At 43.2% G+C, this 288,358-nt stretch overlaps 1 protein-coding gene and 1 non-coding gene across 19 annotated transcripts; both read right to left on the reverse strand.

Moving 5' to 3' along the window:
* Positions 1–4,122: 4,122 nt before the first annotated feature.
* Positions 4,123–234,279, reverse strand: MICU1 (mitochondrial calcium uptake 1). Of its 18 annotated transcripts, none has more exons than XM_089313421.1 (14): positions 234,160–234,279; positions 184,484–184,645; positions 172,699–172,870; positions 160,642–160,804; positions 151,577–151,620; positions 143,886–143,897; positions 131,959–132,073; positions 131,777–131,819; positions 97,523–97,605; positions 84,531–84,728; positions 40,996–41,133; positions 24,697–24,805; positions 5,909–5,998; positions 4,123–5,038 (listed from the first exon to the last, which is right to left on the reverse strand). In XM_089313421.1, exons 5-14 carry the CDS (start codon positions 151,582–151,584, stop codon positions 4,881–4,883), a joined length of 954 nt encoding a protein of 317 aa, XP_089169547.1. In that variant the 5' UTR covers positions 151,585–151,620; positions 160,642–160,804; positions 172,699–172,870; positions 184,484–184,645; positions 234,160–234,279; the 3' UTR covers positions 4,123–4,880. The 18 variants fall into 18 exon arrangements, with proteins under 18 accessions (XP_089169547.1, XP_089169550.1, XP_089169540.1 ...); XM_089313424.1 differs by lacking the exon at positions 143,886–143,897 and adding an exon at positions 193,678–194,060; XM_089313414.1 differs by lacking the exon at positions 131,777–131,819 and adding an exon at positions 193,678–194,060.
* On the reverse strand, positions 142,421–142,524 carry LOC127484321 (U6 spliceosomal RNA). The gene has a single exon (XR_007911190.1). It is a non-coding gene; the product is annotated as a U6 spliceosomal RNA (small nuclear RNA).
* Positions 234,280–288,358: the final 54,079 nt, after the last annotated feature.

Genomic DNA, 288,358 nt, shown 5'->3' on the forward strand with positions numbered 1-288,358 from the left:
TTTATTTACGTGTGCGTATTTCCTATGAACGGCTGCTGTCTTAGTTGATTCCTGTCACAGAATCCCTCCCTGATGGCTGCCGGACACCCTCTAGAGCGGCTCTTCCCAGAGTGACATGTACTGTTCTGGCTTCCACATCTCTGCACACCTGGCCTCCACCTGCTACTCCTCCTCCCCACTTTGTAACTCCTATGCAATTCCTGGGTCTCAGTATTTTTTTTAATTAATTAATTTATTTTTTAATATTTGGAAGCTGAGAGGAGAGAGGGAGAGACAGAGAGTCCATCTGCAAGTTCAGTCTCCTGGGCCAGGCGGAAGCCAGGAGCCTGGAACTCCATCTGGGTCTCCCATGGGGGTGGCAGGGGCCCAAGCATTTGAGGCCTTGTGCTGTTTTAGCAGGTGCATTATCAAGGAGCTGGATCAGCAGTGCAGCAGCTGGGACTTGAACCAGTGTTTGTATGGGATGATGGCATCACAGCTTAACTCACTGTGTCAAGATGCTGGCTCCTTGTTTATTCTTACTCACTTGAAAGGCAGAAGCAGAGACAGAGACAGTCAGCGTGGTTCACTCCCCAAATGCCCACAACAGCCAGGGCTGAGCCAGGCCAAAGACAGGAGCTGGGAACTCAATCCAGGTCTCCCACGTAGGTGGCAGGGACCCAACTCCTTGAGTTACTGTCTGCTACCTCTCAGGGTATGCGTTAGCAGGACGCTGGGATCGGAAGCAGTGCTGGCATCAAACCCAGCCACTACAATACGGGATGCGGTTGTCCCAGCTGGTGTATTACCTGCTGCACCAAACTCTGGTCCCTCAGTGTTGTTTTTAAAGACTTACTTAATTGGAAAGTCAGAGTTAGAGAGAGAGAGAGAAAATCTTCCATCTGCTGGTCCACTCTCCAAATGACCGCAACGACCTAGGCTGGGCCAGGCCACAGCCCAGAGCCAGAACTTCATCTGGGTCTCCCATGTGGGTGGCAAGGGCCCAAACTCTTGGGCCATCTTCCGCTGGTTTCCCAGGCCATTAGCAGGGAGCTGGATCGGAAGTGGAGCAGCCAGGACACAGACCAGCACCCATATGGGATGCCGGCACAGCAGGTGACTGCTTTAACCCACTACACTACAACGCTGATCCTCAGTATTTTTTTAATGATAATAATAATAAACCACCCCATTTCCTCTGGAAGCCTGCCTTGCATTCCTGTCTGCACTGGGTCCTTCTGGTTTTCTGCTCTTACACTTATTTGTGCTTACTCTATTGTGGCTTTTCTGTTTTCCTCACTACTGTGCAAACTCTCTGAAAATCTTGCCGAGTGCCTGGTCCATAGTAAGGGATCAGTAAAGAGCTGCAGGACGAATACAGTGAACATGAACCTTCTCACGTGCCGATCAAAATACCCATCCGGGGGCCACATAACAGCTCTTTGCCTTCTCCCAGTTATAGTCATGCCCATAGTGTCCCTTCACGGTTATGACCGTCTCAGGCTGTTCGTCCCACCTGGCTCCGTGCTGCCCAGGTTCTGGGGCAGGCCTGTTGGCAAGAGTAGGGCTGGACCTAGGCTGGGCTCAGGCAGCCTTCTTTCCCTGGTTCTGGGCCAACGAGCCCCTGCACTGAGCCTTCCTGCCAGCAGGGGGCACCTCAAGTCTGAAAGCTGAACCTCCCGGCCCAGCATATACTGTTTCGGAATGCGCTTGTTTTCAAATGTCCAGTGTAAGACTGCTGACAGCCACATCACAACGATCACTGGTGAAATCCTGCTTGTCACTGTCACTCCCGTTTTTTTTCGTTCAGAATAGAGTTGTATTTCAAATATCAGGCAGAAGCTGAAGCCATCTGCGCTCTGTTTTCTGAGCTGCTCGCGCTGACGCATGGCCTTCCTTGGGCTGGGCTAAAGCTGACAGGAGCTCTAGGCCAGGCCCCGCTGCTGCAGTGCCTCCTTCCCTGTCTGGGCGCACTCGTGGGCTGGGCCTCCCAGACTGAAATGGTCAGGGATATGCTCCAACTGGAGCAAAAGCCAGGTGGGGGCACCAAAAGCTACTGCACTAATTTCCATTTTTTAAAGATTTATTCTTACTTATTTGAAAGGCAGAATTACAGAGAGAGGGATAGAGAAAGATAGATTTTCCATGCGTGGGTTCACTCTCCAAATGACCCCAACGGTAGGGGCTGAGCCAGGCCAAAGCCAGGAGTTAGGAACTTCATCCGGGTCCACACACAGGTGGCAGGGGCCTAATACTTGGGCCATCTTGTGCTGCTTTCCCAGGAGCATCAGCAAGAGGCTGGACTGGGAAGTGGAGCAGCTGGGACCTGAACTGGCGCTCCTCTGGGATGCTGGCACTGCAGCCAGCAGCTCAACCCGCTGCACCACAACACTGGCCCCCGCAGTAATGACTTTTAAAGACTGTGCACATTCTTATTTTTAAACAAAGATTTATTTTACTTATTTGAGAATCAGAATGACAGGGAGAGGCAGAAAGAGATATTCCAAGCCAAGATCCTGGAACTCCATCTGGGATCTCCCACACGGCTGCAAAGGCCCGGTTAGTTGGGCCATCATCTCCTGCCTTCCAAAGTGCACTAGCAGGTGCTGGATAGGAGGTGGAGCGGGCAGAACTCGGACGGGCACTCTGACACAGGATGCTGCCATTGCAAGAGGCGCCTTAACAGCCGCGCCACAACGCTGGCCCTGATTGTGCACACCCTTAACCCTCCTCTTTCTTAGTAATTGTTTCCACATTCACAACCTAGTCATGGCTGCCTTACGGGGGGGGGGGCACCCTCATCTGCGCAGGTGTCCTGCCGCGGGGCCGGGCCGGGGCAGTGGCGGGTGAGGCTGCTGCCTGCAGTGCCGCCGTCCCACACAGAGCGGGGCTACTTGAGCGCCGGACTCCGCTTCCCCAGGCAGCTGCGGGAGCCGCTGGAGTCCAGCCTGATGCCAGGTGCTCGTGACGGGGCCCTGGGCCCCGGGCTTCAGGGTGCTGTGGGTGAGTTTCTCACCTGCCCCCGCCGTGCTCTGGCTCTCGGTTTCAGTGAGCCAGGGCCAAATGGCAGACCTCCTGGTACAGGCCAGGGAATGTCCCACAAGGCCGTTACTGGAACTTCTCTTTCAGGTGAGAGAGAGGAAGATAGATAAGGGAGAGAGATTTGGGGATGCTGGGGCAAGGAGCAAGCCCAGAGCCTACACGGCTCACTAGGCTAATCCTCCACCTAGCGGCGCCAGCACACCGGGTTCTAGTCCCGGTCAGGGCGCCGGATTCTGTCCCGGTTGCTCCTCTTCCAGGCCAGCTCTCTGCTGTGGCCAGGGAGTGCAGTGGAGGATGGCCCAAGTGCTTGGGCCCTGCACCCCATGGGAGACCAGGAGAAGCACCTGGCTCCTGCCATCGGATCAGCGCAGTGCGCCAGCCGCAGCGTGCCAGCCGTGGTGGCCATTGGAGGGTGAACCAACGGCAAAAAGGAAGACCTTTCTGTCTCTCTCACTATCCACTCTGCCTGTCAAAAAAAAAAAAAAAAAAAAAAAAGCCTACACATGGGTGGAGGACAGGTGAGCTGGGGGAGCGGCGCACTCCTGTGAGAGAGAATCTGGTTTCCAGAAAGGACGCTGGGGGAACAGTTGTTAATGGCTCTGGGGAGACGCTGGGGCTGGGCACAGCCAGGCCTTTCTCTTCTGCCTGCCGGCGCTCAGAGCCCGCCTCTGCACAGGAAGCGCTGGGCTTTTGGTTTGGTGGTTCCATGACGTCGGCTGGAGGTTCCGGAGCCTGCAGAGTTCTGCAGGGCTGAAGCGGAGGCTGCTGGACACAAAAGCTCGGCCCTCGGCGTCACTGAACAGAAGAAGGAACGGCAGGGAAGTGACCTGCTCAAGACCAGCGCGGGACGGCGGCAGAGCCGGCTCCACCACACTGAGGGCCACCACCACGGATGACCCTGCACGCGCACCCCTGTCAGAGTGCCTTCGCGGAGCGCGCGGATAAGGAGCGCGTGCCTCTGGGGCACTGGGAACCAGACCCTGGGACAGCGCCACCAGAGCCCGCGGAATGGGCGCCCCTTCTGTCTGCCTACGATCGGACCTGCTGCCTCCAGCATCTCACACCCGGCCCCAGACGATCCTAGAATAAAGGCGACAGGAGTCGTCGGGGGCATTTATTGCAAACCATTATAATTAATAATTAAAGTGATATTCCACAAGTATTTAAGCCACAGGGCAGACAGGCTCAGCTTCAGAGGGCTGCTCGGTGGCACTGGCGGGGACGTGAGCCCAGTCACGGCGCAGGGAGCTGAGCCGGGGAGGGAAGGAGGGCAGCGCCTCACAGAGCGGCGAGCAGCTACTCTGAATCTGCAGTCTCGCTCTGGTCCCACTGAGCACGTGGCGTTCTCGGACCTGGCTGCAGAGCCGGCCCGGGGTGCGACACGGATCCCTCCTCTGGCTGGCTGGGTCACCTTCATTATCACAGACTGCGCTCTGCCTGCCAGAGGTCTCCCCAGCTTGTACTTAAAGCAAAGCACGACACAACTGCAGCCCGAGGACAAGCAAGGAGCACCCTTGCTGGTATAAACCCGCGGAGAAAGTGAGCTGAGGACCGGCTGGCAGGGGTGCGTGGTCCCTGCACCTTCATTCCAGGTGCCGCCGGCCGGGCCACAGGGCCAAGCTTGTGGGACTGTGTCTGTGAGAATCCACGGAGCTACTCACGGGCAGAGCCAGTGCCTAGCAGAACACAGGGCTGGGCGCAGAGGGGACAGGCGGGTGGCCAGGCCGCTCCTGGGAGGGAGGGCGCACTACTTTTAGAAGCAGCTGTGTGAAGGGCCACACTGGGGCTCTTGCTCAAGGGTTCCAGGGTCCAGGGCACCTGGGGTGCAGGTGGCGGCCCCACCTTGCAGCTCTGTGCTCCTACTTGGGCAGAGCGAAGTCCCAGGCGGTCTCCTGTGCACATTTCCACATGGCCTGCATGAGGCGGGTGAAGCCCATGTCTTTGGGCTTCTCCAGGCCTCTCATCAGCCGCTGCTTCATGATGGAAACAAATTCCTTATTGCTCAGCTCCCCGTTGCCTGGAGGAAGAGGCAAACACAATGGGGTAAGTGGAGGCCCGGAAACAGAGCCTTTGAGAGACCCTCGTCCACAGAACCCGGGCCCCTGAGCCCAGCACACGCCTGCAGCTTGCAAGGAACCAGCTCACTCCTTCCTAGAGGCGTCTGATGGCAACGCAGCGCCAGGGTCGCGTGACCAAAGCTGCATGAGGATATGTGTAAGCCAGGTTCTGGGGCAGGTGTGGGGAATGAGCTAAACAGGTCCTGTGCTTGCTCCCTCCGCATACTCCCAGGTTGCGAGAGGGAAAGACGAAATACTTCCAAGTGCGGTTGGGGCCCGAGACTTGGCTTCTTCAGCTATAAAATCTGGCTAATAACAATACCTGTGTCAGAAAATTAAGTGAGCAGATTAGCTGCAACAGAGTGGTTTACGGGCATAAAGTGAGCACTGAAAAAAATGTGACTTTCTATTGTATCAGCCAACATAGCTGAAAAATAACGCAGAGTGTAAGTAGGATCCCTTCCTTGGGCCCATCAGAGTGGCCACAGACACCACCGGCCAGTGTGCGAGCTGCAGTGCCAAGGAGAGACCAGTACAGCCTTCCAGGGACGTTAAAATACTTGGCTGCTCCTTACCAACAGGCCGCAAGCTGGGTCTAAGACTTTCGATTCCATTTTTTAAGAGCCTAATGGTCATAAATTCATTTTTGGCCTTCAGGAAAGCTGGAATTGCAAGACAAAGCATGGAACACATAGCAGGGTGTGTGTGGGGGGTGCATTTCTCCATACCGCAATGCCGAGAAGAAGGGGGCCATGTACAAGGCTCGTGGTCCCCAGTGCCCATAAGCGCAGAGAGCCGCTTGCCCTCCTCACTCAGAGGGCTCCACTCACCGTCGCAGTCAAAGAGCGCAAACACCACGTCGCACACGTGGTCCGAGAGTTCCACTTTAGCCACCGTCCTGGCCACCTGCTGCATGGTCACTGAGAACAGAAAGACGCGGAATCAGCGGCAGCGCACAGGGACTGGCATGTTGCTTCCCGTCGACGCGGGGGTAGAGCTGCTCAGGCACGAGGACTGTGCGCGACGGACTCTGTCGTTGTTAAGAACACGAAGACTTGCTTTTTATCCCGGACCCCCTTTTTCTTTCGTGCCCGGTTCCGTGCTTGTCTACTGCTGGGCGCTTTGGGAGGCACAGACAGGTATAAATGGGAATGCCTGCTGTTAAGTTCATAGAGAAAGGAAATACACTGAGTTCCTGCCACCCACCAGGAGACCCGGATGGAGTTCCTGGCCCAGCACTGGCTGTTGCAGGCTTTTGGAGAGTGAACCAGAGGCTGGAAGATCTCTGACTCTCCCTGTCTGCTACTCTTTCAAATAATAATAAACTTTAAAGAGAAAAGGATAGCTGATATGACTGTGGTCTCCATGGCATTTCCCTCCCACTGGAAACAACATGAGAGCAAAGGTTCAAGGAAATAAGCAGGCAGCTCAAGGAATGGAAGGGAGAACCAGGAGGCCTGCGGGGAGCGCACAGCAGCGTCCCGCCTCACTGTCTGACCGCTGGCCCTGCACCTGCCTGGGAGCTCCTCGCCCCCATGCCTCTCCTGCCCCCAGTCCTGCACCAGCCACTTAGTCTTTGTCCAGCTGTGCCAGGGAGCTGCAGTCCCTGTCTCAATCAGCTCAGTATGCTACAATCTTTAAAAGATGTTTTTTATCCCACTGAGCACAAGGTCTGTTTTTCTCATGTCATATTCTTTCTCTGACATTCACTGTGAAACACTAGCAGTCATGTGAGACTTGGAGTCTCAGGAAAGCCAAGGCAATTTCTACTGCCTTTGTTCTCATTTAGCCTCGAGCCTGGTTTTGCTAGACCTACCAATTTTGTTATTACTTACAGGTGAGCTTAACTGATGTCAAAGTTGGAGGACAGAAAAGGATTAAGTCAGTTAGCGAGGGGGCGCTCTCTGTAACTTTCAGGTTCGATTCATTCAGAAGTAATGGGAACTTAAACTAGAGTCAGTGCCACCACCTTCGCTGATTTCATTCTGGAAACTTAAGTCCCAGCTACTCTGCTTCCAATCCAGCTTCCTGCTAATGTGCCAAGGAGGCAGCAGACAAGAGCCCGAGTCCTTGAGTTCCTGCCACCCACACGGGAGACCCGGATGGAGTTCCTGGCTCCTAGTTTTGACCTGGTCCAGCACTGACTGTTGGCAACCTGTCTTTGGCACTTTTTTTTTTTTCTGCATCTGCTCTTTCACTTCACCTCTGTCACCTTCACAGATCCATAACAGGGCAGCTACAAATACAGAACAACACAGAGGAACAAAACAATGCGATTCAAAGACCTGTGTTGGCCGGCGCCGCGGCTCACTTGGCTAATCCTCCACTTGCGGTGCTGGCACATCAAGTTCTAGTCCCGGTCGGGGCGCCGGATTCTGTCCCATTTGCTCCTCTTCCAGGCCAGCTCTCTGCTGTGGCCTGGGAAAGCAGAGGAGGATGGTCCAAGTGCTTGGGCCCTGCACCGGCATGGGAAACCAGGAGGAAGCGCCTGGCTCCTGGCTTCGGATCGGCTTAGCGTGCCAGCCGTAGTAGCCATTTGGGGGATGAACCAATGGAAGGAAGACCTTTCTCTCTGTCCCTCTCTCTCTCTCACTGTCTAACTCTGCCTGTCAAAAATAATAATAATAATAATAATAAAAGAAAGACCCGGGCCCCAGTCCTGTCTCCACCAACAACTTGGTGTGTGACCCTGAGCAAGTCACCTGAGCTCTGTAAATGCTCTCATATTCAAATTGGAGATGCAGGAAAGGTAACCGCTGAGGTGCTGAGCAGCTCACAGCAGGGCTCAGTGGTGTCTTCTGGAATCTAAGGGTAAAGATGGAGGGGGCACACAGAAGTAGCTGCACTCCTGTGTGGCACAGATGCGAGGCAAGGTGTTTTGACAGCAAGCTCTGGTCTGCGGGGTCCAGGCTGCTCCGGGGATGGGGGTGGGGAAGGGGGTGGATGGGAGAAGAGGCAGTGTCCTCTTCCTGCAGCGTTGGGTTCCTGTTCCAACTCCCTCTTCCCAGCATGTGAGTCAGGGTGAAGTGGGGATCCACAGTCCTTGCAAGGAAAAGACAGGAGCAGAAGAGACTGGCGGACGTTCCCGGGATGTGTGCTGGGGAATCTACAAGACGGCAGAGTTGCGGCATTCAGAAATACAGCCTCCGAGGGACAGATACTCGATCCGGCCCAGGAAGAACCGGTTCCTGCTAATTAAACTGCCCAGAGCACGAAGAGGCATCAGAGGGCCAAGTCAGGAGCATGGAGACAGCCGGTCATTCTACTTCCCAGTGGGAACAGCGAACTAAGGAGACGACAGACACCTCGCAGCACTGTGCAGTGAAAATGGGAGGCAGAGGAATGATGCTCTGCTGCCTTATACCCTCTGGTGCCACAGCGGTGGGTCCCAAGCAGGCGATGAGGATTTTGTATTGGACAAACACAAACACCATTTATTAACCCTTCCTTTCTGCATCTCACATCAATCTTGTACTTCTTTCAAAAAATTTTTAAAAAGATTTATTTGAAAGTCAGTTACAGAGAGAGGGAGAGAAAGCGAGCTAGATCTTCTGTCTACTGGTTCACTCCCCAAATGGCCATAACGGCTGAGGCTGTGCCAGGCCAAAGCCAGGAGCCAGAAGCTACATCCAGGTATCCTGCGTGGGTGGCAGGGGCCCAAACAATTGGGTCACCTTCTGCTGCTTTCTCAGGCCATTAGCAGAGAGCTGGATCGGAAGAGGAGCAGCTGGGACATGAACCGGCGCCCATATGGGATGCCGGCGTTGCAGGCAGTGGCTTTACCTGCTACAACACGGCGCCGTCACCTCAACCTTGTACTTCTCTGAGCTGTAACTGACAGCTGTCTTCTTCCTAGTTCCACATTCTCGCAGGGCAGAATGCCTACTGCCAACCGCACTGACATCCCGAGTACTCATCCTTCTCCCGAGGAAGATGGCTCCGTCTCCTCTAAATAAACCGTGAACTGTACAACATCCAAGGACGTCAGTGAGCGCTCCTGACTATTTTTAGGGAGACTCATTAAAGTGGTAGTAAGTGACTGTAGAATAGGGAACTCTGGAGGTGCAAGCATGCCTCATTACAGATGCCATCTCTGCACACGGTTAGAGATTACGTTCCGCTGCACACGGAGAGGGTTCTGGCACCCTTTGTATTATCGGAGACAAAACCAGGGCTGCTAGTCATTGTGACTCAAACCACTGGGATAGCACGGGCTATTTAACAGTCTAGCTGGAGTGCCCCCTTGCTGGCCAAGATCCTCAGGTGGGCACCCCAGGGGTCAATCAAAGCCGGAGAAGACAACTATCTAACTAGCTGGTGAGCTGTCACTCTGCGAGCTCTTGGGACAAGTGGGTTGACAGCAGATTATCAGCCAAGAGCTTGACAGCTGGTCCTGAGAGTTGGCTCATTTATTGCTTCCAACATATCTGAATCACAGTCATAATTAAACCGCAGCAAGCAGAACAGTCCTCCCCTCCCCCCCGACCTAGACTCTTCTGTGCAGATCAGTTGTTGGTACTAGCATTTTGGCCTCCCCTATTTGATAATGCTAACTGGTTGATGGCCGGGATTCCAGTTCCTAATCTGCAGTACACCTGCACGGAGCACACAGGCACCTGGAGAAGGGCTAGGTGTCCAATGCCCAGGCAGTCCTTTGGTACCCATCTGGCCCAGCTGCCATGAGATCGGGTTACTTCTATTAGACCGGGATGGGGGAGAATTTGTAGAAACAGGCTCAACTGGCACACTAGAATCTAGGGCCATCTGGCTTTTTGAGAAGTCCATGCAGCAGCTGAGTCATGGCAGGCCCCCAGTTTACTCCCTAGCACGGTTCCTAATCAGACAACGCAACAGTAGGAAGAAACACATTCCAAGTTTGCGTGGCAGGATATAAACTTCGGGACATAAAACTGTGGAGCACGGCAGTTAAACAGCGGTGTTCGGAGTGCTAAGTGTCTGAACGTCCACTAGGAGCCAGAGAATCTTAGCGCTGGGAGAGACCTCAGAGGAAACGTTAAATCCAGGGACGTTCAGTGACTCGCATGGGGTCCCAAAGCCAGACGGGGACAGAGTGGGCTGCAGAAGGCAGCCCAGAGCACTTCCCTGGATTCACCAGGGCCCTTGGGGCCCTGGCATGAGCCACACCGATTCCTCTATGAACCTGTTGCCCTCAAGAGGAAGGATTCTCAGGGCTCAATCACAGAGTAGCTGGCAGCTGTGCGGAGCCAGCGTCACAGACCACACAGCTGCCTGCTCCGTGCACTCGGCCTTTCCTCAGAGCTCACGCTGCCAGCTTCAAGGATGCCCGAAACACATCCAACAGTGAGCCAGGGAGGAGCGTGGGTAACAAAGGTGGCACCGGGGGCTCTTCCCCACGCTGCCGCTCATGCTTCCAGACAGCTTTGGGCGGCACGACCCAGTCGGCAGCTGTCTGCTCCTCACGCTAAGGCGCTGACAGTCTCGCTGAGTGGCCACGTGATTAGACCTGCCTCGCTAGACTGCAGTGGGGAAAATCAAAGTGCTGGTTTGTGACTGCCAAGGTGCACTGAGGGACATTTCTGTTTCAGCTCTGGAAAAGCCTGTGACACAGGTGCCTTGGCTTCTTTTCTTTTTTAAAATTTAAAATTTCTTTTTTAAAATTTTAAAATTGGCGGTGGGGCGGGGGAGATATCTGCACATGAGAGATAGCTCTATCTCCCATCCACTGGTTCATTTCCCAGTGCCTGCAACCGTTCTAATGGCCAGGGCTGGGCCCTGGCCAAAGAGCCAAGAATTCAGTGCAGGCCTCCCATGTAGGCGGCAGGGACCCAGTTACCTGAGTCATCACCGCTGCCTCCCGCGGTCGGCAATAGCAGGTAGCTGGCTTCAGAAGCCAGAGCTGGAAACTGAACCCAAACGCTCCGACCAGGGACATGGGTATCTTAGCGGCTCAGTTGAACACCAGTCTTTTAGCTTCCTAAGTCCATCCGTAGTTGGCTTTAGGAAGAACAAGGTGGAGAATTTTTCCTTGAAGGGCATTTGTCCTTTCTTTTGTACCTCAGGCAAACACAACATACACATCTCAACCTGATGCTGGGATAGGGCGGGGGGAGGGGCATCTGGGCACTTAGAGCAGGCAGTTCAGGGAGCCAAGAGCAGTGCAGTACACCAGTAAAGAAAATGGTTCCTTGTTCTGGCTGGTGCGATAGAGCCCTGGGCAGGCTGTCCCTTCCATGTGCTCAGGCTGCCCGTCACAGGGATACTAGCAGTCTCCTCCTAACCTCTGGTACGTTCCATAGAAAAAAATCTCCAGTCAGGTTTTCTGAACCTCAGAGCACCATCCCAGATGACGGCTTCAGTGGGCTTAGCATGCTGAATCTGGTCCCAACTGATTTGGTAATTAGATTTATTGGTACCCTCCAGTGTTGTTTCCCCATTACATCGCGTCCACAAGGTGCAGGCATTTCTACAGCACCAGTCAGTGGTTTCAGCTGATTCCCCATGGGGCAAGCCTAGTTTAGCAGGGGAGGCTGCATATCCGTACCATGGAGAACGTCTGATAGAAGAGTCCACACACATGGGTTACAACGGAATCATGTATATTTGGTAGGAGGTACATTTTGGATATGAAATTTTAAAAAGTTTAAATTTCTTTTACTTAAGGTTGAGAGCAAGAACTCCCTCATTCCCCAAGGCCTGGGAGTAGGACCTCAGTCCAGGTCTCCCACGGGGATAGTAGGGACGGAAGTAGCTGAGCCACCGCCTGCTGCCTCCAGGGTGTGCATCAGCAGGAAGCAGGAATCATGAGTGAAGCTGGGACTCAAATGCAGGTGTTCTGATATGGAATTATTTTCAAATCATTTTATTTGAAAAGCAGAGAGACTGAGAAAGAGAGAGATCTTCCATGTGCTGGTTCACTTCCCAAAGGCCCGCAACAGGAGCTTGGAACTCAATCTGGGTCTCTCACATGGCTGACAGGGACCCTGAATCCTTGAGCCATTCTGTTCTGCACATCACCAGGAAGCTGGGTTAGGAAGCAGAGCTGGGACTTGAACCAGGCATTCGGATATGGGATGCAGGCATCCCAGGTGGAGGCTGAGTGGCTGTCAAACGACTTCCCCCTTTTTGGGTCTGCTTTCAAAAAACTTTTAAGTTTTCATTTTATTTGGAATGCAGAAGACAGAGATCCAAGTGGTGTCTTACATACTGCACCTGTCCTTGGATCTGAATTCTAAAGGGACAAAGTGACAGCCTGTTCTAGGGAGCAGGTAGGGTAGTGGGCGTATGTGACGGGGTGGAGGAGTCCGTTTGAATAAAGTGATGAAAGCAGGAAAGGGTGCTGCAGCCTGTCTAGAGAGCCTGGGGGTGCCGGGGTGGGGGTGAGTGCCATTAGGAGGGGTGTGCAGCTGCCAGCAAGCCTCCCTGCAAGGGAACTTTTCTAACAAACCAGAGCTTCTCTGCAGACAATCAACCGACTGGGATAACTTGCTTTTCTCCCATCCACCTGTTTCAAAATTCAAGCAGTATAAAAGGCGGAAGTTTCCCTCCAGATCTCGGCTCCTGGGCAAGAGCCTAAGTTGTCATATTATCAGGGTTTCCAGAAATAGGTTTTGGATATGGAGTCAAACATTTATTCTTTACCCCCTCCTTTCCCCTACAAGATGATTCTCTGGGTATGGTGGTTTGCTTTACTCTCTCTCTCTCTCTTTTGAGAGGTAGGGTTACAGACAGTGAGAAGGAGAGACAGAAAGGTCTTCCTTCCGTTGGTTCACTCCCCAAATGGCTGCAACAGCTGGAACTGTGCCATTCTGAAGCCTGGAGCCAGGAGCTTCTTCCTGGTCTCCCGGGGCGGGGGGGCGGGGGGGGGGGGCAAGGGCCCAAGCACTTGGGCCATCCTCCACTGCCCTCCTGGGCCACAGAGAGCTGGATTGGAAGAGGAGCAACTGGGACTAGAACCTGGTGCCCATACGGGCTGCCGGTGCCGCAGGTGGAGGATTAACCAAGTGAGCCAAGGCGTGGGCCCCTGCTTTACTCTCTTAACGTGTCTTAGAAATCACTCCCTGCCAGTACTGGGGCAGCTTCCTTTAACACAATTCCCACAATTTAATAGCTGCAGAGTATTCCACGGACAGGCAGTAGCATTTACTGAACCAGTTCCTCTCTTACTTCAGCCTCGATCACGAGGAGAAATTACCCTTCCCCACTCTATCAAATGACTTCCTTGGTGGTGTCTGGCTGTGGGCTGGCTTCCCCAGAGCCCGAACGTGTGGCAGCGGGAGTGAGGGGGCCGGCACATCTTTCCTGCTGGCCTTTCCCTTTGCGAGGTGTAATGCCGGCTGGCTGTGTCCCTCCCCATTTAGGCGACAGCTTCTCTGACACGGACCCTCCACTCTCAGACTGCGAATCTTCGAAACAGCTCTCCGCCTTGGGGCACTTTGAGAATTTAGTAAATCATGATACACTCAAGGTGATGTGGTTAAGTCAAAGTCAATCTTTAGAACTGCTAGGTGTCTTTGCAAAGAAAATGCCTCATGAAGCAAACATTTATTTCAGAATTTGTAATACATTACCTCATGAATACTTTTACTTAAAAAATTGATGACTTTTTTTTTTTTTTTAAATGAAGGGCATCCTGGCCAGCACTCCTCTTCACTCATCAATGTTCTTGCAAAGTGGAATGAAGAAGTGAAGTACAAAGGCTTGCCTCCCACAAAAGCTTTACAAGAGTTTATGAACTAGGAGCGCTTTTCTTTCCGAATCTCGTCCCCACACATCCTTGTGACATTGCCACCCTCACGCCATGTCTTGGCTGTCTGCATTCATGCTTTGAATTTCTCCTTATTCCTCAGAATCAGCCCTTAAGGCATTCAGGTCTGGCTGAAAAGCCCATTGAGAGTTTCCAAGACACTGCGGCAAAAAATGACCTAAATGAAAGATCTCTGTGAGTGAGATCCCAGCAGAAAGAACGGGGCATCAAAGAAGGAGGTACCTTTCTCTGGAGGGAGGAGAGAACTTCCACTTTGACTACAGCCCTGGCTAAATAAGGTTGGAGTTTGTGAACTCAAGAGGCTTCCATTGGCCAGCGCTGCGACTCACTAGGCTAATCCTCCACCTGCGGCGCCGGCACCCCGGGTTCTAGTCCCAGTTGGGGCGCCGGATTCTGTTCCGGTTGCTCCTCTTCCAGTCCAGCTCTCTGCCGTGGCCTGGGAAGGCAGTGGAGAATGGCCCAAGTGCTTGGGCCCTGCATCCGCATGGGAGACCAAGAGGAAGCACCTGGCTCCTGGCTTCAGATAGGCATAGTTCTAGCCATAGTAGCCATTTGAGGGATGAACCAATGGAAGGAAGACCTTTCTCTCTGTCTGTCTCTGTCTGTCTCTCTCTCTCTCTCAATGTCTAACTCTGCCTGTCTAAAAATAAATCAATAAAAAAAGGCTTCCATAGCCTTGGTGGCTCATGACAAGAACCGCAGGTGATTACTGACGCCATAAACAAGGTGTCAATTATTAAATCAACAACAGGAGTCACTGTGCACTTACTTCCCCATGTAGGACCTCTGTCCTTAATGTGTTGTACTATGCAAATTAATGGTAAAACCAGTATTCAAACAGTACTCTATACTTTGTGTATCTGTGTGGGTGCGATCTGTTGAAATCTTTACTTAGTATATACCAAGCTGATCTTCTGTATATAAAGATAATTAAAAATAAATCTTATTGAAGAATGGGATGGGAGAGGGAGAAGGAGTAGGAAATGGGATGGTTTGCAGGTGGGAGGGTAGTTATGGGGGGAAAACTGCTATAATCCAAAAGTTGTACTTTCAAAATATATATTTATTAAATAAAAGTTTTCTAAAAAAAGAATTTCTCCTTATTTCTGTGGCCACATTAAAGCACTGAATCCTCCCAGCTGTAGTGGGCACCGTGCAGAGAGCCCTGGTGTGCGTCTCTGAATCTGAGTTCCTGGCCCCAGCTTTGTGTCCTACCTGCTGTGATCTGAGCAAGCCCAAAAATGCGGTCTAAACAAGATGGTTTCTCGGCTTCTTTCCAGTCCTAAAGGGGCAAGCATCTTTGCGCATCAGGTTCAGACCTGTCTGGGAGACCTGCATCCCATTCTGGAGCCCCAGTTTCAGTCCCAACTCTTCTACTTTCAATCCAGCGTCCCGCTAATGCACCCGGGAAGGCAGTGGAAGATGGCCCGAGTGTTTGGTTCCTGCCACCCACGTGGGAGACCTGATGGAGTTCCTGGCTCCTAGTTCGGCCTGGCCCAGCTGTGGCTGTTATGGCCATGTGGGGAGTAAAGAAAAGGATGGGGAAACTCTGTCTCTGTCTGTCGCTCTGCCTTTTAAATAAATAAATAAATATTTTTTAAAAAAGACTGCCATGTTGTTATTTATTTAGGTAACATAACAGCTTATATCCGCATGTCCATGTCTTCAGAAGCGCTCAGAGAACAGCCAGAATTCTGAGATGGCCCCCAATGTACCCCCACTCTGGCCCAGACATCCTGTAGAATCCCTCTCCTTGAGGTAGGCAGGACCTGTGTCTACGACAGGCTAACATTCCTGTGATGACATTACTTTATCCGGAACTGATGAGGGCACAGGTGCTCCCAGGGTTCCACCACGTAACGATCCACCTTGGCAGCCTGGGGAGAGTCTCCTGCTGTCGTGGAGGAAGCGGGCTGCGAAGCTCTGAGAGCACGGCATGGCACAGAACTGCGGTGGCCTGAGAGCAACGCCCCGCCCGCGGTCAGCACGGCGAAGACCTCAGTGCTTCACCGGCCAGGGTGTAATTCTGCCAACACCACGAATGACCTTGGGAGAAGACGCTGACCTGCAGGAGAAACGCAGCCATGCCGACACCTTGTTAAGATCCTGAGCAGAGCACTCAGCCCTTCTGCACCCAGACTGTGACTTCAGAACTGTGACGGAATACACAGGTACCATTTTAAGCTTCTAAGTTATTTGCAGCAAGAGAAAGCGAACAGAGCTGGCCAAGAGGAAGGTATTTATGTTTCGGAATAGTGTTTTAGGGTTCCTGGAATCATATTTTATATATAACTGCCCTCATTAAAAAAACTCTCTCCCTCTCTCTTTCCCCAGCCCCCCTCTCTCTGAGAGGCAGACAGCTTCCATTTGCTGGTGTACTCCCAAATGCCTGCAACGGCTGGGCTGGGCTGGGCTGAAGCTGGGAGCCAGGAACTCAACCAAGTCTCCCACATGCGGCAGGAACCCAATTACTTGAGCCATTACTACTGTTTCCCAAGGCGCACATTAGCAGGAAACTGGAATCAGGGGTCAGAGTTGGGGGCACAGGCTTCCCAAGTGGCTCTTAACACCTCACTGCACTCATATTTTAGGTACATTTTACTGAACAGCATTCTTCTGCAACTATGTTACCAAACCCCATAAATTAGATTTTACAGAGGCACTGGGCTAAAGTCTAATTAAGTTTAAAATTTCCTAACAAGAAAATAAATTAAAAACTGCCACCCTTCTTCTGGGAATTCAACAGCCTTGCTTGGGAGGCAATCTATGTAATAACTGTAAGTCAGTTCTTCTTCACATACATTTGGATTTAGCTTTAGGCTATAAAACGTTATTACATTCAGTAAAAAGCTGGTTTAGCCACAGTCATAGAATTTGAAATCTGGAAGAACACTTAGATATTTAATGTCACTCCAGCTGGAGAAGTTATGACCTGCACTAGGTGGCAAAGGAGTGACAGGGGAAGGGGCCATGGTCCCGGCATTCTCCCCTCACCCGAGGCTCATCTTAGACATTCCACCATCCTTTCCAGGATCTGACCGTGGGTAGAATTAATAAGAATCTCGAAGTGACTGAAAAGGCAGTAGACATTATTTCCTCAGAGAAAAACGTAAGCCTCATCAGGCCCTAGGGTCATCTCTTCTTCCTTCCCTTCATCCTTTCCTTTCCTTTCTTTTGAAAAGATTTAGTTATTTATTTGAAAGGCAGAGTTACAGAGGGAGAGTCAGAGACAGAGAGATCTTGCAATCCCTGGTTCACTCCCCAAATGGCTGCAACAGCTGAGGCTAGCAAAGTCCGAAGCCAGGAGCCAGGAGCTTCATCCAGTTCTCCCACATGGGTGGCAGGGACCCAAGGACTTGGGCTGTCTTTGCTACTTTCCTAGGCACATTAGCAGAGAGCTGGATTGGAAGTAGCTTCACTCACTCTCACTATGCTACAAAACTGGCCCTGTTTTTTTTTTTTTTTCTTTAAATAAATTTTTGGGGATGTTACCATATTGGTTACCAATATTACCATATTGGTTGAATAGGATTGGTTGTTTCCAGTCTATCAGACCCTTAGCAAGAGAAGCAGGCTGAAAAGTCAGCACCAGGGGATGAACACCAGGACAGGAAGCTGGGTGTAGTTCTATCAGTCTATATCAACTCAGTATTATCTCTTAATTTCCATGATAATCCTGAAACAAGCAGGCTATTACCACTATTCTACAGATTAGGAAACAGAGGCTTTGAGAATTTAGGCATCTGTTCAAGGTCACAAAAGTAGTGACTAGCAGGAACTCAAACTTAGATTTGAGTTTAAAACCAAAATGTATGCTTCGCGCAATTTTTTGTGCAATAGTTAAGTCTCAATAAAAGCTCAGTGTTGGGCTGTTTCAGCAAAGATTTTCCAACACCAACAGAACTGTGATTGCACTGACAAACAACACGATGCAGACTTTGGGATTAGAGCGCCCTGCCCCCTGCCTAGATGGCTCTCCATGAGCAAGGCGCTTCATCTTAACATTTCCGCACCCACAAGATGGGATAGTCCCTCCCCCTTTCAGGTGTCAGTGATTAGGAGAGAGAGCACACAGGAAGCACTCGGCACCGTGCCTGGCATGCGGAGGCTGCTGTTGGTGTTCCAGATGTGTGAGGGCCACAGACCCCACAAAGGCCACTGCTGCAGGAACTGGAGGGCTCGGGAGAGGGTGGCAGCTTGTTTGCCAAGGCAGTTGTTCAGAATGTAAGAATTTGCAGTATATTAGAAACTGCTTACTCCAAGAATTTCTTTTTTAAAGATTTATTTACTTATCAGCACCATGCTCTAACCAACTGAGCTAACTGGCCGCCTGTAAGATTTATTTATTTATTTGCAAGGCAGATAGAAAAGGAGAGGGAGAGAGAGAGGGATCTGACAATTGCTGGCTTACTCCTTAATGTTCACAACAACTGGGGCTAGGGCTGGGCCAGGCTGAAGGAACCAGGAACTCCATCTGGTCTCCCACATGGGTGACAGGGGCCCAAGTACTTGGGTCATCATCTGCTGCCTCCCATACTGGAATTCTGGGTTCAAGTCCTGGCTCCACTCCTGATTCCAGCCTTCCCACTAATGTTCACCTTGGGAGGCAGCAGTGGTGGCTCAAGTAGGTAAGTCCCTGCCATCCATGTGGGAGACCTGGATGGAGTTCCTAGCTCTTAGCTTTGCCCTGACCCAGCCCCAGGTGTTGCAGGCATTTGAGGAGTGAACCAGCAGATGGAGACTCTCTGTCGTTCCAATAAAATTATTAAATAAAAAGTTTTTAAAAGAAGAATTTCTGACTCCTTCAACAACCCAGTAGGGACCTAACTGCCACAAAGTGAGGCTCTATTACTCTAAATTCTTAGATTTGAAGAATTCAAAAGCCAGAGAGGTTCTTTGAGGTCAGCTGTGCTGTCCGTGCCACTGCAGAGATAAAAGAAACCCTGACTGTTTGAGGACATGAGTGGTCCTTCAGAAAAAATTCCTGGGGCTGCAGAGAGCATCGGTAGGATTTCACCATGGACTCTGTAGCCTGGCTGACCAGAAGGTGACCTGTCACACAGAATGACTGAAGAATGAAGGACAACTGTGTCACAAATTCCAATTTTCAATCCAAGCAGATTTGTGCTGGGATATGGATAGCAGAGTCCACGGGCTGTACTTGTGAGATTCTTTTCCTGCATTGTAGTTCCAAGTGCAAGGGGGACACAGCTGGTTCCCCAAGTTTACCGAATCTATTATATCCTGAGGCATTTTCCTGGGGCCTTTACTGGACCTGAAACCTTTTATTTTCCTGGCAGGAACAGGAATAGCCTGAGTTATAAAGCCCATAATTTATTCCAGAGCTGCAGCCCAATCTCTAACTTCTTCATCACAGGCAACCACCGAGGAAGGAGTCGTGTTCCATTTCCCATTACCTTCCTTAGTAGACTGCTTAAATCACGCAGACAGCCTGTGAGAGGTCATATATCGAATTTTATGCCCGGTAAGTGTTCGAATGGGCAGCAGAACCAGTTCATCTTAAGTGCTAAACAAAAGCAAAAGAGATGACCTACGGTGGAAACACAACCCTTCGTGGAGAACGTTCTTTGTTCAGAGGGTCCCGGTTTACCAAGGACAATTCGTTCTGACCTGGGAGGTGTCAGTCTCGCCCGGGGCCATCCAGAACCAAATAAACAGCCTCAGTGGCATTCGGCATTTTGATTTTGGAGGAACTGGACCTCGCTCTAAAATGGTATATCCGCAGTGGCCGCCTGCCTGGATCTCTCACGCTCTTCAGAAGAACATTAACTCCAGGTTGTTAAAACGTATTTTAGAACAAATCAAGTTTGGGAATGGCATCCCTCTTTCAGAGATTAATCATGCTCATTAGCCTATTAAAAAGCTGGCAGGAGCAGTGTTGCGTGAAGAAATTCCACATAACTCTGGCATTTTCCAAACTTGTATCTGAGCCCTGGAACTTTTTTTTTTTAAACCCACAGAACCATATTGCAGCCTACAGTGTTCTTCACAATGCTGTTGGGAAATTTTGTGCTAAATTATGTCTAAAGACTGGTTTATAACGCTCTAAAACAGCCAAGGAAGAGACAGCGCCAGCGCCTCTCAAAGACACCAACTTCTGAAGGTCCTAACCTTCTGGGAAAAATGAAGACAGCTGAGACCGAGAGCAGAAGCCAGACCAAAATTATTCTTGCTGTGATCCCCGCCGGTCTTTCCTCCCCACTGCTGTGGGCCAGGGGCTCTGCTTTGAAGCTCCCAGGCCCTCTGACCGGGCACTGCTTGACAAGCCTGTGCAAGCTGCTGCCACTTATTTAACGTTCATCACCTGACTGGCACAAGCCGAGTGCTTCGTGTGGGTGTATCCTCACAACACCCCTATCATGTGCATATTTTTATTCTTATTTTAAAAACATAGAAACTAAATTGAGAGATTGCCCAAAGCTACCCAGCTAGTAAATGATGGAGCCAAGATCCAAATTCAGGCAGCATGACTTGAAAGTCTGTGTGCTTTTCTTTCTTTCTTTTTGAAAGTTTTTATTTATTTGAAAGGCAGAGAACAGAGAACAGGGGAGAGAGAGAGAGAGAGAGAGAGAGAGAGATCTTCCATCTACTGGCTTACTCCCCAGATGCCTGCAACAGCCTGGGCTGCCTTTCAAATAAATCAATAATTTTTTTTTTTTTTTTAAAGCTATGTCTACATGTCAGCCCCTGGAATCCATGAAGGTTTTAAAACAGGGTCTCTGCAGATACAGTTAAGAATCTAGAGATGAAACCATCCTGCATTACCCAGTTGGGACCTAAAAATCCAGTGACAAGTGTCCTAATAAGGACATGGAGAACAAAGACGTACGGGGAGAAGAAAGGAAAGGCCACATGATTTCACAGCTAGGGACTGCACTTTTGGAACCATGAACCAAGGGCCACCTGGGGCCACCTAAAGCTGGAAGAGGCAAGGAAAGATTCTTCTCTGAGCCTGCAGAGGGGCTGTGGCCCTGCCAACATCTTAACGTTGGACCCTGGCCTTGAGACCTGTGAGAAGATACATTCCTGTTGTCCTAAATCAGCAGGTTGCTGGTGGCTCGTTATGGCGGCCTAGGAAGTGAGTATATGTGGCTTCTCCTGCAACTCAGCAGGACATCTAGTCCAATGTCCCCTAGATAGCCATGGTTATACATCCAGGGAATCTGCTGTTACCCAGATAAAACAAACTAAGATGTCAAGGCAAACCATACAGCTCCAAGCCAAATGTAGTTTATGGCTGTGTAATTTGTACCACTGCCTCTGTTAGCAAGGATAATGGGCATGGACTACATGGGGACCACATGGAGACACAACATTCCAGCAAATGCCTGAAATCATCTGAAAGAAACATCTTCCCTTTATTCTTTTTTGTTATTCACTAAGTTGTATTTCCCTTTGCCACCACCACCCTGAATCATTCTATTTTGTATACTCTATAATTTCAACACAGATAGTGACTCATCCCATGTAACTGTTCTTTAAAGCAATTCTACTGTCTTAAAGTTGTTCTTTCAAGTATGCAAATAAAGGGGAAATTATTTTTATTTTTATAATAAATTTCGACTTCAAATCTTGCATCTTTGAATTTGCAGATGCTGTCAAATGGTGTTTTGTGTCCAGTTATCCTGGACAAAGGACCTAGTGATACTACATATACACAAAAATAACTTCAGATATCCTGGACTTCAAAAGATTCTACAAAGATTACAGGAGGTATTATTTTAAGCAAACAAATACTATTTTAAAAAGTTATGCACGTGGGGGTGTGGGCATTGGTGCAGAGGCTGAAATGCTGCTTGGAATGCCCATGTTTCATATCTACTCTAGCCAGGGATTCAAGTCCTAGATCCACTCCCATTCCAGCTGCCTGCCCATGCTGACCCTGGCAGGTATCAGCTGATGGCTCAAAGCTGAGTCCCTGTCACTCAGCTAGGAGACTTGGTTTGAGGACTTCGGGCTTTAGCCTGGCCTAGCCCCAGCTGTTGTAGGCATTTGGGGTGTGAACCCAGAGATCGGAGATGTCTGTCTTTCCCTCTTTCTCTCTCTCTCTGCCATTCAAATAAATAAAAATAAAGAACTTAACATAATTAAAAACTTTAAGAGTTACATGGGATGGGGGCCATCGTGTGGTTCATGGCTAAGGCATTTGCAAACCACACCAGAGTGTCTGGGTTTGATACCTGACTCCGCTCCGATTTGAGCTTTCTGCTGATGAGAACCCTGGGAATCAGCAGTCATGGCTAATGTTGTCAGGCCCCTGCCACCCATGTGGGAGCTTGGATTGAGTTCCTGGCTCCCAGCTTCATCCTAGCCCAGTCCTGGCTACTTTACTTATTTATTTTTTTAAGATTTATTTTATTTATTTGAAAGACAGAGTTACAGAGAGAGATAGAGACAGAGAGAGGTCTTCCATCTGCTGGTTCACTCCTCAGATGGCCGCAACAGCTGGAGCTGTGCCGATCCAAAACCAGAAGCCAGGAGCTTCTTCTGGGTCTTCCCACGTGGGTGCAAGGGCCTAAGTCCTTGGGCCATCTTTTACTGTTTTCCCAGGCCATAGGAGAGAGCTGGATTGGAAGAGGAGCATCCGGGACTAGCATCGGCGCCCGTATGGGATGCCGGCGCTTCAGGCCAGGGCTTTAACTTGCTGCGCCACAGTGCCACCCCCCCCCCCCCTTTTAAAATATTTAGTTGGGGCCAGTGCTATGGCTCAGCAGATTAAAGCCATGGCCTGCAGTGCCGGCATCTCATATAGGCACCGGTTTGAGTTCTGGCTGCTCCACTTCTGATCCAGCTCCCTGCTAATGGCCTGGGAAAGCAGTGGAGAATGGCCTAAGTGCATGGGCCCGTGCATCCATGTGGGAGACCAGGATGAAGCTCCTGGCTCCTGGCGTCGGTCTGGCTCAGTCCTGGCCATTGTGGCCATTTGGGGAGTGAACCAGTTATGCAAGATCTCTCTCTGTCTTCCAAATAAATAAATAAATCTTTACAAAACATTTATTTACTATTTACTTATTTAAAAGGCAGAGCAACAGCAGGGGTTGTGGGAAGGGAGAAAAGACAGAAAAATCTTCCATTCATTGATTCATTCCCCAAATGGCTGCAACAGCGAGGTATGGGCCAGGTCAAAGTTAAGAGCCAGGAACTCCATCTGGTCTCCCACGTGTGGGGCAGGGACCTAAGCACATGAGCCATTTTCTGCTGCCATCCCAGGTGCATTAGCAGGAAACTGGATGGAAGTAGAGCAGCCAGGACTTGAACTGGCACTCTGAGACACTGTTGCTGCTAACCTACTGTACCACAATACCATCCCCAAACTTATTTTATTTTATTTTATTTTTACTTATTCAAAAAGCAGACAGAGATCTTTATCTGATGGTTTACTTCCCAAATGTCTGCAATAGCTGGGGCTGGGCCAGGCTGAAACCAGGAGCCAGGAGCCAGTAACTCAATCAGGATCTTTCATTCTCTGTCTCTCCCTCCTTCTCTGTAACTCTGCCTTTCAAATAAATAAATAAATAAATATATCTTTTAGAAAAGCTTTGGATTTTAGAGCATGTTTTTTAAAAAATTGAGCATTATCTTTTAATTATATTTTATCTAAATTTAAAAGAAAGTTTGTTACTTTATTTATTTGAAAAGCAGAGCAACAGGGGTCAGGATTAAGGGAGAGATACATATATCTTTGATCTGCTGGTTCACTCCCCAAATGCCTGCAACAACCAGGCATCTAGAATTCCATCTGGGTCCTCCATGTGGTTGGCAGGGACTCAGATACTTGAACCATTACCTGCTGTCTCCCAAGGTGTGCACCAGAAGGAAGCTACATAAAAGAAAGGTGGGATTTGATCCCGGGCACTCTGATATGAGATATGGGCATCCCAAGTGGTGGCTTCATTCACTGTGCCTGCTCCTCGGATCATTTTGGGTTTCAGTTTTTAGGATGAGAGATGTACAACCTGTAATTATTTCAACTGTTCTGAGTGCTTCAATTTTTTCATAATAGAATATTGGGGAAAAAATTTAGAGACGAATGTTTGGTGCACCTGTTAGGACACTGCTTAGGATGCCCACATTCTGCACTGATGCCTGGGTTCCAATCCCAGCTCCATTCCTGATCCCAGCTTCCTGCTAAAATGCACACTGTGAGGCAGCAGGTAATGGTTCAAATACTTGGGTCCCTGCCACTCATGTGGGAGACCTAGACTGAGTTTCTGACTCCTGGCTTTGGCCTGGCCCAGTCCTGGCTGATGCAGGCATTTGAGAAGTGAGTCAGCAGGTGGAAGCTCTCTCTTTTTACCTGTTTCTGTCTTTCAAATAAATGATAATAAATATACAGAAAAATTTAAAAACTGTGTTTTCATTCCCTCTGCTCTCTCACATTTCCTGTACAAACTGTAAATGAATTTATATGAAGTTAGCCAACAGGGGGTGCTACACGACTTTATCTTTAAAAAAGACATCTTTAATATAATAAACAAAACAAGCCATTCCTTCTCAGCAAAGACATAAACTGCAGAGTGACTTCGGCTTCACGTTATATATACTGTGGCTCTGGCTCAGATGAGCAGCTTTGCATTTTCCTGCACTATGCATCACTTAGATGCCTATTTCAAGGCCAGTCATTTGAAGACAGGCGTCTTCCTTGACTGTACATTTCAGCAGCAGGAAATATATCTGCTGAGCTTGGCATCTCAGGGTGAAATGCCAGACTCACGCAATGCCAACAAAACATAATAAACATAAAACAATGCCAAGGAAAATTTAGATCTCACTACTGAGGAGGACAGTCATCTAACAGATTTCGGAGTCAACCTTTATACCCTCCAGGAAAAAACCCTCAGGTTTCATTACCTTTATCAAGAGACGCTCCAGCCATATGGTAAAAGCTCAAAGCAGTGTCTACATCATTAATATTCTTCAGGAAAGTAAAGAAGTTCTCCACCTCCTGAAAGGTAAGGCCCTGAAAGAGGCGAGGCAACAAGGTTAAGGCAGGGAAAAATGCACAAACTCAGGCAGCTCCTCTTGTCTATAAATCAGAACAGACACGGAACAAATTAGTCAGAGAATGCCAAATTTGTACACAACAGGGGAACAAGGCTCCAGAATTTCACTCTGAGAACACTGAACTGTCAAACTCCTTCCCCCCGACACGCACAGGGATAGCTGGATACCTCTAATGAAAAGATTTCTAACCGCTCTCCAACTGGACACAATCTCTCCTAGGCCACTTGCTCTACGGGCCAGAGCCACTTGATCAGTCACACATTTGAAGTAAGATCAGTCAGAACTTCCATTTGGACAGTCTGCTCACAGGCTAGCTAAGCCTTTTGAGGCTCAAGTCAATTAAAGAATCACAAAAGTCAGTGAGAGAGAGGGAGGGCTTCAGTATTTAGCAAAACCTAAGCACTGGGGAAGCTGTTCATGATCTCAATTGGAAAGCTACTAAGGAAGTAATCTGCCACTTTAATCTGATGAAATTCTGTGAATGGTCAAATTCTTTTCAAAAGCTGTGCTGATCTCGAATTCCTTCTTTGATGAGTCAAGAGAAAGGAGTTGTATAAATAGGGGCTCCCTCACAGGGAGGAAGACTCGCTCTATTTGCCTTTCGCCACTTTTCCCATGTCACGCTGTGTTGGAAACGGATACAGCTTTTAAGGGGTGGAGATGCTGGAGACTGTCCTAGCCCTGTAATGAAGCACCCGGCCCTTCATGGACTGCAGATGGGGACTGGCTTCTGTGTGGCGCTGCTCCCCTCCTGATGTTCCTTTCTCCAAACTGCAGAGCCCAGAACCCACATCAGGAACTCAGTAATAAGGAATCCTTAATACAGAAAATCTATAGTTCTTTCCAGATACTGTCCAGACTGGGCCAACTGTATCTTTTTCTTTTTTTAAGATTTCATTTATTTATTTGAGAGGTATAGTTACAGACAGAGAGAGGGAAAGAGAGACAAAGGTCTTCCATCTGCTGGTTCACTCCCCAAAAGTCTGCAATGGCCGGAGGTGGGCCGATCTGAAGCCAGGAGCTTCTTCTGGGTCTCCCACACGAGTGCAGGGCCCCAACACTTGGGCCATATTCTATTGTTTTCCCAGGCCGTAGCAGAGAGCTGGATTTGAAGAGGAGCAGCCAGAACATGAAGCAGTGCCCATACGGATACTGGCGCCGCAGGTAGAGGCTTAGCCTACTATGCCACAGCTCCAGCCCCAGTAAGGAACATTTCTGGTATGAGTACAGATGCTATTCCTTGGAAGTACTAGAATCAACCTGACATAGGAGAATGCCACTGGGTTAGAAATCTAGATTCCACCATATTACTGCCTGAGGGTGGATGCAGTGACACCAGCTCCTCCCCTCTTCACCAAAAGAAGAAATCCAAGTATCCATGGATGGATGAGTAGATAAGCCAAATGCAAAATATACTTACAATGGGATATTTTTTCCCTACAATTTTATCTATTTATTTGAAAGGTAGAGCTACAGAGAGAAAGGAAAAGAGACAGAGACAGAGAGATCTGCTGGTTCACTTCTCAAATGATCACAATGGCCAGGGCTGGGCGAGGCTGAAGCCAGGAGCCTGGAACTACATTTGGGTCTCCCATATAGGTGGCAGGGGCCCAATCACTCAGGCCATCTTCTGTTGCTTTCCCAGGCACATGAGCAGGGAGCTGAACTAGAAGCTGAGTAGGGGCCGGTGCTGCGGTGTAGTGGGTAAAGCTGCTGCCTGCAGTGCTGGCATCCCATATGGGTGCTGGTTTAAGTCCTAGCTGCTCCACTTCTGATGTAGCTCTCTGCTATGGCCTGGAAAAACAGTAGAAGTAGAAGATGGCCCAAGTCTTTAGGCCCCTGCACCCGCGTAGGGAGCCTGGAGAAAGCTCCTGGCTCTTGGTTTTGGACTGGCACACATCTAGCCATTGCAGCCATTTGGGGAGTGAACCAGTAGATGGAAGACCAACTGATCTCCCTCCTTCCCTCCCTCCCTCCCTCTGTCTGCCTCTTTGTAACTCTGCCTTTCAAATAAATAAATCTTAAAAAATAAAAAAGAAGCAGAGAAGCCAGGACTCCAACTAGCATTCATAGAGGATGCAGGGGTAGCAGTCTGGGGCTTAACCTACTACAACACAATGCCAGACCCTCGATGGGAGCTTATTTAAATTTTTGAAGGAAGGAAATTTATGACACAAGCCACAGCATGGATGGACTTCAAAGACACTACGCTAAGTGAAATTAAGTCACCCACAAAATAACAATATTATACAAGGGGTCTTCAAAAACTTAGTAGAAAATACATATTACCAAAAAATCATGTGTGGATTTAAAAAATATTTCGCCTGAAAATAAACTCACTAATTTGTTATACAATGGCTGACCTGAACCTAGTTTGAGGCACTTAGAGGAATAAGACATCAGTCTGAATAGAGATTCTGTAAGAGCAACATGCATTTTACGAAAATTGAAGCAGGAGCAAATATCAAATTGGTGGTGAAGCCTCAGTGGAAGAATAGTAAAATCACTGATGTTTTACAAAAAACAAAAAGCCCCAAATAAATTAGTAGTTTAGATGGACTTACTTCTAAGAGAACATTTAAAAACTTGCTGGGGCTGGTACTGTGACATAGCAAGTAAAGCTACCGCCTGCGGTGCCTGCACCCCATATGGGTGTTGGTTGGAGTCCCGGCTACTCCACTTCCAATCCAGCATCTACTGTGGCCTGGGAAAGCAGCAGAAGATGGCCCAAGTCCTTGGGCCCCTGCACTTGAATGGGAGACTCGGAAGACATTCATGGCTCCTGGCTTCGGATAGGCACAGCTCTCTCCATCGTGTCTATCTGGGGAGTGAATCAACGGAAGGAAGACCTCTCTCTCTCTGCTTCTGCCCTTCAAATAAAATAAATCTTAAAAAAAAAAACTTGCTGGGCTGGCGCTGCGGCTCACTAGGCTAATCCTCCGCCTGCGGCGTCGGCACACTGGGTTCCAGTCCCGGTCGGGGTGCCGGATTCTGTCCCGGTTGCCCCTCTTCCAGGCCAGTTCTCTGCTGTGGCCAGGGAGTGCAGTGGAGGATGGCCCAAGTGCTGGGGCCCTGCACCCCATGGGAGACCAGGAGAAGCACCTGGCTCCTACCTTCGGATCAGCGCAGTGCGCCGGCCGTGGCAGCCATTGGAGGTTGAACCAACGGCAAAGGAAAACCTTTCTCTCTGTCTTTCTCTCACTTTCCACTCCGCCTGTCAAAACAAAACAAAACAAAACAAAACAAAACTTGCCATGGGATCCCAAATCCCATTAATATGGGTAGTAAAAATGCCATCTTAAGTGCTACAGTGATCATATTAAGTGTCAAAGTAATCATATAAATAAGATCAAGTGTCTGGTAATAATAATAGAATTAAAAAGGAGAGAATGTTCCAACATGGGAAGCAGACCACACAGCAGACTCACAGAATGACAATTGCTTTCAGTAGCACTCTGACCTCATAATCAGCCCTTAAGGCATTCTGGTCTGGCTGAAAAGCCCATAAGAGCACTTTAGGCATGGAAAGCCAAGACACTGTGGCAAAAAAAGGTCCTACATGAAGGATCTCTGTGAGTGAAACCCCAGTGGAAAGAAGTGGCCATCAAAGAAGGAGGTACTTTTCTCTGAAGGGAGGAGAAAACTTCCACTTTGCTTTTGGCCTTATCTAAATACTGACAGAGTCTGTGGACTCAAAAGGCTTCCATAGCCAAGGAAGCTCATGTCAAGAGCCTTGAGTGATCATACATAAGAGTGTTAATTGTTAAATTAACAACAGGAGTCACTGTGCACTTACTTCCCATGCAGGACCTCTGTCCTCAATGAGTTGTATTATGAGAGTTAACTGCGAAATTTGTTCTCAGTTTTTTTGGGGTGTGTGTACAAATTGTTTAAATCTTTACTTAGTATAGAGTTGGTCTTCTGTGTATAAAGTTAACTGAAAATGAATCTTAATGGAGAATGGGACTGGGACTGGGACTGGGAATGGGAGAGGGAGGAGAAGGTGGGGTGGGAGTGTGAGTGAGAGTACAGGTATGGTGGGAAGAATCACTATATTCCTAAAGTTGTACTTATGAAATTTGTACTCCTTAAATAAGTTTTTTTGGGAAAAATTAAATAAAAAATAAAATAAAGAAATTAGTAGTTTAGAAATGGACACATTGTTTTAAGAAGGGACTGGACAATGTTGAAGATGAAGGCGGCAGAAGATGACAATCCATATGGTTTGTGAGGAAGACAATTTAAACTTGCTCATGCCCTAACTGAGACAGACTCAGAACGGAAACAACAGCACCAGTGGAGACGTCTGAATTACCCCAGCTTTCACAAGTCTGACTGAAAATGAAGGCGGAGCAAACTTTCTGCTTGATGGATGCCAAAGCCGTTGTGCTCAGAGCAGCTGCAGACAAGCACAGAGCTTTCAATGAAAACTTTAAACAAGTAGGATCAAGATTCTGAAGCATTTCTTCAAAGAATTTTTTTTAAAATTTATTTTACTTATTTGAAAGGCAGAGTTACTCGGGGGAGGGGGAGGGAAGGAGAGAAAGAGAGAGAGAGGGAGAGAGTGAGAGTGAGAGGGAGAGGAAAAGAGACAGAAAGAGAAAATAAATTGATCTTCCATCTCCTGGTTCACTCTCTAAATAACCACCAATGGCCTGGTGGGACAGGCCAAAGCCAGAGCCAAGAGCTTCTTTTAGGTCTCCCATGTTAGTTCAGGGGCCCAAACACTTGGGCCATCTTCTGCTGCTTTCTTAGATGTATTAGCAGAGAGCTGGATAGGAAGTGGAGCAGCAAGGACTCGAACTAGTGCCCATATGGATGGCAGTCACGGGCTGCGGCCTTACGTGCTATGCCGCAGTGCTGGTTCCGGAATTCTAACAGGAGACGAAACACGGCTTTATCAGTATGATTCTCAAGGCAAAGCACAGAGCAACCATGGCTGTGTGCTATGTGATGTGTGATGTAACACACACATATCCCAGATGCTAAAGCCTTTTACTTTTCCTATTTAAGGTATGAGTTCCCACTGGGTGTGGGTAGATGAAGGATGGAGTTATTGAAAGGGATTTTGAAGTTGAAAGGTGAACATAAAATTCTTAACACAGAAGGGCATGATAGAGTAGATGTTTCCACTCTGATCAATAACTTCTAATGTTCATTAACTTTTTTTTTTAAAGACTTATTTATTTATTTGAGAGGCAGAGTTACAGAAAGAGAGGGAGAGACAGAGAAAAGTTTTCCTTCTGCTGGTTCACTCCCCAAATGGCTGCAATGGCTGCAGCTGGGCTGATTCAAAGTCAGGAGCCATGATCTTCTTCTGGGTCTCTCATGTGGGTACAGGGCCCAAGTACAAGTACAAGTACAGTACTTTCCTAGGTATATTAGCAGGGAGCTGGATTTGATGTGGCCCAGCTGGGACTTGAACCGGAACCCATATGGGATGCTGGCACTGCAGGTGGAGGCTTAACCTACTATGCAACAACACCAGCCCCCATTAATTTCTTGTGAAACATCAAATACTGTAGTTGAAGACCAGAATGCTTATGCTGAGAATTATTATTTGAGCAGAGAGAGAGAATAATCTGAACTGAGTGGCTATTCATTTGATGATTTAGAAAAACTGTGGAATACAAATCACATTATGTCACTATTAAATCTAAATATATAACACTAGGCCTTTATTACATAGATATAATAAAAAATATTTATTGTGTACTTACTAACCACTCAGCACTATGCCAACAGCAGGAAGAGAAATAAAATTGCACTGGACATGTGCCTGGGTTTTATGGAGCCTATAGTTTAAATAACTTTCTTAAAGAAAAGATGATGCCAGCCAGAAAATTCTTATTTCTTGGTAACTGCCTTAGTAAAAACTCCAGAGGGCTACAAGAAGAAAGCTAGAGTAAGACCATACAGAAGAGCGTTATGGTTGGTAAAATGGCAAATGAACGAATATGCTTATTGCGGCTGAACTGTTGAGGCCAGAAGGCAACTGCTTATACATAATCTAATGGCAGCTTACTTGAATTGCAGACAGAATGGTCAAAAGGAAATATTCTTCCCTTAGATTTGGCATCAAAATGGTTTTCTTGACATACTATGAAGAGGTGGAAGGTGAAGAGTTACCATATCCTGTTACCAGTTGTTCAACAACCGGGTTATCTAGCCACCATTAAAAGGATGCACTTATATAAAACTGGGCTCTGGGTGACCAAAACAAGAGAAATTCTTCAGGATCTTGAGTGAGACAAGAATTCTTATACATGAGATCCAAAGCATAATGTGTTAAGGAAAAAAACCTGATAAATTAGAATTCATCAAAGTTAAAAAATTCTATGCTTCAAAATACTGAGAAAACACAGAAATCATAGGTTGGGAGAAAATATTTGAAAATTGGATTTATATATAGAATTCTATAAATCTACAGTTCAGTATTGAAAACACCAACAACCTGATTTTAAAAAAATCTGAGTGAACATTTTGCCAAACAAAATATACAAAAGGCTAACAAGTACCTGAAGTGATGTTATAGATCAATATTAATTAGGGAACTGCCAATTAAAACCACAATTATAAACTACAACTCACCTATTGGAATTATTAATAAAAAAAGACATACCAGGTTGGCATTGTGGTGTAGTGGGTGAAGCCACTGCCTGCAATGCCGGCATTCCCTATGGGCACTGGTCCAAGTCCTGACCACCTCACTAAAGATCCAGTTCCTTGCTAATGCACCCGGGAAAGCAGCAGAGGATGGCTCAAGTGCCTGGGCCTTTGCCACTCATGTGGGAGACCAGGATGGAGTTCTGGGCTTCTGACTTTGGTCTGGCCCACCTGTTGTGGCCATTTGGGGAGTGAACTAATACTTACTATTTAGCAATAAAAAATAAACCACTAATATAAGCATCAACAAGGAGAAACCTTACAAACATTATGCTTGATAAAAGATGCCAGACACAGAAGTCTACATCATTATATGATTGTGTTTATATGAAACATCCAGAAAGGATAAGTCTAGAGAGACAGAAAGCTGATTTCTGGTTGCCTGTGGCAAGGGGAGAAATGGAGAGTCACTGAAAACTGCACGAGAGATCTTTTTGGGGTGTTGGAAATGTTCTAAAACCAATGGCAGTGATAATTACATAACTGGAAATTTACATTGGCATATACTTAAAACAGGTGACATCTGGTATGTAAATTATGCCTCAATAAAGTTTAAAAAATAAAAAGCAAGAAGATGAGAAAAAGGGGAAGGAACATTGGCTTCTGGTGGAGTCATCTGTGAAGGCAGAACTCCACGCTGAAAGGTCACTGATGAGGGCAAACATGGTGGGGATGCTTTCCTTGCTCTCCGTTAATCAGGCAGAACAAACGCATGGGCCAGCAATCAACTCAATTGCCCACCTTCCTCTATGGCCCACAGAAAGGATAAAATAGCTGCCTTCCTTTTTCCTTATGCCACCTTTCACACATTTCATCATGACCATCTCTCCTCTGTTGAAGCTCCTGCTTAGTTTTTTTCTTTAAAGCTTTAATTCTTGTTTTAATACCATGTTATATATGAATATAGCATCAAACACTGTTCTGTACACAGAAATCCCCCCCCCCTTTTTTTTGACAGGCAGAGTGGACAATGAGAAAGAGACAGAAAGGTCTTCCTTTTGCCGTTGGTTCACCCTCCAATGGCTGCCGCGGCCAGCACGCTGCGGCCAGTGTACCGTGCTGATCCGATGGCAGGAGCCAGGTGCTTCTCCTGGTCTCCCATGGGGTGCAGGGCCCAAGCACTTGGGCCATCCTCCACTGCACTCCCGGGCCACAGCAGAGAGCTGGCCTGGAAGAGGGGCAACCGGGACAGAATCTGGCGCCCCGACCGGGACTAGAACCCGGTGTGCCGGCGCCGCAGGTGGAGGATTAGCCTAGTGAGCCGCGGCGCCGGCCAGAAATCCTTTTTAAACTGTCCTTCGGTCTCCTGCTCCTGCACGTGGCCACTGCTGCTATTTCAGGAGTACCCTTCATAGGTATCACCAAGCCTGTCCTGCTCCAGGAATGCTGCTTCCTAGTGTAAACCCAGTATCTCTTCACTGCTACCTGGCAGAAGAGGAACCTACCATCTCCACTGCTGACATTTCTTTAAGTATCTGATCTTCTCAAGCATCGCTTTTTTCCTATCTTCATCCCTCCTGCTCCCAGAATGTTAGTGATTTCCCAAAATATCAACTGGATGAGCACTAGCATTTAAGGCCTTCTACTACTTTTTTCTATAACTCACCTTTCTAGCTGTCTCCCTAATAACCTGAGACTGCAACCCGGAAATACTGGTTTCTCGTTTCTTCAAAATCTTATGCTTATTTGAATCACAGAGAATAAGGAACAGCAAGAAGTAAGACTATGGACTCTGGAATAAAACAGCCTTTCCTGGTTTAGGATCTCAATGTCATCTCTTAGGAGAATGCGTCATCTCAGGAATAGAACTTTATAAGGATACAGTTTAAAAACTTGTCATGGGACCCCAAACCTCATTAAAAATGTCATCTTAACTGTTAAAATGATCATATTTGTGTTAAAGTGAGCATATAGATAGGATTAAGTGTTTAAAAAATAAAAAGCAAGAAGATGAGAAAGCTGGGTGATAAAAATGTCATCTTAACTGTTAAAGTGATCATATTAGTGTTAAAGTGAACATACAGATAGGATTAAGTGTTAAATGACTATAAAAATAGGATCAAGTGTGGGGTACTTGTAGTAGACAGAATTAAAAACGAGAGAATGTTCCAACATGGGAAGCAGTCCACACAACAGACTCATAGAATGACAACTGCTTTAATTAACACTCTGACCTCAGAATCAACCCTTCAGGCTTCCCTGGTCTGGCTGAAAAGTACATGAGAGCATTTCAGGCATGGAAAACCAAGACACTGTGGCAAAAAAATATTCTACATGAAGGATCTTGTGAGTGAGATCCCAACAGAAAGAAGTGGCCATCAAAGAAGGAGGTACTTTCTTTGAAGGGAGGAAAGAACTTCCACTTTGCTTATGACCTTGTCTAAATACTGACAGAGTTTGTAGATTCAAAAGGCTTCCATAGCCTAGGCAGCTCATGTCAAGAGCCTCGGGTGGTCACTGACATCATACATAAGAATGTTAATTGTTAAATTAACAACAGGAGTCACTGTGCAATTACTTCCCATGCAGGACCTCTGTCCTCAATGAGTTGTATTATGAGAGATAACTGTAAAACAGTTCTCAAACAGTTTTTTTGTGTGTGCACGTGTGTGTGCAAATTGTGAAATCTTTACTTAGCATAGAGTTGGCCTTCTGTGTACAAAGTTAATTGAAAGTGAATCTTGGCCGGCGCCACGGCTCAATAGGCTAATCCTCCACCTGCGGCGCCAGCACCCCGGGTTCTAGTCCCGGTTGGGGCGCTGGATTCTGTCCCGGTTGCCCCTCTTCCAGGCCAGCTCTCTGCTGTGGCCAGGGAGTTCAGTGGAGGGTGGCCCAGGTGCTTGGGCTCTGCACCGAATGGGAGACCAGGATAAGTACCTGGCTCCTGCCTTTGGATCAGCGTGGTGCACCGGCCGCAGTGCGCCGGCTGCAGTGGCCATTGGAGGGTGAACCAACGGCAAAAGGAAGACCTTTCTCTCTGTCTCTCTCTCTCTCTCTCACTGTCTACTCTGCCTGTCAAAAAAAAAAAAAAAAAAAAAAAAAAAAAGTAAATCTTGAGCTGGCGCCGCGGCTCACTAGGCTAATCCTCTGCCTGTGGTGCCAGCACCCCGGGTTCTAGTCCTGGTTAGGGTGCCGGATTCTGTCCTGGTTGCCCTCTTCCAGTCCAGCTCTCTGCTGTGGCCTGGGAGTGCTGTAGAGGATGGCCCAAGTCCTTGGGCCCTGTACCTGCATGGGAGACTAGGAGGAAGCACCTGGCTCCTGGCTATAGCAGCTACTTGGGGGGTGAACCAACGGAAAAAGGAAGACCTTTCTCTCTGTGTCTCTTTCTCTCTCACTGTCTAACTCTGCCTGTCAAAAATAAAAATAAATAAATAAATATATAAAAGAAAGTGAATCTTAGTGGAGAATGGGACTGGGAACGGGAAAGGGAGGAGGAGGAGGAGTGGGAGTGTGGGTAGGAGGGCAGGTATGGCGGGAAGAAAAACTATATTCCTTTTTTTCTTTTTCTTTTTTTTTTTAAAGATTTATTTATTTATTCAAAAGTCAGAGTTACACAGAGAGAGGAGAGGGAGAGAGAGAGAGAGAGAGAAGTCTTCCATCCAATGGTTCACTCTCCAGGTGGCTGCAACGACCGGAGCTGCGCTGATCCAAAGCCAGGAGCCAGGAGCTTCCTCCCTGTCTGCCATGCGGGCACAGTGGCCCAAGGACTTGGGCCATCCTCTACTGCTATCCCAGGCCACAGCAGAGAGCTGGATTGGAAGAGGAGCAGCTGGGACTAGAACCGGAGCCCATATGGGATGCCAGCACTTCAGGCCAGGGCGTTAACCCGCTGAACCACAGTGCCAGCTCTGAAAAACTATATTCCTAAAGTTGTATATATAAAATTTGTATTCCTTAAAAATAAATAAATTAATTAATTAAAAAAAAGAAAAATAACTAAGGCTCAGAAGAGCATTTTTATTTATTTTATTTAATTTATTTATTTATTTTTTGACAGGCAGAGTAGACAGTGAGAGAGAGAGAGAGAGACAGAGAGAAAGGTCTTCCTTTGCCGTTGGTTCACCCTCCAATGGCCGCCGTGGCCAGCGTGCTGCGGCCGGCGCACCATGCTGATCCGATGGCAGGAGCCAGGTACTTATCCTGGTCTCCCATGGGGTGCAGGGCCCAAGCACTTGGGCCATCCTCCACTGCACTCCCTGGCCACAGCAGAGAGCTGGCCTGGAAGAGGGGCCAGAATCCGGCGCCCCAACCGGGACCAGAACTCGGTGTGCCGGCACCGCAGGCGGAGGATTAGCCTAGTGAGCCGTGGCGCCGGCCAGCATTTTTAACCAGAAAAAAAAAAAAAGGCCTTAATCTGCCAAGCAGGGCTGCTGAGCAATTGGGGGTTGGGGGTGGCATGTGAAGTGTCTGGTGTATCAGTGAGTGGCAGGCTCATTACTACAGAAGCAGTGGTAATGAATTTATTCTACTAAATTCTGAAACAGACTTTGTTCTCTGTGTAGGATCTTGAGGAGTAAGAAATAATGGAAAGGATGAGGTATATGATACTCATCATGAGAAAAAGAAAAATAAGAGGAAGAAAAACCCCTAATACGAAATCTCTCAATAGTAATTCACAACTTAGGTCTCCTGTGGGGGAATTATACGTTTCAAAGCTTATCAGGAAAAAGAATTAGTAGAGTCCTAGTCTTTCTAATTTTATGGCCACACCTTAGGTGCTGTGTTTCAGAGTGACTTTGGGGGTCGCCTAATAATAGAAGTTAATAGGTCTCTCTAGGTGCCATGCTAGCAATGTGTTGAGCATCTGTTATCCCATTACAACTAATGTTGTACAGCTTTCAAGAAATTGAGGATAAAGGAATTGGGACAGTTCACACTCAGGAATATTATCCATAGACATTAAAAACAGTAAATTATCTAACAGTTTCAGAAGAACAATTTGGTAAGTTCTAACCTTGCTGAACAGACAACAGTATTAGTGAGCAGGGGTAGACACAGGCTTCTGGGGTTGGGGCTCTGAGAGGAAACAAATAGAGCAAATCCCTTTATAACCTGTGCTTGTCAAAATCCTACTGGGCATCTAAGGCCAAGTTTACACTGTGCCCCCTCCAAGAAATCTTCCTGTGTTTTCAGTTGGCTCTGATCTTTATCACTGGAATTCTAAAAAGATCTTATACCTTTAATGGAGTACTCAACACACTGATCTTTGCGTTTGAGAAATATTTGCCTAGGAGACACTCAGCATACGCTGAACACGAAAAGATGAAAAAGACACTGGTCTCAAGAGTTTAACGCTGCCCAAGTTGCCTTGTGTTATATTTACTATTTAAGAAAATTTTGAGAAGTAGAGGGACACACAGATAAAAGAGAGAGAGCACCTTTCTGCTGGCTCACTCCCCCAAATGCCTGCAATGGCTACAGCTGGGCCAGGTCCAATCTGGGGGCCAGGAATTCAAGCCAGGTTTCCTACATGGGTCCCAGGGTCCCAACCACTTGTGCCATCTTCTGTGCCTCCTAGCATCCCTTTAGAAGGAAGCTGGAACTGGGAGCCAGAGCCAGGATTTAAACCCAGGTATTCTGATAGGGACATGGACATCATAATTGCTAGGGTAAATGTGTGCCCATCTGTTTAATAATCTTTCTTCCTCCATTAGGAATGCCAAGTTCTATGAGGGCAGAGACTTTGCTTGCTCATTACCATATTCCCGAGATTTAGAAGAGCATTTTGCATATAGTGGGTGCTCAATAAATGTTATGAATGTGAATATGAAATTATACAGTTCTTTGCATACAGATTTTTCTCTTAGTAGACTACTACAAATGATGTATTTCTTAATGATAAAGGAAAGTTTATCTTTAATCTTGCTCATAGCCCCTGGCTAAGAGACTTGCACACAGCAATGCCTGCCACTGAACTGAACTGTAATTTCCAATTTCAGCCTTGACTCTAGAAATTAAGAAGTCAGTGGCTTCCATACTCAGAGAGGATCATCACTGTGAATCACATATTTGAAGTTGCAGAAAACTCTTTGTTCGATAAAAACATGACGGTTGCTCTGCACAGCCACTGCGTAATTTTTCCCAGGAAGGGCAGGTTCCCTGGATCTCCAAGCCATCGCGCAGCTGGAGACACTGACACAGCGTGGCATCTCCACAGCAGTGGCTCGCAAGCTTAGAGTCACTGGGGAGCCTGGACCCACCCACTGAGTGCTTTCTTTGGTTTGCAGAAACTACATTTCTTGAAAATTCTCCAAGTGACCTTACTGTTGAGAGGCACTGCTCTAGAGGACGAGCAAGGCGAGGAGAAACAGCACTTTGCTTCGGAATGGACAAGATCTGGAAAAGGAAGCCATGACTTTAGCCCAGACTCTGGGTGGGTCGTGACCTTCGCTTTGTCTCTGCTTCTTTCTTGTCAGAGGCACAAGGCTGTTAGACGCAGGGAGGACGACGGATGTGAAGCTCTGTGTGGTCGTGAAGTCATACACAAGCACTTACTTAACACCACCAGCAGGGCTTTCAATCTTTTAGGTCTGGCTTAGTATCTTGATACAGAACCCCACACAGAAATTAATTCATGCGAGCCAAAGGAAACCTTACATCTTCATGTTAACGAATTCAAAATGGAATAAAGGAAGTAATTGGAAAGCAAATGATGATTCCCCTCTGGTTCCAGGGAGCTGGACTTGTGACCTTAGGAGCAAAGGCCCTTCACTAACTCTCATTGTAGTTAATTGCTATGTTCACAAACCATTTAATCAACACAAGAAGACAATCAATCTTAATCTCCTTGCTAAAGCTGGAAATTCTGGCCAGAAGCAACTGAACACCCCCAGATTTGCCTCATCTGACAAAATCTGTGCTTTCACTGCAGGTCTTCAGGTCCTACATTAACTCCCGCCCGCCAAAGCGAAAATACTCTAGTCCTTCAAGGGAGATGTCTCTGGCACCCAATTCGTTGTTTTTAAATATAAATTCAAAATAAAATACGAATTAGCCCGGCATGATAGAGAGTTGATTCAAGGTCAGAACACTGCCTGGACCAACCTTTAAGTCTGGGCAAAAGAAAGGAGTGTTTTCTAATGCAAATACCATGCTTTCAGCAAAGGGGCTACAAGAGACCACTCCGACCTTTGAAATCAATTTACTGAAATCAGAAAATTCCAACAGATTCAGGCTGGGTCCTGGGTGGTGCAGAAACACTCTCTGGGAGAGGAGTATTTTTCTCTGTCATTTTCCATCAATGGTGCATTTCTCCCCCACAGCCAAGAGCAGCCCTGCGGTGGGAACAGGCTGGACTGAACTCAGGAGTTGATGCGGTCTGTCAGAGGCCAGCCTGTCCTCAGCTGCAGTTCACAGCCTGCTTTCAGCAGCCAAGACAAACAGGAACAAGCTTCGCTGACAAGTGCTCCCCACCAAAGTGGGCAATGCTGTTCAAGCAAGATCTCTTACAAAAGACCCAGAAAACGGGACAACCACTGACGATCCTGCTTCTTACTTTCAGTTATCAAGTGTTTAAAGACAAGGCTCTTGTAGCAAGCATCTCTCAAAGCATAAGGTCAATAAAGTAACTTGTCTATCATCACGGAAACCTTGGAGGAGACAGGACCTGATTTCAAATCTAGCCTCAAGTCTACCACATCCCACCACACCACACCACACCTACTCATTTCTCAGGTAGTATTTTTAATGCCAGGTGAGCTTTCTGGCCACAACCAGATGGTAACCATAGTCCAGTGGCAAGGTTTTGGGCTGGGATTGAGAAGATCTGGTTCTAGCCTAGCACTGCTCTGTGTTTCATTTTTCAGAGTCCGAATCTCTTTCCTGATTTCTAATCAAGTTTGTCCATCCCACTTGCTGACAAAACCCCAGAAGCGGACTCGGTTCCCTCATCTGCGCTCCTCTTTGCCTGCTCCAGGTGCAGCCGGTGTTGCAGAGCGGCACCGCCCAGTGCTGCCACACATCACAGTCTGCACGCTCAATGCTGCTCCACGTCATCTCTTCCTAGATTCTCTCCTGACCTTCTTGCCCGTCTTTTTGTTTCTACGCTTGCTTCTTTCCAGACTATCTCCCACAAAGCTGCCGGTCATCTCTTTAAATGCATCACTGCTCACAGCCCTTCACTAGTTCCCACTGCCCCGAGCATGAATGGGAAACTCCTCCCACACCTGCACGTTCTGGCCCCCGTCTCCCCTGGCCACCTCACCTCAGGCCACTCTCCTCTAAGCTCAGTGTGCTCTCACCGCGCTGGTCCCCCTTCAGTTCCTCACACCTGCCACGTTTGTCTGGCCTGCTTCTGATGCGCTGCTTCCAGGCTGGGGCTGGAGTTGTGGCACAGTGGGTTAAGCCACCCTTGTGATGCTGGCATCCCATCCTGGAGGCCAGTTTGAGTCCTGCTCTACTTCTGATCTAGCTCCCTGCTAATGTGCCTGGGAAAGCAGAAGATGGCCCAAATGCTTGGGTCCCTGCAGCCACGTGGGAGACCTGGATGAAGTTCCTGGCTCCTGCTTCGGGCTGCCTCAGCCCTGACTGTTGGAACCATTTAGGGAGTGAACCAGCAGATGGAAAGAGTGACCCATGCCCCATCTCCGCCTTGCCCCCACTGCTGCACCTTTCAAAAAAAATTCTTAAAAAAATCCCAACTGCTCCATCTGATATTCTGTCTGCGCAGCTGAGCAGACGCTGATACTGTTTCCTTTTGTACGGCGCCTTCTCTTCCTTCTGCCGGGTCTGCCTCCTCCTCGTCCTCTACTTTCTCACTTGTCATCTAATATGCCTTCCAACTAGACCACGCTACCCAACAGCTGTCCCAAAATGTGCAAATGACTGTGACTTCACCAAAACAAATGGAGGTTTTCACCCTTACCTGCTGGATCCTCTCTGTGACACGGGACAGTGGCCACCTCGGTGTCTGGGCCCTCTACTTGCTTGAATTTGGCGTCATTTCTCTCTAGGCATTTCTCTAACCATCCCTGCCAGCTCTGATGCTGGGGCTGCTTAATGTTGATATTCTGTTAGATCATCTCCTTGGTCCACAGTTCTTCTCTGCCTAATATCCTTCCTTGGGCAACTCCATCTGTTCTCACTCTAAAAGCCTGCTAATGACTCCCAGATCCACCTCAGACCCGAGGCAGACCTGAACATCCAGCTGTCTGCTCATTATCTCTTCTTGGATGGTCCACAGGCTTCTGAAATTCAAGATAACCACAGCCGAACTCTTGATCTCCCCACCTAAAGGAGCTGCATTTAAAATGCTCAATCTCGGTTCACAGTGCTACCCTCTGCCTGAACAACAAATCTGGGAGTTTTCTGGACTCTGTTCTTCCTCACTCATTGCTTATTTTTCCTCTCCCTTTAGACCTGATGTACCAGAGATGCACACTTTGGAACCCTTCGCTCACGGCATGCTGCCATCATGCTGTTGGTACTTTTACCAAAACCACACATTCCCATGGCTTCCCTCCTCCAGCCAAAGCTGCTTACCTTTCCCTCTTTGAAGTGCTTTTTGAGCTGCTTCTGCATGGCAGTCAGCTTCTTGGACTGCACCCCACTGTACGCCAGCAACATGCCACCAAACTGCCTCTCAGTAATCCTCCCGTCCACCGGGTCATGGCGTTCAAACTGGGGAGGAAACAGAAAGAATGTTCTTGGAGTCCGCTGGGAGATGCTTTGATGCGGAACGTCCCACTGTGTTAGATGGCAGAAAACAGTTGATGACTTTCTTTTTGGACTGCAATTCTCTGAAAGATCTGTAAAAAAATATGAAGAAACAGGAGATCTTCTCCTAGATCCACTCCTAATTATGGCTTCAGGAAAAACGCCCACCTGCTCTGCGCTTTAATTTCCTCAAAGGTAAAACAAAACTGTTAAAAACCTCTCATATGGTCACAAACCAAGAACATCCTTGTGGGGACAAAAAAACAATTTTAAAGCTCCATATAGATTCATGCCCTTTAATAATAAGTGCTTTTTAGATCATCCATGTCCCTGCTTCTCAGAAAAAGCTTAAAAGCTAATTATTACGAATTTGGTCAATTACAGATGTATAGTCAAATTCCTCAATATGTATTTGATATTGTTAGTCCTCTAGATATTTAAGGATTTCAGAGAAGTTTTCCCCAAAATGGTCACCAAATGTCAGGACATCATTAGGGCTTAGGGAAAAACACATACTGAGTGGAGGATGCCTTCATGAGACCTGCTCCCCACAAAGCTAGAAAAACCATTAAGTTTATCTAAATACACAGATGGAAAGGTTAAGTCTAAAGAATCCCTAGCTAATCTAAGTGATATCAGAAAACTGACTTTCATCAAAAAAGGGAGCTAAGGAAGCTCTGTCTCTGCTGTAGTATTAATGATACTAACAAGTACACGAGTTATCAACGGCTGAAGATGGGCCCAGCAACCAGGTGGAAGGTAGATGATTTGAAGATCGTAAAATAAGAGTAAAACTGGAAGACGGTAACATTTCCACATGGTTTTACTGGAGAAGAACAGACGCCTACGTAGCAGGGCATAGACAGAAGATGTCACTGAGTAAGTTTCTAATACTGTGTGAGTCACGGAGAAGGGAGGAAATTCAGTTTCTATCCTTTGGGACACCATCTGAGTCTAGCAGGGAGATCAGACATACCTATAAAACACAGAATAAGGCAGCTGGTAGTCGAGTGAATTTTCTTTCAATTCTCATTTCCTCAGTCACCATGGTAAACTGATACTTATTTAATGTGCTTCCTCAGTGAGCAAAACCCAAGAACCGTATTTTAATAACAGGAACCATTTACTGAGCAAGTACTATGGGCCAGGTACTACATTTGTGTATATATACATTTTTTAAAAGATTTATTTGAAAGTCAGAGTTACAGAGAGGGAGGAATAGAGCGAGCGAGATCTTCCATCTGCTGGTTCACTCCCCAGATAGCCACAAAGGCTGGCGCTGGGCCAGGAGCTTCACTGTGGTCTCCCACATGGGTGGCAGGGGCCCAAGTAATTGGGCCACCTTCCACTGCTTTCCCAGGCACACAAGCAGGGAGCTGGAATGGAAGTGGAGTGGGAACCATTCAAATGGATGCCAGAGTTGCAGACACTGGCTTTACCTGTTACTCCACAACACCAGCTCCTATTCTGTCATCTAATCACTACAAGTCTGTGTGTTAGTTCCACTTTGCAGATGAGAAAACTGAGGCAACGTTCAGGTACATGTGGCAGAGTTCAGATTCAAACTCAGCCCTGTCTCGGACCAGAGACCATCTCTCAATGTCATCCAGTTTCCTACTTCTAGGCAGTAGTACGCACATAGGATAGCACCATGTTGTTTTGGACACACTTATATAGCTATGGGGTGTCTTAGCCATATTTAAGTGAGAGGCAAAACTATTTCTGAAGAGACCAGCATCATCCTTATTAAGAGAAAGCCTCCTTGTCTACTCAACCTCTCAGCTGTTTCATGTTTGTCATGGCATCACTTTCTATAGAGCTGATTAATCTGACAATACCAGAAGTTTTAAGGATTCAATTTAAGGTTGATTGATGGCTCAATTTACCATCCTGAAATAAGATGGAGGTCTAACAAAATTTTGCAAATAGGTGTCCTTTCTGCGACTCTCACATCAGCTTTTCAGCAAAATCTGGAGCCCGGGCTTCTTCAAGCGAAGGCAAACAAAGCTGGGGTCTCTGCTCCCCAGGACAGGCTTCAGTAATCTAGGGTATTCATTCTACCTTCAGCTGAGAAACGTCGCAGCAGTGGGGCAATCCCGTATACTTGAACTAGATGGGCTTTCAGCTCTCTCCTGCAAGATAGACTGATTTGAGGTTGACATGATTTCTGTTTATTAATGTTGGCAGCAGCTGTAGCTTGCTCAAGGCTTATGAAAGGCCATTAGTCTCTGTTTTCCTGGGAGCATAGAGCATCACCTCTGTTATGTTTCAAAGGCACTGGAGATACCCAAGTACTATTTAAATACTAAAGTACAGAGGCCAGCACTGTGGCACAGCGGGTTAGTGCCCTGGCCTGAAGTGTCGGTATTCCATATGGGCACCGGTTCTAGTCCCAGCTGCTCCTTTTCAGATCAAGCTCTCTGCTGTGGCCTGGGAAAGCAGTAGAAGATGGCCCAAGTCCTTGGGCCCCTGCACCCACGTGGGACACTCAGAAAAAGCTCCTGGGCTTCGGATCGGTGCAGCTCTGGCTGTTGCGGTCACCTGGGGAGTGAACCAGCGGATGGAAGACCTTTCTTCCACGTCTTCTGGGTCTCCCATGTGGGTGCAGGGGTCCAAGGACTTGGGCCATCATCTGCTGCCCTCCCAGGCCACAGCACAGAGCTGGACTGGAAGTGGAGCAGCCGGGACTCACACTGGTGCCCATATGGGATGTCAGCACTGCAGGTGGTAGACTCACTCGTCATGGCATAGCACTGGCCCCAATTGTCACTATTTTTAAGTAACTGAAACCCAAAAGGGCTTAAAAACTATAAGCTTCAGCTGTTCCATATAGTATGGCCCATGGTAAGCCTTACTACTTCAGCTCTGTAATTTGATTCTAGGCAGCACCTCTCCTTTAAGGTTTCTAGATTCTTCTGAGGAAATAACACTGCCTTCTTTCTGAGGCCTTAAACATGCCTGCAGAGGGCTGTTTCAATCTTCTCTTCTCCTTCTCTTTTCTTTCTCTCTCTCTCCCCTCCCTCCCTTCCTTCCTTCCTCCCTGCCTCCCTTCCTTCCTTCCTTCCTTCCTTCCTTCCTTCCTTCCTTCCTTCTTTCCTTCCTTCCTTTCGACAGGCAGAGTTAGACAGTGAGAAAGACAGAAAGGTCTTCCTTTTCCATTGTTCACCACCCAAATGGCCACTACGGCCAGCATGTTGCACTGATCTGAAGCCATGACCCAGGTGCTTTCTCCTGGTCTCCCATGCGGGTGCAGGGCCCAAGCCCTTGGGCCATCCTCTACTGCCTTCCTGGGCCACAGCAGATATCTGGACTGGAAGAGGAGCAACCAGGACAGAAGGGCTGTTTCTCTTTACACACAAAGCTGATAATGGAAACACAGAATTTATTTCCTATTCACTCAACAAGTATTATATGCTAAGGCAACTTATATATATATATATATATAAAATATATATAAATTCATTTATTTATTTGGAAGGTAGAGTTAAAGAGAAAGAGGAGAGAGAGAGAGAGATAACTTCATTTGCTGATTCACTCCCCTAATAGCCCCAGTGACCAAGGCTGGACCAGGCCAAAGCCAGGAGCTTCATCTGGGTCTCCCATATGGATGGCAGAGCCCCAGTACCATCTTCCATAGCTTTGCCAGGCACATTAACAGGGAGCTGGGCAATGGAGAAGCCAGGATTCAAATCAGCACTCATATGGGATGCTGGCATTGCAGATGGTGGCTTAACCTGCTGTGCCACAACACCAGCCCCTAGGAGTAGATTTTCAAAGGCAAAGTGAGACATCCTGAGGCTCTAGGGAACAGAGACATCACCCTAAGCTTGGACAATCTTGTTGGTGTGCTCCCAGGTTGCCATACACATGCAATCAGTGCCCACTGCAGGGGAGGGTCAGACACAGGTCACTGCAACAGTATCACGCAGTAAAAAGCCTTATTATTGTACATTTGGAAGCAATTAAATCACTGGCTTGTATTTTACTTAGCCAAACACATGTTCTTCTTCTGTTGGGACCTCTTATGTTCCATTTCAATGATAATTCAGGAATTCTACTCTGCTGGATCCCGAGGCACAGAGCACATGCATCCCAGCACCGCCCAACACCTGCGTTGCTTTTCTGTGTTTAGGAGGAGGGTTGAACAGCTTAGCTTTTCTATCTGCAGTCACTGCCACTTTCTGAACTGGATACAAGCTGTGTGTCCCCCTGTTGTTCCCCAGGGGACTTCAGAGTAGGCCAAGAGGGGCCAGAAGAGTGGAGCCAAAAACTCCCCAAGACTTCTGGCGTGCTGTGCTGCACGTTTCCACGTGTGCCCTTTGCTGAGGGAAGGACGGATGGTACACCTATCTGAAATGATCTGAGGACGACGGCAAGCCAGGAAAACAAAAACACCTATAGGAACGAAGGTGAAAAACGAGCTTAGAAAAACAGTGGAAGGAAAACCAAGTCGGTGTCTGTAAGTGGGTCTCCATATTATAGGCTTTGAGGTTATTGTATTCCAACAATGTAAACCTCAACCTACTCATTTCAGAGTTATCTTTCAGGAGAGTCTGTGTAAGACCCACAGTAAATCCCTCCCTCATATAAGGATTTCAGAATACTGTTTTTTGGTTAGGCTTTTCCTGGTTTCTGAACTGCACAACCCAAAACTGCAGAGTGATCTCAGGCCACAGGGATGAACACATCTATGTCTTCAACCCTACAGTAAATGGCTTTTGAGATTGTCCCCATGCCTCGGCTGCTATTATCAGGAGTCTCAGAATAACTGTCTAGTATGCCCATCAAAAGGAAAGATGATTCCAGGCCAAGTTCTCTACTGTAAACCCACCTGGTAAGCATGACACAGCCACCTCATGGTTTGAACTGAAATCTGTGTTTCTGCAATTGGCAGGGGACACCAGAGATCCAGGAGCTGGAACTTTCTTCATCTTTAAATACAAGCAGCACTGTCACTGTCAACACAAATATGACTGTCTTTTGATTCACTGGCAAGCTGAGGAGGAAGATCCACAGCTTAGAATGGATGCAACATAGTTCAGTGCCTTCTGTAAGGGCCAGAATAATCTAGTAGTCTCAGACCACATGCTTCTAGATCACCAAACTGCTAGACTCTTCTACATCAAATCCAGATTGCTTCCATTTTAGACAAACTTCTGGGGGCAGGGCATTGTGGCACAGCCGGTTAAGTTGCCACATACATCCTATATGGGCACTGGGTTTGAGACCTTGTTGCTTCACTTCCTATCCAGCTCCCTGTTAATGTGGCTTGGGAAAGCAGTGGAGGATGGCCCAAATCTTTGGGACTCTGCATCCATTTGGGTGACCCAGAGGAAGCTCCTGGCTCCTGGCTTCTGCCTAGTATAGCCCTGGCTGTTTCTGCCACTTGGGGAGTAAACCAGTGGATCGAAGATCCCTCTCTCTTAAATTCTGCTTTTCAAATAAATAAAAATAAATCTTAAATAACAAACAAAAAAAAGCAAGTTTGGTGACCAACTGACTAAATGACACAGTCTCAATCATATAGATCAGGAAAAGGTGAACTTTATAGTAAACAAAAACAAAAATAAATCTCACACACACAAAAATTAACCTTCCAGTTGACAGCCAAAAACAGGAAGACAGGAAGATAATAAGTCTGACGTATGAATTTATTACAGGATAATAAAATCAGGATTTATTTGACTTAGGGTTCCAGGAAAAATATCTTAGATCTGGAACAGAGAGTTTCAAAGTTTGATTAACTTTGGCTTTATTCCTCAGAAAGTAATGTGCTGAAGTGACTAAGAATTTGGTGTTTGGAAGGCAAGACCTGTGCCCCAAATTCTGGCTTGGACCCATGCTTGCTGGTGTGTTATTTACCCCTCAAGGCCTTTAAACTCTCCTTACCAAAAATGGGAGACAACAGTCATGATCTCCAAGTGTTGTTGAATGAGTTAACTTTAACTGGGATAATATATGTAAAGATAGCACAGTTAGCACTCAATGAACAGAACAATTAATATTTTTTTCACCATAGTATTACTGCCTAGGAAGATAATAGCCTCAATTGATCCTCTGTTCATAGTATTAACTAAGCTCAATTACTCCTTCTCATCCTTCTTTTTATAATTGCTTTTGCCCAGTCTTTACTTACTGATTACAACTTTCATATTCAAAGAGCAGAAAGAATAAATGCAAAGAACTTTATTACTCAACACCTGAATGATTTTAAGATGAAATTCTCAGAGATGGCTGAAGCAGAACACCTGCACCCTGGCCATAATTACCAGATACAAGACTTGGCACAAGGAAGGAGCTCAATAAATATACATTGAATACACAAAGACAAAAAAAATCACAAAGTTAGCTCAACACTTCTGTTCTACTGTTGGTGGGGGCATTTTCTATCTAAGGCAAGGAATACTTGAGGAATACTTGTAAGCTTGTCCCTTCATAGTCTCTGCTTCCAAGATACCGATTTCTATAAGGACAGTCTTGAGAACAGCTAATCTGTAACATATCAGAGTGCGTACTAGCCGCAGGTGCTTTCCTGGCAACTTACCTTATATACTTCTCACAATGCTATACAACAGGTTCTATTATTCTATTTTAAAGACAAGGAAACACAGCCAGACTGAAGTTAAATAACTTGCCCACATAGTAATCTGGGAGAATTTCTCTCACTATCTGCATAGCTTATTTGTTCTTATTTCATTTAATATTTTTATTCTGCTACCTACTGGTTTACTCCCTAAATGCCTACAAAAGCCAGGGCTGGACAGGCCAAAGCCAGGAATCTGGAATTCAATCTGGGTCTCTATGTGGGCAGTAGGTACCCAAGTACTTGAGTCATTTTCTGCAGCTCCCCAAGGTGCACATCAGCAGGAAGCTGGAATTGGAGGCAGAGCTGGGGCCTGAACTAGGTACCCTGAAATGAGAAGCAGGCAACCCTTCCTGTTCTTATTTTAAAGGTATCATGGATCACATTTCCTTAATCTTGGCTATTGCAAAGCCTGGAATCAAGTTTGTGGCTTACCTCTAATAAGAACAGAAGACTTTACAACGTATTTTTCATACCAGCATTATTCCTGGCCTCTTCTTACTTTCTTCCATCTTTTAACTTTGCCTAACATCTCAGAAAGTTTTATTTTACTTGTGTCTCACTGAATACTCTTTAAGGCTTCCTGAAAATCTTCTTGAATAAGGCAAGATGTTAAAAAATGATGTTGAGGCCGGTGCCGTGGCTCACTAGGCTAGTCCTCCTTCTGTGGCACCGGCACCCCGGGTTCTAGTTCTGGTTGGGGCGCCGGTTCTGTTCTGGTTGCTCCTCTTCCAGTCCAGCTCTCTGTTGTGGCCTGGAAAGGCAGTGGAGGGTGGCCCAAGTGCTTGGGCCCTGCACCCACATGGGAGACTGGGAGGAAGCACCTGGCTCCTGGCTTTGGATCGGCGCAGTGCGCTGGCTGTGACAGCCATTTGGGGGGTGAACCAATGGAAGGAAGATCTTTTTCTCTCTCTCTCCCTCTCACTGTCTAACTCTGCCTGTCAAAAAAAAAAAAAAAAAAAAAAGATGTTGAAAATCTAGTTTCAGCTTGGGGCTGAAATAAATACCACTGTGATAAACTTCTGTACTTAATTGTTCATCTTTACTTTATGATTTTTATAAAAATAAAAGTCTGGGGCTCTTATAAGTTTTATTATAAAATATCTTAAATATACAAAATAACATCATAATAGACAACCTACTAAGCATGAAAATAAAACAAAGAGCATGAACCTCTGCTGAACCAGAGAGGAAGCAACAGCACAATGCTTGAAACCATGTTCTGCCTCCCCTTAGAGGTAACGGCCATCTGGATTTCATTTTCTATTGCCTTATTGCTTTTTAAAAGTTTTATTTATTTATTTGAAAGTCAGAGTTACAGAGAAGGAGGGAGGGAAGGAGGAAGGGAGGGAAGGGGGGAGGGAGGGAGTGAGAGAGAGAGATCTTCCATTTGCTGGTTTACTTCCATCTATTGGTGCACTCCCCAGACGGCTGCAACAGCAACGGCTAGGGCTGGACCAGGCCAAAGCCAGAATCCAGGAGCTTCATTCCTGTCTCCCATGCAGGAGCCAAAACACTTGGGCCAACTTCTGCTGCTTTCCCAGGTCATTAGCAGGGAGCTGAAAATGAACCAGCGCCCATATGGGAAGCCAGTATTGCAGGCGGCGGCTTTACCTGCTATGCCACAAAGCCAGCCCCTGCTCTATTATCTTTTAAAGAGCTTAACACCTAAGCAACAGACTGTTTACTTCTGCTTGCTTTTGAGTTTTATAAGATGTATCAGACTGGATGTATTCTACTTTTTTCAATGATCATTCTGAAGATGCATCCATGTTGACACATTTAACTGTGCTTCTTTCATTTTTACTGTTACAGATTTCTATTGTTTGAAAATACCACTATTTATCTACCAAATATCCTATGAATGGTCATTTGAGTTACAGGTAGCTTTTTGCTACTATGAATGTTACTGTATACATATCTTAGTAAAATAGCAAAAAGAGTTCTGAATTCTATAGGAGAGTACTTCAAACAGTTCATGCAAAATGTGTATTATAAAACACTATGCATGGATTTTAAAGTTGTTTTTCAACAAAATAGAGTTGTTTTAAAATTCCACTTTCCAATGGACTTTTTGAAATACCCTTGAATTAGAATTGCTGTTCTTAAAGATACTCATATGAATGCTACAGCTTAGTCCCCAAAGGTTCATGTGCTGTAGGCTTGGTCCTCAGCATGGTAGTGTGGAAGGTGTAGCAGGTGGGGCCTAAACATCCTGAAGCCTCTGGAAGGGAATGCTGGTCTCCTGCACTGAGCTCCCACCAGAACGAGAGCGCGAGCCTTCACAGGAGCAGGTGCAACCCTGAGTCGCTCTCAGGCTCTCCTTCACATGCACTCCGGCCATCCACCCTCTACCATGAGGCCCTCGCAGGAGCAGAGCTGACGCTGCATCCTTGAAATGCCAAATGTGAGCGTTTTTCTATAGAGAACCAGCCTGCCTTGGGTATTTTGTGATAGCAAAAAATGGAATAAGACAATGAGAGTACACATTTCTCAGTATCCTTAACAACACTTAGTAGAAAAAAATGTCTGCTAGAGGAAAAGTGGTAACTCATTTTAATTAATATTTCTTTGATTACTGACTATTTTTTAAACACAGATTCATCTGACTTCTTTCACTGTATTTTATATTCTTTGCCTATTTTAAAAGTAGTGGTACTGATATTTCTTTTTTAAAATTTTTAAAATTTTTTTATTTGACAGAATTATAGACAGTGAGACAGAGAGAAAGGTCTTCCTTCCATTGGTTCACTCCCCTAATGGCCGCCATGGCCAGTGCTGTGCTGATCTGAAGCCATGAGCCTGGTGCTTCCTTCTGGTCTCCCACGTGGGTGCAGGGACTCTAGCACTTGGGCCATCCTCCGCTGCCCTCCTGGGCCACAGCAGAGAGCTGGACTGGAAGAGGAGCAACCGGGACTAGTACCTGGCACCCCAACCAGGACTAGAACCTGGGGTGCTGGCGCCGCAGGCGGAGGATTAGCCAAGTGAGCCGCGGCACCGCCCAAATATTTTTTTTTAAAATTTATTTGACAGGTAGAGTTACAGACAGTGAGAGAGACAGAGAGAAAGGTCTTCCTTTCATTGGTTCACTCCCCAAATGGCCGCTATGGCCAGAGCTGCGCCGATCCGAAGCCAGGAGCAGGTGCTTCTTCCTGGTCTCCCATGTGGGTGCAGGGGCCCAAGCACTTGGGCCATCCTCCACTGCCCTCCCGGGCCACAGCAGAGAGTTGGACTGGAAGAGGAGCAACTGGGACTAGAACCCGGTGCCCATATAGGATGCTGGCACCGCAGGCAGAGGATTAACCAAGTGTGCCACAGCACCGGCCCTCTTTTTTTTTTTTTTTTTTTTAAGATTTATTTATTTATTTGAAAGTCAGAGTTAGACAGAGAGAGATGGAGAGGCAGAAAGATAGAAAAGTCCTCCATCTGTTGGTTCACTCCCCAACAGGCTGCAATGGCTAAGAGCTGTGCTGATCCGAAGCCAGGAGCCAGGAGCTTCTTCCAGGTCTCCCACGCAGGTACAGGGACCCAAGGACTTGGGCTACTTCTACTGCTTTCCCAGGCCATAGCAGAGAGCTGGATCGGAAGTGGAGCAGCTGGGACTCGAACTGGCACCCTTATGGGTTGCTGGCACTGCAGGCAGAGGCTTTACCCACTAAGACACAGTGCCGGTCCCAGCTGATATTTCTTTTAATTTGTAAGACTAAAAATATTTACCATTTGTTAATATACTGCATTTTTCTTTGCCATGTTTAAAAATTTTGCCCAAGTCTGTTTTATGTATGGAAGCTTTAATAAATTTTTATTGTAGTCAAGTGTATGAATCTTTTTCTTTCCAACTTCTTTTCCTGGTTCCTATTTAGGAACTGCTTCCTTGTTAGATAGTTAAATACTGTCCTATAGTTTAATTTAAACAAACACAACGTAAAATATTAAAACATATTCCTAAAAATAAATCAATGGTGATGATAATTAAATCTTTAGAACAAAAGAATACATTCATTTTAGTCTTCTGTCTGCTGACTTCTTTTTTATTTGAGAGGCAGAATCACAGAAAGAGGGAGAGAAAGAGAGATTTTCCATCTTCTGGCTCACTTCCCAAATGATTGCAACAGCTGGGGATGAACCAGGTGGAAGACAAAGCCAGGAGCTCCATCCAGGTGTCCCACATGGGTGGCAGGGGCTGAAATACTCGTGCCATCTTCTGCTTCTTTCCCAGATGTATTAGCAGGGAGCTGGATTGGAATTGGAACACCTGGGACTAAAATAGGCACTCATGTGGGACACCAGTGTTGCAGGTGGTGGCTTAACCCATTGTGCCACAGCGCTGGCCCCTCTGCTGATTTCTTTTTCTTGTCTTCTTCTTCTTCTTTTTATTTTTTTTAAAGATTTATTTATTATTTGAAAAGCTACAGAGAGGCAGAGGCAGAGAGAGAGAAGGAGAGAGTCTTCCATCTGCTGGTTCACTTCCCAAATGGCCACAACAGCTGCAGGTGAGCCAATCCAAAGCCAGGAGCCAGGAGCTTCTTCTGGGTCTCCCATGCGGGTACAGGGGTCCAATGACTTGGGCCATCTTCTACTGCTTTCCCAGGCCATAGCAGAGAGCTGGACTGAAAGCAGAGCAGCTGGGACCAGCGCCTATATGGGATGCATATATGGCACTACAGGTGGCGGCTCTACCTGCTACGCCACAGCACTGGACCCTTTGCTGACTTCTTAACTACTTTAAATGTTTGGGAATTTAGGCTAGAATGGCATAATTTAAGCCTAATTAATCAGATCTCTCCAAGGAGGTAATAATCTTGAGTAAATTCAGTTAGTTACACTTCTTTTTTTTCTTCAAGTTTAAATGTATATCATAACTAAGGAGTGATGTAAAAAGCAGGAAAAAAAACCAGTTCAGTTAGAAAAAGAAAAGAAAGCCTAAAATGGCTATTATCCTTCTTTCCACAACCTCTCTAACTTACAAAATAGTCTACATGCAGCGGTTGTGTTGCAGGTGGCTGCTGCCCTATCACCTCTGACCCAGCTTCCTGCTAATGCATCCTGGGAGGCCGCAGACGATGCCTCAACACTTGGGCACCTGCAACCTGCACGGGAGACCCAGATGGTGTTCCAGGCTCCTGGCTGTTTTGCAGGCATTTGGGGAGTGAACCGATGGATGAGGATCTTCTCTCTCTTTCTCTTTCACTCTATCCTTCAAGTAGATGAAAAGTAAACAAAAACATTAAAAAAGAAAAATAACTATCAACAGCATGCTGCTAATAATCTATATTCTATCATTTGTAAAAACACTGACATAGCACTTGTTATGTGCCAAATCCTGTTCTAACTGCTTACCATAAATTACTCACATAGCATTCTGAATTATAGAAAATTTCTATTATCTTTAAGACTTATATCAATATGAACAAAGCTTAAACTCTGACAAAATTAACTGCTATTTAATATTCCAACTAATCAATGAATATTACCACATAAAATGGCCAAAGATTTCAAGCTACTTTTTTTCTCTAAGATATCTCTTTCAACAAGCAGATCTTACTACATCCAACTTTGGTTTTCAATAACATGAAAAAACTCTAACCTTGCATTATATATTCCTGTGAGATTTAAGAGGCCCAATATTATTCAAAGTTCAAGGGACTCTGCTTTTCATGAGATCACAAGGGTTTTGGAAACAGACTGCTGGGAAAAAAATATAAACGCTCCAATTTTAGGAGATAAGATCCAAGGATTAATCACAGTAGGAAAACAAACTGCTATTTTTGCCAGTGACTCTCAGGTAAGAGAAAACAGCAGTTTGCTTTCCTCTATCAGTTCTGTGGACAGAGCTCTGGGATCTACAGTCTAGGTGAAAATATAAGCAATTTCCACACACTCTGTCCTGGCATTGCTGACAGCTTGTCAGCATTCATGAGAGTTGCAGATTTAGCTTGTTTATATTATTCCATACCTAATACCCCCAATACCTGCCCAGATGTGCTGATCTTACATAAAGGTGTGGAAGGAAGCTGTCATTGTGAAAAGCTGTGAAAAAACAAAGACAGGGGCTGGTGCCGTGGGGTAGTGGGTTAAGCTGCTCCACTTCTGATTAAGCTCCCTGCTATGATTCAGCTCCCTGTAGTGTGCCAGGGAAAGCAGTGGAAGATGGCCCAAACGCTTGGGCCCCTGCACTCATGTGGGAGACTGGCAAGAAGCTCCTGGCTCCTGGCTTCAGCTCCAGCCCTGGATGGTGCAGCCATTTGGGGAGTGAGCCAGGAGACTGAAGACCTCTCTCTCCCTTTCTCTCTCTCTGTAACTCTGCCTTTCAAATAAATAAAATAAATTAAAAAAAAAAAAAAAAGGAAAACAAAGACAACATTAAGACACAGAATTTACTTTGCGCTTGGTGATTCATAATTGATTGCTTTCTTATTATAGTGAATGAAGAAATTAAAAAAAAAAAAACCCAAGTCAGATAACTTTGAAAAGCAATACTGGAGATAGAGGCAATTTTTTTTTCATCTGTCATCTGATAAAGGGAGAAAACTCTCTAAGTAAACTATCAGCTGTTGATGATGGAAGTATTAAAATCTGTCTAATAGAGGTAAAGATGTATGTATTTTTAGTATCCAGTCAGATGCAAAACAGTCATCAAGTCACTAAAATACACAACATAAATTCCCTCAAGTGGTGCTGATCATGCCTAATGCTTTCTCATTCAATAAAATACAAATATGAAAGCCTTTGATAGCAAGGAAAATACAATCAATCTGAGACGTTCTGTGTTCCAAGGCAGGCTTTCATAAGCTGTGGCAGGGCCCGGAGTAACTTGTGGCTCTAAAAGGAAGACTTGTGGGGCCAGAGTTGTGGTGCAGCGGGTTAAAGCCCAGTCTGCAGTGCCAGCTTCCCATATGGGCGCCGGTTCTAGTTCCGGCTGCTTCAATTCCGATCCAGCTCTCTGCTATGGCCTGGGAAAGCAGTAGAAGGTGACCCAAGTCCTTGGGCCCCCACACCTGCATGGGAGACCTGGAGGAAGCTCCTGGTTCCTGGCTTCGGATTGGCCCAGCCCCAGCCGTTGCTTCATTTTGGGGAGTGAAGCAGTGGATGGAAGATTTCTCTCTCTCTCTCTACCTCTTTCAAATAAATAAAAAATAATAAATCTTAAAAAATTAAAAAAATTTTAAAAATGTGAAGACTTGTTTTATGCCACGCACTTGGACCTCTCTTCGTGTTGTCTCCCTGCCAGGGACGCTGTCCCCCTTCATCTACTTGGACAAACCCTGTCCTTCCCTCAACTTTCCTTTTCGTTTTTTCTTTATTTACTTTGAAAGTCAGAGTGGGAGAGAGAGGTACCTTCCATCTGCTGGTTCACTCTGCAGATGGCTGAAATGGCCAGGGCTGGGAGCCAGGGGCCAGGAGCTTCAGCAGGGCTCCAAATACTTAGGCCATTTTCTGCTGCTTTCCCAGGCTATTAGCAGAGAACTGGATTGGAAGTGGAGCCACTGGGACACAAACTGGTGCCCATATGGGACGCCAGCATCAGAAGGGGGTGGCTTTACAGGCTATTCCACAATGTCAGCCCTGTGAACTTTTCTTTATGACCCTTTTGATTATTCTAGAACATACTGAGTTTTCTTGTGTTTTCAGAGCTTTGCAATATATTATCTTTCCTTTTCTGAAAGTGGTTCTTTCATAACATTATATACTTCTTAAAGGGATGCCTTGTAATGACATGTATTTCATACATGGCTGAATAATTTTGGTTGGCTGACTAAATCTCTGCCTCACTTATAAAACTAACCTACCACTTCTGCACTTATCACCTAATAGGTGCCCAAGACACACTGTGCAGCCTATACCCTTGAATGCCTAACGAGAGATTGTGCTACTTCTTTAGAATTTATCATTTTGCTCACAGAAAAATTCCACTCCTGCTCCAACAGTTTCAAGGATAGGATTTGTTGTGGACTCTGCAAAAAAGCCCACTTGCTCTTTTAGTGAGTCCTGCTATAGATAAAATATCTCATTAATATTCAGCTCACATCTGACAGACTAAAAGAGACAATCAAAACAAGTAAGAGTATCAGCATCACACAGGAAGTTGCAGGCGATGCTTTGTGGGCCAGCTCAGTCTCATACTCTACCAGGGTGACAAATTAGGAGAGAACGGAGGGCCATTTATCCACTCAAGTGAAAACCAAAAAAATCCATCAGTAAGGTTCCCCTCTTCTGTCACTTGATATTAGAAAAATCTACCACATCATCAATTTTCATAAAATTCAAGCCCAGCTAGATGTGTGAAAATCATTAGTCACACTGTAGCCCATTAGCAAAATGAGAGTATTTTGATCACAACACAGGGAGAACCACTCATCTAAATTAGAAATCTGAATACCAGAATGTATACTCAGCTGGAGATATTTGTGGGAATCCTTTCATTTAGTCTTCATTCACTCACATGCCTGCTTTGTAACTTCTGGGAAATATTTTATATTATATATATGAGGACATTCAAAAAGTTCATGGAAAAAATGGAACTGAGGAGCTGGTGCTGCAAGTGGTTAAGCAACTGTCTGTCATGTTAGCATCCCCTATTAGCACTAGTTTGAGAGCCCGCTGCTCCACTTGCAATCTAGCTCCCTGCCAAGGTGCCTGACAAAGCAGTGGAAGATGGCCCAAGTGTTGAGCCACTGCCACCCACACAGAAGGTCCAGACCTGGATTTGTGAACATCTGGGGAGTGAACCAGCAAATGGAAGCTCTCTCCCTCTCTTTGTCTCTTCTCATTCTGTCACTCTGCCTTTCAAATAAATAAATAAATAGATAGACCTTCAAAAATGGAACTGAAAAGTAAGTTTATTTAGGTGCAGAACATTTTTAAAGTTTATTCAAAGTTTTTTTCCTTTTTTAAAACATAATATGTTTGGGCTGTCATTGTGGTGTAGCTGGTTAAGCCTCTGCCTACAACACTATTTTCTCACATGGGCACTGGTTTGATACCTGGCTGCTGCTCTTCCAATTCAACTCCCTGCTAATGTGCCTGAGAAAGCAGTGGAAGATGGTCCAAGTCCTTGGGCACCTGCAACCATGTGGGAGACCAGTGAAGAAGCTCCTGGCTCTTGGCTTCAGCCTGGCCCAACCCTGGCCACTGCAGTCATTTGGGGAGTGAACCAGTGGATGGAAGATCTTGTTCTCTCTCTCCTTCCCTCTCTCTGTGTCTCTCCTCCTCTCTAATTATGCCTTTCAAATAAATAAAAAATAAATCTTTAAAAAAATAAAACTAGCCGGCGCCGCGGCTCACTAGGCTAATCCTCCACCTAGCGGCGCCAGCACACCGGGTTCTAGTCCCAGTTGGGGCGCCGGATTCTGTCCCGGTTGCCCCTCTTCCAGGCCAGCCCTCTGCTGTGGCCAGGGAGTGCAGTGGAGGATGGCCCAGGTGCTTGGGCCCTGCACCCCATGGGAGACCAGGAAAAGCACCTGGCTCCTGGCTCCTGCCATCAGATCAGCGCGGTGCGCCGGCTACAGCGCACCGGCCGCGGCGGCCATTGGAGGGTGAACCAATGGCAAAGGAAGACCTTTCTCTCTGTCTCTCTCTCTCTCACTGTCCACTCTGCCTGTCAAAAAAACAAAAACAAAAACAAAAAAAACAAAAAAACAAACAAACAAAAACTAATACACAGAAAACAGTAGCATTAAAAAAAACCCCATAATTTGCATTTTCCACAACCCTTTTGAAGTTCCCCTGTATACTCCTTGTTTTATCTCTCTGGAAGGATGAGGATATTCTTCTTACACCCATATTAAAGATGTTAATCACTTGAGAAATGCAATAAAGCCAGTAGAGTACAATAGCATGAACCCAGGATGTGCAGTCACACTGTATTGGGTTTGGGTTTCTCTTTGACCACCTACCAACTGTATATTTCTGGGCAACCTAAGCTTTCTAAGCCCTGGTTCCCTCATTTGTAAAACACATAATGTAACAGTGCTCATACCTTCCTCTTGAGATTACTGTGAAGTTTAAGCTAGATACTGTATGTGAAATAATTACTCTACACAACCTTGTCTAAGACACATCTACTTATATTTTCTTCACGTTTTAATACCTCTGAAATGAGTATGCTACTTACAATTCCTGCTGCTCAGGCAGCAGTTGTGACATGATTATCGCTGCCTGTGGAACATGTCAAAGCCTGCAGAATAGGTGTCAGTGGCTTGAAAGAAAACCCTAGATAACACTGGAGAATTCTTTCTAGACATACTGCATCAGTAATGTTCTTGGTGGCCCAAAGGACAAGACTGGGTGCAAAACACCGACACTCACGATTCATAGGCAAAAAGAAATTCAGAACAGTTGGGATCCTGAATATGAAGAAGTTTTAGGCCAATTTATTGATTTTGCTTATAGTGTCCTTTTAAGTATATGCAAAAATGACATAATAAAAATGAAAGCATAAAGGAACATTTTAATATTAGCTGAGTACTTTTAGAGTAAAGAAGGTTTACTTGACAGCATTTTTCCCCTTTTCTTAGAGATAAAGAAAATAATGGTATTTCTTGGGCCAGCGCTGTGGCATACCAGGTAAAGCCGCCGCCTGCAATGTTGGTATCCCATATGGGTGCTGGTTCGAGACCCGGCTGCTCCACTTCTGATCCAGCTCTCTGCTATGGCCTGGGAAAGCAGTAGAAGAAAGAACAAGTCCTTGGGCATTTGTACTCATGAGGGAGATCGGGAAGAAGCCCCTGGCTCCTGGCTTTGGACTGGACCAGCTTCAGCCATTGTGGCCATTTGGGGAGTGAACCAGCAGATGGAAGATCTCTCTCTCTCTGTCTCTCTGTAACTCTGCTTTTCAAATAAATAAATAAATCTTCTTTTAAAAAATGGTATATCTTACCATTGTTTGTTCTGGATTAAATGAATTACTGTAATGCAATGCCCAGCACATACTAAGAGCATGAGACAGGAAGTACATGTTAGCTGCTATGAATAACAATAACAATGAATGTTAGCTACAAATAAAGATAGGTTTGCACTTGTTTCTGCTAACTTTAGCTCCATTTAAAGAGAAACAAACTTTCTTCTAGGAAGACAACATACATGGGGACTTCAAAAGGCTCAAGAAAAATGGTATCACTGGAAGATAACTTTGGTGAAAAAAATTTTCACATCTATTCAGTTTTTTCATACTCTGCATTTTTTATGAACTTTTTGAAGACTTGTTGTAGACTAAAGATTGAGGAACTAAAGAAAACCACAACTAAGTAATTTTAAAAATCCTCTCCTTTCCACTTTCATACTAACATTCTGTGTGTTTATGGGAAACGATGGAAAAGAGATGGACAAAGGTGCAACCGTGCTTAGGGCATGGAAAACGGAATGAAGCTCACTTTTCCAGTAAGAACTAGACCTCTGCAGAATTGTATGGAAACAGGAGCTGTATGAATAAACTATAAACCCTACAACTACACTACGTGGGACACAAATGAACAGAACGACAGGTCACATCATACAAAATGTTTCCAATTCACTCTGTCATGTGAGTCTTACTGTACCCTTTGAAATAGGTGTAATAGCTACTGTCTTCATTTACAATAGAGGAACCTTTGATTTGAAAAGCTAATAGGACAATGCCTACAACACACTCTGTTGAGATTTTTAATTACTCCATGTGGATGTATATTATTGGCATGATTACAGCAACGGCAAAATTACAGTGTTTGTACAACTGAATGACTTCACAGGCCCGTGATGAGAGTTGACTGTAGATCATGTAAGTACACATGTTCCTAATAAATAAGGAAAAGAAATCGTGGTAGGCAATTAGAGGTTAAACTCCTAGTTTATTCCCAGGGGAGACAGTCTCATTAAAACACTTCCTGCCTGAAGTTTTCTAGAGGAGCAATTTCATAGATGCATGATATGACAAAAATCAATTGTGGCTCAGTGAGAAAAATGGCCATGTTCAAAGAATCCATCATAGTAACTCCCCATGCTGCCAGAAGATGGATAGTTTAACTGAGAGAAACACAGGTCTATTATATGAATAAGACAGGCAAAGCACATCTGTTTTTGTTCATACGAGCTGAGCTAGATAATAAGTTGCATATTCTTAAATTTCTACCCACACCAAGAAATTAGTTTGAGGACATCATGTGTAAAACCAGTAATAGATACTATCCCTCAGTTTGCAGAGCACGAACTTCAGTTGCTCTCACTTCTTGCAGTGACTGATCCCTTTTTTGGCCTAATCTTAGCACTTATTTTAATTCTACCATTCAGACAGCCATTGCACATGCAATGAGCTCATTCTCTTTGGGAATTATGGAGGCAGGTAATATTTCTCAACACTCAATTTGAGTGTCAATATTTTACAACAACAGATGGATGGCTAGAGAGCAAAAAACAATATATAGAAATCAGAATTCAGACTAAGTGGACTGAGACACCGAAGGTCAAATTTCAGAAGGACTGGGAGAGCGCTCACTAAAGGGTTAAGGAGCAAAGGGAGGAGGAGCAGCCCCACGCAGGTGGGTGAGGAGCTGATGAGCGGAGTTTCCGGGGGCTACACTGTATCAGTGTCATCTCCCTTTCTGGAAGAAAGGGAGAGAACACCTCTTCCCTGAGAACGGGAAAATGAAGAAAAGCCATTACGTTCTTTCATGATGAAAAATAACAAGAACGAGAACCTACAGGACATCTTATGTACTTTAAAAAAAAGATTTATCGAGCCGGCGCCGTGGCTCACTAGGCTAATCCTCCGCCTTGCGGCGCCGGCACACTGGGTTCTAGTCCCGGTCGGGGTGCCGGATTCTGTCCCGGTTGCCCCTCTTCCAGGCCAGCCCTCTGCTGTGGCCAGGGAGTGCAGTGGAGGATGGCCCAGGTGCTTGGGCCCCGCATCCCATGGGAGACCAGGAAAAGCACCTGGCTCCTGGCTCCTGCCATCGGATCAGCGCGGTGCGCCAGCCGCAGCGCGCCGGCCATTGGAGGGTGAACCAACGGCAAAGGAAGACCTTTCTCTCTGTCTCTCTCTCTCTCACTGTCCACTCTGCCTGTAAAAAAAAAAAAAAAAAAAAAAAAAAAAAAAAAAAAAAAAGATTTATCTGTTTATTTGAAGACAAAGTGACAGAGCAAGAGACAGAGAGATGTCTTCCATTTGCTGGTTCACTCCCCAAAGGCCTGCAACACCCAGGACTGGGCCAGGTCCAAGTCAGGAACCAGGAGCTCTATCCAGTTCTTCCACATGGGTGGCAGGGACTCAAACACCTCCCAGGTGTATCAGCAGGAAGCTGGGTGGGAAGTGCAGAAGCAGGACTCTGTTAAGGAATGCAGGCACCCCAGGCAGCAGCTTAGCTTGCTGTGCCATAAAGCCTGGCCCTTAAGACTTCTTTTTGTTACACACAGTGAAAATCCACACAAGCTAGCTTAAGCCAAAAAAGAAATGCAGGAGCCACTGAGAGACAGGGACTGAGGGCGGGCACTGGAAAGGCGGCAGTGGCAGGGCTCTTACTCTGCGCAGCTGCTCTGTCCTTGCTTTCCATCAGCCTTTCCTCCCCTGTACATCTTGTGTGTGCACAGCGGAAGGAGACAGCTACTCTCAACTTTCAGCCCTGGGTCCAATTTCAAATTTCCCGCAGAGAAATTCTAGTCAACCCAAACTGGATGTCCCTCCCGGTCCACTTAGCTGAGACAGGAGGAGGCAGAGTGGGTGACGAAGCACAAACAGGACCTTCAGGAGCCCACACGAATGTTTGGGAGGCAGAATAGGAAAACGCTTGGAAAGAGAGCTGTGGCAAGTAGGGCTGATAATCCTAAATGTGCCCCATACACTCGCTCAGAATGTGCCACAGGGGCGGGGAGTGCGCACGCACAGGTGTGAGCACCTTTGCCAGGCCTCCATCTCCATCCGCTGAGAATCGAGACCATGCTACTTCCTGAGCATCTGACTTGTGTCTGGCACCTGCCAGGCGCTCAGGAAACAACGGTGACCCCAGTGCCCTCTCAGAAGTTCTTCCTGAGGGTCTGGAGCGACAGGTATTTGACAAACAACAGGATGGCTATATAATTAAGTGCTCTGCAGACCAAGTACAGGCTACTTTGGAAATGGTCAATGTAAGTGTGATCTACTTTGGGGTGGGGAAGTGGGGAGGCAGGAAAGGCTTCTGCAATTGAGTGAGTTTGACTAGGCCTCGAAGGGGAAGAAGATGTGTCCGGAGCAAATCACGGGTAGTGCAAAAGCTCCGAGGTGGAAGAGTGTTCCACCAGTGAGCGACTGGTATGTGGTGAGCTGGAGCAGGAAGTTAAATTACATGGAGCCTGTGGGCATGGGTTCAAGTCTTCATGCCAACAAGAACGCTAACCCTAAGCCTTTCCTGGAAGAGTCAGATAATTCCTCATTTCTGCCTCACAGGTCTTTCTCTTGTTGGTGCTAGCAAAGTATTTCTGTTTGAAATTATACTTCCTTCAACCTGTAAATGTTTTTATGCCTCCTTTCAGAGACCTATTAGACTTGCAACAGCTGATACAGCAATGTGAATGACTGGTACAAGGAGACAGGGGAAGTGGCAACCATTAAAGAAGCTGCTCCTGTTATCTCCTGTAGCTCTCAGGGACAGCAGAGATCCCCTACTTTTAAGGGTATTTGATTTGAAAAGTTGGATACTGGGGCCGGTGCTGTGGCGCAGCTGGTTAACGCCCTGGCCTGAAGTGCTGGCATCTCATATGGGTGCCAGTTTGAGCCCTGGCTGTTCCACTTCCCATCCAGCTCTCTGCTGTGGCCTGGGAAAGCAGAAGATGGCCCAAGTCCTTGGGCCCCTGCACCTGCATGGGAGACCCGGAAGAAGCTCCTGGCTCCTGGCTTTGGATTGGTGCAGCTCCGGCCATGTAGCCATTTGGAGAGTGAACCAACGGATGGAAGACCCTCTCTCTCTCTCTCTCTCTCTCTCTCTCTCTGCCTCTCCTCTCTCTGTGTAACTCTTTCAAATAAATAAATAAATCTCAATAAAAAAATAAGAAAAGTTGGATGTAGCACAGCAGAAGAAATTTTCCAGTTGGTCATTCTCAAAGCCATCCTTTCACTACAATTCTCATTTCCACCTTTGCCCCTCGGGCAGGAACAAGCCTCAGGTTATCTAGGGAAGACCCACGTGATCCGTGACCGGGCAACCTCAGCAAGGACTGCAACAGAAACATGAGGCCAAGACCACAGCCAGTCTGAAGGCTGAGAGGAAGTCAATCAATATCTCAGATGAGAGCCAACCGACTGGATACACTTACAACTATGCCACCATGGTAACAGTGAGGGAAATGGCACGCTCTTCTGTCACACATTTACCAGCTAACACTGGCAGAGAGAGGCAGTTATCTCAACTATCTGAAGCAATCTCATAACTACGATTAATATGTAACTAGGGTTTGACATATTACAGCACTGTAATATTCATTTACAAAATCATAAAACTTTTACTCTGCTCTTAAGACCTGCCTTGTCTCGCCCTTTAGCAGCTGGGCCTGGGGCCTCCTACCAAACCTGGTGGGAAGGTGAGAGGTGAGTCCTCCACATAGCAGGTTCAGAAAGGCCTGGGAGCCGAGGTGCCATCAGGCACTCTGAAGAGCTCCTGTCTCACCAGGCACAGTGGGCTCCTGGACACAGCTGTCTATGTAAAATCCGATTAGCTCTGCTGAGTTCATGACTGCTTGCTGCAATAAATGGCCTCAGTATACTCACTGGATAATGCAATTCCACCATATGTTATTTTTCTTTGGCAGAAATTAAATGCAATGCCACATTAACATCACATTTGAGGTTATACACACTCACAAGTGAGGAAAACCAGAGACTGTTAAAACTTAACTCAAATTCACAGCTGGCACAAGAATGTATCACAATATGACACAAGTATCATATTAGGAGGGCTTTAGTTAACCTTTCCTAGAAGAGAAAAGAAAAAACACTCACAGGCTCCCCGCAGCCAGGGTAAGGTAAGATCAGTACATCCACCAGTTCAATCTCTTGAACAATGGAAAAATTCCAACATTATTTTAGATTCGAATGTAAAAAGCTGTCTCATATTCTACCCAATACACTATTTAGTGAGAAACGCTAGGAGTTTTGTGAAAAATCTAATTCAGTGTAAGGGCTGGGCGGGTTCCTGACAGAGAGCAGAGCTGTTCTCATGTCTTTAGTTAGTACCACAGATAGGTAAGATTAAGAGCTTACATCTAAGACATCTAAGAAGAATTACTTAAGAGGATAACCAAACAGTAGCTAAAAAGCTTTACATTCATTAGGCTAACAAAAAAAAAAAAAAAAAAAAATTCCAGACACCCAAAGGGCCGCCATTAAAGTGAGTAGGTTAGTCAAGTGTTATAGACTGAGAGGAGCCTTCCTCATCAATTGCAAAGCTGCATGGTAGGACACAGTTCTCTGGAGATGAATGGGACTGCGACTGGAATATGACAAGCACTTGAACAGTCTGGATAATAAGGACATACCTACCTGGGCGTCTGGTGTGTGGGAGGAACTACTGACAGCACTCAAATACTACTGCTCCTAGGAAACAAGAGTCTTCTGGGAGGAGGTGCTGTGATAAAGCGGGTTAAAACCCAGCCTGCAGTGCTGGCATCCCATACGGGTGCTGGTTCAAGTCCCTGCTGCTCTACTTCTGATCCGGAAGAAGCTCCTGGCTCCTGGCTTTGGATCAGCTCAGCTCCAGCTTTTGTGGCCATTAAGGAGTGAACCAGTGGATGGAAGCCCCTCTCTCTGATTTATTCTTTCAAAAAAAAAAAAAAAAAGTCTTCTGGGAGGGAAAGGAAGGAGCTGCACCTCTTTACTCATTAGACTCAAAGCTAAGGAAACATGGGGGAGGACTGTGGTGATCCTGAGCACTGTGAGTGGTACAGAAAGAAACGAGGCATCTGAAATAAAACCACAGGATAAACTGTTGGGATGGCTTCTGCAGTGAGTCACTGTGGGGAAAGGCAGGGTGCCTGCTGGCTCCATGAGACGGCAGTATTGACGGCATGTTACTGGAACTGGTCTTGACCCAGCCCCACTCAGCAAAGAGGCGAGTGAGCAGATGGGGTGACTTGTGTATCCATGTCCCTTAATATTCCCCTGCTCCTAATATTCACACTCTCTTGTAGTTCTTTCCCACAGTAGACCAGCAGAGCTCTGTGACCAAAAGAGGACAGCAAAAATGGTAGCAGGTCCTTCTGAGATTGGGCTATACCAGCCAGCGTGGCTTCCCCCTGGGTCTCACCCTCTTGGATCACCTGCTCTATGGGAAGCCAGCTGCCAGTCACGAGAGGCCTATGAAGAGGTCCACAGAATGAGCAACTGAAGCCTTCTGCCTCCAGGCACTGAGTGGGCTTGGAAGAAGATTCTCCAGCTTAGTCTTTTAGCAGACTTCAGTTACAGCTGACATCTTGGTTACAACCTCATAAGAGACAGAGCTGACCACTCAGCTACTTCTAGCTTTCTGTCCCTTAGAAATGATGGGGTATGTTTGTTGTTCTAAGCTGTTAAGTTGTGGGTAATTTCTTATGCTGTAACAGCTAACTAATACAGACAGGCATTGTTCCAAATCTGAAGGGAAGCGGTTAGAGAAACCGTCTTTCTTTCTTCTTTGAAGAACCACTACAGCCTGGGCACCAGAGTATCCTGGACAAGAGAAACGATTCAAATAACTAACACCATTACCTTTAACTCAGCCCAAAGAACATTTTGCTGGAGGGTGCGGTTGGATGGAAAAAACAACCACTACCAAGACCACCACCACAACTACCAAACCCACCAAATGGATAATTCCACTACAGCAAATGAGATGCTTCTACAATTTGTTCCTCCCAACCTTCATAGCAACCATGAAAGTTGTTTCTATATCGGGAGGAAAACAATAGCACATCAATATCCCTAGCAACAGTGACAGCAACACTTGGCACTAATGGTTCTGTGTATGATGTCCAAGGAGAAAGTGATTAATCCTGTATAAGGAAACTATTTCAGTGTCTTCCTTAATTTCTGATACCTGTGGCCAGTGCTGTGGTGTCGAATATTAAGCCTCCATTTGCAGTGCTGGCATCCCATATAGGTGCAGGTTTGTGTCCCTCCCAGCTTCTCCTCTTTTTTTTTTTTTTTTTTTTTTTTGACAGGCAGAGTGGACAGTGAGAGAGAGAGACAGAGCCTCCAATGGCTGCCGCGGCTGGTGCGCTGCGGCCGGCACACCGCGCTGATCCGATGGCAGGAGCCAGGTACTTATCCTGGTCTCCCATGGGGTGCAGGGCCCAAGCACTTGGGCCATCCTCCACTGCACTCCCTGGCCACAGCAGAGAGCTGGCCTGGAAGAGGGGCAACCGGGACAGAATCCAGCGCCCTGACCGGGACTAGAACCCGGTGTCCCGGCGCCACAAGGCAGAGGATTAGCCTAGTGAGCCGCGGGGCCGGCTGCTCCTCTTCTGATCCAGCTTTCTGCTAATGTACCCAGGAAAGCAGTGGAAGATGGCCCAAGTCCCTGGGCCCCTTGCACCCATGTGGGAGACCCAGAAGAAGCTCCTGGCTCCTGGCTTTGGCCTGCCTTAACCTTGGCTGTTGGGACCATTTGGAGAGTGAACCAATGGATAGAAACGCATTCTCTTGCTCTCTCTCTCTCTCTTTCCTTATCTCTACATATCTGCCTTTCAAATAAATAAATAAATCTTAAACAATTCTGATATCATGCTCTATAATATAGCCACATGAAAATCTGAAAATTATCAAAAAATCTTAATATCTTTCAGCACCATGAATTTGATATGCCACACTTATTTTTCTAGTTGAATATATTGGATATCACTGGCTTGAAATTAAAATATAACCTATATAACTATAAATTGGCATTTTTTTCTAGAAGGTCTTCAAATTTAGTCTACGAAGTTGAAAAAAGTAGTAAGCCTGGACAGAGATGCCAGGATGCACAGTTCACTGATTATTCCTTCATTTCCTCTTCTAATATGGAAAGAAGCACAGGAGACAACAGTCTCTGGGGAGGCACTCTGTGGAGTGGTCCAATGGCAAGCACCGAAACAACAAATGTGTGGCCATGAATGAATGAATAAAGGAGCAAATCCCTTGAGAATGCATCATGTGTGCCCGGTATTCTGCTGAGCTTATTTCTTTTTATTTTTTTTTAAAGATTGCTTGATAGATTCATTTATTTATTTGAAAGTCAGAATGAGAGACAGGGAGGAAGAGACAGAAATCTTCCATTTGTTTGTTCATTCCCCAAGTGCTTGCAACAGCTGGAACTGGGCCATGTTCAACCCAGGAGCCCAGAACTCCATCTGGATCTTCTACATGGGTGGCAGGAACCCAAATACTTGGACATCTTCCATTGCTTTTCCAGGCACATAAGCAGGAAGTTAGGTCGGAAGCAGAGGAGCTGGGACTTGAACTGGCACTCCAATATGGGATACAGGTGTCCCAAGCGATGGTGTAGCCTGATGCATCATAACACTTGCACTGTGCAGTGTGTTTCTTATTTTAAGAATTCCTCCTTAGGGCTAGCACTGTAGTGCAGCGGATTAAGACACTGAGTGCAGTGCCAGCATCCCATACTGGAGTGCAGGTCAGAGTCCTGGCTGCTCTGCTGCTGATCCAGTGCTGCTAATACACTGGTAAGGCAGTGGACAATGGCTCTGCTCATGTGGGAGACCCAGTGGAGTGGCCTAGACTAGCCCCAGTCACAACAGTCATTTGGGGAGTGAGCCAGTAGTTGGAAGATCTCTGTGTCTCTCCCCTTCTCTCTGACACTCCGTCTTTCAAATAAACAAACATTTTTTATAAATGAGAATCGCTTCTTACAAATCTGTGAAACAGGTATTATCTCAATTCTATATAACAAATTAAGGCTCCAAAGGTCATGGAGGTAAAATTCAAAATCATAACCATTTAAAAAACAGAAACAAAATTATTTTATAGGGGCTGGTGCCCTGGCTCACTTGGTTAATCCTCCACCTGCGGCGCCGGCATCCCATATGGGCACCGGGTTCTAGTCCTGGTTGCTCTTTTTCAAATCCCGCTCTCTGCTGTGGCCCAGGAGGGCAGTGGAGGATGGCTCAAGTGCTTGGATCCTGACTCGCATGGGAGACCAGGAGGAAGCACATATCTCCTGGCTTCGGACCGGCGCAGCACGGGCCGTAGTGGCCATCTGGGGAGTGAACCAATGGAAGGAAGACCTTTTTCTCTGTCTCTCTCTCCGTCTATAACTCTACCTGTCAAATTAAAAAAAAATTATTTTATACTAATTATTCTTTTGGCATATATTTATTGTGTATCTACTCTGTGATAAACATGATCCAAACAGTCGGACAAGACAGACAGTTCATTGTCTTATGAACACTGGGACAAGGGAAAGGACCAGTTTTAAACAGAGTGACCAGGTCACTCTAAAAACTGTGACGCTGAAACGCTGCCTTCAGCCACGTCTTTAACATTCTGTCTCAGTAATCCAGTCGATTTCCTGGTTCCTTTACTCAGCGTCACACCTTGTGTTGGATGTGAGGGAGATCTGCCTGAGACCCACGCCTCCGACCTCTGGAGTGTCCTTCAGAGGCTCTTCCTGTATTTTGTACAACCTAAATAGAAGGACGGCTTCTGTCCCCGACTTTCTTTTCTCTTCAGGTAAATACGCACTCTCAGGGCAGGCATTTGGTATAGCAGTTAAGACGCCAGGTAGGATGCCCATGTCCAACACCTGAGTACCTGAGTTTGACTCCCAGTTCCAGGCCCCACTCTGGCTCCCACTAACAGACTCTGGGAAGTGGCAGTTATTAATCAAACAGCTGTTTCTGTCACCTACGGGAAGATGTGGATTGAGTTCCCGGCTCCCAGCTTCAGCCCCGCCCCAGCCATTTTGAGCACTGAAGGTATGACTAGCAGATGGGAGCTCTCATTTTCTCAAGTAAATTTTAAAAAATTGCACTGTCCTTGAATGAGCTCATCAATTCTCACTACATCAACAGAGCCCTATATGCTAACAATCCCACCGCTGTATCTTCAGCCACTATCGCTAACTGTCATGCCAAATCTGCTGCTTCTAAACTAAGCACTACCTCCTTCTTTAAGCCTTTCAATGGTTCCCTGTAGCTTTCAGGATAATGTGTCCAAACCCTACGGCACGGTGTACAGAGCACATCATGATCTTCTACTTTGCTTCCTGGAAGTACCATCTTTTCTTTTCTTCCTTCTATGCACTCACTGCTCTTCCCCGGAATGCACTTTTGCTGCTATTTTGCACAAACCTCTGACTCTCTAATGATAAGCAATGACTGAAGTAGTTTCTATTTCATTAGTCCAAGTAGCTTTTTTCCCCATTATTATTTTTTTAAAGTTTATTTTTATTGATTTGAAAGGGAGAGAGAGGGAGAGGGAGAGAGAGTGTGAGAGATCCTCCATCCACTCCCCAGATGCCCTCGACAGCTGGGGCTGGGCCAGGCTGAAGCTCGGAGCCCAGGAACTCCTTTCAGGTCTCCTGTGAGTGGTGGCAGGGATCCTAGCACTTGAGCTATCATTTGCTGCCTTCTAGGGTATGTATTAACTGGAAGCTGGATCAGAAGCAGAGGAACGACTCAACTCCAAGTACTCCAATATGGGATGCAGGTGTGCCAAGTGGAAGCTTAACCAACCGTGCCACAATGCCTGCCCCCCAAACAGCTCTAACAGGAAAAACACATTGCAGTTAATGTTATAGTAGAATGTGATAGACTGATATGAAACAAATAAGGAGAGTGCTGGGGGTGGGAGGAGATGCGAAGAGAAAAGGCATTCAATAATGAGAACTTAAAGAGACTTGACAAATAGTCATTTGTGTGCTGTTAACGGAACTGAGGAGATAACAATCTGATATAATGTATGGCCCTCTATCCTAAGTGGCATTTCCCTAGAGTATGAAATCAACAGGCTGTACATAATGCATTATTTATTCACAAATTACTGCAAAGCTCGCTCTGCTTCCCAAGATGCTGTCTAGACTCCTGGATTCCTGTAAAGCTGTGGAACAAGGCTACAGGCTAAAGCAGTTTTTCAAAAAACTCATTTTCTTGTAAGTAAGAAAAAAATTGGATCTACTAGTTAACTGAGGCCAAATTAGTTAAAAGAAAAAAGAAAACAAAGAAAAGCAAAGTGTTTTCCCACTCTATAGCACAGTCATCATTAGCCCTAATTATTTTAAAATGTCCATAAATTTCAAAGATCAGAATTTTGAAAAGTATCTGTAGCTAAAGATGGCTACACAGGAGATAAAAATAAAAAGACCTAGGCCAGCATTGTGGCCCAGTGGGCCAAGTCAGCTCTTGTAACAATGGCATCCCATGTCAGAGCATGGGTTCAAGTCCTGGCTGCTCCAGCTTCCTGCTGACATGCCTGGGAAGGCAGTGGAGATGGCCCAAGACCTTGGACCCCTGTTATCCATGTGAGAGACCAGGATGGAGTTCCGGGCTCCTGGTTTTGGCCTGGCTCTGACCTAGCTGTTGCAGCCATTTGAGGAGTGAATCAGCAGATGGAAGTGCTCTCTGCCGCCCCTCCTCCCCGCCCCTTGGCTCTGCCTTTCAAATAAAACAATAAATCTTAAAAATAAATAAATAAAAAGACCTACTCCGATACCATATCATTTTTAAAAAACTTTATTTTTATTTGAGAGGCAGAGATGGGATGGGAGGAAGGAGGGGGAGAGGGAGAAATAGTTTCCACCTGCTGTTTTACTCCAAGGCCAGCAACAGCCAGGCCTGGGCCAGGCCAAAGCCAGGAGCCCGGAACTCCACTCAGGTCTCTCCTGTGAGTGGTAGGGATCCAAGAACTTGATTCATCATCTGCTGCCTCGCAGGGTATATGCTAACAGCAAGTTGGATCAGAGGCAGATCAATCCCTGGCAATGCAATACGGATGCAGGCATCACAAACGATGGCTTAACCCACTGTGCCACAATGCCTGTCCCCTGGAGGCAAAGTTCTGTCCTTGCTTCCTCATTCTAAGTCTGATGGGGAGGATAAATGTGATCTGCCTTTAGGCTCAGCTAGGTCCTCCAGAAACCTTATATAAACGTAGATGAAGTTTCTCTCCTCTTATCCTGCCCAATTTTCATCTGTTTCTTAACGATCTTTACAGATCCAGCCTTGAGGGCACAGGGTCCCTTTACAACATGAGAACATTCAGAGGATGTATTAATTTTAGCTTGGCTTGGGACAGACGCGATAAGAAAGGTCATTCTCTCTTCTGGCTCCAGTCCCAGCATTACTCAGCACTTCCTCGCCTCTTCTCATCTCTTTTGGAACTGAACAAAGAGAAAATGAAAATTGCCCACCCTATTCTTCACGTGAAATGAATTTCAGAAAGAGAAGTAATTCCAATAATGCCACCTCTGGGCAAATTCGCCTGCCCTCCTACTTCGCAGACTGATGGACACGCCTCACTATGCACTCTCATCACACTATACATCTATCTCTAGTACTGTATTCATAACAGTGGGAAGAATTTCTGGTCAATTTATCTTGCCTTTCTATGCTTCTTGGAAGCACAAGTACTTGGGCCATGTTCTATGGCTTTCCCAGGCCATAGCAGAGAGCTGGATTGGAAGTGGAGCAGCCGGGACTTGAACCAGCGTCCCTATGTGATGCTGGCACTGGAGGCAGTGGCTTTTACTGCTACACCACAGCGTCAGCCCCCTACTCCTTTATTATGTGTGAAATTTTCGGCATGTTATTTAACCTCTATGTACCAACCCCACAGCTTTCTGAAGATCAAATGAAAGGACACATATAAAGCACTGAGAGCAGCGCCCGGCTCATGGCAAACTATTTTTATTATGTAAGGTGCACTCAAACTTTTGTTGAAATGCTTGAGACTGCTACAGGTTTACACCTAATGATGGTTGCAGGGGGAATCAGACAAGGGACCATAAACTTGCAATCAGCTTCCCAGATACCACTTTTTGTTTTACTGTATTGCATTTCAAATCTATTATAAGTTAAATGTTGTGTGTGAAACTAAAAATTTAACTATGCCTGCATGATAAATTTCAAACAAATGACCTTTGAACTTTTTGCACACTGGTAAAAAGCTCATTCATAAATTGAGAAGCATCTGAAATCTACTGAAAAACAGTTGCTAAGACTCCTTGAATGATAGATTGAGGAAAGCTTTTCACTGGAGAAAGATCAAATCTCCCTGATTTATTTATGAACTTCTTTTTCCTTGCGGCCAGTTTAAAATGAACTTAGAATGTTAAAGATATCTCATGACATGAAATTCTAGAGATTGCCAAGTATTTCAAAGGTATGCCTGGCATCATTGACTCCGGAATTGCAAAGTAATTTGCAAATCAAAGAATAATATCAATCTAACAGTTTTCTGCACTTCAGCATCAGCGTGCAAGGTCAGATTCAGAAGTGCTAAAGCCTTTTAAAAATCATGGCCACAGAACATATTTAAGAACAAAGTATCACTCTCACATTTTTATTGAGTAATTAGCAAGGCATCATAGAGGTTGCATTTAAAATGTCAAAAGAGCTTTACATCACACAGACATTCTATAGCCAGAGAATCTATAAGCCACCAATGATGGAAAATTTGTGCTAGAGGGGATAAAGGAAACTACAGATTAAATCAGACTTTGGGGGCTGGTGCTGTGGCATAGCAGGTGAAGCTGCCACCTACAGTGACAGTGTTCCATATGGGCGTGGGTTCGAGTTCTGGCTGCTCCACTTCTGATCCAGCTCCCTACTGGTGCTTATGGGAAAGCAGCAGAGGATGGCCTGAGCGTTTGGGCCCCTGTACCCACGTGGGAGACCCAGAGGAGGCTCTTGGCTCCTGGCTTCAGATTGGCTCAGTTCCGACTGTTGTGGCCATTTGGGGAGTGAACTAGCAGTGGAAGCATGCGCGCTCTCTCTCTCTCTCTGTAACTCTTTCAAATAAAAAATTAATCTTAAAAAAATTAGAGTTCAGAATTTAATTAATTTATTTTATTTTATTATTTTTTTTTTTTGACAGGCAGAGTGGACAGTGAGAGAGAGAGACAGAGAGAAAGGTCTTCCTTTGCCGTTGGTTCACCCTCCAATGGCCGCCGCAGCCGGCGCGCTGCGGCGGGTGCACTGTGCTGATCCGATGGCAGGAGCCAGGTACTTCTCCTGGTCTCCCATGGGGTGCAGGGCCCAAGCACTTGGGCCATCCTCCACTGCACTCCCTGGCCACAGCAGAGAGCTGGCCTGGAAGAGGGGCAACCGGGACAGAATCTGGCGCCCTGACCGGGATTAGAACCCGGTGTGCCGGCGCCGCATGGCGGAGGATTAGCCTAGTAAGCTGCGGCGCCGGCTATTTATTTTATTTTAGCTTACCCGGAGAGCTAACCTAGTCTCACAGGGAAAGATTTTGGACCTACTCCATGATATACAGTACAGAGAGAAAATAAAATTAGTCTCAAAGAGGGCTGATATCAAGCCATGGCTTACCAATTTAAAAAGAATTATTAAAGAAAATTAGTTTTTATCCAAATACATACATGTGTACTTTTTAAGGCAACAGTTATTTTCTTAAAACTCCATGATGTCTAAACAAAGAAAGACTATCAGGTTGGATGGATGATGTTACTGCTACAATTTATTAATTTTTAGTTGATAAATGCTTATTTGGATGTAAGAAATAAGTCACCAAAAGAAATAACCTGAAAGAATTCCAAGTCATAAAACATTTTGTATGTATTTGGAATAATGACACTGCTTAGGAGGCAAAAAATGTTTCCTGGGAGGAATGGAGACTGAGACATACCAGAGTTCTACTTTTCATCTTTACCCACAACTTGCAATATTAAACTACTGTGAGTAAGAGATTTCTTTTTGTCTGTGACAGAGTTTATAAAGGATAAAACTCTTCATGTTGACTAAGCGCTTTATGTTTCCTAGAAAAAAATGTTGCAATGAAAGAATCTTACCATTGTAATCAAATATAAAAGTAATTTTCTACAGGGACAGTCATTATTGTTACCTTTATCGTTCTTTTTAAAAAGACCATTTAAATATATACTTGGTTATAAATACCTAAAAAAGATAAGTACAAGTAACCCTTCTAATGATTTCTGGAAAATTCAAGGTGAGGGGCCGGCGCTGTGGTGCTGTGGGCTAAAGCCCTGGCCTGAAGCACCGGCATGCCAGATGGGCGCCAGTTCTAGTACTGGCTGCTCCTCTTCCGATCCAGCTCTCTGCTATGGCCTGGGAGAGCAGAAGAAGATGACCCAAGTCCTTGGGCCCCTGCACCCGTGTGGGAGACCCAGAAGAAACTCCTGGCGCAGCTCTGGCCATTGCGGCCATCTGGGGAGTGAACTAGTGGATAGAAGACCTTTCTCTTTGTCTCTACCTCTCTCTGTAACTCTGTCTTTCAAATAAATAAAAAATAAATCTTAAAAAAAAAAAGAAAATTCAAGGTGAAAGAGCTAAGAATGGGAGATCCACATTTTGTGTTGTAGAGGCAAAAATGGGAGAATAGGCTAAAGGAAATCCCACTGAATATCTCATTTGCTTATTACATTTAATTAAACTGAGTTAATTCTCATCACTGAGGTTACATACTGGAGTCACTTTCCCAGAAAACAAAATAAAAAAACCCATTCCTGAAGGGTAGGTGAGTCTACAATCACTGGAGGCACTTTTAATCATTCAGTTGTGTATATATATATGTGTGTGTATGTGTATATATATATATATATATATATATATATATAATTTTTTTTTGAAAGGCAGAGTTACAGAGAGGGACAGGCAAAGGCAAAGAGAGAGAAATCTTCTATCTACTGGCTTACTCCCCAAATGGCTGCAATGGCCAGGGCTGGGCCAGACTGAAGCTTCTTCCAGGTCTCCCATGTGGGTGCAGGGGCCCAAGAACTTAGATGATCTGCTGCTGCTCTCAGGTGCGTTAGCAGGGAGCTGGATTGGAAGTACAGCAGTCAGGAATTGAGTAGAGCAGCCAGGACCCTGGTGGCTACCTATTACACCACAGTGCCCGGACCCTATAGTTACATATTTTTCAAAACTTAATACTGAACATAAATTAAATCCTCTTCTTACTCTTATTGACAGATGAGAATAATTTGCATAGTTCTTTGTCTCTTTCTTCCTGATTGAACAAATCTAGTTAACCCCAATTTTTTTTGGGGGGGGGGGATTCATTTATTTACTTGAGAGACAGAGTTACAAAGAGGAAGAGACCGAGAGGTCTTCCAAGTGCTGATTCACTTCCCAAATGGCTGCAATGGCCGGAGCTGGACCAATTTGAAGCCAGGATCCAGGAGCCTCTTCCTGGTCTCCCATGCAGGTGCACAGGCCCAAGCACTTGGGCTATCTTCTATTGCTTTCCTAGGCTGTAACAGAAAGCTGGATTGAAAGAGAAGCAGCTGGGACTTGAACTGGTGCCCATACAGGATGCTTAACCCATAACCACAGCACTGGCATCTCAATTTTTTTTAAAGATTTATTTATTTATTTGAAAGGCAGAGTTACAGAGAGACAGAGAAAGATCTTTCATTAGCTAGTTCACTACCCAAAAGGCCCCAGTGGCCAGGGCTGGGCCAGAGTAAAGCCAGGAGCATGGGATGCCATCTAGGTCTCCCACTTGAGCATCAGGGCCCCAAACATTTGGGCCATCTTTCACTACTTTCCCAGGTGCATTACCAGGAAGCTGGATTGGAAGCGGAGCAGTTAGGACTTGAACCAGTGCTCATATGGGATGCCAGCATCATGGGGGGCAGCTTAATCTGCTGTCACAATGCCGGCCCCTCAATATTTTTGTTCCTTGAAGACTGGGAATATATGACAGTTATTGATAACCTTTGAATCACATCTTCCCCTTGGATAATTGATATTCATGCCCCCTTAAAATGTGGCACTATGATTGGTTATAAAATAAGCATGTTAACCCCAATTTACAAAAGAGATCATGTTATGGATTGCAATTCTATCAGACAGTACTTTTCAGTTCCTTTGTTTTATATTCTGGAGTTGGATTATTCCTTCTTGTATAAATTAGTTTTTGCTTTTCTTTTACATGACAGCTCCCTTTCTCCTTTCTCCCCCAAATTAAAACTAATCATACTCTTCAAAAGAAATTTCTATTACTTTTCATTTTTGACTGACATCCTACTTGTTTCAGTCTTCAGAAATTAATGAATATATTAACTGGAATTAGACTTGGCACTTGTCTCCATGGAACTCAACTCAATAGTCCTCAGCAGCTTTAGATGGAATTTTTACAAACTTCAAAACAGAGCTTTAAAACCCAACCAGGTTTTTTTTTGTTTTGTTTTGGTTTTTTTTTTTTTTTTTTTTTTTTTTGTATTTAAAAGCAAGATTTATTTAAGTCAGAGACCTCCTGGCACAGTGGTCAGGAGGGGGCTCCAAGAGAGGTAAAAATCTGAAGAGGCTGGTGGTAGTGGGATCTTTAAGCACAATTTTGGGGAAGAAAAAAAACTTGACAATCAGGTTGACATTCAGTCAGTCAGTCAAGTCAGGTTGACATTCAGTCAGTCAAGGAAAGGACAAAACCCACCAAAAGACCTGATTTGCAATCTTATCCAACCATCCATTCTTCAGGCATTCTTTTATACCCATGTGTTTTGAGTTATCAGAGGAGAAAAAAGGGTACAACAAAACAAATACATCAGAATTAAGGATATTAAAACAGGTAAAAAAAATTTGTATGGGGGTGGGCAATTAAGATAGTAATTAAGACAGCAATTAAGATAACTGTGTCCCACATGGGACAGCCTGGGTTGGATTCTAAGCTCTGGCTCCTGACTGCAGTTTCCCACCAGTGGGGACCCTGGGAGGCAGTGCTGACAGCTCAGGTAATTGGGTTCCTGCTTCCCACATGGAAGACCTGGACTGGATTCCTCGCTCCTGGCTCTGTAAGCACTTAGGCAGTTTAAAAGCAAAAGGGATCGACCTAGCTCGCTCACTCTCTCTCAAATAATTTAAGATAAATCTAATAAGTTAATGGTTCTCATGATTAAATATAATTCAAGGGCTGGCGCCACGGCTCACTGGGCTGATCCTCTACCTGCGGCACCGGCACACCGGGTTCTAGTCCCAGTTGGGGCACCGGATTCTGTCCCGGTTGCTCCTCTTCCAGTCCAGCTCCTTGCTGTGGCCCGGGAAGGCAGTGGAGGATGGCCCAAGTGCTTGGGCCCTGCACCCGCATGGAAGACCAGGGGGAAGCACCTGGCTTCTGGCTTCGGATTAGCGCAGCGCCCCGGCTGTAGCAGCCTTCTGGGGGGTAAACCAACAGAAGGAAGACCTTTCTCTCTGTCTCTCTCACTAACTCTGCCTGTCAAAAAACATAATAATAATAATTCAAGAGCTAGTTAGGATTTTATAAACAAAAGAACAGATTTTTAAGAAAAATATATATATTTTTTTAATTTGAGAGGCAGAGTTACAGAGAGAGGTCTTCTACCTGCTGGTTCACTCCTCAAAAAGCCGCAAAGGCCAGAGGTGGGCCAATCCAACGCCAAGTGCCAGGGAATTCTTTCGGGTCTCTCACATGAGTGCAGAGGCTCAAGCACTTGGGCCATCTTCCGCTGCTTTTCCAGGCCGTTGGCAGAGGGCAGGATCAGAAGAGGAACAGCGGGGACTTGAAATCAGCACTCATATGGGATGCCGGGCTGCAGGCAGAAAGGCTTAGCCTACTATGGCACAGCACCAGGCCCAGAACAGATTTCTTTTAACTTAAAAGACTCAATTTGAGCAGCAAGGGAACTGGGAAAAGGAGACTGTAGAAATTTAGCCTTTTTCTGTTCCTAATCATTTTTTTTTAAATTTTTTATTTAGAGCCTCCCTCCCCCCAAAGGCACAGAGACCTTATCTCCAACCAAAAGTAGTAACTTTAATGAGATAATGAGCAGAGAGAGTTTAGCCTAAAACACAGTGTGGAACAGACCTGAACTGGAATCCTGGCTCTATAATATAATAGTTATGTCTTTTACCTCTTTGGGTTTCAGCTTCTGAATGTGGAACATGGGTGTAATACCACCAAATCTGATAGGGTTGATGAGAATTAAAACAAAGAAGGCTTGTAATAAACGTAAAGTATCTGGCTCAGAGTGGGTACTCAGTAAATATGCATGGGCTACTCCCTGACCCTTCTGGAAACCAAATTTGCAAAGATTATTAGCATTCTCTTCAGTCTGAAAGCTACTTTGTGAGAAAAACACAGAAAAACTTTGGAACAATCAATCTCTTTTATCTGGAATTTTAGATAAGAAGATAAGCAATGAAATAAAACTTGTAAGAGACAGAATGAATGGATGAATTATAAAACCCATACAAAAGTTATTAAGATACTATTAATCACTGCTATTTTCCTCTCAGCTGTGGTGGTGAGACTGCATTTCAAACGCAGTGAGGGGAGAAATTACCCAAACTTTTAAAAGTGAAATTAAAAGTGCTTCATAAAAACAGAAATTACTGCCATTTTCCAGATGTTTTATCAGAAACTCATTTCAAAACGAAAGTTGGGGCTTCCCATCACTCAGCTGAGACAACATGTACTACATGCCCACTGCCATGGCAGAAGGCACACAGAAAAAGGTAAAAACATGCAAGGGCCGGTGCAGCAGGTTAACGGCCTGGCCTAAAGCGCCGGCATCCCATATGGGCACCGGTTCTAGTCCTGGCTGCTCCTCTTCCGATCCAGCTCTCTGCTGTGGCCTGGGAGGGCAGTACAGGATGTCCCAAGTCCTTCCTTGGGCCCCTGCACCCGCTTGGGAGACCCGGAGGAAGCTCCTGGCCCTGGCTTCAGATTAGCGCAGCTCTGGCCGTTGCGGCCAACTGGGGAGTGAACCATCGGATGGAAGACTTCTCTGTCTTTACCTTTTTCTGTAACTCTGTTTCAAATAAATAAATTAAATCTTTAAAAAAACAAAAACCAACCAAACAAAAAAATGTATACTACACAAGCCAACCGGTGTGAGGAAGGAACACAGCGTTAGTCTGACAGTGCTGCCATAAGCACACAGACTGGGAGGGAAGACAACACAGCGTTCACTTCTCCAGGGTTCTGGAGGTGGTGCTCCAGGACAAGGTGACAGCAGCGCTGGTTTCCTCTGAGGCCTCCCTCCCTGGATTACAGATGGCAGCCCTCTGGCTGCCTCTTCACACTTCCCGCTGTACATTTATATCCTGTATTTCTGCACGTCCAAATTTCCTCTTCCTATAAGGACAACTGTCAGCTTGGATTACGGCCCACCCGGATGGCCTCGATTTCACTTCATTACCTTTTAAAGGCCCTACTTCCAAATACATTCACATTCTGAGGTCCTGTGATTTCAGATTCAACATGGGAATCTGGGGGGAATAAATTCAGCCCCTAACAAAGGTCATCTCAAGCACTGCTCTGTTTTACAAATGAGAACTCAGGCTCCAAGACACATCGAATGTTACACAGCCAGTGAGTGGCAGAACCAAAATTTTAACCAAGGTATCATTAGCACTAAAGATTATGCTTTTTCTGCTATTTCTTTTCTTTTTTCTTTTCTTTTTTTGACAGGCAGAGTTAGACAGTGAGAAAGAGAGAGACAAGAGACAAAGGTCTTCCTTCCGTTGGTTCACCCCCAAAACGGCCGCTACGGCCAGTGCGCTGTGCCGATCCGAAGCCAGGAGCCAGGTGCTTCTCCTGGTCTCCCATGCGGGTGCAGGGCCCAAGCACCTGGGCCATCGTCCACTGCACTCCCGGGCCACAGCAGAGAGCTGGCCTGGAAGAGGGGCAACCGGGACTAGAACCTGGGGTTCTGGCACCGCATGGGGAGGCTTAGCCTAGTGAGCCGCGGCACCGCCCCTTTTTCTGCTATTTCTACTTCTTCAAAGAAATACAAATCTAGTTGGGAAGACACAGTACTGAGTGATGAGAATTTAAATAAGGATCTATGGATACACAAGTACATATTCACTAGACTTGTGCCATTACTTAGAAAGAATTCAGGATTAATAACCACTTATAGAACGCTTACTATTTATTACGTTAGTTTGTTTCAAAAAAGAGTTTATAAGTCCTCTCATATGAAGAGTTGTTTACTGGTAATTAGAGAGTCTTGGTCAAATGCTTACAGGTAATCCTAAACCAATGTCAAACATAAGGGAGCCTTCTAGAATGAGTTTCTTAGATAAACTGCCTTTTATTTCTTTTTTCTTCTGCATGTGGATGTATGCTATATGCAAATGACACATGTATAAAATCTCTCATCTGCTGTGTAACTTTTTACCTCATTGGCAATCTATATAGCATGTTAATGAGCTTTCAGTTGTACTTGATCTCAGAATACAAGGTAAAAATCCTATGAACTATCTCTAAACTCCTGGAATGAGTACTGGGCCACATTGTGGTCAGAATGGCACCTACTCAGCCTGTTGGTTGACCTCATATTTGCTCTTCAAAGTTTGTTAAAAGTACTATCCTACTGTGTGCTTTATTTTATTTTATTTTTTTTTTTATTTTTTTGACAGGCAGAGTGGACAGTGAGAGAGAGAGAGACAGAGAGAAAGGTCTTCCTTTGCCATTGGTTCACCCTCCAATGGCCGCCGCGGTCGGTGCGCTGCGGCCGGCGCACCGCGCTGATCCGATGGCAGGAGCCAGGAGCCAGGTGCTTTTCCTGGTCTCCCATGGGGTGCAGGGCCCAAGCACCTGGGCCATCCTCCACTGCACTCCCTGGCCACAGCAGAGAGCTGGCCTGGAAGAGGGGCAACCGGGACAGAATCCGGCGCCCCAACCGGGACTAGAACCCGGTGTGCCGGCGCCGCAAGGTGGAGGATTAGCCTAGTGAGCCGCGGCGCCGGCCTGTGCTTTATTCTGTAACTACATCTTATGGACCTCTAGGTTAAATTGTAATTATATAATTTATAAGTTAATTGATATTGTTGGATGACGCTATAATGTTTCCAAAGATGGCCAGTCTGGGTATGCATACTTGGGGACCGTGGCATACGACCTGAAGCAGAATACACCACAACTCTTACACAGCAATTGTTGGACAAGACCTACTCCTTTTATACTCTGAGAAATATATGGGAATATTCCTATAAGGATGCAAACTTCACAAAGTTAAGTTTGTATACTTACATATATATTTTTTATTATAGCATCTTTGAGAGCACTTCAAAAAGTTCAGGGAAAACTGAATTAAAAGATGTTTGTTTTGGTGTAAGAACTTTGAAATCCTTACATAAACTTCATAAAGTACATGAAAACTGCATATTATGAAAAAAAAAACACAAAAATTCCAAAATTCCTTAAATTTTCATTTCCATTTTTCCACATTTTCAAGTATCCCTTTATTTTATATATAAAAATACCCAGTCCAACATAAAACAATGGACAAAACACAATTTCCTTAGAGTGAAAATATAGGTCAAACATTTCTAGCCCCAAACTCTATAACCTGGGGCCTGCACTGTGGCACTATCAATGCTGATGCCGGCATACCATATTGGAGCATCAGTCAGAGTCCCAGCAGCCCTGCTTCCAAATCAGCTCCCTGCTAGTGTGCCTGGGAAAGCAGCTGAAGATGGCTCCTGCCACCCATGTGGGAGACCCAGATGGAATTCCTGGTTCCTGGCTTCAGCCTGGGCCATCCTGGCTGTTGTGGCCATTTGGGTTTGGAGCAGTGGTTAGAAGATCTCGTCCTCTGTCTCCCTCTCTGTCACTCTGCCTTTCAAAACACACACACAAACTAGAATCTAAAATGTTTCAAAATCCCAAACTTGTTGAGCACTGATGGGATGAAAGAAGTGGAAAACTCCACACCTGATTGCCTGTGATGGGTTGGAGTCAAAATGCAGGTGCACTAAAAATATTACATAAAATTACCTTAAGGTAATGTGCGTAAAGTATACATGAAACCTAAATGAATTTCATGTTTAGACCCGAGTCCCATCTCCAATATATCTCATCATGTATATGCAAATATTCCAAAATCCCAAGCAATCTGAAATCTGAAATGCTGGTATCAATTACTTCAGATAATGTGATAACATTAAGATTTTTAAATAAACTTCTAAAAGCCTAATGCTTAAATGCTGTTAGACATATAATCATTCTGTGAACTTTTATTTTTTTAAAAGATCTATTTTTATTTACCTGAAGGTCAGAGTTACAGAGAGAGAGATAGAGACAGATATAGAGAGAGGGGGAGAGAGATCATCCATCTGCTGGTTCACTCCCCAGATGGGATCACACTTAGACCAGGGCTGGACCAGGCTGAAGCCAGGAGCCAGGAGCCTCCTCCAGATCTCCCAAGTGGGTGGCAGGGACCCAAGGATTTGGGCCATCTTCTGCTGCTTTCCCAGGTGCATTAGCAGGGAGCTGGATTGGAAGTAGAGCAACTGGGACTTGAACCAGTGCCATATGGGGTTCTGGCACTGCAGACTGTGGTTTATCTCACTGGGCCACAGTGCTGGCTCCAGTAAACTTTTATTTTGAGGCTGATTATCTCCTATGGTTTAATGTGGCAAGGTAACTGGCAAGAACCAGAGTATTGTGGTTATCCTGGAGAGAAAGCTCTCTGTGTATAACCAGACAAAAACAAAGCTTCAGCTAACTAGAATACTAAGAAACTGAGGTTTTCTGGTTGCTTTATGATTACTCTTGTGGTTAATGAAGAGCTGACCCAATAATCAGGTTTGCTTCAATTATTGTTGAATTCTTTTGGCACAGTTAGCTAGGCTGATGTATCACACTGCTCTGCACGCAGCGGAGACAAGCTGCTGAAACGCACCCACTTGGCCCCTTTCCTGATACTTCCTTAGCTTCGGGTCTGCACTAGACAGAGGAAGTTACCTACCCGCCAGCGCTGAGGGAACTGGGACGGGGAGCTGTGGAGCCGCTCAACGCAGGCAGCATTCACTGACTTCCGTATCCACGCAGCACCTGCCACCATCAGGAGGCTACAAGCGCCTCCACAAGAAGCTCTGGAACAACTGCAGAACTCCATTATTTGAGTTATTTTTGGAGGTAAATTCTTAAATTATTTTTTTAATGATTTCTTTATTTGAAAGTCAGTGTTATACAGAGAGAGGAGAAGCAGAGAGAGAGAGAGAGAGAGAGACAGAGACAGAGAAAGAGAGAAAGTCTTCCATCCGCTGGTTCACTCCCCAATTGGCTGCAATGGCTGGAGCTGGGCCGATCCAAAGCCAGGAGCCAGGAGCTTCTTCCAGGTCTCCCATGTGGGTGCAGGGGCCCAAGGACTTGGGCCACCCTCTACTGCTTTCCCAGGCTACAGCAGAGAGCTGGATCAGAAGAGGAGCAGCCAGGACTCGAACCGGCGCTGATATGGGATGCCAGCACTGCAGGCAGCAGTTTCACCCATTATGCCACAGCGCCAGCCCCTCGAGTATAAATTATATCATTTTCAAAAATCAATTATAAAAGCACATTTAAGGTTTGATGTGACCCTTCCTATTACTAGTCTTTCTGCTTTTCTCCTAGAGTGTGAACACTGAACAGCATTCTTATGGATAACTGGAATTTGGCTGTAATTTTTCAAACTGTCTCAACTCAGTCAGGGGGGTGGAAAAGGTGTGATCAGTGCATCAGAATCTCGGGGAAAGAAGGAAGAGCAGATAAAAGTGGAAAACATGGTTTAAAAACAAACTAGAGGGCCAGCACTGTGGTGTAGTTGGTAAAGCCGCTGCCTGCAGCACTACCGCAGCCATATGGGACTGGTTCAAGACCTGGCTGGCTGCTCCACTTTCCATCCAGCTCCCTGTTAATGTGTCTGGGAAGGCAGTCGAAGATGGCCCAAGGGTTTGGACCCTTGACCCATGTGGAAGACCCAAAGGAAGCTCCTGGCTCTTGGCCTTGGCCTGGCCCAGCTCCGGCTGTTATGGCTATTTGGGGAGTCAACCAGCGGATGGAAGCTCACTCTGTAATTCTGCCTTTTAAGTAAATAAAATAAATATTTAAAAACAAGACAAAGTAGCACTCTCTTCCAATGTTTTCTGGTGTTTTTAGTCACAGTATGTAATGGAAATTTCAAACAGTATTAAAGTAGGGCATCTATTGAAACAAAAGAAGAGGTTGAAAAATACCCACATAAAGAGAATATTTTAAAATATCAAGAAATTAAAAACCTCGTTTTTTGTGTCCAGACATAAGTATATATACACATCGATGCAGTTGATGAACGTTTTGAATTGAACAGAACCAACAGCCAATTAACCTCAAATGCACTTAATTCAACACACATGGAGAAAATACTGAAAATACTAATACTCTTAAAGAGCTGTGTCCAGGGACCAAATAGCATGAAGGTCTAAAAGCGGAAAAGTAAACTCATCATTCCCCAAACACAGGAAGATCCCTTTCCAACTTCAAGCATACGTATTCTGACATTTTGTGTTTCCAGCTGTTGGTATTCATAAACTTTGATAGAAAGGCTTACATATTATTCCCCAATCCTCCCATCCCCCATCACCTTCTAGTGTCTTTCACACTTTAACAAAACCGGGGAGATCTGCTCAGGCTGAGAACCGCTCAGCCCCCGGAACCTCTTCCCTCCGCCGGGGCATCCAAAGGCATCTAAGCTTTTCAATTTAGACGTTGTTGGCTCCCTGTTCCAGAGTCTCATTACTCCTTGACATTTTCACAGAACGTGTTATTACCTACCTGCTGTCACTGATAAGGTTCAAACCAATCAGGCTGCACAGCAGGAGGGAGATGAATGAATGCCTATAGCACAGGCCCGCCTAAGTGTATACGTGCTAGATCTCCTGAAGTCTCAGGACCACCTACCTCTAGCTTGAGAACATCATGCTGAAGTTTACGTTGAAATTCGAGGAAGTTTTTGATTGTCAGTTTCCCCTTGAGATCAGCTCCAAAAAAGTAGGTTGTGAGGGCTGAACACAAGCCAGACTTGAGGGTGTTACCAGTGGTAGAGCGGTCCCGGTGGCGCATCCCCATGCTGGTTTGGGAGCGAATGATGCTCTGGACCTAAAACAGAATCAAACCCCCATCCAGAAAAACATTACAAAGTGAAAGGATATAGAAAAGTAAGAATAACAATTCTTATTTACTATTTGCCTACACGGTTTAAACAGTACAGTGTAAACATGAAGGATTCTATGGCAGAGACTGGCCAGCTGTTTCCCTAACTCATTTCCTCTTCTTCCTGGGTACCAGCAGACTTTATTACACAGTCTGCTCTGTGATGATATATGGTTACAGAGCCCAGTTCTAGCCACCAGAATGCAAGTGGAAGTCATATGTCACGTTAGGCCTTGCCCATACAAACCATCTAAGTATGGTTATCCAAGCTCTTTCTATCTGGGAAGCCATATGAGGCTGGCAGAGTCACAAGACGTAAAGAGCCTTGGTCCCTGAATGAATGCTTAGAGACTGTTTATCCGTCACTCATTTTAAACTTTATGGGGGTGAATAAACAAATTCCTATTGTGTTTTGCTACTGAAATGCTAAAGGTGTTTTATAAACAGTTTAAATCATGTATTTGTCCAAGAATTTTACCTCATCAGTAATCTATTTCATTAAATGCAATGCCCTTGGAAAGCCAAAACACTGTGGCAGAAAATGGCCTACATGAAAGATCTCTGTGAATGAGATCCCAGCGGAAAGAAAGGGGCATCAAAGAAGGAGGTAACTTTCTCTGAAGGGAGGAGAGAACTTCCACTTTGCTTTTGGCCTTATCTAAATACTGACGGAATCTGTGGACTCAAAAGTTTTCCATAGCCTTGGCAGCTCATGACAAGAGCCTCACGTGATCACTGACGTCATAAACAAGAGGGTCAATTGTTAAATCAACAACAGGAGTCACTGTGCACTTGCTCCCCATGGAAGACTTCTGTCCTTAATGAGTTGTACTATGAGAATTAACGGTAAAACTAGTCTTCAAACTGTACTTTATGCTTTGTGTGTCTGTGTGGGTGCAAACTATTAAAATCTTTACTTAATAAAGAGTTGGCCTTCTGTATATAAAGCTAATTAAAATGAATCTCAATGAAGAATGGGATGGGAGAGGGAGTGGGGGTGGGAGGGTGGGTATTGTTCGGAAAAACTGCTATATTCCAAAATCTATACCTATGAAATTTATATTTATTAAATAAAAACAGTCTTTAGAAAACAACATTTCCAAGAAATAAAGATGAGGAAATAAAAAAAATGCAATGCTCTTATATGTTCCTAATTTGTTGAGTAATCGTTGAGCATATAATAGTATGATGAAGTAGAAAGAGCAAAAGCCTTGTGGTCAGGAAAGACCTTTTCAAATGCAGAAATTACTGGTCATGTCTACATGGGCAAGCTACTCAGCCCTTCTGACTCAGTTTCTTTTGATAAAATGGGAACAGAACTTTTTGTATTAACGGGGTGGTTGTGAGAATGAGAGATAATGCATGTATGCTAATATCCTTAAAGAGTCTTCCATGGAAAGAACATTCAACATATCACAGTTGTTATTACCATTTTGATTAGGCACATCATCATATATCACTCTGATTTAAGCAAAACCCATCACTGCCTTTCAGACTAACATAACGCTGAGATCCCATTAATAAAGATCAATGGTACACTATATTGTTAAAATGTTAAGAATTTCCTTCCCACAAGAACATTATATTAATTATAAGAATAAGAGAGCAAGGAGATATTTCAAAAAATTTTTTAACTTTTATTTAGTAAATATAAATTTCCAAAGTATAGTTTATGGATTACAATGGCTTTTTCCCCCCCATAACTTCCCTCCCACCCACAACCCTCCCATCTCCCACTCCCTCTCCCATTCCATTCACATCAAGATTCATTTTCAATTATCTTTATAAACAGAAGTTCAATTTAGTATATATTAAGTAAAGATTTCATCAGTTTGCCCCCACACAGAATACAAAGTGCAAAATACTGTTTGAGTACTAGTCATAGCATTAATTCACATTGAACTACACATTAAGGACAGAGATCCTACATGAGGAGTAAGTGCACAGTGACTCCTGTTGTTGACTTAACAAATTAACACTCTTGTTTAAGGTGTCAGCAATCTCCCCAGGCTCTAGTCATGAGTTGCCAAGACCATGGAAGGCCCCTGAGCTCGCTGACTTTGATCTTGTTTCAACAAGGCCACAGTCAAAGTGGAAGTTCTCTCCTCCCTTCAGAGAAAGGTACCTCCTTCTTTGATGGCCCATTCTTTCTACTGGGATCTCACTTGCAGAGATCTTTCATTTAGGTTTTTTTTTTTTTTTTTTTTTTTTTGCCAGAATATCTTGGCTTTCCATGCCTATAATACACTCATAGGCTCTTCAGCCAGATCTGAATATCTTAAGGGCTGATTCTGAGGCCAGAGTTCTTATTAGGCCATCTGCCATTCTATGGGTCTGCTGTGTACCCCGTTTCCCATGTTGGATTGTTCTCTCCCTTTTTAATTCTATCAGTTAGTATTAGCAGACACTAGTCTTGTTTATGTGATCCCTTTGACTCTTAGACCTACCATTATGATCAATTGTGAACTGAAATTGATCACTTGGAATAGTGAGATGGCATTGGTACCTGCCACCTTGATGGGACTGAATTGGAATCCCCTGGCACGTTTCTAACTCTACCATTTGGGGCAAGTCAGCTTGAGCATGTCCCAAATTGTACATCTTCTCCCTCTCTTAATCCCACTCTTATATTTAACAGAAATCACTTTTCCGTTAAATTTAAACACCTAAGAATAATTGTGTGTTAATTACAGAGTTCAACCAATAGTATTAAGTAGAACAAAAAAATACTAAAAGGGATAAAGTATTAAGTTGTACATCATCAGTCAGGACAAGGGCTGATCAAGTCACTGTTTCTCATTGTGTCCATTTCACTTCAACAGGTTTCCTTTTAGGTGCTCGGTTAGTTGCCACTGATCAGGGAGAACATATGATATTTGTCCCTTTGGGACTGGCTTATTTCACTCAGCATGATGTTTTCCAGATTCCTCCATTTTGTTGCAAATGATCAGATTTCATTGTTTTTTACTGCTGTATAGTATTCTATAGAGTACATGTTCCATAACTTCTTTGGATAAAGAGTTATGGCATATTCTTTTTAAAATCTTTTAAGTTCCTCATATTAATGGTTACCATTTAAAAATGTATTTAGTTATTGTCAGAGATGGGGGCGGGGAGAGAGAATGTGAGAGACAGAGACAAAGACAGGACTCTCACTCACGGGTTTAATCCTCAAATAACCACAAATGGCAAGTGCTAAGCCAGGTCAAAGCCAGGAGCTGGGAACTCAATTTAAGTCTCCAAGTGGGAGGCAGGGACCCAATTATTTGGGCCATAATCTGTTGCCTTTTTGGGTCTGCATCAGCAGGAAGCAGGAACTGGAAATGGAGCCAGGGACTCTGATACAGGGTGCAAGCATCCCAACAAATGTTTTAACTTCTAGGCCAAATCGTGCCCCAATTTTGGGATAATCTTTTTTTTCTTTTTTTAATTTTTATGTATTTATTTGAGACGTAGCACCACAGAGAGGGAGAGACAGAGATCTTCCATTCACTGGTTCACTCCCTACATGGCTGCCAGTGGCTGGAGCTGGGCCCATCTGAAGCCAGGAGCCAGGAGCTTCCCCTGGGTCTCCCACACCAGTGTAGGGCCCCAAGTAGTTGGGCCATCCTTCACTGGCCATCAGCAGGGAACTGGATTGGAAGTGGTGCAGCTGAACATGAAGTGGTACCAATATGGGATGGCGGTGATGCAAGCAGAGGCTTTACCCACTATGCCATAGTGCTGGCCTAAGGAAGCTTTTTTTTTTTTTTTTTTAAAGGATTTATGTGTTTATTTGAAAGACAGTGTTACAAAGTGAAGGACACATACACACACACTGTTTACTCTTCAAATGGCCATAATGGCTTGGGCTGTGCCAGGCCGAAGCCAGGAGCCAGGAGCTTCTTCGAGGTCTCCCACATGGGTGCAGGGGTCCAGGGACTTGGGCCATCTTCTGCTGTTTTCCTAGGTACACTAGCAGTAAGCTAGACTGGAAGTAGAGTGGCCAGGACAGGAACCAGCGCCCATGTGGGATGCTGGCACTGAAGGCTGCAGCTTAACCCCTGTGTCACAATGCTGGTCCCATTTTGGGATATTCTTATAGCAAAAGTTCTAAAGGAAGCAGTGAAGTATACCTAAAAGAATGTGGGTTTTGAAGTGTCAAAGGTGAAAAGAGTTAGAGATGAAGGCTTTGCAATGAACAATCTACTGTAGGCAGTATCTCAGTAAGAATGCACCATCATTCTGTAGGTCAAACTGTGCGCTATGAAGAACAAACAACTCTGGCTCTACAGGATGGAACAATAAAACTGAAAGACACTTCACGGGCAATCTGGAGACATGGGGTCTGATTTTGATATTCTGTAGTGAAAGCAGAATTGAGGCAGGTTTGAGCCTTTATTTTTCCACAGGAAAAATGCAAAGTTACAGTATATTATCTCTAAGGCTTCATATAACCTAAGTTATTATCATAAATAGTGTAGCTATGACTTTTTTCCTGCGGTCATTTTATATCAATGTAAATAAAATTAGTTGATGTTTATGTCTCATGCATGTGAAGACTTCCAAGACAGGTATATAATGAAATTTACAGTTATTTAAATTGAAGATCTCAAGACTTTAAGTTGAAATACAAGAAAATCAGAAGCTAAGATTAGAATGTACCCCATCCCTCTCCCCCATATTCATGTGCTGAAATTAGGTTGGCAATGTGGCAGCAGTAACAGGGAGGGAAATTTGACAAAAGTTCATGACATGACAGTGTCTGGAGGTGACACATCTGGGAGGTCATTAGGATTAGATCAGGTGATGAGGGTGGGGCCCCCAGGATGGCATTAGTGGCTTTGTAAGAAGACACCGGGGCCAGCAAGCTTACTCTTTCTCACTATGTGATGCCACTGCCAAGCTAGGAAGCAGCAAGCAGGCTCTCAACCAGATACCAGCACGTTAACCCTGGACTTCTCAGCCTCCAGAACTGTGATAAATAAACTTCTATTTTAAAGTAGAGGGAGAAGGAGAGGGAAGGAGAGGGAGAGGTAGAGTGAGGGAGAGGGAGAGGGAGAGGGAGGGAGAGGGAGAGGGAGAGGGAGGGAGAGGGAGAGGGAAGGAGAGGGAGGGAGAGGGAGAGGGAGAGGGAGAGAGAGAGGGAGGGAGAGGGAGGGAGGGAGGGAGAGAGATGGAGAATGAGAGAGAGAATGAGAGAGAGACAGGGAATATATCTTCTGGAGCCAGCACTATGGCGTGGCAGGTTAAGCTGCTGTTCGCAGTGCTGGCATCCCATATGGACACTGGCTCAAACCCTGGCTGTTCCACTTCCAATCCAGTTCACAGTTAATGTGCCTAGGAAAGCACTGGAAGATGGCCCAGGTACTTGGGCCCCTGCTACTCATGTGGGAAACTCAGATGAAACTCCTGGATCCTGATTTTGGCCTGGCCCAGCCCTGGCTGTTACAGTGATTTGGGGAGTGAACCAGGTTGGAAGATTTCTCTGTAATTCTTTCAAATAAATAATCTTAAGAGAGAGAGAGAGAGAGAGAGAGAGAAAATCTTCCATTTGCTGCTTCACTCCCTAAATGCCCACAACAGCCAAAGCTGAGTGAGGCTGAAGCCAGGAATTCCATACGGATCTCCCACACGAGTGGCAGAGACCCGAGTACATGAGCCATCATCCACTGCTTCCCAAGTTGTGCATTAGTAAGAAGCTGTATGGAAAGCAGAGGTGGGATTCGATTATAAGCACTCCAAAATGAGATACTGGTATCGCAAGTGGCAGTTTAACCTGTTGTGTCAACACCTGCTCCAAACCTTTACTCTTTTCAGATTACTGGTCTCAGATATTCTGTTAGAGTGACAGAAAATGGACAGAGACATCAAAACAAAGCTTCTTCTATTTGAGGGCAATGCATAATTCATTTACCCACCAGGGTGTGAGAACTGAAGAACTTTCTAATACTAGTGAACTGGTATTGAGCATCAGTGTCAAGACTGGCCAGGATATAAATCTTTGCCTGTGGCTGTAAATAGTGCAGCTGACATCCTTCCTATGGCAGCATTTTAAAGTCTTTCTTCCATAGAAAATGTGCATATTAGCAGCAAAAGTGCAAGGCCAAGTTAGAGAGAGAGTGTGTGTGTGTGTGTGTGTGTGACAGAGAAAAAGGAGTGTTTTTAGCAAAATAGGCTACTGTGACAGCACCTTCATTAACAATTATTCACAGCACAGTCCAAACACTGTCCCATTTATGTGTAAACCATTAATGCCTACAAGTGTCCTTTCATTTCATTGAAAACCTTTTCAAACAGCATACATCGATAGTGGGTATTTAGCTCAGTGGTTAAGATGATCAGGTCCCGCACTGGAGAACTCGGTTTCAATTCCTGCCTCTGGCTCCTGACACCAGTTTCCCATGTGTGCAGTCCCTGTGGGATAGTGCGGTAGCTCAAATTATTGGGTGCCAGCCACTCATGTGGGAGACCTGGATTGTGTTCCTGGCTAGCGGCTTTGGCCCTGGCTGTTGCAAGCATTTGGAGAATAAACCAACAGATGGAAGTGCTTGCTCTTGCACTCGCTCTCTCCCCATCATCTCAAATGTTTAAATATGAAAAAATTTAAGTACCACTAAGTTTCCGCAAGTATACATGTGTGTGGGGAAGGAAGGCACAATTACAATTTTTCAGGTGGCAAATATTTTCATCAAACATATTTAGAAACCTTTTGTTAAGGGCATCACATGAAATTCACTCCAATCAGTTCAACTAGTCATAAGACTTCTTTCTGTATGCCATATGCTATGAAGAAAGCCATGAGAAATAGAAAACAGTTCTGAAATAAAATTCCATTCCATTTCTTCTGTCACACAACTGATACTTAGCACTTGTCAGATGACATCTTCATACTAAAGACTGTTTTGGTCATGGCTTTGAAGTAAATGCAGTATAAGCAGTTATGAGATTCTTTTTTAAAAACCTATTTCTTGGTAAGTTAACTCTGTTTTACGATTCACTTTAAAATGGGTAAAGGAAAGGAATCTCTGATAGAAAGGTCAGAGAGAACTTGCACTTAGTACTTGCAGCTGATTAGCGCTTTCTAGTAATCGATGCTTATGTGTCATCAAAGTGCTTTTGGGAGCAGAAGCTTGGAAAAGTGACTCTGTACTGGTCTGCAGGGTGGGCACTCGGCCTAGCTGTTACACATAGTTTGTGTCAGGCGACACTAACTTTAAGGAGAGTGATGATGAAATATTCTGAGGTCTTCATTGTGGTTCCATTTAACTTTTGATAAACCTGATGAGTGAGCTGCAATCCCACTGATTGCCCACATGGGAAATCAGAACAAAGTTGTATATGAAAGCCTATCGTATTTTCAAATTAATAAATCAGCATATTTCCTAAGAATGGTATATGTAGAAAAATGAGGCAGAGAAACATCCAAGGAGAGCTGTTTATTCAAATGCCACCTTATAGGGGCTGGCGCTATAGCCTAGTGGGTAAAGCTGCTGCATGCAATGCCGACATCCCATATGGCCACTGGCTTGTGTCCTGGCTGCTCTGCCTCTGATCCGGCTCCCTGCTGATGGCCTGGGAAAAGCAGCAGAAGATGACCCAAGTGCCTGGGCCCCTGCCACCCATGTGGGAGACCCAGAAGAGGTTCTGGCTCCTGGCTTTGGCCTGGCCCAGCCCTGGCCCTTGTGGCCAATTGGAGAGTGAACCATCTAATGGAAGATTTCTCTGTCTCTCCCTCTCTCTGTAACTCTTTCAAATAAGTAAATCAATTATTTTTTAAAAGAGCCACCTTGTAATAATAATTTTTTAAAATGTTTGTTTTCATCTACTTGAAAGGCAGGGAGAGAGAGAGAGAGAGAGAGAGAGAATGAATAGGTTAATCAATCATCTGCTGCTTTACTCCTGAAATGCCTGAAAAAGGCAGGGCTAGGCCAGGCTGAAGGCAAGAGCATGAACTTCATCCAGGTCTCCCATGCAGGAAGCAAGGGTCCAAGAACTTGAGTCATCATTCGCTGCTTCCCAGGATGTATTAGTAGCCAGCTAGACTGGAGGTAAAAGAGCCAGGGCTCAAACTGGCAGCCTGATATGGGATGAGTGTCCCAAGGGGTGGCTTAACCCACTGCACCACCATGTCCACTCCCATAATTAGTTTTTGGTTTTCTTCTCTGTGAACAATAATACAAGTTATACCAGCTTAACAAGGCTAGTTAACCAAGAGATCATATTAAACAAAGTTAGCACTCCCTGCCCTCACAAGTAAACAGAATAGGAAAGCGACGGCTCCAATGCAGTCAGCAAGTCAGCAGCAATGCTAACAGCAAAGCGCATGCGCCCTAAATTGAAACCTAATGTCCACAATAGGAGTAGGGAATTTAAGAAGTTTTGCTCCTGAGGGGTATCTTTTTTTTTAAGATTTATTTCTTTATTTATTTGAAAAGCAGAGTTACAGCGAGGCAGAGAGAGAGACAGAGAGAGAGAGAGGTCTTCCATCCGCTGGTTCACTCCTAAGATGGCGCAATGGCTGGAGCTGCGCTGATCCGAAGCCAGGAGCCAGGAGCTTCCTCCAGGTCTCTCATGCAGGTGCAGGGGCCCAAGGACTTGAGCCATCCTCCACTGCTATCCCAGGCATAACAGAGAGCTGGATCGGAAGTGGAGCAGCCAGCACTTGAACCAGCGCGCCCATATAGGATGTACTGCAGGCAGTGGCTTTACCCACTACGCCACAGCACCAACCCCTGAGGGTACCTTAAAACCATGTTTATTCTTTTTGTATTTGCTTTTTCTTCACATTTCCTTGTACCCTGCCCTTTTATTTCTTTCCCTCTTGCTTTTAGGTTCACTGGAAGCCTTCTCTTAGCATTTAATAATTGAAAGTCCTTAATCTACTTCTGGTAATGTCAGTAGTTCCTCTCCAGCCAATCCGTCCTAAAATGACCACTGTATACTAGATGAAAGACATCAATACTCACTGAAGACACTGCTGAAAGATCATGGGCAGATGGGAGTTGAGCTGAGAAATGGTACTGGATGAATTTCTTACTTTAGATCACTTTCAGCCCCGAAGTCCCCAGTATGTGTCCTACAAGAATTACTGACAGGGGCCTGCATTATGGCACAGCAGGAAAAGCTGCTGCCTGCAAAGCTGGCATCTCATATGGGCGCTGGTTCGAGTCCTAGCTGCTCCATTTCCGATCCAGCTCCCTGTTAATGTGCTTGGGAAAGCTGCAGAAGATGGCCCAAGTACTTGGGTTCCTGCCACTCATATAGGAGACTCAGATGGGGTTCTAGGCTCTTGGCTTTGGCCTGGCCCAGCTCTGGACATCTGGGGAGTAAACCAGTGGATGGAAGACCACTCTCTCTGTCTCTTCCTCTCTCCCTGTAACTTTGCCTTTCAAATAAATAAATAAATAATTTTTTTTTGACAGGCAGAGTTAGAATAAATAAATCTTTTTTTTTTTTTTTAAAGAAAGAATTACCTAAAACTACAGTAAGAACCCTTTGGTTTTTTTGATTTGAAAAACTACACAATAGAATTTGAAGCAATGTAGCCACAATAAGTGAGGGGGAAATCCCCAAAAGAAGAGAGCTTCACGGGTTCAATTTCTGCATCCAGCTCTGGCTCTGACTCTAGCTTCTTACAAACGCATACCCTGGGAGGCAGCAGATGACAGACGGCTCAAGTGCTTGGGTCCCTGCCGTACACGTGAGACCAGGACTGAATTCTGGGATCCTGGCTTTGGCCTGGCCTGGTCCTGGCTGTTGCAGCAGGCCTCTAGAGAGTAAATCAGCAGATGGAAAATCTCTTTTCAGTTCTTCCAAGGTTTTTTAAAATAATTTTTTTAAAAATGATTTATTTACTTATTTGAAAGGCAGAGTTAAAGAGAGAGAGAGAATCTTTCATCTGCTGGTTCACTCCTCAAATAGCCACAATGACTGGAGCTGAGCCAATTTGAAGCCAGGAGCCAGGAGTTTCATATGGGGCTCTCATGTGGGTAGCAGAGATCCAAATACTTGGGCCATTTTCTACTGCTTTTCCCAGATGCATTAGGAGGGAGTTGGATAGAAAATGAAACAGTGGGACCCAAACCAGTGCCAATATGGGATGCTGGCATTGCAAGATGGCAGTTCAACCCCCTATGTCACAGCACTGGCTCTGGTCTTTCAAATAAAATGAAAATAAATAAATAAAAACAGTTAAAAGCCAGATATAGGAAACCAGAATTCTTAAGAAAATTTTAAAAAATTTCATCCCAAGGAAGGTAGCGACATGGAACACAGGAATAAAAATTAGAAATCAAATAGTAAAAGTAATACGTTTAAATTCAACCAAATCAACAATTATGTTAAATGTTAATGGACTGAACACACCAATTAAAAGTCAAATATTATAAAAATGGGTAAAAAAGCAAAACTCACTTGGGTTCTTAAAGGCTGTTTATAAAAGATTTAGAGTAAGGGAAAAAAGATGACTATAGACTAAGTTAGAAATCAGTAGTAACACAGGTTAAAAAACACACAAACCAAATATCTGAAAATTAAAAGAAATACTTCTAAATACATAGATTAAAAAGGAAGTCACAGGAAATATAAAGTATTTAAAAATGATAGATAATAAAAATACTAGATATCAATGAATGGGATGGGAGAAGGAGTGGGAGATGGGATGGTTGCGGGTAGGAGGGAGGTTATGGGGGGAAAAGGCCACTATAATCCAAAAGTTGTACTTTGGGAATTTATATTTATTAAATAAAAGTTAAAAAAAAAACTAGATATCAAAATTTGTGAGACTACTGCAATAGTACAGGGAGAAATACGCATCCTTAAATTCAAATTAGAAAATTTTCAAATCAATGTACTATTTTGAGTTTTAAAAAGTAAACTCAAAGTAAGTGGAAGTAAAAAAATAAAAGTAAAATATCAACTAATTAGAAAACACAGGAACCATAGGAAAACTAACAAAATCAAGTGTAGTTCATTGAAAATATCAACAAAATTGATAAATCCCACAACTGATGGGATAAACAAAAGGAAGGGGAACTATCATTACCAGGAATGAAGAAGTAGTTATCATTACAGATCACAATACCATCAAAAAATAATTAGGGAACATTATGACAACATGCTAATAAACAATTCACATGTGAGTCTAATTTGATGGACTGAAAAGGTACTCAGGCAAACCCACAGGAAGGCAAAAGAGGTATTCTAAGGACTCATGAACCAAAGGATAAATTCTGTAACAAAAAACTAGTTTCCTAAGTTAAAAAGAACCTGAGGTACTGCAATTCTCATTTCAGGGCTACAAATAAGACTGCCATAGTTCAAAGTAGTATATCACCAATACAGAATGAGAAAAAAATGGAAGGTAAATAAAAAAAAGAGCAAAGTAAGTTAGTTCTATTTATTTATCTTTAACATTTGTTTGGAGGGCAGAGAGGGGCAGACAGAGGAGGAGTGGGGAACGCATTCCCTGGCTCACTCCCCACATGCCTGCAAAGGCCTCCAGAGCTGGGAGCTGAAACTCAACCCAGGTCTCCCACATGAGTGCAGGAAGCCAATCCTTTGCACCATCACTACTGTTTCTCAAGGTCTGCATTAGCACGAAGCTGGAGATAGGAGGAGAAGCAGGTATCAAACCCAGGCACTCTGATACCAGGCATGAGTCTCTTTAACCATCAGGTCAACTGGCCACCTCTTTCTAATTATCCAGGGTCTCATGTAATACCAGTAAATTATAGAATTATGGGAAGTGAAAATACTAGGGAGATTTATGTACAAATACAAAGAAGCATCTCTGGGTGTTACGAAGTGTCTCTCTGTGCTGTTTCTTACTTTAAAGATATTATGTTCAAGGTACTTCCCTGTCTGGTGGAATATTTGCCCTTTTCTTCATTTAGAAACTGAGGATATTGCTTTCTCCTACATACATTTTTTTCTTTCAGTTTTGAAACCACTTCTGGCAATCATAACAACTGAAACTGAAGAGGTATCATGCTTCTCCAAAGGCAGAATTTCTATTTCTAATCTCTTCTGAAAATTCAGAAGAAACTGTACACATTCATGGCTGGAAGCTACTCTAGTCAAGGCATGGTATCATTTTTCTTTCTCTTACAGAATCACTTAAGAAAATTATGTAATTCTTCCTTGTATTCTGCAAGTGCCTGGCTCAGAGGAGCTTTTCTTATAAATGCTGAATGAGTATATGACTGAACAGTCACACTTTGGCCTCCTAGTAGAAGCACTGTAATCTAATTCATGTCGCAGAATCAGAACTACTTTGGGGGCTGGCGCTCTGGCATAGTAGGTAAAGCCGCCACCTGCAATGCCAGCATCCCATATGGGTGCCTGTTTGAGTCCTGGCTGCTCTCCTTCAGACCCAGCTCTCTGCTATGGCCTGAGAAAACAGTAGAAGATGGCCCAAGTGCTTGGGCCCCTATACCCATGTGGGAGACCCAGAAGAAGCTCCTGGCTCCTGGCTTCTCCAGCTGCTGTGGCAAATTGGGGAGTGAACCAGCAGATGAAAGATCTCTCTCTGCCTCTCCTTCTCTCTCTGTGTAACTCTTTTGAATAAATAAATCTTAAAAAAAAAAAAAAACTACTTTGACCTTGCAACCCATCTTTTCAAAGACTTTTGAGATATTAGGTACTTCAAAAACTGGAACAGCCGCTGAGCAATAGGCTGAGGGTAAACAAACTCCAAGGCATGTGAAGATGCATTTTAAATACTAATGTATTTAATAGAATTCTCTAGGACAACTTGCCTGTTCAAACTCCTCCATGTCTACTTCTCCATCTCCATTCAAGTCAAACATCTTGAAGGCAATTTCAAAATTTCTCTGAGGAGCTGCAAGTAAAAGGGGAGAAAGGAAGACAGGAATGAGGGAAAAGAAAAATATTTAGACGTCTTCGACCAAAAAGAAATGAACACTAACATGTAAGCGATACTGTATTTATCTTCTAGATCAACCTTTTAGTAACACTTCTTAAAACTCAAAGAGAATTTTACTGGGGCCAGCAAAAACAGGACTTCATCTTTGTGTTTCTATACTATTTTTCTTAAAATTTTCAGTTTTGCTCCCCACCCTCCCACCCCCCTGTCGCTCCCCGTCTTCGTGGAGGAACGACACAGGACCCTGCGCTGTTCTTTCGTCTGCTCGGCCCTCCCCGGGTTTGCTGCTGGTTCTTCCCGGGTTGGCTACCAACCCTTCCACCTCCGTGGAAGGGCGGTTCCCCCTGCCACATTCCCCACTTCCGTGGGGGAGCGGCACACCGCCGGCCGGCTCTCTCGGGGGCTGCACAGGTGTTCCTTCAGATAGATGTTCCCCTTAGATGTTCCTGGTGCATGCCGTCTCTCTCCTCCTTTATAGTCCTCCTCCGCCAATCCTAACTTGGCTGCCCATACGCCGAGTACGCTGCTCTCCTCCAATCAGGAGCAGGATCAGCTCCTGGAGGTCATCACTCAAGTTGGCAAGAGGCAGCTGCGTAGAAGCTGTTTTCTCCTCTCCCAGCGCCATATTGTGGGAGAGCAGATGCATAGAATAAGTCTTAATTCCAGTAACTTAGTCCAGTCCGGGTTGCTCCCCACAGATCCCCCTTTCTTTTTATTTTTTGGCGTTGATATGAGCCTGTCTTCGGTGTCCCGCGGCACACACTCTGCTCTGCTTGCTAGAGTTGCCCACAGGTGCTTACAAGTCCTATCAATCAGGCAAACCGAATCCGGGTCCTCTCTTCGCCATGTTGTGAGGAGGTTTTTAGGCGCTGATGCGTGCCTGTGTTCGGTGCCCTGCAGCGCATGCTCTGCTCTGCTAGAACTGCCTGCAGGTGCTTACAAGACCTAGCAATCAGGCAAACCGAATCCAAGCCTTCTCATTGCCGTATTGTGGGGAGACTTATTGATGTTAATTCGTGCCTGTCTTCGGTGACCTGCAGCTCATACTCTGGTCGAGCTGCCTGCTGGTGCTTACCGCCTTACTAATCAGACAGACCGAATCCAAGCTCTCTCATTGCCATGTTGTGGGGAGGCCTTATTTTTCTCTATTTCCCTATCTCCGGGCATTCCTATTTCTCCTATTTTACTTCTATCTACCAGCATTCCTATTTCTCTCATTTTACTTCTAAACTTCTGTTTCTCTTATCCCTGCGGCTTCCCGGCGCCCGCCCCGAGGCTACTTCTCGGCACCTCGCCCCGCGGCAGCTTCACGGCTCTGCGCGGCTCGGCTTCGTGCGCACACTCCGCGGTCTCCACGCCCTTCGCGTCCGCACCACGGCCTCGCGCCAGCCCCACGTTCCCTATCTATTCACGCCCCGTGCTCTCTCTGCACGCGGCGGCTTCCGCGAGTCACACAGCCCCAGCTCACGTTTCCGCCACTAGTATTCAATCTAAGTTCCCCAGGCTAACCTGGCGAATTCAACCTAGCTCACGTGTCTGCGCCTTTCGGTCTGGCTTCCCGTCCTTTGCTCCCCGGGCTAATCTGACGGATTCCAACCTGGCGGCCCACGTCTCTGCCTCTGGTTCCAGATTTTCGCCTTTTGCCCCCCGGGCTGACTTAAAGAATTCCAAACTGGCTTACGTTTCTGCCTAGGCCTGCACGCGCGGCTTCATTCTCCCTAACATTTTTCTCTACCCGGTATATTTCCCTAAGTTTTCTTCCAACAATATTCCTCCCTCATTTCTCCTGGCTTCTCCCCACAGTCCGTATCCGAGTCTCTTTGTTCTAGCTTTCACTTTCGCTTTCGACCTTAGAGATTTCTCCCAGCTTCCCCCCGTAGTCCATATCCGAGTCTATGCCTAGGCTTTCAATAGCTTCTTCCGGCACCTTTTTCGTCTGGCTTTTCCCTAGGCTCTTTGCTAGTCTCTCTCTCTCCGGTATTTTTCCGCTTCTTCCCGTTTCTTCCCTCCTAAGTTTCCTATCCGAGTCACGGCACCATTATGTCGCTCCCCGTCTTCGTGGAGGAACGACACAGGACCCTGCGCTGTTCTTTCGTCTGCTCGGCCCTCCCCAGGTTTGCTGCTGGTTCTTCCCGGGTTGGCTACCAACCCTTCCACCTCCGTGGAAGGGCGGTTCCCCCTGCCACATTCCCCACTTCCGCGGGGGAGCAGCACACCGCCGGCTGGCTCTCTCGGGGGCTGCACAGGTGTTCCTTCAGATAGATGTTCCCCTTAGATGTTCCTGGTGCATGCCGTCTCTCTCCTCCTTTATAGTCCTCCTCCGCCAATCCTAACTCGGCTGCCCATACGCCGAGTATGCTGCTCTCCTCCAATCAGGAGCAGGATCAGCTCCTGGAGGTCATCACTCAAGTTGGCAAGAGGCAGCTGCGTAGAAGCTGTTTTCTCCTCTCCCAGCGCCATATTGTGGGAGAGCAGATGCATAGAATAAGTCTTAATTCCAGTAACTTAGTCCAGTCCGGGTTGCTCCCCACACCCCCCAAACATTTATTTATTTCATTGAAAGGTAGAGCCACAGAAAGAGGCAGAGATCTATTCATTAGTTCACTCCCCAAATGGCCACAACAGCCAGGGCTGGGCCAGGCTGAAGCTGGGCAGTCTGGAACTCCATCCAGGTCTCCCACGTGGGTGGCAGGGGCCCAAGCACTTCGGCCACCTTCTACTGTTTTCCCAGACACATCAGCAGGGAGCTGGAACTGAAGTAGAGCAGCCAAGACTTGCATCGGCCCTCTGAAATGGGATGCTGGGAGTTGCAAGCAGCAGCTTAACCTGCTGTACCACAACACAGGTCCCCAGTTTTGCTTTGGTAGCTACGATCCTCTGAGCTGTGTCACATTAATATTGCTGCTCTGTTGCGTACATCCTCGTATTATTTATCCAGGCAAGACAGTCTGAGATAACACTGCTGCAAAGAAGCTGAAATTTGAAGGCTTTGTCTTGCCTTTAGAACAAGCTGACTTCCTACTTTGTTCTTTCTAGTCTCTCCATTGTCAGGTCAGGAGATCTGTGCATGTCATTCTGCCAGCAGCGATGATGGAAAGCTGTTTCCTTGCGGGTTTACTCATTATCCTTGCAGCTTTGCAGCAAGGCAGAAGAGCATTCCATAGGTGATTTGGCCCCCTGTTTCAATCATGTCAGCTGTACATACAAGTCATGAATAAAGTATACCTAACTGTTAAAATTAAGCTGAGGTCTAAAAAACAAAATGAAAAATGCAAAGCTTGACAAGATGATTTATTTTCTTTCCCTTAAATGAATGTTGAAAACTCCTCATTACTTTTTTAGTGTTCTTAGATCAATCAAAATATAATCTAGGTCCTGGAATAAAATAAACTTAACAGGCTTCTTCCTCCCTTACCACGTTACATGTTTTGGTAAAGAAAACTACATCATTTGTTTGCTTCCTTTGATGCTTCAACTTTACACAACAGTAGAGGAAAAAAGCATCACATATACCCTAATATCACTGAATTAAATCTTAAGTAATGTAACTTTTACTAAATAAGACATAGAGATTATCTGTGAGGTAACAAAACTAAAAAGTGCTTACTATGCAAAATCATAGCATGTCTCTATTCCGATCTTGCTCAGGAATTTGTCAATAGTCATACTTTCTGGGCTTAAAAACAATCCTCACACAGATAGCCAGCTAGGCTGGTGAGTGCCTGGTTCTTAGCTGTCTGCCTCACTTTCTATTGGCTTCCAACAGGGTTGCTCTTCTTGAGGCCACAACGATTATTTTCAGGGAAGGAAGCACCTGGCAGAATTAGTTTTTTGAATACTTATGGCTACTTCTCAAACTTTTTCTACCTGTCTGAATATCATTTACTGAGGAGTTACTATGTGCCAAGCCCTGAACTAGATAATTTTAAGTTATTATCTTATTTTGTACTTGAGATGCCAAAGGTTTTCATATAATGTTTAAACAGAGAGGAAAACTGGGGCTGACAGCAGCAAATGACTAGCTCAAATATCACAGAGCAAGTATGTGGCAGGACTGGGCACTGACTTAGTCATCACTGACACTGAAGGCAGAGACTTTTCATGATGCTCATGGCCTGCATTGTGAACGCAGAAGCACTCAGGTTAAGAAACACACTCTTCGCGCTGGGATATCTTGACCTAGAAACAGAACCGACTTGCTGCTTTCACAAGTCTCTGTAAAAGCTGATTTTCAAGTTGCTCACCTCAAGGAGAAACTCAATGTTAAAGAAACAGTGCAGAAATGATGCTCCATCACCTGATGTGGCTGTATTAACTGGGGACTCAGAGCAAACAGGGGACTCTCAGGATCTGCAGTTTGAAATTCTGCAACGAATCTCCTTAGACAGGAATGTGCTCTGCTCTTCCTCCCTGTCTCACGCTTGGCCCACTTCACTCACAGGAGTTATCTGCCTCATCTCCACAGATACTTGAGACAGTAACGATGGCAGAAAATATGAAGCCACTGAAGGGTTTTAAGCAGGGGAGTGACGCAATCGGGCCCAGAAAGGGCTTCTCTTGCTACTGTGAAGGATGGGCTGGAAAAGAAGAGCCAGTGTCAGACACCACAGAAGCTCTTGTAAATGCTGAAAATGGGAACTGAGGCGACGGCGGTGGGAACAGGGAGGAAGAAACTAATCTGAAATACCTTAAAAAGTCAAAAATTACGTAACCTAATGATTAGTTGGCTGTGAGGTTTTGCGAGGGAAAAGGGGTGACAGCACGGCTGCCTTGCACTCCTGAGCAGCCTGCATGTCATCACCTAAGAGATAAAATAGATGTGAAAGGGCTGAGACACAGAATGAGCTCAGACAGGATCTGCTGAATCCAGGAAGTCTGCAGCACACTCAGACAGAGATGTTCAGGAGACAGCTGGAAGCGTGGGCTCAGGCTCAGGACAGAGGGTTAGGCTGGGACTGAGCGGCACACACGTGGTTACGGCAAAGAGCCTGACACACACTTGCACAAGGAGAGCTGAGGGCCGAGGAGAAGGGTGAGGGAAGCCAGGATACAGGTGGACCCCAATATCTGTGGTGCAGAGAAAGGGAAGGGCTGCAGTGGCAGGGTGGAGGTGGCACTACTGCACAGGGAGGAATAGAGTCCAAGTGAACAAAATTAGGAAACAATGAGGTGCGAGCCAAGGCAGTCTGTTCCCAAACAGGAACGAAAGCAGCATTCCCTACTCCACTGACCACGGCGGTTTCACAGAACGCTTAACATCTCAGCTTTACCATTATCTGTTATTCTGTCCTGGGATTTCCTTAAAAGCATGATCCCTTATCATTTAAATGACTGAACCCCTTATTCTAGCAAATCACATTTAGTGTCTCTTCCGACAACCAAGGTTAAATTCATTTTACCGAACAACACATACCCCACACTGCTAGAGATTCTTTTTAGCCCAGAGTGGTTACTTTGGAACAGAGTATGTGCTTCATGTGGAGTTACTCTGAGTTGCTTTTTTTTTTTTCTTTTCTAAGATTTATTTTGTATTTACTTGAAAGGCACAGTTACAGAGAGAGGAGAGTACAGGAGAGAGCAGAGGAGGGGAGGGGAGAGGAGAGGAGAGAGGAGGAGAGGAGAGAAAGGCAAAGAGAGGAAGCCTCCATCTTCAGGCCCAGTTTCCAAATGGTTGTAATGACCTGGGCTGGGCCAGGCCAAAGCCAGAAGCCAGGAGCTTCTTTGGGTCTCCTATGAGGGTGCACAAGTACTTGGGCCATCTTCTGCTGCCCTCCCAGGGGCATCAGCAGGGAGCTGGATTCGAAGCGCAAGCAGCCAGGACTCAAACCAGGGCCCATAAGGGATGCTGGCATTGCAGGTGGAGGCCACTGTGACACTGGAGGCTGTGGCCCTGTGCTCTGCCTGCTGTGGAGGTGAGCTGGGCAGCAGCCTCACACAGTCTCACGTGGGCCTTCCCAGTCTAGTGGGGAAGGCCCTCCTAGGAGGTGGTCTCTGCCTAGTGAATCCTCACCTGCTGATTACATCAAAGCACAGGAGACAAACAAGCCGAAAACCCAGCTTGCTTTCAGTGAAGCATGCTACACAGAACACCCTGTCAGGCAATTCTCTTGTAAACTCCCCCATCTCCTCTTAAATGCAGACTTCAGGGTTAGTTTTAAATTGAGCTATTCTGGAAAGTTCAAGGTATCCTGGGTATAGGTTAGCTCAAATCCAGTTTCCATAGAAAGGATCTGAGAGGAATTCTTTGGAATCTGAGGCTGCAGAGTGAATGGTGAAGGTTCCCCTTACTGAACACAGCATCAACTACTTTCTTCACAATTTCCAGAACAACCTTAATAGACACTGGAACTGAGTAAAACTGTTAGACTCTATATAAAGTTAATTACTTCACAGATTTACTTAGATTTCCATGATCATTTTTGCTACTATGATATTGAGATAGGTCTGTTTGGGTTAATAATTCCTTTTTAAAATATTGTTCTATTAGAGTTGGTCTTCTGTGTATACAGTTAATTGAAAATGGATCTTAGTGGAGAATGGGACTGGGAATGGGAGAGTGAGGAGGAGGAGGGTGGGAGAGTGGGTGGGAGGGCAGGTATGGTGGGAAGAATCACTATATTCCTAACGTTGTATTTATGAAATGCATGAAGTCTGCATTCCTTCAATAAAAGGCTTCTTTGGGGGGGAAATAAAAAAATAAAGGAAAAATATATAGAGGACAACAGAAACAGTAAGCAGGAAGCTGAAACAGAGGATATCTGTATCCTGCCCAATATTGTGAATCAGGACTGCAGTGGAAAGTAGAGAAAAAAATATATTTTCTTGAGATTGAAAACAATTGTTCTATTAGTAATAATAATATCAGTAATAACCCCATGCTCTCTGAAGCACAAGTTCTTTTTACATTTCTTTAGTACTTTAAAAACTTTTATTTTTATTTGTAGTCAGATAAAAAGAGAACGATGACACTAGCTGTCATGGTTATTTCACTTACTGTTCTTTAATAGAAAATACACAGTACTAGGGCACTTATATAAATAAATAAATATTCTAAAAGACTAGGGTTCCAAACTAGGCTTTTTCAACCACATAATGAGTCACTTTATAAATTCTTTTTTTTTTGGTAATACTGACAGAATGGTGCAAACCTGAACTTAATGGTTCTAAACAAGTCCTTCCTTCCTTTGATTTATTTAGTTACAGAGAAAGAGGGTGAGACACAGAGATGTTCCATCCACTGTTTCACTCCCCCAAATGGCTGTAAGAGCCAGGGCTGAGCCAGACTGCAGCCAGAAGCGTGGAACTCCATCTGGGTCTCTCACATGGTGGCAGGGACCCAAGTACTTCACCCATCTTCCACTGCTTTCCCAGGCATATCAGCAGGGGACTGGATCAGAAGTGGAGCAACTGGGACTCAAACCAGTGCTCTGCCAGTCAGCTTACCCACTGCGCTACAATGCGGGCCACAAGTTTTATTTTCTGCTGATTTGATTCTACCAAAAAATTCTTACATATACCATTTCTGTTTTAAAATGGTACCATAGGATAACAAACAATATCAGAACACTCTGAGTAAGAAAAAAAAATTTTTTTTTTTTTTTGACAAGCAGAGTGGACAGTGAGAGAGAGAGACAGAGAGAAAGGTCTTCCTTTTGCCGTTGGTTCACCCTCCAATGGCTGCCGTGGCCGGCGCGCTGCAGCCAGCACACCGCGCTGATCCGATGGCAGGAGCCAGGTTCTTCTCCTGGTCTCCCATGGGGTGCAGGGCCCAAGCACCTGGGCCATCCTCCACTGCACTCCCGGGCCACAGCAGAGAGCTGGCCTGGAAGAGGGGCAGCCGGGACAGAATCTGGCGCCCCGACCGGGACTAGAACCTGGTGTGCCGGTGCCGCAAGGCAGAGGATTAGCCTAGTGAGCCGCGGCGCCGGCCTAGAAAAAATTTTATGATCTTCTTTTCAATCACATATCCTCTTTCTGCTTATTTCTCTGTATTTATTATATATAAGCCCATGTCTCAGGCCCAAGTATTGCTGACCATATTAACTGAGCTTTTTTCTCATGCAGAGCCCAAATCTTCTCTGCGTAGCTCCTACAAACCACTGTAGTTTAATTTTTTTTAAATATGTATTTTATTTATTTGAAAGAGTTACAGAGAGAGGTAGAGACAGAGAGAGAGGTCTTCCATCTGCTGGTTCACTCCCCAGATGGCCACAACAGCTGGAGCTACGCTGATCTGAATCCAGGAGCCAGGAGCTTCCTCCGGGTCTCCCACGTGGGTGCAGGGGCCCAAGGACTTGGGCCATCTTCTACTGCTTTCCCAGGCCACAGCAGAGAGCTGGATCAGAAGAGGAGCAACCAGGACTAGAATCAGTGGGATGCTGGCGCTTCAGGCCAGGGCTGTAACCCACTGCACTACAGCGCCAGCCCCTGTAGTTTAATTTTTTTTAAAAAATATTTATTTATCTATTTGAAAGGCAGAGTTACAGAGAAACAGAGGCAGAGAGAGAGAGAGAGAGAGAGAGGGAGGGAGGCAGGGTAGAAGGGAGGGAAGCATCGGTCTTCCATCTGCTGGTTCATTCTCTAAATGGCTGGTATGGCTGGAGCTGGGCAGATCCGAAGCCAGGAGCCAGGAGCTTCTTCCGGGTCTCCCAAGCGCATACAGGGGCCCAAGGACTTGGGCCATCTTCCACTGCTTTCCCAGGACATAGCAGAGAGCTGGATTGTAAGTGGAGCAGCCAGGACTCGAACTGTTGCCTATATTGGATGCTGGCACCAGTGGCTTTACCTGCTATAGCACATTGGCCCCTATAGTTTAAATTTTTAGAAGAAGAAAAGCAGGTATGTGCTTCCTCACCTATATGATGGCCCTCTGAATCAACACAAACTACTATCTCTCTACTAAGGTTTTTCAGAACTTGTTTAGAGTATTAATATAGTTAACTGAGAAATGGCACACTTTCTAGAAGCAACAGGACTGTGTCTTTGCAGACTAATGGACTAGCGTTATTGTATGAAGTCCTGGCATCTTGCTTTCCACATAACACTAGGGTTGGGGAATTAGGGAGAAAACCCTGCAAGAACAGATTTCCCAAAAAGCTTCCTCGGTTCCTCTGAATGCTTCGGTGTCTGACGGCTAGGAACAGTCTGTGCCGAAGTATTGCTGTGCTTCAGGCAGAGTAGGCGAAAGTTAAGCTGCAGCTGTAGTAGCATTTCCTTGGGCTAACAACTTCGGAAGAACGGCACAGGAAACAAAAATATCTTAAGAATTATTTTAAACACACTTAAGCAATAGCAGACCAACTTGCTTTTCACTGACACAGTTAGCCTGTCAAAGTCTGGTTTCATTCCTGGTAGGAACTCTTTTAGATACTCTGGTAATCTGTTAGCTGTGTGTGTGTGTGTGTGTGTGTGTTGGCGGGGGAGGGCCTCAGAAGCAGCATCTCTGCCAGAAGAGGCTGGCTGGATGACTCTGTTGGTGGTCGCCAGGGGGAGAAGCAAGAAGCAGGACAGCTGCTTTGCTTTGCAGTGCCTGGAGGACTTCAAAGGCCCACAGCCTTGGCTGCTTCCCATTATAGCGCCTCAGATTTCCTTGTAATCAGGACATGGTGTGAGCTTTCTTCCAGAATTCTAAAGTAAAACAGAACAAGGGCAGTCATCTAGGGAGGCCACTTGGTCCTCAGATCATGAAGATGGAGCAAGTGGCTCCACTCCAGAAGACCACAGCTAGGCACAGCTGTTGCTGCAAGGCCCTCATCAGTAGCCAGAATCTCATTTTGATGGGTGGGGAGCTGAGGGTTGAGTGTAAGTCTTGCTCATCTGGCTCCTGGTCATCCACCTTCTGGTTCAAGTGTGGCTTCTGCATGGCTACTGGTGCTGGGAGGATGGCTGGGCTCCAATGTCACTTTGCGGGCTACAGGCTGACAGGCTGCTTGTACTGCGAATGCTTCATCCCATTGGCAACTTGCTTTCCAAGCCCTGAGGCAAAAGGGCAACTGGAATAGAGCAATTACATTATCCAAATTTAGGACTTCGTTATTATGTTTTTACTGTTTAATAAGCCAGGAGCCAGGCTTTTTGGGAAGAGACGGAGGTACCTATGAAAGGGTTGGTCCAGGAGCTTTGGAGGAGGATGGTCATGGAGGCCAGTTGTGCTCTCTTCTAAAGGGTTCTCATTTGGCAGTTGTCACCTGTAGAGCTATATTTAGGCAAATGAGGCCAAGGGAGGGAATCAGATTGGTCCAACTGAGCCCTCCTAGCCCTAGGAGGCTTACTACAGGGCATGGCTATTGCCCTACATGCTGTGCGCACAGCTCCAGTGCTGAGGCCACCCATTATAGACTGGTTGCTTCAAGGACTGGTTCCCCAACTTCACTTAAGATGCAGACTCGAAGTCTGCAGTGAATGAACGTATTGCTTGCGATGCTGTATTATTACCGTTCAGCAACTGTCAGATTCTGCCTGGATCCACCTTGTACTGCAACATTACTAAGGCCAGAAATGATCCAGCAGTAGTTAAACCACCTTGCTCATTAGTGTCCTGGAAGAGCCTTTGGTGGCCACATTTCTGCTGTGGATTGTTGATTCAGAGTATGCCACAAGTGAGCGTCACTTCTCCAATCACAGCCATGTTGTTCCTAAACAGCAGAGAGTGACAGGAGCCACCAGGCCCCTGTCCAGATGTGAAGGTGACCCTGAAGCTGTAGAAGGAGATTGGGTGGGATGCCTTAAGAAACAAAAGTAGGAAATGACTCATTTCATTTCCCACAGCCAGCTATCTGAGGCTCCCTGTTCTCAGGCCAAGACTGAGAGGTGCAGTCTCTACTATCTGAACTGGGCAAAAGAAACCATCACACTCATGATCCCAGGATGTCAAGCCCGCTCTAGGAGGTCCCCAGGCTCTGGAATCTAAAGTTGAGAAGGGATTCAAGGGAACCATAGGAGCAGAAGCTGCAGATTTGGGGATAGGACGAGAAACAAACTTACAGGTCTCCACACTAAACTGCTCAGAGATCCAAACTGACACAGCACACAGGAGGTAGACCAAGGAGATGTCACTTTCCTTATACCTTTTGGTGAGGCCAGAAAGAATCTTGACTCCAAGACCCTCATTCTGAGAGAAGGCTTTCTCCCACGGTGAACTGTCCAAAACAGTTCTTGCCTTCCTTCAGTTGGTCTTCGTAGCTCAGATACCTTCAGCTCTACACCTCTGAGAACTCTAGATGGCCCCCTGTCATCCGGAACCTTCAATACCACTGGCACCATTAATGTCTGAGAGTATAATGGCACTGGATTCTACTCACATGTGATCTACTCCATGAAGCAGCCTTTGACACTAACAACAGCAGCGGGAAGCAGCACTTGGCCTACTACACTGGGAACTGCTGGGATCAGGAGTTTATCATTCTGGCACAGCAAGCCAGGCTGTTGCTGCAGGGCTGGCATTCCACATCAGAGCACTGGTTCAGAGTCCTGGCTGCTCTGCTTCTGATCCAGCTCCCTGATAATGTACCCGGGAAAGCAGTGAGGATGGCCCCAGTACCTGAGGCTCTGTCACCCATGTGGGAAAAAAAGACACAGCTCTGAGCTACTGGATTCAACCTGGACCAGCCCCAGCTGTTGCATTCATTTTGGGGAGTGACCCAGCAAATAGAAGATTTTATGTATGTGTGTGTGTGTGTGTGTTACCCTTCTCTTAAAAAAAAAAAAAAAAGAGTTCATGATTCTGCAGGTTTGTCTGGAAAGACCAGACCTGTGAAAGTTTACCAAAAGCCAAGGGTTTTTCACAGTCCTAGAATGCCTGCTTATTCTCACATCGAGCACAATGATGTGACAGCCACGCTGGCCTACTGGGTTGTGGATAAGGATGGAACAGGACAAGACAACAATGAGGTCCTGGCTCCATAAGTTTGCTTCAGGAGTTTTCCATTTTACAGTTGGACAGCACTAACACACTGTTTCTGAGTCAGTCCTCTGCTGCTAACGGTTTTCTTCTGGAGTCTTCTCTAGTTTAAGCTGAATAAAGAAATTCTAACATTTACACCTGTGCCTAACATGAGGAATTATAAGTTCTTAAGATTCCCAGGTTAATTGTTTTAAAATATTTTTTAAAGTATATTTTAAAAATTTTATTTACTTATTGGAGAGTGGAAAAAAAAAAGAGTTCCCATCTACTGGTTAATTCCCCAAATGCCCCTAACAGCTAGTCTAGGCAAGGGTAAAGTCAGGAACTTAATCCAAATCTCCCACATGAGTGTTATCCAGAAAACCATTGCTACCTTCTTTCCTTTAACAATTAGGACTTTTTGTAAAACATTATATTATAAAGTTAAGTGAAATCCAGATTGTCTCTGGTTGTGCTAAAATTACAATGAAAAACATTAACAACCTTTTGACTGTACTGCAAGTTTCAGGGTCTTACCATTTAGTGATTTAAAATGCTCAAACAAGGGTAAATTAATCAGACCACTTCCTGACTATGTTTTCTGTGGTTGTGCAGCTGCACGACAGGAGGATCACACTACATAATGTGAAACAGCATCTTGCCATTTAAATCCCTAGTTTCCCACATGATGTGCAATTTGAAATCACAAAATGGTAAGAAATTTTCATTGCTATCTTTGGGAATAAAGTCTCTAGAAAGTTCCTTGGTGGGAAACAAGACAACAAGGCAACCTGAAAGAGCTAAAATTGTAAACACATTAACCTAGTTCTTTTTAGTCTTCCTTCTTTAACAAAGAATAGAAAAAAAAATTTCCCCAGTGAAAGGCAGATGCCAAAGATGAAGAAGGAGGAATTCTCAAATATGCAGGAGGGAAAAAATTTCCCATCAAAAAGAAGAAAGTATTAGGTTGTGTAATTCCTCCACAACACTTGAAAACTACAGCGCACAGGCCACAGAGTCCTGAGGGAAAATAAGTGCAATCTAAGAAACCTATGAAAGCAAAGCCATCATTTCCTTATACTGGCCTTAGAGGATATGCTCTCAGACATGCAATGGCTCAAACTGTTTAATCACATACCCTTTCTAAAAAAAATACTCCACCCGAAACAGAAAAGAGTCTGCAGTAAAGACTGGTGAGCTAAGGCTTGCCTGTTGGTCATCTGCTTATGTGTTATCAGTGGCTGCTTTTGGGCTGCAAGCACAGAACTGAGTACTAGTTATGAAGCCTAAAATATTTGTTATTTGGCCCTTTAAGAAAAAGTGTGCCTTCCTGCTTAAGGAAATTATTCAGTCACGAATAAGAAAAAATCAATAAAAAATAAAGAAATAGACAGGAAGATGAGACAAATTAAGAGGTGAGCAATGAATTAAGTAAGCAATAAAATCAGTCAATTAGTTAAGCTTAAATAGTGGTAATAAAGTAATAATGGCACCTGACGTTTATTAATTATTTAACCTTCCCAAACACTCTGTGACACTGGTACTATTAATATCCATTCCTTTTTTTTTTTTTTTTTTTTTTTTTGACAGGCAGAGTGGACAGTGAGAGAGAGAGACAGAGAGAAAGGTCTTCCTTTTGCCGTTGGTTCACCCTCCAATGGCCGCCGCGGCCGGCGCGCTGCGGCCGGCGCACCGCACCGATCCGATGGCAGGAGCCAGGAGCCAGGTGCTTTTCCTGGTCTCCCATGGGGTGCAGGGCCCAAGCACCTGGGCCATCCTCCACTGCACTCCCTGGCCACAGCAGAGGGCTGGCCTGGAAGAGGGGCAAGCGGGACAGAATCCGGCACCCCGACCGGGACTAGAACCCGGTGTGCCGGCGCCGCTAGGCGGAGGATTAGCCTAGTGAGCCGCGGCGCCGGCCTTTTTTTTTTTTTTTAAGAGAAACTAAGGTTCAGAGTGTACCCAGGGTCATAGAGCCAGGATTCAAATTCAGTCTACTAGAGTAATGCACTCTTAGCTACTACAATGAAAATACTCATATAAAACAATAATAATAGTTCACTTCTGGAAAGTGAAACTATATAACATAGAATTATTTTTAAAAAAGATTTTAATTATCTGAAAGGCAGTGTAAGAGGAAAAGAGAGAGATGGAACCTTTCATATGCTGGTTCACTCCCCAAATGGCCATAAAACCCCGGGCTGGGCCAGGTGGAAGCCAGGAGCCTGGAACTCCATCCAGGTCTCCGATGTGGGTGGCAGGGGTCAGTTTCTTGAGCCATCTTCTGCTGCTTTCCTAGGCACATTAACAAAGAGTTGGATTGGAAATGCAGCAGCCAGGACTTGAACCAGTGCTCATATGGGATGCTGGCATCACAGGTGGCAGTTTAACCTGCTGTGCTGCAATATGGGCCCTTATGTAGAAATATTTTAAAATAATGATAACATGAAATAAAAAATACCAAATTGTTAGACTGAAATTGTTAAACTGTTAAATTGAAAAAACTGAGTGGGAAAGAGAAAGTGATAGGAAGCCAAATTTCTCAATCTCCAACAGGAGACATCCAAAGATACAGATGTACTATCCTAGATAAAAAGGCTACGGGAACCCACAGATGCACATGTGTCTGTGTGTATCAGACATACATGTGTATATATATATCTGTGTGTGTGTTTAATTAAAGGTAATTGCTCACAGGAAAGTACAGAAGCCCAGCTTTTCTATTAGAAGACAAATGCTTTCAGACTGTATCAAACTATATAACACAGAAGGATCAAAATAAGGGTAAATACTATACAAGAAAGCTAAAACAGGAAGAAAGGGCGGTAGTATTCATATCAGATAGAAATTAAGTAAAGAAGAAGTTAAATAAAGACCATTTTTGTTTTGCTAGTAGGCACCAACAATAATGAAAAATTAATATGTATCTTTAGGTATAAAACAATACAGCATCAAAATATTACCTATACATAAAAGAGAAACTGGTAAAAATTATTCTCTCAGTTTCTGATATATCCTGTAGAAAACTGAATGAGGCAAATGGAAAATTTATATAATACAAATCACAAATTCAATTTAATAGGTATATTAAACTGCATTCTGGTAAATAGACTATTTTTTTAAATTAACAAGTAATAATTGTACATCCTTATGGGGTACAGTGTGATATTTCTTTCTTTCTTTTTTTTTATTTTATTTCTGACAGGCAGAGTGGACAGTGAGAGAGAGAGAGACAGAGAGAAAGGTCTTCCTTTTGCCGTTGGTTCACCCTCCAATGGCCGCCGCGGCCGGCGCACCATGCTGATCCGAAGCCAGGAGCCAGGTGCTTTTCCTGGTCTCCCATGCGGGTGCAGGGCCCAAGCACTTGGACCATCCTCCACTGCACTCCCGGGCCACAGCAGAGAGCTGGCCTTGAAGAGGGGCAACCGGGACAGAATCCGGCGCCCTGACCGGGACTAGAACCCAGTGTGCCGGTGCCGCAAGGTAGAGGATTAGCCTATTGAGCCACGGTGCCAGCCCAGTGTGATATTTCAACATCATGTATATACAGTATACTAATAAAATTAAGGTAATTAGCATTTCCATTTCTTCATGTTTAGAGTGCTTATCTTCAAATTCTTCATAAAATTTTAAATGTGTTATACATAACTTTTTTAAATGTTCAAGAACACTTATGAAGAGTAATTATATATAAGTTCATATACACATACATATATATACACAGAAACTCACATAACAAAACCATGAAAAAAGAAGAAATTATAATTGTAGCATTTTTACAACCACAAGGCAAAAAAGGTCAAAGGAGTAAAACAGTGTTGATCAGGTAAAAAAAAACTAACAAAACTTCTAAAAGTTCTTCAAAAATAAAAGTAGAATAGGGTCAGTGGCTTGAGTCTGGCTGCTCCACTTCCTATCCAGCTCCCTCTTAATGTGCCTGTGAAAACAGCAGAGGATGGCCCAAGTACTTGTGCCCCTGCACCCATGTGGGAGAACTACATGAAGCTCCTGGCTCCTAGCTTCCACTTGGCCAAGTCCTGGTTGTTGTGGTCATTTGGGGAGTGAATCAAAGAATGGAAGATCTCTCTCTCTCTCTCTCTCTTCCTCTCCCTTCCACCCCTTGTAACTCTGCCTTTCAAATAAATAATCTTTTTTTAAAAAATATTTATTTATTTGAAGGGCAGAGTTGGGGAGAGAGAGAGAAAGAAATCTTTCATCTGCTGGGTCACTCCCCAGATGGCTGTAATGGCCACAGCTCAAGAAACTCTACAACAACAAAACAAACAACTCAGTTAGGAAATGGGCAGGGACTTAAACAGGCAGTTTTCAAAAGAGGAAATCCAAATGGCCAACAGACACACAAAAAAATGCTCAGGGAAATGCAAATTAAAACCACATGAGGTTTCACACCCCACCCCCACCCCGTTAGAATGGTTTTCATACAGAAATCAACAAACAACAAATGCTGATGAGGATGTGGGGAAAAAGGTATCTTAATCCACTATTGGTGGGAAAGTAAATTAGTACAGCCATTGTGGAAGACAGTATAGAAGTACCTCAGAAATCTGAATATAGACTTACCATATGACCCAGCCATCCTGCTCCTGGGAATTTACCCGAGGGAAATGAACTCAGCATATGAAACAATTACCTATATCCCCATGTTACTACAGCTAAATTCACTATAGTTAAAATATGGGATCAACCTAAATGTCCATCAACTTTAGCATGGATAAAGAAATTATGGGAAATGTAAACCACAGATTACTATACAGCGGTAAAAAAAAATGAAATTCTGTTGTTTTATACCCACTTTCCAACAAAATGGATGCAACTGGAAAACATTATACTAGAGAAATAAGCCAGTCCCAAAAGGACAAATACCATATGTTCTCCCTTACCTGTGTTAACTAATAGTGCCCAAGAGGTAGTTTACAGATGTGAAATTGACACTCTGGAGATGCAATGACTTTGAACAGGCTTGTCCCGACTGTTAAGGAGCAGCTTTTTTCATACTATTTGTTGAACTCTTTATTTAGTATAGAGTTAATTCTATGTGTATAAAGTTCACTGAAAATGGATCTTAGTAAAAAATAAATGGGAATAGGATCAGGAGGAGGAAGAAGGGCGAGAGGGCGGGTATGGTGAGAAGAATCACTATGTTCCTAAAGTTATATTTTTGAAATGCATGAAGTTTGTATAACTTAGATAAAAAGTTTCTGGGAAAAAAATTCCATTTGCATGAAAAAAATTATACAGTAACTAATAATTCTGAAGGTTACCATGTGTTGGGTAATTTACATGCAGTAACTAATTTAATTCTAAAACAACAACAACAACAACAACAAAAAACACTATGAAGTAGGTGGTATAGTTGATCTAAAAACCTAATCCCTGATCTAAAAATCTGAAATCCCAAATGCTACAAAATCCTCAAAATTTTGGTTTTCTGGATTAGGGTTTCTCCATCACAAAAGTCTATACAAATAATCCACAATCCAAAAAACTCCAAAATCTGAAATAATTCTGGTCCCAGGCATTTTGGATAAGGACTACTCAACTTGTAGTAGTAACTGAGATAACTGAGGCTTATGTGTCCAGGAAATAGAAGAGTTGGAACGTGAACCCTAGTGGTCCAGAGTCCCAAAGGATGGCTGTCACAATGAAACAAATAGCATACCATATTACCTAAAAATGTGTTATTTCCTATCAACAGTACAATCAGACTAGATAATTTGTAAATTTCCAAACTTGAGTTAATCTGAATTAAACATAAAATCTTTAAGAACAGGAAAAAGGCAAGACTTGTTAAATTAAATGATTATCTCTATGATCACAATCAAGATATGCTTAAATGATTACTTAGAAGAACAGGAAGACAAATTACTAAGAAATGTCAGTCACATCTGGAAGATGTGGAAAATACAACTGGAAAGTTCTTTTTCCTAAAATTCAGGGGAGAAAAATAGAATGAATAAAACCAGTGACTGGAGCAATTTTCAAAGTTGAAGAATGGTGATTTTTATTTAATATATAAAGCTGTCCTTAGCCCTGGAAGAGGGAAAGGAAGAAAATTTTGACAAGGACAATATTCATTTATACATAGGAGTTAAGATGTATTTTTATAATATGTATTGATCATTGTATTATACGTCTCCCTCTTCATCAGCCCAAGTTGCTCTACAAATATATACATATATGTATGTGCGTATTTGCTAAGATGTTGGTAAAAGAACCAAAAGGGACAACAAATCAGATTTATCCCCTAAATTTTTCTCTGGACTCCTGATGTTGATGTTGAGTAGAACACAATGCTAGAAAAATACATGGAAGGAAGGGTGAGAAGAGACAAATACAGATATACCTTTGGTAGCTTAGCAAAAAGTTGGCTCTGCTCAGCTGAATTAGCTTAAAGGAAGAGGCTGATTCTATCCATGGGGCTCCAGAGCCTCCTTCTTTCTAATAAGCCCACTTTATCAACCAGAAAGCTCTCATCACGGTGGTGGGCACTCTAGTAGAGTGGGTTAAGCTTCTACTTGGGACACCCACAGTCCACATTACAGTGTCAGTTTGGGTCCTGGCTACTTCACTTCCAACCCAGCTTCCTATTAATGCATCCTGGGAGGTAGCAGGCAATGGTCAAGTGCTTGGGCTCCTGCTATCCATGCAGGAGATCTGGGTGGAGTTCTAGGCTCCTGGCTTTAGCCTGGCCCAACCCTCACTGTTGTTGGAATTTGGGGAGTAAACCAGTGGATGCGGATCAATCTCTCCTCTCTCTCTTTCAAATAAACAAACAGATCTTAAACAAAAAAAGGAATGCTCCTATTGTAACACAGCCTCCAGAATGCTTTGTGCCTCTCATTGTTGTTACTATTGGGGAAATTATGTACAGAAGGTCCTTTCCACGGTGTGTTCAGCTGTGTCTTACCCAACAAAGCAAACTTTTCTGCTCAATTTAAGCAAGATGGGAAATTTTACTACTTTTCTGCATGTGAAGGTTCCCACTAGACCTTATTTTAGATTACATTTACACATCCACAATATTGGTGGTAAATCATCCATATTCCATTTGCACAAAGGAGAGAAAGTAATTTTGTTGGATAACGAACTTCCTGAAAGGTAGAGGATTTAGTCTACTTTGACATTTTACTAAGGACCAGTGTGTTCTCAATTTGTCTTGTTCCAGATCTAAGGGCTTCCTCCCGTTAGTGGAAAGAGCCCTGGTGTCCGACAAATGTTCTACCACTGTGAAGTGTAGGAAGCCAAGCACAAATCATGAGCAGGGTTGGTCCTATAAAAGGCAAAGAAAGATCACCTGATGAATTTAGCATAACAGGCAGATGACCTTGACTGTGAGAGAAAAGTATTCTTATAAAACAATCCTTTGCTTTTAACATTTTTGTCTCTGGGTACTGAAGCGAGTTGAACTATTTACTATTTTGTAATAAGCCCCCATTAAATAATATATTATCCTGAGTCTATAAAATAATTTCTTTTCATTAGAACCAAATGCAGGGGGCTGGCGCTGTGGCACAGCGGGTTTACGCCCTGACTTGAAGTGCCAGCATCCCATATGGGCACCGGTTGGAGACCTGGCTGCTCCACTTCCGGTCCAGCTCTCTGCTATGGCCTGGGGAAGCAGTAGAAGAGGCCCAGGTCCTTGAGCCCCTGTACCCACATGGGGGACCCAGAGGAAGCTCCTGGCTCCTGGCTTCAGATCAGTGCAGCTCCTCCCGTTGTGGCCAGCTGGGGAGTGAACCATCGGATGGGGAACCTCTCTCTCTCTCTGTAACTCTCTTAAATAAGTTAATCAATCTTTTTTATTTTTAAAGAACCAAATGCAGTTAAATAGTACTTTAATATATAGCCTAGATTTGAATTGAGACTATTTAGAGAAGCTGCAGTGATTTCTTCAGTGAGAAAAGTAATCACTCTTTAATTTGCCTGCTTCATAAATCTGGGTTTTGGACCACTGCTCTTCTTTGTCACTCCTTATTTCTTTGAGAGAGAGGAAGAGAGAGAGAGAGCTCTCATCCAGTGGTCCATTCTCTAAATGCTCACAATGGACAGGGCTGGGCTGAGCAGAGCAGAAGTGGGGAGCTAGGACAATCCAGGTCTGCCCTACAGGTGGCAGGAACCCAACTACTTGAGTCATCACTACTGCCTTGCAGGGTCTGTATGAGCAGGGAGCTAGAATCAAGACTGGAGGCTGAACTCAAACCCAGTACTCCAATGTGAGACACAGGCATCATAACTAGTGGTTAACTGCTAGGTCAAATTCCAACCCACCACTGCTTTTCTTAACATAAGGCATCCAACACACACACTCTCTTAAAAGCAACTCTGGGGCAGAAGAGTGAGCAAAGGAAGACTGAAGTTAATTATGTGATTGTCCAGAGGCCTCAAGAATGAAGACATTTAACTTCATCTAAGATAACATACTAGACATCCAAAGTATCTTGTCCATGGAGCTATCACTCTAAGTCTCTAACTCTAAGTCTCACTCTAAGTCTCTGCTTTTTTTTTTCTTCTCCATAACAATCTAATGTATTTTCCCTTTCAATTTCTGTTGACTAATAAAAAATGAACTTTTGGAATTTTACAGTACCAATAAACAGACATGGCTAAAAGATGGCCTTTACAAACACTAAAAATTAATTTTATGAGGTGTGAAAAGGGAGACAACATTTCAAAAACCATTAGAGAAGCTAGGCTTACCACTCCAAATATCCTTCACCATTATTGTGAATTGGTAAGTAATTAGAGTAGCTACCCTTTTGTCACTGTGGCTAAAAGAAAAAAAACAGTTAACTGTAGTGCACTCTAGTGCCTGTTGATATCTGTGTTTTTCTTGAAAGAAATGGTGATATGGCTTTATAGGCCTGGAAACAAAGACTTTGGCTTTTACTGTGAGATAGACTTGAAGCCTCCAGGGGGGTTTCTGAACAAAGGAATGATATGATCCATTTAAATTTAAACGAGCATTCTGGCTACTGTGTTCTAAGCAGGCTTAGCGGATCAAGGTTAAAAGAAGGGTAATTAATTAGGAAGGTATTGAAATAATAATCTAAGTGAGACATAAAAACATCTTAGACAAGGATAGTAGCAGTGAGTGTAGTGAAAAAAGGTGGGGTTCTGGATTATTTAAGGTGTAATTGACAGCATTTCCTGACAGATTAGAAATACACATATTCAGACTATTTTAAAAATGTTTATGTAGGTTTGGACATGTGTACACTCATTTTCCTCCTATAATGGAATTATATAATAAATAGGTACATTCTGACTCATCAATATATTATGAGAATTTTCTATATATCTAATAAATGTCTGTATAATATATTAAGGATGTCATGGAACTTTACTGCATAGGTTTACTGTAATTGGTTCAGCTATTTGATATTTGAATTCTTTTTTTTTTTTTTTTTTGACAGGCAGAGTGGATAGTGAGAGAGAGAGACAGAGAGAAAGGTCTTCCTTTTGCCGTTGGTTCACCCTCCAATGGCCGCCACGGCTGGCACACTGCGGCTGGTGCACCACGCTGATCCAAAGCCAGGAGCCAGGTGCTTCTCCTGGTCTCCCATGGGGTGCAGGGCCCAAGCACTTGGGCCATCCTCCACTGCCTTCCCAGGCCAGAGCAGAGAGCTGGCCTGGAAGAGGGGCATCCGGGAAAGAATCTGGCGCCCTGACCGGGACTAGAACCCGGTGTGCCGGCGCCACAAGGCAGAGGATTAGCCTAGTGAGCCGTGGCGCCGGCCTGATATTTGAATTCTTTTCTATTTATTTTTTGACCATCGACATCATTATATGTTTGATTAGTTCATTAGCCAAAACTTATAGAAAATAAATTCCTGGGCCAAACAGTAAGCTCTTTATAAGACTGTTTGATAAACACTCTGAAGATGTTGTGATAGTAATTTATGCTATCATCAATACTACCCACAATTAAAGTGTCAATCCAAATACTTAATTTTGGCATACAAGTCATTTGGGAACACTATAGACTTAGTAGTCAACTGAGAGAAAGAACAACAAATTGACTCTTCAAGGGGGTAATAGAAAGGCAGGTATGTGTCACAGCTGCACTGGAAGAGCTGACTTGCACCCATATCGGAATTCGTGGGTTCAAATTCCAGCTCTGCATCTGATCAGCTTCTTGCTCATGTATACTGTGTAAGACAGCAGGTGATGGCTCACGTAGTGGGGTCCCTGACACCCACATGGGAGACCTGGGTTGAGTTCCAGGTTCCTGGCTTTGGCCTGGCCCAGTCCTGGCTGTTGTGGGCATTTGGGGAGTGAACCAGAGGTTTGAAGACAGATGTCCCCCAACCCGTCCACATTCTCCATCTCTGTCTCTCTTTCAAATAATACATATGTTTTTAAAAAGAGGTAATCAACTCTAAAACTTCAACTCAGTTTCTTGGAGTCCTTTAGCCCTTTGGGAGGTCTAAATTTAAGACAGACTTTACCTAACAATAGTTTTGGGGAGTAAGTGGAATTGTGGAATTCTAGGCCAACTTAACCTTGGGGTAGACCTGCCAGTGAAGCTACCCAAGGTGCAAAGTACAGCCATGACATCCACACTTTATATAGCTCCTACTGGATTTACTGGTGATTTACTGGTCTTTGGTCAATCACAGGGCAGCCAGAAATCCATTAAAACAGAAAGCTGGAAGCTAAGTTCCTATTTCCAGCAGCACTTATTAGGAGAATCTGGTCAGGAGATCCTTATCTTTCTACTTTAGAAAATTCTGAACATAAAGAAAAAATGCTTAAAAATTTAATGTAGCTTTAGAACAGACTTAAAAATTCATATTGACTAGGGTCAGTGCTGTGGCATAGTGGTTAAGCCATGGCCTGTGGTGCCGGCATCTCATATGGGTGCTGCTTCAAGTCCTAGCTGCTCCACTTCCAATCCAGCTCCCTGCTAATGTGTCTGGGAAAGCAGCAAAAGATGGCCCAAGTGCTTGGGCCTCTGCACTCACATGGGTGACCCAGAAGAAGCTGCTAGCTCCTGGCTTCAGATCGGCCTAGCTCCAGTCATTGTGGCCATTTGAGAAATGAACCAGCAGATGGAAGATCTCTCTGTTAATCCCTCTTTCTCTTTTTCTCTGCCTTTCATATAAATAAATAAATTTTTTAAAAAATTCATATTGACTCAGTCTTGGTTATATGAGAATGTGAAAACCCTAACATAATAATACCATATGAAACAGTTGTTTAGGAGATTATTATCAATATATACAGGCTCTCCAATGGCTAAAAAGTACTTGTTTTTGCCTCTCAGTGTGATTTACTCACTGATTGGCAATTGGGAAAGCTTTGTAAATAACAAAGGTTAAGAATCTGAGTTTAGGGGCTGGTGCTGTGGCACAGCAGGTTAAGTCACCATCTACACTGCTGGCATCCCATATGGCTGCTCCACTTCCAATCTAGCTCCCTGCTGATGTGCCTGGGAAATGCGCCCCTGCACCTATGTGGGAGACTCAGAAGTTCCTGCTTCCTGGCTTTGGCCTGGTCCATTCCTGGATGTTGCAGACATCTGGGGAGTGAATCAGTGAATGGAAGATCTCTCTCTGTATCTCCTCTCTTTCTCTGTAACTCACTCAAATAAATAAATAAACCTTTAAAAATTTAAGAATAGCTAAACCAAAATTTCTCTATAACTTCCCTAACCCTGATGTCTCAGTACAAAAGATTTGTAACTGGTTTATAGCTTCTGATAGAACTCAGCTATTAGGCCTTGTCCGTATTTTTCAATGGGTCATTCAAACTGAAAAACTTTCTGTATTTCTCTAACTTCATTTCGTTAGATAGCATGGCAATCATCAGTCTCAGTCTTTCCCAATCATGTATACTATGTAATCTGCTATTTTTTTTTTTTTTTTTTTTTTTTTTTTTTTTTTTTTTACAGGCAGAGTGGACAGTGAGAGAGAGAGACAGAGAGAAAGGTCTTCCTTTGCCGTTGGTTCACCCTCCAATGGCCGCCGCGGCCGGCGCGCTGCGGCCGGCGCACCGCACTGATCCGATGGCAGGAGCCAGGAGCCAGGTGCTTTTCCTGGTCTCCAATGGGGTGCAGGGCCCAAGCACCTGGGCCATCCTCCACTGCACTCCCTGGCCACAGCAGAGAGCTAGCCTGGAAGAGGGGCAACCGGGACAGAATCCGGTGCCCCGACCAGGACTAGAACCCGGTGTGCCGGCGCCGCTAGGCGGAGGATTAGCCTAGTGAGCCGCGGCGCCGGCCGTAATCTGCTATTTTTTAGAAAAGATTTTATTTATTTATTTTTTTTTGACAGGCAGAGTGGACAGTGAGAGAGAGACAGAGAGAAAAGTCTTCCTTTTTTCGTTGGTTCACCACCCAGTGGCCGCTGTGGCCGGTGCGCTGTGCTGATCCAAAGCCAGGAGCCAGGTGCTTCTCCTGGTCTCCCATGCAGTTGCAGGGCCCAAGCACTTGGGCCATCCTCCACTGCCCTCCCGGGCCACAGCAGAGAGCTGGCCTGGAAGAGGAGCAACCGGACAGAATCCGGCGCCCCGACCGGGACTAGAACCCGGTTTGCCGGCGCTGCAGGTGGAGGATTAGCCTATTGAGCCATGGCGCCGGCCTAAGATTTTATTTGAGAGGTAGAGTTACAGACAGTTAGAGGGAGAGACAGAGAGGTCTTCCATCCTCTGGTTCACTCCCCAAATGGCCACAATGGCCAGAGCTGGGCCAATCCAAAGCCAGAAGCCAGGAGCTTTTTCAGGATCTCCCACGTTAGTGTAGGGGCCCAAGGATTTGGGCCATCTTCTGTTGCTTTCCCAGGCCATAGCAGAGAGCTGGATCAGAAGAGGAGCAGCCGGGATAGAACCAGCACTCATATGGGATGCAGGTGCCAGAGGTGGAGGATCAACTTGCTGCGCCACAGCAGGGAGAGTGCTCATCCACTTGCTCACTCCCCAAATGCTGCAATAGCCTCTGATTGGGGCTGAAGCCAGGAGCTGGTAGGAACTCAACCATTTGAGTCATCACTGAGGCCTCCCACTGTCTGACTTCACAGGATTCTGGAACGTGGTTATTTTAACTGATCAGCTTAGTACCCATCCCTTTGGAGTCTTTAAGGATCAACAGTAAGTAATAAGGAAGATGCTTAATAATCAACTTTTGTGTTTTATGATTGTCTCCATATCTTCCCATTAAGCTATCTAGAAATGTTTTCATGTTGCTAGCCCACAGCATTAATAACATTAGAACATGCATAAAAATGAAGAACACAAAAATAAATATTTCATAATTATCAGTGGCCAAAATCCAGATTCTAAGTTAAATTCTCATTATTGAATGAATATTAGCATTAGGAAGAATCGTCCAGATCAATATACAGTATTTAGCATTCTAGATAAATCCTTATAAACCTTCTTTACAGGTGGTGATGTGGAAACATCTGTGACCTCTAGTATGAGATTTAACACCACGAGCTAATGTTGCAGCTGCTCAGTGCAGATGATAAAGCCATTAATGACCATGCTGTATATTCTCACTCAATTTGTATTAACCTATTTTAAGGTTCAGAGGCTCTTTGGAAATTATTTAATAACAATTAATAGTGTTTCCATCTTGCTCAGAATCTAAATTTATTTTATTAATGAGTACTTATCTAGCAAATACTTAATATTCTGCTTAATATAGGAGCTATGGTTCATGCTGAAAAATTTTCAAGTTGATCCAGCAAAGCTGATCAGAGAGATTGGGTATAAAGCAATATAAGCTGTGAATCAGAGATAAAGAGCAATGAGCGCTTGTTCTCAGCAGGTGAGATGCTTCATGGGATACCCGCTTCCCATATGGAGTGCCTGGTGCAAGTCTCAGCTCTGCCGCTGATTCAGCTTCCCAGTGATGTGCATCTTGGGAGGCAGCAAGTGACAGCTCAAGTACTTAGGTCCCTGCCCCGCACACGAGAGAGCCAGATTGGTACTGGATGCTTGGTTTTGGCCTAGCACAGACCCATTGTTGTAAACACTTGGGGAGTAAATCAGTGGATGGAAGGTATCTCTCTCTTTCTCTCTCTTCCTTCCCTCCATGCCTTTTGTAAAGTGAAAATAAATAAATAAATAGTTTAAAAAAGGAACGAGGGAGGAATATGAATTCTGAGTTACTGTAACATGCCAAGCTTGTTTGGGGATTGATTAATTAAAAAGTACATTTCCTTCACTTCACAGTATTGGCTACAGACTGAAGGTATCAACAGCTAGGACTCTCTCTCTCTCTCTCCCTCTCTCCCTCTCCCTCTCTCTTAAAAGATTTACTTATTTATTTATAAGTCCAAACCACAGTGAGGGAGAGCTAGAGAGAGAGACATCTTCCATCTACTAGTCAACCCCCCCAGATGGCTGTAACAGCCAAGGCTGAGCCAGGCCAAAGCCAGAAGCCAGGAGCTTCACCTAAGCCTTCTATGAGGGTAGCAGGGGCCTAAAGCCTTGGGCCATCTTCCGCTGCCTTCCCAGGTACATTAGCAGGAAGCTAGCTCAGAAGTAGAGCAGCCAGGATGCAAATTAGTGCTCATATGGGATACTGGTATTGTAGGCAGCACCTTTACCCACTATGCCACAACACCAGCCCTATAAGGACTATTCTCAGTTTGGGATATCAAAAGCAAAGTCAGTCTATATTTGCTAAACATTTTTTGTAAAGATTAAAAAAAAAAACAATTATTTTGCATTCTTTCTCTGTTACCTTTCCATAATGCTTTATATGCAGTATATAAGTTTATAGTTACTATCATTACAAATTTGTAATCACTCTCATTCTGTTTACATTCTAGGTCAGAAAATGAACAACAAAGAAATTATGCAGAATTTTAAACAGTTGTAAGTGTCAGAGAAAACTAAAACCAGAAAGGAGTTAAGGAGGAATGAACATGTATGTGTATGATGGGATAAAAGATGTTTTAATGTTTAGGCTGGTCAACATTATCATTTTCAAATCATATTTGGGGAAGAGCAAAAAAGATCCATGCCACTTTATTGTAAGCACAGACATTTATGCTAAAATGGTAGATATGTGCAAAAAAACCCCCTTCTGTTTAGAGAAATCAAATTTCCAAAAAGTTTAACAATAAGACATTAAAAGGGCATAAACTTAATCTAATCATGGTGTTTAGGAAGTGAGCGTAGTGGGAGGTTCGAAGGTCACTGGGGGTGTGCCCTGGGAAGGTAGTGCTCAAAAGAATGTTGGTTGGAGCTGGCATTGTGGTGTAGAGGGTTAAGCTGCTGTCTGCAATGCGAACATCTCATATGGGTGCCAGTTAAGAGTCCTGGCTGCTCTACTTCTAATCCAGCTCCCTGCTAATGTGCTCGAGAAAGCAGAGGAGGATGATCCAAGTACTTGCTCCCTGCTAATGTGCTCGAGAAAGCAGAGGAGGATGATCCAAGTACTTAGGTCCCTGCACCTATGTGGGAGACTCAGAAGAAGCTCAGGGCTCCCAACCTCGGTCTGACACAGCCCTGGCTGTTGTGGCCATTTGGGGAACAAATCAGAAGATGGAAGCTCTCTCTCTCTCTCTGTCTCTCCCTCTCTTTCTCTAACTCTGCCCTTCAAATAAATTAATAAAAGAAAACCTTTTTTTTTTAAAAAAGAGAGTGTTGCTTATCATTATTGGGTGCCACGTGGGGCCCAATTACTCTCTTTACTTCCTGGTTCACTACGGGAGCCTTCCTCTGCCCATGTTTATCACCTCCTCTTGCCAGGTGATTTCCTGTGCCACCTCAGGGCTCCGTGAGCAAGAACTCTATCACCAGACACCAAATCCGTGGTGCTGCCTGATCTTGGACTGTGAATCTTCAAAGTTGTCAACAAAAATAAACCTCCTTCCTTCATTCATTGCTTGTCTTGGGTATTATGTTGTAGTAATGAAAAGATAATTCAGTATTTAATTGGGGAAATTATATTACATACCATTCTTTAGAAAATCTGATGTCTTTCATTTTTTAAAGATTTATTTATTTTATTTCAAAGGCAGAGGTACAGATGGAGCGGGGGGCATAGAGAGAGAGAGAGAATGAGAGAGAGAGAGAGAGAGAGAGAGAGAGAAAGAAAGAGGTATCTTTCATCCACTGCTTCACTCCCTAAATGACTGCAAAATGGCTGGAGCTGGGCTGGACAGAAGCCAGGAGCCAGGAGCTTCTTCTGCAGATACAGGGGCCTGCACTTGGGTAATCTTCTGCTGCTTTCCCAGGTGTATTAGCAGGGAGCTGGATCAGAAGTGGAGCAGCTGGGACTCAAATTGGCACCCATATGAGATGCCAACACTGCAGGTGGTAGCTTTACCCATTATGCCACAGTGCCAGCTCCAAAAAATCTGATTTCTTAATTTCATTTTTAGCAGAGGACATTATAAATGAATGATCTGCTATATATAGTTACTGAATTTATTTTAGACAAATAGTGGAGTTTCTAAGGTACTCTGAGGTTCCAAGTTTCAATTCATTAGGATAGGGTGCTCTTACTCTTCAAAATGATGGTGATTTCTTGAGTACCATTTACTCCATTAACTTTGAATGAAAACAGCTAAACAGAAATGTAACAACCCAGGGCTAATGTTGTGGCACAATCTATGCCTCTGCCTGCAACACCAGCATCCTATTTGGGCACTGGTTTGTGTCCCGGTTGTTCCACTTCTGATCCAGCTCCCTGCTAATGGCCTGGGAAAGCAGCGGAAGATGAATCAAGTACTTGGGACCTTACTACCCACATGGGAGATCTGGGAGAAGCTCCTGGCTTCAGTCTGGCCCAGCCTCGGTCTTTGTGGCCATCTGGGGATTGAACCAGTGGATGGAAGATGTCTTTCCCCCTCTCTCTGTAACTCTTGACTTTAAAAAAGGAAATAAAAAGAAAAGAAACACGACAACCCTCTATCATCTGGGTGATGTCCTTTTCCTGTTCCAGCTGATTTTTGGTGGCCCTTGCTGTTGTAACAGAATAATAAATGAATGAATACACTAATGCACTTTCCCTCATCCTGAGCCACTCTCTGGCAAATCATTTGGAGTTTAGGGAATTGGCTGTACTCTGGAAGTCATTTGTAGTTAGACTGTAATGATTCCTTGTTATCCAAGGAAGGAGATCCACCGAGTGCCTCATGTCCTGCCATCCTACAGCAAACTGAACACGGGAAAGAAATGATGTCAGTGCAATGTCCATGGCATATTTCCTCCCATGGCTTGTTAGATAAAGTAGACAATGCAGTGTGCAACACTCAGATTGCAAGGACGCTTGAACTGCCCATATCTGCAGGAGACTTTATGATCAGCTTTCTGCAACTCAGCTTTAGGGAAAGAAGAGGCACTATCTAACTTATGGCTCCTCACTGATCCAAAATGTGAGTATAGCAGTAAAGCCAAACGACAGGAAACCAGATGCTGGGGCCAGCCTGGGTTCAAATCTTGAACAGTAAGTGCTTTAACCCTCTGTATGCCTCAAGTGACTCTTCTGTAAAATGAAGATAATTACAGGATTGATGTGAGGAAAACCCATGTTACTGGAATCCCTGAAGGAGAGAGAGGAGGATCACAAGAAAAAGTATTTGAGGAGATAATGGCTAAAAATTTGAAGAAAAGTATAAACCTACTGATCCAAAAAGTTCAATGAACCCCAAAACAAGAAACAGGAAGAAAACTAAATTAAGCACATTTTAAACAAAACAAAACAAAAACCTGCCAAAAACTACATGAGTGGTTGTCAACCAGAGCTGATTCCTCTCGGCCCCATTCTCCAGGGGACTAATTTAGCATCCTCTGGAGGGGGCAGGAGGAGGCTGTGCTACTGGTATCCAGTCCACAAAGGTCAGGAATGCTGCTCAACACCCTCTAACGCACAGAACAACCCTCAATAAATTACCCTGTTCAAAATACCTAAAGTCTAAGGTTGAGAAACCCCAATGGCTTACAATAATCAAAAGCTCAAGACCTATAATAAAAGGTCTTCAAATTAAGTCCTTATTACATTTTTGCAAATCACTCACCATATTCAAACTAGTAGTAACACAACATGAAATAAAGGTGCTGGGCCCAGCAGAGCCATTTGGAGAGGCTTCTAAAAATTAATGGGCACTGTGACTTTTTAAAAACATGCCTTTAGGCCGGCGCCGCTGCTCACTAGGCTAATCCTCTGCCTTGCGGCACCGGCACACCGGGTTCTAGTCCCGGTTGGGGCACCGGATTCTGTCCCGGTTGCCCCTCTTCCAGGCCAGCTCTCTGCTGTGGCCAGGGAGAGCAGTGGAGGATGGCCCAGGTCCTTGGGCCCTGCACCCCATGGGAGACCAGGAGAAGCACCTGGCTCCTGGCTCCTGCCATCGGATCAGCGCGGTGCACCGGCTGCAGCGCACTGGCCGCGGCGGCCATTGGAGGGTGAACCAACAGCAAAGGAAGACCTTTCTCTGTCTCTCTCTCTCTCTCTGTCCACTCTGCCTGCCAAAAGCAAAAAACAAAAAACAAAAAACAAAAAAACATGCCTTTAAATGGTTAACAACATTATAGGTATTCTGAAAGCTCTGTTCTGGGGTCCTTCTGACACTGAGAAAGACAGGAAAGACTAAGCAGGGGACTTAAGTTAAAATCTCATTCAGATCAACAAACACCTACAAAGGATGGCCTCCACAGTTGGTACTATGTATGTACCAATGCAGTTCCCAAATTGGTCTCTCCATTAAATGCAGTACTATTTCTGCCATATTATGTCTATTTAATGTAAATTCTATCTAAAGTCACAAAAAGTGTTAAAAGTCTCCACAGGGACTGTTGCTATGGCATAGTAAGTTAAGCCTCAGCCTGTGGCGCCAGCATCTCATATGAGCACTGGGTTGTTTCCAGGTATTCCACTTCTGATCCAGTTCTCTCTTTATGGCCTGGGAAAGCAGCAGAGGATGGCCCAAGCGCTTGGGCCCCTGAACCCATGAGGGAGACCCGGAGCCAGCTCCTGGCTTTAGACTGGCCCATCTCTGGCTGTTGTGTCCATTTAGGGAATGAACCAGCAGAGGGAAGACCTCTTCCTCTACCTTTTACCACCCACCCCATAACTCTTCCTCTCAAAGAAATAAATAAATCTTTTTTTTTTTTTTAAATTTATTTGACAGAGTTAGACAGTGAGAGAGAGAAACAGAGAGAAAGGCCCTCTCTCCGCTGGTTCACCCCACCAAATGGCTGCTATGGCCGACGGAGCTACCGATCCAAAGCCAGGAGCCAGGTGCTTCCTCCTGGTGTCCCATGCAGGTGCAGGGGCCTAAGCACTTGGGCCATCCTTCAGTGCAACCCCCTCCCTCGGGCCACAGCAGAGCTGGACTGGAAGAGGAGCAACCGGGACTAGAACCCAGCGCCCATATGGGATGCCGGCACCGCAGGCGGAGGATTAACCAAGTGAGCCACGGCGCCGACCCCGAAATAAATAAATCTTAAAAAAAAAAAAGTCTCCACAAATTCTGGCCATTAGAAAAAGATGGGACTTATGGATCGGACATAAAATAACAAATGGTGATAGGGTATGAGGAATATAACTCAAGACAGGATTCATACCTATTAAATACCAAGCACTGAACTAGGCACTTTGTATTCATGATCTAACAATTTTCAACTAAATTATTCAGGTTTGATATTATTATCATAATTTTCAGGTCAAATGGAAGAATACATCATTGACTTGCCCCAAATCCCAAATCTAAGAAGTAGTAGTCCCAGAATTTGAACTGAAGTCTGTTTTGAAAAACCATCCTTAATCAACACACTAACTATAACACAGAACATAAGATCGCAAGTGTACTTTTATTTAGCTTACTGTTTCAGATTTTTAATTTTTAAGATTTTATCTATTTATTTGAGAGATAGAGTTACAGACAGTGAGAAGGGTAGACCGAGAGAGAGGTCTTTCATCCATTGGTTCACACCCCAAATGGCCGAAATGGCCAGAGGTGAGCCTATCAGAAGTGAGGAGCCAGGAGCCTCCTCTGGGTCTCCCACATTGGTGCAGGGGCCCAAGGATTTGGGCCATCTTCCGTTGCTTTCCCAGGCCATAGCAGAGAGCTGGATCAAAAGAGGATCAGCCGGGACTAGAACTGGCACCCAAATGAGATGCCGGCGCCACAGGTGGAATCAAGCTACTGTGTCACAGTGCCAGCTTTCAGAATTTTATTTTTAAGATCTAGTTACAGGGCCAGCACCATGGTGTAGCAGGGAAAGCCGCCACATGCAGTGCTGACATCCCATATGGGCGCCGGTTTGAGTCCCGGCTGCTCCACTTCTGATCCAGCTCTCTGGTATGGCCTGGGAAAGCAGCAGAATTTGGCCCAAGTTCTTGAGCCCCTGCACCTGCATGGGAGACCTGGAAGAAACTCCTGGCTCCTGGCTTTGATTGATGCAGCTCCTGCTGTTGTGGCCAATTGGGGAGTGAACCAGCGGATGGAAGACACCTCTCTCTCTCTCTCTCTCTCTCTCTCTCTGCCTCTGCCTCTCTGTAAGTCTGCCTTTCAAATAAATAAATAAATCTTAAAAAAAAAAATTTAGTTACTGGGGCCGGCACTGTGGTGTGGCAGGTAAAGCTGCTGCCTGTGGTGCTGACATCCCATATGGGTGCCAGTTTGAGTCTCGGCTGCTCCACTTCCAATCCAGCTCTCTGCTATGGCCTGGGAAAGCAACAGAAGATGGCCCAAGTCCTTGGGCCTCTGAACCCACGTGGGAGACCCAGAAGAAGCTCCTGGCTCCTGGCTTCAGATCGGTGCAGCTCCAGCCATTGTGGCCACCTGGGGAGTGAACCAGCAATGGAAGACCTCGCTCTCTCTCTCTCTCTGCCTCACCCCCCCGCCCCGTGTAACTGTTACTTTCAAGTAAATTAAATAAATATTTAAAAAAAGACTTAGTTATTTATTTGAAAGTCAGAGTTAGAGAGAGAGAGAGACAGATCTTCCATCTGCTGATTCATTCCCCAGATGGCTGTAATGGCCAGGGCTGGGACAGGCCAAAGCAAGGAGCTTCATCTGGGTTTCCCACATGGGTGGCAGAGGCCCAAATACTTGGGCCATTTTCCACTGCTTTCACAGGCCATTAGCAGGGAGCTGGATCGGAAGTGGAGGAGCTGGAACAAGAACCAGTGCAGATATGGGATGCCAGCATCACAGATGGTGGTGTTAGCTGCTGCGCCATAATGCCAGCCCTTCAGATTTTCTTAACAAATCAATGTACATTTTCATTGTTAGAGCACTGGGTCACATGGATTTTTGAAAAAATTTACTTGAACAGCAGAGACATAGACAAGGAGTGACACAGAGAGAGAAATCTCTCATCTGCTGGCTCAATTCTGAAGCACCTGCAATAGTCAGGCGTCAGGAACTCAGTCTGGTTTCTCCCATGTGAATGGCAGGGACTGAGTTACTGGGGCCATCACCACTGCCTCCCAGGGTCTGCACTGTCAGAAAGCTGGAGTCAGAGAGTCAGAAGCAGGAACTGGATCCAGGCACTCGGAAAGGGGTTATGGGCATCTTAACTGCGAGGCTAGAGATGCCCCCTCCCCACTTCAGGTAGAGAGGTATGAGCATACATTTTGCTTAGTTTTTCTGAATGGTTAAACAGTTGAAAAGAAATAAAAATAAAAAGCCACTTAGAATAGCATACTCATCAACAAAGTCATTTAGCTTACAAAATCAAATTCAGAGCACTCTAAATGAGTCAAATTTGAGTTTAGTATCATCACAATTAGAACAACTATGCCAATTTTCTTCTTCAGTGGAGGAAATGATAGGTCAAAATGTGTTTTAGGGGCCAGTGCTGTGGCACAGTGAGCTAAGCCTCCGCCTGTGGTGCTGGCATCCCATATGGGCACTGGTTTGAGCCCCGGCTGCTGTTCTTCTGATCCAGCTCTCTGCTATGGCCTAGAAAAGCAGTGGAAGATGGCCCAAGCGCTTGGGCCCATGCACCCATGTGAGAGGCCTGGAGGAAGCTCCTGGCTGCTGGCTTTGGATCTGCCCAGCTCCAGCCATTGCGGCCATCTGGGGAATGAATCAGTGATGGCCTGTCTCTCTTTCTGCCTCTCCTCTGTCTGTAACTACCTCTCAAGTAAACAAATAAATAAATAATCTTTTTTAAAATGTGTTTTACTGGAGTAGTTTTCAGTAACATTAGCCAAGGTTACAGGAGCAGGCAATGCCGCATGATTTATCTTGTTAGAATACAGAGCTTCAGACAGTTAAACACAAACACGACTTCACAGTATTTTATGTTTAACTTTACCTGAAAACTTCAGTATTCTTTTCCTCCTTTTTCTCAGGTGGTTCTAAACATGAGTTATAGAGAATTCAAAGACAAATGAAATTTTATGTATTGTAATTTGCTTTCCCTTATAATCATTTTAACTCTTTTTTATAGCCCTATATGTTTCCTACAAATAAATGAAGGAAAAAGTTTATACTTACTGGAGAGAACAGTTGTAAGGAAAATGTAGTCTGAAAAGGATATGAGCCCACATTCTCCAAGGGCGTAAAATATGCTGCCTTCATCAGCAAATTTTTCTCGTTCTTGGGATATTTTCTATTAAAAGTATGGTTCCCACCAAAAGATAAAAAAGAAGATATAAATGAATTAGAATATAAACAGTTAGAGATGAATCATCATTTATTGCAGTTTTATCCTAAGCATTTCTCTGATGGCCATTCAAAATCAATGGATCCTTTACAGTTTTCAAGATTATGAAAATTCTAAGAGAAAAGTTATTTTTTCATTTCAACACTGCTTCAATAATAATATTAAAAATAACTTCAATTTTATCACTCTCTGCTACTGAACATACAGGAGTACAGGCCTGCACAGAACTGGCTTCATTCCTTAGCTTTAAAAAGCATTCACTTTCTTCTATAGAGGCATGTTATATAGAAAAAAATCAAAACAAAGAAATGAAAAAACTAAAAGGAAATAATTTCTAATTGCTCAAGAAAAACTATACCACCAATGATCACAAATCAAGAGAAAAGCAGCGAGTTTCCAGGCCCACTGAAATTCTTAGAAAACTAATTTATAAAATGATGTTTAACTTTTTAACATGCAATCCTAACGATCTTAATTCCTGGTACACAGAATAATAAGTGATGTAAACAGCATCTCTGAAATTTAATGCCAAATCACACTCGCACAGCAAGCTTCAGGCATAATTAGTCATGTCTACCATTGCCTTAGTAGAAGCTCCTAAGTTTCAAATATTTGAAGAAACTTCCTCCCAAAACTTAGCTCTTATTCTAAATCTATGAGAGGCTTCAAAAGTTCATGGAAAAATCACACTATCTTTTCATTTCCTTTTGCCATGAATCATTTCAAGCCCCCTCCTGTGTTTCTTTTCTTTAATCTGTAAGTTGCATACAGAAAATTCATTCTTAGCTTCAGTAATGGCCTGTCTGGCAAGTGGTCTCCTCCTAGGTGTTTAACTAAACCTATCCTGCTTTCTGAATTCCTAGCCAAAGCATAAACTTAGTGGTGACATTGATGATATTTTCAAAAACTGAAAAGGATCCACTAAAGAGTTAGACTTGGAGCTAACTCCTGCAAGTTCTGGACCAACCAAAGATATTCAAGGACTTATTCTGAGTGCCAAAAAAAGGTACAGGAGGTTTTAGGAACCCAAACCAAGGCAGCACAATTAAAGTAAGAAAATCATGCAGGCACACGGTAAGAGGCAGCATCGCAGGCATAACCGCAGGAGGAGTATCATGAGAACTGAACCAACAAGCACCATGACACCAGCATCCAGGGACACAACTATCCAATGGGTTACCTCTGTCTAGTGGAGATCCCATCATACATCACAAAGGAAAGAAAACTGGTTAACCAATTGAAAACACAAGGACCATGTGAATCATCATGAAGTCAGTTTGCATAATCTTGTGAAACCCATTCAAAATGGCCTCTGCTAGTAATATGCTTTTTCATAAAAATATAGTAACCACGGACAGGTAAAAACCCACAGCTGAATGCCAATATAGCTGTACTAGGTTGTGACGGCAGCTTGTACTTGTATGAAAGGGCTTCTCTGGCTTCATTTATGGCTGACAGGAAATATGGTCCCACTTGACAGCATTTGGAGATTACTTCTTTGAGCTGAGAGCAAAAATGAGCATGTTGTCTACTATGCTCTAAGACTGCATCTTAACACCATATGTGATCTTCTACCAAGAGAGCTAATATAAATACCAGACTAAAAAAACTATTGAATAAGAACCAGAACAGTAAAGCTATTCACTAGGAAGTTAAATTAGTATTTAAATATCTCAAAATATAAGAAACAGTTACATTTTTATATTACCTAAGATACTGCAAAAGTGAAGTATGTGAATAATATACCATTATTAGCCTGCGAAACAAATATGTATAGAAGTTGAGTAACTAACAATAATTACGTTAAAAACTCATGCAGAGGCTGCTATAGAAATGAAAATGTAGTATTTTGGGAGAAATTTAATAAAAACAGGAATTTTAATATTAATATTGATAAGCATACTATTCTCTATCTCAACCCATTATCAAATTTAGTCAATAATTTCTTTTCTAAGTATTTCCCTTGGTCTAGGCTATAATCCACAATAACAAACTGCAGCTAGTTGTTATGTGACTTGAGTCTCCATGAAACCAGAACAGAATTTCTCTGTTCTTCTTTCTTCCTTTTTAGGTTTCTCATTTATGAATGTGATAAAATTCACCATGTTAACCATTTATTAACACAGTATGTGGGCCTTTCAATTGACTTCTCTCACTAAACATGTTTTCTAGGTTTACCCATGCTGCAACATGAATCAATACTAATTCCTTTCTACTGCCAAATGCTACCCATTGTTTATATACTATGCCTTAATATTTGGGTTATTTCTACCTTTTGGCTATTTGCATAGGATGACTAATACACACATTCATGTACAAGTCGATGTTGTCACTCCTTTGGACTGCGGGGTCACATGGCAGCTGCTTAAGTTTTTGAGGAATGGCCAAACTGTTTTCCACAGTGGCTGCACCATTTGCATTCTCATCCGCAGTGTAAGAGGGTTACAATTTCTCCACATCCTCAACGCTTTTTGTTTGTTTCACTTTAACCATTCTGTGAGTGTAAAATGATTTCTTACTGTGGTTTGGATTCCTATTTCCCTAGTGACTAATGATGTTGAGTATCTTCTCATATGCTTGTTGGCCATCTCAGTATCTTCTTTAGAGAAAGGTCTATTTAAGTCCTTTGCCCATTTTTTAATAAGTTATGCATCATTTTGTTGTTGACTCATGAGAATTTCATATTTATTTTGGATACTAGACCCTTATCACATATACAACTTTCAAATATTTTCTCACAAACTAGTGTTGTTTTTTAATTTGGTCATGTCCTGTGACTCATAAAATACGTAAATGTTGGTGAAACCCAATTTATCAAATTTTTTTCATTGCTTATATATTTGATGTTGTACCTTAAACTCCATTAGCAAAGCCAAGCTCACAAAGATTTATCAGTATTTTTCTAAGAATTCTATAGTTTCAGCTCTTATTCTTAAGCCACTGGTTTATTTTCAGTTAATTGTCGCACATATGCCAGCACATACTTTATTAATATATTTTTTAAAAGTTATATAATGCAAAGACTATAAAATTTACCACTGTGACCTTTTCAAAGTTTAGGCTACTTAAGCTCTACTCACTTTTCTTCATTCTTTTTTCTCTCTGCCTCAGGCTAGATAACATCAAGTTCACTGATTCTTTGTTCTGCCTATTTAAATCTGCTCAGAAAACTCCTCTAGTGAAATTTTCACTTCAGCTATTATAGTTTACAGTTCCACAGTTTCTATCTGGTGACTTTCTATATTTTGTTTCTCTGTGATAACCTCTTCCACTTCATACATCATTCTCCTTGTTTCTTTTAACTATTTGACTACCATGGCTGATTTTAAGTCTTTAAGTAGGAAGTATAATGTCTATGCTTTCTCCAGAATAATTCTGATTTTTCTTTTTCTTTGTGAGTGGGCCATGTTTTATTATTTCAATGCAAGTATAATTTCTTATTGAAAATGCAGCACGATGTACATAATAATGTGGAAACTATGGAAATGAAATTCTCCCCCTTGTTTTAAGGTGTGTTGTTGCGCTCACTGTGGGTTGAAGTTGTTTGTCAGTTAATTTCCAATACTTTTTGTAAAGACTGCTTTGTCACACATGGTAACTCAAGTCTATGATTCAACTGGTATTGCAATGGAGATTTCCTTAAATGCCTGGATATAATATTTACTCTCAAGGTCTTAGCAGAATGGCTGGGGCCTAAACGAGCCAGACAAGAAAGCTCATTAGAGCCATCTGAGGTTTCTTCTGAGTACTCATTGAGCGCTGACCCTCAGGATGTCCCAGTACCTGGCGGAGTACTTGAAGGACCTGCTCTCCCACGTGTCATTCTGACTAGCCTCTTCCTCCCCAAGCATTTTGGTTGTGGCTGCTTGTTCCCACCTGAATCTGAACTATCTAGCCAAACTGCTCCCAAATTCTTGAGTCACAGATAGCATGAAAAATAATTATTACTGTTTTAAGGTACTAAGCTTTGGATTTATTTGTTACTTAGCAAGTAACAAGCCAGAATGTGACTTGTATTTTTTTTTACAATCAAAAGTTTTCAATTTTCAGGAAATCAACTTCCTCAAACCTTTCTTTTATGGTTAATATTTTCATATGCTATCCAACAAATTTTGTTCCCTTTCCAGTCCATAAAAGTATTCTCCTATATTTTCTTTTAAAAGTCTTATAGTTACAGATTTGACACTTAGGTCTATGAGCCATTTCAAGAGAGTTCTGTGTATGGTGAGGTTAGAGGGTGAGGGGTTCATTTCAAAAAGCACAGATATACATTTGTTTCTCAACCAATTGTTGAGAACACTTTCTTTTCCCACTGAATTATTTTGTTAACTTTATTAAAACTTGACTTTATAGGTATAAATTATTCTTTTATGGTATTTTCTGCTATTAGTCTATTTTCATTTTGGAGGTCTTCTAATTCCTAAAGGAGTATATAACTGTTTTTCAAGGGAAAATAAACAGGGAATCATTTAAACGGTTAAAAAGGCAGCTTGAGAAACTGAGTACCTGATGCATGTGGGGTCATGGTTTAGGCCTGGCCATGTCACCACTATGAGAATTATAAACTCTATAGAAATAATAATGATAATAATAAAGTAAATGGGTTTTCAATAGCATAGAGATTCTCGGCAATGAATTGGGAGCCAGAATCACGGTGCAGCAGGTTAAGCAGTGGCCTGGGACACCAGCATGCCATGTGAGCACTGGTTCAAGACCCAGCCCCTCATCTTCTGGTCTGCCTCCCTACTAATGAGCGAGCCTGAGAAAGCAGCGGAAGATGGACCAAGTACTTGGGCCCCTGCCACTCACGTGGGAGATTAGGATGAAGCTCCTGGCTTTGGCCTGGCCCTGCCCAAGCTGCAGTTACTGGGGGGTGAATGAGTGTATGGAAGATGTTTCTGTCTCTCTAACTCTACCTTTCATATTAGTAAGTACATCTTTTTAAAAAACTTCAATAGATAAATCAGGTATGGTCATGGCTTGCGACCCTGTGTTCCTTAGAGAGATGTTTGCGTAGCCGTAGGTGAGACCTCTGCTGTAGGGAGTAGTGATAGGGAGTAGAAAAGATCAAGAGGGCCAAACTGCTCTGTATAAGAAAAAGCTGAAGAACATACCTGGATGAAAACACACAGAAGAGACAAGGGCTCTTGAAAGGTAAACAAAAAAGAGAAGGAGACATATCAAGAGAGGGGTTGAAAAAAACGAGGAAAGAGAAAGGTACGTGTGTGTGTGTGTGCATATGTGCACGTACCAGAAAGGGAGCAAAAAGAGAATATGTGTATTTTGCCAAAGATCTTTAAAAATGAAAAAGAAATATATTTAAAGAGGGCTTAAAAATGACTTGTGTGTTGTGATATGCTGTGTAATATAACCTAAGTCTTTAGAAAAGGTCTACACGGTCCCTTCATGACCCTGGAGTCAGAGTGCAAGGGGAAAGGAGAGTAAGTACTTCCATGAACATTTCCGGAAGCATCCACTTGCTGAAGAATGGCTCATTTTAGGGTTACACACCTACTCATCAACTTAAGAATTTTAAGTGGATTTGTCCTAGGATCCAAAATGCCAAAAAGATTCTTAGAAAATGCAAGGCATTAATTATCATAAAATCATCAAATTTGGTATTTCAATTTACCTGAAGCTACGAGGAGCACCAAATAAACGTGGAAACTTGGGAAGAAATGGGAGTTACTGAAAACCAGCTTAGAATTTGTGTCTTTTTAAATAAAAAGTCTGGTTCTTCCATACATGTTATCCTCAAATGAACTAGCTATGGCACAGAGGGAAGCTGTGAAAATCAGATAAAAAGCCCCCAAATGTATGGGAAAATTGAAAAATCAAGATGGAAGGAAATACAGTACAGATAAGGTTTTTCCTTACTTTTTCTTATTCTAGAATTCATATTAGTGTCAAGTAAAATGTTACTTTACTTAACCTTTTGGATTCTATTTAATCTCTGATTAAGTTTCAAGGCTTTTTTTTTCCTCTTCTAGGCAAACATGATGCATACACTTCAGGAGCTACATGGAGGCATCCAAGGCAAACAATTTTCCTTATCAGAGGTAGTAATATTCATTTTCTCTCACTGCTCCAGAGGTGGTTATTTACATTTTTGTTATTAATTAAGATTTATACCAATATGTATTTTTTTACTAAGAAATTGAAGGGAGATTTCTATTTAACCAATATAAGCAGTAAATTCAAAATAAATATAAAACATAATAAATAATAACCACTATATATAATTATTTCATACAATAAATTATAAGAAATATTTTTATATAAAGTCAAAGAAATAGAATACATTTCAATTCTCTTGTTAGGAGTATATGCTGTAAGATTAGGTAATGTATTAGTTCAGTTAAAAAAATTAGTAAGGGATCTATGAAAACTTGTTTCATCTTGAGGTAAGAGTCTAACAGTACTTCAGTATATATGCTGAAAGCTATCCAAATAGAACTATTTTGGAGACTGTAACTACAGATACCTTATAGAATATTATGCTGTTTTGTGCAGCTTAGAAGTCACATATCAAACTCTATTACAAACACCTGAATTTCTGAAATTAAGGGTGTGAAAGCAGAATGCAAATTACATTATTAGGACAGCATTTCTGGTCAACGCAGGGATAAATGTTATCCTCTTTTAGAGAACAAAATTACACAAAATATTTCAAAGTGATGAGCTTATTGACTTAAATGAACTGTTTATCTAAAATCATTTCATTATTCACTTACATGATGTAGTCTTACTTATATCAAAATTTAAAACTTAGCTATAGAATTAACATCGCTAAGGTATTCAAATTACTAACCTCAAGTAAAGGCAAATAAATACCCTTATAATGGGTTGGTAGTAATCTCAATGGTAACATATTATTAACCCTTTTATATTTTGGATTAAGCAGAAAGACTTCCAAGTAAACTTATTATCATACCCTATTTAATCATTCTACTTCAAAATGAGTCAAAAATTAGCAGTGTTTTACCAGATAGCTTTGTGCTAACTTTGGTTTCTGACCAATCATGTAAACTTTTAAAATGGCAAATGCCATTAGAAGCTCTGGGAGACTTCTCCATATATAACTCAACTCTTGGCACCCAGTATGCTCAAACAGTGAATCCTAATTAGTTACAGCATTGATCAAAACAGAGCCAACACTTTTGCCTTGTGAGACTCAACTAGATAAACCTAAGGAGAAAAATTTTATCTAGGAATTTAATATCATTATTTCTTTTAATTAAAACCCACTTTTCAAGTTGTAAAGTTCAAAATAAAATACTTCTAGCTAACAGAAATCAATGGACTATGCAAAATACATACTACATATCATACAGCAACTGAAAACATCTCTGATATAGATAAAATCTGATAAAGAATTCAGCTTTACTATTTAAGATGTCATCATTAAAGAAGTAGAAATCTTATTTTAATATTAACATTTCTTTGTAGTGCTGAAATACATCCCAAAGGCTTTATTTCTAAATACCTTGAATAATACTTGAGGTTGTTATTTCAAAAGCAAAATAATGATAAATTATGCATCTTCCAGAAAATGTAACTTTGGGATACCATTTCCAAATGACAAATAGTATTTCCACCCAAGGTTGGGGTCAGGGCAAGGAGGAAGGGAGTGTTAGAAAGAGAAAGAAAATTCAGCGGTTTTCCCATGCAATTAATGCTCACATCTCGTCATGTACTTGGCGCGTAGACAGATGCCAAAGCTTTGGTAAGATATCAATCTTAAACAATCACAAAACTCCCAATCAAACAGAGACTGTTGCACAGTTAAAATACACATGTTATTCTTCTTCCCCACACAATATCTGAAGCTGTAGAAAGGTAGAATTTGGAAGTATGTCAGATAAAAATTAAATTGAGATGTTTCTAATTAGAGTAGTTTATGACTTCCCCTTCCAACTCACATTTTCTTCTAAGCTTTTTGAAGGTAATATTGCAAACAAACATAAGTTACTGTGCAACAAACTGTGGAAGGTGAATGCTTAAGATACTGTCCACTTCACTCTGCCAGAAAGCAATTCTCTTTTCAGTCCCAATTCTATCCACCTTAACTCTGAGAGTAATTCCAAATACCTAGAATGCCCATGTTTTCTTATTTCATAATGATTTTAGAGGAAATGACACAAATGAAGATGCTTAAAAAACAACAGTGGCAGATGATTTGATTAAATCAATCACAAAAATTCAAAGAAATTTACTGGAATGACATTGACTTTGAGGAAATGACACAACTCTAGTAGATGATTTTCTTTTAACCCTTAGTATCTGACGAAATAGTATCAAAATTCTAGATGGAGAAAATTATCAACTCTACTTTTCTATCACATTATGACTATGCTCTTGCTTTAATCACTTCTAGGTGGGAGAATCACTGTTTTATCATTTTTGGTCATTTGCTACCGAAATCCAAGCAATGAATACTGAAGTCTGGCCACTCAACTGTATCGGTGTTAAAAAGAACAGTACTGAGCTCAGCAATAGGACATGGAGTATGGAAGCCTTCCCTGCCACTTAATGCTAAAAGCAATCTCAAGTACAAAGTTTGAAAAATAAGTCGCACTGAATATAGTAATTTCATATCCCAACTGAAAAAAACTAATCATAAAAATGTTTCAGAAAAAGTTGCTGCTCACACCCTTGATTTAACTGTTCTGGTAGCTATCACCTCCCAGGAAATACTTCAAATGAAGAATCTTTGAATCGATTTTGAAACCAAACATTTAAAGGTATCCCCTGGTACCCAACAATGATCATTAAAGACATATCAAGAATTTGAAAATGTTTCTTTGCATATCCTATGCAAGTTACTGTGCCAGGCACATTAACACTAGACTTTTCTCTACTCTACCAGGTAGGGATACTACTATCTGCATTTTACAGATGGAAAAGACTCAGGTTAGATACACAGCCCAAGGCGACAGCATTGTTAAGTGACAGGAAAGGCCAAGGGCTGACTTCAGAGCCCCCATGCCATGAAGTGCTACTTGCTGGGTTGTAGCAAATGCTCAGGAGCAAACCCTGTGTCTACTGTTTACAATTTATGAAAATGTTTGCAAGGACTTGATATTTTTGAAGCACAACTTAGCTAATGTGGAAAAGAACTTGGAGCTAACCTTATACCAGCTAAATTAACTTGAAGGGGAAAGACTGAGCCAGTGATCTGAGTATACCTCTTTTTATACCGTTACTTATCCAAATTCCTATTTTAATTATTCTCCAAATGTGTATCATTTCAAGAATGTAATGTTCTTTACACTCTTCTAATTAATGCCACATAAATCTGTATTTGCAGAGCATTTTTATTCCAGAATAAATTTTTGAAACCAAAGGAAGTTCAAGACAAATACACAAACCGAGAACTATCCTCACCCATTCTCTACCACCAAAGACCATCAGCAGATGTTTAAGCTAAGTTGAGAACCTGTTTTACAAGAATGAAGGAGAAATAATTTGTTTTGAGTAGCTTTTATGGAACTCCAGTTAGTCTGGAAAAAAGCCTTATGTCAAAGTGAATTTCAAATCTTGTTTTACAGTGAAAAACTAAACATGAAAGTGTCAGAAATGCAATGATTAGTCATGTTCATGTTTTCAAATCAACAATGATAAATCAAATGTGTTCGATTGATCCCAAATTCAAACACAGCAAAACAGAAAATAAAACGCACTTAAAGAAATCTTAACAGGTGTCTGAGTATTTGGGACAACCGAGTAAATAAATAACACTCCCCTTTAGAGCACGGTAACTGCATTCTCTGATCTTTTCTTGACTTGGGTAACCAAACACACGAATTAGTTGAATCAACAAACTTTAGTAATGGCAGAACGCAAGAGACTGGAAAGAGACATTATGGATACTCCTCACAGCAATACGGTAAGTACTTAACATATTACTAAGTTGCATCTGAAGAACAGCAGTCTATGCTACCAGGAAAACAAAATTATTCCAGCCTTCCCACAGGCAACAAGACCCGAGCATGCAAAGAACAAAACCCTGCAGGAAGCAAGCAAGAAAGGCCTCTGCTGTAAAGGAACTGCTCATGACCTCTGCAAGCTTAAAAGATTCACACTAGTTTACCAAAACCAGCAATACAGATAAACAATTTCCCTCACTATCTAGTCTAAGAAAACACTTATTACTTTCAATATAAAAAGTTTTTTAAAAAATGTATCTCAAACATTAAAATTTCATGAAACCATCTCTGTATACTGCTCTCCATTACTTTTTATTAACTGCTCCCAATAACTGTAATAGGTGCAGGAATGGGTTGCTCATATAAAAATATGGAATGCTTCACAAACTTGTGTTTTATTCTTGCACAGGGACATGCTAATCTTATCTGTATTGTTGCAATTTTAGTATATGCATTGCCAAAGCAAGCACTGTAAAACTTGATTCTGAATCCTTGATCAATTAAGGGTATTATGTTTAGGTAGTGAAAGTATAAACTGATGATATTTTGTCACCTGTTGTTGACCACTTAATGCTGTAGATTCCAGAAACTTCCAAGAACTTAGCCATTCCTGCTTTTCTTTTCTATTCCTAACTCTCTGGTAAGGACATCTATTTGAAGGCATTTTGACCACACAATTATTTAGAAAACAGTCTTTAGTTTCCTCCTACAAAATGTCCTATCATAACTGCAGAACTGGAAGCTCTCAAGCACAGGTGTTTCCATCTCATCTGACTGACTCTTAGCATCCTGTCTGCATGTGTCACAGCTACTTTAAAACAGACTCCCTAGAACTAGAAACATTGGCAATGGCATCACCAACAAATTATTCTGATGTAATGTTAAAAATATTTCTTAGTTTGTTTCAGAATGCAGTTAAAGGCAAAGCTACTTGGGATGAGAACCTATACACCAACAACAGCATGACTGGTCTTTGGGTTGGTAAGAGGACTACCAGTAATACATTCCATTTTAAAAACAAAGGAATACAGAAAAAACATACCATGAAAATAAAGGGGTCTTAATTATATCATTAACTATTTTAAACTAGACTTTTTTAGTTCTATGAAATTTACATTTGTATTAAGACTTCCAACCATCAGAAATGAGTAATTTTTTAAGAAAAGGAACTGTAATAATTTATAAATTACAATTAAAGAGTCTAAACCTTTGAAGATCAATTCAAAAGTACTTTCTTAGGAGTATCCTTGAAAGTCTCTGTTGTTAGCTTACAGCTACATATTCTTTTCATGGTTTTTTCCAAGTGTTTGCTTGTTTTTCCAAGTCAAAGTTGTTGATTAGCTTAAATGAACAAAGTAATGAAATTTTTCTAAATATTCCATCTGTTTCCCTAAGGCTATTTTACTGAGCAAAGTGCAACTAAGCAACTGCTTCTCTGTACTTATTATATAAGAAGTTTCAAAAAAATAAATCTACTAATTCTTAACATGAATTTACTGTCGTTTCATCACTCCAAATAAGGCTATGTAAAGGACCCAACTAATCCTTTATACAATATAGCGATCAAAACAAAGTTTCTCGACCTTTTGCTTAACACCTAACATTAACACTTCCTTTTAAATTACGCTGGGTACTATATTCTGAAGGACTTGTGTAGTGGATGAATTGTCATATTAAAGATAAAATATGTTAATTTAAAGTGACAGGAACTGAATCACTCTAAGGGAGCATGGGAAGGACATGAGCATGCACTGAACTTTTGTCCCTGAAGCACTGCTATGAATCTTGGCGCATTAATTAATTTAAAGCACATGCTATTGAGTCGGTACCTGCCAGAAATCCTGATCAGAAGATGAGAAAAAGGAAAAAAAAATCAACATTGTTTGATTATAATACTTCCAAATCAAATGCACATATCAAAAAACATAACATATAAAAAACTAATTAAAACTGATAATATCACTGGACATCTGGAAAATAGAAAAATAAGAAATACACAGAAATGTTTTTGACATTATCTGTTATACACAATAAGACAAAATACTCCAACAGCTCAATTCCTATCCTCCCCAAAAGGACACAGTTGAAGAAAAAGCTTATTATTTCTATAAAAACAAAATATACAATTACTTATTTCTTAAAGAAAAGGGAAAGCAAACATTTTATCTTTTTCCATGGGTAGTAAAAGTACTTCTTTAATATTTCCTATAAGGATGTCTCACTATAATTTCATGAACTTTTTAAAAATTTCATGACAACTAAGTGACTTTGCCACACATATTAACATACAGGTAAACCAAACTCAAGAACTATTCTAAGTAAGGGTTCCAAACAACTACTTAGAAATAAGTTCTCAAACCATGCTGCACTAAATGAAGGGCTACCCACACTGGAAATAAAACCAGTCATCATGGACACCGGTGTTCAAGAAAGCAGTTCAGGATTCTTAATTTAGCCGCATACAATTTCAAAATATCCCCAAACACAAAATGGTTTTTTGAATGTTTTTCAATAAATATACTTCACTGTGTGTGAAATAAAATTTGACCTAAACTTACCACCCTTTTCACACCATGCTCAGTAGTTCTTGTCAGAAAAACAGATGCTATTAGCCTTTTACAAGGCTACAGCTGGGACTGAGCTGACAGGACCCAAAGGGTTTTACAGCAGGGGGTGAGAGGAATTGCTGTGAACACAGAATAGCTCAGACATGAGAAATCAAACCAGAGGTCTGTTTGGTCAACAGACTAGCTATTTAGCCCTGGGAACAGCTCTTTACAGAGAAAGTACATGGGGATTTTTATAAGTGATTGAACTGAGAACCAAAGCACTGTGGAAGACCAATTATATAGGGAGTAGCTATTTTGTAGCATTTCATACAAATTAAGAAAGAGTATTTTATAATAGCAGATAACTTCATTTGAAAACTGGGAGGCTGGCGCCGCGGCTCACTAGGCTAATCCTCTGCCTTGCGGCACCGGCACACTGGGTTCTAGTCCCGGTCGGGGCGCCGGATTCTGTCCCGGTTGCCCCTCTTCCAGGCCAGCTCTCTGCTGTGGCCAGGGAGTGCAGTGGAGGATGGCCCAAGTGCTTGGGCCCTGCACCCATGGGAGACCAGGAGAAGCACCTGGCTCCTGCCTTCGGATCAGCACAGCGCGCCGGCTGCGGTGGCCATTGGAGGGTGAACCAACAGCAAAAGGAAGACCTTTCTCTCTGTCTCTCTCTCTCACTGTCCACTCTGCCTGTCAAAACACACACACACACACACACACACACACACACACACACACAACTGGGAAAAGAACTCAAAGTCACGCAAAAGAGCCAAAATTTGCAGAGCAAGGTACTTTTTACCTTTTGTCCTGATTTTACCGACAGAGGTTAATGGGTCTCTTGCCCACATTTCCCTGTCAACTATGCAGCAGAGATCACATTTGAAGACATGACTGTCTGTATCCAAAGTCCACAATTCTCACCCTGTTCTACTGCACACTAAGTACAGCAATGCATAGGTGGTATTTCTCATACTCAGTTCAGCATACTTTATACTATCTGTTAATCATTTACACTCAGCTGTAAAATACTCCAAATAGAAATTCATTGGAAAATATTTCAAACACCAAAGTCAGGTTGTTTTTTTTTTTTAGGACTATGATGTGTAAAAAAGAACTAAACTGCCACCACCTGGAACATCAGACTCCCACAGGGGCACTATTTTAAGGCCCAGTTGCTCCACTTCCGATCCAGTTCCTTGCTAATGCGCTTGAGAAAGCAGCAGATGCCCTGAACTCATGTAGGAGAGCCAGAAGAAGCTCCTGACTGCTGGTTTCCACCTGACACTGCCCTAGCTGTTGCAGCCATTTGGGAAGTGAACCAAATAGATGAACGATCTCTCTCTCTCTCTCTCTCTCTCTACTCTACCTTTCAAATAAGTAAAATAAATAATAAAAAAAAAATACTGGATGGACAAGAAGGAAGATGGGGGAAAAAAAAACCAACACCAGGCAGCTAACAATAAACCAGAAAATTTCATTAGGGGTCAACAGACTTCCAAAAAGACTGCATTAGTATCTGAGTTCACTTTGGTAATTTAATTACATTCCAAACAAAACAAATAAGATATGGGGCTAGTGATCAGCCCCTATCAAATGATGCCACAGCTAACATGTAACTAATCAATATCTGAGAATATAAATATTTATTTTACAATAGAAATATGTTCTCTATTATCCTGATTACTATAAGCAAAGATCCAAGATGCCAAATACAGACAACAGTGCACTTTTTGAGAGAAACTCTTGGCTTAAAAAAAGTCTAATACATTCCAAGAGAATGCACATAACATTTCAGTCCCCCATAAGTATTTCACAGACACATGGTGGTTTGGGGGTTATGATTTAGCCCTTAAAAAAACCCTTAAAAACCCATTAATACATTCACTCACTGGTTGTCAGTAGTTTGTTTCTGTGGTTTAAATTTAAATTTCCAAATGAAAAATACTTCTTTGTCTTGTGAAGGAATTATCACCAATAATAGTCAAAATGCTTGGGTACCTGCTACCCATGGGGGAATTAAGATGAAATTCCAGGCTCCTAGGGCTGCTGCCTAAAGTGCCTACATGCCATATGGGCATCAGTTTGAGTCTGGCTGCTCCCACTTATGATCCAGCTCCCTGCTCATGCACTTGGGAAAGCAGTGGAAGATGGCCTAAGTACTTGAGCCCCTGAATCCACGTATGAGACCTGGCCCACCTCAGCCCTGGCTATTGTGGCCATTTGGGGGAGTGAATCAGCAGATGGAAGAGCTCTCTTTGTCTTTCCCTCTTTCTAACTATGCCTTTCAAATAAATAAATAAATCTTTAAAACAAAACAAAACAAAACAGCTACCTTGTTATATCATAGCATTAGTAGTCATCTCTTAGACTTAAAAACAAAGAAAGAAAGGAATTCCAGGCTCCTGGGTTCAACCTAGCCCACCTCCAGCTGTTGCAGGCATTTGGCAAGTAAATCACAGATGGAAGATCCCTGGCTCTCCCTTTGTCACTCTGCCTTTCATATAAATAAGTAACTAAAACATAAGACAATAAACAATATAAAACACTTGAAATAAACTACACCAATAAAAACATCTAAACGGTTAAAACCAAGAAATATTTGACAATAATGTAAAGCAAAGGCTCCACTTAGAAAAAAACTTCAGTTTTATAGGCCAATTATTAAATGACAAAAATTAAGTGAAGAAAAAATATTGTTTTCATTACAGAAGAAATTCAAAATTCATGAAATGACCACATTAACAAATTATAAAGAGAACACATGGATATTGAGGGTGGAATAGATTTTTTTAAATCCATGATATAACACATTAAAACAAAAGCTACACCATATTTTGTATTACCATCTCTACAACAGTGCTAATAAGCTATTTATGATGATTTTCAAACACCTTCTAAGATAAAATCTGAATTCTTTCAAGCTTTAGTTTTAAAACTTTTACACCTAGTCTGAGCAGTTTTAAAAAATCATCACGTAGGAGCCAGTGTTGTGGCACAGCAGGTTAAGTCACTGCCTGCAATGTTGGCATCCCATTTGAGTACTGGTTCAAGTCCTGGCTGAGCCACTTCTGATTCAGCTCCCTGCTAATGTGCATGGGAAAGCAGCAGATGATGGCCCAAGTACTTGGGCCCCTGCTGCCCTTGTGGGAGACCTGGATGGAGTGCTAGGCTCCTATTTTCGGCCTGGCCATTGCAACCATTTGGGGAGTGAACCAGCAGATATAAGATCTCTCTCTCCTTTTCTGTAACTCTGCCTTTCAAATAAATTTAAAAAAAAATCATCACTTATCTACAAAATATATTCTTAAGACCAGTAAGACCCAAAGCCTGTGGATAGTAGATAGTCATGAAAAGCAATAGATAATACAAATGCCAATAATAAACTAGTTCATGACTTTTATGCAAGGATTAATATTTATTAACATAAGGTAGTAACTGCCTATGGAAAAATATTCTGGCAAAATTCAAAATCTGCTTAACCAAACTTTGTTTCAACAACCATTAGTTGAATCAGAAATGTTTCCTTTATTTCTTACAGGGAATTTTTGAGCTAATTAAACAGAACAAGAGAAAATATGATAAAACAAGAAACAACTACTCAAGTGTTCATCAATATCAGCTGGGCCATCTTTTTACTCTACACATCAAGGTTCTATGAAATTAAATTACAAATGAAAAGCATCCCCAAAAAAACATTTCTACATTTGTTCTTGCTTTAAAGACAGAAAAGCTAAATTATAATTCAATTAGAAGGCAAAAAATATGCTAGTGTTTGCTACTGGTCGAATGATGGGTCTAGTGAAGCGGTGTGTTAACAGTCAAAATATGGGGGCTAGGAAGTTGGGAGTAAATTATTCTTTCCCTAAGCATTCCACATCTAGTTCATCTTCCAAGTTTAAAGAAAGGGGAAGGTGGAAGAGAAAATCATCCATCTAAAAGTCAAAGTATATCAAAGGAAATTCCTCTAGTGCATTTAGTTTTCTAACTAAATTTAAGAGTATGGCCGTAATGCAAGTAAAAATTTCCTATCATCAGAACTCAAATCTGTTTTGTAAAACAGGAAATTATCTTAGGATTTATATACTCTAGAAGCTGTTATTTAAGAATTAACATTTTCTGGGGCTGGCATTGTGGCATAGTGGGTGAAGCCACTGCCTGCAATATGTCCTGGCTGCTCCATTTCCAATCCATCTCCCTGCTGACAGCCTAGGAAAAACAACAGAAGATGGCCCAAGCCACTCATGTGGGAGACTTGAAAGAAGCTCCCAGTTCCTGGCTTCAGCCTGGCCCCGTTCCAGCTGTTGCAGTCATCTGGGGAGTAAACCAGAGGATAGCAGACTGATCTCTCTCTCTCTTTCTCTCTCTCTCTCGTTCTGCTTCTCCTTCTCTCTCTCTAACTCTTTCAAATGAATAATAAATGTTAATATCTATATTTTAAATATATATATATATTCTGATTGAGAGCCCAAATGAGTCATGAAGACCTAAAGGAAAATAATTACCAAGTGAAGGACTTCAATACATAACCAGAAACTCTGGAAAAACTTGTGCTTATCAGAGGTAGACGAAAGGGAAATCTGGATTCTTCACTTCTTGCTAGGCAACAAGCCACTTACTGCTGGCTGAGGGTCATGGGCTCAATTCTACACCACTTGGTGTGAGTCTCCTATTCCTCTTTTCTCTTTCCGAACCTATTACTCTGGAAGCACAAAGTCAACTTCCATATGCCTAATTTTCATACAAGGCATACTTGTTCCTAAATCTTGCCTTTCCTACTGTAATTTCAGAATTCTACACTGCAGTGCACAAACAAACACACCCAACTATAACCTGTTCAGTTGGCTTTCCAAACCAGAAGCACTGCCTTTTGTGCTTCCACAGGGAGGTGAGCATTCAAATACTTTCATGTTTTACTGCATTTTACTCTAGTTTATAAAAATAAATGGAAATCAGAAAAATGTTGATGACAAGAGCTCATAAATTTTATAAAACTAAAATTAAGAAGAAAACTCATCAGCCACACCAAAAGCTCAAAATTCCCATCTGCAACTGGATCAGTTGATTACTGAATCACAACAGAAAAAAACTGGTTATATATGACACATGAATTATCATTAGTACTTTTATATTTGGGAAATTTCTAGGAATGGAAGTTCTTCTAATAAGTAATTCTGTTGTTCAATTCACACAAATTCAACCCATTTACATGTTCTCTGTATTCCTTCAGTGACTAAAAAAGAAGGTAATTATTAAACTGACTTTACTAAAATATAGATTTAATGACTCATACCTCCTAGGAGTTATATGAGTGACTAGTAGACATTTTTCAAGTCATTAAACATTTATTTATTGGTTGCCTCCTGTGTGCCAGTTCTGTGCTGGACTCCAGGTGACACAAAGGCAGATAGGACAGAGACCCCATTTGCCAAACTCTGAAATCAACCCCTGACATCAGTGTCTGTAGCAACCCCTCACACAGACACATGGGAGCCTTACCATAAACACAAAAAGCAGAGACACAGAGGATCAAAGAGAAGTTGTGGCTGCTCCAAAGCACAGCCAGGCCTCTGAGTGCAGGGCTCCCAACATTTAGTTCAATGCCCTTTCTTTTGATCATTCTATCCTTCAGCACATAGGACTTTAAACAGAGATACTCACAGATGGAGGCATTTCAGGCATTGTGCCACATGAACAAGAAAAGTAATTTTTAGGCTGGTGGCCTTGATCTTTCCAGTCTTAAAGCAGCCACTCATTCTTATCACTTCTGCAAAAAAAGCTTAATATATCTGTTCACCTTATCAGGGTATGGAGGTCTATGCAACGATGCAGGGAATGCCACATCCCTGCAGAATCAGTTTATACTACTCCTAACCTCCGCCCATTAGACCCTCTTTTGTGCTCCTGCCTTTTTCAGCCACTCCATGACTTTCCTTCTGATTTCCTTCTCATTACTCTTTGTAGAGCCACGCCTGACTCCTTCTTCTTTCAGACGGGCTTTCTTCCTCCGCTTTAAAAATGACCCTTTACTTTTCTTTCTGACCCTGTGTAATAGTTTCTTTTTCTCTTTGGAGATTTTAGCCTGAAAGGGAAAAACATGTTTAAACTGACTGCTTTGAGATAATAAAATTCAAAGTTTCATTTTCCATGCCTAAGAATGATTTGTTACAAGATTTACACAGTTATAAAATAAGCAACCGAGGGGCAGTCTTTGGCCTAGCAGTTTGGGGTACTGAATCAGATGCCCAAGTCCTATCTGGGAATGCCTGGGTTGGACTCCCTGCTCCAGCTCCAGATTCTGGCTTCCCACTGACACAGAAGCTGAGAGGCAACTCAAGTGGCTGGGTCCAGGCCATGCATATATGAGATCTGGATTGAGGTCCCAGCTCTCAGCTTTGAGCTAGCATAGCCCTTGGTGTTGTGGGCATTTGAGGAGTGAACCAAATAATGTGAGCCAGAGTGATGGAAGCTCTGTCTGTATATTTATCAAAGAAAATAAAATAAAGAATTGAAAATAAGTATAATGCAAACATATGCACATTTGGAGTATCCTCTTTAGCTATTATAAAAGCATTATAAGGATTTTTGTAATTTTCTAGTTAGAATTAATGCTATATACTAACAGAAAGTTTAAGGAAGGTCAAATCAGATGTGTTTTGCAAGACATTCAAATGTAATACAGGGGAGTATATTAACCTTTTTATGACTGTTGACAATATTCAAGTCAGCAAACACTGAATTAGTCCTTAATACAGCTCAGAGGCAACTCATGAGAGTTACCTTGCATGGAAAAATATGAAGAGTCTCCTTGGTTCTTTCTGAGAAGCATCTGAAGGTACAGACTTGCTAAACTGACCACACTTTTTTGTTAGGATAAGTGGGTATTTGGGATCTCTCACAGATAATGCTAGAGGGATTTGGAAATCTCAATAATAGGATTCACATTGTATGTGTCCTTGTTTGCTCACCTTTCCATCAAAGCGTTTTATTATATATTGATCCAGGCCCAAGTCTGTAAAAGAAAAGAAAGAAGTCATCACTGACTGTAATTCAAACGAAACACAGAAAATGATAGCCTTGTTTTGTTTCCAAAAATTCAATGCAATGTACTTGGTGGGTTAGCCACAACATTTGTCCAAAGGCCACAGGAATTAAATTTTTTTTTTTTTGATAGGCAGAGTGGACAGTGAGAGAGAGAGACAGAGAGAAAGGTCTTCCTTTGCTGTTGGTTCACCCTCCAATGGCCACTGCAGCCAGCGTGCTGCGGCCGGCGCACCGCGCTGATCCAATGGTAGGAGCCAGGTACTTATCCTGGTCTCCCATGGGGTGCAGGGCCCAAGCACTTGGGCCATCCTCCACTGCACTCCCTGGCCACAGCAGAGAGCTGGCCTGGAAGAGGGGCAACCGGGACAGAATCTGGCGCCCCGACCAGGACTAGAACCCGGTGTGCCGGCGCCGCAAGGTGGAGGATTAGCCTAGTGAGCCACGGCGCTGGCCTAGGAATTAATATTTTTGCCACACTTCAAAGAGTCCATGCAAAGCGATATCAGCCCTTTTATTTTATATAATAGAAAAGAGGGGCTCTGAGAGGGTAATGGACACACGTGCAAATCTGGTCCACAGTGGAGGAGAAGTCAGCTCTGGACTCTTGCCAGGGCAGTGCTCTTTTTGCTGTATCAAGGTGCTGTGGTACCTCTATTTAAGGTGAGGGAGCTATTAGTTTAATTCAATTGCTTAATAATTCTTTTGGTATCAAGTTAAAAGAAAAGAGATCAGGTACTGGTGTTGGAGATAGCAAGTAAAACCACTGCTTGCTGTGCCAGCATCCCATATGGGTGTCAGTTTGAGTCCCAGCTGCCTCACTTCCAATCCAGCTCCCTGTTTATGTGCCCGGGAAAGCAGCGGCAGAAGACCCAAGTCCTTGGGGCCTGCACCCATGTGGGAGACCAAGATGAAGCTCCTGGATCCCGGCTTCGGCTTGGCCCAGCCTTGCCTGGCTGTTGAGGCCATTTGGGGAGTGGACCAGTGGATGGAAGAGTGTTCGTTCATTCTCTCTCTCTCTCTCTCTCTCCTTCTCTGTAACTCTTTCAAACATATAAATAAATCTTAAAAAAAAAAAAAAAAAAAGTTCAATGCCAAAAGAACTTTTGCAAAACACTGAAACAGCTACAAATAGATCATCATAATATAGTCCATCTTACCTTTCAAAATTGCATTAAACATTAAATGTTTACTTGAGATTACCTAGCTTTGAATTTGGAGCATTGTGAAAGATGTAGTGCTTGCATGCATTAGGGGCCCTTGAAAGCTGGGACTTTTTTTGTCTTTGTGTACTGCTTTCCCCCAGTACTTTATAAATATGTGCATGCAAGTTACTCATATCAGCAGTTTATTCCAAACACAACAATAAAAGCAGCATTAGCCAAGATCTAGCATTTAGTTTACTGAGCAACTGTGATGTTGTAGATATCGTTCGTAATCCATAATATTAGTTAATTCAGTCCTCCTAGCAACTACACAGGGCAGGAGTTGGCAAACTACAGACTTCAGGCCAAATGCAGCCTAGCCATGGTTATTTATTTTTCCTTTTCTTTTTATGGCCTAGAAACTAAGAATAATGAGTACTATTCTGCCTCTTGGCCTGCAAGGCCTGAAATATTTACTATCTGATCTTTTAAGGAAAGTTTGCTATTCCCTAGTTTAAGGGCACATCAGCTGACATCTAAAAAATTAGCACTGTTTTAAAGGCACTTAGATTTCAAAACATTTGTGTTAGAATCCCATAATACATGGCACATTAACTTTTGGAGAAAGAATACCATGACTCATGTATTCTGTGTAAATATAGCCCATTGTAAGATCCCACATAATGCTTTACACCAGGGGTTAGCAAGTATTTTTCTGTAAATGGACAGAAAGTAAATGCTTTAGGTTTTATGGGCTACAGTCTCTGTTGAGATTACTCAACTCTACTTTTGTAGCTCAAAAGCTATCACACAAAAATGAATGAACATGGCTATAATCATAAGACTCCTCATGGATACTGAAATTTATTTTAATACTTAGGTATCACAAATATTTTTGTGATTTTTATTTCACTCATCTAAAAACAGACAAAACATTCTCTGTTCATAGGCCATATGGAAACAACCAGTTGGTTGAAGTTGACGAAGTAGTATTCTATACTAAATATTAGCACAGCAGAGAATTAAAATTAAATGTAGAACACAGTAGGTTAAGTAGAGAAAATATCAGTGCACTAATGTTTTCAAAATCTATCTCCTGCATTATACAGTCAGGTAAAAACCATGTACCTCCAACAAAGAGCTCTGGGAAGATTATTATTAAGGGCCTAAAAGGTCATAGAGGAGTGCAGAACAAGCAAACCTCAGTATGAACTGTGTTTCTCTTTCTGCATTCTACATGCCATGCAGATGAAATCACATCAAGACGAACTGGGTAAGCAACTAGACAGAGTGGAAAGGAATTAAGGTATGTTTTGCTCAGACCAAAGCTCATGTTTTTCTACCTGGAACTTAAAATACTCTCTGCATGCAGTTGATAACTCAAATCACTGGCCAGCTACACAGAACTGGTTACTGCAATAGCAAGAGCACTCAAAGACCAGAGCCTGAAACAACTGCCTGATTTACAATATCCAAGCAAGGCAATTCTGATGTTACAGAAAGGGAGATGAGACATGCCAAAGTCACATAAGATATTTTTTCTTTTTCACCCTTGCTACTTAACTAAGGCTATGTTGAATTTTCTTGAGATTCAGTACCAAACTATTCTTATTCAGCTTTTCACTCACATTCAATAGCTCTCTATTCATTTTAAGACTTTAATTTTAGACCTTCATGTAGTCTGTGCTACATGATTATTTTTAAATTGTTCTAAAACTAAAGCTCACAAATTTAGAACTGCTGGATATCCTGGGATACAGTATGTGTAAAGATATGATCAAAAAAAGTTGAAATATGAGCTACTGGCTAGAGTCCAGGCATCTGATGATAGAAATTCAAACTACAAAAAATTCTACAGCCCTACTCTTTTCTTTACTTTAACTTATACAGGAATAATATATACTTTACTTCTGCTGTATCAACATTTGTGGAAATTCCTGTTCATGGGTAAATAAAAATGAAGCCAAATTTCCCACTGAATTTCATTTTTTTTTTTTTTTAAACTTTTATTTAATGCATATAATTTTCCAAAGTACGACTTATGGATTACAATGGCTTCCCCCCCATACCGTCCCTCCCACCCGCAACCCTCCCCTTTCCCACTCCCTCTCCCCTTCCATTCACATCATGATTCATTTTCGATTATCTCGATATACAGAAGATCAGCTTAGTATACATTAAGTATGGATTTCAACAGTTTGCTCCCACACAGAAACATAAAGTGAAAAATAATAGATGATTTTTTTAAATGATGATGAAATCAGAGCAGACCTATTGTCATGTTTAATCCCAGTGAGAGTCAAGTTGGGAATTGATAATTTCTTTTTTTTTTTTCTTTTTTTTTTTTTTTTTTACAGAGGATCAGTTTAGTATGCATTAAGTAAGGATTTCAACAGTTTGCACCCCCATAGAAACACAAAGTGAAATATACTGTTTGAGTACTCGTTATAGCATTAAATCTCAATGTACAGCACATTAAGGATAGAGATCCTACATGAGGAGTAAGTCCACAGTGACTCCTGTTGTTGACTTTACCAATTGACACTCCTGTCTATGGCATCAGTAATCTCCCTATGCTCCAGTCATGAGTTTCCAAGGCTATGGAAGCCCTCTGAGTTCTCCGACTCTTATCTTGTTTAGACAAGGTCATAGTCAAAGTGGAGGTTCTCTCCTCCCTTCAGAGAAAGGTACCTCCTTCTTTGATGACCTGTTCTTTCCACTGGGATCTCACTCGCAGAGATCTTTTGCCAGAGTGTCTTGGCTTTCCATGCCTGAAATACTCTCATGAGCTTTTCAGCCAGCTCCGAATGCCTTTAGGGCTGATTCTGAGGCCAGAGTGCTATTTAGGACATCTGCCATTCTATGAGTCTGCTGAGTATCTCACTTCCCATGTTGGATCACTCTCCCCTTTATTTACTCCATCGGTTAGCGTTAGCAGGTACTAGACTTGTCAAAATTTCCCCTGAAGATCATCATCCTAGAAGAAAAGCAATTACTCCCTATTCTAAACCAGAAATGCAGTTGGTATATTAGACATTTAGTAGCTAAACTATATTAGGTCTTTTAATAATTAAAAAAAAAAAAACACAAAATACTGGGGCTGGCGGTATGGCCTATGAGGCTAAGCCTCTGCCTGTAGTGCCGGCATCCCATATGGGTGCCAGTTCCTGAACTGGCTGCTCCTCTTCAAATCCAGCTCTCTGCTTATGGCCTGGGAAAGCAGTAGAAGATGGCCCAAATGCTTGGGCCCTTGTCCACACTTGGGAGACCCAGAAAAGCTCCTGGCTTTGGATTGGCCCAGTTTCTGCCATTGTGGCCATTTGGGGAGTGAATCAGAGAAAGGAAGACCTTTATGTCTGTCTCTCCTTTCTCTCTGTCTGTAACACTATCTCTCAAATAAATAAAATCTTTAAAAAAATTTAAAAACCCAAAATACTACAAAGTTAAATGCCAGAATATGTGGAAGCAATTAAAACATATAATGATTTCCAATAGTATAAAAATAATATTCCTTAAACATTGTAATGATTTTTAGAGGCCTGTCTGAAGTCTTAGTTTATTATTTTTGTTACATTGAAAGCAAACCATATTTTTAAAAAATATTTATTTATTTATCTGAAAGGCACAGAGAGAGCTTCCATTTGGTTCACCACCTCAATGGCTGCAACAAGCCATGCTCCTGGAACTCCATCCAGGTCTCTCATATGGGTGCAGAGATCAACATATTTGAGCCATCTTCTGCTGCTATCACAGGTACACTAGCAGGGAGCTAGAACAGAGGTGGAACAGCTGGGACTTGAACCGACATCACATGGGATGCAGGTGCTGCAGGTGGAGGCTTAACCCTTTGTGCCATAATATCAGCCCCCAAATACATCCTTTTTTAAGTTATTCATACATAAAATTTTATCTGCACAGAAGAAATAGTCTAGCAGGAATGAAAATATTTACTCTCATAAAAATCAGGAGTGTAGGGGCTGGTTCTGCGGTGTAGTGAGTGAAGCTGCCACCTAAAGTGCCAGCATCCCATATGGGTGCCGGTTCGAGTCCCGGCTGCTCCACTTCGAATCCAGCTCTCTGCTATGGCCAGAGAAAGCAGCAGAAGATGGCCCAAGTCCTTGGGCCCCTGCACCCGCTTGGGAGACCCAGCAGAAGCTCCTGGTTTTGGACTGGCACAGCTCCGGCCGTTGCGGCCAGCTGGGGAGTGAACCAGCAGATGAAAGACCTCTCTTTGTCTTTCTGCCTTTTATTCTCTAACTCTGCCTCTCAAATAAATAAAGATTTTTTTAAAGATTTATTTTATTTGAGAGGCAGAGTTACAGAGGGGCAGAGGCAGAGAGAGAGAGAGAGAGAGAGGTCTTCTATCTGCTGGTTTACTACCCAAATGGCTGGAATGGCTGGAGCTGAGCTAATCTGAAGCCAAGAGCCAGGAGCTTCTTCTGGGTCTCCCACATGGGTGCAGAGGCCCAAGGACTTGGACCATCCTCCGCTGCTTTCCAGTTGCACTAGCAGGGAGCTGGACTGGAAGTGGAGTAGTTGGGACTTGAAACTATATCCATACAGGCTGGTGGCGTTGCAGGCCAGGGCTTTAACCTGCCGCGCCACAGCACTGGCCCCCTAGATTGTTCTTCTTTTCAAATTTAGGTGTTTATAGCTATAAATTTCCCTATGACAGCTGCTTTTGTGGCACTGTCCAAGTTTTAGTAGGTTCTGATTCCCTTTTCATTCAACTCGAAGTGTTCTCTAATTTTTCTTCTTTTATTCATTGGTGCTGTTTCATTTCATACATGTTTTTATTTTTCTATTTATGATTTGTTTCATTTCACTGTGATTAGAAAAAAACTTGCGTACATTTTCAATCTTTTAAACTATGTTTTTTTATTATTACTTTTATTTAATAAATGTGAATTTACAAAGTGCAACTTTTGCATTGTTGTGGCTCCCACCCACCCCAACCTCCCTCCCTCCTGCGGTCCTCCCCTCTCCCACTCCCTCTCCCATCCCGCCCTTCATCGAGTTTCATTTTCGATTACCTTCATATACAGAAGATCAACTTAGTATATACTAAGCAAGGATTTCAACAGGGTGCCCTCACACAACCGCACAAGGTATAGGGTATTGTTCGACTAGTAGTGTTGTCTTTAAGTTTCATTAAACTATGTTTTGAGGTCTAAAGTAGAGTATATCCTGAACACTGTTGTATGTGCACTGCAGAAGACTGTATTCTGCGGCTCTTGGAGTGTTCTGTATGTTTATTAGGTCTGGTTGGTTTATAGTGTTGTTTAACTCCTCTATCTCTTTATTCATCCCCTGTCTAGAGGTTCTACCCATTAATGAAATGCATGTAAGAGTTTCCAACCATTATCTATTTCTCCCTTTGCTCAGTGTTTTCTTCACATATTCTGTGGTCTGGCATTTGGTGGGTATATACTCATAACTATTAAATCTTTTTTGTTTTTAAGATTTATTTTACTTATTTGAAAGGAGGGGAGAGGGAGAGAGAGAGAGAGAGAGAGAGAGAGAGAGAGAGAGAGAGAGATCTTCCATCTACTGATTCACTCCCCTAAATGGCTACAATGGCCAAGGTTGGGCCAGGCTGAAGCCAGGAGCCTGTTACTCTATCTGGATCACCCACAGGGGTAGCATGGGCCTAAACACTTGGGCCATCTTCCACTGCTTCTCCAGGCATATTAGAAGGGAGCTAGATAGGAAATGGAGCAGCTAGGAGTCAAACAAATGCTCATGTGGAATGTTAGTGTCACATGCACCTGCTGTGCCACTAAACTAGTGAATGGAACATCTCTCTGTCTCTCTCTGTTCCTGTCTCTCCCGCCCTCCCTCCCTCCCCCCTTCACTTCCTCCATCCCTCCTTCCCTCCTTCTCTGTAACTGTGCCTTTCAAATAAATAAATCTTTGAAGAAATAAAGAGTAAAGAAAAGAAACCAACTTCTACCATTTTGTTAGTATTTGTTTTCTATGTATCTTCTTTTTTGTCCTCCAATTTCTCCAATCTTGGACTCTTTTGTGTTTGACTATTTTTTCTCTATCATACCATTTTCAGCTATTCCTCATTACCTTTTCCACAAATTTTTAAGATATTTCTTAGTGGTAGCTCTGGGATTACATTTACAATCCCTAATTGATAATAATCTACATGAAATTAATAGCTACAATGGCTTCAGTAGCATGTAAAAACTCTGCTCCTATCTAGCTCCATTCTTCTTCTTTAAACATTATATACATATTATCATATGTTGCAATTACCATTTTCTTGAATTAATAATTTGTCATTTAAATCATAGCAAACAAAAATAGAAGTTACAAATCAAAAGTAAAACAATATGGGCCAGCATGGTGGTGCAGTGAGTTAAGCTGCCACTTGCAATGTAGTTCAAATCCCAGCTGCTGTTTCCAGTACAGCTCCCTGCTAACATACCTGGGAAAGCATCAGGAGATGAGCCAAATATCTGGGCCCTTACCACCCATGTGGGAGATCCAGATGGAGGTCTAGGCTCCTGGTTTTGGCTTTGCCCAGGCCCAGCCATTGCTGCCACTTGTGAAATTAATCAGCAGATGGAAGGTATATTTCTCTCTCTCTCTGTTGCTCAGCCTCTGAAATAAATAAATCTTAAAAACAAAAACAAACCAGAAATGCCATGGTTGGTGAGTAGGCAAAAATGCCACAGTGCTTTCTTACCAAAATTTAGCAGCCCTTTTCTTCATTAGCCACTCGCCTCATTGTGTAAGTTTGTAACTAGACTGCAGAGTTCCAAAAATGTCAGTTCCTGTTTTTGCTAATTTAATGGTTGCTTTGGTGGAAGGTCTCAATCTTGGAGCTTCCATACTCCATCATTTTTCCTACAGAGTCTCCCAAATACATTCTTAAATCGGTATATTTAACTTGTAATATTAAGCCACTTATTTTTCTATTAAATGTATCCTCCAATTCCATTTTTCATGAATTTTGTAGTTTTTTAAGATTTATTTATTTATTTGAAAAGCAGAGTGACAGAGAGACAGGGAAAGACAGAGAGAGTTCTCCCACTTGCTAGTTTATTCCCCAAATGCCTGCAAAAGCTGGCACTGCACCAGGCTAAAGCCTGAACGACAATCAGGTCTCCCACGTGAGCAGCAGGGACTCAGGTGCTTGGGCCATCATCTGCTGCCTTCCCAGGCACTTTGTTAGCAGGAGCTGGATCCGAAACAGAGTAGCTGGCACTTGAACTGGCACTCTCACATGGGAAGCAGATGTCCTGAGCAGCAGCTCAACCTGCTAAGCCCTAACCCTCGCCCTACAGGTCATTTCTTATGTTTGCTCAGGTCGTTTCCTCTACACAAGACACCCTCTTCACTAACCTTTGATTGCCTGACTCTTAGTCATCCTAATTAGATTATTCTCTGGAAAGCAGTCTTCAAACTTCCAGATTGAGTTAAATGCCTTTTCTTCTCACTGCCATAGGACTTTACGTAATATTCTTTTACAAATCACCACATTTCTGAAATTATCTATTACCATCTCTATCTACCTCCCTTACTAAAGAGTAAGTGGACTGTAGCCATATGTGTAATGTATCGCCTTCAAAACATTCTAACTTCAGGCAGTGAATCTCAGCCAACTGGGTACAATTTCTCAACCTTTTGCCATGGTTGAGGATTGCCACATTAGATTGCAAGCTCCTGTCCTTTATACTCCTAAAGCCTAGTACAATGCCTAATATTCAGTAGTTACACAGTGAGTGTAATTATTGCATGGATCTATAAAATCTAAGCCACTCAGTGACACAAAAATCAAGGTAGTTTATAATAAAATAAGTATCACAATTTTATTTTTCACTTTAGCAACTTACGTTCTGGTTGTTTTTCATTAGGTGTTATGGATCGCACAAAATCTTGTGGAGTCATAAACACTTCTGCTTCACCAGGTTCATTGATTACTTTCAAGGTAGCAAAATAGCGAAAGATTTTGTCTGGTGTAGAGTAGGCTCGAATCCTGTTCTCATATTCCATCACCTTAAAATCATAAATTTCACAGTATCACTCTACTAAGCATTACTCTACTAAGCATTACTTATAAATTCTCATCATCAATACTCATCAGTTACATTACTCATTTTCTAGAGAATTTTATTGTCATTTTTTCTATAACAGTATTTTTTTCAATTTTTATTTAATAAATATAAATTTCCAAAGTACAACTTTTGAATTATAGTGGCTTTCCCCCCCATAACCTCCCTCCCACCTGCAACCATCCCATCTCCCACTTCCTCTCCCATCCCATTCTTCATCATGATTCATTTGCCATTATCTTTATATACAGAAAATCAACTTAGTATATACTAAGTAAAGATTTCAACAGACTGCACCTACACAGACACACAAAGTATAGAGTACTGTCCTTTCTCTCTGTCTCTCTCTCTCACTGTCCATTCTGCCTGTCAAAAAAAAAAAAAAAAAGGCCGGCGCCGAGGCTCAACAGGCTAATCCTCCGCCTGCGGCACCAGCACACCAGGTTCTAGTCCCTGTCAGGGCGCTGGATTCTGTCCCGGTTGCTCCTCTTCCAGTCCCAGCTCTCTGCTGTGGCCCGGGAGTGCAGTGGAAGATGGGCCAAGTCCTTGGGCCCTGCACCCCATGGGAGACCAGGAGAAGCACCTGGCTCCTGCCTTCGGATCAGTGCGCTGCACCAACTGCAGCGGCCACTGGGTGGGTGAACCAACGGAAGGAAGACCTTTCTCTCTCTCTCTCTCACTGTCTAACTCTGCCTGAAAAAAAAAAAAAGTATAGAGTACTGCTTGAGTCGTAGTTTTACCATTAATTTGCATAGTACAACACATTAAGGACAGAGGTCCTACATGAGGAGCAGGTGCACAGTGACTCCTGCTGCTGATTTAACAATTGACACTCTTATTTATGACGTCAGTAATCGCCCGAGGTTCTTGTCAGGAGCTGCCAAGGCTATGGAAGCCTCTTGAGTTCACCAATTCCGATCTTATTTAGACAAGGCCATATTCAAAGTGGAAGTTCTCTGCTCCCTTCAGAGAAAGATACCTCCTTCTTTGATGCCCCTTTCTTTCCGCTAGGATCTCACTCACAAAGATCTTTCATTTAGGTCATTTTTTTTTTTCTTTGCCACAGTGTCTTAGCTTTCCATGCCTGCAAAACTCTCATGGGCTTTTTAGCAGTATCTGAATGCCTTAAGGGCTGATTCTGAGTCCAGAGTGCTGTTTAGGGCATTTGCCATTCTATGAGTCTGCTGTGTATCCTACTTCTCATGTAGGATCATTCTCTCCTTTTTAATTCTATCAATTATTATTTGAAGACCCTGGTCTTATTTATGTAATCTCTTTGACACTTAATCCTATCTTTTTGATCATTTCTGAACTTAAACTGATCACTTTAACAGGTAAGATGGCATTGGTACATGCCACCTTGATGGGACTGAATTGGAATCCCCTGGCACGTTTCTAGCTCTACCATTAGCGGTAAGTCTGAGTGAGCGTGTGCCGAACTATACACCTCTTCCCTTAATAGTATTTTTTATATTATAAAAAAATTGAATTGGGGCCAGCACTGTGGCATAGAGAGTTAAGTCATTGCTGGCAATGCAGGCATCCCATATGGGTGCTGAATGGTGTCCTGGCTGCTCCACTTCTGATTCAGCTCCCTGCTAATGTGCTTGGGAAAGAAGCAAAAGATGGCCCAAGTGCTTGGGCACCTGCACCCATGTGGGAGACCCAGATGAAGCTCCTGGCTCCTGGCTTCTGCCTGGCATAGCCCTGGCCGCTATGGCCATTTGAGGAGTGAACAGTGGATGGAAGATCTCGATCTCTCTCTCTCTCCCTCCTCTAACTCTGCCTTTCAAGTAAATAAAATAAATTTTTAAAAAACTGAATTCAAAATTTCTTGAATCTCTTTCATGCAATATACCATTCATACCCCATTTGAGACAATGCTATGGGACTTCTGAAGAACATTTTCTGAAGAATTTTCTACTTTCTTAAATCAATGAAAATTAGTAAAACTGAAAAATACCCTAAGAAAACTCAAAAGATCTCAGTAACAAGTAAAAATCCAGATATATATCAGTTCTTAAATATTGTTTTTAAAAGGGAATTCATTACACAGTTCCCAAATGCAATATATATGAGATTTCCTGAGTCCTAAAACAAAACAGACTTGAGATTTCATATTCTTTTTCTTTTTTTCTTTTTCTTTTTTTTTTCTTTTTTTTTTTTTGGACAGGCAGAGTGGACAGTGAGAGAGACAGAGAGAAAGGTCTTCCTTTGCCATTGGTTCACCCTCCAATGGCCGCCGCGGCCGGTGCATTGCGCTGATCCAAAGGCAGGAACCAGGTGCTTCTCCTGGTCTCCCATGGGGTGCAGGGCCCAAGCACTTGGGCCATCCTCCACTGCACTCCCGGGCCACAGCAGAGAGCTGGTCTGGAAGAGGGGCAACCGGGACAGAATCCGGTGCCCTGACTGGGACTAGAACCCGGTGTGACAGTGCTGCAGGTAGAGGATTAGCCTATTGAGCTGCGGTGCCAGCCGAGATTTCATATTTTTTAATAATTAGCAAAGAAAAAGTACATTAAACAATGGCATAGAAAAATAAAATTACATATCATGGAAACTCAATTTTATTACTAGGTCTGAAGCAACAAATGCTTACTTTTGACTATAAAATCATGCAAATTGCAGAGATCCTTTACATACAGTACATTTAGAAAGCAGCAGAGTTGGGAAGCCTATAAGCAAACTTTTAAAAGCAACAAAATCAAGCATTGAATATTCTTTTAACTAAATGTTTGTCAGGTTAACATAAAAGCTCATTACCTGACCTGGTCTACAAGCCCTCACTCTATGCATGCAACATACCAAATACAAAACCAATCATGTAATATTTTGGTGAGAAAATTTCTCTCATACATGAATTTTATATGCTGAGATAGTCAACAACAAGTAACATCTTATAAATAATAATCTACAAAATATATCAAGGCAATAAAATGTAAAAACTCATCAGTACCATGCTTATACAGCAACTCATTAGTACAAAGAAAAATATTATACATGTTTTAAATTTTCCATATTAACATAGCTATGACTGGACCTATCAATCCTACTTAGATGTCACTTCGAGGTTACTGGCAGCAGCTGTGCAACAATGATCTCAATTCCACTCCCAGACATGATTTAGCCACTGACGAGGGACTGCTAATTTGTCACAAAAAGAATGTCTTCAATGCTAGCTTCCATTAAACTCTAAATAGATTTCAGATTTGATAAATTTTATCAAAAGATTAAGCACATAGCAAACATAGAAGCTTTTCAATTTCTAAGCAGCTGTGAGACTTAAGTACGTATTTTAAAGGCATTTTATATTGAACTACAATTGTAATTTAAAAGTTTGAAATCTATGAAGTTTTTTTATAATATACATCTTCCATGAACTTCTTGAACACCCTCTATATACAATTTCAAAATTTTTTGAACTAAAATAAACATTTTAATTCCATTTTCATTAACTCTTTAAATTCCCCTCATGAGAACTAAAGAGAAGCTAAATACTGCCTGTAACCAAACAGTAGCTGAATGACAGTATCTCTTTATAAAATATTCCAATTAAAAAATGAAAAGAATCTGATGAAATTATAGTATTACCATATTGTGACTGCAATGAATGAATAGATCTAGGCACTGAACATCAATAGCTAATATCACAAGAAGAAAAGTAGACATTTGGTGTCTCCTAATGGAAGGACATACTGGGGCTGATGCTGTGGCATAGTGGCACAGTGAGTTAAAGACCCAACCAGCAGCACTGGCATCCCAAATGGGCACAGGCTCAAGTCCTGGCTACTCCACTTCTGATCCAGGTCCCTGCTAATATGCCTGGGAAAGCAGCAGAAGATGGCCCAAATGCTTAGGCTGCTGCACCCACATGGGAGACCCAGAAAATGCTCCTGGATTCAGCCTGGCTCAGCCCCGCTTCTTGTGGCCACTTGGAGAGTGAACCAGAAGATGGAAGAACTCTCTCTCTCTCTGTCTCTACCTCTCTCTGTAATTCTGCCTTTCAAATAAATAAACAAATCTTGAAGGAAGGAAGGAAGGAAGGAGGGAGGGAGGGAGGGAGGGAGGGAGGTCATATTATGACCTGTAGTCTTGCCATAGGGATCAAACTGTCACCAGCTAAATGCTCCTGAGGAGCTCAAAAGTTCTTATTGCAACTCATCTCTATTTCAACACCCTAATGTTATCCAAGGTTATCTTTCTGGTTTTCATCATATCCTAGGGAAAGTTGCAATCCCAGCCTCTCTGAATTGGGCCAGATCCTACTGCAAGAGCATCACCTAGTTAGCTGCGTCAAAGAGCGTCCAAAGGTTACCCTTTGCTTCATTATAATACTAAGATCATCACCACAGGAGGAACTTACGCCTTATTACCATATCGTACAACCTATGTTGGTGCATGTTCCTGAACTGTACCTGTATGAACTTGTACACAGTCCTACATGCGATGACGAGAACCTCCCCTTGTACATATTCATTTATCCTAAAAAAAGATACCCTTTTCCCCTGCCTGAGAAAGCATGGCTTGAAAATTATTTCCCATGATCACTTATTTGCTGTAAATAAGTTACTTTGCATGACAACTTCTTGATGTGAATTTCTTAGAACTCATCAAGAAGCATGACGACAAATTTAGGTGGACAACAAAACCTGAGTCTGATCAAGCCCAGAATCCAGTTGTCAACATTCAGGTACTACTGAAAACAGAGGAATAGGCTGACTGGCACTGACAATAAACATCAACAAAATCTAGATCATGGAAAATGTATAGGCTAAATGGCCTGGATTCTGTTACCTGTAGCTTATGGGACTGAAATGACACAGTATCAAAACAAAATAGGCAAGATTAAATCATACATTTAGGGATGAACTTCAGGGTGATAAAAAGGAATGAAACAAGATGATTAGGCCAGTGCCGCAGCTCACTAGGCTAATCCTCCACCTTGGGGCACCAGCACACTGGGTTCTAGTCCCGGTTGGGGCACCGGATTCTGTCCCGGTTGCCCCTCTTCCAGGCCAGCTCTGCTGTGGCCAGGGAGTGCAGTGGAGGATGGCCCAAGTGCTTGGGCCCTGCACCCCATGGGAGACCAGGAGGGAAGCACTTGGCTCCTGCCTTTGGATCAGCGCAGTGCGCCGGCCGCGGCGGCCATTGGAGGGTGAACCAACGGCTAAAGGAAGACCTTTCTCTCTGTCTCTCTCACTGTCTACTCTGCCTGTCAAAAAAAAAAAAAAAAAAAAAGAAAACAGAAACAAGATGATTATTATAAAAATCAGTTTAGTGGTTTCCTGCATTTGTCTTTTATTTACCGTAAAAATCATTTTTTAAAAATTCAGACATTCTGTATGATGTTGAATAGCAGAACAAGACTTACAGATAAAAGACAAAAAGTCTAGATTCCAGCTGGTGCTGATGCAATGAGTACATCATGCAAATGGGGCTGCACAATCCCTTGATGTCCCCCTGAATGAGATGCATTTAATTTGTGGGTTCAGGACTGGATAATAGGTGGTCTAGGAGGTATGGCTAACAGTGCCGCCATCCCCAATTGCCCTTCCTCCACGAGAGTATCTCTTTTCACCACAGTTGTGAGATGAAATGAGATGAGATGAGATGAGTGGCTGGTGTCTCTACTTGCTTTTCATTCCACATCACCACAATGAGCAGCCCTCTGATCCAAAAGCCCACATATTTTAACTATTTCAGTGGGTTTACATAACTGGACTGAAGGATGGAGGTTGTGGGTGGGAAATGAGCTCTTTCAATGTTTGAAAAAAAAGAGGCCGGAGCTACGGCTCACTAGGCTAATCCTGCACCTGTGGAGCCAGCACTCCGGGTTCTAGTCCCGGTCAGGGCGCTGGATTCTGTCCTGGTTGCTCCTCTTCCAGTCCAGCTCTCTGCTGTGGCCTGGGAAGGCAGTGGAGGATGGCCCAAGTGCCTGGGCCCTGCACCCGCATGGGAGACCAGGAGGAAGCACCTGGCTCCTGGCTTTGGATCTGCGCAGCGCCGGCCATTAGGGGAGTGAACCAACGGAAGGAAGACCTTTGTTTCTTTGTCTCACTGTCTAACTCTGCCTGTCAAAAAAAGAAAAAAAAATACATATTTTCCCTTGGTCCTAATACCATTCAATGGCTTAATTTTGGTATAGTGCCTATGGAAAAACCTATGCTGTAATATCTTGGGCCCAACAAGTGAACGCAAGTTAGAGTGAGTCTGTGTGGCCTCCGATGTCAAAAATAATGCCCAAGAATGGAATGAAGACTGGAGTCAAGACTTAGAAAAGGTAGCAGGCATAAAGGTTTTAGAAATACATTATGGGCTCAGCACGCATTCTCTCATGAGGTGACTTATACTCTTATCTATATCTATAAGCCAACATCTCTCTTCCATGTTAAAGACTCCTTTCCTTTTCTTCCTCTAGTTAATTTTTGGTCATCTACAATAATAACCATCTGTCACAGAATGACCTCTTAAAGTTCTCCACAATTCCAAGTTCCAGGATACTAGTTTCATTGGGTAAGAAGCAAATGAATTTTTTTAAAAGATTTATTTATTTATTTGAAATGTAGTTAGAGAGAGAGAGATTTTTTTCCATCAGCTGGCCTACTTCCCAAATGGCTGTAACAGCCAGAGCTGGGCTGATTAGAAGCCAGGAGCTTCTTCTGGGTTTCCCATGTCAGTGCAGGGCCTAAGCATTTGGATCATCATATGCTATTCTCCTAGGTGGATTAGCAGGGAGCTGGAACAGAAGTAGAGCAGCAGGAACTCTAACTGGCACCCATATGGGATGTCGGCACCGCAGGTGGTGGCTTTACCCACTACACAGTAGCGCCAGCCCCCATAGATTAATTTTTGTCAGGGCCGGTTCTGTGACTTAGTAGGTTAAGCCTCTGCCTATGGTGCTGGCATCCCATATGGGTACCAGTTTGTGTCCTTGTTGCTCCTCTTCTGGTCCAGCTCTCTGCTGAGGCCTGGGGAAGCAGTAGAAAGAAGATGGACCCTGCACCAGCATGGGAGACCTGGAAGAAGCTCCTGGCTTAGGATCGGCTCAGCTCTGACCATTGCAGCCACTGGTGAGTGGACCAGCAGAAGACCTTTCTCCCTGTCTGTCTCTTTCTGTAACTCTACCTCTCAAATAAATAAAATCTTAAAAAAAAAATTAATTGGTCAGTAAAATTAACAATATGAAACATGAGTTACTATAGTGACATTCTTAAATATCACTCAGAACAAATTCTAGCATTATTAAAGACTATTTTCTCATTTATAGTGTCTTATTATAGTATTATATAGTAAATATAATAATATATCTATATAATAATAAATATTATATAGTATAATATATAATACATAAACATATATATTATATTATACATTATATATAATATATTATATAATATATAGTATAATACTATAATAATACTATAATAAAAGTATAATAAATATTATATAGTATTATAGTAAAAGTATGTTTTTGAAAATTTCTATGCTTTTATTAGAATATTTAAAAATACATAAACACATATTTATTATGTGGAAAAACTCTGTGGCCTTTATTTCTGGCCTTTTAAAAAAAGCACACTCTTAGTTAGGGTAGATTAAAACAATATCACAAATACATCCAAAATACAATGGCTCAAACAAAATCAAAGTTGATTTCTAGCAAACAATGCAGAGTACAAGGGTAGAACACTGTAAATTCCTCCGGGTACTCAAGCTGAAGGCAGCTGATGTGTGGCTCCCAAGGTCAGTCCTAGTCATCACACAGGAAGGGGAGAAACAGCACTGAAAAATCCTGCAGGAAGCTTTAGATGCCAGGTCTACAAGAGCCTGAAATCACTCCCATTTAATAGATAACTAGCCAATTCCACCACAGTGCATACAGTGAGAAACCAGGGCTCAGGTCTCATTAAAAAAATCCTAAGATCACTGAAATGGCATGACATTAACTGACCTAGGATATATCACAAAGTCAAGTGATCAAAATATGTTATGCTAGAAGAATGCAGTAGAATGAGCACGGATTTTTATTCCTGCCTCTATGAGTAAGCAACTGTATTTTACAAAAGCTACTTAACTGTTCCAAGCAATTTAGCAAACAGGTATGCACACAGACATGCATACACATACATATCCATATATATCCATATGCATGCATATAGATAAGTATATACGATACTTGACACACAGAAAATGCTCAACAAATATTAGCTTCCTGGCCATTTTCTTTTTTTTTTTTTTTTTTTTTTTTTTTTTTTTTGACAGGCAGAGTGGACAGTGAGAGAGAGAGAGACAGAGAGAAAGGTCTTCCTTTTGCCGTTGGTTCACCCTCCAATGGCCGCCGCGGCCAGCGCGATGTGGCCGGCGCACCACGCTGATCCGATGGCAGGAGCCAGGAGCCAGGTGCTTTTCCTGGTCTCCCATGGGGTGCAGGGCCCAAGCACCTGGGCCATCCTCCACTGCACTCCCTGGCCACAGCAGAGGGCTGGCCTGGAAGAGGGGCAACCGGGACAGAATCCGGCGCCCCGACCGGGACTAGAACCCGGTGTGCCGGCGCCGCTAGGCGGAGGATTAGCCTAGTGAGCCGCGGCGCCGGCCTCCTGGCCATTTTCTAATCACTCTGTTATTTGTATAATAAGTAAGTTGAATTGAGTATTCAGTCATTTTACCAATTTTCTTTAGTTAAATGTTTGGCATATATTGCTTATTTTATGGTACCCAAAAAGCTCAATAAGCTCCTACACAAAACAGAACTGCACAAAAATATTCTAAAAACACTTAGGGAAAAAATGCAAAGTAAGCACAAAATCAGATAGAGTCATTTCTGACAAAAAGGAAATAATGAAGCAACCTAGAAATGACCTGAATAAGTACAGTGCATTTATTTATTTATTTATTTATTTAATTTATTTTTTTGACAGGCAGAGTGGACAATGAGAGAGAGAGACAGAGAGAAAGGTCTTCCTTTTGCCATTGGTTCACCCTCCAATGGCCGCCGCGGCCGGCGCGCAGCGGCCGGAGCATTGCGCTGATCTGAAGCCAGGAGCCAGGTGCTTCTCCTGGTCTCCCGTGCGGGTGCAGGGCCCAAGCACTTGGGCCATCCTCCACTGCACTCCTGGGCCATAGCAGAGAGCTGGCCTGGAAGAGGGGCAACCAGGATAGAATCTGGTGCCCCAACTGGGACTAGAACCCGGTGTGCCGGCGCCGCAAGGTGGAGGATTAGCCTATTGAGCCACGGTACTGGCCTGAATACAGTGCATTTAGAATGCAGAAAGACCTGCAGGAGGGAAAATACACACACTTATGCAGGCATGTGCAGAAACAGTAAAGTAAAAGGTAAAGAAAATAAATTTTGGAAACTTACCACAGTATCATAAAATTTTTTTAAAAAATTATTCGTTATATTTTTTCTAGAAGAATGGCAATATTCTAGAATACACATATAGAAAGGCAACTGACAAATTATGGGACAGTACTTGAAGAACTAACTCTAAATGCAGCAGAAAGAACTAATGAGAAAAAGCATGAAAGAACAGGTAAGATACAAACAGGATGTGTGAGGAGTCAACATAAATTTAACAGTAGTTGCAAAATAAAAGAGAAAGCAATATTGAAGCAAATTGTGAGAATTTCCCAGAACTGAAGTCCTGAATTTCATAAAGAACAATAAAAAAAAAAAAACTAAAAACACTATAACTGGGGTGGGCAGTGTGGTGCAGTGAGGTGAGCAGCTGCTGGCAATGACCACATCCCATATTGGGGTGACTGATCCAGTCTCGGCTGAGTCTTGGCTCCTCTACTTCTTATTCAGCTTCCTGCTAACGCAAGTAGGAAGTGGCAGATGATGGCTTAAGTGTTTTGGTCTCTGCTGCCCACATGGGTGACCTGGATGCAGTCCTCAGCTCCTGGCTTTGGCATGGCCCAGCTCTAGCTATTACATGCATTTGGGAAATGAACCAGTAGATAGGGGATTTCTCTCTTATTTCTATCATTGTGCCTTTCAAGCAGATGAAAATAAATTTTCTTTTCTTTTCTTTTTTTTTTTTTGACAGGCAGAGTGGACAGTGAGAGAGAGACAGAGAGAAAGGTCTTCCTTTGCCGTTGGTTCACCCTCCAATGGCCACCGCGGCCAGCGCGCTGCGGCCGGCGCACCACGCTGATCCGATGGCAGGAGCCAGGTACTTCTCCTGGTCTCCCATGGGGTGCAGGGCCCAAGCACTTGGGCCATCCTCCACTGTACTCCCTGGCCACAGCAGAGAGCTGGCCTGGAAGAGGGGCAACCGGGACAGAATCCGGAGCCCCGACCGGGACTAGAACCCAGAGTGCTGGTGCCGCAAGGCGGAGGATTAGCCTAGTGAGCAGCGGCGCCGGCCATGAAAATAAATTTAAAAATTAAAATACAAACTATAATCAAAGCAAGCAAAATTTAAAAGCAGTAAGCATAGACTAACATAGGGTGCTATGAACTAAACAGTATGACTGACTCAACCTTTTTATAGAAGAATTTTTTTTAATTTAAAATAAAATTAAACACAGAAATCTATCACTTCATCTTGGAAATGATAAGCAGCAAATTCAGGGTACTGATTAACCTCTGAAGAGGCAGAGAGAACGGGTTTAGGGAGGAGCATGCAAGCAATGTATTTCTACACTGATCTTAGCCAAAAGGCCGAGAAGCAATTCACGCACTGTATTTTTAATTTTCATTTCTTTTAAAAAATCTGGAGTAGGCCGGCGCCGCGGCTCACTAGGCTAATCCTCCGCCTAGCGGCGCTGGCACACCGGGTTCTAGTCCCAGTCGGGGCACCGGATTCTGTCCCGGTTGCCCCTCTTCCAGGCCAGCTCTCTGCTGTGGCCAGGGAGTGCAGTGGAGGATGGCCCAGGTGCTTGGGCCCTGCACCCCATGGGAGACCAGGAAAAGCACCTGGCTCCTGGCTCCTGCCATCGGATCAGCGCAGTGCGCCGGCCGCGGCGGCCATTGGAGGGTGAACCAATGGCAAAGGAAGACCTTTCTCTCTGTCTCTCTCTCACTGTCCACTCTGCCTGTCAAAAAAAAAAAAAAAAAAAATCTGGAGTAAATATAAATAAATCTTGACAGTCACTTGAAATTTCTGCTGTCCTCAAAGTTCCTTGGTTTTCTAGAGATTAGATATTTACAAAGAGATTATGCTCTCTGTTTACAACCTGACATCCTAGATAAGAAATACTACAAAGATTCAACATATGAGTACATGATAATGTTTAGCATGAGGAAGATGCAGAAACCCAGCATCAACTTAGGTAGCTGAATTAAAGGACCTAAGAAAGAATATGCTAATTCTGGTTACCAACCTTAGATCCTCTTAACTACCCCCTTTAACATCAAATTCAAGAGAACCTTTGGGCCGGCACCGCGGCTCAATAGGCTAATCCTCCACCTGCGGTGCCAGCACTCCGGGTTCTAGTCCCGGTTGCTCCTCTTCCTGTCCAGCTCTCTGTTGTGGCCAGGGAGTGCAGTGGAGGATGGCCCAAGTGCTTGGGCCCTGCACCCGCATGGGAGACCAGGAGGAAGCACCTGGCTCCTGGCTTCAGATCAGCGTGGTGCGCCGGCTGCAGCGGCCATTGGGGGGTGAGCCAACGGAAAAAAGGAAGACCTTTCTCTGTCTGTCTCTCTCACTGTCCACTCTGCCTGTCAAAAAAAAAAAAAAAAAAAAGAACCTTTGGCTTAGAACAATGAAAATAGCAGAGGTGAATAACCTGGAAGTGAGTATGAATCATCTGAAATGCACAGTAAAAATAGTGAACTGCATTCTTCTACTTGAGGTTATGGTTCTGATTGACTTATATGACTGTGTTCCATACCTTTCTGTCTCTGAATCCACGTTTCTTCTTTTTTTCTTCTGGATAAGGCTCAAGAGAAGTATCTGCAGCCTTTTTCTCATGGTTATAAGCTTCTCCTTCATCTTTATTCTTCCCGTTATCACCAGTTTCAGACTTTAGGTTGTTCACATATTGTGGAGATTCTGCATGAGCCCTGGATACCAAAAACAAGAACAAAAGCCTAGGTTAGTTGTGATGATCCATCACATTAAGCAAAGAAGCACCCAAAGAGATGGCTTAGCAGGAGCAACAGCAATGACAATTATCACGATATCTGAACAAAGAGGTCCCTCATCACATGACCTGGCAATCCCATTTCTGGTTACATATCCAAAAGAATTGAAAATACAGTCTCAAAGAGATATTTATGCACTCATGTTCACAGCAGCACTACTCACAATAGCTTAACATGGGAGTGACCCAAGTGTCCTTTGGTGGACAAACGGATAAACAAAATGTAGTATACAAATTCAAGATTTTTCAGACTTAAAAAGTAAGGAAATTGTTACATCTCAAGGATAAACCTTGAGCCCATTACATGAAATGGAATAAGCCACTCATAGAAAGATAAATATTGTATCATTCCACTTACAAGAGTTATTCAGAGCAGTTAAATCCAAAGAAACAGAGAAGAAAGGTGGTTATTAGGACTGAAAGGAGGCTTTTTAACAGGCATAGAGTTAGAGTTTTGCAAAAGGCAAAAGTTCTGAAGACTTGTTCACCACAATGAGAATATAATTAACACAAGTAAACTACATACTTAAAAATGGTTAAGATGGTAAATTTTGGGGACGGTGCTGTGGTGCAGGAGGTTAATCCTCTGCCTGCAGTGCCGGCATCCAATATGGGCACCAGATCTAGTCCCGGCTGCTCCTTTTCAGATCCAGCTCTCTGCTATGGCCTAGGAAAGCAGCGGAAGATGGCCCAAGTCCTTGGGCCCCTGCACCCACATGAGACCCGGAAGAAGCTCCTGGCTCCTGGCTTTGAATCAGCTCAGTTATGGTGGTTGCAGCCACTTGAGGAGTGAACCAGTGGATGGAAGAACTTTCTCTCTCTCTCTCCCTCTTACTGTCTCTAACTCTCCCTCTCAAATAAATAAATTAAATCTTAAAAAAAATATGGTAAATTTTATGTTACATGTCTCTCAACACAACAAAAAAGGATACAAGCAAAGAAAAAATAGGAGCCTAAAAGAATAAAAAACATTCAAATAAAAACTTAAACATATAAAAAAATTCTACATGAGGGCAGACATTTGGCCTACTGGTTAAGGTGCTGGTTAAGGTACCTGCATACCATACGTTTGAGTGCCCGGGTGTGACAGCCAGCTCAGGCTCCTGACTCCAGCTTCTTGCTGCTGTGTATCCTGGAAGGCAAGGGTGATGGTCCTGGTAGCTGGGTTCCCGTCACCCATGTGGGAGGCCTGGATTGAGTTCCAGGCTCTTTTGCTTTTGCTCCAGCCTGACTCCTGGCCACTGAGGCTGCTAAGGGAGTGAACCAATGGCTGAAAATGCACACCCTCTCTATCCCTCAAGTAACTTTCTACTTTGGTTCAAACTTCTTTTTAACCTTGATCAAATGATGTACAGGATCACATCATTGCTCTATTTCCCTCTGAAAAATCTCCTATAACTAAAAAATTATGGATGGTCTGCTGAAGGGGAGACCCTATTTATTTATCTATGGAAGCAAAACACAGTATTCACTCAATCCACTCTTCAAGTGCAATAGTAGCTACACTAATTGCTAAAATTAAGACCTGAATAGGACTGTTCTTGTCTCCAAGAAGTTGAGAGTCAGTACAGAGTGTAGACAAGTAAAACAAGGGAACACATAAGGACAGGAAAGAAGATCAAGAAAAACTTCCTAAAAAGAATGATTTATTATCAGCCTTTTTTTAAAAATACGATTTATATATTTATTTGAAAGGGAGAGTTATAGAGAGAATGAGAGACAGATCTTTCATCTGTTAATTGAATCCCCAGCTGGCTGCAACAGCCAAGGATGGGCCAAGTGGAAGCCAGGAGCCAGGAGCTTCATCTGGGTCTCCCACATAGGTGCAGGGGTCCAGACACTTGGGCCATCTTCTACGGCTTTCCTAGGCCATTAGCAGGGAGCTGGATCGGAAGTAAAGCAGCTGGGACACAAACTGGCATCCAGTGGGATGCTGGTGTCACAGGCAGTGGCTTTACTCCCTATGCCACAATGCCCAGTCCCTGATCTCCCAACTTATAAACCTGAAGTTCTACAAAAGAAAAGCTACAGCTATTAAAAAATAATTTGGTATGACAGAAACTCTCCTAACTATATTTCTTTCAATCAGTTCACTTAATTAACCAGCATTCAAAATCTATGCACAAAAACCTAGGGGCTATTGTCCATGACCCTCTGATTGCTCTCGTATAGTAGACTGGCCTCACTCTGGTTACCCCTGTGACTCCACCTTGGGCAATTCATGCTTATAAGAATCATTTTTTTCCCATTACTGTAATGAATAAAATAAATATTACACAACTAATAAAGCACCATGATGTATAAAAAAAGAACTTCTGTTCCCAACCACAATGGAGTAACTGTACTAGATTTGAGTTTCCATTGGAGCTAAAATAGAGAAAATTGAAGAAAATATATGAAACAAATGCTTTGAGACACTGCACATCAGTCAGAAACGCTGAGAAAAGTGAGTTCTATACATGCCCTGAATTTGTTTGCAGACGTTTTCCAGTCCACATGTAGGATCCAAGCCAAACACAACGACCTCACTAAATTGAGCAAAGTTCGGAGAAGCACTGGAATCGATGAGGCAGAGGACCCAAGAGGAAGAAATCACACAGAAAAAGAGCTCCAAAAACCTACACGAAGTGCCCTGGAGAACTGAGTGCACACTAAGCACACTGAGCAGCACATTCTTAGGTTAAACCACCCAGAAAAGTGATCAGAGAGCGAGCAGTGGGTCAAATAATTTCCAGAGTTCACAAGCAGAAAACGTTCTAGTTCTGACAAGTACACACCCCTAAAAGTGTCATGTCATGTTACTGGGCTAAATGAGCACAAAGAAAATGGTGCTCTAGACCATTCTTTAAAAAAAAAAGTTTAATTGAACAAGCTTTGGAAGATCAAGCAGATTCTCTACTAAATTAACTGCTAAAAGAAAAAAACTCAACACATTAAAATACTGCAGGAAAAAAAAAAACGGTGACCTTGAACACACTTAAAGATACGGTATCTTTAAGGTGTTTCATAAAAAAGAAAACAAGGTCAACCTAGAATTCAACATCTCTCGAAAATCTCCTTCAACAGTGAAGGCAAAAATGAAGATATTTCCAAACAAAAGCTGATAGAATCTACTGCCAGCAGACAAACACTTTTAGAAATATCAAAGGAAATGTTCCCATACCAGGCTAAAGAAGAAGGATACTAGATGGACTAGTGGATGGCAACTGTATGTCCAACTTTCTTTCAAATAAAAATGAAAATAATTCATTAAAAATATATATCGGACTATTTAGCAGAGGTGGGGAAACATTCTGACAAAGACAATTTGGATATTTATAACATCATTCACAGGCCATACAAAATTATCAACTTAAAAATTAGCCTGCTACAGATTTATTGAATTTCGAATCCTGCCTTGTGGTTGCCTTAGCAGGGCCAGACCAGGTGATTTTGTTGGCTTTACATGGCCTGCAGGCTAGACATTCTCCACTACTGATTAAGCAGAGATACAAAAGTAATAACAATGTGTGAGTGGTGTATGAGTAATAATGATGTGTGAGGTTTATAGCATATGTAGATATAAAATATATAAAGGCAATAGCAGAAAGAAAATAAAAAAACAATGTTGCAAAGTTGTTTTTGTTTTGCATTTATTTGTTTGAAAGATAGAGAGACAGAAAGAGCTCCTATCTATTGGCTCATTCACCAAGTGCCTGCAACAGCCAAGACTGGGCAGGAGCTGAAATCTAGAGTTGGAAACTCAATGCAAGTCTCTTCCTGACATGGGTGGTAGGATCCCAATTACTTGAGTCATTACCACTGCTCCAAGGGTCTGCATTAGCAGGAAGCTGAAGTCAGGAACTGCAGTCGGGTATCAAATCCACATACTGTGACATGGCACAAGGGTGCCTTAAGTGGAGTATTAACCACGAGGCTAAACTCCTGCCCTGTAAAGTTCTTACACTTATGAGAAGTGATGCAGTATTATTTGAAGGTAGTTATGACAAATTCAAGATGTTTGCTGTAAGCTTTAGAGCTTAGTTAACTAAGCTGTTAGTTGACTATGGAGTTAGTTAGGAGTTAGTTAACTATTGTTCTACAGCTCAAATTCAGTCTCTTACCATTTATTTTTTTTTTAAATATTGTCTAAGCACACTTTATTTATTTATTTATTTTTGACAGGCAGAGTTAGACAGTGAGAGAGACAGACAGAAAGGTCTTCCTTCTGTTGGTTCACCCCCCAGATGGCTGCTACGGCCGGTGTGCTGCGCCAATCCGAAGCCAGGAGCCAAGTGCTTCCTCCTGGTCTCTTATGTGGGTGCAGGGCCCAAGGACCTGGGCCATCCTCCACTACCTTCCCGGGCCACAGCAGAGAGCTGGACTAGAAGAGGAGCAACCGGGACAGAATCCGGCACCTCAACCGGGACTAGAACCTGGTGTGCCGGCGCCACAAGCGGAGGATTAGCCTAGTGAGCCACAGAGCCGGCCAGCACACTTTATTTTTTTTAAAGATTTATTTATTTGAAAGGCAGCATTACAGAGAAGCATTGAAAGAAAGAGAGAGAGAGAGAGGAGAGGGAAAGAGAGAGAAAGTCTTCTATCCGCTGGTTCACTTCCCAGATGGCCACAACGGCCGGAGCTGGGTCAATCCAAAGCCAGGAGTCTGGAGATTCTTGCGGGTCTCCCACGTGGGTGCAGGGGCCCAAGGACTTGGGCCATCTTCCACTGCCTTCCCAGGCCATAGCAGAGTTGGAATGGAAGTGGAGAAGCTAGGACTTAAACTGGTGCCCATGTGAGATGCCTGCACTGCAGGCGGCAGCATTACCCTCTACACCACAGAGCCAGCCCTTCCTACCCATTCTGGTATATCCTCAAGCTGAGTGGTTTCTACATTATTAAATGGTTGAAAAGAAGCAAGAGAATAATATTTGGTGATACATGAAAAATTATATGAAATTCAAATTTCAGTGTTCATAAAGTTTTACTGGAATATAGCTATTCTCTTTCACGTATGTGTTATCTCTGGCTGCTTCTGCACCACAACAGAAGTAGTGACATAAAGTTTATTATCTACAAAGTATAAAGTATTTGCTTTCTGGTCCTTTATAGAAATGTTTGCCATTCCTGTTTTACAGCAATTATGAAGAAGGGAGGGGGAAAGCAGGAGAGGCAGGCATAAGATGAGCAATCTTACAGCACTAAAATCCTGGTACTTCATATATTTATGATTTTGAAAATTAATAAAATCAGAATCTGTAACAAAAACATATGTTTTATAAAAATCCTAATATTGAGGATATCCTGTTAACATATATGTTTTTTGTTTCTGGATGTTTTAGATTTACAAATTACAAATGCTGTACCAACAAAAATATGAATTCTGTGTGTGTGTGTGTGTGTGTGTGTATACACATCTTCTTGTCAGCTCTACCACAAGTATTTTCCAAGACCACCTAAGACTTTCTAAGGATTCTGTTCACATATCACTATATCATAGTTGTATTAGTGCCTCTCAGTAGCTTTTCCCCACTTGAGTTGTTCCCATTGTCATTGTTATATTAATCTCTTCAATATCTATTTTTATCTCTTGCTTCAAAACCTCTTTGGTCACCACTGACCTCCTTATCAGTACACAAGGTCTTCTATATAGTGGTCTCAACTTTTTCAGAAAGTCAGTCTTTTCTGCCAATGCTCTCTTTTCCTCAGCATCACTTATCTGCATATATACCCAATAATGACATGCATGGTGGCTGACTACCTGCTACGCACTGTCTACCAAAAAATAAAGGTGCCAGGTACTATTCTAAGCAGTGAAGAAACAGTAACTCATTTAATCATCAAAACATCATTATGAACATCAAATTCGGTGAGCTCAGAGGGCTTTCATGGCCTTGGCAACTCATGACTAGAGCCTGGGGAGATTGCTGACGCCTTAAACAAGAGTGTCAATTTGTTAAGTCAACAACAGGAGTCACTGTGCACTTACTCCCCATGTAGGATCTCTGTCTTTAATGTGTAGTTCAATGTGAATTAATGATATGACTAGTGCTCAAGCAGTATGATCAGGACTATGAAAGAAGGTGAAGGCAGAGAACTCCCCAGTAAAAGTACAAAGGAATTCCAAAGCAAACATCAGAAATATTTATGGAGATGTGGCAGGGCCAAGTCATTACTTATCAATAGTCACTTTGACTGCAGATGACCTCAACTCTCCAGTTAAAAGATTCAGACTGGCTGAATGGATTAAAAAACAAAATCCAGGCAGGCGCCGCGGCTCACTAGGCTAATCCTCCGCCTAGCGGTGCCGGCACACCGGGTTCTAGTCCTGGTCAGGGCGCCGGATTCTGTCCCGGTTGCCCCTCTTCCAGGCCGGCTCTCTGCTGTGGCCAGGGAGTGCAGTGGAGGATGGCCCAGGTGCTTGGGCCCTGCACCCCATGGGAGACCAGGAAAAGCACCTGGCTCCTGGCTCCTGCCATCGGATCAGCGCAGTGCGCCGGCCGCAGTGCGCCAGCCGCGGCGGCCATTGGAGGGTGAACCAATGGCAAAGGAAGACCTTTCTCCCTGTCTCTCTCTCTCACTGTCCACTCTGCCTGTCAAAAAAAAAAAAAAAAAATTCCACCTATTCGCTGCCTACAAGAAACACATCTCACCAACAAGATACGTGCAGACTGAAAGTGAAAGGATGGAAAAAGATATTCCATCCTAACAGAAACCAAAAAAGAGCTGGTGTAGCCATCCTAATATTGGACAAAATAGACTTTTCACAAAAAGTGTTAAAAGTTTTAAGACAAAAAAGGGCACTATGCAATGATTAGGGTCAGTTCAACAGGAAGATGTGACTACACTAAATATATATGGACCTAGTTAGAGGACACCTAGCTATTTAAAAGAAACGTTAATGGATCTAAAGGGAGGCATAGACTTCAACACAATAGTAATGGAGAACTTCAATACCCCACTTTCAGCAATGGGCATATCAACCAGACAGAAAATCAGCAAGGAAACAACAGTTAATAGATACTATAGACCTAATGGATATCTACAGAACTTTTCATCCTACAGTTGCAGAATATATATTCTTCTCACCAGTGCATAGAACTTTCTCTAGGATAGATCACATGCTTGGCCATAAAGCTAGTCTCAGCAAATTCAAAAAAATCAAATGCATACCATGCATCTTCTCTGACCACAATGGAATTAAGCTGGAAATCAACAAATCAAGAATCTCTAGTACATATGCAAACACGTGGAGACTGAAGAATGTGCTCCTGAATGAACAGTGGGTCACAGAAGAAATCAAAAGAGAAATCAAATAACTATTGAGGAACAGGTTTTTTTTTTAATACTATTTTTTTGCACTCTTTACTTAGTATAGAGTTAATCTTCTGTGTATAAAGTTAATTGAAAATAGATCTTAGTGAAAAATAAGAATGGGAAGAGGAGAGGGAGGAAGAAGAAGGGTGGGAATGGGGGTGGGAGGGTGGATATGGTGGGAAGAATCACTATCACTATGTTCCTAAAGTTGTATTTATGAAATGCATGAAGTTTGTAAACCTTAAATAAAAGGTTTCTGGGGAAAATTTTTTTTAAAAAGATTTTATTTATTTGTTTGAGAGGTAGAGTTACAGACAGAGGGAGAGACAGAGAGAAAGATCTTCCATCTACTAGTTCAATCCTCAAATGGCTGCAACAGCTGGAGCTGGGCTGATCCGAAGCCAAGAGCTAGGAGCTTCTTCTGGGTTTCCCATGTGGGTGGAGGTGCCCGAGGACTTGGGCCATCTTCCACTGCTTTCCCAGGCCACAGCAGAGAGCTGGATCAGAAGAGAAGCTCCTGGAACACGAACCGATGTCCCTATGGGATGTCGGCACCACAGGCAGAGGCTTAGCACATTATGCCACAGTGCTGGCCTCCTCCCACCCTGTCCAGGGTTTCTTTAAAGGACAATAAATATGTTCTGAATTAAATGGTAGTGATAGTTATACAATCTTGTGAAAATACCAAAACTACTAAATTATCATACATGTAAAATTGATAAATTGGAATTGGCACTAGGTATAGCAGATACAGCTGCCTCCTGTAGCACTGGCATCCCATATGGACCCCGGTGCAAGTCCTGGCTTCTCCACTTCTGATCCAGCTTCCTGCTAATGCACCTGGGAAAGTAGCGGAAGACGGCCCGAGTCCTCGGGGACCTCTACCCGCATGGGAGACCCAGAAGAAGTTTCTGGTTTCAGACTGGCCCATCTCTGGCTGTTGCAGCCATTTGGGGAATGAACCAGCAGATGGATGATCTCTCTCTCTATATATATATATCTGCCTCTCTCCCTGTAAGTTTGCTTCTCAAATAAATAAATAAATCTTTTAAAAATAATTGTGGTAGGAGAATTATATCTCAATAACATTACTATTAAAAAATCCAAAATTTAACAACATATGTACAAGATTTATACACCCAAACCCAAAAAACTAAGAGAAATTTTAAAACATTTAAATAAACCAAGAGGTACAAAGTGTTCATAGATTAAAAGGCTTAATACTAAGATGTTGATTCTCCCCATCATGTTCTATAGATTTAAAATGCAAATTCAAAGTCCTAATCAAAGTCCTAGCAGATCCTCTCAGGAACTAAAAGGTTGATTATGAAATTTATATGGAAATGTAAAAACCTAACAGACTGAAAAAGAAGAAGGACTCAAACACTACAGGACTTAAATATTTGTTTTTAAAAAAAGATTTATTTATTTAAAGACAGAGTTACAGAAAGAGGTAGAGACAGAGAGAGAGGTCTTCCATCTGCTGGTTCACTCCCCAGATGGCAGCAACGGCCAGAGCTGATCCGATCCGAAACCAGGAGCCAGGAGTTTCGCCCGTCTCCCATGTGGGTGCAGGGGCCTAAGGACTTGGGCCAACTTCTACTGCTTTCCCAGGTCATAGCAGAGAGCTGAATTGGAAGAGGAGCAGCCAGAACTAGAACTGGTGCCTATATGGGATGCTGGTGCTTCAGGCTAGGGCTTTAACCCACTGTGCCACAGCGCAGGCCCCTTAAATATTTGTTTTTAAGACTTAACGATAGGGGCTGGCTTTGTGGCATAGCAGGTAAAGCCACCACCTGCAGTCCCGGCATCCCATATGGGCGCTGGTTTAAGTTTTGACTGCTCCATTTCTGATCCAGTTCTCTGCTATGGCCTGGAAAAGCAATGGAAGATGGATGGCCCAAGTCCTTGGGACCCTGAAGAAGCTCCTGGCTCCTGGCTTCAGAATCAGTCCAGCTCCAGCCATTGTGGCCATTTGGGGACTGAACCATAATATGGAAGACCACCACCCCACCCCACCCCGCCTCTGCATGTCTGTAACTGTCTTTCAAAGAAATAAATATATCTTTTTTTTTTTTTTAAGAAAAGACAACAATAATCAAGATTGTCACATTAATGCAAACAAAGACAGATTAGGGGAACAGAAGGGAGTCTAGAAAGAAGCCCATACCTATGCTAATGATTGAGACAAGATGGGGTGCGTTCAGGGTGGTATGGCCATAGACTAATGACTGACTGTCAACAAGAACACCAACATAATTCAGTGGTAAAAGGATGGTTTTTTAATAGAATAACTGGATATCTTACGAAGAAAAAAAAAAGAACCTCTAATCTCATACTAAACATAAAAATTAATTCAAAATCAGTTCTTGATCTAAATATAAAAACTAAACCTATGAAACACAAGAGAAAATCTTCACATCTGGGGACAATAATACTGCCTAGCTAGAAAAAAAAGCACTAACTATATAAGAAAATTTGATAAGCTAGAATTCATCAAAATTAAAATTTCTGCTCTTTCAAAAAACCATGAATGAAATGAAGAGGCAAGCCATTTAATGGGAGAAAACAATTACAATAAACATATATTTAACTAAGATCTTAGACACAAGTATATAAAGAATTCTTAGAGCTAAATAATAAGACAAATAATTCAGTATTTATATAGGCAAACTAACTAGATGCCTCTGAAAAGAGGACAAAGAAAAAACCAGCACATAAAAAGATATTCAGCCTCATCAGTAATCAGGGAAACAGAAATTCAAACCACAGTAAAATGCCACAACACTCTGACTAGAGAAGCTAAATTAAAAGACTCAAGGTAAATCCTCATGCATTGCTGGCAGGAATTTGTATGGGATAAATTCTTTGAAAAACTGGTGGATCTGAGTAAAGTTCATATATTTGCCATAGGACCTAGTAATTCCACTTAGGCATTAAACCAAAAGAAATAAAGACTTTTACATGAATTTCAAAGCAATTTTATAATGAGAGCAAAAAACTGAACAGAGTGTAAAAGTCCTTCACCTAGAAAGTAGATCAACAAATTGTGATATATTAATACAAAGGAATATTTTTCAATTATTAAAAAGACATGAACTTCCGCTACAAATGGTTAAATCTCAAAAACATTAGGCTGAGTGAAAGAATTCAGATTCAAAATTACATCTACATTAAGTTCTTGAAATTCAAAACTGACTTACAGTGATATGGATCAGATCAGTAGTTGTCTGGAGTGGTGGGACTTTATGGGTGGATGGAAATGTTCTATATCTTGATTTAGGGATACTTACATAATGCACAGATTCGTTAACAATCTATATATTTAAAATGAGTATATTTTTAGCTATATTATTCTTCAACAAAACTGATTTTTAAAAAATGTAGTTCTTTGAAGAAGCCAAACATAATGAAAAACAACTGCAAGAGAGGGTGAACCAGATAAACCATAAAACACATAGGGAGGGGCAGGCATTTGGTCTAGTTATTAAGACACCAGATAAAATGTCTACATCCTATATTTGGAGTGCTCAGGTTCGATTCCCAGCTCCAGCCCCCAATTCCAGCTTCCTGCCAATGCAGATCCTCTGAGGCAGCAGGTGAGAGCTCCATTAGCTGAGTGCCTGCCTCCCACAGGAGAGAACCTGCTCAAGCTATGGGCCCAACCCGGGCCTTTGGGAGTACTTGAGAAGTGAACCCGGGCATCGGAGCGCTCTTTCAAGCTTGCTCTCTCTCTTACTCTTTCTATCTTTTCAGCAGATAAAATTAAAAATCCAATCAAAACAACGACAACAAGCCATAGGGAATGGTAGAGTTAGAAACACAGTACATATGTATTTTAAGAAAGAGAAAACTATGGCTCATTGCATTCTCACTTTCCTCAGGGAAGTTTCAATAACTAAAAGAAAATTATCAGGTGACAAAAAAGTATTAAGATTCATTAGTTAATTTCATATGGTCATGAAATTCTGAAGTCTCAGAAAGCATTTTCTAAAGCTATTACAGATATCTTTGGAACATTATTAAAAATGTACATATCCTGAACCACAATGTTTTCCATTTCTTGTCTTGGCATAAAAGCTGACTTCTCTGAAATATCTTATTTCATAGAACAAACAGTATCAACACCAAATGATTTCGAATATAAAGTTAAGCCTGAAATGAATCCTTCCTGATTATACAGACAGCTGGAAGAATGAACGTCCATGCGGGAACAGGAAGGCTGGGGAACTCTCACCTCTTCCACAAAAGCCCAGTACTTGCAGTTACTGCAGATGCTCCCAGGAACGCCACCATCATTAGTCTTCTCCTGACCTGAGTAGGCTGGGAGGCTCCATGGTACCATCGAGAGCCCACAGCCAGTTCTGCCAACGCAGAGAGTGAATTAAGACGAAACATCCTGGGGACAAAAAGTAGGAATGTCACTTCAAGGCTACTGGTAGCGACTGACAATGATTATGATGCTGACAGTATCAACATCACTTGCTGACGAAGTGCTTATTCTATGGCACATGTTATTCTAAACACTTGGCATGCATTGTCCCATTTAATTCTGAAAACAATCTCGGCAGAAAAATCTCTACTACTCATAACCCTAGTACGTAAAGTACAATTAGAAGACAAAAACCACATGACAATTAGGGGATAGAGAGACAGCAAAGACAGGGAGCAGCCACCAGTTTTGGGCTGCCGCATAGTTACCAAGATAGGATCGAACCTGTCAAAGGGCTGAGACCCAGACCTCGTGAAGGTGGACTTCAGGGTGCTAGGTAAAGCCACCCACAATGGGGAGATGCCATAATTCACTGGAAAACTGCACGTGGGAGTGCTGCTGTCAAAGCTCTCACAGGGTTGAGCACCACTAAGTGTCCCAGTAGCCCCTGCATGTCATGGGAGCCAGCAGACAAGAACACACTAGAATCAGGTAGAAACTGCCCTTCCTTCTCCAGTGTCCCTCTAGTCCCTCTACTGACAAAGCTGAACAATAACTGGCAAGGGAGAAATTTTTAGAATCACAATCAGGGGAATAAAAGATGGATTTAGAACTGAAAAGAAGCACATCGATACTAGCACTCTGATGTTACAGCTGTGATGTGTGACTTGCTCCACAGCATGCAGTCAGGATCCCAGAGTCCAAGTTTTTAACTAGGAAATGCTGCTGCCTCCTCTCTGATAACTCTGACATTGCTTCTGTGAAAAGAATTTAAGTACTCATTAAATCTTTCTCATACCCAGGCCCTTAGAAGTCTTCTTCCCAAACAGATGCTCTCATGTCATACTTAAAACTTCACTAAAAAAAATTCCTTTAATATTTTATTTCATATGAGACTCCTGTATTAGTTCATATTATTGCCCCATGAACATTCACTTTCCCATTCTCCATCCCACAGGCAAAGACTATTTTCCATGTCTTTCAATTTTGTGTATCTTGCCATGTGCCTTGCTTGAGCAATGAAATATAGGCCAATTCCATGAACTCCTTTTTTTTTAAGTGTATTTATTCACAGAGAGAAAAGGAGAGACATACACACAGATACACACACACACACACACACACACAGATCTTTGATTCACTGGTTTACTCTGCAAATGTTCCCAATAGTCAGGGCTGGGCAAGACTGAAGCAAGGAGACTGGAACACTTTCGAGGTCTCCCACATGGGTGACAGCGACCCAAGCACTTGGGTCATCACCTGCTACCCCTCAGGATGTATATGGAGAAAGCTAAATCAGAAGTGAAGTAGCTAGAACTTGAATCAGCACCCCAATCTGGGATTCAGGCATTCTACGCAGCAGTTAACTGGTGTGCCACAATGTCTGATCCTCATTCCCATCAAATGATTTTAAGAGGAGTTACTGTTGGCCGCCTTGTGCTCCTGTACGCCACCAAAAGATCATGCCTCAAGGAAACACTGATCCTTCAACTCGGGTTCCATAAAGAACAGACCTGAGCCTGAAATAAACCACTGTCAAGTCCAGCTAAACCAGCTGAGCACAGCTGCAGAATGCTGGTAGAAATCAACGTTATGATAGCCATGACGAGTTTTGGGGTTGTTTGTTGCCAAAGCAAAAGCTGACTAATTCAGCATCTAAGAGAATTACTGGGAAATTCTAATTCAGCAGAATTGATTAAGCTCATTCTATATACATATTCAGCACTGTGTTACTTTTTTTTAGGTCAAAACACTTTTACATTCTAATTAGGCAAGATACACATAAAACATTTTCTGAAAGAACACATTTCTATAAGAGTATCTTGAAGAAATATAAAAGATTATGGGATACATGGTAGAAAATTAAAGACAAAAGAAAACTGGGTTGAGCCTGGGCCAGTCAGTAAAGGCTTTTGTTTGATCTTAAGCCTCAGAATAGTGTAGGATTTTCATCAAACGACAGAAATGTCAAGAGTACTCCAAAAGGATTAATTCAAGTACTTCCATTTGGGGAAATAATGTGGATTTTTTTCCCTCTAGACATCAACCTTGAGGTCACAGAATAGCCCCACGTTCTTTTATTACACACAGCACACTGAAGGAGAATGGGCATTACTTTCTGGCTCCATGACCTTTATACTGTTAATTCATTCAGACTACACAAAGTATTCATGTCTCCCCCTTTCATTTTTCTCAAAGCATAGTTCATTGCTTCCTAATTTAAATCCTGTGTTTGGAACACATCTTATGGCAGTTCATATATCTTTTCATACATAAGTTTGCCTCCCCCTCTCGGCTTTAAACTTCTTCCAAGGCCAAATTAAAAAGTGACACAGAAGGAAAACAGACAGAGAGATATCTTCCATTCTCTGATTCACTTCCCAAATGCCTGCAACAAATGGGGGTAGGCCAGGCCAAAGCCAAGAGTCAAGAACTTCACCAAGATCTCCCCATGTGGATGGCAAGAACCTAAATACCTAAATCCACTGTCTCCCAGTTGCATCTGAATGAGGCCAGATTAAACATGTTGACTAACAGGAACTCACATCGGAACTCCCATACGCATCTAAAGAAGCAGCTTAGCTGGCCTGTGCCGGTTACTGACTCTTCCCTGGGACCTATACCTGTAATCTCCTAAATAAATCTTGCTCCTAATCCCCCTTCATCTAATCTAGATCCATTTTTTTTATTTGAAAGAATTACAGGGAGAGGAGGAGAGAGAAAAGTCTTTGATCCCCAACACTTTTCTAAATTCACTTTCTTTTTTTTTTTTTTAAAGATATATTTATTTGAAAGTCCGAGTTACATAGAGAGAGGAGAGGCAGAGGGAGAGAGAGGTCTTCCATCTGCTGGTTCACTCCCCAACTGGCTGCAACAGCTGGAGCTGTGCCGATCTGATGCCAGAAGCCAGGAGCTTCTTCCAGGTCTCCCATGTAGGTGCAGGGGCCCAAGGACTTGGGTCATCTTCCACTGCTTTCCCAGGCCACAGCAGAGAGCTGGATCGGAAGTGGAGCAGCCGGGACTCGAACCGGTGCCCTTATGGGATGCCAGCGCTTCAGGCCACGGTGTTAACCCACTGCGCCACTGCATCGGCCCCATCTAAATTCATTTTCTAGTACATGGGTTGTTATATTATAGATATTTAAAATATCTGTAAAATATATTTCATTTTAAAACCAACAATGTCTGGGTGCAAACTATATACATATTGGCTTCTAATATTTATTTTTTATTTTTTTATTTTTTATTTTTTAATTTTTTGACAGGCTAGACAGTGAGAGAGAAACACACACACACACACACAGAGTTATAGACAATGATAGAGAAACAGAGAGAAAGGTCTTCCTTCTGTTGGTTCACTCCCCTAATGGTTGCTATGGCCAGTGCGCTGCGCTGATCCAAAGCTAGGAGCTGGGTGCTTCTTCCCATTCTCCCATGCAGGTGCAGGGCCCAAGCACTCAGGCCATCCTCCGCTGCCCTCCTGGGCCACAACAGAGAGCTGGACTGGAAGAGGAGCAACCGGGACTAGTACCTGGTGCCCCAACTGGGACTAGAACCCGGGGTGCCAGAGCCGCAGGCAGAGGATTAGCCTAGTGAGCCGCGGCACCGGCCAGCTTCTAATATGTAAGCACATTTCTCAGTCTCTAATTTACTAAGAAAACTTTTCCATTATTTGGGTTCAAGTCAGGTTCAACGACTTAGCTGTCTCCTAATATTACTGAGTTACTGACTCTTCCCTGGGACCTTTACTGCTAAGTAAATTTTGCTATCAGCCACGCCTTAGCCAATACAGAAGCAGTATTTTTAAAAATTTATTTGAAAGACAGAATTACAGGGAGAAGAGGAGAGACAGAGAGAAGTCTTTGATCCACTGGTTCACTCCCCAAATGGCCACAATGGCTGGGTCAGGCCAAAGCCAGCAGCCAGGAACTTCATCCTGTCTCCCACAGATTAATTTTTCCTCTTATTTTCTATGACCTGAGCTTTGGCAACGATTCTGTCATTTTAATTTATTGCATATACTCAAGCAAAATCAGAAACCAGGAAGCTGTTCGTTGTACTTTTTTTCCTGACAACTTATTCATCTTTTCCTGCTTCACTTTTGAATAAACATTTCCCCAAATGTACACCTGTTCTCATAAATAGCATTGCTTTTGGCTGCAGCAATAATAATCACAACTAAAATATACAAATCTGGAAGAATAATTATTTACCACTATCAACAGGAAGAAATGGCACTTGGAAGTTTCAAAAGGAAAAACAAAACTGATTCAAATATTGGAAGAGGGAAAGGATATACACGACTGGAAGGTAAATTTACAACATCTGATGAGATCTGGAGAACAGACATATGATCAAATAGGTAAGCTATATCCTTTAAAGATTATTAGAAGGCCAGGGTAACTTTGAAAAAAATTTTTAAAAAATACCACAAATAAAAAAATAGCCTCTCAAGCTCTTCAGTAGGAAAAGAACATGGCACAAACACTGCTTAAAGAAAATCGGAAGGAAGGAAGGAAGGAAGGGAGGGAGGGAGGGAGGGAGAAAGGAAGGAAGGAAGAAAGGAAAGAAGGAAGGAAGGAAGGAAGGAAGGAAGGAAGGAGGGAAGGAAGGAAGGAAGGAGGGAGGGAGGGGGGAGGAAGGGAGGGAAGAAAATCACTATCTACCAGCAGAGCAGGGAATAAACTGCAAAGAACCAAAGGTATCCTCTCTCTCTCTCTCTACTTCTCTCTGTAACTCAGTGTTTCAAATAAATAAAACAAATCTTTAAAAAAAAAATGTTGAGCCAGGGGAAATAGCCAGCACTGTGGCACAGAGGGTTAAAGCCCGGCCTGCGGTGCCAGCATCTCATATGGGTGCCAGTCCGGGCTGCTCCACTTCTGATCCAGCTCCCTGATAACTCGCCTGGAAAAGCAGCAGAAGACAGCCCAAGTCCTTGGGCCCCTGCATCTATGTGGGAGACCCAGAAGAAGCTCCTGGTTCCTGGCTTTGGATCGGCTCAGCTCCTGCTGTTGTGGTTATTTGGGGAGTGAACCAGCAGATGGAAAACCTCTGTCTCTCTAACTTTCAAATAAATAAAATAAATCTTTTAAAAAAAAAGAAAAAAAAAAGGCAGTGAACTAACAGGAAAGCAGTGAGTACAGTCAGAAGACAATAACCCTATCTACTGGGCGAGTGCCAAGATCAGGTCAAATGAAGAAACCAAAAACAGAATTAAACAAAACATTTCTTAAGGAGAAACAAAACAATCAGATATCACCACCAGAAACACCGAAGTCTTCTGCATAAGAGACAAAAAAGATAAATGGGGGGAGAGGTTATAACAATAATGACAACACTAAGCATTATGGTATAAAGCAAAGTGGACTAGGAATCCAGTGACCCAAGACTGAAACCAGTTGTTGCCCCCTAAATGAGGTGTCCCCCTGACATACCGCAACTCATAATCCCCCTGCCATGTCTCCCTATTCCTTCCCTCTAAGCCTCCCATGTTATTCTTGAAAAATAAATTAAAAAAAACTTTATTTGAGACACAGAGTGCTCCCTTCTGCTGTTTCACTCCAATTACCCAAAAACAGATGGGGCTGGCAGGGACCAGACTGAAGCCAGGAGCTAAGAATTTAATCCAGGTCTTGGATGTGGGAAGCAGGAACCTAACTACCTGAGCCGTCACTCCTACCTTCCAGGGTCCGCATTAGCAGAAAGCTGGACTCAGGAGTTGGAGCCTTGACTTGAACTCAGGCACTCAGTGTGGAACACTGGTGTCTTAACTGCAAGGCAAAACACATGCCACTCGCATTCTTTAAAAAAAAATTTTTTTTTTATTTATTTGAAAGGCACAGTAACAAAAATAGACAAGGAGAGGTCTTCCATCTGCTGGTTCACTTCCCAAATGGTCACAACAGTCAGGGCTTTGTCAGATGAAAGCCTGAAGTTTCTTCTGGGTCTCTGACATGGGTGCGGGGGCCCATGGATTTGGGCCATCTTCTATTGTTTTCCCAGGCGTATAAGCAGGGAGCTGGATCAGAAATGAAGCTGGGACTTGAACTAGTACCCATATGGGATGCCAGCATCGCAGGTGGCAGCATTACTCCTATGCCACAGCACCGGCCTCTATCCCCACTCTTTTAACAATAGTTTCCAGCTGTAAAAGTTGAGTTACTAAATCACTATTTCTTAATTTCTTTTACAGCCTTCATCACAAAGCTGGCCTAAATCAGTTTCAATTAGATGGAGGCTGAACAGCTGAGGAGCACATGCACAAAAGGGAAGACTATGACCTACAAGTAACACCTGAAAACAAAGTTGGCCCCTCTGGAACCAAAAAGTGGAGAATGAGCAGAAACAGGACAGCCAGACAACTTTAGGATGGGAGGGGTCCAAAGATTATAACATCTGCTGACAGGACTCTTCCTCATACTGATACATAATGTGGTTCTGCCACAAGCTCCACCAATCAGAAATTGCTCTGTGGATGTGTCTGTGTCCTGACTTCTCTTTCCTGATCCCATAAAACTCTGGGACCCTGACATCTGACCAGGGAGACAGATCTGCATTTTATCCATCTCTTTGATGGCTGGTCACACAGGAAAAGCTTTTCCTTCTGCAAATACCAGCGCCACAGATTGGGTTTTGCACACATCAGGCTGCAAACCTGCCTGGTTCAGTAACATGATATCTCAACTCTACTACGAAAGCTGTGTGCACAAAGAAAGCTCACGTACTTCCCTTGGGGGAAAATTCACCCACTGGTAAAATGAAAAAATCACCTAGATGAGCTTAGGGTTTTTTTGTTTTTTAATCTCTTTACTCTTCTCATGATGATGGTTAAAAAAAAAAAAAAAAAAAAAAAAAACTATGGTAAAAATCTATCTCGTTTGGGGGAAGGGACTAAAACATCATCCACTCAAAATGTATTAGTCTGATGTGAATAAGCATTTGGAATAGCAGTTCAGTCCTGGCTCTGCTCCCAATTCCAGCTTCCTATTAATGAGAGGCAGCCAGTGATGACTGAAATTCTTGGGTCCCTGCCACCCACAGGGAGACCTGGATTGAGTTTCTGGCTCCCTGCTTCAGCTGGGCCCAACCTCAGTATTTGCAGGCTTTTGGGGAGTGAACCAGAAGATGGAAGATCTATCCCTCTGTGTGTATGCATGTCTGCCTCTCTGCCTTTCAAGTAAATAATAAATATTTGTTAGTTCTGAGAATGGTAGCATTCCAGAGGAATTCAAACTTTGAAATTCTGTTTCACTAATACTCTGCTTAAATTTTGATGGTGTATTTCAAATGTTAGGGCTTACATGTCATTCATTTTACTTTGGTTTTAATCTCATTCCCCAAAGTATACAACAAAAGATATGTCTAGTCTTCTCTTCTAGCTATATTTTCATAGATGCCAATTAAATTTTTTGAACTACAGAGAACAAGCTCTATTATAATGTGATTCCAACTTCTGTATTGAAGAAATAGTCCAACCAGTTGAATGGAATAATTTCTGATAAGAAATAGATTTAAGGAAACCAGCTTTCCAACTGAGTCTGGAAAGCTCAACAGAGTTAACTGGCAGGAGTTAATGGAGACTGACATGCTCCATGACAGACGGGTTAAGTCAAGTCAAAAGGAATTCATTTTTCTTCCAAAACACTCTGCCACCCCCACTGCCACCACCACCACAAAAAAAGGCACACCTCTAAAAAACATAACTATGATGTAAGCTGGAAAAAGATGAAGTAGTATTTCTAACCAAGAAATGTCAAGGCAGGCAACTTAAAGATAATTTTGTTACTAAAGAAAAAGCATTATCTATCCAACAAGAAACTACAAAAACAAGATTTTTTAATTTAATAAATGTAAATTTACAAAGTACAAGATTCTTAAAAATCAGTAACAGTATAATATTGCTACTTATAAACATTATTACACTAAATAAGACTATTAATGTATTGATTTTGGTAAATTTCAAAGGCTCACAGAATCAGAAGTCATTTAATTCAATAATATTGATTATATACGAAGAAACTGAATCACGTGGTTTACTCATAGCTAATTAATACAAAAATCAATAATAAATCCTAGAACTATTGACTCCCAAATAACCTAAACAGGAAAGTTTCTTTTAAGTAACTATTTTCAACAGACTAGCCACACTCTAAGTGATCAGGGGCTGGTGCTGTGGCGTAGCAGGTAAAGCTGCTGCCTGCGGCGCTGGCATACTATATGTTGCCGGTTTGAGTCCCGGCTGCTCCACTTCCAATCCAGCTCCCTGCTAATGCCCTGGGAAAACAGTAAAAGATGGCCCAAGTGCTTGGGCCCCTGAATCCACATGGGAGACCTGGAACAAGCTCTGGGATCCTGGCTTTGGATCAGCCTAGGTCCAGCCATTATGGCCATTTGGGGAGTGAACCAGTGGATAGAAACCTCTTTCTCTGTCTCTCCCTCTCTCTATCTCTAACTGTCTCTCAAATAAACAAATCTTTAAAAAAAAAATAACAGGAGATCAAATGTCTAACTATAGAAAGATAACCACATATAATGCAAATATTAAAATGGTAATCATAGGATATTATTAAAACATCATTTCATAAATCAATAAAACTCTGAGCTAAACATATACAGTTCAAAATATGTAAAAATGGCCCTGAAAATTATGAAAAGATATTTAATATCACTTATATAGTAGTGTGCAAATTAAAACTATACTGAAATACTGCTTTTCACTCATTAGGCTGGCAAAAATCCAAATTTAAAAACTCACTTGCTGGCAATGCGGAAGAGGCAGTACTGATGAACACGTAAATTAGTGCAATCTTTGGAAGGCAATTTGGTAATATCCACGAAAAGTACACTTAGAAATTGCATGCATTGACCCAGCAACTCTACTTCTGAAAATACAAGTACACTCTATTGATGCACATCTGTGAAATTCTGCCCACGTACATGGCTATTCATTGTATCATGGTTTTCAATAGCAAAAGACTAAAAATGACCCCAATGCTCACCACAAGGATTTCTATAAGCCTATAGAAAGCAATACCATGTAGCAACAAAAATGGAACAAAAAATCCTGATTCGATATGAAATGAGTTCCAGATGGGCCAGCACTGTTGCTGAGTAGATTAAGCTGCCTCTTTCAATGCTGGCATCCTGTACTGGAGCACCAGTTTGAGTCCGGGCTGCTTTGCTTCTGATTTAGCTCCTTGTTAATGTCTTGGGAAAGCAAAGGGAGATGCCCCAACTGTTGGGGTCCCCATCATCTACACGAAGATCTGTTTGGACTTCTGGGCTTCAGGCTCCAGCTCCAGCTCCAGCCATTGCAGCCATTTGGGGAGTTACTCAGCAGACAGAAGATCTCTCTTCTGTGTGTCTCTTCCTCTCTGTCACTCTGCCTTTCAAATAAATAAAACAAAAGAAAAAGAGTTCCAAGACATATTATTATCAAAAGACAGCAAGTTATGAACTATCATACATAGCCTGCTACCTTTTATGTAAAAAGAGCAGAAATAAAAATATTATGTACTTACCAAATAACTCTAAGGACACACAAAAAAACAGTAGTAGTGATGCAGGTGGGGTGGAAAATAAGCAAGGTAAAAGGGAGGGGAGGTGGGTATTTGGCACAAAGCTAAAATACAGCTTGGGATGCTCACATCCCATATCAGAATGAATGGGTTCAAGTCCAGCCTCCACTTCTGATCCAGTTTCCCGCTAATGTTTACCCTGGGAGGTAGTAGGTGATGGCTCAGGTATTTGGATCCCAGGTAGCCATGTGGGAGACCTGAATTGAGTTCCAGGCTTATCACTTTAGCCTGGCCCAGTCCTGACTGTTGCAGGCATTTGGGGAGTGAACCAGAGGATGGAAGATCTCTTTCTCTCAAGTAAAACTAAAACAAATAAATGGGGGAAAAAAGATACAGAGAGGTTTTTATGATACACTATTTCTTTATAATTATGTTCATGTATTTATTCATGCAAATATACAATATTTCACATATGCATTTTCCATTAAATTGGAATGCAGAATACAAGATTCATATGCCAATTAAAATTGTAAAATACTCACATGTGTCTTCTTTATTTATAAAAAATATTTAGATGATGCAAAACAAAATTTAATGTTCCCCTGGGGATAATTTTCTTCAAACATTTTCATTTAATGAAAGATATAGGCAGGCCCATAAAGGTTGATACCTCATTCTCCTCAGCCAAGAACTATCATTTACCAGCCCTACTGCTGAGCTCAGGCCCAATAACATTTCAGCTATCAATGTATATGAGGCTTAAGTGTCCCAGTGAGATAAATTTTATTTAAATCAAGTTCATATCCCAGTACACTGAGTGTTGATACATCCTCACTCAATCTACCAAACTATCAGAATTCCATCCTGTATCTTTATCATGACTTACAACGTCTGTTTCACTTCTCAATGTGACTTGCCCCACATATTTCTGACTTCTGACATCAACACATCGAAAGGACTGCATGGTTCTTTCAGTCTGGCATTGGCCAAAACAAAATTCTGTTGTACTATTAACTAAGTATCCTCAACACTATTGTTGAAAGCAATATCTACTTATTTGGAGGCCAAGATGACATTTCTGAGATCTACCCAAATCTGTCTACCAGCAAAACTCAGAACTTAGTTGAATAAAACATCAAGGTCCCAGAACATTTGATCTATATGAACAAAGAACATGGGAAAACAAGGCTTGATTGTGTCCTTTACAGCCGCACTTCCTATTGTCTAACACAGTGTCTGGTATAGCCAGTACATATGGGCAACTGCTGAGTGCAGCCTATGAACTTGAAAACTAAGAACTCAGTTGTAGGGGTTAGCACTGTGGTAACCACCTGTAGCGCCGACATCCCATATGAGTGCCAATTCTCATCCCAGCTGCTCCACTTCCAATCCAGCTCTCTACTAATGGCCTGGGAAAAGCGGCAGAAGATGGGCCAAGTCTCTGGGCCCCTGCCCCTATGTGGGAGACCTGGATAAAGCTCCTGGCTCCCAGCTTTGGCCTGGCCCAACCCTGGCCATTGCAGCCATCTAGGGAATTAATCAAAGGATGGAAGATCTCTCTCTGTCTCTAGCTCTCTATCTGTAACACTGACTTTCAAATAAATAACTGAATCTTAAAAAAAGAACCAAATTGTAAAATGCACTATCTGGAACGTTCTGGGACACAGACTCACAACTATTCATCATATTGACTGCTACGTAAGAATCATACAATTAGATTTTGTAGGCCATCAGAGCCCAAATCAGTAAGTATCTAAATTATATACTTAATTCTCCTTTATTCTATTTCTGTGCTAAGACATTTTATGATAATAATTTACCTTCCTATGGAGAATGCATTTGAAGAGAGAACATGTTGACTAGAAAACAGAAGTGCCTAGTTCTCATAGCAGCTGTATTTCCTGTGGTAAATCAAAAACTGGCAATCTGATTTATAGTTTAAGTCTCCTATGAAATTAGCTTCAAAAGCTGCTAAATCCTATCAATTCCTAAACACTGAAAGAAGCAAGTTTGGTGACTTTCAAGGTTCACTGGCCGAACTTTGCACTGTGGAGACATCTATTCCCTCTGCCTGGCCATTTCATTCCAGCTTCTACCTTGGAAGAGATGCCAGAGATCATTTCCCTAAGGTTTTATATGGCTAGAGCCATTGTACCTGGGGTACCACATTAATCTTCCTTCTGCCCTGGTGTCATCAGGTTAGTGGGAAGCAATAAATGAAGAGCCTCAAGAAGGGAAAATTGGTTTGTCTGACATGTTACAGGCTTTGTGTGAAACAAGCAAGAGTACTTATACTTCTTACATTTTAATAGCTTTAAATTATACAGAAATACATTTTCATGTGTAAATGCTGCAGAGAAGTATATAAAGAAACTCAGAAAGCACTACTCTTACTTTAGATGTCAACTGTAAACGCAGGCTTCCCATATTTTTGGCCAACCAGTTATAAACTGGGGTTCCTACAATCCAAACTTTGGGTGTGATAATTTTCAGGAATGGCTGACAGAATCTGGAGGGGGGAGTTTACTTCCTACTACTAGGTTATTATAAATGGTAAAATTCAGGAACAGTCCAATGGGAGACAGAGACAGGGTGAGGTATGCGGAAAGGGATACAGAGCACCCATGCCCACTCAGAGCACGTCATAATCACAGTGCCGCCACATGCTCGCCAACTGGGAAGCGCTCAGAAATCCCTTCGTCCAAGGTCTTCACAGAAGTTCCATTATATGGGTGTAATTGATTAAAGCATTGGTCACCTTAGGTGTGAGTGTGTATGCGTGTGCAAAGACACTGCAAGAGGCACAAAGATGAGTAAAACAGTCCCTGTCCACAAACACCTCATAATTTGGCAGTAGAGATACAACAATTCAACTACAACACAAGTCAGAAAAAAAATGTAAGTTACAAGAACATATTAGTAGGGATTCAACTACATTAGGTTGAGAAGTAGAAAGGGTTCAAGACGGCTACAAGGAAATTTTTTTTTATTTACTCAGAGTAGGAAAAAATATTCTTTATTAAAAAAAAAAAGTTGGCTAAATGCATTATCTTAGAAGTCTGTCAGGGCTGGTGCTATGGTGTAGCAGGTAAGGCCGCTGCTGCCTGCAGTGCCGGCATCCCATAAGGGCGCTGGTTCAAGTCCCGGCTGCTCCACTTCCGATCCACCTCTCTGCTATGGCCTGGGAAAGCAGTGGAAGATGGCCCAAGTCCTTGGGCCCCTGCACTCACATGGGAAGACCTGGAGAAGGCTCCTGGTTCCTGGCTTTGTATCAGCGCATCTCTGGCTTTACGGCCAGTTGGGGAGTGAACCAGTGGGTGGAGGACCTCTCTCTCTCTCTGCCTCTCCTTCTCTCTCTGTGTAACCCTTTCAAATAAATAAATAAATAAGAAGTCTGTCATTTTATCATTAGATAATAGCACACATGAAATTCTCTGCAGAGATAAGCTACTAGAAACAATCTCTACTACACAATTATGATCCTGCTCAAAATACAACACTATATTAGATGTCGATTATGTCAAATAATTTTTAAAGTATCTTCACACATTTCTTTTAGATGAAATGAATCAGAATGAAGTTCTGCACTGAAGACCAGGATGGCTGCCAAAATACAGCAGAGATAAATGTTCAGGTCTTAAAAAGATCACTTCATAGCTCAGAGTGACATTCCTGACAGAATCAAGGAGGAAAGCTCACACTTCAGCTGAGCCTGTTCCGAGCAGAGAAAGAGCCATTTTAAATGATCTGGATGAGAATGTAAAGTTAATTTAAGTCATGTAAGTTTCTAACAGCATAAAATGATAATTGTAAAAACAGGAGTAATCTCACAGAAATGTCAGGTTTGGCATAAAACTGTTGTACACATTCTTGCTAACCAATGGTGATACGAAAAATCAGGGTAACATCCTGTAGTACTTCAGTGGCACGTCACCTTTGGATATGCTCTGAAATATTCCTTTATCTAGTGAACACCTCCAAGATTTACATTAGTTAACACACACAAACACACACACACATCATTTTTACTGCAATAGCAAAAACCTACACCTTATACCTGGTGAAGGAAAGGGAAGTGAAAGGTGATAAATTTTCTTCCCCCCCAAAAAACTGCATGGAAAACAAAGTGTGGAAAAGGAAAATAAATAAATCACTAAAGAAATAATATATTAGGGGTTGGCGCTGTGGCACAGCAGGTAAAGCTGGCGCCTGCAGTGCCGCATCCCATAAGGGCTCCAGTTCAAATACCGGCTGCTCCATTTCTGATCCACCTCTCTGCTATGGCCTGGGAAAGCAGTAGAAGATGGCCTGAGTCTCTGGGCCCCTGCACCCATGTGGGAGACCCAGAAGAAGCTCCTGGCTCCTGGCTTTGGATTGGCACAGCTCTGGCTGTTGCGGCCATCTGGGGAGTTAACGAGCAGATGGAAGATCTCTCTCTCTCTCTCTCTCTCTCTCTCTCTCTCTCTCTCTTTTTCTGCTTCTCCTTCTCTAACTCTGACTTTCAAGTAAATAAATAAATCTTTTTTAAAAAAAGAAACAATTTTTTTTTAATTTATTTGACAGAGTTAGACAGTGAGAGAGGGAGACAGAAAGGTCTTCCTTCTGTTGGTTCACCCCGAAATGGCCACTACGCTGTGCTGATTTGAAGCCAGGAGCCAGGTGCTTCCTCCTGGTCTCCCATGCAGGTACAGGGACCCAAGGACTTGGGCCATCCTCCACTGCCCTCCCGGGCCACAGCAGAGAGCTGGATTGGAAGAGGAGCAACCGGGACTAGAACCTGGCGCCCATATGGGATGCTGGCGCCACAGGCGGAGGATTAACCAAGTGAGCCACGGCGCCGGCCCCAAGAAACAATATATTAAAACAAAAAGAAATTAACAATTCAGAAAATTATAGAAGCAGTGATGACCTATATAAATTTTCTAAGAGCTCTAAAATGTGCTAATTGGTTAAAATCTTGAGTACACTTTCCATATTTAAGATACCCATAAAATATCATCTCCATTCAATTTTCAATTTGAGGACTGGAAGTGAGGTAGCTATAGAGTTTTTTCTTTAAGATTTATTTATTTATTTTGAAAGTCAGGGTTAGAGAGAGAGATCCTAAATCTGCTTGTTCACTCCCCAGACAGCCTCAACGGCCAGCACTGCACCAGGTTGAAGCTAGAAACTTCATGTGGGTCTCTCTTGTGAGTGGGAGGGGCCCAAGCACTTAGGCCATCTTCCACTGCTTTTCCCATGCCACTAGCAGGGAGCTGAATTTTAAGTGGAGTAGCTGGGATGCCAGGTATGCAGGCAGTGGCCTAACCTGCTGATCCACTTTAGCCCCTGCTACACAGTTTTAACATAGTCAAGAACCATTAGAACACTACATGATTTTAAAAACAAACAAACAAAAAATACCCAGCCAAAATAGAAAGTTTAAAAACTACTCTATGGGCCCAGACAGCACTGTGGCATAATGGTACCAGCATCCCATATGAACTCTGGTTCAAGTGCCAGCTGCTCCACTTCCAATCCAGCTCCCTGCTAATGCACCTGGGAAAGCAGTAAAAGATGACCCAACTGCTTGGATCCCTACAATCTTGTGGGAGACCTGGAAGAAGCTCCTGATTCCTGGCTTTGGATCAGCTCAGCTCCGGCCATGGCAGCCATTTGGGGAGTGAACCAGTGGATGAAAGATCTCTTTCTGTCTCTCTGACCCTTCCCCTCCCTCCCCCTCTCTCTCTGTAACTCTTTAAAAAAAAAAAATCTTAAAAAAAAAAAAAAAAAAAAAAAAACTCCAAAAGAAATTAATGCCAACAAAGTACTGACTTGTTAAGGCAAAGGTTAGAGTGAGTAGAAGTGAGAGAAGAGGAATGGTCTAGAAGTACTCGTAGAAAAACATTCTAGGGGGCTGGCATTGTGATGTAGCAGGGAAAGCTGCTGGCAGCCTGAAACACTGGTATCCTATAAAGGCACCCGTTCAAGTCCCAGTTGCTTCACTTCCAATTCAGCTCCCTGCTAATGTGCCTGGGAAGAAGCAAAAAATGGCCCAAGTGCTTAGGCCACTGCATCCATGGGGAAGACTGGAAAATAAGCTCCAGGCTTTGCCCTCGCCTAGCCCTGGCCATTGTGGCCATTTGGAGAGTGAACCAGCAGATTGAAGATCTCTCCCTGTATCTCCTTATCCTTTTCTCTGTAACTCTGCCTTTCAAATAAATAAAATAAATCTTTAAACAAAAGAAAAAAAGAATTTTACTCTCAATCTCTGCCATATATCTTTGGCTTATGTTCTCTTTTCTATCTTAAAATAAGACACATTATCAATAACAAGCTTCAAATGGTTTATGGTCTTTGTTATACTTTGTAGCAACACTGGCAGTCAATAATCTTAATACACAACATAAATTTTCACTTTAAGTGTTTTTGTTTAAATAATTCTTATTACAGGGTTAGTCCAACAGGGTGCTATTAACTATTATTTGATTATTCATGTAGGATTTCCTAAAACTAAACTCTCTACAATATTAACCTTAGTCTTTATCATCAAATGAAAATATGAAGTCAATTTGTTAGATTGAAAAATATATATTTATATGTACAATACACATATGAAGTTCATATAAATATATATTTTATATAAAGACAACTTGGGTGAGTGGGCATTTAGCACAGCAGCTTGATTCTGCCTGCATCCCATATCAAAATTCCTGGTTCGAGTACCAATTATTTCACTTCCAAATCAGATTCCTGATAACACATCTCAGAAGGCAGCAGATGATGGCTCAAGTGCTTGGGCCCTGTAATCCACATGCAGGACGTGGGTAGAGTCCTGGGCTGTTGACTTCTCTCTTTCAAATAAAATAAAAATAAATAATTTAAAATTTTAAATAGGACACTGTAATAATATCCTTTAGCAGGTGCAGGATGTAATCAGGATTTTACATTGCCTTTGGTTCTGTCACCATTATTGGTTGCTGTCATTTATTTGTGGTGGTTCCTCTGTCTTTTCTTTCTCTTTTTTCTTTCATGACAATGAGACTTTTGAAGAGCACTGGCCAGGTATTTTGTAGAAGGTCATTCAGTTGGGTTTTTGTGAATTTTAATGTAGTTAGACTGAGGCTGTACGGTTTAGCAAGAACGATACAGAAAGTTTTATGACCTTCTCAGTGGATCACATTTGGAGGTACAAAATGTAAACAAGTCTTAATCTTGGCGATATTAACTTTGATCACTTGTTCAAGATGGGCTCTGGGGTCGGGTATTTGGCTCAGCAGCTTAAGTCACTGTGTGGGACATCCACATCCCATTCTGGTGTACCTGGGTTCAAGTACCAGCTCCCCACTAATGATTCCATTTTTCTGCTAATGCAGACTCTGGAAGTCAGGGGTGATATCACAAGTACTTGGGTCCCCACCATCTGCAGTGGAGACCTGGACTGAGTTTCTGGATCCTGGCTTTAGACTGACCCAGCCTTGGTATTACAGGCATTTAGAGAGCAAACCAATAGATGGGAGATTTCTTTGTATGTCTCTGTCTCCCTCTCCCTCCCTCTCTCCCTATCTCTCTGTCTCTCTGCGTTTCAAGTAAGTTAAATAAATAATTTTTTAAGTTCATGGAAAGATAGAATTTAAAAATAAGTTCATTTAAAAAAAAACACCTCACAAGATACCTATTCATTTCTAGAAGTAAAAAGTAGAAGAGCCCATTTAACTTTTTAAAATTAATTGTATTTTTTAATGTATTTGAAAAGCAGAGAGAGAGAGAGAGAGAGAGAGAGAGAAGTTCTTGCATCCATTGGCTCACTCCACAACAGCCAGGGTTGGACCAGATGGAAATCAGGAGCCCTGAACCCAATGTAGAGTGGCAGGGAGCCAACTACTTGAACCTTCACCACGGCCTCCCAAGGTGAGCATCAGCAGGAAGCTATCATTGGAAGCAGAGAAAGTACGTGGATGCAGGTACTCTGACATGGGATGCGGGTGTTCCAAGTGGCGACTGAAGCTAGGGTGCCAAATGCCCAACCCCAGAGCCAACTTTGAACAAGTGATCAAAGTCAGTATCACCAAGATTAAGACTTGTTTACATTTTCTACCTGAGAAGAACATAAAAATACTTCTGTATCATTCTTGCTAAACTATACAATCTCAATCTAATTACATGCAAAAGTCATACAAACCCAACTGAAATACATTCTAAAAAAACCTGGCCAGGGCTCTTCAAAAGACTCATGGTCATGAAACAAAAAAAGAGAAAGAAAAGACAGAGGAACCACCACAAATAAATGACAGCAACCAAATACGGTGACAGAACCAAAGGCAATGTAAAATCCTGATTACATCCTGTACCAGCTAAAGGACATCAGGACAACAGACAAAATATGAAATATGAATAATTTCTATTTTCTAAAGATTATTTAACAGAAACATAACATATATCCTTGTGGTGGAATGAGAAGGCCATGCCAAGATGGCTGCTGGCTAGCAAGTGTCAGTTACTCAGGAATGTCTTTGAAACCCACCTGGCAATGGAGCCTGCCTGGCAACAGGCTATGATTGGTTAGGGCATAAACCACCCCTTGACTGGATTGGCTGCCTTGGCTATTTAAGCTGCTGTACCAACTGAAATAAACGAGTCTGCCAGCTGCTCGCCTCTGGCCCATTTTCACCCGACTCCCGACTCCCAGGGTCTGTGTGGTGACTCCGCTTCTTGCCCCTGCTGCGCTCCTCCTCTCAGAACGAATGACACCTCAACATATCCTTACTTTGATAATTGAATTATAGTTAAGTAAGATTTTAACATTAAGGGAAACTAGGTTTAGGGTGTGTGGAATGATATAGTACTTTTGCAACCTTCTAGTAAGTCCAAAATTATTTCAATGTAATGTAAAAGCTTAAAAAGATAAAATAAGATTAACAAATCACTGAGAAACAATAAAGCACTCAAAAGAAAACAGAAAAAGTTTCAGTTATGATACAGTTATACAAGCATATTGGAGTATCAGCAAGAGGCTCCATATAAATTTACAAACACTGTTCTTCTAAAGAAAAGAACTGAAATTCTTTTTTTTAACTTTTATTTAATGAATATAAATTTCCAAAGTACAGTTTATGGATTATAATGGCTCCCCCCCCCCATAACATCCCTCCCACCCACAACCCTACCCTTTCCCACTCCCTCTCCCCTTCCATTCACATCAAGATTCATTTTCGATTCTCTTTATATACAGAAGATCAGTTTAGCATACATTAAGTAAAGATTTCAACAGTTTGCTCCCACATAGAAACATAAAGTGAAAAATACTGTTTGAGTACTAGTTATAGCATTAAATCTCAATGTACAGCACACTAAGGACAGAGATCCTACATGAGGAGTAAGTGCACAGTGACTCCTGTTGTTGACTTAACAAATTGACACTCTTGTTTATGGCCTCAGTAATCACCCTAGGCTCTTGTCATGAGCTGCCAAGGCTATGGAAGCCCCCTGAGTTCACTGACTCTGATCATATTTAGACAAGGCCATGGTCAAAGTGGAAGTTCTCTCCTCTCTTCAGAGAAAGGTACCTCCTTCTTTGATGACCCGAAGAACTGAAATTCTAAATTCTCCCATGTGTGAAACCCAAGAATAAAAAGCTAGCTGCAGAAATCAATAATACCTGTCATTCCAATTTTATATGACCATACACATCAAAGATAAGAGTAGTACTTGGAAGAATAATGCCAAGATTTATAAGCAGAAACATACACAGATTCTGGAAAAATGGCCAACATCACTAAGTGATCCACACCAATCTGAACAAGCACTTCTTACTTCTGCCACTATCATTACAAAATCAAAGCCCTTGCTCTTGTTGTGGTAGTCATTAAACTTTTTTGCTATCTCTATGGATGCCCACAGAGTATACCATGCAGTTCTGACCAAGTTAAAGGAAGATGTAAAAATCTCTGGAAAAGATTATTTTTCCCCACACTACCTCTGGGCAGTTCCCTTTCTACTTCTCATGTAGTAAAATATTTGGAAAGTCAAAGGGGAATATAAATTCACACTTTTACCAGTCTTATATTTGTACAGTCATCCTTCTATATTCATAAAAGATTGGTTCCAGGACCCCTTAAGGATATCAAACTCCATAGACAGTCAAGTCCCTTATATAAAAAGACAATGTCAAGCCGGCACTGCGGCTCACTAGGCTAATCCTCCACCTGCAGCGCCGGCACCCTGGGTTCTAGTCCCGGTTAAGGTGCCAGATTCGGTCCCGGTTGCTCCTCTTCCAATCCAGCTCTCTGCTGTGGCCCGGGAGGACAGTGGAGGATGGCCCAGGTCCTTGGGCCCTGCACACACATGGGAGACCAGGAGGAAGCACCTGGCTCCTGGCTTCGGATTGGTGCATCACCAGCCGTAGCGACCATTTGGGGAGTGAACCAAATGGAAGGAAGCCTTTCTCTCTGTCTCTCTGTCTCTCTCTCTAACTCTGCCTGCCAAAAAAAAAAAAAAAAAAAAACAATGTACTCGCACATAATCTATATATATCCTCCTATATACATTAAATCATTTCCACACTGCTTATAATACCTAACACAAGGTAAATGCTATCTATGTAAGTAGTTGTTAAACTGTACTCACATTGTTTAGGGGAAAACATGAAGAAAAAAAGTCTGTACATGTTCAGTATAGATGCAAATATTTCTCCTGAATATTTTCTATCCATGAATTCAAGGTTATGGAACCCAGAGATATACACAACGCACAGACATGTAGGTCTGACTCTACTTATTGCCACAGCTATCACACTACTTTCAGTTTATGGCCCATTCATTTCTTAGTGATTATGTTTGAATAAAGGACTTTGACACTGACAAGGTTCAGGACACATAACCTAATATACAGCACCTTGGCACCTGAGAAAACAGCAGCAGCAGAAGGGGCTCTCTAAAAAGCTCTTCCTAAATACTTCCATCTCACCCTAGTATCTTTAGGTCATATCACCTTTGACAATCACACTCTTCATCAATTTCAAGTGTAAAAAACACACAGATTTCCCGTTTTTTGGGGAGAGGAAAAAGGAGTCTTCATTTCTGAAGGCTCTTATGCTGCAAAAACCACATTAAATAAATTTGTAGCCTTTTCTCTTATTAGCCTGTCTTTTGTACCTGAGTGGCAACCATGAGCCTTGTGATGGATGAGGAAAAATATAATTACTTGCCTTTCCATATAAGAAGTAATAGGTCACTAACAACAAAGATTTATGGAAGTAAAAATCATCAAAACTTCAATCTCACAACTCTTATTTTAATGAATATGCAAAAAACAGTTTAGAACAACTCAGTTCAGTATGATAGCCACTAGCCACACTTAGCTATTCAGCACTTTGAATGTGGCTAGATCAACTCTAAGTGCAAAATATGCACAATATTTCAAAGCTCAGTAGAAAAAATGAGATAAAACTCATTAATAATTCTATACAGGTGATACTGAAATGGTAGTATCAATTTCAGTTGCATAAAAAGACACAGCGCCAAATTATGCCTTTACCGCATGAGGATCATTTGAGCTGGTGACTCTGAGAAAGAGCAGACACAAGAGAAAACATGGCAAGCTGCCCTTCGGTAATAGAAAGTTACATGTGACAAGGACATCCCCAATTTTAGGGTGTCTCCTCCTGAGCACCAGGAAAAGAAGGAGGACTAAATCAGTAGAGATTTTTAACGATAAAGAAGGCACTGAGTTTAATCTGCATATAAAATCTTACAAACTTCTTAGCAGGCCATTTCGGGTAACCTCTTCCAGAACCCCACCTTCTTTGTTTCAGTAAAAGATAGTGTTGAACATCGGGAGTCACTGCACACTTACTCCCCTTGTAGGATCTCTGTCCTTAATGTGTTGTACTATTCGAATTAATGGTAAAACTAGTATTCAAACAGTACTTTATACTTTGTGTGTCTGTGTGAGGTGCAAACTGTTGAAATCTTTGCTTAGTATATACTTAGTTGACCTTCTGTACATAAAGATAATTAAAAATGAATCTTAATGAAGAACGGGATGGGAGAGAGAGTATGAGATGGGATGGTTTGCGGGTGGGAGGGTGGTTATGGGGGGAAAAACCGCTATAATCCAAAAGTTGTACTTTCGAAATTTGTATTTATTAAATAAAAGTTTTTTAAAAAAAAAGAGAGTGTTGAAGTCAGAATTCTAAGTCACCCCTCTAAGATTTCCCATATACAAGAGGTATACATGTTAATAAACGTGTTTGTCTCTTGTTAATCTGTATTTTCTTACAGAGCTCTAGCTAAGAATGCAGACAGATTAGAAGAAAAACTGTTTTCTCCTATCCTACACTCATTTCTTTTTATTAATGTGGTTAATTGACATTTTAAAATTATACTTGTGAAGCCGGCACTGTGGTGCAGCGGGTTAACGCCCTGGCCTGAAGCGCCGGTATCCCATGTGGGCGCCAGTTCTAGTCCTGGCTGCTCCTCTTCCGATCCAGCTCTCTGCTATGGCCTGGGAAAGCAGTGGAGGATGGCCCAAGTCCTTGGGCCCCTGCGCCCACATGGGAGACCCAGAGGAGGCTCCTGGCTCCTGGCTTTGGATTGGCCCAGCTCTGGCCATTGTGGCCAATTGGGGAGTGAACCAGTGGATGGAAGACCTCTCTCTCTCTCTCTCTCTCTTTCTCTCTCTGCCTCTCTGCCTCTCCTTCTGTCTGTGTAACTCTGACTTTCAAATAAATAAATAAATCTTTAAAAAAATAAAATAAAATTATACTTGTGGCTCATATTATATTTCTATTGGACAACACTCATTTGCAGTCAGCTATACAACTCTATCCTGGAGGTAGAAATGCCTTTCTTTAACAAAATACCTTGAAGGGAAATTTTAGTAGTAGGAAACTAGCCTTCAGAAAATGGCCAGAAAAGGCAAACTCCAAAAGGAAGAGAGGAAGAAAGGTAAAGAGAGAGAGAGAGAGAAGAGAGAGAAGAGAGAGAGAGAGAGAAGGAAAAACAGAGAAGAATAAAAGCAAATTACCCTGACAGATCTTACGTCTTCACTCTATTGGGTCATTTTATCAACATGCAAACATATTCAGGTATCTCCTACCTTACAAATCTTTACTTGATTGAATACTCTCTTGTACCTCTTGTCTCATCTCTCCACTTCTCTCTTACAGCCAAGATTATAGACTTTCTATAGCTGTTGTCTCCTCACATGCCATTCACTTTAACCCACTCCAATAAGATTTCCAGCTTCACTAATGTGCTGAAACCACTTTATGTAATCACAATAATTTTCATATTGCAAAATTCTAGGCAATTTTCTGGTCGGAACTTAATTGGCCTTTCAGCAGCACTTGAGATGATTATTCACTCATCCTTACAATACAATCACATACCACACACCAACGCTGTGGTCAATGATGGACTATATCTACAACAGTGGTGCCCATTCAAACATCACTCAGTGAGGTTTGTAGCCTTCTTGGTGTGTTTAAGTACACTCCATGATCTTTACACAATACATTGCCTAATGACACATTCGTAAGACATCCTTGTCAATAAGTGGCACAACACTGTACTTGTTATACTTGATATGGGACTGCATTCTCTTTATCTTAATTCTACTTCTCTGATTTCCTTTGGAGAGTATCCTCTAAAAGTTAAACTGCCTTAGGAGTGTCCAGGGAATTCTAGACAATCACCTTAAGTTATACTAATTCTTCCCAAAACAGTATCTCAGTTGGTCCTTTCCACAGAGATCTAACCCTATATATTTTACTCACTACTTAATAGGCTTCTCAAATTTAGCTGAGGCCAAAACAAAATTCTTGAATTTTATCAACTCATGCCTATTACATGCATCACCTGAAATCATAACATAGTCTAGAATCTAGTTACTGAAGCTCAAAATTAGGAGTGCATTATTCTTGACTTCTCCTTCCTACACCTTCATGTAGAATTTACCAAAAATCCCTTTGAGTTCTCTTTCCAAATGATATATTAATCCATTAACATTTACGTCCAAATCAGAATCAAAGTTCATACTACAGCCCTATCATATTTAGAATTCAGCAACAGTTTCCTAATTGTTCTTCGTGTTTTCATTCTCTACAAAACCCAGAATAATATTTTAAAAACACAAATCAGACTGTCCATAAGAGGCAGATCTATACAACAGAAAGCAGAATAATAGTTACACAGGGTAGAGGGAAAGATAGTAGAAAATGAGTGGTGAGTGCTAAGTACCAGGTTTCTTTCTAAAAACATTTAAAATTTATTTGAAAGGCAGAGAGACAGAAACAGAAAAAAAGATACACAGACCTATGTGATCCACTGGTTCATTCCCCAGATGCCTGCAACAGCAAAAGCTAAGGCCATGTGCCAGGGATTCAGTCCAGCTCTTGCATATTGGTGGCAGGGATCCAAGCACTTCAGTCACCGTCTGCTACCTCCTAGGGTGTACATTAGTAGGAAGCTGGAACCAGAAACTGAGGCACTTAAATAGAGGCACCCCAACATGGGACGCAGGCACCCCAAGCTGAATCTTTACTGCTGTGGCAAACACCTGCACCTCAAGTTTCTTTTTGCAGCAGTGAATATGTTCTAAAATTGATTCTGGTGATGGTTAGACACCTTAGATGGTTAGACAATCTACCAAAAGCCACTGAACTGTACATAAAAGTAGGTGAATGAAACTGTTTATGAATTTTATCTCAATAAAGCCTTTATGAAAACATAAATCAGATCATAGTTTTCCTAAAAAAAAGCAACTAACTTGCAATAAAAAACATAGAACTTTGTAGCCATTTGGGGAATGAAACAGCAGGTAGTTCTGTCTCTCCTTCTCTCTGTTACTCTGTCTTCCAAATAAATTAAAATTTTAAAAAAATGTATTATTTATTTGAAATGCACAGTGACAGGAAGAAAGAGACAACACACACACACACACATTCAGAGACGGACCGACATAGACAGAGAGAAAGATCTTCCATCCACTGGTTCACTCCCCAAGTGGCTACAATAGTCAGGGCTGGGCCACGCTGAAGCCAGAAGCCTAGAACTCCATCCGGGTCTCCAAGCACTTGGGCCACCTTCTTCTGCTTTTGCAGGCACTTTATCAGGGAGCTGGATCAGAAATGGAGCAGTTGAGACACGAACTTATGCTCTGATATAGGATGCCGGCCTCACAGGTAGCAGCTTTACCAGCTACACCACAGCACCAGGAACTCAATGTTTGCCTTTTTTTTTTTTAAAAAAGATATATTTATTTATTTGAAAGGCAGAGCGAGAGAGAAAGAGCCTGACAAGAGTGAGAGATAGCATGTGTATACGTTATCTGCTGGCACACTCTAATGTCAGTAACAGCCGGGGTTGGGCCAGCCCGAAGCCAGGAACTTTGTCTTGGTCTCCCATGTGAGTGGCAGGGGCCCAAGTACTTGGTCCACCTCCTGCTGTGTTCCCAGGCACATCAGAAGAGAGCTGGATCAGAAGCAGACTAGCCTGAACTCACACCAACTCTCTGATGTGGGATGCCTACAGAGGATGCTGGTGTCACCAATGGAGACTTAACCCACTGTGCCACAATGCTGGTCCAGCCTCAAGTATTTTCGCTCCAATTTAATTACTTTACCAATAACACCATATTCTTAAAATAAAATGTAAATATTTGAGGGAATAAAAATCACTGATTCTGAATTTTTTTTAAAGATTTATTTATTTATTTGAAAGTCTGAGTTACACAGACAGAAGGAGAGGCAGAGAGACAGAGAGAGAGAAGGGTCTTCCATCCACTGGTTTACTCCCCAACTGACCACAACAGCTGGAACTGTGCCAATCTGAAGCCAGGAGCTTCTTCTGGGTTTCCCGTGCGGGTGCAGGGGCCCAAGGACTTGGGCTATCCTCCACTGCTTTCCCAGGCCATAGCAGAGAGCTGGATCGGAAGTGGAGCAGCCAGTTCTCGAACCGGTGTCCATATGGGATGGCATTAACCCACTGCGCCACAGCGCCGGCCCCTGATTCTAACACCTTGCTGATACACACAGCAAGACATTTAAAGAGCTTTTTTCCCTTTTTCCTTCTATTTTTTTTTTTTACAGATTTATTTTATGTATTTGAAAGAGTTACTGAGAGAGGTAGAGACAGAAGAAGAGGTCTTCCTTTCCACTGGTTCACTCCCTAAATGACCACATGGCCAGAGCTACGCCGATCCAAAGCCAGAAGCCAGGAGCTTCTTCCAGGTCTCTCGTGCAAGTGCAGGGGCCCAAGGACTTGGGCCATTTTCTACTGCTTTCCCAGGCCAAATCTGAGAGCTGGATAGGAAGAGGAGCAGCCAGGACTGGAACCGGCACCCATATGGGATGCCGGCGCTTCAGGCCAGGGCTTTAACCCGCTGTGCCACAGCGCCGGCCCCTTTTCTGTTTTCAATTTTCTTGCCTGATAACTTCAACCAGTAACCCTTGCTATTACCTTGTCAAGTATAATATAAGAAAACATTTGTCAGTTTATTATACCCTCCAGGTACATTAATTTCTAAACAAAATCCCATGGCCTTGCCTTTCTAGAAATGTCCAATTCCTGATTTATCCTTTAAAACTTTTTTGTTAACTTCACTACAAATATTCTGGTTCTAGTTGAATGAAGCACATTCCTTTCTATCTCTCCCAGTATCTGACAGCAACTAAAAGCTATAAGGAACAGCTATCTGAAAACTTTGAAAAGTAAATGTTAGCAGGCAGCACAGAGAAGAAAAACAAATCTCAAGGTAGGGGAGAGAAAACTTTCCCTTGGGTTCAATAATTAAGTCTATGAAATAAACAGATAGTAGATTAAACAAGAGAAAAAATACACAATAAATATAAACAAAAATGCAAGCATGAGGAAATGAAAGCAGAAATACAAAGGATCTAGGAACAAACCTATGAAAGGATGTGCAAAAATGTATAGAGAAAATTATGACCTTACTGAAAGATTTCTTTAAAGAAATATGAATAAATGTAGAGATATACCAGGTTCATAAACTAAGAAACAAAGTTTTGTAAAGATGACAATTATCCCAAAGTATTTAACTACAAAATTAACACAATTACAATGTAAATCCAAAAGAGATTTTAGTAGAATTTGATAAGCTGATCCTAAAGTGAGTGCAAATGTATAAAGGGCCAAGAACAGCCAAGACTTGTTTGAAAAACAAAACAAGGTAGGGGAACTTGCTCTAAATCTTATAAATCTTAGTATTTCGGACTGTAGTATTGGCACAGAAGTACAAAGAAATCAACAGAAAAGCTCAGAAAGTCCCTTACAAATAAAATTGATGAGTGAAAAATTGAGATGTCCTACATTTACTTATATGGGTCAAAGGGGGTGGAGGTGGTTGGAGATAAGGGAGTAAGGGAGTTAATCCATTACCAACTGCAGGCCAGACCAGCAGAAGAACTACCCCCAGTTCCTGAGTGTGTGTTAAAACCTTGACTCAGCCCCGGGCAGCAGATCGTCAGGTGCCATCACATCTGCTCACAGCTCCGCCAACCCAGAAACAAATATTTCTCCTCATGAACTGCCCTCCCACATCAATTACTTATAACATTAATTATAAGAGACTGATAAAGTATATGATACTAAAACTGACCATGAAAAACACTGACAGGCATCATAAAAGATACCACAGAAGACATCATGAGAGACACATCAAAAAATACTACGAAGAAAGTGAAAAGTTAATTGCAGAAATGGGCAAAATATTTGCTATTCACAATCATCAAAAGACTAAGAGCCTGACTATATCAATAGTTGCTAAAAAGAAAAAAAAATCAAAAGGCAAAATGAGTAAAAGAGATATCCAACAGTCAATCAGCATATAAAAAGATGTTCAAATATGAAAGTACAAATTAAAATTTCCATTAGATAGCATTTTATACCTACCAGAAGGGTAAAATTTAAAAAGTTCAAAGATACCAAGAACTGGGGGAAATACAGAGCAATCCTATCTATCATATTTCACAAAATATTAATTGGCTCAGTCACATTAGAAAAAGTTTGGTATCATCTGATAAGTTAATAATGTGAATGAAAACCTTTAACCCTGTTATTTTAAAGTATAAGAAATTCTTAGAGAAATGTTCCTAGCAACATTCTAATAGTCAAACGCTAAAAGCAACTCAAATGTCCAACAACACTTAAATGGATAAAAATATTAATATACTCAATCACATACTGAGATACTACTTGGTAGCAACTGAACTACACTGCATACCAAAGGTTAAATCTTACAAACGTGATGTTCGCAAAAAAGCAAGACACAGCTATATTCTATTTATATGACATTCAAAATGCAATACTAAACTATATTGTTTCAGGGTATAAAAATAAAGGAAAACCAAGAAACTGTTCATCATAAAGTCATACTTGGGGATACTTCAAGTAGAGTTGTGACAAGGACAAAACACATAGCAGAGGAGGTGGCGAGGTCTGGAGATCAGGCAATGTCTTAATTCCTAACCTGGATAATGAATTAAAAAGGGATCCTTTTATAACTTCATTAAAATATATAGATTTTAACTCCAAAATAAAACATATGAGGAGAGGCCTCAAAAAGTTCACGGAAAATGGAAGTGTAAGATAAATTTTGTTATAAAAATCTTTTGAAATTTTAAATTTTCTCAAACTTTATCAAGAACCTATGCACATATTTCAAATTTTTTTGCACTAAAATTAATTTATCCCTTTTTTAAAAAGATTTATTTATTTGAAAAGCAGAGTGACACAGAGAGGTAGAAACACAGATCTTCCACCTGCTAGTGCACTCCCCAAATGACTACAAAAGCTGGAACCAGGCCAGGGAAAAGTCAGAAGCCAGGAACTCCATCCAGGTCTCCTCTGTGGGTGAAAGGAACCCATGTAATGGGCTGTCATTTGCTGTTTTCCCAAGTATGTTAGGAGGAAGCTGAATGGGAGGTCCAGAGCAACCATAACTTGAGCTAGGCACTCTAACATGAGATGTGGGTGTTCCGAAATGCAGCTTAACTCACTGTGCTATAGCGTCCTACCTAAATTTATCTTTTAATTCCATTTTCCACAAACTTTTTGAAGTACCCTTCAAAAACACACCCATATGTTAAATGTAACATATATTAAAAAGAAAGGAATTATGAAATTATTCTGTTTGTTTATTTTATTAATTGGAAGGGAGGGGGAGAGAGGGAGAGAAGGAGAGAAGGAGAGAGGGAGAGAGGGGGAGAGGGAGAGAGGGAGAGAGGGAGAGAGAGAAATATCTCCCATCAACTGGTCTACTCCCCAAATGCCCACACTGTCCAGGACCGGGTCAGGAAGAGCTGGTAACCAGGAACTCAATCCACATCGCCCACATGGGTGGCAGGAACCCAAGTACTTCAGTCATCACCTGGTGCTTTTCAGGGTGGGCACTACAGGAAGCCAGCTGTTAGAGGCATTTGGGGAATAAACCAGTCAACAGATGATCTGCATCTTATCTCTCCTTCAAATAAATAAAATCTTTTTAAAAACTTAAAAGTTTAAATCCTACTCTGGTGTACAAATGATATATGAAGACAGAGTAAGAATTCCAATTAATATTTGCAGAGAACTCTGTTAAGTGCTCCTATGAATTATTTCTCATTTGCATTATTCTCAATTTCCAGACAGGGAAAATGGCATATTTGTATTAAAATATAATAACAATTCCATGACAGAATTCAACTGAGTCAGTGAGATGTCAGTTTCATTTCACCAACAACTAATTAGCAGTACATGCCAATCTGTAAGGATAATGTAATATGTGTGTATGCAAATATATGTATGATTTTATATATCTGCCAAAGGGAATCTCTTCCCATACAACCATTTCAGTGGTATTTTTTTCTAGTATTCACAGGAACAGACATCTTTATAGGAACTCTTATAACAATCTGTATATTTAAGTTCTCCGTAAAAACAAACCCGCTATATTGACAGTACTATTAGATAGATATTTCACTGGACATTTTCCTGTCTTTTTTATCTTTATACCAGCCTCTAGTGACTCAGGTACTTTTAAACAAGGATTTCCCAGTACAAGGGTAGAGACAGAAGGAATAACTGTGGCTGACAACAATTAATTGAATATTCCATAACAGGAGCGAGGACTTGGAATGTTGCCAACACAAAATAATAAACATCTGAGGTGACAGGCCAATTACCCTGAAATCATTACACATTGCATACATGTTCTGAAATGTCACACTGTACCCTATAAACAAGCACAGTTACTATAGTCAGATAAAAATGAACACATATTTTAAAAAATAATATCCACTGTTGATGATTTTTTTAAAAGATTTTGTTTATTTTGTTTATTTATCGGAGAGACAGAGTAACAGAGAGAAGGAGAAAGAAAGATCTTCCATCACCAGTTCACTCCTGAAATGGCTGCAACGGCTGGAGCTGGGCTGATCCAAAGCCAGGAGCCAGGAGCCTCCCCCCTGGGGTTCCCCTACACAGTCACAGGGGCCAGAGCACCTGAGCCATCCCCCACCACTTTCCCAGGCCACAGCACAGAGTCAGAGCAGAAGCGGAGCAGCCAGAACCCGAACCAACACCGATATGGGATGTTGCGCAGGCATAGACTTTAACCCACTATGCCACAGCGCTAACCACTTGAAGATCTTCTTTTAAACTTTGGAACTTAAAGCAAAACTGCAAGATCACATGTGAAAATGCTACTGAATATATATTTTGTTTTAAAAAGCTGAGATCCAGAAAGTTAATGTCTTCTTTTTCTTTTTTTTTTTTAACAGGCAGAATTAGTGAGAGAGAGAGAGACAGAGAGAAAGGTCTTCCTTTCCGTTGGTTCACCCCCCAAATGGCCGGGACACGCTGCGCCGATCCAAAGCCAGGAGCCAGGTGCTTCCTCCTGGTCTCCCATGCAGGTGCAGGGTCCAAGCACTTGGGCCATCCTCCATGCCTTCCTGGGCCACAGCAGAGAGCTGGATTGGAAGAGGAGCAACCGGGACAGAATCCGGCGCCCCAACCGGAACTAGAACTCGTGGTGCCGGCGCCACAGGCAGAGGATTAGCCAAGTGAGCCACAGCGCCGGCCCGAAAGTTAATGTCTTACTCTATGTAATCCAGCCAGTTAATTAATTCTAGATGCTAGATCTTAATTAATTTGTCTTCTACTGGCCATCAATCCTGCAGTCAGATCTGCTTTTGATTCCTGTCATGGTGTAGATATGATTTGAATATCTCTCCTAAGGGTTCATATGCTGGAAGTCTGGTCCACAGAGTGGCAATTTTGAAAGGTGATAGAATCTTTAAGAGGTGGCGCCTAGGGTGGGCATTTGGTGCAGCAGTACTGGAGTACCTGGTTCAAAACCAACTCCTCTGCTTCTCACCCCGCTTCCTGCTAATACACAGCCCAGGAGGCAGCAGGTGATGGGTCAAGTGGTTGAGTCCCTGCCACCCATGTGGTAGACACAGACTGAGTTTCAGGCTCCCGGCTTCAGGTTGGCCCAGTCCCAGCCATTGTGGGGCTTCCAGTAGATCCCTCTCCATTCACCTCTTTGCCTTTCAAAAGAAAAGAAATAAAGTACAAGGTAGAAACAACCGCAAAAACTTTACAAAAAAAGAAAAAAGAAAGAGCTAGAGTTAACAGGAGATGACTGAGTCACTGGGGGCATGGCCCTGGAAGGGATGAATGTGTTCTCTCAGGATCCCAGTTGGTTCCTGAGACAGAATGCTGTCATATAAAGAGTAAGACTGTCTTCTCTCCAGTCTCTGGTTTACAAGCTTGCCATATGATCTCTTCTATAAATGCTCCCACCATGTGAGGCCATCAATCATTAGGCCTCTTAGAGCCAATCAGAAGCCAGTGCCAGACTCTTGGACAGCCAGAACTGTGAGCTAAATAAATCTCTTGTCTTTATAAGTTACCTGCCCCAAGGACTTTCTTATGGCAACAAATAAGACCACTACAATGACTGACTTGGCAACTGTGTACTTTAAAAAAAAAAAAAAAAAAGATTTATTTGTTCATTTGAAAGGCAGAGTTACAGAGAGGCAGAGGCAGAAAGAAAGACAGAGTGAGGTCTTCCATCTGGTGATTCACTCCCCAGATGGCTGCAAAGGCCGGAGCTGGGCCAATCCAAAGCCAGGCGCTTCTTCCAGGTCTCCCAGGCAGGTGCAGGGGCCCAAGGACTTGGGCCATCTTCTATTGCTTTCCCAGGCCATAGCAGAGAGCTGGATCAGAAGTGGAGCAGCCAGGTCTCGAACCTGCTCCCATAGGGGATGCTAGCACCACCAGTGGTGGCTTAACCTGCTATGCCACAGCACTGGTCCCTCAAATAAACAAATCTTAAAAAACAAACAAACAAAAGACCACTATGCAACAACACTTCAAGCCCACCAGAATGGTTAAAATTAAAAAGATGATGGGGCCGGCACTGTGGCACAGAAGGTTAAGCCTCCATCTGCAACACTAGCATCCCTTGTGGGTGTTTGTTTAAGTCCTGGCTGTCCCATTTCCAATACAGCTCCCTGCTAATATGCCTGAGAAAACAGTGCAAAATCACCCAAGTGTTTGGGCCCCTACACCCACGTGGGAGACCTGGAAGAAGCTCCTGGCTCCTTGCTTTGGCCTGGCCCAGTCCCAGTCATTTCTTCCATTTGGTGAGTGAAGGAGCAGATGGAAGATCTCTCTATCAAAAAAATAAATCTTAAATAAAAAAAAAAATTGAGTATAATGCTTAACTTGTACAAAGTATTAATAGATTTTATAAGAGAATGCTACAGATGGTAATGATAATTTAAATTAAAAACTGTATTATCTGATATAATTTTCACTAAAATGTTATATGAACATATAAACCTAAATATCTTCCTTTTAATGCCAACATTCAGTTAAAATCCAGATACTCTAATCATAAACTTACCCATTTCTTGCCCTGTTATTTGTGACATTGTGATTTATTTTTTTCAAATAATCACTTATTTATTTTATTTGAAAGTTAGAAACAAAGAGAGATCTTCCATCTGCTGTTTGCTTCCCAATTGCCCACAACAGCCAGGAATGGGCAAGGCCAAAGCTGCGAGCCAGGAAATTAATGCAGGTCTCTCACATGGATGGCAAGGGCCCAAATTCTTGAGCCATGACATCTGCCTACCCAGGTGTGCATCAGACGGAAACCAGAATAGGTAACTGTAATGCAAATCCAGGCATTCTGATAGGGTGCCGATATCTTAACCATTGTTTCAGACACCAGCCAGTCATAATGTGATTTAAAACAAGCAACACGTATTTGGTCTTATCCCTGCACAAAACTCTTTAAACCCTTGGAATTTCTGAAGTGACAGTGTCTAGTCCCATGCTAATGAGATGCCCCGTGACTGGGGGCTCCTGGATAGCCTCAGAAAGGCTGCTGTTTATCAAGGGAACCAACTCTGGGGTTACAAAATAGTAAAACTCAACCTCACATTTCAAGGTGGGGGACAGGGTGGGGGATAAAGGGTAAGTTGATCACCACTGCCAATGATTTTATCAATCTTTCCCATAAAAACCTAAAAGGACAGGCTTCAGACAGCCCCCAGGCTAGTGAACACATGGAGGCAGCAAGAGGCTGGCCCAGCCTGAAAGGCTCTGCATGCTTTCCCATATACCTTGCTCCATGTAGCTCTTCTACCTAGCTCTTCCGGAGTTGTGCTCTTTTATAATAAATGAATGATTGGAAGTGAAATGCTGTCCTAGGAACAGGTGTTTGGCCTAGCAATTAAGATTCCATTTCAGACACCTGCATCCCACATCAGAGTGCCTGGGTTCAACTCCCAGCTCCAGCTCCCAATTCCAGCTTCCCACCAATGGAGATCCTAGGAGGCAGTGGTGATGGCTTTAATATTGGGTCCCTGTCACTGACATGAGAGACCACGATTAGGTTCCCAGCTCTCAGCTCTGGCCCCAGCCCTGGCTGGCCATTGCATACATTTTGAGAATGAACCAGCAGATGGGATCTCTCTCTCTCTCTCTCTCTCTCTGCCTCTCAAATAAATTAATAAAAATTAAAAAGAAACAAAACAAAAACATTGTCCCAAGTTAACTGCTTTTGCAAATGATCAAATCTGAAAAGGGGGTAGTGGGAACCTCCAACTTACAGCAGAGTTGAACCGAATTATGGGTAACTTGGGAGCCTACCGCTTGTAAATAGCATCTGAAGTGGGAGGCAATCTAGGGAGACTGAACCCTTAACTTGTGGAGGGGTCTACAGTCTAACTTCAGTCAATGTTCTACTGAATTTTAGGCCACCTAGCTAGTACTGGAAAACTGGTAGGCATGGGGGGGGGGATCCAGATTTCTGGTATCAGGGTGAAGTTTTAAGTATTGTGAGTATATAAGGAAAAACATCTTTCTCTAATACTATTCTTTTTTTTTTTTTTTTTTTTTTTTTTTGACAGGCAGAGTGGACAGTGAGTGAGAGAGAGAGAAAGGTCTTCCTTTGCCGTTGGTTTACCCTCCAATGGCCGCCGTGGCCAGCGTGCTGCAGCCGGCGCACCGCGCTGATCCGAAGGCAGGAGCCAGGTACTTCTCCTGGTCTCCCATGGGGTGCAGGGCCCAAGCACTTGGGCCATCCTCCACTGCACTCCCTGGCCACAGCAGAGAGCTGGCCTGGAAGAGGGGCAACTGGGACAGAATCCGGCGCCCCGACCGGGACTAGAACCCAGTGTGCCGGCGCCACAAGGCGAAGGATTAGCCTAGTGAGCCGCAGCGCTGGCCACTATTCATTTTTATATTATTAGAGAGAGAGAGAGAGAAATAGCAAACCTATGCACTTTTGCTCTTCCAAATGCCTTCAAAAGCAGAGGCTGGGCTACATACAGCCAGAGCTGTATGTAATCCAGGTCACCTACATTAGTGGCAGGTGCCTAATCCCTTAAACTATATCACCTGCTATCTCCCAGGCACTGCAATGGCAGGAAGCTGGAACAGGGCATCCAAGCACTATGTCATGGGATGTGGGCATCTTAACTAATGTCTTAATCCCTATTCTTATCCAAGAAATAGACACTTTTTATTCTCTTCTAATATAAACACTATTTCAAATCCATAGATTAAAAGCATTGTGAAACAGCAAGTTAAGCCACCACTCAGAACACTTACATCCCATATTGGAGGGTCTGGTGAAAGTTCCAGCTAGTCTGCTTCAGATCCAGCTTACTGCTAATGTGTCTGGGAAGGTAGCGGATGATAAGTCAGGTATTTGGGTCCCTGCCACCCACATGGGAGACCTGGATGGAGTTCTGGGCTCCCAGCTTTAGCCTGGCAAAGCCATGGCTGTTGCAGGCATCTGGGGAGTGAACCAGTGGAAGGAACTTCTCTCTCAAGCTCTCTCTCTCTGTCACTCTGCCTTACAAATTAATTTTTAAAAAAAGAAATAAATCCATGGAATCACTTTTCCATTTCTATAAAAGCTTATATTCTGAGTCAAAAATTATCTAGACCAACAAGAGAAAAAAACAAATTCAACTATGAGCAAAGTATTTAAATAGATTTTTCTCCAAAGATATAAAAATGGCTAAAAAGCACATGAAAAGGTGTTCAATACTGTCAGTCCAATCAAAACCACAGAGTTACTATTCACACCATTAAGATGTCTATTAGCAAAAACACAGAAAGTAACTAGTGTTGGAAAAAACTTGGAGAAATTAAAACACTTGTACACTGTTGGTAGGAAGGTACAACAGTGCAATCGTTGAGGAAAATAGTTTGGTACTCCGTTTGAAAGCTGAAAATAGAATTACCATATAACCTAGCAATTTCTTTCCCAGGCATATACCCAAAATAACTGCAGGCAGAGACTCAAACAGGTATCTGTATATCAATGTTCATAGCAGCATTACTCGTAACAGCCAAAAAATGGAAACAGCCCAAGTATTCATCAACAGAAAAATGGATAAACAAAATGTGGCATTTACATAGAGGAGGATATTACACAACCTTAAAAAGGGAAGGAAGCTGAGGCTTATGCTACAACATGAATGAACCCTGAAAGGATTTTGTAAAATAAACCAGATATTAAAGGAAGAGTGCTGTTGAGTCCACTTACAGGAGATACCTAAAGTAATCCAATTCATAGAGACAGAACGAATAGCAGTCACCAAGGGCTGGGAGGAGGGGGGTAACAGAGGGTACTAATATATAGAGTTTCTGTTTGGAATAATAACAAAGTCTGAACGTGGATAAAGGCAATTAATGCACAACACAGTGAATGTACTTAATGCCAGTGAATTATACACTTAAAAGTGGTTAAAATGGTTACTGCAATTAAAAAAAAAGAGAGAGATAAAAAACGGTCTGGTCCAAAAAGCTTATTATGAGGAATATGGTACTGAGGTCATCATTTATCTGAGATTTAAAATTTTAAGAGAACAGAAATTGTTACAGTAGTATAATTAAGAAAAATTTAATGAAAGAGCAGTTTACAAAGAGTTAATAACCACCACAAAAAGATAGTAAAGGACCCTGGACAAAAGAACAGTAGGGGTGGGAGGGTCTCTGTGGTGGATTAAGCCCCTGCCTGCAATGCCTGCATCCCATATAGGTGCAGGTTCCCTTAGGTTCAGTCCTGGCTTCCGAATCAGCTCCCTGCTAATGTGCCTGAGAAGGCAGAGGAAGATGAACAAGTGCTTGGACCCCTATACCCAGGTGGGAAACCAAGAATAAGCTCTTGGCTCCTGGCTTTGGCCTGGCCCAACCCTGGCTGTTATGGCCATTTGGGGAGTGAACCAGCAGATGGAAGATATCTATCTCTCTCTCTCTCTCTCTCTCTCTCTCTCTCTCTCTCTCTGTGTCTTTCCCTCTCTCTCTGTAACTCAAATAAATAAAATAAATCTTAAAACAAAACAAAACAGTGGGAAACCACTATGCTTTAATGGGCTTAGAAGGTAGTTACCAGGGGGCTGGCGCTGTGGTGTAGAGGGTTAAGCCTCAGCCTACAGCAATGCCATCCCACTTCCTGATCATACGAAGAATTGTAATACATGTCTTTTTTCAGGAACAGGAAAATTTCCTGTTGCCACAAAAAAGTAGAGAAGTCACTAGGTTAAAAAGACAATGATTTTCTTGTTGCGTAAAAAAAAAAGAGAAAAAAAACTTCAAAAGTTTTTTTAACAATTTATATTTTTGAAAGGCAAAGCAACAGAGCCAGAGAGAGAGAGAGAGAGAGAGAGAACTGGTTCACTCCCTAAATGCCTGCAACAGCTAGGGCTGAGCCAGGCAAAAGCCAGCACAGGTGGCAGAGATCCAAGCACTTGAGCCAGCATCTGTTGCTTCCCAGGATGTGCAAAAGCAGGAAGCTGGTGGGGAAGCAAATGGAACGTGAATCAGGAAGCCCAAGCAGCAGCCTGAACTATCACAACAAAACCTGCCTTGGAATCTCAGACTTCTTTTTTAAATGCTGTCCTTTTTTTTTTTTTTTTTTTTTTTAAGTTTACTTATTCATTTGAAAGGTGGAGTGAGACACAGAGACAGCACAACTTTACCTGCTGCTTCACTCCCCAAACGCTCTCAACAACTGGGGCTGGGATAGGCGGAAGGCAGGACCCTGGAACTCAATGTGGGTCTCCCACACTGGCAGCAAGGACCAAAGTACTTGAGTACTGCTGACTTCCAGATGCCTCTAAGGAAGGTGGGTTAGAAGGTAGAGGTGCAACTCCATCCCAGGCACTCTGATACGGGATGCAAGCATCCCAAGTGTTGGCTTAACCTAATGCGACATAAGGCTCACATTGTGATATACAGGGGTAGAGTGGGGAGGGGAAACAAAATACTAGATTATTGGAGTTGAAAGAGATCTTAGGGGCATCGGTGCCATGGCTCACTTGGTTAATCCTCTGCCTGCAGCACTGGCATCCCATATGGGCACCGGGTTCTAGTTCCGGATGCTCCTCTTCCAGTCCAGCTCTCTGCTATGGCTGGACTGGGAAGGCAGTGGAGGATGGCCCAATTCCTTGGGCCCCTGCACCTGCATGGGAGACCAGGAGGAAGCACCTGGCTCCTGGCTTCAGATCAGCATAGTTCCGGCTGTAGTGGCCATTTGGGGGGTGAACCAACAGAAGGAAGACCTTTCTCTCTGTCTCTCTCTCTCACTGTCTAACTCTATCTGTCAAGTAAATATATATATATATATAAAAGAGAGATCTTAGGGGGCCAGCTCTGTGGTTCAATGGGTTGCGTTGCTGCCTGAAATGCCAGCATCCCATATGGGCACCAGTTCAAGTCCTAGCTGCTCTACTTCCAATCCAGTTCCCTGCTGATGTGCCTGGGATAGCAGTGGAGGATGGCCCAAGTGCCTGGGCTTCTGCACCCATGTGGGAGACCTAGAAGAAACTCCTGGCTTCAGCCTGGCCCTGACCTGGCCGTTGTGGTCATTTGGGGAGTAAACCAGCAGATGGAAGATCTCTCTCTGTCCCTTTTTCTCTCTCTGTAACTCAGCCTTTCAAATAAATAAATAAATCAAAGATGTCGATGTCCCAATCCTCTTTAAGTATCAAATTAAATGACAAGCTTATAAAAAAAGAGAGAGAGAAGGATATCTTAGGAATTTTCAATTAACCTAAGAAGAAATGGGACAGATAAGATACTTTAAGCAATTTCATCAAGATCACAAAGCTAGTAAGCACCAATGTTGAAAACAGAAACTACATCTAAGAACTCAGGGTCTAATTTTCTTTTTTTTAAAGTTTATTTTATTTATTTGTAAGGCAGAGTTACAGAGGCGGTGGAGGAGAGACGAAGAGAGAGAGGGAGAGAGCTTCCATCTGCTGGTTCACTCTCCAGATGGTCCCAATGGCCAGGGCTGGGTCAGGTTGAAGGCTGAAGGCAGGAGCCAGGAGCTTCTTCCAGGTGTTCCACATGCGTGGTAGGGGCCCACACACTTAGGCCATCTCCTGCTGCTCTTCCCAGGCCATTATCAGGGAGTTAGTTCAGAAGTAGAACAGCTAGGACTGAAATGTACCCACATGGGATGCCAGCGACATAGTGGGCAGCAGCTTAACCTGGTATACCACAATGCCCTCTCCCCCACCTTTGTTTTTCTGTTCTAATTATTTTCTTCTTATCATACTATGCTACAGAAATAAATATGAGTATGCTTAATATCAGGAAAATGAACCAGTAAATAGGCTTAAACAAATTAACTAGAGCCCAGACTGAACGTTAGAATGTTTAATTTCTTGTTGTGAAATCCTAAATTTTCCACAATACAGAGATTCTGCCATCTACCTTCTTAACAACAACCACAAAGACACTTTATAAATCTTAATGTAGTACATACAGTGCTTAGGAGTTGACTAGAGACTTTAATGTGAGTCTAAAGAAAATATGCAGTCAAGAAAGAAATTATTAATGAGTTAGGAGCCATTTTCCTATAGAGCATGAAATTAAAACCTTGAGGCGGAAAGAGTATGGGAGTCATGCCAAAGCTGTGAGAGCTGAATTTCTCCTTCAGATGCTAGAGTGTATGTGAAGAAAGCATCCTCCACTGGTCGAGAAAACACAAAAATCTCTTCTTAAAATGAATGCTAACTACATACAAAGAGTTTTTAAAAATTAAAAATTCAGTACACATAAGACAAAATCCATAAAATTAATAACAAAGAAAAGAACCTATACGTATTAGGGAATAAAGGAAATTACATATAAAAATAAAACCAAATACTAAAAATGGACTCTTTTGGAAATGAGTTTAACATCAAGCCTTTGTAACTTACTCTAAAACCTTTAAACATGTCCAAACTTCAAATAATCCTATTATGGAGTCCGTGTTGTAGTGTGGACACTTATGACACTGCCTGCAATGCTGGCATCCCATGTGAATGTCAGTTTGAGTTGCCCTTACTCTACTTCTGATCCAGCCCACTGCTAATGCATCTAGGAAAGCAGCAGATGACTCAAGTACTTTGGCCCCTTCCACCTACATAGGAGACCCAAATGACACTCCTGGTTCCTGGCTTCACCCTGGTCTCAACCAGGTGGTTGCAACCATTTGGGGAGCAAACCAGCAGATAGAAGCTCTCTCTGCCTTTCTTTCTCTCTATAATTCTGCTTTTCAAATAAATAAATCTTTTAAAAAATCATTAAAAAACCATACTTGCATTACCTAGATTGAGGAATTAACATTTTGCTAGATCTGATTCATCTATCAATACTTTTTTTTTTTAAGGTTTTATTTTTTTATGTGAGAGGTAGAGTTACAGACAGTGAGAGGGAGAGACAGAGAGAAAGGTCTTCCATCTGCTGGTTCACTCCCCAAATGGCCACAACAGCCAGAGCTGTGCCGATCTGAAGCCAGGAGCCAGATGCTTCTTCCTGGTCTCCCATCTGGGTGCAGGGGCCCAAGGACTTGGGCCATCTTCTACTGCTTCCCCAGGCCACAGCAGAGAACTGGATAGGAAGAGGTGAAGCCGGGACTAGAAATGGTACCCACACGGGATGCCGGCGCTGCAGGCGAAGGATTAACATACTGCACCACTGTGCCGGCCCCCATCTATTAATACATTTAACAAATGACTTTTTATGCTGAATAATTTTAACTTAAGTTACCAATATTATAATACTTTAATCCAAAATATTTTTATATTTTCCCATATAACCACAATACCATTATCAAACATAATCAAGTTAACAAAAACTTCCCAATTTTTTTTTTTTTTGACAGAGTTAGACAGTGAGAGAGAGACAGAGAGAAATGTCTTTCTTCCATTGGTTCACCCACCAAATGGCCAATATGGCTGGAACTACACCAATCTGAAGCCAGGAGCCAGGTGCTTCTTCCTGGTCTCCCATGTGGGTGCAGGGGCCCAAGCACTTGGGTCATCCTCCACTGCCATCTGGGCCACAGCAGAGAGATGGACTGGAAGAGGAACTACCGGGACTAGAGCCCGGTGCCCATATGGGATGCCAGTGCTGCAGGCAGAGGATTAACCAAGTGAGCCACGGCGCCAGACCCTCAATTTTCTTAATACCAGTAGGTATTCAAATATCCCCAAAATTTATAGCAATTTTTCTAACCAGAATCCAAACAGTAAACATCATCATCTTTGGCTTTGCTCTCTAGTTTCTCTTAATCCACCCTAGTTTCTCTCTTCCAATGTAAAAAATATTTAACTTCCTAATGCTAGATCATTTATTTGTCATTCACTTCTCACAGTTATCCAATTCTACTTGCCTTTTCTGTCTTTTTCAAATAACATTTTAAACTATTATCTCTTCTTCCTACTGGTATCCAATAAAACCAGCTCTCAAGCATTACTTGTTCTGAGTATTACCTGGACTTATTCCTCAAAATAACAACAAAACCATTTTTATCACTTCTGTCTAATACCCAAAGTCACCATCAACTCTGATTTGAACTTCCCAGATGCTCAACACATAGCTTCCCTTGGACAGTGAAGAAACGTGCTATCTTATCATTTAACATTAAATTACACTGAGGTCACAGTTCATACGATTCCCTCAAGACATTCTACCAGCCTTATGGATAACATACTTGGATTGGGCAGTCTTCAAACACTTGTAACCTTCACTAACTAAGCAGTTCAACAATGTTCCAGTTTCTTTATAGAGGTAACACGGTATCAAAATATCATAAAATCAAGATAAACTGAAGAATAATCTAGTTAACTTATTAGATACCTATATATTTTAAACTTCCTGGGGCTAAACATTCTGAAATTGGAAAAACAATTTCAGGAATTGTTTTCATTACTATTATTTAAAATCATATTTAATGAGAGCCTAAACATCCCAGGCACTTGGCATACATAATTAATTCAAGCCTCACAGGATCCCCAAGAGATTAGTTATTATCATTTCCATTTTGCATATGGAATAAACTCAAGTTGGGAAAGATTAAATAACTTGCTCAAAATTGGGTATAGAAGGAACATTCCTCAATACAATTAAGGTAATATATGACAAACCCACAGCTAGCATCATACTGAATAGTAGAAAGCTGGAAGAATTTCCACTAAGATCCAGAAACAGACAAGGATGCCTACTTTCACCACCACTATTCAATATAGTTCTGGAAGTTTTAGCCAGAGCCATTAGGCAAGAAAAAGGAATCAAAGGGTTTACAAATTGGAAAAGAGGAAGTCAAATTATCCCTGTTTGCAGATGACAAGATCTTGTATATAGGGGAACCAAAAGACTCCATCCACTAAGAGACTTTTGGAATTCCTAAGAGAGTCTAGTAAAGTTGCAGAACATAAACCCTACACACAAAAACTAACAGCCTTTACAAACACACACAATGCCATGGCTGGGAAAGAACTTGTAAGATCAGTATCATTCACAATAACTACAAAAAAATTTAAATACTTTGGAATAAACTTAACCAAAGATGTAAAAGGTCTCTACAATGAAAATTATAAAACACTAAAGAAGTAGAAAATGACACACAAAAAGATGGAAAAATCTTCCATGTCTATGGATTGAAAGAATTAATATCACAATATCCCTACTAAAGCAATTTACAGATTCAATGTGATCCCAATCAAAATACCCAGGACATTCTTCTCAGATCCACAAAAAACAATGCTAAAATTCATATGGAAACATAAGAGACCCAAAATAGCTAAAGCAATCTTAAGCAACAAAAACAAAGCCCAAGGCATCACAATACCAGATTTCAAGACATACTACAAGGCATTTACAATCAAAACAGCCTGGTACTGGCACAAAAATAGACATGTAGACCCAGGGAACAGAACAGAAATCCCAGAAGTTAATTTATGCAACTACAACCAACTAATCTTCAAAATACAAATTAAAATCAATCCCTGAAGAAAGGACAATCTCCTCAACAAATGGTATTGGGAAAATCAGATCCACACATGTGGAAGTATGAAATAAGACCCTTACCTTACAGCTTATACAAAAAAATCAACTCACAGGGGCCGGCACTGTGGCGTAGCAGGTAAAGCCGCCACCTACAGTGTCGGCATCCCATAGTCAAGAACTGGCTGCTCCACTTCCAATCCAGCTCTCTGCTATGGCCTGGGAAAGCAGTAGAAGATGGCCCAAGTCCTTGGGCTCCTGCACCTGTGTGGGAGACCTGGAAGAAGCTCCTGGTTTTAGATTGGCGCAGCTCCGGTCGTTGCGGCCATCTGGGGGAGTGAACCAGCAAATGGAAGATCTCTCTCTCTCTCTCTCTCTCTGCCTCTCTGTAACTCTGCCTTTCAAATAAATAAATAAATCTTTACAAAAATCAACTCACAATGTATCAAGGATCTAAATCTATGACATGATACCATTTCCGGGGGAACATTGGGAAAACTCTACAAGATATTGGCATAGGCAAAGACTTCTTGGAAAAGGCCCCAGAAGCATAGGCAATAAAAGCAAAAATAGACAAATGGGATTACAGCAAGCTAAGAAGCTTCTGCATTGCAAAGAAAACACTCAACAAAGTGAAGAGGCAAGCCACAGATTGGGAGAAAATTTTTTTTATTTTTTTATTTTTTGACAGGCAGAGTGGACAGTGAGAGAGAGAGACAGAGAGAAAGGTCTTCCTTTGCCGTTGGTTCACCCTCCAATGGCCGCCGCAGCCGGCACGCTGCGGCCGGCGCACCGCGCTGATCCGATGGCAGGAGCCAGGAGCCAGGTGCTTTTCCTGGTCTCCCATGGGGTGCAGGGCCCAAGCACCTGGGCCATCCTCCACTGCACTCCCTGGCCACAGCAGAGGGCTGGCCTGGAAGAGGGGCAACCGGGACAGAATCCGGCGCCCCGACTGGGACTAGAACCTGGTGTGCCGGCGCCGCTAGGCGGAGGATTAGCCTAGTGAGCTGCGGCGCCGGCCTGGGAGAAAATATTTGCAAACTATGCAACTGATAAAGGATTAATATCCAAGATCTAAGAAGAACTCAAGAAACTCAAACACTACAAAACAAACCAGTTAAGAAGTGGGACAGCATTGTGGTGTAACAGGTTTAGCAGCTGCCTGCAGTACTGGCATCCCAAAGGGGTGCTGGTTCAAGTTCTGGCTACCCCACTTCCAATCTAGCTCGCTGTTAATGCACCTGGGAAAGCAGCAGATAATGGTCCAGTGCTTGGGCCCCTGCTACCCATGCAGGAGACCAGGAAGAAGCTCCTGGTTCCTGGCTTTGGCCCGGTCCAGTCTTGGCCACTGTGGCCATTTGGGGAGCGAACCTTCAAATGAATGGCTTCTCTCTCTCTCTCTCTCTCTCTCTATCCCTGGCTCTCTCTGTATGTAACTCTGCCTTTTCAAATAAATAATATATTTTTTTTTAAAAGAAAAGACAAACTGGCAAAGAACATAAGCAGGCATTTTTCAAAGGATGAAATACAAATGACCAACAGACACATGAAAAAAATGCTCAGGATCACTAGCCATCAGGGAAATCAAATAAAAACCAGAAAAAGGTTTCACCTTGCCCCTGTTAAAATGGCTATCACTGTGGCACAATGGTTAAAGCCACTGCCTGCAGTGCCACCGTCCCATATGGGCACTGGTTTAAGTCCCAGCTGCTCTACTTCTGATCCAGCTCTCTGCTGTAGCCTGGGAAAGTAGTAGAAGATGGCTCAAGTCCTTGGGCCCCTGCACCCATGTTTGAGACCCAGAAGAAGTTCCTGGCTCCTGGCTTCAGATGAGCCAAGCTCCAGCCATTGCGGTCATTTGGGGAGTGAACCAGCAGATGGAAGACCTCTCTCTCTCTCTCTCTCTCTGTCTCTACCTTTCAAATAAATAAAAAATCTTTAAAAACAAACAAAAAAGGCCATCATCCAAGAATAAAAAAATAATAAATGCTAGGAAGGAGTTAGGGAAAAAGATATTCTAATACACTGTTGGTAGGAATGTAAATTAGTATGACCATTATGGAAGATAGTAGGAAAATTCCTCAGAAATGTATAAATCGATCTACAATATGACACAGTCATCTCACTCCTGGCAATTTACCCAAATGAAATCAAATCAGCATATGAAAGTTATTTGTACTCCAATGTTCACAATACTTAAGATATAGAATCAATCCAGATGTCCATCAACAGATGACTGGAAAAAGAAAATGTGGTATATACACACTATGGAATACTACTCAGCCATAAAAAGAATGAAATCTTGTCTTTTGCAAAAAATAATATGGATGCAACTGAAAACCATTAGGCTTAGTGAAATAAGTCCCAAAAAAGACAAATATCATGTTTACTTTGATATATGCAATTAATATAAAATGAAAAAAAATGTATAGGAATGAAGTGGACATCTTGTGATTTGATTTTCTTGTTTATACTTGCTTCACTTTGTTAATACTCAGTGGAACTGTGGTCTTTATACTTTTCAGTGTTGATTATTATTTAGTGCTGCATTCAGACTGTGACTACAGAGTAGATTGAAATTATGTTTTTTTAAAAACTAAAGAAAAAAATGAAGGAAGGAAGGAGGGGGATTGAGGAAGGGAAAGTGGAAGGGAGTGAAGCATGGTTATCTTCTTAGAATCGTACCTACGAAATACATGGAATCTTTTAAAATTAATAAAAATTTTAAAAATAAATAATTTGTTCAATGTTAAGAAATGATAAAGTTGGATGCTAGAACATAGATCTACTGATCTAAGCTAACACCTATGCCATCAATGTTAGTAATCAGAGTTCAAAATCCATTCAATTGAGCTATTAACTTTTTTTTTCCATTGAAAACAAGACAGTGGAGTAAACAAGTGCTTCAGTTATACTTTCTCTTAGACAGTAATGAACTGGGACAGGAGTTTAGCCTAGTGATTAAGACACGGATGTCCCAAATCAGTGTCTCAGTTCAATGCCCAGATCCAGCCCTTGATTCATAGTTTCCTACTGATGCAAACCCTTGGAGACAGTGGTGATAACACAAGTAATGGGTTCCTGCCAACCACATGGGAGACCAGGACTGATTTCCCAGCTCCCAGCATTTACTGTGGGCATTTGGGGAGCAAATCAGTAGATAAGTGCGTGTGTACTCACTCTCTCAAATAAATAAATTTAAAAATATGTACGAAATGAGCCATCAGAATAAGCCATGTAGATACAAACACCAAAAAAAAAAAAAAATACAGGCATTAAGGTTAACTACAGTTTTAAAGTTAACTCCCAGTGACAGCAATTATTGACAATTATACTGATTTGCATCTTATACAATGTTCAAAATAAAGTGGTTTGTAGACTAATAGATTTTTAAAAAAATATTTGGTAGAAAATATTTTTAAAAACATATTTGAAAGACTGATACAGAGGGAAACAGAAACAGGGAGAGATCTTCTATTTGCTGGTTCATTCTCCAAATGCCTACAACATACTGGCCAGGCCAGGACAAAGCCAGAAGCCCAGAAATCCATATGGGTCTTCCACATGGACAGCAGAGATCAAAGTACTTGGGCCATCCTTTGCTGCATTCTCAGGTGCATTAGCAATAAACTGGATCAGAAGCAAAGTAGCCAGAATTTGACATGTGTCCCACGCAGCATCTTAACCCATTGTGCCAAATACCCACCCTGTATGCTAATAGATTTCTAAGTAATAACCAGACATTCAATTGTATCAACCACATGTATCTAAATATTTAGAACATTTTTACTTACCATTTATAAATTATAATTTGTTAGTTTCACTCACAGCAATAAAAACATCAATAATCAATTTCAACAAACTAACCAAATACACAATATATTTAAGTTTATAAAACCTGAATATTCCAGAACAATGAATGGCACTATACATGCAACAATACAAATACATGCATTAAAAGAGTTTAAATTTCAAGTTTTTAAGTTAACCGATTTTTTTTTTCTTTTTGAAAGGCAGATAGATAGCATGCAACAGAGAAAGACAGAGAAGCACTGGGCTGATTCACTCCTCACATGCCTGCCAATAGTCAAAGCCAGAAGCCAGAAGTTCAATCTGGGTCTCCCACGTGGGTGGCAGAGACCCAAGTAGTTGAGACAGCATCTACTGCCTCCCAGGTTCTGCGTTAGCAGGAAGCTAGAAAGAAGCAGAGGTGGAACTCAAACCCAGGCAGTGATATGGGATATGGGCATCTCAAGTGGCATTCTTTACCACTATGCCAAATGCCTACCCCAAAAGCAAATATTTCAAAAAGGAAAAATCAACACAAAAATTATAAATACAGTTAATTTATATCTTGATAGGAAAGCAATAAAAAAACAAATGCATATAAAATCATTTTAGTAAACATCTGTTGTTTTTGTCCAGCTACCATTCTGACCTCACCAGAAAATAACATGTCAATATTCCTTTAGGAACTATCTGTCAGCTATTCATGTGGCTTGGGGCTGGCCTTGTAGTGTAGCAGGTAGAGCAGCTGTCTCCAATGCCAGCATCCCATATGGGCGCCAGTTCTGTCCTGGCTGCTGCACTTCTGATCCAGCTCCCTGCTAATGACATGGGAAAAGCAGCAAAAGATGGCCCAAGTACTTGGGTCCCTGCCACCCATGTGGGTGACCCAGATTAATCTCTTGGCTTCAGCCTGACACAACCCCGGCCTTTGTGGCCATCTAGGGGGTGACTTAGCAGATGGAAGATCTCTATTTTTCCCTCTCTCACTCTTTCAAATAAATAAATCTTTAAAAAAAAATCATGGGATTTGAAACCATATTACCTTACATCCCAACTTCAAGGTAAGGAAAAAAGCCTATGCCTGGACAACAAACCATTCCATCACTGATCGTAGGGGCTGTCTCTAGGATGGGCAAAGACCTAAAGCAAGCCAATGAGACCCGTTTACAATACATGGCTGGAACAGCAGCAAAAAGGAAGCTCTGTTTCTTCCGGGGCTGCTGAGGTTGTAGACTGTAAGCCTAGTGCTATTACTACCATCTTTCCCACGAAGTCTGATCCCAGAGTCATTACTTTGCCACACTGAATTTCAAATATGCAAAGGGAAGTAGGGGTTACCTAGTAAGAAGCAAAAAGATTTAATAGGATTTCAACTTTCCCAGGCACATCAGCAGGAAGCTGGATCAGAAGTGGAACAGCCAGGACTTGCAACAACACCCATATGGGATGCCAGTGCTGCAGGCTATGGCTTTACCAACTTTGTCACAGCACTGGCTCTGGATTTCAGCTTTCAACTTTCAATGCTATACTTGCTATAATGTTCCCATTAACAAAGATACACATATATTACTTACATAATGGGAAATACAAAACATTTACAAATACTATCCCTGTGTTTTCTTCTCAAATACATTCAGGTATCAACACCTAGCGTCCAAAAAGCATTAACAATTTTCTCATAACTTAGACAGGACTTCTGTCTAAAAATACTCACCTTTTCCTCCTGGAACAAAAGCTATTTTCACTTTTGCATGGGGATAAAAGCCATGAGTAAAACTTTGCATCCTTTGGATCTGCACCCCTTTTTAGAGTGCTTTAGATTCAAGTCCCAGCTCAGCTTCCTGCCAATGCACACCCTGTGAGGCAGCAGGTGGCGGCTTAAGTAGTTGGGCCCTGGCTGCCCACATGGGAGACCTGGACTGAGTTCTCAGATCCCAACCTCAGCCTGGGCAGGCACTTAGACAGTGAACCAGCGGATGGGAGTCTTCTCTATCTGGCTGGCTCTCTTGTCTCTCTTTCAAATAAGTAAAGAAAAACAATTTTTAAAACTGATTCTCATTTAAAAAGGGATACATTAAACAAATCTATATGGAAAACATAGTGTTCAGCAAGTACTGAAAACCTGCTCAAGAAGTAAAAGCAAGCACAAAGACTGAAAGTGGCACAACTAGGTTTTAAAAACTTTGTTAATTACTTTAGTCCTGATCTCCTTAAGCTCAGGAGACAATCAAGAATGGGAACAAAGATAGCTGGAGCCCAGGCCCAGGGTCACCTTCTCACAGACAAGCAGCAACAGGTTATAAAGTTTTTAGGAGAGGCAACACTCAGCCAGCTCACGACCTGCACCACACCAGAGAGACACCAGGCCGGTCATAGTGGCCAACACCTTTTTGTCAAGATGCTGCCATCTTATTAACTTGTCACATGGTTCTAGGAAACTTCAACTTCAACTCTATATTCAACACCAATTCTGTTTCAATCCGTCTGCAAACTCCAGATCACTTTCACATGTGACCCAAAGGGATGCTTTAATAAATGTTTATCAAAGAAGCCACCCAGAAAAGTGACAGAACATCTATCTTAAAAAGGAAGAAAATGGATCTTTCCAAGGTATCACAAGGAGGATAAAATCTTTTCCCCTCGCCCCTTAGCTGCAAATGCTTATTCTAGTTGAACTTAATACCTACAGTTTTTAGCCATCTAGAAGCGAAGGTAAGAAACTGTAAGATTACAGAGACCAGAACTTCAACAGCAGTCCGTTTTAACCTCTTCTCCCAACACTGAGAGTCAACATCACCCCGCCCATTCTCAAACCATAGTATGAGAAGTGAGACGAAAAATATGAAACAGACGAGAACGCGAAAGCGATGCAAAAGGTTACAGCCGAACAGTCCAAGAAGCCTGCACTTTGCGTTGCTCCCCTCCGTCCCCAGCGATTTCCACTTCTTTCCGATTCGGTGATTAATATTTCTTCCTATCAACATTCAACTGCAAGCTCCCCCGCCCACTTCCAGCCACATCCACAAATTCCAAGAGAGCCGGTCTGGGCTACCGGGTCTGCTGGTCGCCCGTGAGCAAAGCGACGCTGGCGGCCAGGTGACTCTACGGCTGGAAACCGGGCACTGACAAAAGTTTTCCCAGGACAGGAGAAGGGACGCGGCTAGGTGACGTGAAGGGAAGCGGAGGACCGGAGCTGGCGGGAATACATACTTCTCTCAGCAGCACCCCGAGCTGGGCGAATCGGGAAGACACCAACCCCGCCGGACCGGACAAGTTGCTGGTTTCCCGGGGCTGACAAACGGCCGGCCCCGGAGGCCAGGACCCTAAAGCTGTTTCGCCACCCTCCTCTCCGCTTCGCCCTCCCTAAAAGGCTATGCTCAACACTCACCCGTCCACGGCAGAGGGCCGGCAGCAATTCAGTCAAGGCCGCCCACCTCCGGCAACCATAGAGACGAAGAATCAGCTGGGACCAGCCTCTGCCTCCACCGCCCACCCTCACGTGACTCTCCCAGTCGCTGGGCCTGTCGGGACCGAGGCAAACTGCGTGTGGGAGGGGCACGCAGAAAAAGGAGCGGGAAGGGGCGGGGGAAGCAACTCGCCCCGCCCCGGCCTCGGGCCCCGCCCCGGCCTCGGGCCCCGCCCCCTCGCTGTGTAGGCGGGAAGGCGGGCTCTCAGAAGTCTTGCGGGGTTTCCTCTCCACAGGCAGCCTAGGAGTCAGTTAAGAAATGTCATTCTGTCTGTTGCCACCTGTTAGGTATTTGTTTTCCTGTTGGCTAGTGAAAAGAAAACTGGACCACAGTGAGTTGGGAATGATTTCTTTGGAACTGCATTTTTAGGTTTAAGTTCCCAGTGAAATTTCCTTGTTTTCTAGCCTTGAAGCTTTTTTTAGATCTAGAAACCTCTTCACTGCTCTCTCTCTTTTTGAGTGTTTATTTTGAATCTAATATTATTGTACAGTTTAGTCCACGAGCTACTAAAATCGCCCACCCCCCGGGGGAAAAAAATGTCTCTAGCTGAAGTTAAGGATAGGGAAAGCAGCATATAGTTAGGTCTTGGGGTTTTTCCTTATTTTTTTATTTTTTATTTTTTTTTAGATTTACTTTATTTATTTGAAAGACAGAGTCACAGAGAGAGGTAGAGACAGAGAGGTCTTCCATCTGCTGGTTCACTCCCCAGATGGCTGCAATGGCCAGAGCTGTGCTGATCCGAAGCCAGGAGCCAGGAGCTTCTTCCGGGTCTCCCACGCGGGTGCAGGGGCCCAAGGACTTGGGCCATCTTCCACTACTTTCCCAGGCCATAGCAGAGAGCTGGATCGGAAGAGGAGCAGCTGGGACTAGAACCGGTACCCATATAGGATGCTGGAGCCTCAGGCCAGGGCTTTAACCCGCTGCACCACAGTCTTGGGTGTTTCTTTTTTTTTCTTTCTTTTTTTTTTTAATCTATTCAGCAAACCCAAGTCTTTTGGCTGGTGATTCTAATCAATTTACATTCAAGGTTAGTGCTGGTAGCTAAGAACTAACCCCTATCATTTTGTTGACTGGTTACTATTGTACCTGCTCTGCCAGTGAATTTGGTAGTATCCTGTGTTCCATGATGTTTGCTTCCAACATAGGAGTCCCTTGAGAATTTCTTGTAAGGCTGGACTGCTGGTGACACCCCTCTCCTGCTGTGCTAATGGAGTGAAAATATACCAGAGAGCCTTGAAATAAAATTGTGATTGAGAATTTACTTAGCAGAGCTGTGAGAAAGGCAACGACCAGGAAACAAAAGGAAGACAAACTGTCACTGACATTCAGCTGTGAAGTAGGCAAAATGAACTATTTTCTCAGTTTTTTTTTTTCCCCCTGAGAGGACCCTCCATCCCCTCTAACCTAAGAACACAAACTTGTATTCGTGGCCCAGGCCGACACTTTTCCCCCAGCACAGGTTTCTTCACCCCAGTCTGTGGGATGGAGCCCTTCCCTCACTTACAGGTAGGAGCAGATGAAGACCCCTGAGTGATGGGATAGGGGCTGGGAAACTAAGGTTGGAACTCGTAAGCAGGGATTTTTTTTTCCATTGTATTTGAAAAACAAAGAGACAGAGATCTTCCATCTGCTGGTTCACTCCTCAAATGTCCACAACAGCCAGGTCTGGGCCAGGCCAAAGTTAGGACCCTGGAACTCAATCCGGGTCTCGTACTTGGACCGCCGCCTGCTGCCTCCCAGGGTGTGCATTAGCAGGAAGCTGGATAAGAAGCACAGTAGCTGGGACTTGAACAAGGTGCTGGAGCATGGATGCAGGCATCCCAAGTGTGACTTACGCCATTGCATTACTGAAGATTACAAAGGAATTTTATGTATGTTATACCTATCAGTATTTACCATACTGATAATTAAAATTGAAAATTTCTAATGTTTAGTCATTTTAAAATAACAAATCCATTATATGTGAACCTAGATAACACTTAATGAAAAATAACTTTAAAAAGACAATAGCATAGTTTTACATTCTTTAATGGCTAGCCTAATAGAACACAGCAGATTGTCCTGTCTTTTCTGCATTCCATGTTGCTCTTTGACATGTGTAACCTCTACACTCAAGACAGAATGAGTGATAAAGGTAAATAACAGTATTTTATTAAATATTGCTTTACAGGTGATTGAAAAGGGTTTCAGGATCCCCTAGGAGTTCTCTGAGTACACTTCAAGAATTTCTGTTAGGGGGTCTGGCCTTGTGGTGTAGCAGAATAAGCTGCTACGTGCAGCGCTGGCATCCCATATGGTCACCAGTGAGTGCTGGCTGCTCCACTTCCTATCCAGCTCCTAGCTAATAGCCTGGGAAAGCGGCAGAGGACAGCCCAAGTGCTTGGGCCCCTGCACACACTTGGGAGACTAGAAAGAAGCTCCTCGCTTCAGCCTGGCCCAGCCTTCTGTAACTCTGCCTTTCAAATACATAAAATAAATCTGTAAAAAAAAATTTCTGTTTTAAACTATACAAATGTTACTTTTTTGTTTGTTTGGTCATGTTGGCACCCAGTGGAACATTTAACAGAAAGCAGAACGTGACAGACAACTTGCAGACTAGAGACTAGACCAATCTTTTAAATGTGAATATTCTTTCTTTATTACTCAAGAATATAGAGTAAGGGTGGGCATTGGCCATAGCAGTTAAAACGCCATTGAGATGCCCGCATCCTAAAGCAGAATGCCTGTGTTTGAGTCCTGGCTCTGTTGTCCCTTCCAGCTTTCTGGTAATGTGCACCCTGGGAGGCAGCAGTCATGGCTCAAGTACAAGGGTTTCTGCCACCCATGTGGGACAACCAGTTTGAGTTCCTGGCTCCCGGCTTTGGCCTAGCCCAGTCCTAGTTGTTGTAGGTATTTGGGGAGTGAATCAGATGGTGGGAGAACTCTCTGTGTCTCTCTGTTTCAAACAAATAAAGGTCATGTGTTGTGGTGCAGTGGGTTAAGCTGCAGCTTGGGATGCCTGCATCCAGTATTGTAGAGCCTGATATCAAACCCCACCTCCACTTCCGACCCAATGTCCTGCTAATGCTTCTGGGAAGCAGCAGCTGATAGCCCAAGGACTTGGAGTCCTGCCCCCTAACCCGGATTGAGGTTCTGCTTCCTGGATTCAGTCTGGCTCAGCCCTGGATGTTTCAGGTATTTGGAGAGTGAACCAGAAGATGGGAGATCTCTGCCTCTCTTTGTCTCAATATCTCTCCCTCTGCCTTTCAGATAAATGAGTTTAATTAAAAAAATTTTTTAAGATATTAGTAAGCATATTTCAGGGTCATAAATATACATAGGCACAGTCTACATTAGAAATTGGTCCCCCACCTAATAGTGTACTTGGGGCTGCCATGCAAGATACATGATATCACTAATGAAATTTTATAGCCTCTGCACAATCTAATACTAAGACCCCTTTGTTGACCAATATAGTTTGGATTAAAATTCATTTCACATACACATGCATATATTGAATTCCTGCCATATGCAAGGTTCATAACAGGAGCTGGGCTTATTAAAATTTATAGACTCACTTTCTGCCCTTGGGCAACTTATAAATAGTCATCCTTTGATAACCATAGGGAAATGGTTTCCAGGAACCCCCAAGGATGCAAAAATCTCTGGGATGTTCAAGTCCCTTATATTATATGATATAGTATTTGCATAGCAAAAAAGTATGTATAGCCTCCAATATGCTTAAAATCATCTGTAGATTATTCAGAATACCTAAAACAATGTAAATGCTATGTAAATAGTTGTTTTATTGTATTTTTAGGAAATAATATCTGTGTATATTTAATACGGAAGCAAGCAGTTCCAATCTGCAGTTGGTTGAAATCATGGATGCAGAAACCAAGTTTACATAGGGAAAACTGTATAGAATGAGATTTGTATCCTGGTATAAGTGCAATTTTTATTTTTTGTATTTTTGCCAAGCCTAATATTTCCCAAATGTGTTTGGTGATCAGATGCCTCAGAATTATATGTGGGGATTTAAAAATTACAAATCACTAGATTATGAGATAATGCCGGGGTTTGTTTGGTTTTGGTTTTAAAGGTTTATTTACTTATTTCAAAGGCAGAGAGAGAAAGGGACCCATCTTCCATCTGCTGGTTTACTCCCCAGGTAGTCACAATAGTCAGGTCTGTCCAGGCCAAAGCCAGAAGCCAGGAACTCCATCCTGGTCTCCCATATGCACCAGGGAAAGCAGTGGAGAATGACCCAAATGCTTGGGCCCCTGCACGTTCATGGGAGACCCAGAAAAAGCTCTAGATTCTTGGCCTTGGCCTGGCAAAGCCCTGGCCATTGTGACCATTTGGGGAGTGAACCAACAGATGGAAAATCAATCTCTCCCTCTCTCTCCCTCTCTGTAACTCCACCTTTTAAATTAATAAAAAATAAATCTTTCTTAAAAAAACAATCGGGCTATTGAAAGTCCCAGGTAATTTCCATGCAAGGATGAGATTGGGAATGAATTTTAAATCCTCTATATGCCACAAAGGAGTAGACTTGGTCTTTGCCTGAACACCATCTCACATAAATATGATCTCTGTCTCATCTTTGGTATTTCAAAAGTAAATTCTGACCTGTGCCATCAAAAGAGAGTATTTAATTTCATTCAGTTAAAATGCAAGTTGATACACATTTTTGAAATTTTATAGTTCATCTACCTTTATTACATAAAAATATGAGATATTATCCATTGATGAACAGTCTCCAACATATTATACCACTGGAAAAAGCAAAACAACTTTTGCAACAAGCATTTAACTACCAAAAAATTGTTAATTTATAAAGCTTGATTCAACTTGTTTAAAATAAATTCAGTGAGATGTCCCTTGTTTCATTATGCTTATCTTTGAGGTTCTGTAGATTATGGTATTTCAAAACCTATGCAGTTTTCCCATCACAGATTTCTCTTGAGGATTGTATTATGCTCCAGTAAGCTACCTAGAGACTTATTATTCATAATCGCCATTACAATGAGTGTTCTTTCCTAATAATTGTGACTGGAATTAATTATATTCAAATAAATAAGAAAAAAAAACTAAAAACAAGCTTAAATCCTTCCTTTCAAACCCTTACAAAGAGGGTTGGGCGGAGGAATAGCTAAATAAACCATAAATATGATTTACAAAAGTGGAAGCATATTCTTCATTGAAACTGACTTCAAAGTTAAAGAATCCCTGCCCAGACTTTCATTTCTAAACACCTTTCCCCACAAAAAGGAACTGGGGCTTCATGGAGAAATGCCTGACTTCAGGGCCGGGGCAGGAAGGTGGAAGAAGACCTAGATCATACAGTTGGGGCAGAGAGTAGGAAAGTACTCACGAAATAAAAAGGAAGCACATCCAAAGTAGCCAGCTTGGGGCTTTGTGGTGCAGTAGACTAAGTCGCCATGTGGGTGGGACACCTGCTTCCCTTATCATAGTGCCAGTTGGAATCCCAGCCACAACACTTCTGATCCAGCTCCCTGCGAATGTGCCTGGGAAGCAATGGATGATGGCTCAAGTACTTGAGTTCCTGATACCCACGTTGGAGACCACTCTGCCTTTCAAGTAAATTAAAAAAAAAAAAAAAAAAAAGCCAGTATAAAGTACTTCTCACTGGCCACATCTAGGATAATTGGGGTTTTAAAATAAGAATAATGAATTACAATCAGTTGAATAAGTTAAAAATCCATTCATCAAATAGAAAAAATTGGGGGGAGGGAGTGCTGTTTTCCTTGAAGTAGAATTCCTATTGATAAAACTAGAGAGAGTAGTGGAGTAGGGAAACCACAGTTTTACAACTATCATAGTAATGATTGTTTGGGTAAACATCATCAATGGATAATGAATCCCGGTCAGGAAGAGCAGAGTGAAGTTCTTTGAGAAGCAGGATAGTTCATGTTTTCCAACTTTCCCCCAACAGCTTGTGTATTTTCTGCAAGGCAGAGTGGTAAACATGCATTGAAAACAAACTTTGGAAGGCAACTCTGCTCACCACCATAAAACACCCCTAGGGAGCGCTTGGCCCAGAGATCATATTCTTTCTTTTTTTTTTGTAAAAGATTTATTTATTGGGCCCAACACTGTGGCATAGCAGGTATAGCCACTGCCTGCAGTGCTGGCATCTCGTATGAGCACTGGTTCATGTCCCAGCTGCTCCACTTCCTATCCAGCTCTCTGCTAAGGCCTGGGAAAGCAACAGAAGATGACCCAAGCCCTTGGGCCCCTGCACCCATGTGGGAGACCCGGAAGAAGCTCCTGGCTCCTGGCTTCAGATTGGCGCAACTCCGGCCGTTGCAGCCAGTTGGGGAGTGAACCAGCAGATAGAAGACCTCTCTCTCTCGCTGTGCCTCTCCTTCTCTCTGTGTAACTCTAACTTTCAAATAAAAAAAAAATTATTTATTTACTTGAGAGGCAGAGTTACAGAGAGAGTAAAAGACAGAGAGGTCTTCCATCTGCTCGTTCACTCCCCAGATGGCCACAATGGTGGGAACTGGGCGGATTAGAAGCCAAGAGCCTGGAGCTTTTTCTGAGTTTCCCACATAGTTGTGGGGCCCCAAGGACCTGGCCCATCCTCTACTGCTTTCCCAGGCCATAGCAGAGAGCTGGATCAGAAGTGGAGCAGCTGGGACACGACCTGGCACCCATATGGGATGCCAGCACTACAGGCAGAGGCTTAATCTATACCACAGTGCTGGCCCCAAGATCATATTCTTTCATATAAAATTCCCTGAGAAGGACACAGCATCACTTGAATCATGACGAAACATCAAGCAAACTCATGCTAAGGATTGCTCTCTGAGGTAACTGCCATGAGACTGGGGAATTACCTAGCCTATATTAAAAGAGACCAAGTAGTTTTGACAAATAAAATCCATCCATGGGGGTGAGTATTTGGCCTAGCAGCTAAGGAACTAGCTAAGACACTGCTTGGGATACCTACCTCCAATATCAGAGTGCCTGGGTTCAATTCCCAGTTCTGGCTCCTGACCCCAGCTTCCTACTAATGTACCTCCTGGAAGGCAGCGTGTCCTGGCTCAAGTAGTTACGTTCCTGCCAGCCACACAGGAGTCCTGGATTGAGTTCCTGGCCCCTGGCTTCAGCCTAAGCCAGGCCTGGCTCAGCTCTGACCATTGCAGGCACTTGAGGAGTGGACTACTGGATGGGAGACCTCTGGCTGGCACATGCTCGCTCTGTCTCTCTCCCCCCACACTTCCTACCCTCTAAAATAAATAATTAAAATTTTTAAAAGATTCATTTATTTGAGTGGCAGAGTTATAGAGAGAGAGAGAGAGAGAGAGAGAAAGAGGTCTTCCATCCACTGGTTCACTCCCTAAATGGCCACAATGGCCGGAGCTGGGCCAATCTGAAGCCAGGACCCAGGAACTAAGAGCTTCTTCCAGATCTCTCATGTGGGTGCAGGGGCCTAAGCACTTGGACCATATTCTACTGCCTTCCCAGGCCATTAGCAGAGAAATGGATCAGAAGAGGAGCAGCCAGGACTCAAACCTGCACCCATACGGGATGCTGGTGCCACAGGCAGAGGCTTAACCTACTATGCCACAGGTGCTGGCCCCAAATAAATAATTTTTTAAAGCACCAGAACCTGATCTCAATTTCTCTCTTAGACGTCATTCCAAAATGGGCTAGAATATTCATCATCAACCTTTTAATTGTTTTTAGACATTTTATTTTTTTCTACTTTAAAAAAAATTTTTTTTTTCAAAAACAGTGACAGTGAGAGGGAGAAACAGAGACAGAGACAAAGAGATTTTCCATCTGCTGGCTCACTCCCCCAAAGACCTGCAATATCCAGCGCTGGGCCAGGCTGAAGCCAGGAGCCAGGAACCCCATCTGGGTCCCCCATGTGGGTAGTAAGAATCCAAGTACTTGGGCCATTATCTGCTGCTTCTCAGGCACACTAGCAGGAAGCTGGATTGGAAGCAGAAGCAGAACTGAATCCCAGGCACTCTAATATAGGATGTGGATGTCCCATGCAGCTGAACCTGCTGGGCCACACGCCTGCCCATAGTAATTTTATTTCCACTTTCATTATCAGAGCCAAATGGTATCTTTTATCATTTTGTTAATTATATATTACCAGCAAGAAGGAAAGCAGAATCTACAAAAGGCCTCAAAATTTCCTAATCCCAGTTCCGGGAACTCTTCATATCTGCAACCAAAATTTGATTTTACATGTTTTAGGAGGCTGACTAATTGAACCAGTTATCTAGATTAATCAAACAACAGAGAAGAAGCAAAGATGGTTCATTTGTTCTAGTTACTAGTTTTTCAACTTTCTGTAAGCATTTTAGTTTCCTCTAAAATAATCCCCCACTTGATTTTCCCCTATTTTTAAATGTTAATGGTCCCGGCTAGCGCAGCTCACTTGGCTAATCCTCCGACTGTGGCGCCAACACCCCAGGTTCTAGTCACGGTTGGGGCACCAGTTTTGTCCCGGTTGCTCCTCTTTCAGTCCAGCTCTCTGCTGTCGCCTGGGAAGGCAGTGGAGGATGGCCCAAGTGCTTGGGCCCTGCACCCCATGGGAGACCAGGAGGAAGCAACTGGCTCCTGGCTTCGGATCGGCGCAGCGCACCAGCCATGGCAGCCATTTGAGGGGTGAACCAACGGAAGGAAGACCTTTCTCCCTCTCCCTCTCTCTCTCACTGTCCAACTCTGCCTGTTTTTTTAAAAAAAATGTTAATGGCCCTATCAATGTTAAACATTTATAAATTATGAAGGTATGCATACCCTTAAACAATTGAGAAGCATTTGAAATAAAAAATGATTTTTTTCCAATCTAATGTTACCCACAAATACAATCAGTGCTAAGTTTTTGTGTCTTTCCATTTTCTAAGCTTCTATCAGTATGTGTAGCTGTAAATATACATAACTTTTGTCTTTTAATTGGGACTCATTCTGTACAACATGTTCTTTTGTTTATTATTTGACAGGCCTATTAATTTTTATTTTATCAAAGCAACATTTTTTAAAAAATTATTTCTTTTTTAAAGAAAGATTTATTTTATTTATATGAAAGAGTTGGCCAGCGCCGCGGCTCACTAGGCTAATCCTCCACCTTGTGGCACCGGCACACCGGGTTCCAGTCCCGGTCGGAGCGCCGGATTCTGTCCCGGTTGCCCCTCTTCCAGGCCAGCTCTCTGCTGTGGCCAGGGAGTGCAGTGGAGGATGGTCCAAGTGCTTGGGCCCTGCACCCCATGGGAGACCAGGATAAGTACCTGGCTCCTGCCTTCGGATCAGCGCAGTGCGCTGGCCACAGCGCGGCCAGCCGTGGCGGCCATTGGAGGGTGAACCAACGGCAAAGGAAGACCTTCTCTCTGTCTCTCTCTCTCACTGTCCACTCTGCCTGTCAAAAAAAAAAAAAAAAAAAAGAGTTACAGAGAGAGGTAGAGAAAGAGAGACAGACGGAGAGGGGTCTTCCATCTGCTGGTTCATTCCCAAATGGCCACAACGGTCAGAGCTGAGCTGATCCGAAGCCAGGAGCCAGGAGGTTCTTCAGGGTCTCCCACGTGGGTGTAGAGGCCTAAAGACTTAGGCCATCTTCTATTGGTTTCCCGGGTACATTAGCAGGAAGCTGGATCAGAAGCCTCGCAGCTGGAACTTGAACCAGCGCCCATATAGGATGCCAGTGCTGCAGCCAAGGTTTTAACCTGTTGTGCCACAGCCCCAGCTTTTAAAAGTGAAACAATTGGAACTAGAAAAAGTTTTCTTCTACTCATCATGCAACACATTCACAAGTTTTAAAATTGTTAAAGTACAAAGCTGCATACCTTTGTCCCTGAGACATCACATCTACTCATAGGCAACCAGCAAAACTGGTTTTTATGCATCCTTCATTCATATTCACACAAATCACTTCATATCACTGTATAAAAGACTTCATTAGCTTTTCTTGTTAGTATATAGTGTTACATTTTAACACATACACACACACACACCTACACCTTCATTTAATCAGTCACCTGGTTTATGCCATTAAACATTTAGGTTATTTCTGATTTTTGCTCTTACAAATAATCTGCAATGAATAATCTTGAAAATGCGTCATTTGGCTGTGTGCGAGTCACTGGAATTAATTCCTGGCCAGAATGGTAGAGTCTGAAGTTCCGCAGCCTGGTTTCTCTGGGAAACAGACTTTGAGGCAGAATTTCAAGTTCAAGATGTTTATTAGAGGCTGCCCTCGGGTTCAACAGCTGTGGAAGGGAGGAAGCAGAGGCAGAATTAGGCAGAGGAAGAAGCTGACCTGTGATGCACTCACTCAGCCTCTGTTAGCCCCAGAGGGAAACCACGGAATGAACTGACTCATGAGAGCTGTTCTACATTGGGTAGGAATGGCCAGGCCTTTACCTCAGTCACTGGATGTGGGTTGCCCCAGAAAATCATGAAGCGGCTGACAACGAAAGTTATCTGCTGACAGAATTCCCAGCAGCCTGGGCAACAGACATTTCTGGGAAGAAGTATCTACATTTTGTAATCTTGATAGACTTTACCAAATTGCCGTATAGATTTATGTTCCACAAACAATGTATGAGTGTGTCTGTTAGCCCATTGTCCTCCCTGACATAACGTGCTGTGAAACTTCTCTGTATTTGCCAGTCTGATTGGGTGAAATGTGATATCTCATTGTACAGCGGTGTGTGCATAGCAACGTTTCAGTCAACAGTGGACTGCATCGGGCTGTAATGGAGCTGAGGAATTCCTGTCGCCTGGGGTGTCCTGGCTGTCCTAATGTTGTGACACAAAGCATGACTCACATGTGTGTGGTAGGGCTGGTATAAACAGGCCTGCTGGGCTGCCCGTCGTATAAAAATATAGCACACACAATTATGCGTAGTACGTAAAACTTGATAATAAATGGCTCTGTTACTGGTTTATGTATTTACCAGCTATACTTTTTTTTTTTTTTTTGCCAGGCAGAGTGGACAGTGAGAGAGAGACAGAGAGAAAGGTCTTCCTTTTCCATTGGTTCACCCCGCAATGGCTGCTGCAGCCGGCGCATGGCAGCCAGTGTACCACGCTTATCCGAAGCCAGGAGCCAGGTGCTTCCTCCTGGTCTCCCATGGGGTGTAGGACCCAAGCACTTGGGCCATCCTCCACTGCCTTCCCCGGGCCATAGCAGAGAGCTGGACTGGAAGAGGAGCAACTGGGACAGAATCCGGCGCCCCAACCAGGATTAGAACCTGGGGTGCGAAGGATTAGCCTATTGAGCCGCAGCACTGGCCTACCAGCTATACTTTTTAACCCAATTTCAAAGTATACTCCTTATAGTTATTTTTTAAAATATGTATTTTATTTATTTGGAAGGCAGAGTGAGAGAGAGAGAGAGAGAGAGAGATCAATCTTCCATCCACTGTTTCACTTCCTCAAAAGGTAACAACGTCCAGGTCTGGGCCGGATCAAAGCCAGGAGCCAGGAGCTTCTTCTGGGTCTCCCACGTGGGTGGCAGGGGCCCAAGCACTTGGACCATCTTCTGCTGCTTTTTTATGCTATTAGCAGGATGCTGGATTGGAAATAGAACAGCCAGGACTCAAACCAACACCTATAGGGGATGTTGGCATTGCAGGTGGCAGCTTTATCCACTACATCACAATGCCGGCCCCTATAGTTATTTTTTTTATTTTATTTTATCGTAAAACATATGCTCATTTACTACAGCAGCAGCCTCGTACATCTTGTGTTTGTTGTATCTGTTTATTGTATCAAGAGACCACTTCATGTGGTTGGCCTACACCATCTAGGTGTGTACAGGTACATTCTGTGATGTTCACACAGCAACGAAGTTATCGAATGATGCAGTTCTCAGAAGGTATATCTATCATTAAGCTGTGTTTTTAATTTTCCTTTTTATTAAAAAAGGTTTTATTTATTTTATTGAAAGGCAAAGAGAAACAGGAAGAGACAGAGATCTTCCATACACTCATTCCCCAAATAGCTGCAACAGGCAGTCTTTACCAGACTGAAACCAGGAGCCAGAAATTCCATCTGGGTCTCCCACATAGGTGCAGGGGCCCAAGTGCTTGGCTCTTCCTCAGACTTCCCAAGATCATTAGCAGGGAGCTAGACTTGAACCGACACTCTGATATGGGATGCCAGCAACGCAAGCAGTGGCTTAACCTGCTGCACCACAATGCTAGCCCCAGTTTCCCCTATTTTAAAAAAGAGTTTATTTTTAAGGGAATTTGAATGAATTTTATATGTGTTTTTACTGTGTATTTCTCTGAATTGTTGATTTATATTCTTTGCACATTTTTCTATTGTGTTAAAAAATTTTAAGTGAGATATAGAAATTTTATGCTAGATAAATTAGCCATACTCTCACCATACCCGCTCCCAATCTAACCATATAATATTTTGTTAAACTAACATTTTATGTTTAAAATATTATGGTTATGTAAACATTATTCACAACTGAGTCATGTGGACTATTATAGTTACCACCTCTTACACCATTTTCTTCTTTTCCTGCATTAACAATTGGCTTATTTCCTTAATATGCTTTGTTTTCTCTGTGTCTGGCACCAATCCTCCTCTAACTCTCGAACAGATGTACTACTGTAGTCTGTGCCACGGACATCTCTTGCCTAAATTATCAGGATAATTGCTTCCTTATGAGGCAATCCAACTGCCTCCTTGTAATCTCCCCATTTCTGCCCTTGTCTGACTATAGGCTATTCTCAAGCCAGTTATTGGTGATTACGAGGGCCCTCCAGGAACTGTCACATCCCTCCCCACTGTCTCTCTGTCCTCATTTCCCTGGGCTCCGGCATCTCTAACTTTCATGACTCTCCACCATTACCGGCATATACCACATGACTGGGTTTTTGTTTGTTTGTTTTGTTGTTTTTTGTTTGTTTGTTTGTTTGTTTTTGTACCATTGTGGGGAGCAACTGAGACTAGACTAAGTTACTGGAATTAAGACTTATTCTATGCATCTGCTCTCCCACAATATGGCGCTGAGAGAAACCAAACAACTTCTACGCAGATGCCTCTTGCCAATTTGACTGATAAGCTGCAGGAGCTGATCCTGCTCCTGATTGGAGGAGAGCTGCGTGCTCGGTGTGTGGGTAGCAGAGTTGGGATTGGTGGAAGAGGACTATAAAGGAGGAGAGAGACAACATGCACCAGGAACACCTGAGGAACATCTGAGCAGCCCCCGAGAGAGAGCCGGCCGGCGGTGTGCCGCTCCCCCGCGGAAGTGGGGAATGTGGCAGGGGGAACCGCCCTTCCACGGAGGTGGAGGGGTCGGCAGCCAACCCGGGAAGGACCAGCAGCAAACCCGGGGAGGGCCGAGCAGACAAAAGAACAGCGCAGGGTCCTGTGTCGTTCCTCCACGAAGAGGGGGAGCGACATATCATGTGACTAATTTCCTAATTTCTCTCAGGTCTGCCATAAGATGTTACTTCACAGTGAGCTCTACGCTGACCATCTTATTTTAAATTGTAATATACACTGTACTCTCCTACCAATCATAGCAATTTTAATGCACCTCCTATTTCACTTTTTAACTTATTCATGGCATGCATTGCCTTCTTCTATATTATATAACTTACTATTAATTATCTTCCTCTACTAAACTGAAAGCTCTATGAAAGTGATTCCCTGTTTGTGACTTAAAGTGGATACTCGATAAATATTTACTGTGAATGAACATACAAGGGTACTTCAAGAAATTCATGGACGATAGAATGGAAACATGGTTAGGATGCGCATTTGGCCTAATGGTTAAGATGTCAATTAGGAGGCTGGCAAATGTGGAGTAATGGGTTAAGCCACCACCTGCAATGTTTGCATCCCATATGGGTGCTGTTTCAAGTCCCGCCTGCTCCACTTCCAATCCAGCTCCCTGCTAATGTGCCTGGGAAAGCAGTGGAAGATGGCCCAAGTGCTTGAGCCCTTGCACCCACATGGAAGACCCAGAAGAAGCTCCTGGCTTCTGCCTGGCCCAGCTCCAGCTGTTGAGGCCATTTAGGGAATGAACCAATGAATGAAAAATCTCTCTCTCTTTCTCCCCTCTGTAGCTCTTTTAAATAAATAAATAAATCTTTAAAAAAGAAAAAGAAAAATGGTCAGGATGCCCACATCCTACATCAGAGTGTGTGGATTCAACTCCTAGCTCTGGCTTCTGATTGCAGCATTCCTGTTAATGCAGATCCTGGGAGCAACAGGCGATGGCTCATGTAATTGAACTTCTGCCACTCACATGGGAGACCTAGATTGACTTCTTGGCTCCAAGCTTCAGTTTGTCTCAGCCCCAGCCATTGCAGGCATTTGGAGAGTGAACCAGCAGATGGGCACTCTTATCTCTCTACCTATCTAATGAATGAATAATAATCTAAAGACTAATAAATTAAAGTTTATTTTGGTGTAAAGTGATTTTGAAATCCATGCATAGATTTTTCATAATACACATTTTCCATGAACTTTTTAAAAGATGCCTGTTTGCATGAATTTTTTTAAATTTTTTGTACCATTAGGTTGGCACTGTGGCATAGTAGGCTAAACCTCTACCCACAGTGCCAGCATCCCGTGTAGGCACTAGTTTGTGTCCCGGTTTCTCCTCTTCTGATCCAGCTCTCTGCTAATAGCCTGGGAAAGCAGTAGAAGGTGTCCCAAGTGCTTGGGCCTCTGCACCCACGTGGGAGACCTGGAAGAAGCTCCTGACTTCAAATAGACCCAGCTCTGGCCATTGTGGCCATTTGGGGAGTGAACCAGCAGATGGAAGATCTCTCTGTCTCTGCCTCTCTCTATCGTAATTCTGCCTCTCAAACAAATAAATAAAATCTTTATACAAAGTTTTTGTGCCAAAATTAAATAATTACTTAATAAGTAAATAATTTACTTCTATTTCTTTGTCTTCATCATTCTTTGTTTTTCAGTAAGCATTTCTCTCTTTTTCTTTCTATAGTAGTCTCCAAAGAAACAAAGCAAAAATTTTGACACCTTCTGCATCTGAAATTACCTTTAGTTCAGTCGTATGCTTAATCGGTAGTGTGATGGGGTATAGAAATCTAGATTGAAAATATTTTTCCCTGAGGATTTTTAAGATATCATACTTCTGTCTTCTAGCTTCTAGTGTTATCTCTAGGAGTGCAATGTAATTCTGATTCGTTATTGTTTTTAAAGATTTATTTTATTTATTTAAAAGGCAGAAATAGAGAAGGGAAGATAGAGAGAGAGAGATTCCATCCACTGATTGACTCCCAAAATGGCCACAACGGCTGGAGCTGAGCCAATTTGAAGCCAGGAACCAGGAGCTTTTTCTAAGTCTCCCACATAAAGACATGGGCCCAAGTGGTTGGCCTGTCTTCCACTGCTTTCCCAGGCCATAGCAGAGAGCTGGATGGGAAGTGGAGCAGCCAGGACTCTGTCTGGTGCCCATATGGGATGCTGGCACTGCAGAGGTTTAACCTTCTGTACCAAAGCACTGGCCCCTGATTCTTTATTTTTTAAATATTGTTTCTCTGAAAGTTCTTTTCAAAAATTTATTTAATTATTTTCATTTTATTTGACAGATACACACAGAGACAGAAAAACAAAGAGAAATCTTCCATGTGTTAGTTTATTCCTCAAAAGCTCACAACAGCCAGGACTGGGCCAGCAAGCTAAAGCCAGCAGCCCAGAACTCAATCAAGGAACAGGGGCCCAAGGACTTGACCCATCACCTGCTGCCTCCCAGAGTGTGTGTTAACAGGAAGCTAGATTGCAAGCAAAGTAAGCAGGACTTGAACCAGGCACTCTGATACAGGATAAGGATGTCCCAAGCAATGACTAAATGCTGCACCACATTCTTACCCCTCTCTGAAACCTCTGAGTCTTCTTTTCTGCCAGAAATGATGTGCCATGTTGTGGATCCTTTTCCTGTTTAATGATCTGGCCATTCAATCAATCTTTGTATACTTTGGTTTTTCTTCCTTGGTTTATGACATCTCTTTTCAAAAGGACTTGGCAGATTGGTGTCACAATTATTTATTAGATATTTGTTCAGTAGAGAATTGAAGGAAACACATTCCAAGATTTAATAATAATAATATTATATACATACTAATTCTGCAATAGGGAAAATCAGTAGGCTGTCACTCTCTAGGAATAGCTGAGCTAAAAGGATCTTTGAAGCCAAACAGGGAGTCATCTTCAAGTGTTCTAAAACCCAAGACAGTATCTGGCGTATTATGGGAAATTACTAAATGGTAATTTAGTGAATGGATGTCCTTCACAAGTATTTGACCTTAAGTATACTAATTAGATAATAGAATATAATACTGCACACATACCACTCACCAACCAGTATTGTCTCTAGAAAGCCCTCCATTTTTTTCCTTTAGAATATTTAAAATAATAAGATCTAATATTTACATTTTGTTACATGTTCTCTGTGTCAACCTGTAACCACAAATCACTATCACTTTGGGGGAAAGGCAGCTATTTTGCTACTATACAAAATGTATCATTTTTGATATTTCAACATTTTGGTTTAATTTTTATATTGTCAACAATGTAATTTTTTTTTTTTGACAGACAGAGTGGACAGTGAGAGAGAGAGACAGAGAAAGATTTTCCTTTGCCGTTGGTTCACCCTCCAATGGCCGCCACAGCCGGCGCGACGCAGCCGGCGCATCACGCTGATCTGAAGCTAGGAGCCAGGTGCTTCTCCTGGTCTCCCACCTAGGTGCAGGGCCCAAGTGCTTGGGCCATCCTCCACTGCACCCCCGGGCCACAGCAGAGAGCTGGCCTGGAAGAGGGGCAACCGGGAAAGAATCTCGCGCCCCAACCAGGACTAGAACCCGGTGTGCTGGCGCCGCAAGGCGGAGGATTAGCCTGTTGAGCCGCGGCGCCGGCCCAACAATGTAATATTAAAGTTTTTTGATTGTGCTGTGTGTTTTTCAAGGTGAGGAGTTAAATGTATTAAAGAAAATTTAAAATCAAAGGCACAGTTTGGACATTTCTCTGAGCCAACTGCCCACTGCCATGTAACAAAAATTTATGCTGAGTTCTCCCAAAAATGCCTATTCTCAACACAGACAAAACTGATGCTGTTCTTTCTTATCAGTAATGTAAGTTATTAAAATTGGATAAATCAGCTGCAGACAAGTAAGCTTCTATGCCTCTAGTTGCCCTCAAAGAAATGTAAGTTTATAATAGGCAATCACAGTAATGGTCTCAAATTACTTCATTTATGTTTTATAAGCTGCACTGGAACTGTGGTGAGCCAAGCCTCTTAACCACTGTCACTTTGAATTCTCCCAGTTAGTGAACTGTTTTTTATGTGCAATAATCTTGGAAACTTTGGACATGATCTCATTTTGTTTTTAACAGTTTTGCTGTCAGAAATAGGAACCTCAGAAGACCCTTCATGAGCCTCATGGAGCCACAGCGCTCGCGGCTCTCTCCCTGACTCCAGAGTTCTACGGTAAGTCTCTCTGGGATCTAAGCTCAGATTTGGATTTTGATATTCCTAATGTTACTGTGTTTACCTGTGTTTTTGCTAAGCTTCTTGGTAAGTCACCCTTCTGTTTATACAGGAAGGAAATTATGATGTTCTGGATTTTAGACTTTAGCCGAACTACTAGGCTCCCTTTAAATACAATTGCTTTAGGTAATCTAAAGCAAAAATGTGTTCTATTTGATCCAAGCCCTTTTTCTCACATCCGTAACACCCCCCTCTTCCTATATGTTTGCTTTCTGTAGAACAAGATCTTGTTCCAGAGAGCTGGCCTTGTGATGCAATGGGTTGAGCCACCACCCATGATACCAGCGTCCCTTATGGGTGCTGGTTCGGGTCCTGGCTGCTCCATTTCTGATTTAGCTCCCTGCTAGTGTGCCTAGGAGAGCAGTGGAAGATGGTCCAAGGATCTGGGCTCCTGCCACCCCTATGGGAGACCTGAATGGAGTTTCAGGCTCCTGGCCCTGGACTGTCCTAGCCCCTACCATTACAGCCTTTTGGGGAGTGAACCAGTGAGTAGAAGATCTGTCTCTCACTTTCTCTATGTCCATTTGCCTTTCAAATAAATAAAATTAAAAAAAAAAAAAAAGACTTGTGCACATTTGGAAAAATAGGTGAACTTTAAAATGGGTGATGTAGAATTGCCATGGCCACTTTGAAGAATCTTCAACTTAAACAATATGGTTCAAATTAGGGGTGCTCTTGAAAAGAGGATACCGCAAACAATGGAATGTATTCTTGGATATTCAGTGATGTCCAAAAGACAAATAGCCAGAAAACAACCTCTCTAAATGACTCTTTCCAGCACAGTAGTAAAAAATTAAAGGCTCTACAGACCCTTCTGCTATCTGATTATTCCAAATCCTCTAAACCTTTTGATCCCTGATCCATCCCACCTGAGCTCCCTCAACTCCAGCTTCCCCCAAAAATCAGATATTTAAATGAAATTCAAATCTTGCAGTGCCTGCAGCAGCTGAATTTAAACTTAGGTCTTGTAGGTTATAGAATGCTAAGCCACTATAAGGATTTCCAGGCCCATGCTGTGGCATAGCGGGTAAAGCCACCTGCTGCGGTGTCAGCATCCCATGTGGGCGCTAGTTCGAGTCCTGGCTGCTCTACTTCCCATCCAGCTCCCTGCTAATGCATCTGGAAAAGCAGCAAAAGATGGCCCAAGTGCTTGGGCCCCTGCACCCACACAGGAAACCTAGAGGAAACTCCTGCCTCCTGGCTTTGGACCAGATCAGCTTCCACTGTTGCAGCCATTTGAGGAGTGAACCAGTGGATGGAAGATCTCTGTCTTTCTTTCTCTCTCTCTGTAACTCTGAAATAAATAAATCTTAAAAAAAAAAAAAAAAGGAGACAGTCTCAATAGTCTGTCACAATAAAGATCAATATATCTCCTCATTTATGCTTTATAAGCTGTGCTGTAACTGCTGTGAACCACGCTTCTTAGCACTTTTGGTTTGGAGTCTCTGGTTTGTGAATTGTTTTTAATACACAATGAACTCTTTTTTTTTTCTTTTCAGGCAGAGTGGACAGTGAGAGAGAGACAGAGAGAAAGGTCTTTCTTTTCCGTTGGTTCACCCCCCAATGGCTGCCGGTGCACCGCGCTGATCTGAAGCCAGGAGCCAGGTGCTTCCTCCTGGTCTCCCATGCGGGTGCAGGGCCCAAGCACTTGGGCCATCCTCTACTGCACTCCCTGGCCACAGCAGAGAGCTGGCCTGGAAGAGGGGCAACCGGAACAGAATCTGGAGCTCCGACCAGGACTAGAACCCGGTGTGCCAGTGCCGCAGGCGGAAGATTAGCCTATTGAGCCGTGGCCCCAGCCACAATGAACTCCTAAAATTTCTGCTTAATCTGATTTTGTTTTCAAGAAAAGTAAACAATGTATAATTAACAGCTCCTTTTCCCCCAAATCAAATTGAATTTCATTGTTCCTAATGTTTATTTATTTATATTTATTTGGAAGGTGGAGAGAGAAAGACAGAAAGAGATCTTTGATGTACTGATTCAATTCCCAAATGCCTACAACAGCTGGCGCTAGGCCAGGCCAAAGCAAGGAGTCCGGAATTCAGCCTGGGTCTCCCACATAGGCAGCAGGGGCCTAACCACTTGACTCATTACCTGCTGCCTCCCAGGGTGCACTTAGCAGGAAACTGGAATTGAAAATGGAGCTGAGACTCCACTCTACGTACTATGATATGGAGCATGGGCGTCTTAGGTGGCAGGCGTCTGAATTACTGTGCCAAACCCTTGCCCTTGTTTCTCTATTCTTGATGCATTTTAAATGATTTTTGTCCAAAGCCAAGTAAAAATGCCTTGTTTTTCTTTTCAATAAACCGGAACAAAAATACTCAAGGATCTTAGAGCTTTCTAAGTGTGATATAGAATATTTGAGACATTAGGTAAGTTCTCCCTGTGGATGCCTGGGGGTTATTTCCATATATCTTTGTTCTACACTAGGAGAAAAGCAAGCTCAAGTTAAAGTATTTCTGCTAAGAAGAAAAATATTGTTAACAAGCCACAAACTATGAATGAACTCCTCCGTTCTTTCTCTTTGTCTTTCTTTTCTTTCTTTGCTTCTCTCTCTCTTTCTCTCTCTCTCTCTCAAGAGTATTTATTTATTTGAAAATCAGAGTTACAGAGAAACAGAGATCTTCCATCCACTGGTTCACTCCCCAAATGGCTGCAATGGCCGGGGCTGGGCCAGGCTGAAGCCAGAACCAGGAGATTCATGCGGGGTGTCCCACATGGGTTTAGGGGCCCAAGCACTTGCGCTATCCTCTGTTGTTTTTCCAGGTACATTAGCAGGCAGCTTCACCCACTATGCCACAGTGCTAGCCTCTCTTTGTACTTTTCCTAATATGCTTACCTAACAGCACATAGAAATGCAGGCCCTTAAGGGGAAAAATTGGTTGTGAATTCTGAATTGATTTTTTGTAGAAAATTCATTATAAGTTTTAGAAGGCGATTTCTATTAAACATAACCACACCACCCCAAAACTAAAGAATGATAGCAGGTATAGTGAGTGCTGTGGCATAGTGGGTTAAACCACTGCCTGCAGTGCTAGTGTCCCATATGGGCGCCAGTTCAAGTCTTGGCTGCTCCACTTCCAATCTAGCTCTCTGCTATGGCCTTGGAAAGCAGTAGAAGATGGCCCAAGTCCTTGGGCCCCCACACCCACATGGGAGACCCGGAAGAAGCTCCTTGCTCCTAGCTTTGGATCAGTGCAGTTCCAGCTGTTGCAGCCATCTTGGGATGGATGGAACCAGCAGATGGAAGACCTCTCTCTCTTTCTCTGCCTCTCTGTAACTCTGACTTTCAAATAAAATAAATAAATCTTTAAAAAATTTTAAAATAAATAAAATAATGAATGGTACCTATATAATCAAAAGGTTTAGCTTGAAAGACCTAAGGCCCAGCACATACTCCATTTCTCAATAAAACCATTTAATAATTTATATTAAATTTGTATTAATATTATTTTCAAATTAAAGTACATATTTTGATCTTAATCATCTATTGATTTAATTTTCCTAGAAAGTTTTTAGATGTGCTATCAACAGTTGAAATGTAGCCTAGAAAGATTAAAGCTACATTCTTTTTTTAAGATTTATGTTATTTATTTGAAAGGCAGAGTTACAGAGAAAGAGGGAGAGACACAGAGCTCTTCCATCCATATTACTTTGAATTCATCAAGAAGCAGACCCCAAGATGGGAATTAGACATGCAAGAGATTTATTGGAGAAAATGCTTATGAAAGATAAAGGAGAAAGGAACAGTAGTAGTGAGGGAGAGTAATGCAGGTCCAACATCTGTAACAGAAGGCAGGAGAGAAAGGATTAGGTGGTTAGAGCTCTAGATCTTAGAGCAATTCTGGGCAAAACTTACGCAGACCAATGGGAATTTCCTGAGTGAGAGTGAAAGAATCTTAGTTCATGAATGGACAGGCTATTACCCCTTATTGTGTTGTCATTGATTGGCAACCACCCAGGGGAAGCATTGCCTATCATGAACCATTGAAACCAATGAGTAGTCAGCTGTCAATCAGCTATGCTCCCTGCAGCAGGTACTCCTGAAGAGAGGTCTAGGTGATGTACCCCCATGGCTAGCAAAACCCACTTTTTATTCTGCACTGATTCATTTCTCCATATCTGTTCTGGAAGCAGATTTTTCATGGCTCTCGTAAATTTCTTTTTCTAAGGGAAAACTTAGAAGATTAGTGGAATTAACTACAAGCTTCCCTTTGCTGGATGCGGGAGCCAGGAATTTCATCTGGGTCTCCCACGTGGGTGGCGGGGCCCAGATACTTGGGCCATGATATGCTGCTTTTCCAGGCATATTTGCACAAAGCTGGATTGGAAGCAGGACAGCCAAGAGTTTAACTACCACTCCAGTATGGGATCCTGGTGTCACAAGAAGCAGCTTAACCTGCTGTGCTACAGTAGCGGCCCAGACGTCAGCCCCTCTTACATATTGAAGTTGGGCCTGAGGAATATATGTTCAGACCATGTCCAGACTGCCTGGACTTCAGTGCTCATGACCTTCCTTCATTTGGTCACAATATCACGTCCTTTAGAAAACTTTTATGATGCCAAAGTGGACTTGAGTATGTCTGGGGGCTACATGCAGGTGGTAGTTACTTTTTGGTCTAGGCCTGGAATTCCTGGTAAAGAAATTCCTCAAGACAAGCTTGAACATCAAGATGTTATCTTTGGGAGAAAGAAATGACCTCAGAGGTCTGGTGACCAGGAACCTTGTAAGGGCCTGCTATACTGCTTGCTCAATTCAGTGAGTTAATTTTAGTGAGTGGTTGATTGGTCATGATAACTTCGAGCTAAGGGAGGGAGGCTGGGAGACTGGGGTATCTAACCACACTCTAGGCAGTGTCTAAGGGGTCAGCTCTTCCATGCTGCCTCTGGGTGTACCAACCTCCAGGAACCTCCACTTATTCTGCTATTCAGAAGTTCTCTAAATCCTTTTGTATTTTTGTAGAAACTCCGATTATAAGGTCTTAATGGTTAAATCACTGGCCGTTGATGATCAGCTTTCCCTTCTGCATATCTCCTTTCTGCAGAGGTTGGGGGTTGGGATGCCTACAAGTCCCAATCCTCTAATCATGCTTTGGTGCTTGCTGTGCCCAGTCCCTACCCTACAGTCACCTAGTGGCTGCTAGGACTTGTCATCACATTACCATACAAGACACTCCTCACTCTTGGAATTCCAAGGATTTTCAGATGTGTAAGTCAGGAAATGGGGTAAAGACCAAATATGCATTTCACAATATCACAGAAATGAAAACCAAACTTTTTGACTAGCTAAATAGAATATTTTCTTTGTACTTTTGTAAAAATAATTTTAAAAGCTCAAAGTAATTGGAATTTCTTACACACACCACTGAGGTGCATTAGAATCATTAACAATTAGAAAACCATTAAAATATATGCAAGATAAATTATACAGTATTTCGGAGTAACCAAGTAATGGAAAAGGGAAAGAAAGTTCATTGTAGGATAATTCTTGCTAATAATTGCAGAAAAGTACAGAATTTTAAAAGCCATGATTTTGCTGCGCCTAATGAAATAATGGACCTAGGCAGTGATCAATGCTGAAACCATTAAAAGAAAAGTTTGAACACAAGCCTTGTAATGGACCCATCCACCTAAACCACTTGAACCCAGGGATCAAAATTCACATCATTAAAGGTGAGAATGGATCTTAGGCAAAGAAGACATCACCTCTGCTCTTGATCTTGGCCAAGAAAGAGTTCAGAGCCAGTTTGAGGCAGATAAGAAGTAAAGTGCACTTGGGAGAGCTGAGTGAGCAGGATCAAGGGGCAGCTGCCTCAGTCAGCTACCAGGGAATGTCTTTTATTGCCCATATCTCAATTTGGGATATTCCTCCCGTGGGGCGGGATTTCTTGGAACAAGAGGAGGAGCCTGTTTTAGTCCTTGTATGGTTGGATTGGATCTATCATGGAGATGTTGAAGGTAGAGTCCTCCTTGAGGCATAGAAGATCTGACCACACACCCTGTCTCTCTCGCTCCTGATTGGTTGCAGTTTTAACCATGTTTAGCTGTAATGAGGTATCTTAGCCTGAGAGCCCCCACTCATGGCTATCTAGCTGCCTACTCTAACACTAGTATTCTGGTTGAGATCCTGGAACGGAAAAAGGGCATTAGGTTAACTTGAAGGAACTTTGAATCCTCTATGGACTTTTAATTAATAACGATGATTGGTGAATGTAAAAGGAAAAACAAGATGAAAGCATCATTGAAAGAACCTTTCAAATTGGAGTTGGTGGCGGCCATCAGGAAATAGGGAGGCAGGCTGGCAGGAAACAGGGCTCAGGGGTGATTCCTGCTGCTGCCTGTGCACTTTGACCACAGGCATCTGGAAGGACCACACCATCGTACAGTGCAGAGGCTCAAGATGCATATCAATAGGTTATCAGACTCTTGCTCCATTCCATTTATACATTATTTTCTTTACTGCAGGTCATGTAGCCCTGTTCCCTTGTTATCAGACAACAAGTTTGACTACCTTTGCACACACTGTTATTACAAAAACACTGAATTAATCTTCTGGGAAAGAGAACTTGTATTAATGCAGTCCTGTAAGGGTAAAGGGGAAAGTCATATCAAAGCTCAAATCAATCTCCCTATTCAGAAAAGGGGTTGGGAATTTATGGAGTTAGGGTAAATGGAGTAACTGGGCAAAATATGGTACAGAACATGATTGGTGCAGAGGAAAGGAGTGGGGAAGGGCCTCTGAGCATGCACCTTAAAAATCATGCATTTTTTTAAAAAAATTATTTATTCTTTATTTCCAAAGACAGAGTTACAGAGAGAGAGACAGATGTCTACCACCCACAGATTCACTCCCCAATAGGCCACAATAGTCAGAACTGGGACAGGCCAAAGCCAGGAACCTAGAACTCCATCTAGGTTTCCCACATGGATGGAAGGAGCCCAGGTACCTGGATTGTCTTCTGCGATCCCAGGCACATTAGCAAAGAGCTGCATGAGAAGTGGAGCAATCAGGACTCAAACCATTGCTACTATAGTAAGCCAGTATCACAGGCAGTGACTTAACCCACTGCACCACAATGCAAGCACCACAAATCATGCTTTTACGCACATTGCATGCTCAAAGATGGCTGCTGAAATGTTTCGGGAGGTCTGTCATTTAACATTATAGTGAACTTTAAGGTAACTCTGGTCTGTTTTAGTGGACCTGTACAGGTCTTCAGTTACTACGCTGGCTACAGCCAGTTTTGTCTAGTTTGATCAGGGACACTAAGACAGCTCAGCAAATTTTTAGCAATGTTAACTATTGTGAGATAGCAAGTTACCATGTAACGGGCAGACAAATGACTATTATGGGTTGTTAGTATGCTAGGCAGCTAAGGGAAATTTGCTGTTAAACAAGGGTAGAGGATCTCTTGCCCATAGTCTCACCTTCTAACCTTAAATAGTCCATATAAGCTCCCATTTTTCCTGCTATTCCCTGGAACACTGATGCAAAGCTGTCTGAACCAGTGTTTCCCCAACTGCAATTCCAAAGACTCTAAATAAAGTCCATTATATTTTTACTTTCTGTGTTTGAATTGATAGACGGTATCAGTATTGTGTTGGTTCACAATATACCACTCTCATGCAAGATATTAGTAATAAACTGAGGTGAGGGGTGATATAGGGACTCTATATTATCTGCCCATTCTTTCTGCAAATCTAAAACTATAATAAAAAATAAAGTCCATTAGTAAAAAATGTAGAAAACCAGATAGTATGTTTCTCCTAACTAGTAAAATATGAAGTACATAGAGCAACCTAAAAAGTATTCTTGCCAAAAGTATTGAAAGCATCTAGATCAATTAAATAGCAAATAGAAAAAAAGCAATGGGCAAATGACTATGTTAGTAGTACCATGAGGACACAATCAACTAAGTCCAGAATGTGAGTTTTTTACAAATGACCTAGTATCTTAAGTAAGTGGCATAAAAGTTTAGGTAGGGGGCCAGCACTGTGGCATAGCTGATAAAGCTGCCGTCTGCAGTGCCGGCATCCCATATGGGTGGCGGTTCGAGACCTGGCTGCTCCACCTCCGATCCAGCTCTCTGCTATGTCCTGGGAAAACAGTAGAAGTCCTTGGGCCCCTGCACCCACGTTGGAGATCGGGAAGAGGCTCCTGGCTCCTGGGTTCACACCGACGCAGCTCCAGCCATTGCGGCCACTTGGGGAGTGAACCAGAGCATGGAAGACCTCTGTCTCTCTTTGCCTCTCCTTCTTTGTGTAACTCTTTCAAATAAATAAATAAATAAATCTTTTTTTAAAAAGTTCGGGGAGAGTGAATAAGTACTAAGATTATCATTTAAGACTCCTGTGTCCCACATCAGAGTCCTTGGTTCACTTCCCAGCCCTGGCTCCTGATTTCAGCTTCCTGCTAACGCAGACCTTCAGAGGCAGCAGTGATGGTTCAGTTAATTGGGCTCCTGCCACCCATGTGGGAAAGCCAGATTATGTTCCCAGCTCCTGGCTGCACCTTCTGCCCTGCCTCATCTGCTGCAGCCTTTGAGGAGAAGTGAGCCTATAGATAGAAGCTCTCTGTAGGGTTGGTCTCTCGCTGCCTCTTAAATAAATAAATAAATAAATAAATACAATTTTTAAAGAATGGTTGGGAGAGGAGGAGTTGAAAGTAGACTAAAGATTTCACAGATGTTAACAGCCAAATGGAATGTGTTGATCTTGTCTGAATCTTGATTTGAAGAAGTCAACTATAAAAAGATATTTGGGGGGCTGGTGCTGTGGTGGAGTGGGTTAAAGCCCAAGTCTACAGCACTGGCACCCCTTATGGGTGCTGGTTCAAGTCCTGGCTGTTCCGCTTCCAATCCAGCTCTCTGCTATGGCCTGGGAAAGCAGTAGAAGATGGCCCAAGCCCTTGGGCCCCTGCATCTGTGTGGGAGACCCAGAAGAAGCTCCTGACTCCTGGCTTCGGATCAGCCCAGCTCCAGCTGTTGAGGCCATCTGGGTAGTGAACCAGCAGATGGAAGACATTTCTCTCTTTCTGCCTCTGCCTCTCTGTAACTCTGCCTTTCAAATAAATAAATCTTTTACAAAAAACAACAACAACAACAACAACAACAAAAAACTTGGAGGGTCAGGCTTGGGATGTCTGCATCCCGTATTGGAGTCTCTGTTCCACTTCCCATTCCAGCTTCCTGCTAGTGCACTCCCTGGGAGTCAGCAGGTGATGGTTTCCTCACCCAGAATTGGGGGCCTGCTTCCTGGTTCTAGAAAGGCAGCAGGAGTTATCACGCAAAGTGACTTATTTGCAGCACGTGAGGAAGTCACCAGGAGTAATTTCCAAAGGCATTCCTCCTCAAGGAGGGGAAATGGGTGTGTAAGAGAGGAAAGGTCCTGTCCTCACAGCCAGCGTGGTTGTAAGCCCTCTTAACCAGAGTTCAGAAACATGCTCCAACATAGGTCATATGATATGGTTATAAGGCTTACGCTTCTCCTGGGGCAGAAATCTTAGCATGAAAATGGAACAAAGGGTGCCCTTTGTATACTTTCTGACCCTCTGTGAGGTGTTGCTGTTACAGAAGGACCAGTTCAGGCTGGCTGGTGATTGCATCTCTCTCTGAAATGTAACTGAAAACCAGAAAGACAACTTTGGAGAACATCAGAAACTTTGAGGTTTTTGAAATGACTTACAATAAAGGCTTTTGTGCTGCTTGGACATTAGCTGGTGACAGTGGCTCAAATACTGGGGTCCCTGCCTCCCTTGTGGGAAATCCTATTGCGTTCTTGACTCCTGGTTTTGCCTTGGCTCAGTCCTATCTGTTGCAGGCATTTAGAGGAGTGAACCAGCTCAAGGGAGAGCTCTGTCCTTCTGCCTCTCGAATAAATAAAATATATAAACATTAAAGTAAAAAAATTTAGAAAATTTGTACGTAGATTAAATAATATTAAATAATTAATATTAATTTGTTAAGTATAATGATGGCATTGTGGCTATATTTATTCTTAAATCTATCCATTAGAGACACACTTCTCTGTAGTATTTCAATTTCATGTGAAAAAGAGAAATGTTTCATTTTTTTCATATAGAAAAAGATAAAATTTGATCATGTTGGGGGTCAGAGAACATATCAAAAAGATGGTATAAAAAGATGGTATTTAAAAAAAAAATTTCTTTGTTTGAAAGAGTTACAGAGAGGAGACACCTTCCATCTACTGGTTCACTCACCCATTGGCTGCAATGGCTGGGGCTGGCCCAGGCTGAAGCCAGGAGCCAGGAGCTTCTTCCAGGCCTCCCATGTGGGTGCAGGGGTCCAGGTACTGGGGCCATCTTCTGCTGCTTTCCCAGGTGCATTCACAGGAAGCTGGATCGGAAGTGGAGCAGTTCAGACTTGAACTGACATCCATGTGGGATGCCAGCTCCGAAAGCCATGGCTTTTACCCACTGAACCACTGTGCTGGCCCCAAAATATGGCGTTTAAAAATCATGCTGAACAATCATGTTGTGGTCAATGAGGCCCTCACTTGGGCCTCTTCCAAGTTCTTTTCTCCAAGTGTGCAAGAATTCAAAGGGGAGAAATAAAGGTATACAATAAAGTAGGAATTATTTAAAAGGATATTATACACTCAGCATGAGTGTGGGCAACCTCTCTCCATGAAGAAGGAAGGGCAGTAGTTCCCATTAAAGTTAAGGTTATGGCTTTATAGGGTAAGGGGTGGTACCCTAATTGAATATTCAAATTGGGAGAGGTTTGGACAGGGCTTGAGTACACTCACTTCCATGTTCCCCCTTTGTTGGGGTGGTGATGGTGGGAATTCTGAAGACATCATGGCATCCCCATGGAGGTCTAGAGTATACATGTGGGCATCGTGGTGGCTTGTGCGTGAGGGGATATGAGGCTCAGCTGCATGATGGGAAATAGGTATGTGTCGCCTGCAGCCACGCTGGATCTGCACAGAGGGGGTGGGGTTTGTGCAGCGTGTGACTCCAGCACAGAGGCTGCTGGCAGCCTCTCAGCTCCTCTTTGCTCATGAGCTCCTTGGCTGCCCACATCCATTTGATCTAAAGAAAGTCAAAGGGCCTTAAAATCAGGTTCAGAATCAAGATCCTTCAACCATTCATTCCCCCTGGTAATCATTCACAAGCCCTAAAAATTGCTTATATTCTCTATTATTCCCTCTCCTATAGTAATGGAGTATATACATTTTTAAATAAATTTGAGCTGGTAGGTAATCACACTCCTATGAGTTTTCCCTGTGTTGTGATTTTTCCCCTTTTGCACATTACATTAGCTTTTTATAACTATGACAAAATACCTGAGACAAGCTAATTTATTAAGGAAAGAGGTTTATTTAGCTCATAGCTTTGGAGGTTCAGGTCCAAGACTGGCAGCCCCACTGGTTTGGCCTCAGACGAGGGCAGTGGAGGCCAGTGGTAGATTGCACACAGAACAGCCACACGGTGATCCAGAAAGCAGAGATGATACTAAACAGTCCCCAAAACTAACTGCAGAGTTGCTGTATAACCCCCACACGGGGTTCACTTGCCTGATGCACAGATGTCAATCATTGACATCGAAATGGTGGGAAAAAGCAGGTGTTTATTGCTTGCTCAGTTCAAGGAGCTGGGCAGCTATCACTCAAGTCCGACTCCCAGAGGAAGTAAAGGCAGTGAATTTATAGTTCAAAGCTGGATGATGAGGGGGCGTGCTCAGCACATGTTCAGTTTCCCAGTGCTCATGGCCTTTCTCGATTGGTCAGTGGTTCTGTGTTCTTTATGATGGAAAAGTGGGTTTCAGACCATCTAGGGGCTCCACGCAGATAGTAGTTACATCCTGCCCTGTGCCAGAATTTCCATGAAACAAAATCCCTTGAGACGATACTGACCACCGAAGTGTTAATTATTGGAACATTTTTCAGGGCCAGTTGTACCGCTTCCACAATTCACTGAGTTACTCTTAGTATGTGGTTAATTAGTGATCATAAAGGAATGATACGGAGTCACACAGAAAGGAAGAGACAAGAGGGAGAGAGAGAGAGAGAGAGAGAGTGATCTTCCATCTCCTGATTCACTTGCCAGATGGCTGCAATAGCCAGGGCTGGGCCAGGCCAAAGCCAGGAGCCAGCAGCTTCATCTAGGTCTCCCATGTGGGTGCAGGGGCCCAAGTACTTGGCCATCTTGCATTGCTTTTCCCAGGCTGTAAGCAGGGAGCTGTATCAGAAGTGGAACAGCTGGGAATCAAACCAGCACCCATATGGGATGCCAGCAGTGCAGGTGGCTGCTTTACCCACAAGGCTACATCACCAGACCCAATTTTTGACAGTTTATTCCAGTGAAACTTCAGAGGGAAGAGGGGAAATTTCCCTCTTCCCTACTCTTTCAGATCCCTACCTCATAGTGTAGACACAGATAAATCCCAGCAGGCTAAGAGACCTAAGGTAAAAGCGACCATCCTGAAAAAATTATAACAACTTTCATGAAAAGTCCAGTCATTTTTATGGGGATACTCTAGAGAAAATTGAGTATATGAAGGGTATTTTTAAAAGTTCATGGAAAAATTGGCCGGCGCCGCGGCTCAATAGGCTAATCCTCAGCCTTGCGGCGCCCGCACACCGGGTTCTTGTCCCTGTCGGGGCGCCGGATTCTGTCCCGGTTGCCCTCTTCTAGGCCAGCTCTCTGCTGTGGCCCGGGAAAGGCAGTGGAGGATGGCCCAGTGCTTGGGCCCTGCACCCCATGGGAGACCAGGAGAAGCACCTGGCTCCTGCCTTCGGATCAGCGTGGTGCGCCAGCCGCGGCGGCCATTGGAGGGTGAACCAACAGCAAAAGGAAGACCTTTCTCTCTGTCTCTCTCTCTCACTATCCACTCTGTCAAAAAAAAAAAAAAAAAAGTTCATGGAAAATGAAATTAAAAGGTAAGTTTATTCTGGTGCTAAATTTTTTAAAAAGCTTTATTTATTCATTTGAAAGACAGAGTTATAGAGAGGCAGAGGCAGAAAGAGAGAGAGAGAGGTCTTCCATCTGTGCCACCCCAGATGGCTGCAATGGCCAGAGCCACGCCATTCCAAAACCAGGAGGGAGCTGGATTTGAAGTGGAGCAGCCAAGACCTGAACCAGCACCCATATGGGATGTTGGTGTCGCAAGCAGTGAGTTTCCCAGGATGCCACAGCACCAGCCCCTCAGGTTCATTTCTTAATTCAGGTGACTTTGGATCCAAGGGGATGGGCCCAGGGTAAGCATCATTACCAATCATCGCGCATTTCTCTTTCAGTTCAACAGAAAATTGTTAGGTGCTCATTTTGTGCAAAATACTGTTCTAGAGTTTCAGTCTCTCCAACACTTAGGTTCTTTCTAAGCTGTTTAGGCAGCAATATTAACCGTATACACGTAAGAGCCTCACACTCTTGCTTGTCCTAGTTCTCTGCAAGAGCATTACCTATTTCTTTTCCAAGTGGCTGGTATTTCTTGATCAGACTGACAAATCACTCCCATTTGTCCTGCTTACTGCCAAGAGATAGCAAGAGTTCACTTTAATTTCTCAGGGAAGCTGAGTAATGAATATAACTCTGCAATCTAGATAAGACTTTATTCTCAGTAGTGATTAAAGCACAACCATGTTCCCTGGGAAGCTACCTTCCTGTCTTCTGAATTAGTTTAGGGATGGGAAATCAGAGCTCAAAATACTTACTCTACCTAAGTCATGAAAAAACAAGTAAGGGACCAGAGCTGTGGTGCAGCAGGTTAAAGCCCTGGCCTGAAGCGCCGGCATCCCATATGGGTGCTGGTTCTAGTCCCGGCTGCTCCTCTTCTGATCCAGCTCTCTGCTATGGCCTGGGAAAACAGTAGAAGATCGTCCAAGTACTTGAGCCCCTACACTCATGTGGGAGACCCGGAAGAAGCTCCTGGCTCCTGGCTTTGGCCCGGTCCAACGCTGGTCATTGCGGCCATCTGGTTAGTGAACCAGCAGATGGAAGACCTCTCCCTCTGACTCTCCCTCTCTCCGTAACTGTCTTTCAAATAAATCTTAAAAAAAAAAAAAAAGAAAAAGAAAAAACAAATAAGGTTTAGATTTCATAGTAGTATTATCTGTTTTAATTTTCCAATTCTGAAAGTAGTATGTATACATAACTTGTTTATCAGAGAGAGAGAGAGAACTCCCATCCAGTGGTTCACACTCCAGATGCCTGTAATGGATGGCTGGGCCAGGTCAAAGCCAAGAGCTGGGAACTTAATCCAGGTCTCTCACGTGGGTAAAAGGCTCACTTGAGCCAGTACCTACTGTGTTCCAGGGTGTGCATCAGCTGAAGGCAGTATCAGGAGCAGAGCTGAGATTCCAACCCAGGCACTTTGATATGGAATGTGAGAGTCCCAACCAGTGTTTTCTCTGCTGTGCCAAATGCCTGTCCCCATGTGACTAATTTGTATAATACTATGAGGTGTGAAATAAAGATATCTTCATTCCCTGATTTGCCAACTTTCAGTAGTATCTATTGATTGTTAATCATGCAATATATGAAATTTAGCACTCTTAAATTCTCCTTTTTCCTTATCCCCTTCTCCCTTCAGTTTTTGTTTTGTTCTTCCAGAGGTTAATTTATAACTGTAAGTTATATACTTAATGATACGCTAGCTATTAAGATGCCAGTATATGATATTTGAATGCCTGTGGTCAAAGCTGAACTCTGGATCCTAACTTCAACTTTCCGCTAGTATGGACCCTGGGAGGCAGCCTGTGATGGCTCAAGTAATTGGGTTCCTGTCACCCACATGGAACACCTGGGTTGTTTACCAGGCCTCTGGCTCTGGTCCCAGCCCAACCTCATCCATTGAAGACATTTGGGGAGTGAACCAATGGATGGCAGTTCTTTCTGTATACATGCTTAGCTCTCTCTCTCTCTCTTCCTCTCTCTTTATCTGCTTCTCAAATTAAAAAAATAAAAATTCAAAGTATTATCAGTAATTCTACAAAGCTGAATACTATTAGTATTCTTAAAATAATGAAGCTTTTAGTGTTGAACTAACCAAAAATTCACCTTAGGTTATGACATTTCTAGATTTTGAGAAGAATTTAATATATTACCAACTTAGACTCTATATGAAATATGAAATCTTGTTCATAAGAAAATTAATAGAGATGAGCATTTGGACTGGTGGTTATGATGCTGTTAGGATGCCCATGTCCTATGTTGGAGTGCCTGGCCCATACCTGTCTCCAGCTTCCTGCTAATGCAGACCTGGAGATGCAGCATTGATAGTTCAGGTGACTGGGTTCCTGCCACCCACTTGGCAGATCTAGACTGAGTGCTCAACTCCTGGTTTTGTCTCAGCCTAGTCCTGGCCATTGTGAACCAGCAGTTAGAAGCTGCCTGCCTCGCTCTTGCTCTCTCTCTCTCCTATCTCTGTGTGTGTGTGTGTCTTATGAATAAATAATCTTTAAAAAACCAAAAATTAATAGGAAAATGTCAAAAACCTTTTTTATATCTCCGTAACAATTCATTTTTATTAGAGAAGGAGAAAAATTATTATAATCCAGGTAGACTAACTCCCTCTTTATAGTTCATTCAGATTATATTTTCAAAATAAGAATACATAATAATAATCTCCAGAGCTTTAAGTATGAGGAGTACACAGTCCAGCTTATCCTGTACCAGGCACTTTGCTAAGCCCTTTGTCCTGTGCTAACCACAAAAGATACCAATTTAGATCCTATGAGATAACATCTAATTTAAGACCATGAAATAGTAATAGGAGTGACTGTCTAAAAAGGATCACCAACTGTTTCTTGTTTTATTATCTACAGAAAAAGAATTTTTTTTTTTCTGTTCCAAGAGGGACTGAGGAAAAGGATGATCAGCCCAAAAGAAAATTGGAAACCTGAGCTTTCTACACAGATAAAAATGTGAAGTGGATGTACTGTATGTTGTGTATGTTGTCAGTTATTACACACTTGTAATAAACCAGAAAACTATTTTTAGTAAGATTTCAAAGGAGCAAAGAAAAAATGGGAAATAGTTAATCCTGAGACAATGTTTAGTATTCTGGTTAAATTAGAAACAGTATGTGAGAAAGGAATTACTTGTAACTGGTGTGGAGTATTTATAGTAAGTTTAAATTCTTACTCAGCCCAGAATTGTATCTGGGAGGAGGGAGAGTAATAGTTATATCTATTTCAAATTTGGCAAATAGTTACAAATCCTGTTACTACATCCTGACAATTTCAGATCTCCTGTGCTTCCACGTGAAAGCATATATTTCAGTGTAAGTATCAAAATGCCACCAACTGTTAGCTTTCTAAAAATAAAGTTTGGTCTTTTATCTTGTAAAAATGCTGTATTAACTGGAGACCAAAGCATCCACCTGAATCCCATCCAGTATGGTGCTGAGACGGGCACTGGGCCAGCCCACACACCCACCTCCCACATCAAAGTGCCTGGGTTCAGTTCCTGGCTTCAGCCACTCACCCCTGTTTCCTTCTAATGCAGACTCTGGAGGCAGCAGGTGATGGCCCAAGTGACTGGATGCCTGGATTGAGGTCCCAGCACCCAGTTTCAGTCCCAGTCAGGGGCACGGATTGTTGTGGTCATTTGGGGAGTGAACAAGCAGATGGGGGCTGTGAAGGTGGAAGAGCTGGCCTGGATTCGAGGAGCTGGGTTATTATCTCAGGCCTTAGTTTCCCCGTCTGATAATCAGACAATAGTTTCCTGGGGAACTTTGAGACACTGAATGAGATCATGTATCTACAAATGCATTGTATCTACAGAACACCATGCAGTACCTATTGTTGTCTCAATAAATGTTCATGGAGTATCTGACAGAATATCAAGTTAAGAAACATGACAGCAGAGGCTGGCATGCTGGCACTGTGGCATAGTTGCCCCCTGTGGTGCTGGCAACCTATATGGGCGCTGGTTTGAGTCCTGGCTGCTCCACTTCTGATCCAGCTCCCTGCTAATGGCCTATGACAAACAGTGGAAGATGGCCCAGAATGCCGCCCACTATGCAGGCTTTACCCACTATGCCATGGCACTGGCCCAGTCCCTAACTTCTCAATGCACTGCTTCCTACTTCCACAGTACCAATAGCTAATATTTGAATGTTAGGTTAAACATACAAATTGTCTTGTTTAATCCTCAAAACAAAACTGGAAGGTAGGTATTATTAATCTTCTTTTACAGAACAGGAAATCAAAGCTCAGAAAACTTAGTTATTGCCCCCAATCCCCACAACCAGTAAAGAACCAACCCAAATCTTCTGAATTTCCATTTACTGGAGGAATTGCTTCTAAGACATTTAGAAAATTACCATTCCTGTTCCTACCTTAAAATTTACAGTTGTGGGGCTGGCACTATGGCTAAGCCTGCGGTACCAGCATCTTATATGGGTGCTGGTGCATGTCCTGGCTGCTCCACTCCTTTTTTTTTTTTTTACAGGCAGAGTTAGACAGTGAGAGAGAGACAGAGAGAAAGGTCTTCCTTCCGTTGGTTCACCCCCAAAATGGGGGCTACAGACGGTGCGCTGCACCGATCTGAAGCCAGGAGCCAGATGCTTCCTCTTGGTCTCCCATGTGGGTGCAGGGCCCAAGCACTTGGGCCATCCTCCACTGCCTTCTCGGGCCACAGCAGAGAGCTGGACTGGAAGAGGAGCAACCGGGACAGAATCTGGCGCCCCAACTGGGACTAGAACCTGGGGTGCCGGCTTCACAGGCGGAGGATTAGCCAAGTGAGCTGCGGCGCTGGCCCTGCTCCACTTCTGATCCAGCTCCCTGCTAAAGGCCTAGGAAAGCAGTAGAAGATGGCCCAAGTATTTGGGCCCCTGCACCTGCATGGGGGACCCAGAAGAAGCTCCTGGCTTCAGATCAGCCCAGCTCCAGCCCATGAGCCATGTGGGGAGTGAACCAGTGGATGGACGATCTTTCTCTCTGTCTCTCCCTCTCTCTCTCTCTGTAACTCTACTTCTCAAATAAATAAATTGATCTTTTAAAAAATTGATAGTTGTGTAATAACTCAATTACAAGCAACCCAAAACTCCATTAACAGAGGAGTAGAAAAATCAGGTAAAGCCATACAAAGACTACTACTAGCAATGAAAAAGAAAGAACTGAAATCTTAAAAAAAAAAAAGGGGGGGGAGGGGCGGCCCTGTGGCGTAGCAGGTAAAGCTGCCACCTGCAGTGCCGGCATCCCATATGGGTGCCGGTTCGAGTCCCGGCTGCTCCAGTTCCAATCCAGCTCTATGCTATGGCCTGGGAAAGCAGTAGTAGATGGCCCAAGTCCTTGGGCCCCTGCACCCATGTGGGAGACCCGGAAGGAGCTCCTGGCTTCGGATTGGCGCAGCTCCAGCACTTGCGGCCAATTGGGGAGTGAACCAGCAGATTCTCTCCTCTCTGCCTCTCCTTCTCTCTCCTTGTAACTCTGACTTTCAAATAAATAAATAAATAAATAAATCTTATAAGAGAGGGAGGGAGGGAGGGAGGACGGACGGAAGGACAGACGGGCTGGGCAGGTGTTTGCCACAGAAGTTAAGATGCCACTTGGGATATCTCATCCCACCCTGGAGTTCCTGGGTGAGTCTTGGCTCTGTTTCAGAGTCTACCCTCCTAATGTACATCCTGGGAGGTGACAGGTGATGGCTTAAGCATTTGAGTCTCTGCCACCCATGTGGGAGACTTGGATTGAATCCCTGGCTCCTGGATTAGTCATGGCCCAACCTGGCTACTGCAGGCATTTGGGGAGTGAACCAGAAGATAGAAGATCAATTTCTCTCTCTCTCTCTCTCTCTCTGCTTTTCAAATAAAAATAATAAACAAATAACATTTTTAAAAGGTTTTGGTAGATACATTTAGCATAGATTAATCGTAGAGTAATTATGCTAAGAGAAAAAACATGCAAGAAAGGACATATACAGGGGACAGGCATTCAGCATAGAGGTTAGCATGCCCATTGAGACATTTCCATCCCATATCAAAGTGTCTGATTATAGTCCTCTGCTTCTACTCCTGATTCCAGCTTCCTGCCAGTGTGAACCCTGGGAGACAGCTGTGATGGCTTTAATAGTTGGGGCCCTGCCACCCATGTGGGAAACCTGAATTAAGCTATGGGCTCCTGGTTTGGGCCTGGCCCAGCCCTACCCACCTGTTGCAGACATTTGGGGGAGTGAACCAGTGGATGGGAGCCCTGTTTCTTTCTCTCCCTCCCTCCCTCCCTCCCTCCCTCTCTCTCTCTCTCTGCCTCCCTCCTTCCCTCCCCCCCCCTCAATTTATAAAAAGTTTTAGAAAATGGAAACTAATCTGTAATGACTGAAAGTGAGTCACTAGTATCAGGATGTGAGTAGAGGGAGGGAGGGATAATGAAGGCACACAAAGAAACTTTTGGTTACAAAGTTTTAGATAAAATAAATTAGGATATTCTCTTGTAAAGCAGGGTGACTAAATAATTACTAATAGTGTTCAGTCATCCCCCAGTATCTGTGGGGCATCTGTTTCAGGATGCCCCCACTGTGGGTTCCAATGCCCACAGATGCTCAAGACCCTTATATAAAATGGTATGTTTGCATAGAAGACATGCACATCCTCCAATATACTCTAATTATCTCTAGGTTACTTATCATACCTAATGCAATGCAAATGTACATAAATAGGTGGTATACTGCATTATTTATGGAGTAATGACAAGAAAAAATATTTGTGCATGTTCAATACAGATGCAGTCCCCGCCCCCAGTATTTTCAATGCACAGTTGATTGAATTAACCAACAACGAGCCTGCATTTATGGAGAGCTGACTTTGTTATGTATTTCAAAAATAGCTAATATAGACCATAAAATCTTCCCCTTAAGTGCTCTTAGCACAAAGATATGATAAGTATTTGAGGTAATTTACCAATATACTAATGAGCCTGATGTGATCATTCTACAATGTATGCACATATCAAAACATTGCATTGTACCATATATATATATATATATATATAAAACATATATACACACACAGAAGTATTATTTGCCAATTAAAAGACATTAAAGGGTGGGTGTTTGGCCACTGGTTAAGATGCTGGATAGGACACCTGGGTCCCACATTAGGGTACGCGGGTTTGGTAGCTGACTGCAGTTCCTGATTCTAGTTTCCTGCTAATGCAGACCCTGAGAGGCAGCAGTGACAGCTTAAACAGTTGGCTTCCTGCTGCCAAGTGAAATACTGGAGTTCCCGGCTCCAAGCTTCGTCCCCTGAGCCATTGCAGGTATCTGGGGAAGTGCGAACAAATGCTGGGAGCTCTCTGCCTCTCAAATAAATAAATAAGGCAAACCATAAACAAAAAAAATTCAGTAAAACTTTTGAATTAATCAAAGAAGTTCTAGAGTAGATGGAGATATTATTTTGATGGTGGTGATGAGTATAGATATCAAAACTGATCCAATTGGATAGTTTAAATGTTTGTAGTTTAGCCTATCAGTAAGCCAGTAAATCTGAGGAGGGAGTGAGGGGAGCAGGCGGCACAGGGAAACTGTACCATCAACTTTCTGCAGCTGGTCTGTGATTCTTTCGAAGAGTGGCCTGTGTTTTCCATAATCCAAAGGAGCCCATGTAATTAGGTCAGCATCCTGATTTCTCGGTTTTGACAGTGGGTGGTTTTCATGAATTGGCACCTTTATTTTTAAATTTGGACACTTTACAAAAAGCTGTGGAGAGTGTTATAATTCTTTCTCAGTCAGTGGCCTACCTGTCTGAAATACCTTTGCATTTCTAAGAGGAAGAAACTATTCTATTGTACCCAGCATTTTATTAGACTTCTGGAATTGCAGGAAACAGAAAATTAGTGTACTTAAAATGATAAGGGTTTTATTAGTCAGTTTTCTTCTGTAACAAATACCCGGCAAGCGCTCCTGAGGAGGAGTAGGCTGATTTTGGCTCATGGTTTTGGAGGCTTGTAGTCCAAGACTGGGTGAGGCCCCATCAGTTCAGCCATCTGGTAAGGCTGGAGAACAGCAATGGCGGGGCAAGAGTCAGGACAATCTCGTGTTGCCAGGAAGCAGAGAGGGGTTAGACCCAACTCGGCTTGTTTGACCAACCCTGTTGTGAGAACTACCTGCTGAGGGCACACCCCCAGAGACCTAGGACCTCCCACTAGGTGCACCTCTTAGGCACTGTGATTGCATTAAATCTCCATGATCTTAATGCCACCAGTTCATGACTTTGGGATTTCAGGTCCACATCAGTTTGGGAGCCAGATCCTATGAACACCATAGCTGGGAACTGTTGTAGAGCAGCCCGACTAAAACCAGAAGAGGATCTCAAACTGGAAAGTGGTCAGGCTCTGAGGTCGTGCTGGGAATGAGTTTCCTTTTTGGAGAGTCTCTCATAGACACCTGCCCGCTCTCTCTTATAGAGCACTTTTTTTTCTCTGCATGTCCACTCTGTTCACCATCTACTCATTGTTTAGTTTCTTTGCATCTCTCTGTGCCTAAGCCATCTCCAGTCTGCCCCTGCAGATCTCTCTCCGCCCTTCTCCACAGTGCCCTCTTTCCTGGCAGCCTGGTGGGTGTGGATTGGAGCAGCAGAATGAGGTCAGTGTATTTATTCTCCTGGCTCCCTCCCTGGAAGGTCACTTTAGGCAGCTGTATCCCTCAACCCAAAGTCACTGCTCCTCTCAAGGTGGCTCCCTCTACAAAACTCTCCTCCCCACCTCTTGAAGCCCACTTCGTGGCTTCAGGTCTATGGGTTCCTTCAAATCTGCTGCTTAGACCTGGTTCATTCACTGTTGCATCCACTATCCCTACACCCTGCCCACACATTTGTATTTAGTTTCTTTGAAGATAAGCTCTGTCGCTCCCCGTCTTCGTGGAGGAACGACACTAAACCCTGCCTAGGCTTCATATCCGAGTCACGGCACCATTATATCGCTCCCCGTCTTCATGGAGGAACGACACAGGACCCTGCGCTGTTCTTTCGTCTGCTCGGCCCTTCCCGGGTTTGCTGCTGGTTCTTCCCGGGTTGGCTACCGTCCCTTCCACCTCCGTGGAAGGGCGGTTCCCCCTGGCCACTTTCCCCACTTCCGCGGGGGAGCGGCACACCGCCGGCCGGCTCTCTCGGGGGCTGCACAGGTGTTCCTTCAGATAGATGTTCCCCTTAGATGTTCCTCATGCATGTTGTCTCTCTCCTCCTTTATAGTCCTCTTCCACCAATCCCAACTCTGCTACCCACACGCCGAGTACGCTGCTCTCCTCCAATCAGGAGCAGGTCCTGCAGCTTGTCAAGTTGGTGAGAGGCAGCTGGGTAGAAGCTGTTGCCTCCTCTCCCAGCGCCATATTGTGGGAGAGCAGATGCATAGAATAAGTCTTAATTCCAGTAACTTAGTCTAGTCCGAGTTGCTCCCCACAAGCTCTCCTCAATTTATCCTGATTTGCATATGCCATTTGTTTCCTGATAGGACCCTGAGCTATAAGATGCTCCTTTATTTATGACCCATTTTACATAGAAAATATCATTAAGTTGAATATGTGTTTTCTGGCCAATGCTGCAGCTCACTAGGCTAATCCTCCACCTGTGCCGCTGGCACCCCAGGTTCTAGTCCCGGTTGGGTCACCAGATTCTGTCCCGGTTGTTTCTCTTCCACTCCAGCTCTCTGCTGTGGCCTGGGAAGGCAGTGGAGGATGGCCCAAGTGCTTGGGCCCTGCACCTGCATGGGAGACCAGGAGGAAGCACCTGGCTCCTGGCTTTGGATTGGCACAGCGCGAGGGCCACAGCGTGCCGGCCATGGCAGCCATTTGGGGGGTGAACCAACGGAAAAGGAAGACTTTTCTCTCTCTCTCTCTCTCACTGTCGAAGTTTGCCTGTCAAAAAAAAATTAGCCATTAACCTACAGTTGGGCAAAATCATCTAACAGTCTATCTTACAGTAAACTAGTGAATAACTCTTGTAGTCTGTTGAATATTGTACTAAAAGTGAAAAACGGAATGTATATATGGATATACTTTCATCCAGTCATGAAGGTGAAAAATTATAAGTCAAGCCATCATAAATTGGGGACCATCTGTAGCTGATTTTATAGGTTTTTTTTTTTTATCTCAGAACTTCTGCTTTGGTTTGCCATGATTGACCAAATCTTCATTTTTGGCCCTTCTTACTGATACATTCTATATTTATATTAAGAACATGAGTACAATGATATCTCTTAAGAAGTAGTTTAACTATAGCAGGTACAATAATTGATGTGAAAAAATTTAAAGGTGAATAAAATATTCTATTACTAACCATGCATTACATCACTATATATTTGTTCATATACTAATCTATACCATCCTATGATGTTATGATGTGCAGCTTGTCTGTCCTCAGCATTTATGATGACCCTGACAAATCCAATATGTGAGGTTGATTGAAATCATTATCTCTACAGGATATCCGAGGCAGTTGATGTGTCAGGATTCAGACAGGTTTTAGAGCTCCTGGATTGAAACCCTGGCGCTCCAATGTATGCTTTATTACTCTAAATGTCCATTTGCTCATTAGTAAAGAATAATCATACCTATGTTATGAGTTGTTAGATTAGTGAATATATCTAAAGCATAAAATATAGTAGATACTGAATAAGTGGTGGTTGTGATCCCGTGTGCTTGTTTTAGTTAAGTATTTGCAGCAAAAGCTTTCACCTTAAATTAGAAAGTTTGGAAAAGGGAGGAAATAAACAGAGAAAAAGCAGCATATTAGTCCTTTCCCTATCTTGCTCTGCTTAGCTGCAGGTGCCTAAGAGGTAATAATCATTATGAGTCAGTGGGACCAAATTTCAGAGTCAATTCACATTATGCCTAATCGTATACTGGAAACATCATTTCTGCCAGCGTGAGTCTGAAATCAGTCTTGCTCTCTCAACTCTCATTTGCTTTAACCAGTCTGTAGAATTTTTACTTTGCTGATTTGCATTCTTAATTCTCTGCTTAAGATCAGAATCCTAACTTGAACATTATCTTGTACACACACACACACACACACACAAATCTACTTTTCCAGCACTTGGCAGTCCTTTCTCGTGGGAGCTGACCCAACCTCCACTTCCCCAGCTAATGGCTGGGTTTCTGTTTCCAAATTAGAAAGAGCCACCCTCTACACCCGGTAGTATCCTTATTTGACTAGAGCAATTTGGTAAGTAGGTTTTATGCGAGGTAACAGTAATTCAATGGTAGTCACTGCTTGGAGCACTATGTTGAGAAGTATCACAGGGACTTTTTTTGGGTGATGTAGGAAAAAGAATCATATCTGATTTTTAAAAAGATCTGCCCCTGGAGCCAGGTTGGGGAATGTGGAAGGGAAGAATGGTGGCAAACATGCCACACATTTGCCAGCCGTGGCTCCAGTACTATTGCTGCTTGCTGCCCGTACTGGATTGGATTCCTTATACTTCGATGCCAGCTCTGTAAGCTTGAGTTTGTCTGATTTGGACTAACGTTGCCCTCATCAGGTCAGTCATTCCTGCATTCAGGCAGGGCCGTGGTCACAGCTCCCCGCAGTTAGAAGCCCTTGGTTGCTTCACTGTGGTGCGTGATTCCCCTACACCTTTATAAACGGTCTCTCTTCAAGTTAGCCTATTTTGAGCGCGCCATCTGTTTCCTGCTGGTGCCCTAATATACTATGTACCAGGCACTGGGGATGTGGCAGTAAACAAAGAAACAAAAAATCCCTGCTTTCTGGAGACTGCATTTTAGACTATTTCAAAATGCCTCGCAGTGATACCTGAGTAGGTTATTAGCTTGCCCATCTGAAGTTTCTGTTCCTTTTTTGTCATTAGTCCCAATTAAGGAAATGAACACATGTGCCTGCAGGCAGGTTTTTGTGTCAGCTCCTATAATTAGGGCTTCAGGAAATCCTAAGAGCAGGAATTCCCTTAGACTTTCGCAGAGTTCTCAAGAATGGTCTTCCTGTATTGAACAAATGTGCATCAGTTGCCTATGTTCTCAACACATGGTAGCTGCCTGTTACTCTATTCTGGGTGTCATCCCGTGTACTGAGCAGTGGCAGGTGGGGAGAGACAGGGCGTACATAGATGAGGGGGACAGGTTGTGTGAGACACGGACTGCACAATACAGAAAAGCTACAGCAGAGGCTGTGGGAAGGGCTCTGGGAGTAAAGAAAAGACAAGCACCAACTCATTTTGGCGATGTGGGAAGACTTCTTAGAGGTGATTTTTGCCTGGAGTTTAGATGGATAATTATCACTTTGCCAGAAGAGGAAAAATTAAGGATGCTTAGTAAGGAGAAACCATTTATAAAATATCCTGGGGTGGGCATTTCATGCAGCTGCTATGATGCTACCTAGGATGCCTGCATCCCATAATGGAATGCCTGGTTTGGTCCCTGCTGCTCTACTTCCTATCCAGTTTCCTACTAATGAACACCTTGGAATGTAACAAATGATGCCTGCCACCCATACAGGAGACCCAGATGGAGTTCCAGACTCCTGGCTTAAACCTGGCCCAGCTCTGGGAGATAGACCATCTCTTACTGTCTGTCTGTCTGTCTGTCACTCTCTCTCTCTCTCTTTTTCAAGTAAAATGGAAAAAAGAAAAATGTCCTAAAAGTGTGTCAGAAAAATGACAAGTGATCTGCTTTGCTGTGTGATCAGAGCGCTACCTTGGGTATAGTGGCAAGGATAAGACGGGAGAGAGGGGAAAGGTGTGCGGCATACAGATTCTGAACAAGGTCATGCATGAAGACTTTGAACTTTATTCCGGTAAGTAGCAGGAAACCCTGTAAAGAATTTTAAATAGAGAAGTAAAAAAATTGCATCTATGTTTTGTACATTTTTAAACATTATGTTTATTTTTCTGACAAGAATGTTTTGCCATTTTTAAAGAAAAGATTTATTTGTTTATTTGAAAGAGTGGAGAGAGAGAGAGAGACAGACTGACTTTCCCTCTACTGGCTCATGCCCCAAGTGCCCACAATAGTCAGGGTTGGGCCAGGCTGAAGTCAGGAGCTGGGAACTCCATCTGGGTCTCCCACAGGAATAGCAAGAACCCTAGTACTTGGGCCATCACCTGCTGCCTCCCAGACACATTAGCAGGAGACTGGATTAGAAGCAGAGGCTGGATTTGATCCCGGGCACTCCCCTGTGGAATGCAGGCATCCCAGATGGTAGCTTAACCTGCTGCTCTACAATGGCGCCCTAGATATCTATTTTAGAGAGAAAATTTTGAGAGATTAAAATGAATTAGGCTATGGGCCGGCGCCACGGCTCACTAGGCTAATCCTCCGCCTTGCGGCGCCGGCACACTGGGTTCTAGTTCGGGTCGGGGCGCCGGATTCTGTCCCGGTTGCCCCTCTTCCAGGCCAGCTCTCTGCTGTGGCCAGGGAGTGCAGTGGAGGATGGCCCAGGTGCTTGGGCCCTGCACCCCATGGGAGACCAGGAAAAGCACCTGGCTCCTGGCTCCTGCCATCGGATCAGCGCGGTGCGCCAGCCGCAGCACGCCGACCGCGGCGGTCATTGGAGGGTGAACCAACGGCAAAGGAAGACCTTTCTCTCTGTCTCTCTCTCTCACTGTCCACTCTGCCTGTCAAAAAAATAAAAAAATAAATAAATTTAAAAAAATGAATTAGGCTATGGAGTTGGGTAAAGACTTTTTTAAAAAATTTTTTGACAGGCAGAGTGGACAGTGAGAGAGAGAGACAGAGAGAAAGGTCTTCCTTTTGCCGTTGGTTCATCCCCCAATGGCTGCTATGGCCGGCGCACAGCGCTGATCCGATGGCAGGAGCCGGATGCTTCTCCTGGTCTCCCATGGGGTGCAGGGCCCAAGGACTTGGGCCATCCTCCACTGCATTCCTGGGCCATAGCAGAGAGCTGGCCTGGAAGAGGGGCAACCAGGACAGAATCCGGCGCCCTGACCGGGACAAGAACCTGGTGTGCCGGCGCCGCTAGGTGGAGGATTAGCCTAGTGAGCCGCGGCGCCGGCCTGTAAATATTAAAAACAGGAAGATAGGGCCAGGGCCTTGGCTTTCTTGGCTAATCCTCCACCTGCGGCGCCGGCACCCGGGGTTCTAGTCCCGGTCAGGGCACCGGATTCTGTCCCGATTGCTCCTCTTCCAGTCCAGCTCTCTGCTATGGCCTGGGAGTGCAGTGGAGGATGGCCCAAGTGCTTGGGCCCTGCACCCACATGGGAGACCAGGAGGAAGCACCTGGCTCCTGGCTTAGGATCGGTGCAGTGTACGGGCCGTGGTGGCCATTTGGGGGGTGAACCAATGGAAGGAAGACCTTTCTCTCTGTCTCTCTCTGACTGTCTAACTCTGCCTGTCACACACACACACACACACACACACACACAAAACAAACAGGAAAATAGGGCAATTTTTGTTGTGATGATGTAGGGGAGAAATGATAAGGGGGTAAACTAAAACAGTGACAAATGAACAAGAGAGATAGGGAGGATAGTTTCATTGAAATTCAGGAGGTGGAATCAAAAGATTCAAATAATCTATTGGATGTAGATGAAGATAGAAACACAGGATACCAAGCTGATGCAACATAGATGGAAGGGCAGTCAATTTTGTGAAACAGAGAAAGAGAAATGGAAATGTCTTAGCAAAGGAAAAACGCCAAAGGCAAGTTGGTGATGCTGCAGGTGCTGAAACCTTCAGTAGGGGCCAAGAGCTATGGCAGGTAAAGCTGCCGCCTGCGTGCCGGCATCCCATATGGGCACCAGTCCCGGCTGCTCCACTTCCCATCCAGCTCTCTGCTATGGCCTGGGAATGCAGTGGAAAACGACCCAAGTCCTGGGGCCCCTGTACCCGTTGTGGGAGACCCTGAAGACACTCCAGGCTCTTGGCTTCAGATCGGCGCAGCCATTTGGGAAGTGAACCAGCGGATGGAAGACCTCTCTCTCTCTCTGTTTCTGCTTCTCTGTAATTCTGCCTTTCAAAAAAAAATCTTGTAAAAAAAAATAAATAAATATTAGTCATTAAGTTTCCTACCCGCAAGATTTAAAAAAAATGATTCAGCAATTGGAGTTTCTAAGTGCTTCTGAAGCTGAGTGAACTGCAAATAAGTGCATAGTGGCTAGTGCATATATACGGGGTGTGAGATTCACAGGCCTGCTGTCCCCTGGAAGTATCTCCTGTGCCCAAGCGACTCTCTTTGAATTGAACTACAAAAGCCTTGAACTCAGAGATGTGAGGCAAGGTAGAAGGCATAAAATGTAAAAGGGGGATTGAGTGAGAGTTTCCTCAAATCTGAATCCACTCCACCTGCTCAGCTGGTACTGTGCTCCTGGAAAGTTAGGAGGCAGTCAGATGGCCCCAGGCAGAAGCCTCCCACCCACCTTTCTTCTATGGGAATGCCCACCAGGCGGTAAGTCTCACCTGTACTCAACAAAGTTGCACACAAGGTTTTTAGACCCTTACTCTTTTTTATTATTTTCATTTGAAAATTTTTTAAATTTTTTTTTTTTGACAGGCAGAGTGGACAGTGAGAGAGAGAGACAGAGAGAGAAAGGTCTTCCTTTGCCGTTGGTTCACCCTCCAATGGCCGCCGCTGCAGCCGGCGCACTGCGCTGATCCGATGGCAGGAGCCAGGATCCAGGTGCTTTTCCTGGTCTCCCATGGGGTGCAGGGCCCAAGCACCTGGGCCATCCTCCACTGCACTCCCTGGCCATAGCAGAGAGCTGGCCTGGAAGAGGGGCAACCGGGACAGAATCCGGCGCCCCAACCGGGACTAGAACCCGGTGTGCCGGCTCCGCAAGGTGGAGGATTAGCCTATTGAGCCACGGCGCCGGCGATTAAAATGTTTTTTATTTGAAAGAGAGAGAGAGAGAGAGAGAGATATCTTCCATCTGCTGACTACAATGGCCAGGGATGTGCCAGGCAGAAGCCAGGATCCAGGAACTTTACCTGGGATTCCCATCTGGGCAGCAGGAGCCCAAACCTTAGGCCATCCTCCACTGCTTTCCCAGGCCATTAGCAGGGAGCTAGATTGGAAGTGGAGCAGCCAGACATGTTGGCACCCATATGGGATGCCTGGGACACAGGCAGAAGCTTTATCTACTATGCTACGACACTGACCCACAGTTCCTTACTCTTAAATATAAGAGATCATTATAGAAATGAAGCAATTCTGCTAACAAGAAAGAAAGAGATGCAGGGAAAAGAAACTTGGAGGAAATGCAGAGTTCAGAGAAGATGTGGAGGAAAAAACATTTTTTAAAGATTTATTTATTTATTTATTTGAAAGAGCTACACAGAGAGGAGAGGCAGAGAGAGAGAGAGAGGGGTCTTCCATCCGCTGGTTCACTCCCCAGTGGGTCACAATGGCCGAAGCTGCACCAATCCGAAGCCAGGAGCCAGGAACTTCTTCCCTGTCTCCCACGTGGGTGCAGGAACTTGGGCCATCCTCCACTGTTGCGTTCCCAGGCCATAGCAGAGAGCTGGATCGGAAGTGATGTGGCCGGGTCTCGAACCGGTGCCCATATGGGATGCTGGCGCTTCAGGCCAGGATGTTAACCCGCTGCACCACAGTGCTGGCCTGGAGAAAAAACATTTTTAAGAATTTGAATCCTCAGTTAAAAGAGATATTGCATTCATGAAATAGGAACCAAGATCTTTTAAAATATACATATAAATAGCAACAAACAGCTCTAATGAACTAAACACCTAATAGTAAAATTAAAAATTTAAGAGAATTTCCTATAAGGCAACAGAAGAATACAGAGATGAACAATAGGGCAGGCGTTTGGAACAACATTTAAGACACCACTTGAGAGAGCGAGTGAGAGGAAGTGTGTGCACCTGTGATCTGGGTCTGTGTGTGTGTGTGTGTGTGTGCTTTTTAAAGAAATGGGATTGAAAGGAGGAAGAAGCAATCATGAGCTTCAGGAAAGCCAAGAAATTTTACAGAAGAGGAAATCCTTTCATTGTATTTTCCATGGCCAAGTAGTGAATAGAATTCATATAACTCTCATAATGTAAACATTACTCGGTGACTTAAAATAAAACTTTGTGATAGGTAGGCATTGTGGAGCAGCAGGTTAAGCTGCTGCTTGGGGTGCCAGCATCCCATATCAGAGTGCCTGGTTTGAGTCCTGGCTCCTCCACTTCCAATCCAGCTCTGGCTAGTGCACCTAGGAAGCAGCAGATGATGTCCTGTGTACCTGAGTCCCTGCCAACCTTGTCAGACGCCAGATTGAATTCAAGACTCCTGATTTTGGCCTGGCTCATCCACAATGCTAGTGTCCCATTACTTTTTGTATAATCTTTCAGCACTACTGCCCTCTTATCTATGTAACACATTGCTTTCATAAAAATAAAATGTTAAAAATGCTGGAAAATAGTCAGGTGGAAATAGGGAGAGAATATTTCCTTGAAACCAATAATCCAGTAGCTAAACCTATAGTAATTAATAAAAGGGAGTAAATGAAATATCCTTTAAAAATTTTAAAAAAGAAGTTACATTGCCCTGTGAGAAACCACACAAATAACACATAAATTGGTTAGCACAGAGAGATGCAAAAAATCAAAACTAAACTAAAAGGCAGATGCTTATCATACTTGAAGTACTGATTAAATGCACTCATATGGTAAAAGAAAAATTCAGTTCCTAGGTGCACTAGCCAGAAGCTGGACCGCTCATCCCCAGAAGGCTAGAAGTTGAGACTCAGAGGTGCCCCGGGGGCCCTCCACAGGCTGGCCAAGGGGAAAGGTGCCTTTGACTCAGAAGATTCTCTGTTATGGACCTGATGTGTGTGCCTTTGAGATATGCGTATGCCTCTGATTCCTTGCTCACCATGCAACCTTGGAGTTACAGAATTTTCCTTCCCTTAGGAAACTTCCTAAAAAAGAAAGAAACAGAAGTCTAAGGGCAAAAGTGTCAGTGCTCTTGGCAGTTGGGCTTTTCATTTTAAAATAAAGGATTCCAGTGCAGTATTCTCACTCATTTCTGTGAGCAAAGTTAGTGTCCGTCAGTCCTCTGAGAGGCTCGGCACTGTTATGTGGCTGACATATCAGGCCTCTGAGGTGCAGGATTCAGGGCCAGCTCCTAGCCTCTACATTCTTACCTGCAGGGCTCAGGCAGCCAGCTTGTGACAATACCATGTCCTTCTTTGAAGTTTCTCACTTATATATGAAGGGAGCATTTGTTTATTTTTGTTTATTTATTTTAGAAGCAGAGAGAGACAGACAGACAAAGAGAGAGATCTTCCATCCACTCATTACTCCCCAGATGTCTGCAATGCCTGGGCTGATCTGGGCCCAAAGCCAGGAGGCAGGAATACAACCCAGATCTCCCATGTGAGTGGCAGGAACTGATTACTTGAACCATCACCACTGCTTCCTAGCAGGAAGCTGAAGTCAGGGGCTGAAAGGAAAGGCCACAAAATACACCAAACACCTGAGTAAGGGAAAAGGTTTATTGTCGAGTGGGGGAAACCCAGCAGGCTGCCTCCCGGTGCACAGAGAGAACAGCAGCCTGTGCTGGGAGAATAGGTCCTACATAGCTTTGCAGAGGTAAGGAAGTGGGAGTAGTGAACCCCATTAGGATGGGGGTGGAGCTGACACCAGTTATTGGGCCATGTGGCCACCTGGCTTCCAGCAATGGTGGCGGGGGCTAGAGCCTAGGATGGTGTCAGGGTGTAGATTGCGCCATAGATAAGACTGCACCGTTTTACTAACAGGGGCTGGGGCCAGGAATTGAACCTGGTTGTTCTGATATGGGACGCAAGTGTCTTAACCAGAGCCTTAACCACAAGGCTAAACACCTACCTGAAGGAGTATCTTAATATTGTGATTCAAAACATATCATTGTTCTAGAACTGCATGATTCTAGTTTTTCAGTTTTCCATTTCTTGCATTTGACCAAGAGTGAGCAAGGTTTTCCTACTCCAAGATTAAATAATGTAGAAGATGAAGACAAAAATCTGCTTTTGGGTGCTCAGGAATGCATAAATGTGAGCAATCTGCAGAGAACCGGTATATTTATACCTATATGTTTGAATTATATAAATAGGGGCATGCCAGCACTGTGGCATAGTGGGTAAAGCCACCACCTGCAGTGCCAGCATCCCATATGGGCGCCAGTTCGAGACTCAGCTGTTCCACTTCCGATCCTGCTCTCTGCTATGGCCTGGGAAAGCAGTAGAAGATGGCCCAAGTCCTTGAGCCCCTGCACCCGCGTGGGAGACCCGAAAGAAGCTCCTGACTCCTGGCTTCAGAAGGGTGCAACTCTGGCCATTGCAGCCGCCTGAGGAGTGAACCAGCAGATGGAAGATCTCTCTCTCTCTCTCTCTCTCTCTCTCTCTGCCTCTCAAATATACAAATACATCTTAAAAAAAATAAATAGTGCAATGATCTTAAGGGCAGCTCACTGCCCAACACATCTGGACAGAATTATACCATTAGTCTAGCTGCAATTTATTCTAAAGCTTACTATTTTAAAGAGAGGTGGGTTCATGAAAGTGTGCTGTCACTTCTTGGCACTCTCAATGGTCCAGGCCTTGCTATTAGAAGCATAATATATGGCTTAGCTGCATTAGCAACAAGTTAGATTAATAGAAATGCAGAATCTCAAGCCCCACTCCAGTCTTACTGAATTAGAATCTGCAGTCTAACAAGATCTCCAGGTAATTCAAATGTACTGTAAAATTTGAGAAGCAAGATCCAGGGTATGTTTTTCAAGCTACAGTTGCAACCCATTAGTGGGTCATCAAATGAGTTTGGTGGCTCTCTCATCAGCAGTTTTAAAACAAAATAGAACAGAAACATCAGAGTACATTGCATGCATAAGAATAAGTGTTGTTTTGGGAAACCCTTATTACAAGTGTATTTATATTCAGTGAGTCCTCATGCAAAATGTGGGTCCTGATTAAAAAAATGTTTGACAGTCCCTGGTTAAGGGCAGAATTTATCAAAATGTTGTCTACATTGGAATTCCCAGAAGTGTTTATATGTGTGAGTGTGTGTGTATGTGAGAAAGAAAAGAGAGAGAGAGAGAGAGAGAGAGAGAGAGAGAGTCCTGGCTGGCTTCACTCCTGATTCCAGCTTCCCGCTAATGTGCATCCCGGGAGGCAACAGGTGATGGCTCGTGTAGTTGAGTTCCTGCCAGCCATATTGGAGACCTAGATTGGGTTCCTGGCTCCCAGCATCGGCCTGGCCTAGTTCCAGCTATTGTGGGCATTTGGAGAGTGAACCAACAGATGGAAACTCTTGCTCTCTCTCTCAAATAAATTAAATAAATAAATCATAAAAAAGTAGAGCTATCAAAAGGTCTTAGAGAATTAACCAGAAAAAAATTTTATAAAAATAAGCAAGTGTTCCCAGGTAATTCTGACTCTGATGCACACTAAATCTGAGAACCTAGTCTGTCAGTGATCTTAAATGTTAAGTGTGGGAAGGGCCCTAGGATTTTAGTTCTGATAAATTCCCAAGTGATGCTTTTGCTGCAGGTCTCCCAATACTGGTCAGGTAACTTCAGATTACAACTGTGAAGGGTTTAGAATCAGGATAATTGCTTCAAACTGAATTATTTCTCTAATTTAGACTTAAACCCACCCATCAAAAAAAGACTCTCGTTAATCTCTGTGTCCATGATCTGCTGTGGCTTGAATGTGCCCCTACCCAGTGTTACTGTATTAACAACTTAATTCCCAGTACAATAGTGTTGAGAGATAGGGCCTTTAAGATGTGATTATGTCCTTTGGGCTCTACCTTTATGAATATATTAATGTCATTATCCTAGGCATGGGTTCCTTATCGTGGGAGTGGCATCCTCTGTGTGATGTGTTCTGCTCCTCTGCCATGGGTATTTCTGTGTGTCTGTGCTCTCTTAACCATCCGCCTTCTGCCATGGGATGATGAGGCAAGAAGGTCCTTGCCGGATGTGGCCCCCTTGACCATGGACTTCCCAGGCTCCAGGACCATAGGAAGTAAACCTCTGTGTGTTTTATAAGTAACCTAGTATCCAATATTCTGTTATACCAACGTCTGCATGTAGCAAAAAGACCTGTGTTTAATTGTGTCAAGGAGTATCTCTATTTGAGATTTATAGGTTTTTTGCCATTCAAAGAATCATGGCTCTATCCAGCCAATGGATGTGCACCTTTTACTAGCTTCTACTTTCTCCAGAGTCTACCTTCTACAGTCAAGAGATGAATTCAGACAGAAATGTGATAGAACTTCAGAATTTGTGAAGTTTAAATTTATGGATACTTTTACATCCATGCTACTCAAGGTGTGCTTTTTCTCCGCTTCCATGCAAATTTCCTCCTCCCACCACAGACCTATGGCATCAGAATCTGTGGTGTAAGGACTAGTGATCTGCTCTAACGAGCTCTCCAAGGGGCTCTTATGCAGCCTGAAGTGTGAGAAGCTCTGTTCTAGATCACTTGCCATTGCCAGAGCCCTGTGTTTGAACTGTAATCTCTCTGTGTCACCACACTTGGGTTCAGCCACTGTGGAACTGTGGAACCTGGCAGCAACATCAACTTTGAGGGTGTGACCCTGGATTTTCAGATATAAGCAATGCACTCTATAAATATTCATCAAAAACTTTTTTGATTGTTTTGATTATTTGATTATTTTTGATTATGTTTCCTTGTATGAATATTTTAGAGGTTAACAAAGCAAGTTATACATCTGTACATTTCTTTCTTTTTTTTAAATAAGTGATGGAGTTGAGGGTTTTGTTTTGTTTTATTTGACGGGTAGAGTTATAGACAGTGAGAGAGAAAGACAGAGAAAGATCTTCCTTCCGTTGGTTCACCCCCCAAATGGCCGCCATGGCCGGAGCTGCGACAATCTGAAGGTAGGAGCCAGGTGCTTCCTCCCGGTCTCCCATGCGGGTGCAGGGCCCGAGCACTTGGGCCATTCTCCACTGCCCTCCCAGGCCACAGCAGAGAGCTGGACTGGAATAGGAGCAACCAGGACTAGAACTTGGCGCCCATATGGGATACTGGTGCCGCAGGTGGAAGATTAACCAAGTGAGCCACGGCGCCAGCCCCACATCTGCACATTTCTAACTCCTTCAGTTTATCACTGAAAATTCTATTCCTTCTTTCCTGATTGAGTGATTTTTAAAAAAAGAAAAACTTTCCAATATATGCATGGAAGTTAAATGTCATGGAAATATGTTCAACCTGAAGTTACGAGTGATGAATTTTGAATAGAGGAGGTTTTAAAATTCAGAGGTTGAATGGAGACTTACACTGGATGCATGTCAACTGCTCAAGTATATCATGGACTAAAATCTGTCTGTTGGTAACTCACAATCAACTCCTACTGAAGTCAACTTATTCCACTTGGTGCAATATAAAGGAGTTGATGTTACCAGAGAAACTTCATTTTTTAAAAATTATTTTGTGAAAATTATTACTTCCTTATCACATTAATAGCATAATCTCTCCCAATAGAGGATACTTCAGAACATCTAATTTCCCCATTAAGCTAACAATGTCTGAGATAATCAGGACCTGTTTGTGTGTATATGTGTGTGTGTATGTTTACGGCTTTTCAATAAAAAAGGATAAATATTTAACATCTATAACTTTCTAACTTTTTCAAGTTAGAATAATTAGTCTTTGAAATAGTCTTTCTTGTAACTAGTTATCATAATTTATATTGACGGATTTTGCTTTCAATGCCCAGCTAGAACTTGGAACCCTCAAATTTTGTGCAATGTACACCCAGCAGCTACAGACTGGTTCCTATTCATAACTGCCTGCCAATGCACTCACAACCATTAGAGCTTTTCTTATCACCGGTGACAGGGTGCAGAACACCAGAGAAACTGCATAAGGTACAGCAGTCTTAAAAGTTGGGGCTGGTGCTGTGGTGCAGGAAGTTAATCCTCTGCTTTCAGCACCGGCATCCCATTTGGGCACTGGTTCTAGTCCCGGCTGCTCCTCTTCTGATCCAGCTCTCTGCTGATGGCCTGGGAAAGCAGTAGAAGATGGCCCAAGTCCTTGGGCCCCTGCACCCATGTGGGAGACCCAGAAGAAGCTCCTGGCTCCTGGCTTTGGATCAGCCCAGCTCCAGCTGTCGCTGCCATTTGGGGAGTGAACCAGTGGATGGAAGTCCTTTCTTTCTGTCTCTCCTTCTCACTGTTTGTAACTCTACCTATCAAATAAATAAAGTAAAATCTTTTTAAGAAGATCTTCAAAGTAGTAGAAGTCTTTCTGAGCCTGATGGCTATAGCTATATAATTTCTAGCCGTAGATTAGGACAGAGAGTTATGTGGTGATTGGAAGCATGGGTTTTGGAGTCAGGATAGTCTGTGTTTGAAATCCCAGCCTAAGTACTGATAAACTATGTTACCCTAGGCAAGTTGTTCAAACTCTGTAAACTTCATTCGCATGAAGAACATGGAAATAAAAGTAATTGGGGTTGTCCTGAGGATTAAATGGCATTATACTTGTAAAGCACTATAAATACCTTGTAAAATAAGTGCTCAATAATTGTTAACTCTTACTACTGTTAGTAATAATACTATTATTTCTCAGGCCATAATGATTCATCCTAGAGAGTACTGAATATGTTCTGTCTAAAAATGAAAATCAATCTGCCCCCTGACCCTTCTCCCCTCCCATCTTAGCTCAGAATGTCTTAACAAATTACCATTACTTGATGGCTTCTAAGCAACAGAAATTTATTCTGATAGTTCTAG

The sequence above is a fragment of the Oryctolagus cuniculus genome, chromosome 15 (assembly GCF_051225735.1).
Source record: "Oryctolagus cuniculus isolate XC-2025 breed Fujian yellow rabbit chromosome 15, ASM5122573v1, whole genome shotgun sequence".
NCBI classification, from domain to species: domain Eukaryota; kingdom Metazoa; phylum Chordata; class Mammalia; order Lagomorpha; family Leporidae; genus Oryctolagus; species Oryctolagus cuniculus.

Coding starts and splice junctions, on each gene's coding strand:
- MICU1 (XM_051823786.3), bottom strand. CDS start 184,644: ATGTTTCGTCTTAATTCACTCTCTGCGTTGGCAGAACTGGCTGTGGGC. Junction 151,621..160,641: donor TAATGAAAAACAACCAGAAC/GTAAGTTGCTAA, acceptor TTTCTTTTACAG/ACTTGGGCCTGGATCAATAT. Junction 97,606..131,958: donor CCTTACAACTGTTCTCTCCA/GTAAGTATAAAC, acceptor TTTTACTTGCAG/CTCCTCAGAGAAATTTTGAA.